Source organism: Columba livia, chromosome 27 (assembly GCF_036013475.1).
Source record: "Columba livia isolate bColLiv1 breed racing homer chromosome 27, bColLiv1.pat.W.v2, whole genome shotgun sequence".
Classification (NCBI taxonomy): Eukaryota; Metazoa; Chordata; class Aves; order Columbiformes; family Columbidae; genus Columba; species Columba livia.
Genome location: NC_088628.1, coordinates 4240082 through 4481439, shown reverse-complemented (window position 1 = coordinate 4481439; position 241358 = coordinate 4240082). Strand labels below are relative to the sequence as shown.

General features: G+C 61.0%; 18 protein-coding genes across 46 annotated transcripts; 8 read left to right on the top strand and 10 right to left on the bottom strand.

Moving 5' to 3' along the window:
• The first annotated feature begins 20833 nt into the window (after nucleotides 1-20833).
• Nucleotides 20834-67226, top strand: NFIC (nuclear factor I C). Of its 4 annotated transcripts, none has more exons than XM_065042407.1 (11): nucleotides 20834-21359; nucleotides 40723-41254; nucleotides 52155-52226; nucleotides 52744-52818; nucleotides 52971-53094; nucleotides 53271-53395; nucleotides 55179-55307; nucleotides 55426-55610; nucleotides 57687-57846; nucleotides 59425-59510; nucleotides 61569-67226. In XM_065042407.1, exons 1-11 carry the CDS (start codon nucleotides 21357-21359, stop codon nucleotides 61584-61586), a joined length of 1509 nt encoding a protein of 502 aa, XP_064898479.1. In that variant the 5' UTR covers nucleotides 20834-21356; the 3' UTR covers nucleotides 61587-67226. The 4 variants fall into 4 exon arrangements, with proteins under 4 accessions (XP_064898479.1, XP_064898478.1, XP_064898481.1 ...); XM_065042406.1 differs by lacking the exon at nucleotides 20834-21359 and adding an exon at nucleotides 23218-23709; XM_065042408.1 differs by lacking the exons at nucleotides 20834-21359; nucleotides 57687-57846 and adding an exon at nucleotides 23219-23709.
• A 138-nt stretch (nucleotides 67227-67364) lies between these two features.
• Nucleotides 67365-74078, bottom strand: SMIM44 (small integral membrane protein 44). 3 transcript variants are annotated; one of them, XM_065042424.1, is made up of 5 exons: nucleotides 71505-74078; nucleotides 69427-71368; nucleotides 68875-68992; nucleotides 68692-68730; nucleotides 67365-68471 (listed from the first exon to the last, which is right to left on the bottom strand). In XM_065042424.1, the coding sequence occupies exons 1-2, from the start codon at nucleotides 71743-71745 to the stop codon at nucleotides 71145-71147; spliced, it is 465 nt and encodes a 154-aa protein (XP_064898496.1). In that variant the 5' UTR covers nucleotides 71746-74078; the 3' UTR covers nucleotides 67365-68471; nucleotides 68692-68730; nucleotides 68875-68992; nucleotides 69427-71144. The 3 variants fall into 3 exon arrangements, with proteins under 3 accessions (XP_064898496.1, XP_021137282.2, XP_021137283.2); XM_021281607.2 differs by having other exon boundaries at nucleotides 67365-68474; nucleotides 69427-74078; XM_021281608.2 differs by having other exon boundaries at nucleotides 69427-74078.
• Nucleotides 74079-74331: 253 nt separating this feature from the next.
• DOHH (deoxyhypusine hydroxylase) lies at nucleotides 74332-77506 on the bottom strand. Of its 2 annotated transcripts, none has more exons than XM_065042422.1 (5): nucleotides 77297-77506; nucleotides 76610-76935; nucleotides 76255-76331; nucleotides 75799-76036; nucleotides 74332-74804 (listed from the first exon to the last, which is right to left on the bottom strand). In XM_065042422.1, exons 2-5 carry the CDS (start codon nucleotides 76881-76883, stop codon nucleotides 74488-74490), a joined length of 906 nt encoding a protein of 301 aa, XP_064898494.1. In that variant the 5' UTR covers nucleotides 76884-76935; nucleotides 77297-77506; the 3' UTR covers nucleotides 74332-74487. The 2 variants fall into 2 exon arrangements, with proteins under 2 accessions (XP_064898494.1, XP_064898495.1); XM_065042423.1 differs by having other exon boundaries at nucleotides 77333-77492.
• Nucleotides 77507-78126: 620 nt separating this feature from the next.
• LOC102095426 (uncharacterized) lies at nucleotides 78127-81608 on the bottom strand. Of its 2 annotated transcripts, none has more exons than XM_065042405.1 (2): nucleotides 81038-81608; nucleotides 78127-79514 (listed from the first exon to the last, which is right to left on the bottom strand). In XM_065042405.1, exons 1-2 carry the CDS (start codon nucleotides 81227-81229, stop codon nucleotides 78396-78398), a joined length of 1311 nt encoding a protein of 436 aa, XP_064898477.1. In that variant the 5' UTR covers nucleotides 81230-81608; the 3' UTR covers nucleotides 78127-78395. The 2 variants fall into 2 exon arrangements, with proteins under 2 accessions (XP_064898477.1, XP_005514171.3); XM_005514114.3 differs by lacking the exon at nucleotides 81038-81608 and adding an exon at nucleotides 80813-80972.
• Nucleotides 81609-84206: 2598 nt separating this feature from the next.
• On the top strand, nucleotides 84207-104116 carry FZR1 (fizzy and cell division cycle 20 related 1). Its single transcript, XM_065042411.1, has 14 exons — nucleotides 84207-84345; nucleotides 93345-93481; nucleotides 94491-94616; nucleotides 94849-94912; nucleotides 95315-95442; nucleotides 95884-95966; nucleotides 96382-96565; nucleotides 96747-96812; nucleotides 97275-97377; nucleotides 98033-98217; nucleotides 99104-99337; nucleotides 99415-99519; nucleotides 100361-100453; nucleotides 101166-104116. The coding sequence occupies exons 2-14, from the start codon at nucleotides 93413-93415 to the stop codon at nucleotides 101205-101207; spliced, it is 1482 nt and encodes a 493-aa protein (XP_064898483.1). The 5' UTR covers nucleotides 84207-84345; nucleotides 93345-93412; the 3' UTR covers nucleotides 101208-104116.
• Nucleotides 104117-104238: 122 nt separating this feature from the next.
• Nucleotides 104239-105598, top strand: TEKTIP1 (tektin bundle interacting protein 1). Its single transcript, XM_065042425.1, has 4 exons — nucleotides 104239-104487; nucleotides 104736-104971; nucleotides 105152-105277; nucleotides 105360-105598. Exons 1-4 carry the CDS (start codon nucleotides 104414-104416, stop codon nucleotides 105500-105502), a joined length of 579 nt encoding a protein of 192 aa, XP_064898497.1. The 5' UTR covers nucleotides 104239-104413; the 3' UTR covers nucleotides 105503-105598.
• A 292-nt stretch (nucleotides 105599-105890) lies between these two features.
• Nucleotides 105891-109241, bottom strand: LOC102093890 (GRAM domain-containing protein 2A-like). Of its 2 annotated transcripts, XM_065042421.1 has the most exons (11): nucleotides 108305-109241; nucleotides 108079-108142; nucleotides 107752-107937; nucleotides 107578-107676; nucleotides 107391-107462; nucleotides 107111-107278; nucleotides 106882-106945; nucleotides 106613-106684; nucleotides 106428-106509; nucleotides 106163-106270; nucleotides 105891-106090 (listed from the first exon to the last, which is right to left on the bottom strand). In XM_065042421.1, the coding sequence occupies exons 1-11, from the start codon at nucleotides 108409-108411 to the stop codon at nucleotides 106075-106077; spliced, it is 1038 nt and encodes a 345-aa protein (XP_064898493.1). In that variant the 5' UTR covers nucleotides 108412-109241; the 3' UTR covers nucleotides 105891-106074. The 2 variants fall into 2 exon arrangements, 1 of the variants encoding a protein (XP_064898493.1); XR_010468267.1 differs by lacking the exon at nucleotides 105891-106090 and having other exon boundaries at nucleotides 106214-106270; nucleotides 106613-106945; nucleotides 107219-107278.
• Nucleotides 109242-110666: 1425 nt separating this feature from the next.
• Nucleotides 110667-120658, bottom strand: MFSD12 (major facilitator superfamily domain containing 12). The gene is made up of 10 exons (XM_065042410.1): nucleotides 120322-120658; nucleotides 115891-116101; nucleotides 114410-114533; nucleotides 113971-114168; nucleotides 113621-113713; nucleotides 113425-113517; nucleotides 112540-112710; nucleotides 112208-112302; nucleotides 111706-111836; nucleotides 110667-111135 (listed from the first exon to the last, which is right to left on the bottom strand). Exons 1-10 carry the CDS (start codon nucleotides 120608-120610, stop codon nucleotides 111041-111043), a joined length of 1500 nt encoding a protein of 499 aa, XP_064898482.1. The 5' UTR covers nucleotides 120611-120658; the 3' UTR covers nucleotides 110667-111040.
• Nucleotides 120659-123324: 2666 nt separating this feature from the next.
• On the top strand, nucleotides 123325-129118 carry HMG20B (high mobility group 20B). Of its 6 annotated transcripts, none has more exons than XM_065042416.1 (10): nucleotides 123325-123394; nucleotides 123628-123704; nucleotides 125525-125630; nucleotides 125863-126066; nucleotides 126281-126401; nucleotides 126517-126569; nucleotides 126869-126944; nucleotides 127189-127404; nucleotides 127811-127943; nucleotides 128139-129118. In XM_065042416.1, the coding sequence occupies exons 2-10, from the start codon at nucleotides 123667-123669 to the stop codon at nucleotides 128149-128151; spliced, it is 960 nt and encodes a 319-aa protein (XP_064898488.1). In that variant the 5' UTR covers nucleotides 123325-123394; nucleotides 123628-123666; the 3' UTR covers nucleotides 128152-129118. The 6 variants fall into 6 exon arrangements, with proteins under 6 accessions (XP_064898488.1, XP_064898491.1, XP_064898489.1 ...); XM_065042419.1 differs by having other exon boundaries at nucleotides 123365-123404; XM_065042417.1 differs by having other exon boundaries at nucleotides 123368-123409.
• A 79-nt stretch (nucleotides 129119-129197) lies between these two features.
• On the top strand, nucleotides 129198-132124 carry GIPC3 (GIPC PDZ domain containing family member 3). The gene is made up of 6 exons (XM_005514107.3): nucleotides 129198-129682; nucleotides 130143-130328; nucleotides 130648-130828; nucleotides 131278-131390; nucleotides 131581-131662; nucleotides 131736-132124. Exons 1-6 carry the CDS (start codon nucleotides 129428-129430, stop codon nucleotides 131885-131887), a joined length of 969 nt encoding a protein of 322 aa, XP_005514164.1. The 5' UTR covers nucleotides 129198-129427; the 3' UTR covers nucleotides 131888-132124.
• A 75-nt stretch (nucleotides 132125-132199) lies between these two features.
• TBXA2R (thromboxane A2 receptor) lies at nucleotides 132200-138576 on the bottom strand. Of its 4 annotated transcripts, none has more exons than XM_065042413.1 (3): nucleotides 138400-138576; nucleotides 133031-133927; nucleotides 132200-132669 (listed from the first exon to the last, which is right to left on the bottom strand). In XM_065042413.1, the coding sequence occupies exons 1-3, from the start codon at nucleotides 138559-138561 to the stop codon at nucleotides 132400-132402; spliced, it is 1329 nt and encodes a 442-aa protein (XP_064898485.1). In that variant the 5' UTR covers nucleotides 138562-138576; the 3' UTR covers nucleotides 132200-132399. The 4 variants fall into 4 exon arrangements, with proteins under 4 accessions (XP_064898485.1, XP_021137295.2, XP_064898486.1 ...); XM_021281620.2 differs by having other exon boundaries at nucleotides 138290-138421; XM_065042414.1 differs by lacking the exon at nucleotides 138400-138576 and adding an exon at nucleotides 137878-138035.
• A 2603-nt stretch (nucleotides 138577-141179) lies between these two features.
• On the bottom strand, nucleotides 141180-146391 carry CACTIN (cactin, spliceosome C complex subunit). 2 transcript variants are annotated; one of them, XM_065042388.1, is made up of 10 exons: nucleotides 146101-146391; nucleotides 145208-145688; nucleotides 144577-144672; nucleotides 144033-144178; nucleotides 143786-143948; nucleotides 143554-143671; nucleotides 143156-143348; nucleotides 142682-142804; nucleotides 142246-142514; nucleotides 141180-141837 (listed from the first exon to the last, which is right to left on the bottom strand). In XM_065042388.1, exons 1-10 carry the CDS (start codon nucleotides 146253-146255, stop codon nucleotides 141347-141349), a joined length of 2235 nt encoding a protein of 744 aa, XP_064898460.1. In that variant the 5' UTR covers nucleotides 146256-146391; the 3' UTR covers nucleotides 141180-141346. The 2 variants fall into 2 exon arrangements, with proteins under 2 accessions (XP_064898460.1, XP_064898459.1); XM_065042387.1 differs by having other exon boundaries at nucleotides 142246-142538; nucleotides 146101-146389.
• Nucleotides 146392-150183: 3792 nt separating this feature from the next.
• PIP5K1C (phosphatidylinositol-4-phosphate 5-kinase type 1 gamma) lies at nucleotides 150184-201324 on the bottom strand. 8 transcript variants are annotated; one of them, XM_065042398.1, is made up of 19 exons: nucleotides 200688-201324; nucleotides 173466-173497; nucleotides 171265-171351; nucleotides 170853-170983; nucleotides 170140-170257; nucleotides 168163-168315; nucleotides 165971-166270; nucleotides 165279-165484; nucleotides 164071-164154; nucleotides 163546-163594; nucleotides 162500-162584; nucleotides 162026-162187; nucleotides 160954-161092; nucleotides 160629-160661; nucleotides 156952-157056; nucleotides 156554-156686; nucleotides 154729-154803; nucleotides 152522-152605; nucleotides 150184-152141 (listed from the first exon to the last, which is right to left on the bottom strand). In XM_065042398.1, the coding sequence occupies exons 1-19, from the start codon at nucleotides 201304-201306 to the stop codon at nucleotides 152139-152141; spliced, it is 2598 nt and encodes an 865-aa protein (XP_064898470.1). In that variant the 5' UTR covers nucleotides 201307-201324; the 3' UTR covers nucleotides 150184-152138. The 8 variants fall into 8 exon arrangements, with proteins under 8 accessions (XP_064898470.1, XP_064898465.1, XP_064898463.1 ...); XM_065042393.1 differs by lacking the exons at nucleotides 152522-152605; nucleotides 154729-154803 and adding an exon at nucleotides 156013-156059 and having other exon boundaries at nucleotides 160954-161095; XM_065042391.1 differs by lacking the exon at nucleotides 154729-154803 and having other exon boundaries at nucleotides 160954-161095.
• A 25-nt stretch (nucleotides 201325-201349) lies between these two features.
• On the top strand, nucleotides 201350-213690 carry TJP3 (tight junction protein 3). Of its 2 annotated transcripts, XM_065042389.1 has the most exons (21): nucleotides 201350-202258; nucleotides 202694-202796; nucleotides 206120-206308; nucleotides 206391-206515; nucleotides 206687-206789; nucleotides 206968-207421; nucleotides 207716-207819; nucleotides 208815-208977; nucleotides 209060-209147; nucleotides 209353-209417; nucleotides 209563-209641; nucleotides 209780-209936; nucleotides 210315-210423; nucleotides 210872-211091; nucleotides 211416-211612; nucleotides 211821-211916; nucleotides 212225-212295; nucleotides 212396-212701; nucleotides 212812-213036; nucleotides 213227-213279; nucleotides 213414-213690. In XM_065042389.1, exons 1-21 carry the CDS (start codon nucleotides 202041-202043, stop codon nucleotides 213511-213513), a joined length of 3225 nt encoding a protein of 1074 aa, XP_064898461.1. In that variant the 5' UTR covers nucleotides 201350-202040; the 3' UTR covers nucleotides 213514-213690. The 2 variants fall into 2 exon arrangements, with proteins under 2 accessions (XP_064898461.1, XP_064898462.1); XM_065042390.1 differs by lacking the exons at nucleotides 201350-202258; nucleotides 202694-202796 and adding an exon at nucleotides 203689-203838.
• Nucleotides 213691-213893: 203 nt separating this feature from the next.
• APBA3 (amyloid beta precursor protein binding family A member 3) lies at nucleotides 213894-220937 on the bottom strand. 2 transcript variants are annotated; one of them, XM_065042399.1, is made up of 10 exons: nucleotides 219834-220937; nucleotides 219452-219491; nucleotides 218207-218352; nucleotides 217973-218059; nucleotides 217247-217405; nucleotides 216785-216964; nucleotides 216374-216586; nucleotides 215737-215856; nucleotides 214822-214962; nucleotides 213894-214731 (listed from the first exon to the last, which is right to left on the bottom strand). In XM_065042399.1, exons 1-10 carry the CDS (start codon nucleotides 220935-220937, stop codon nucleotides 214660-214662), a joined length of 2262 nt encoding a protein of 753 aa, XP_064898471.1. In that variant the 3' UTR covers nucleotides 213894-214659. The 2 variants fall into 2 exon arrangements, with proteins under 2 accessions (XP_064898471.1, XP_064898472.1); XM_065042400.1 differs by having other exon boundaries at nucleotides 219885-220937.
• Nucleotides 220938-221008: 71 nt separating this feature from the next.
• On the top strand, nucleotides 221009-230408 carry LOC102097268 (mucosa-associated lymphoid tissue lymphoma translocation protein 1). Of its 3 annotated transcripts, XM_065042401.1 has the most exons (18): nucleotides 221009-221125; nucleotides 222160-223531; nucleotides 224388-224550; nucleotides 224762-224928; nucleotides 225412-225542; nucleotides 225650-225803; nucleotides 226132-226310; nucleotides 226420-226516; nucleotides 226680-226727; nucleotides 226810-226845; nucleotides 227107-227310; nucleotides 227448-227625; nucleotides 227906-227980; nucleotides 228451-228578; nucleotides 228646-228792; nucleotides 229027-229184; nucleotides 229279-229413; nucleotides 229486-230408. In XM_065042401.1, the coding sequence occupies exons 3-18, from the start codon at nucleotides 224414-224416 to the stop codon at nucleotides 229738-229740; spliced, it is 2229 nt and encodes a 742-aa protein (XP_064898473.1). In that variant the 5' UTR covers nucleotides 221009-221125; nucleotides 222160-223531; nucleotides 224388-224413; the 3' UTR covers nucleotides 229741-230408. The 3 variants fall into 3 exon arrangements, with proteins under 3 accessions (XP_064898473.1, XP_064898474.1, XP_064898475.1); XM_065042402.1 differs by lacking the exon at nucleotides 226680-226727; XM_065042403.1 differs by lacking the exon at nucleotides 224762-224928 and having other exon boundaries at nucleotides 222160-223583.
• Nucleotides 221050-222292, top strand: MRPL54 (mitochondrial ribosomal protein L54). Its single transcript, XM_065041967.1, has 3 exons — nucleotides 221050-221125; nucleotides 221715-221871; nucleotides 222160-222292. Exons 1-3 carry the CDS (start codon nucleotides 221050-221052, stop codon nucleotides 222290-222292), a joined length of 366 nt encoding a protein of 121 aa, XP_064898039.1.
• Nucleotides 230409-232168: 1760 nt separating the features above from the next.
• RAX2 (retina and anterior neural fold homeobox 2) lies at nucleotides 232169-239181 on the bottom strand. The gene is made up of 4 exons (XM_013372140.3): nucleotides 238805-239181; nucleotides 237406-237432; nucleotides 234630-234880; nucleotides 232169-233131 (listed from the first exon to the last, which is right to left on the bottom strand). Exons 3-4 carry the CDS (start codon nucleotides 234870-234872, stop codon nucleotides 232688-232690), a joined length of 687 nt encoding a protein of 228 aa, XP_013227594.2. The 5' UTR covers nucleotides 234873-234880; nucleotides 237406-237432; nucleotides 238805-239181; the 3' UTR covers nucleotides 232169-232687.
• Between the last annotated feature and the right edge of the window lie 2177 nt (nucleotides 239182-241358).

Sequence of the window (241358 nt, the reverse complement as noted above, 5' to 3'; positions counted from 1 at the left end):
GAAACAGCACCTGCTCCAAAAGAGAAGAAAGAGGATAAAGGCAGAAATGCTCAGAGGCCTCTGCAAAACGGCAAAGGGCCGAATGAAACATCCTGAACCAAACTCCCCTGTCTGCGCCCCAGAGCAAGCGAGAGCGAGAGAGAGAGCAAGAGGAAGAACCCAGAAGGTCCCACCTCCTTAAATAATTAGCATGATGCCAATGGAATGGAACAGTCGCATTGATCAGTCTGGGTGTCCGTCCAGCTCTGTCCGTCCATCCCCTCCCTCGCTGCCTCACACCTGTGGGCAGAGCTCAGAGTGTCCTTGTCTCTCAGACCAGAGCAATTAAAAACATTAGCTCTGTGCTGGGTGTTATCTTCTGTTTCTCAAAGTCCAAATAATGAGCATGTCTGCTATGAAAAACAAAGGCTTGTAACTGCATGAAGAAAACTAACCCGTTTTCAGTCAAACCAGCGCAACGACACATGCAATAGCACCAGAAGAGCACGTGTGGTTACAGCCACACTGGGATAAAACCATCTCTCTTCTGTCCGTTCTCGACAAGGCGAGGAAGGATTACAGCTGTGCCTCCATAATTTCTCCATTTTTGATATCCTGCCAAGTATGTCAATTTAAATGTCACAGAGACACCCCAAAGGTTAATTTAGGCAGGCAATAAGCTCCAAACATACTTTATTCTAACCAAGACTGTTTAGTGGAGAACCAAATAGAAACAGGGTTTATCCAAAATTATTCCGCACCGCGACAACATTATAAAATACAGATTCAGATACCGGTTAAGAGTTCAGTTACCACACAGACAATTCAGACTCAAGGGATCCCAAAGCTCCAGGGTGATGATTCAAACGCTCATCTTCCCACTCGCACACAGTGAGGCCTCTCCAGGGTCCCCAACAGGGAAGGGGCCTCAGGCCTCCAGGAACCTTCCTGAGCCGGCCAGTCTGAGGAGGGGACTCTGGGACCACAGACCCGCTGCTCCGAGAAGACCAACTCCATGGGGGGCTCGGTGGCTCCATTTATACCCCAGCTCATCTGAGCTGTGGCCATTTACGGGACTGGTTCAGGAAGGTCTCTCAGCCGAGGCGCTTCATTGCTCGGGGCGCTGTCTGTCCGCCGAGGGGTGACTGCGTGACCAGAGTGGCCCATCATGGAGAGGTTTCTGGTGCTTTCAGGGCAGAGGGGACAGGAACTGCATCTGCCACATCAAGCCATACAGCAGTTCTTAAACAGGAAGGTTTTCCTTGTTCAGCACGGTCCCTCCAGCACGCTCTGCCCGGAGCGTCTCCCCCGGCCCCAGCACCGAGCTGCTCCTTGGCTCACCTTTGGGTTTATTTTCTGTTCCAAACCCTCACCTGGATGAAAAAAAACCTTGTCAGAAGGAGAAGCGTTCATTAAAAGCTCCTGAGGTCTTTCCCAGAGAAAGCCTGGCTTTCGATCAAAAATAAGCATTAAAAAAATTGTATTCAGAAAAAAAAAATCTCCAGGCCTTGAAATAAATTATTTCCAGGAGCTGAACTCCTGCAACCTGCCTCTCACACTGTTTTCCTCCCTGCACAGTCGTTTTTCCCATCCCCAAATTATTCGGTGTCACATCAGCAGCAGTGCACAAGCCCCCAGCACAGGCCATGCCCAGCGCTGGCCGCCCCAGCCAGCAGGATGCGGCCATCCCTGAGAGCTTCTTGCCTAAATATCCCCCAAATGTCATCGAATCCCTAGGGCAGCATAAAACCAGCTTCTCTTGTGACTCCTGGGCCTTCACACCCAAAAAACCCAAACCTCCTCCAACCCCCATCCTCCCAGCAAACCCCTGTGTCCCACCTGCTGCTGCCAGCACCACCGATGGGTCTCGGGCTCCAGGGGTGCCCTGGGGAGCTGCTGCTTCTCCTGGCAGGGTGCGGACCCGTCCGGAGGGGTCGGGCTCTTGGGCAGTTAGGCCAGGCTGGAAAACCCACGGGCAGCAGGCAGGAGCGCGGGCAGGGCGCAGGTGGGAAGGCCGGACACCCAGCGGGGACTGGTGTCCCAGTGAACAGTGCCTGGAAGGACCCGGCTGCAGCCGCCGTAACCAGCAGTTCACCCATACACAGAGAAGGAGATCAGCTCGTGATCCCCAAAACCTGAGTCAAATTGTAATTGCTGGGAGGATGGATACTAAATCCATCTAAGTTGATCATGACATGGGCAACGGACAGCTGTGAGCGCTCCCTGGAGGTCGGAGTTTTCTCACAGCAGAGCCCAAATTCCACTCCCTGGGTGGGGAGCTGGGGAGAGGCTCGGGGAAGGGGACAAGCGTGACACTGGCCCAGATCCTGCAGGGATCCCTGCAGTGTGCATGGCACCAGTGGGGCCTGAAAAACCTCACCCCCCAGGAGCCTCCATCATCTTCAGGGCTGGGTCAAACTGAAACCAAACCAGGGCAACAGGGCCAGGGCTCCCGGCCGGGACCTGCAATTGCCTTTCCTCAATTACCAGACCCTGCCACCACAGTGCGAGCAGAGATCGGCTCCCACAGCCCCCCTGTCCCACACACACCCACCGCATCCCCGAGTTTCTACAGGTGTGAGAGCCAGAGGGGAGCAGGGCCCCCCAGCCGAGCACGCGGCGCTCAGTGCACGTTCTGGGAGGACACAGGTGGGCAGCACTGGCAGGGGTGGCGTGGGAGTCCATCAGCCATGCGGGGATATGTCTGTGTGTCTGGCTGGTTTCAAGGGTCCCTGTGTGGGGGCTGGTGGAGAAGGTGCTACCTGCAGCAGCCCCTTCCCTGGGAAGACAGAGCCAAAGCAGCCCCCAAAGCCTTGGAGACCCCACACATCCCTTTGCCTTCCCACCCTCCCAGGGTTCTTCCATCCCCCCAACATGGGTGCCATCCCGCAGGCGTGCCCGCAGGCCGCTGGCACAGCCTCTGTGGTGCAGTGACCACCCACGAGCCCAGCCGGGAGCACACGACCCGCCCCCCCCGGGGCAGCGGAGGGAGCTCCGGGACTGGGATTATTCCTCGCCTCCATCCAGCTGCTTTTCCCCAAGTGCTCTCAGACTGGGGGCTGCTCTGGATGCTTTTTGAGGGAAAGGGTCTGTGATGGCACTGGGAGCTGGCCGTGGCGCCGGGTACCTTCTGGAGTAGCCGGGTAGGGATGGAGGAGCTGGGCATGGCAGCAGCACCAGCAGACGAGGGCTCGGTGAAGTGGCAGCTGTGCTACGACATGAGGGCGAAGACGTGGTGGATGGTGAGTCAGGGCGTCCGGGTTGGGGAACCAGGGTCAGGTCTTGGCCGGTTGATTTTGGAGGGGGGAGGCCAATCGTGGTACAAAAGCGCGACTTTGGGCCAAGGACGTGGAGGGCCACAGCCCAGGCTGGGACTGAGGAGGAGAAGGTCTGGCGTGCGACCCACTCGCCGATGTTCGTTTGGTTGGGTGGTTTCCCTGCAGCAGGGAGGCATGCACCCACCCTGGCTCAAGGCAGGGGCTAGGGCTCACCTCAAGCCTGACTTAAGGCTGGTTTGGGCACAGCCCTAGGCTGGTTTTGGGAAGGAGAGGAACACCTCTGCAGCTTCGCAGCAAAAGGTTGAGACAGGGGCTATGGGTCCCCGAGGACCAGACAAGGTTTCTGCCCAGGCATTTGCAGCATCTCCCAAGCACCCGTCTCCCTTCACGAGGAGCCCTGCGGCTCCCCCAGACCAGCACGCAGGATTGCTGGGAAGCAGACAGGCTGAGCAGATTCCTGCCGGGAAACACCAGACACTGCTGCCGCAGCAGCTCAGGCTGGCGAGGGAAGCCCAGAAGCCCCAGCCATGAGCAGCACAGGGCGCTCGGGCACGAACAAACCCTGGGGACACTTGAGTCACCTTGTCCCCGTGCAGGGATGGCACTCGGCATCGTGCCAGCTCCACCAGGGCTGAGGCATGGAGGGCAGAGGCAGATCCTGCCCTGTGTGGCCCTGCCGTGGGTGGTTGCAGTTTCCAGGGCAAGAGGCTGGGCCGGTATCAAAGGGTTGTAGGTGGAGGGCACTGACTTTTTGCCCCCCCCGGGTTGTCCCATGTGCCGTGGTGGGAACGCAGTGCCCCTTTGCTCAGGAGCGCCCACGCTGTCTTGGCGGCCCCGTGGCCCTGTCTGACACAGTGAACAGAGCGGGGGCTTTAGAACAAGAACATTGGGCCTTTGAGGCCGCCTCCGCAGCCCCGCACCGCCTCTGTCCCTGGCCGCTGGCATGGGGCAGCCGGGTCGCGCCAGGACGGGGGGCGGTGGGTGACGTTTGGCAGGCGGGGAGCGGGGCTGGCAGGAGACTGGGGGGTGTCAGGGTGGCCCCGCTGTTGGGTGCTTTGTGGTGCACCCGTGTGTGCCGGCTTTCGCATGAGCAGGGCATGCTGCTCACCATGGTGCTCACAGGGTTTGGGAGGGTTGGAGAGGCAGTGGGCACATGGGGAGGTGAGCAAACATAAATGGGACCCTAAATCCCAAATAAGACTGGTCCTTTCAGCTCCCTTAGCCCACATTACCCATCCAGAGAACAAGTACATCAGCCACCTGATTTTAACCCTCCAAAAATTTTGGAAATCCACCTTCTATGCCTGCACCCCTGGGAGATGCCAGCAGGCGCTGGGGCTGTCTGTCCTTGCTCTGGGAGCAGCAGAATTTGGCAAAAGCACTGTTTTGCTGAATCAGGGCTGAGTGGAGATGCTTTCACTGGGGATGAAAGATGTGGGCTGCTGCAGCCTCTCCCTGGTTCCCATTCAGGCATCTCTGTCTGGGAAAGTGCCCTGGCAAAGGTTAGAGCATCCTTGGAGCCGGTCCATGGTCAACATACACTCCCAGCACCAATTCTGCCCCACAATCCCCCACCTCTGAGCCCGTCCTGCCCGGCTGGGTGGCACCAACCAGTTGTGAACCCCCTGAAACAGGCGGCTTGTCTCCCTGATGGGCTCTGCCGTGGCTTGTCGCATTTTGCATTACCCCGTATTAAACAGGAGCGAAGGTTGGGGCTGAGGCTCTGTATCATCCCTCCCAGCACGCCCAGCTCTCAGTACGCAACCATCAGCCAGTGAAGGACACATGATAGATTGACCAATGGAGAAAAAAATTAATCAGGCTGGAGGTAGTTATGAATTACACAGCTAAAAATACCTCTGTGGTGTCTCCTGCTAAGACGTCCCTGAGCAAAGCACCAAGGAGCCCAAATCTCTGCTGACACCCCATCGATCACCCCCCTCTTCATGGGGCTGGAGCAAGCATCTGTATACGAGTGTTTGACGGGCTTGTCTGGCTTCGGCACAGCCGATTTACTGCTGCGCCCCAGCAGAGATGTGGATGCTGATCAGTCAATGCTAGCACACAAGTCCCTGAGTCAGCAGATATCAAGCACAGGGTGAGGCCATCCATCCTGGAAGCTCGGCTGCCTCAGGAGAAAGGGAGGAAACCTGCTCGCACAAACCTGCATTAAAATGCTCCACTGTGGATGGCTGCGGCGGTGGTTTGCGGTCCGGTCCACCACATTGGTGATGAGATGCCAGGCACTGCCCAGGGCTGGTGCAGCCATCTGCAGCACCGGTCCCTGGCAGCGCGTTGGCATCACAGCATCTAACACCATCAAACCCTTCCCTGGCACCGTGGTTACATAGGGTTTCCATAGGGTTTATGCAAGAAAAGGCCTTTTATTTTCCCCCACTTTCCAGGATGGTGCTGCTCAAGATCCCTGCAAAGCCAAGGGCCCCATCATGACCTCAGGGTCCGGGTAGTCCTAGCCCACCAGCACCTCCCCAAAGCAAGGACAAGGGTGCCCGGGCTTAGCCCGGTTCGCAAGTGGCTTCACCCAGAGCCGGGGCTCTGCCCGTCCTGGGATGGCCAAAGGCCACGGGCGATGGGCTCCCTGCGGTCGCCGCGGGCCGGGGCTCGCCCGTGGGCAAGCACTAGGTGGCAGCAGAAGAGCGCGCACGGCCGCGGAGCGGAGCGCTGATTCCGGGGCCGCCAGCGGGGACAGCCGGGCTGAGCCCGGGAACACGGCGGGGGTTGTCCCCGCTGCCCGGGCGGTGCCGCGGGCCAGACAGGCGGCCCTGTCCTGGGGTGCTCTGCCGTGAGGTGCTCTGCCCTGGGGTGCCCTGCCCTGGGGTGCTCTGCCCTGGGGTGCCCTGCCCTGAGGTGCTCTGCCGTGAGGTGCTCTGCCCTGGGGTGCTCTGCCCTGAGGTGCCCTGCCCTGGGGTGCCCTGCCCTGGGGTGCTCTGCCCTGGGGTGCCCTGCCCTGAGGTGCTCTGCCGTGGGATGCTCTGCCCTGAGGTGCTCTGCCGTGGGATGCTCTGCCCTGGGGTGCTCTGCCCTGAGGTGCCCTGCCCTGGGGTGCCCTGCCCTGGGGTGCTCTGCCCTGGGGTGCCCTGCCCTGGGATGCTCTGCCCTGGGGTGCTCTGCCGTGGCCACCCCGCGATGGCTTGTGGAGGCTGGGGGCGCCGTCGGGCCAGGGAGGTCAAGGTTTGGGGGTGACTCTGGCCCCAAGGGCAGGGTGTGGGGGTATTTTGGGGTGATCAGGAGGTGAGGGCTGGCTGTGGGGGGACATTGGGACTCTGGTCTGCTGGCATCCTGTCTGCCACCTCCTCCCTTGGGTGCCACGGCGTTGGAGAGGTGACCCTCCCACCCAAACACACACGCACCTTTGTGTAGAGAGGCCCACACACGTATGCACATGTACACTGCACACAGGAACACACATGTGCTGGCATGCTCCCATCCATGCAAACACACATGCACACACCCCCATGCACGCACACACCCACACAAGCACGTGTGCACACAGGGAGGTGCGCACACACGTATAGGCACACGTCTACCTATGCATGAACATGTATGCACACCCATGCGCATAAGCACACAAATGTCTGCATGGACTCAGTCACACACAAATGCACGCACATGCACTCACAATCCCTTGCACACACGCACCAACATGCTCAGGGGCAGGCACGCGCCTGCACACACCTGAGCGCTCTCCCATGCACACACATAACTTGTGCATGTTTTCAGAGAGCCACATGTGTGCGCACACCCATGCAGGCACTTACACACATGTGCACACACGTGCACAGGCTTTCCCAAGGTTGCTTGTTAAAAAGTACCCGGGTAGGTAAATAGGGGGCAAGGCTGGGGGCCGCTGGCCGGGGCACTGGGGCCAGGGAGGCCGCACTGGGGGGACTCAGCCCAGCTGCTAATGACCCACAGCCGGTGCCAGCTCTTTAATCCATGCAGAGGTTCAGGACAAACTGTACCAGCGATTATATAAACCGACTCGCCTCTATTTATTTAATTCCCTTTTATTTATTTACCGCTCAGCCAATTGAAGGCAGGGGAGTGGTGCATCCCCCAGCCCTCTCCCAGCCCGCCCTGGTCCCGGCTGCCCGCCAGCCAGCATGAAGGGCTGTGATGGGCCCCAGCACTCCGCGTGTGCCCCTGCCACAGGCCTGCGTGTGCGCTTGTGCTCCTCAGCGTGTGCGTGGTGGTGCCGCATGGCGTGCGCTTGGGCAATGCATGTGTGCACACATGCAAATGTTCATGCATGCACACTGGTGGGCATGTGAGTGCTCAGGCATGTGCACATGCCCACATGGACACACCTGGACTTACATCCACATATGCAAGGACATCCACGCACAAACTGACCCACGTTTGCACGCTGGCACCGTGCAGGAGGCATTCAGCTCTGCCAGCTCCTGTCCCCTGACCCAGGAGGTGACATGAGGACACAAGGCCCTGGCCATGTCTCCAGGGGACAACAGCCTGCCAGGACCCAGGCCAGGAATGATGGGGGGCCAGTTACCATGGGGAAAGCACAGGGTGCACTCGGGGTCCCTGATGTCCCCCCTCACACACCTGTGTCACACTGAGCCAGGGTCCCATCCTGATACCCTTCTCCTTTGGGGTTGACATGGTGGGGCTCAGGAAGTAGCTGAAGGGGTGCGGGGGGGGTAACCTGGACCCTACACGCCCCTCTCGCTGGCTGCCCCCTCCCCACAGCATCGCCCACCCTTCCCTCACCATTACATAAAGATGCAATTACAGGAAATCAAGGGGCAAAATGTCTCACTCAAATTAATAACTGACTTCCTGCGGTTGCAGATTCACCTTCTGCGCTTGCTTATACCCCCGCCCCCCCGCCCGCTTCGGTTAATCCTCCCCGGCGCTGTTTGCCATTAACTGGCTCCGGCACCATGGGGAGAGCAAGACTGGGGCCCGGTTACCCCAGTATAGCTTAGGCAGGGATGTGGTGGGAGCCCTGTCCCCGTCCAGCCTTGTCTCACTTGGGCAGGAGTGGGGGATTTGGGGTCCGGTCTGCTCTGCTCTGCCCAGTGCCCTTGGCCATGGCACCTAACCAGCTCCTGTGTGGGGGACAGGGCTGGGGCACGAGAGGGCTCCGAGCCAAGAGTGACGGGGCACTGCCAAGGCTCCCTCCTGTCCTCATGTCAGGGACATGGTCCCTTCCACTGCCTCCTCGCCTCCCTGAACCCTGCCTGGATGGCAGGCCCGCTGACCTCCTCATCGCCAGCATTGCCCATCCCCAGATCTGCATCCCACCCCTCCAGCAGCCTCGCAGTGCTCCCCGCACTCCCATTTTGTAACTGGGAGCGGGGCCGGCTCGCCAGGAGCTGGGGCCTGGCGCCAGGGAGCTGGGGCCAAGCCATTGTGCTGCGCCGACAACTCGTGCGGGAGAGCTGGTGCTCCCGGATGAACCCGGCTGGCGCAGCCATTTCCTGGTGCGCTTCTTCTATATTAAAAAAAAAACAAACAAACAAAAAAGAAAGCCACAAAAAAACTCCACACAAACAAAAATTCTTAAACCAGTTAAGGTTGCTAAGAGACAACAATGTACTTTACATGGTGCCTTATTGACAAAGCCCAGCTCTTAATAAGCTCAGAAATGAACGGCAAGCATCTAGGAAAGCCTACACTGCGGGGCCAGGAGCTGAGCATGGTGGCCTCCTTCCTCCCCGCAAAACACCCTTACTTCTGCCCATCTCTCAGGAACCGGTCCTTCCCCCTAGGGTACCCCCACTCTCAGCCCTGCCGGCTCCCCTGGGAGGCCCAGGCACCCATGGGGTCCAGCCATGCGCCGCCAGCACCATCGGTGTTCTGGAGCTGCCTGCTTGGCACAGGTACAGCGCCCAGAGCCGCCTCTTTGCCCTTCTGCCAAACACCCACCGGCCTGGGCGCAGCTGGAGATGCTGCTGGCTTCCTCGGGAGGGGAAGGGGAGCCGGTCACGATGCCGGCTGGCTCCATGCTGCCTGTCCCCGGCACAGCCAAGGCGTTGGGTGCCATGAGCCCAGCTACCGGTGATAAATCAGTCATCAGCATAAGAGCAAACCATTCCCGTGTGGGGCCAGACTTGGTGTCTGTGCCATCATCGGCAAAGTTGCGGCAGGGAGAAGGGGGTCAGGCTGGGCTCTTTGGCACGAGGCGGGTGCTGTGCGTGCTGGGGCTTGGGCGAGGGCCCGGCCGGCAGCGTGTGCAGGCAGGAGCGGGCAGGGAGCGGGTGCCAGGGAGGGCTGGCAGCCAGCTGGGGCGGCGGGCGGCTGCGGGGCATTCGCAAGAGGCGGGCACCACCCTGCAGCCAGCAAGGAGTGATGGGGAAGGAGTGTAGGTTGTCCCCTCTGCCACCCACCCATTGTTCCCGGTGGGCCACCCCCAGCCTGCCATCGCATCAGTTGTCCCCGGGGGAACAGCTCCTTCCTGCCCATTGGGGACCCCAGTAGGGACATGGGGACAGCTGAGATGAGAGGACAAGGCATGGGCAGGAGGTGACAAAGGTGGAAAGGCCAGGATGCTGATCAGAAGTAGCTGGGGTGGGGAGTACAGCGCAAAGTTTGGGGCACCTTGGGCTGAGGTGGGGCGCTCTCATTGCTCCAGGGACTGGCTTGGCTGCCCCTCTTCTGCTGCAGCTCCCAGAGGAGCTCAGTACCCTCAGTTCTCCCTCCACTGATTATGTGAGTGCTCCAGCCCCCACAGTGAGGTGAACCAGGCTCCAGGCATCCCCCTGTTCCCCAGCTCCACATGCTGGCTTGGTGCCCGAAACAGTGCCAAGCCCGGCCTTGGCCCCGCCGCAGCTCCGGCCCCTGGGGAAAGGGGATGCTGCAGGCTCCTGGCTGCTCCCAGAACAGTCCCAGAAGAAAAACCAGTACAGGAGCACGTGTGAGGAAGAGGAGGATCGGGGGGGTGGGTAGCACCCCAGTTGCATAGGCCCGGGGCACTGGGGCACCCGTCAGCACACGGAGCCTGGGAACGGCAATGGCTGAGTTGACTTTGGCTGCGGCGCGCAGCTCCCGCCTCGCTCTGCCGACGGCGGCTTCTCCCAGCGCCCGCCCTCGCAGCCTGGAGGGGGGCCAGAACCCCACACCCCCCGGCAGCACTGCCCCCCAGCATCCCTGCACGTAGAGAGGTGACGGACACAGCCAGCAGGAGGGGATGTGCCACCCCACAGCATCTCCTGCTTACCCAGGGTCCCCTCCCTAGGAGGCCTCAGGTACCACTTCTCCCAACGCCAGGGGTAGGTGGGGGACAGGGACACATCCCCGCCTGCCTTGGCCACGTCCCTAGCTTTTCAGCTTAGTGCTCAAATCAGCTTGCGAGGTGCCGGCTGCTTAGCACCCAAATCCCCAGCCAGGGCTAAAAATAACCCCCTGGGCTCGGCGGGTGGCAGCTGGCATCGCTCAGCACCGCCCTGGAGCCATCGCGGAGGGGCCTTGGAAATGCCACCACTTGGGTGGGGGACGAGGACTGAGAGGCAGGATCTGGCCCCGTTGGTTAGCCAAGTGTCCTTACCCGCCACAGGGCACCTCAAGGCTCTTGTCCCCGTGGCAGAGGGAGACGGCAGAGCTGGCCTGGCAGTGCCACCTGTTCCCCCCACTGGCGCGACCGGGAGCGGTGCCAGGCGCTGCTGGCCTTCAGGGGGGCTGGGGATTTTCGCCTGCTGGCAGGATCTCTGCCGTACACCCAGGAGGGTGTTTCAGGGGGAGGGTTTAATGTTCTTGTCCTCCCCTGGTGACACTGGCGCTGCTCCCACCCCAACCCTGCCTGTCCTTGTCTCTGGCACTGCCCCAGTGCCCGCCCCACAGACCATGCACCTCCACCTATGAGTTTGTGTGGGGGGGTGCTTGGGGGGTGCTGGCACTGGGACCCCTTGGCCATGGGGAGGAGCAGGGGGGTCACTGCCGCCACGTTGAGGTGGAAAACTTGCGTCCCTGAAGTCAGCGGGGCCATTGGCATGAGTGTCACCCACCCTCACACTGGTGACAGGGCAGCACCTTCACACCTATGGGGACAGGGACAATGTGACCCCCGGCCCCGCTGAGGCAGCGCCTGTCCATGGCAGCTCCCGGCCGCCTCGGCCGCGCCGCGCCTGCCTGCAGCACGCTCAGAACATCGCCGGAGCCGTCACCGGTTTAAAAATAGCGTCTCGGCAGAGTGCAACCGCGTTCCCTAAAAGCCATGTGGTTCGAGTTAGAGGATTAATTGGAAATGCTTATTTTGATTTGCAAAGTGATTGGATTTTTCCAGGGCATTTTGAAAGGAAAAAAGTCTGAATTTAATTATCACTATTCCAAAAAGCACCATGGGACCGAGTGTTTGAGGCTGTCTCATGTTTGCTTCACACCCCTCTCCAAAAAGCAGGCAGGCTGCAGGGGACGCGGCGCAGCGGGGACGCCTCGCTGTGCCCCGCACCCGCCGTCGGGCTGGTCCCGGCTCCCGGCACGGTGCGAGGGGCCGGAGCCGCGTGTCCTGCCGGCTGCTGCCCATCCCGAGGGACCAAGAATCTCCGGCAGCCGCCGGCCGGCCCGTGGCGTGCGGCACCGTGTGCCCAGCGCGGCTCCGGCAGGACGTGGGCGCAGGGGGAACCATGTCAGCACAGGCCAGGCCCAATTTTGGAAGGGTTTTCTTTCACCAAGTCGCTTTGTTTTTACCAAAATGGACTTTCAGCACTAATTGCCTTTTTTTTTTCCTTGGGGAAAACATCATTTTCAATTACATTTCTCTGGGTTTCCATTGAAAAATGAAAAGCAAATGCTCTTGCACGCTGGCAAAACGTGGAAAAATGTCTAGGAATATTTTTGTCCAAATGAAAACAGTTTCAGTTCTTTTTCGAGATCTCTTTTTTTCCTGAAAAGAAACCACAGTTGCCTTCCCAGTTATTCTAGTCAGACTGGTTTCGAGACAGACTTCCCAGTTCAGAGGCTGGAGCTGGGTCCATGGCGCTGCGGGGCAGGCGGCGCGGGGCTCCAGGCAGCCCCGAGCCATGGCCGCCACGGCACGTTCCACTGCCGGTAGAAAGCCGGGGCAGGAGCGGGGTGAGACCGGCCTGCAGCAGCAACAGCCCTGCACTGGGGGGGCGGCAGGTCTGGGGTGCACCGGGCAGAGACACCCAGCCCCATGGCCAGGGATGCTCCATGCAGGAGCCTGGGATGGGTGGGGTCCCCTCCGGGGCTTTGGGGATGTGACCCAAACCCCGTATTTATGGGGACAATGTGGAACCCAGGCATTGCGCCACGCTCCTCGACGCCCTGCTCTCGTCTCACGGGTGCAATGCGGGGGTGCCCGGGGACTCCTCCATCAGCTTCCTCTTGTGCCAACAGGCTGTCGGGGTGAGGAATCCCGGCCCTGGCCCCGCGTTTTGCAATTGGTTTGATTTCCATGTGCGTTTCTGTGCTTTGCACAGGAAGTGGCAGCCGGGGCCGAGGGGGGGTAACAGATGGAACTGGGGCTCTTCTGCAGCCCCAGGGGATGAGCCGGCGCAGAGCGTGGGGTGAGGGACACAGCAACAGCCCCGCGGCGGCCTGCTCCTGGCCAAAGAAACCCTGACGGCACAGGGTGCCTCCACCCCTGCAAAATATGGTTGGTTTGGAGGGTTTTTTGCCCCCCAGGCATGTCTGGGCATCAGAGCCAGGTCAGGATGGAGGGGACACACGGATTGGGGGTAGCCCTGTGGCGAGGAGGCTGTGGCTGCAGGAGACACTGGCTCCGCACATGCCAAAGTCCTGCCAGACCTGAGGAAGGGGAACACAAAAATCAGTGTTAAACATTATCGCTGGGCTGAGATTTGGCTCAGCTTCCCCACCCAGCACCTTGCCTGCCCCCTGGGGAGCACAGCCGGGACGCCCGGGCAGGTGGGGAGGGGCTGCAGGTCTCGTCTGGGTTCTGTGCCGCAGCCTCCCCGCCTGTCCGCTGGGCTGGGCGCTTCTGCACTGCCCTGCTGGTGCTCCACATCCGTGATGCTCCTGTACCGGAGCTTGGCTGTGCAGCGCCCCGCGTTCCATGGGGAGAGCGCTGAGCTGGGAGCGGGTGCAAGACCCCATGTCTCTGCCACAGCAACAGCCTCACCCTAAAAGCACAAAAATGTTGGTTTAAAAAGATTCAGGATCCAGCAGGAAAATCCCCCTCCGTGGGCTCGGTCTGCTCCCACTTCTGCCAATGGCTAAAAGCCAGCATGGAGCTGTGCCTCAGTTTCCCCACTTGTCAGATGGCTGGTGGTGGTGATTCTCCTGGGACAGCAGGGCCAGATTCTGCCTTCAGCCACAGCATGGGATGGGGACAACAGAGCCACTTCTTAACCCCAAAACAGCAGCAGGTTTGGGCTCAACCCCAGCGCAGCAGTTGGGAGCAGCAGCCGAGTGGGAGCCGGAGAAGAAACGGCCCCGGCGCTGGCAGCGGCAGGACGGTGTTTGCTGGTGCGGTCACGTGGCTCCTGCCACATATTGACACACTGGAGCAAGCCAGCCCGGTGACAAACATGGTGCCACTTGGGTAAACACGGCCCCTCGGAGGAGACGCATCTGTGGCTGCCACAGGGAGAGACCCACTAAACGAGAAAAATGGAAGAAAAAATGAAAGAAAGGCCAAAAAAGAGGGGAAAAAGGGGGAAAGGGGTAAAAATGGAGAAAAAAAAAAAAACAAAAACAAAAAACAAAAAATAAAGCCAAGCAGAAATTGCCTTTAAAAAAACATTTTGCCCTTTTGCTCGCTGCACACTGGGCTGGAGGAACGCTGGGAGCCCAGTGCCCCGCTTGCCGTGCTTCCTAGTGAACAAAAAGCAGCAGCCAGCAGCCCGAAGTGGGGACACAAAGTCCACTTGTCACCCGCCGGCTGCACCCACCGCCCTGCGGCAGCAGCTGGGTGCTCGCGCGGGGCGGCCGGCACACAATAGCGGCTGTTGTTGCCGGAGCGGGAGCTGGCCGCGTTTCAGGGCCGGGCAGAGCATGTGCTGGCAGCCAAGGGCTGGCGTTGCTGGTGTTAACTCTCCAGGTCCTGCTCTGAGCCCCCAGCTGCAAAACAGGGAGGGAAGTGGCTGCCGAACTGGCTCCCTGGCTTGCTGCGGATGGGGAAACTGAGGCACGGCTGTCTTCACCTGGGCAAGGTGTTAAAGCGAATGGGCCTGCCCCTCTGCAGCCTGTGAACACGCTGCCCCCGGCCCCTCTTATGCAATAATTTCAGGTTTATGAGCAAAGTCTGGACCAGGACGATGAAAAATCACCCCTCTGCACCACGGCCGCTTCCCAGGGTCCCCACCACCCAGCCCCCGGCTCGCCACCCCGGGACGCTGCAGAGGGGACAGAAACGCCGCGGCCGGCCAGGCCGGCGCTCGCCCGTTAGCCAGCGCAGCGCAGCACCCTTGCCCAACGCTTCGGGCGCCGTGTCCCCACCGAACGCCGGGGCCGGCGAGCGCGGCTGCAGGTGGGCGCTGCCGCCTCCGCGCCGGGCGAGCGCGGCCCCCGCGCCAGCAGCTCACACAACTGCTGCAACCACAAAAGCCATTTTTTCCTCCCCGCTCGGCAGAGCCGGCCGGTCCTGCTAATAAAAAAAATAATAAGGACATGGAAAATTCTATAATATCCCTTTCCAGCTCCTTGGATTTGGCTTTTGCTAATTCGAAGCAGACCCTGGAGGGGGTGGGGAGAGTCAAATCAAACCAGAATCACGGCACGGAAAGCCAGTTTTCACAAAAAAAACAAGCCAGCAACCCCAACATTTGAATGCAGCAGGGAAGAAAAAAGTTTAATGTGTGCTTAAAAACAAACGAGCAGTGGTATCATTTTTAATTAGGAGCCTAATTCAAAGCCCTTATTACTTACAGTACGCTCAGCATCCGAGTAATTTTCCTCTCTCGTAAAATCGTGGCAGGGGAAGGGGGAAAGCGAGCCCTTTGTGTAGCCGGAGAGCTTTGCAAGGCGAATATTCATGCCAATTTGTCTGCAGTGATTGGTTTAGCTATAGACGTAGGCTGGCAATTGTTGATGTGAGTTGCCAAACTTTTCCCGGAGACGGGACCCTTCTCCTGATACCACTTTTGCACATGCCCCTGGTTCCCGTTGCTTCGGGACGTGTTTCTGTGCACCAGCACAACTGGAAGCTCGTTCTGGAAAACTAATATCATTCTTTGCCATTCCCTTCAAACTTTCTTCTTGCAAATTCCAGCCCAGTTTTCCCCTTTGGCAAACAAAACCCTCAGAGAAAACATTTCCTACTGCGGCAAACGCCGGGTCCAAAGGGCCACGCAGGGGCCGGGGCCGGCGCTGGGGTCCCGCTGCGGCTCGGCGGGTGCGGGGGCTGTGAACCCCACGCATGGCCCCGCTGTTAAACTGGAGCAACTGGGCGACAGCAATTTTCCATCGCTGCTGCCGTAGCTGAGCCCCTGGTTTGCTCTGGAGCCGGGTCCCTGGTGCTACGTGCACCGAGCGCGTGGGGCCCGGGGCCAGGCACAGCGCCCTGGCAGCGTCCCGGCACCAGAGCCGGCAGCGGGAGCAGGTACCTCGATACCTCCCCGCACTTCTGTTTGCTTTGGCAACTGATTAAAATTCCCCCATGATTCCTGCCCCTCCCGCTCAGGCTCCAAAACGCCACCGCCGGCTGCTTTTGTCCTCCCCAGGCTCCAGCAGCTCCTGGGGACCGAACCCTCAGGAGACGGAGGTGCCGTCTGTGTCCGGGTGCGCAGCGCCCAGCACCCCCACCGCCAGCCACTTTCACTTTCTGCTCCCCAAAGCCAGGCGAAGCTTCCCCGCTCCTCTGCCCTCCCCCCCAGCAAAGGCATATGTGGGGTGATTTTGCCCTCTCCCCCACCCTTGGGTGCTGCTCCTGCTGGCACACAGGAGCGTTTCGGGGCCCCCGGCATCAGGGTGGGCGCAGCGCGGCGGCACCTGCAGGCAGCGGTGGGATGAAGGCAGGAGCCCCGTCTGCCAGGTCCCTGTGCAAGGCGGGAAAGCAAAGCAAAGCAAATCTGGATGCACTCGCACCGAACAAAGAGCCGGGACTGTTATTCCTCCCCATTCCTCCCACATCAGAAATTTCCCCAAATTCCCCGACGCTGCCACCACAAACCAGCCCTAGGAGAGCGGCCGCCCTTTCTTTCTTTTTGCAGGGAGGAGGCAAATCAAGTTAGGAAATGTTTCCTGGTTGCATTTGGGGGTTTGGTTATTTTGTTTGGTTTTAAATGAGTGAAATTTCAGCATTTGCAAGAGTTCCCAGCACCTCCATCCACACGTCTGCAAAAACCTGATGAGGTTTTGCTGCGGCCCCACAAGTGGATTCGAAGCCGTTCGGCAGCAGTGGGACCAGCACACGTGGGGAAGAGGCACAAAACTCTCCCTTTCGATGCACAGAAATAACGTTGAGGGTGACCGGGGAGATGGGCCCTGGGGAGCTGGGCTGCCGGTGCAGCGGGTGCGGTGCGGGCACTGCGGAAAGCGCTGGGGTGGCCGCTTCCCACCGCCCGCAGCCCTTCAAGGTCCGGTTTCCAAGAAATCTGGGGGGCGGAGGTAATGTTTGAACTGATGGAAGAAATACAGATGGGGAAAAAAAAAAAAAAACGGAATTTATATTTATTTTTTTACATCGAACCTGCGGCCAAAAGCAAAAAAAAAGCTACAGCAAAATATCCTAAAAAACCTTGAAATTCCTGCAGAATAATTCACTGAATTCTGCTAGCAATTTTTTTTACTAAAATCCCCCCATTGTCACCATCGGTTTCACCAGTTAAAAACACGCTTTACAAAGAAAGAGAAAATGACAAAAAGAACCCCTTTTTCACTGCACGTTTTGGCTCCGAGCTGAGCCGGGCCAGAGCGCTGCCTGCTCGGGATCCCCGCCAAGAGCCATATGCAGGAATAAAGTAAATAAATTCTGGTCAAAACCAGAATATTCTCCTTAAAAGTTACTTTAAAAGAAAATAAAGGCAGCAACAAAGTGATTCCAATGTGGGTTATTTCCCTTTCTCTCTCTCTTCGCAGCGAGGGCTGTGGCTTGGTGGTGCTGGCGATCCCAAGCGCTCACCCAGCAGAACGCGGCCTCGGAAAAAACCCTGCGAAAATGCTAGAAATGAACCCAAAAAAAAGCTGGTGGGGCCGGGGGACGCTTTCCCGTGGGCACAGGGGGGTCACCCAGCCCTGCGCCGCCCCACGGGTGTCTGCACCCATCGGCTGAGCCCACAAGTTGGCATCGAGGTGTCTCTAGCGGCACAAATCAACCATGAAATGCCCTTTAGAAATAAAGCCCAGCTCAGAGGAGGGGGCACGCGCGGCGGGGCCGTGCCGGGGGCTCGCGGTTTGGGTTGGTGCTGGGCAGCCCACGGGCACGTGGCCGGGGGGGAACAGCCTGAGCCCCACAGTGTGGGGTTCCACCAGCAAATTTCACTGGGTGAGGGGTTAGGGCAAGGACATTTCCACTTGTTCTTAGTGCTGGTTTTATAGCCGGGTGGCCGGAGCCTGCGAACGGGCTGTGGTACAAACCTGAGGAACCAAACAAAGGGCCTGATCCAGCCCCTCCGCCTCTGCACCAGAACAGTCGTAACTCAGCTTCAGCCCCCGGGTTCCACCCTTGCGAAAAACCATTAGGAGAAACAGAACCAGACCCCAATTCCCCCCTCTGTTTTTTTTTCATTTGAGGCAGTAGAGATGACCTGCATAGGAAAATAAAATTGGGCTTGGATTTCCCCCCTCCCCTACTTGTAATGCTGTGTACAGGCAGCCCAGAAACAACAAAAAAGGATTATTGTTCTTTTGGTAGTTTTCTGCCTGGGGCTTATTCTAGGAATGGGGGCTGAGGCTGCGGTGGCTGCAGGGAATGGGGACAGGTCAGCAGTGACGTCCAGGGGCTGCTCCCCAGCCCTGTGGCCAGCAAAGCCTGCAACCCCCCGACATGCACCCCACGTGCACCCCCAGCCTGCACCCCACCTGCACCCCTCCACCTGCACCTCATCTGCACCCCCAGCCTGCACCCCACCTGCACCTCATCTGCACCCCCAGCCTGCACCCCACCTGCACCCCCCCACCTGCACCTCATCTGCACCCCCAGCCTGGCCGGGTCACCGTCCCTCTGGCCTCGCCGGTGTCAGGGACCTACAGGTGCCACTTGCTGCACCGAGATGGTTCCAGCCCCGAGCTGTTGCCGCTGCGGTTTGTGCAGGATCAGTCCCCAGGCCCCTCGCTGAGATAGGAGACATGGGATTAATTTGGGGGGGACACAAAGCATGCTGTTGGAAATCCATGAGGGTGGCTCAGAGATGGGGCCAGCAGCCCTTCAACCCCACCTTCGAATCGTCCAGGAAATACTTCAACAGCATTACAAAAATAGATAAGGCAGAGCCCCCTTCCCCTTCGTCCAGTGTCCCAGGCCCTTGCAAAAGTGAAAATAAAAACCCAGCGCTGCTTTTCCCCCCCCGCCACGGATCGTCCCCTTTCCCCTCCTCGCCTGCCCGTCAGCAGGGTGGCACCGCAGCCCGGCACGGCCGGCACCTCCGAGCGCCGGCGCTGCGGCCGCACGTCCACGTCCCCCCGAAACGCGGGAGCCGGGGCGCAGAGGGATCACTGCAGCACCAGAAAGCACTGGGCGGGGTGGGGGGGGCAGCCTTGGAACCGGTGAAAAATCGGCAAATCCTTCCCCAGGTTTATTTTTGCGCCACATCTCACCTGGCGTCGGGCAGAAAATGAAACCTGCGTTCTGCCAGCAAAGTTACCGCGAGTTCACATTCCTCCCGCAGCCGGGACGAGGCAGGTGAACTGCTCCTTTCAGCCAGAAGCCTTTTCTTCGGCTTCAAAACAGGGAAGTGGCTTTTTTGGGGGAGCAGATGGTGATCAGTGAAAAAAAAAAAAAGTTCTAGGGCTAGTAAATATAAAGAATGTGTTTTTTTAATATAAATCTGGACCCAAATTAATCTCGTTTCCATAAGGCTGAGTGCCGTACTTCAGCGTCTGACAAACAACTTGAGCAGCAGTAAAATATACCCTGTGAATGCACAAATTATGCCGTGTAACATCCAGTATCCCGGTATGCGCACGGGGGGTTTAGCAGGCAAAGGGGATATGGGCATGGATTAAATAAACCTCTAATATATACAAAATCCCTGTTAAAATCGAGCTGATCCCTTGTGAAAATGATCAGGGCCTGCCGAGTCCTCCCAAAAAAAAAAGAAAAAAAAAGAGGGAGAAAATGATGAAATAAAAACTCGGGGATGTCAGGGCAGCTTGTTTTAATTTTATTTCAAAAATATATAAAAATATTTATCATAATATTTATCACACTGAAATCTTTGAGCACGAAACACACAGATTATGTTCCTGTTTGCTCAAGACAAGGAGCGTGCCTAAAACACGGGGGTACCGTGCTTGCTTCGGGCCTTCGTAAATTGGGAAAGAAAATCTAATTTTTATTGCCTTCCCATAGAAAAATATCATTGGAAAGGATTAAAAGATTAAAGGATAACGCGGTAACACAGGTTAAAAATACAGGTCCAGACACAGAAAGAGTCGATAGGAATGAAGGGACACGCTCTCCCCAGAGCACCCTCCTCCTCTCCCGGACCCAACCGCGCTCCCGGGTCACTGCCCCCTTGGGACTGGGGCGGAGGGGCGACCCCAGCGGCCCCCGCGTACCGGCTGCACAGCGGCCTGTGGCTTTAAGAGAGACGGGGGTGCAGAGGGGGGACTCGGCTGGGAGAAGGGGGTGCTGGGGGGTGGTACGAGGAGTATGGGGGACTGAAGGTGCTGAAGGGAAATGGGGGGGGCAGGGATGGGGCACCTTGAAAAGCGTGGAGGGGGGGGAATGCAGGATGCTTTGGGGGGGGCCTGAGGTTGGGGGCAGATGATCAGCGGACGCGGATAGGGGTGTCCGTGGGGCACAAATGGGGGTGAGTGGTGAATGTCCGCAGAACAGGGGTGGAGGTGTCCGTGGGGGTGTCCGTGGGCGGGGGCCGGGGCTGTGCGGGGCCACGGGGGATGCCCGCGGGTGGGGGTCGGGGCCGCGGTGCCCGCACGCCCTGGTGCCGCACGCCGCGGTGCCGCTGCGGGGGCGGGCGGCCGGGCCCGGCACTGCCCGCGGCTCCTCCCCGTTCTGCGGTAGCTCCGCACCGGGGCCGCGCCCCCCCATCCCTCCCTCCTTCCCCCCCCCCCGCGCCTCCCTCCGCAGCCAGCCGGCCCCGGGGGGGCCGCGACGCAGCCCCCGCCACCTACCAGCACCATCCGGGGGCCGCCGTCGCGCTGCCGGGCGAGCGGGGCCGGGGCCGGGGCCTTCCTCCTCCGCCTCCTCCACCTCCCCCCTCTCCCTCCCCGCCCCCGCACCGGGAGCGTCCCCTTCGCAGCGCCGCCGGTGCCCCGGGCGAGGGGAGGAGGCAGAGGAGGAGGAGGCGGAGGCGGCGCGGCGGGAGGAGGCGGCGGCGGCGATGGGGCCGGGGCTCTGCGGGCTGCGAGGAGGAGCCGTGCCCGGCCGGAGTTGGGCTTCGCTGGGGAGGGGCGGGGGGGATGCCAGCTCTGCTCTGCCCTAGGCGCAGCCCGGCCCTCTCCCCGTTTTTTTGGTTGTTTTTATTTTTAATTATTATTACTATTATTTAAAAAAAAAAAGATATTTTATTTTTTTTCTTGCCTTCCAAAAATAACCATCGCCCGCCCGCCCGTCCCGTCACCCCCCAGGCCCGCCACCCCCGCGGCGCATGAGGCCGGGCTGGGTGCGGGCACCGCGCTCCCGCCGCCCCGAGCCGCCCGCCGGCCCCGCCGCCTCCCGCAGCCCACCCGGAACTCGCCGCCGGCGGCTGCCGGCCCGGCCCATGCCCGGCGGCCCGGAGCCCGGCCCGGCCCGGCCCCCGACGCGCTGAGGCCGGAGCATGGCCCCCGGGAGCGAAACGGAGCCGGAGAGAGGGTGACCGCCCGCGGAGGACACTTTGCCGGTGGCCTCGGGGAGGAGCTTTTATTATTATTGGGGTTTTAAATTTTTTTTCTTATTTCTGGGGGCAACGGCTTTTTTTTCCTCCTCCTTCGGCTTGGTGGAAAACACACGTTTTAGAACAAAATACCAAAAATACCCACCCTCTTTGCTTTGCTTTTCGCAGCAACTTGGAAGCCCGTTAATTGCACTTGGCTATGGTAGGTCCCATGACACTTTCGTTTTCTCTTCTACTTTCCTCGTCTTCCCCCCCCCCCCGTGTGCGTGTATTTGCGTGTGCACCCCGCAGCAAAAGTTGCCTGCCGGGGAGGGGGCAGCGGGGCTGGGAGCGGAGTTCAACCCGGTGCCCCGGGGCGGGGGGGGAAGGCGCGGAGGGGGTGCCGGGGTGGCGGAGGGAAGTTGCCGCCGTTTCTCCTCCCCCTGCCCACCCCTCCCCGCGGTATAAGGGGGGGGGCGGAGGCGGGAGCCGCCCGGCGGGGAGGTCGCGGCGCGGGGGGGGGCTCTGCAGCCCGCGGAGGGCTGGATGGAGCTGAAAATGGCCGCGAAAAAAGGGGCGGAGAGGCTGCCAGCCGCACCGACTTGAACTTGGAAGTGACGCCCGGGAGGGTCGCGCTCAAGTCCGCGCTGCGCTGGGGCCGCGCTGCCCGCGCCCGGGGTGGGGGGGAAGGGGCAAAAAAAGAAAATCAATCACCGTCCTCGATGTAAGAATAAAAAGATCTCCCCGTCCCCGCCGTGCTGGGCTTTTCCTGCTTCGCCTCCTGCCAGGCCATGGGGGAAGCGCAGCGGCGCGGCCCCCCCGGCCGCAGCCACCCCGGGCGCAGCGGCCACGGGGGGGGGATGGAGGAGGCGGGGGCGGCGGCGGGCGAAGTTTGCGCGGAGCCGCATCCCGCGGGAGCGGGGATGCCTGCGGGGTTGGTTTTTATACAGGGGGAAAGGCAGGGAGGGCGTAAACCCCAAAAGCTCGGACCGGAGATCGTCCTGCAGGGGCCGGCAAAAGTTGCGAGTGAAGATCAGTTATGCGGGGAGAGGGTCTGGCAGGGTCGTGTGCCCCGGCAGAGCGGGGAACAAAAGTCAAAACACACGTTGTTTTTCTTCCTTCGGGGACAGCGAGGCCGGGCTGGAGTGCGGCCCCGCAGCGGGAGCGGCTCGGAGCGGGCAGCGGTCCCTGCCTGGATTTCAGGTCACTGCAGGGAGCAATTAAAAAAAAAATACATATATGCGTGTCTGAAGGGAGGTGAGAGCGGGGCTGAATAAATCGCCAGCCTCGGGAGGCTGCTGCCCGCCATCCTGCGGGGCTGAAACTCACTTTCACAATTAGGAGTCGGGGATTCCCTTTGTTTTTCTGTACGTGGCTCTCGCCCTCGTTCGCTCTCTAATTAGGTTTTATTAAAGGCTGCAGAATTGGTTGGTGGCGGTTGTGTTGCAGGAGTGAGAACTTGCGGTTTGGAGTTTGCCGGGCGCAGGGCTCCGCTTTTTCTTCCTTTCCCTTTGTGCGCTCGGGGCGGGGAGGACGCGGGGCTGCCCGTGGCGCTTCCCCCCCCACCACCCCCGCGGCGCTGGGGAAGAGCGGCGAGATGCTGTCGGTCGTTAAATAAGAGGGGTGGGGGGGATAAGCGCCTGTCCGCGGGCGGAGCGGGGATGCGGCGGGAGGGAGCGCGGGTGGCGAGGAGAGGTGCGGCCGGCATCCCCCCCCCCCCCCCCCCCCCGCCCCGCACCGGGGCAGCGTCTCCCGCCGCTGCTGACCAGAAGTTGTACATGAATCTGCAGGGCTTTTTTTCTCTCCCCTCGACGTATTGGCTCCGTTTATTAAATAATAATAATAATTAATTAAAAAAAAGGGGCAGCTCGCCCGGCGCTGTCCGGCCGGGGCGGGGGGTGGAGGGGGCGGCCCGTCCCTCCCCCGCTCGCCCCTGCCCCGCAGCGCTTCGTCCCTGCGAGCCAAAGGGGGTTCCTACATCTTTAAATGGGATGTAATATTTTGGGATGGGCTTTTTTCATAACGTCACTTCATTCCTCGCTCCTTTTTTTTTTTTCCTTCGTGTTTTTTTTTTTCATTTTCTCATTCTTCCTTCCCTCCCTCTCCCCGCTGCCCGTGTCTCGGATGGAGCCGCTTCCCCTCTAACTTCCCCGCTGCCCCCGCCTGCAGGCTGGGTGCGGACCCCCTCGACACCCCCCGGGCGAAGATGAGCCTTTTGCCTCTTTAAAACGCCCCCCCCCAACAGACAACAACAACAGAAAAAGCGCTTTCTTTTCCAAGGGTGGGGGGGGAATTGCTTTTTATTTGTTTTTAATTTTTTTTGGAGGGGGAGGTGAAAGTTGGACCCTTTTTATCTCCTCCTCGGCCCCCTCTCCTCCCGCGGGGCCGCCCCCCCGCACGGCCGCCCCCCCCGGGCCCGCAGAGCCGCTCCGGAGGAGAGAGAGAAAAAACGCCCGGACCGCTCCAGCCTCCGAAATGACTCAGTAACTTTTACGCCTTGAGCCTCAGCCCTGCAATTTGCCACTTTCCCAGCGCGGCTCGGGATGTACTCGTCTCCTCTCTGCCTGACCCAGGTAACCCCCCCGTGTCCCCCCGCTTTCCCCCCTTCGCCGCAACGGACTTTTACAGTTGCAGTGCAAAAAGAAAAGAGAGAAAAAAAGAAAGAAAAGAGAAAAAAAAATACACCCCCCCGATAAAAATAATCATAACAGGGCAAGGGCGGGTTGGGCTGGTGTGGGACTGCTCGGATGAGCCGCGTTTCCCTCTTGGTTCCCCCACTCCGCACCTTTTTTAAGGTTTTTCTGGGTGTTTCTGGTGCTTTTAGGGGTTTTTCTGCCTCCACTTTCACTTGGGACGCGGCGGGGGGGGGAAGGTTGCATTGTGGTTTGGGCTGTATTTCTTTCTCGCTGTGCCCAGAGGTGGGTGGCGCGGGGAAGCCGCCGACTTTGGGGTTGCGGGGGGACGCGGTGGAGGGTGAGGGGTCCCCGGGTGGGTTCGGGGGCGCTGGGAGGGGCTCGGTGCTGCGGGTTCGGCCTCGGCCGTGTCGCCTCTTGCGTAGCGTGAAACTTTTTCCTTCCCCCCCCAGCAACCCGACTGCACATGGTGGGTGCAAGAAGGTTGGGGCAGGGGGGGGAGCCACAGGCGTTTTCTTCAAAATCCGCCGAGTTTAGAACAATTTGCAACTGGCTGCACCATGCCGTGCTGGCAGCAAAGGGGGCGGTGGGGGTCATGCATGGGCACGGTGTGGGGGCACCCCCTGAGTCTCCGGGGTGAGGAGTGATCTGAGCCCCCGTCTGCGCATAGAGGTGTCGAGGGGCAGCCCTGAGCTGTGCGTGGGGACACTGGTGTCACTCCAGGCCACGCCGACGTGGCCCAGCGGTGCGCGGCAGGGTGGCTGTGCCAGGGCCCAGGTGCCAGCAAGCGGGGTGTCCCCAAAGCCTTCCCCCAAGCTGGTATGGCTGCAGTGGGGAGACTTTGGGGATCCCCCCTGCCCACAGCATGACCGCTGCGGCTCTGCCTTTGCTCTGTCCTTATTGATCGCTGATATTTATTTAATTATTGAGCAGGCAGCTTCCCCCCCAGCTCGTAACCTCTTCCCTGCTGGCAGCAGCTGCCCGCTCCAAATCCGGCCTCGTGCCGCACCCCGCGAGGGCTCTGCTCCCGGGGGGCTGCTGCCGGACCCCCGTGCCTGCACCAGGGGTTCTCCTGCAAGATCTCATCCCTTGGGCCGGAGCTGCGGGCAGGATCTGGCCCTACTGCAGGGGCTTGGACTCAGCTGCCCCTTGGGGGCTCAGGGGGTCCCCTCGGCAGCACCGTGGCACCTGCGTTGTGCTGCAGGGCAGCACGGGGTCCAGCCTCAGCTCTGGCTCTCGCCGGGTGCAGCGCAGCCTGTGAGCTCGGTGGCGGCGCGGGCACGAGCGTGGGCACCGATGGGCATGGGCACGGTGGGCAGCGCCGGGGTTGCGCTAATGACCCTCAGGATGGTGCTCCCTGTTGTGTGGTTGGCTTGGCAAGGGTCACACCTCAATCTTTTTCTTTTTTATTTTTCTCTCTTTTTCTTTTTCTTTTTCTTTTTCTTTTTCTTTTTCTTTTTCTTTTTCTTTTTCTTTTTCTTTTTCTTTTTCTTTTTCTTTTTCTTTTTCTTTTTCTTTTTCTTTTTCTTTTTCTTTTTCTCTTTCTCTTTCTTTTTCTCTTTCTTTTTCTTTTTCTTTCTTTTTTCTTTTTCAATTTTTCTTTCTCTTTCCCTTTTTCTCTTTCTCTCTTTCTCTTTTTCTCTCTTTCTCTTTTTCTCTCTTTCTCTTTTTCTCTCTTTCTCTTTTTCTCTCTTTCTCTTTTTCTCTCTTTCTCTTTTTCTCTCTTTCTCTTTCTCTTTTTCTCTTTTTCTCTCTTCTTCTTTTTTCTTTTATTTCTTTTTTCTTTTTATTTCTTTTTATTTCTTTTTATTTCTTTTTATTTCTTTTTATTTCTTTTTATTTCTTTTTATTTCTTTTTATTTCTTTTTACTTCTCTTTTTTCTGTTTCTTTTTCTACTCTCCTCTCTCTCTTTTTCTTTTTACTATTCCTCCTTTATTTTCTTTCCCTTTATTTCCCTCCCCTCCATCCTTCCCATGGCTCCCCCACCCCCCTGCCACCCCGTCTCCCTCCCGCCGGCACTGTGCTGGCAGAGCCCGCTGTTGCCGGCCGACAGCGCTGGTGTGATGCGGGAAGCCGCGCAGCCGCTGGCCGGGGCCGGCGGGAGCCGTTCTGCTCACAGTCCCATGCTGTTCCCAGCTCTTCGCCCGGCCGACGGGGGGGGAGCTGGTTTTCCCCCGCGGATCCCGGCCCCCGCCCTGCCGCCTTTGCGCGGGGAAGGCTCCAGTTTCCCCCTTCTTGCCCTGGCGTAGCCTCAGCTTCAGTCCAGCCCAGCTTGGATGGGATCAGACATTGTCTGCACCTACCGGATCCAGCCCCCCACCACTCCCCTCGCCGCCAGCCGAGCCGTTCCCATCCCACCCGCGCGGCGGGAGGCTCGCCCGGGCTCGGGAGCCCTGGATGGTGATGTGGATACATTGGAACGTGTGCGGGAGCCGCCCTGCCGCTGCCTTCGCGCATCTGCCCGCCGCTACCGCTGCTGCCGGCTCCTCGAGCCTGGCATGGGCGCTCGGATCCCGGCTACCACTCGGGCAGCCGCCCTTCCCGGCCGGAGCTGGTCCAAGCTGGGGCTTGGCAAAGCAACGGCACCAAAATAGCCCTGGCAAAGGCATTGTCCACAACACGGTCCTAGCCAGGGCTCCGGCTGAGTCTCCTGTTAGGCAAGGAGGGTGGCTTTGTGCCTTCCTCAGCATCCTGGTCCTGCTTGGGGACATCCTCCCGCTCCCCCCGCTCACCTCGGTCCCCCCTCGCAGATAGGCAAGGAAGTCGAGGGAGCTGCCTGGATTAGCAGGGAAGCGGCTCCGGCATCGCCGCCACGCACGAGGCCTCACCCTGCCCACGGGGAAGCGGGGGAGGGCTCTGGCTGCCAGGACTCTGAAATAACCCCGGCGCTAAGCACCCGCCGCTGGCTCCACACGTGTGTCTCTTGGGAGATGCTGCCGGGGAGCCGGTGGTGGTTCCAGAGCCGTAATGGTTATCCCTGGCTCCTGGGGTTGTGAGGGGCAGGTATTTGGGATGCTTCTGGGGAGGCAGGTGTGCAGATTTTACTACCCGCGATGCTCCTGTAAACCTCTGGCTCGTCTCTGCACCTGGCAGTCGCCCTGGGGCTCCCTGAGTCCCCCACCCTGGTGCCCGTGTGCTGGGACCGAGCTGTGCTGGGAACCAGCCCCGAGCGCAGCCGGAGCAGCACGAGCTGGGCGTCCTGCTGGGTCCAGCCAGAGACCTCTCCCAGGCTCCACGGGTTTGCTGGGGCCCAGGAGGGAGGAGAGGGCTGCACCTCACAGGCTCCTCACCTGGCTCCCCCCGCTTTGCTCAGGTGCATCCTTGGAGGCTGGTTTTGGTGCCGAGGTGACATGTCCACACCACCCAGCTGAGAGCTGGCAGCCAGGCGTGAACCCCTGCACATGCCATAGCCGGCGGCACCGAGTCCTAGCGGCTTTGGTGAGGCAGCCCAGCCAAGCTGGCCTGGCACAAACCTCTGTACTGGCAGCCGCCATCAGGACCCAAGGAAACGGGCGCACCGCGGTTCCCAGGGGACAGAGCCAGGCTGCGAGAGGTGTTATGGCCCCATGACCCAATCACAGCCACGTCTCCTGGGTACCGAGGGGGACCTTGTCTCTCTCTGGCTGCCACCAGTTGGCTTTGCACATCACCTGGCTGCCACCACTGGCTTGAGCACGTGGCTGTAATGGGGAGCTGCCCACTGGGCGCATCCCACCGGGGCATCCTTTGGCAAACCTCCTTCCTGAAAGCTGTGTGGCTTTTCAGCGAGAGAGGGGAGCGCCAGTGCTCGCCCCCTCCACCAGTAGCTCCAGCGAGCTGATTTCCAGCCGGGAGCTCGTATCGGCTGCCAAAGGATGGGAGCAGCAAGCAGGGCACGGCGGGGGGAGAGAGGGAAGGTTGCAACACACTTTCAATTCTCCCATCTGCTGAGTATTGTTTGGGAAAAACAATGAGGCCGTTCTTTAAATGCAACCTTCGGGAGATCCTCGCTTTCCCCATGAGGCGCCCGCCGTGCTGTGCCCGCCTGCCCCAGCTAGTCCTGCCCCGCTGCTCGCGCCGGCAGCGCTGCCAGGGACCCCGCCGCTCCTGCCCAAGCTGATCTTAAATCCTCACCCGGGAAAATAGATCCTGTTTTAAGTGTGGCGTACAAGGCTGGATTGGAGGGCAGGGATGTGCGGGCAGGATAAGGCCTGCTGCACGAGATATGCCATCAGGTGAGAGCCGAGCAGCCGGGTGTCCGGCGTTCGTGCTGCACCATTCTCCACTGTGTCTCCTTGGACTTGGCTGGGGCCTTGCAGAATAAATCAGCCGCCTTTCTCCATCACGCCGAGGCGCCCACCAGTAATTCACCTTCCCGGGCAGCTCTGCCCTGCCTGTGCTTCCCTCCGTGCCTGCGGTTCCCTCCGCATCAGGGCAGGGAGCGAACCCGCCGCGTGCCCAGCGCCGCGAGCATGCGCGCGCCTTTGCAGCTCGCTGAACAAAGCCCGGCCGCCGGGCCAAGCTCTCTGCCTGGCTCTCTTGAAGTGAGCAAGGAATAACTCGCTTTGGTACTTTTTTTATTCCCCCGAGCCCGGGTGGGCTGGGGATGCATGCCGGAGCCATAGCCTGAGCCTGCTTTGACCGGACAGTTTCTTCCCCTGTTGCAGGGGTGGCTGCAGCGTGGCCGGTGCGGCGCGGACGGGGCAGTGCCAGCGCGGTGAGGCTCGGCAGCAGAGGAGCCGTGCTGGTGTGCAGCAAAGGGTGTGAAAGGCAGCTCCCCTGGGCAGCACCAGGAGATTGAGAGCCCCAGGGGAAAACCGCCACGGTGGCAGCAAGGGATCCATCCCAGGCCAGAGCTGTGTGTGGCGTGGAGGGCCTGGAGGCGGGAAGTGGGGGACAGTGTCCCCCGCCCTTGGGGTGATGGAGGCAGGTCCCTGCAAGGCAGGGCTCCCTGGGGCTGGCCAAGTATGGCCCTGGGGACAGGGACATCTTGCCCTGCCCGCTTGTCAGCTTTCCTTGCCAAGTGCAGCCTGTGCCAGCCTTCCCCATGCCTGTCCCCTGGACGCTACGGAGCCCTAGATGGCAGGGATGGGGACGATGGTGATATGGGGAGCGTCCCCACGGTCCTTTGCTGGAGGGGAAGGAGGAGGACTGGAGAGGGACACCGATATCTGGCTGTGTGGCTGGCTGGCTGCCTGCCGCCCCCGCCGGGCTGTGGCTCTTCCTGCGCAGGGATGGTGGTGCCGACACTGAGCAAGGCCGAGGAGGCTGAGTGCTCGCCGGAGGGGCGGGGGGCTCCCGTCCCCTCAGTCCCTGCACCTGGGCCGGGGGTGCAGACAGGGCCTCGGGATGGCAGGGGCATGATCTGCTCCTCGGGGACCCACGGGGCAGAGATTGTGGCACCTCGGGGAGTGCCATGCAGGTCAGGACAGGGCGGCAAAGGTGATAGGGAGCAGCCAGGGCATTGGTGGGTACTCAGCCGTGCCACACTGAGCTGGCACCACGTGGCATCACCAGTGTCATCCTCACGTCACGGCTGGGGGCTGCTGGCTGTGCTGAGCCCGCAAGGGGCACAGCCTCGTGGGAGGTGCCCACTGCAAAACCCTTTGGAGGTTTTGGGTGCACCAAACTGGCACAGGGAAGAGCTTGAGCTCGCTCTCTCTCTGCCCTGACCAGCTGGGCACCAAGAGACAGTGTCACCCTTGGGGAGGGGGCTCGGACCCCTGGGATGTGCCAGCTGTGGGGTGGGGATGTACAGGATCCCCACAGGCATCCCAGAGCCTGGCTCACTCCTGGCCGGGCGGCTGGGCTCACCATCCATCAAGTCAGCCCCGGGCAGGCATCCCCCGCGGCCGCGCCGCGCCGTGCCAGCTTGGCCGGGACCCAGCGCCCTGCGCTGGCCGCCAAGGCCCGGCGCTTCCCAAGTCCTGGAGAGGAGCTGGGAAAGGATCCCACAGCCCAGGTGCGGCCGTGCTCACGCACTGGGGGACCCGTGGCCCAGCCCCTGCCAAGGATTGATTTCTCAGTTAACTTGCCACTGCTTTAAAAGTGCATTAATCCTCCCTTCCCCAGCCAGCAGCCAAGTCTAATCAGCATTTTGGGCAAAATCCCCAGGTCCGGTCTTCAGGCTGCCTGCTGTGGGCATCACCCCCCCAGCCAGTACCGTGGCTCCAGGACGGGCTGTGGCACCCTTGGGCTGCGCTGTCTGTCAGAGAAATGCCGGGGTCCGTCCCTCCTGCTGACCCCTCTTCCCTGGGAGTTTGTTCAAGACCATGGCCAGGTGGATTTTTTTAAAAACTGGGGGTTTTAATCTTGTTTTTTTGGAAGGCTTTTGCTCTCCTTGCAAAGGGCCCCTGCATTCCCTTCACGGGGAAATGGTATTTGACCGGCTGTTGTCCAAAAAAAACCCCCAACATGTTTCTGATCATGAAAAACCAAGAAATATTTTTGCTTTCAAAGGAAAAAAAAAACCCAGAGAGAGAAGTGTTGATTTTCCACCCAGACATTTCCCCTTTCCCCAAACCAGCCCCAAAATGAGAGGCGCCGCTCCTCCCTCCTCGCCCAAGGATGCCGTCCTGGGGGCACAGCCCTGCTGGGGACATGGTGGATGTCACCCAGGCCTCATCCAGGCATCAGCGAGGGTGATGGCAGTGCCAAGCGTGTGCCCGGCTCTCTGTGCAGCCCCACCTTGTGCTGGGGCTGGGGGGCTGCCGGGGTGGAGGGGGGTGCTCTCTCGGGGAGCCACCCGTCACCCTGTTTGCTGCAGAGCTGCCTGCCCGCCTCGCCCCGGTACCGCGGGCGGTGGGGCTGCTTTGTCCCACAGTTGCTGGGTGGGAGCTGTGATGTGCCGGATCCTGCGCCCCTCTCCCGCCATCCCCTGGCTCCTGCCCAGTGATTCGGGAAAGCGAGACGGTGCGGGCTGTAATGTGACCCCTGCCGCGCTGCACCACAAAATCGCCTTTAGTAACCTGTGCGCCAGGACAGGCGAGCAGCGCAGCGTGAATACCAATGAAGCGGCGCTGGCGAAAAGTGCAGAGTAAAGGGTTTTTGATGGAAATGGCATTGCACGAGAAAGAGAGGGAGTGTGAGCGTGCACAGGCGCACACCTGGAGCCTGCGCCGGCCCGCCAGCCGGTGCCGCGCACACGGGTGCGCCAGGGCACACGCGTGTGCGCGCACGTGCGGCCTGGGAGGTTGGGGTGCAGCGGGGTGCCGGGGCCGTGCCGCCCCAGCAAGGGTGAGGTCAGCGTGATGGGGCTGAGGGAGTGGAGGGGGCTGCGAAGCCCCGGTTTGCCGAGGCGCTCAATGGGGCGCAGCGCGGCTCGGGCCATCGTCTGGCTGCGGGGACCCCGTCTGCTCCCCCAGCCAAGCGCCGCTGATCAAAGCGCAGGCGGCAGCGAGCGGGCCTGTGCGAGCAGCGCCCCTGGCCGTGCGCCACCCCACCTTCCCGCTCCGCTCCCCCGGGAGTTTGTTAAACAAATTTCTCTAATTGCACAAGCCGAGGAGTTTGTTGAAGAAAAAAGCCGGGGAAATTCCCCTCCTCTGGGCCACCCCTTCCCCACTTCCCCAGGGACATGGGCGGAGAGCAAGCGGGTCCCTCCCCACAGGTGCCCCCCCCCCGGCTCTGCGGGAGGCTGCGACCCCGACGCCTGCGGGACGCAGCTGCAGGGTGTCCTCAGGTCACCCCTGCCGGCTCGGGGACGTCCCCTGCTCGACCTCCTCAGCGCTGGGTTGCTCACGTCCCCTCTGGTCCAGGCCCTGGGGTCAGACCCTGTCACCTAACACAGTGACACCTGGTCCCGCCGTCTGCCCTTGCCGGCTGGCGTTCTCCATTGCTTGGCTGCGTCCCTCTCTGGAAATAGCCTTTGCGAGCCACCGTGGGCAGCCCCTGACACCGAATCCCGTTGGATTAGCGGGTGTATGGGATAAAAGCCCCGGCTTGGCGGCAGCTCTTTACCAGGTGGGGCCTGTGGCAGCAGCCCTGCCAAGAAGTGAGGATGCACGGCCAGGCACCTGCCCCAGATCCCACTGAGGTCATGGCTATAGATAGCCCGGGGGGTGCAGGGCTGAGGGCAGGATCTGTGCCTGCCCTCACCAGCTCCATCAGGAGCCCTGTGGGCTCAGCAGGGAGGTGCTGGGGGGGAGGGTGGTTTGGCCATCGCTGGGTGACAAACTGGTGCTATAGGCTGTGACCCTGTGCCGCCACTGGTGTACCTAGCCCCACCGAGCATCGCCCAGCGCCACCATGCCCTCTCCATCCCCAGCCGTGAGCTGGGTTCCTCAGCCTGGGGCTCCGCACCCACCGCAGTGACTGGGGGCAGCTTTCGCTGTTGTTTCTCACCAGGTTTCCTTCCTGAGCTGCTTTCAAGTGAAACTCAGACTGGGGCATCCCCACTGCTAGGGAGCACTCATGGGTGCAAAGCTGCTGGGTCGGGGAATGTGAGGCTGGGGTTCACCCCCTCAGGCTGCCCGGTCCCATTGTAAAAGCGGGTATGTGCCCCAGGTGCCCCCGCCAGCCCCACGGGGCCTCAGAGCGCCGGGGTGGCTGGCAAAAGCGTTGTTGATGAGAGCACTAAAAATAGTGTGGAACTGGGATCTTAATGGGACTTTGTGGGAAACCTGGAAACATTTTCTCATCTCTGTAAATGAGTCCAGATGCATTAGCGATGACTGCATCGCATCCTGAGGTACCGCCGGAGGGAACCGGGACGCGCTCACCAGCCTCCTCGCCTTGTGGTGGTGAATTGGTTGGAGAGGGGAGTTGCCAGCAGCAGTGCTGGGGCCGATCCACAGCCTCGCTGTGTCCTGCGTGGGGCTGGGGACAGGAGGCAGCCGGCCGGAGCTTGCCCAGCATCACCGTGGTGAGGACCCTGCCCACTCAGCCGGTCTCCGTCCTTGAGGTTTCTGTGCCCAGTGCCCATGGGCTACACATGGGCGCTTGCAGCTCTATGTGTGGCGGAGAGCATGCGAGAGTCCGTGCGCTGGCAACGGTGCCACGGCCCCCAAACCTGGGGGCTTTCCAAAGGCCCCCAGGGCTTGGAGTAGGCAGCGGGGGGGACCGAGGTGACATGGGAGGCCCTCAGCCCATGTCACCCCCAGTCCCAAGGCCAGTGGTGCTGGCAGCCCTGCACCCCACTGGCACCCCGCTGCACCACACCATGGCGTCAGGCTGGCAGGATCCTCAGGTTTCCTTCTGCTCTGCCGTGGAGCTGGCGGCTGGGGTATTGGCTCCCGGAGCGCCCTGCCCCGCTCGGGACCTTGGACTCCCCCAGGAGATGGCTTGGGGCCAGCCCGGGCAAGTAGCCCGGGGCCAGTGGCTCGTGGACTCCAGGTCACGAGGCAGGTTGGCACAGTTGTCTCCATGGTATGGTAGTGTCACTTAGCGGTTACAGCAGCAGCCCAGGAGGCAAGGACAGTCCCACCCCATGCCTCAGTTTACCTCCACGTGGGGATCAGCACGAAACATGGCAGAGGGGCACTCATCCCCCGCGTGACGAGTCAATGATCAGGTTGGGCAGGGGGCAAGGGGACCAGCCACAGCCACCAGCGTCCACGCTGGGCACTGCTGGAACCCAGTGTCCCAAACAGAGCCCCTTTGTCCGGACCAGCCCCCACTCCTGCCACTTGGGAGGCATCCAAAACCCTCCCGAAATAGGACCCGACCAGGCTCAGCCTTTGAATCTCCCCAGGAAGGCTCTGCTGAGCTGCCAAAAGCAGATGAACCCCCACCCCAGTTAAAGCAGTCCCATCCTTCAGCACTTGGGGTGCGGGATCCGACCACGCTTGGGGCAGTGCTGAACCTTTGAGCACACCCTTGTGTCCCTTTGCTCTCCAGGAGAGCTTGTCCCTGCCCTGTGCCTCAGTTTCCCCATCCCTAGGTGGAGGGTCCTGGCAGGTGTCTCCAACCCCACAGGGAGCCTGTGAGATGCCGGCACAGAGGCTGAACCGCCGGCATGTCTGTGGCACAGCAAAGGCGATGGGGCTGCGCGGGGGCCGTGAACTCTTCACTGCCACAGCCTCGGGGGCAGCCGATCCTCCTGCAAGGTCGTCAGCTCCTCGGTGAAAGGCCGGGGCTATTTTTAACCAGTGACTAGTTCTGGCCCACTAGGGATTGGATTTGCAGCAGCGTGAGCACCGCGAGCCCATCGTGGCACTCCCCATCACAGGGTGTAGAGTCACCCCCAGTGCCGTGACCCCCCAGCAGGCACCCAGGGCAAGGAGTTGAGGACCCATCTCTGCACCCCCACAGCTTTAATGTTGCATGATGGAGGGAGGGAATTAATCCCCCTTGGAAAGGCCAGGATGGAGCAGGCAGGGCTAAAAATATGTTGGGGAGGGAAATAAAACCTTCATCGGGGGCCAAAAGCCAAGTTGAGCCTGGGCTCACCCCTGAGGGGGCTGAGGGGACCATGCCTGGTCCCGGCTTCCTTGGTGCTGAGTGGGGATGCTAAGCCAGGGCTGCCTGCCCTCTGCAGCACGAAATGGTGGTGCCAGCCCCAGGGTTTCTCTCCTGCCTCAGTTTCCCTCTGCACTGCTGAGGGTGCAGGCTGCCGCTGGCCCTTCAACGCAGCCCAGCAGCTTCCTGCTTGAACCCCATGGTGCGGGCGAAGCTCTGGGACTTGGGGACCGCTCGAGCCCCACTGCCCCACAGCCGCCATCCAAACTGCGTGCTGGGAGCAGGGGGAGCAGGAGGAGCAGGAGGAGCAGGCCACCCCCGGGCCCCGCACTGACGCAGGGCCAGGCGGCCGAGCTGGCAGTGCTGGGGCCTATTGGCAAAGCTTTTTCTTTTTCCAGTTCCATAAAACATTTCCTTTCCTTGGAGCCCCAGGGGGGTTTCGGCTGGGAAGCCACGTGGCCCTGGCGTTGCTGGCCATGGGATGCTTCCCGGGGTGGGGGGATGTCTCCTTGGCCGTTGGCCGGGTCCTGTCCGCACTCCCCTCATGCTGCTCACAGGGCTCTTCCCAGACCCCAGCAGCTGCTCTCGCATCCCATCTCTGCTGCGGGCTGGCCCGGCGGGTGCTGTGCCTCAGTTTCCCCATCTTCACAAAGGCAGCGCCGCACCCTGGGGGCTGGTGGGGTCACCCCGGGAAGTGGCTGAGCCCGCGCCCCGAGGGGTTTGGGCAGAGACGGTACCTGGGGGAACTGAGGCACTGGGGATGCGAGTGCATCTGCAGGAAGGCAGCGAGTGGCCCCGGGCTCTCCCAGTGCCGGGTGTCTGTCCCGGCTCCTCCGCCCAGCGGTGCTGGCTGTGCCGCCACTGGGTACCATCCCCATGGCATCTTTACCCCTTCCCTGCACCCTGTGCATGCTTCTCCCCAGTTTGGGCCCGGCAACACCAATTTTTGCTGGAGATGAGAGTGCAGGTGGGCGAACAAGAGGCAGGGTGATGGGCACACGGTTGAGGCATGCACTGTGCTGCTGGAGAAGCTCCTCCCAGCTTCAGCCCACCTGGGCCAGCCCGGGCTGCCGGCGGTGCTGCCTCCCCAGGGAGGGCTGTGCCGGCTGGCGCGGGCCCAGGCAGGGCTGGCACCTGAGCCCAGGGCTGCAAAGAGAGCTGCTTTTCTTCCTGCTGTTTTCCAAAGCAACAGGCAGATTCACTGGCTGCCACGGCCTCGCATGACCTGCGGCGGTGGCCTCGGCGCGCTCCCCATGCCCCCGCTTGCAGCCGCCCCACCTGCGAGGGCGAGCACCGGCATCGCCTCCCGCCCCGGCATGTAGGCGCAGGCAGGTGGGCACCGGCCCGGCGTGGGGTGCTGGCGGTGCCCGCGGCAGGGCAGGGACCTGTCTGCTCTGGGGTGGCTCAAAGGACCCAGCAGGGCTGTTTTGGGCAGCGCTGGGTGTGGGGAGCACAGGACAGCTTGGCAAGAGGTCCAGGGCCACCGTGGTCTCATGCATGTGGTGACCACTGGGTGCTTTATTAGCCCATCTGCTGCATCCTGGTCCCATCCTGAGTGGGGCTGAGCATTGAGGCAGCAAATTAAGCATGAGAGAGCCCCTTTGTGGCCTTGTGTCCATCCTGGCTGACACCCCCAACAGGGTGGCCGCATCCAGAGCACGCTGTGGGTCCGGTCCAGCCCATATGCAGCCGTGAGCCGTGCACGGATGTTGGCTGGAGGATGCTGTTGGCTCCGGGGGTAAAAAAAGCTTTGGAGGCTGTGGCGAGGAGCTGAGTGGAGGTTTCAGTGTGTCCTGCCTTCACCTCTGCCCGCACCAGCAGTGCCGGCAGGGCTGCCCCGGGCACCGGGGCTCCGTGCCGCAGCGCAGGCTGCAGGAGGGGCTTTGCACGTGTGGGGTCGGGTTGTCGTCCCCCCCAGCTCAGCAGCTGCTGCCAGGAGCTGGGGGTGAGCGTGGCTGTGACAGCTTCTGCCTGGGCATCTCCGGCACAGGGCCAGTTGTGCGCAGGTGAGGCCAGCACAGCTCATACAATCACCAGCTGCTTTCCCGGGCGCTTCAGCTGCCGCTGCACTCCCTCCCGCTGCCCCGTGCCTGGCGTGCCTCAGTTTCCCTGCTCCAGTATGGCAGTGCTGCTCTGCAGCGCCAGGGAAGCCTCATTGGGACTTGCCAAGCACACTGGGAAACCTGGCTGCGCCATGCCGGTGAAGAGCAAAAATTATGAATAAGCTCTTGTTAATAAATACTTTATGATGAATCCAAATAGATTTCCTCCTCTGGAGCAATTATTGTAAAATGGGCTCTAACACTGTGCAGGGCCAGCCCTGGGAAGGCCTGGGTGCTTTTCAGGGCCTAAGTGCCTCCTTCCATCCCCTCTAATGAGCACTTCCCAGTCATTTGCATCTGTCTCAGCAACAGGTCTCATTACCAGGTTAACTTATTACCAAAAGCCGCTTCGGTGAACAGTTAAAAGAGGCTACCAGAGGCTTTGCTGGGGCCGCATGAGAGCGTTTCATCCGTGCTGAGTGTGCCCGCCGGCTCCAGCGAGGGGAAACAGAGACTAGGGCGAGGAGCAAGTCATTGCCGTGCCCCATTTGGGGGCTGGGATTTTGAGATTTTCAGGATTACCGGAATCGCTCCGCTGCCAAATCTTCCCATGGGGGCATGGCGGCCAGCGCTGAACTTGCCGGCCCTGCCTGGGCTCGCGTGGCCGCGGGGAGCGGGCCCTGGCTGGAGCAGCGGCTGTGGGAGCCGGCAGCGGTTCGGAGGTGTGCGGCTGGCTGGCGGGGAAGCTGAGCATCCTTTCACAAAGTAAACCCTGTGTGGTCCCTGCAGGGCCGGGATGCGGCGAGGCTGCCTCACATTGCTGCCTGCCTGCACTGAGGTGGCATCCCCGCTCCTCCCCGGGGCTGGGGCCGTGCTGGTGGGAAGCAAAACCCCCTGCCAGGGTGACTGTCCCTTCCTGTTTCCCTCCTCCTCCTCTGCGTCCCCCTCCCATGAAAACTGCTCGGGAATTTCCTGAGGAAACATTTTTTAATTGGAAAATTCAGAGTGTTTTGTTGAGCCCAACCTGTTTGGACGAAGCTTGAGTGGAGGATGCTCGGAGGCCCAGCCACCCCATGCTGTGGTGCCCGGCCATGGTGGCCATGCCGGGGGCTGTGTCGCTGTATGGCACCGAGCATCCCCCACCACAGCCAGGGTGGAAAGCACCCACTGCGGCCGAGCAGCTGGGGTGCAGAGCCCCAGCGCCGGCTGAGCCTGTAAGGACAGGCAGGAGCATGAGGAGAGGCAGTGCCTTGGCTGTGCCCCCCAGCTCCCTGGCACTAAAGCCCAGGCTGCCGGAGGAGCTAATCCTGGCACAGTGTGCCTGGCAGCACACAGAGCATCACTCCTTCCCCTCCCCGGTCCACAGCAGGACTGACACCAGGACGGAGCTGGGCTTGACCTGTGCCTCAGTTTCCCCTCACAGTATCTGGTGTGGAAAGTCAGTGCTCCACCGGTGCCTGGAAGGGGGGTATGAGGGGGGCCCTGTGCTGGGGCTGGCAGCACCCCAATGCAGGCGTGCTCTTCCCCGGGTCATGGGGCTTTACAAGCCCAGGCTGGATGGGGCCCAAGCACAGGCTCTGCTGCCAGATTCCCATCCGGAAATGCCCCGGGAACAGCCTCGTCTGGGGTATTGCAGCACGTCTCTGCTTCCCAGCCCCGCAAAGGAAAAACAGCAGCAGAAACACTTAACCAGCCCTCTGCCGGCACTCGTGCTGCTGGCTGCGGCGGGGAGCTGGCGGGGACTGGAGACAGGGACAGGCAGAAATGGCATCCCTGCCTTTGCTTTCTGGAGTGGAGCTGGACACCAGGCTGGCTGGTGTCAGCCGGGGCCGTGTGCCTGGCGGAGGGGCTCGCTGGCTGCTTGGTGCCAGCAGCATTTAGGGGTGCTGGGCACAGGGGCGGTCCCCAATCCTCTAGCTTACCCAGCTGCAGCCATCCCGCCCATCCGACAGGCTGTCCTGGTGCCCCCCAGCCACCCTTGCCTGGCCCCGCTAAAGCCGCTTAACTCCGTGTGGCATCTCAGCGCGGGATAAGCCAGGCGGGAGGGAAAGTTGGTGAGGGGCTGATCGGCTTTCAGCGCAGCTCCCATCCCACCGTAATCCCGGGGAGCCGGGGGGGTCCGTGATCACTTCAGGGGCACCAAGGGCCATAGGGGCTTCTGCATGCAATGGGTTTATGGGGGATTCCCAGATGTGGAGCCAAGTGGGATCTGAACATCCTTGGCACCGGGAGGCAGGGGGGAAGCCAGCTTGGAGCCCCACAAAAACTGGGGCTCGCCCTTGCCGCCCTGTGGCAGGCACTGAGCGTCCTCTGGCCCTTGCAGCAAGGGTCCCACATCCCTCTCCCAACAAGGATGACCTGGTTCTTGCCCAGCCTCCCTGCAGCGGTGCCTGGGGTGGCACTGCCTAGTGGGAGGGCAGGGATGGGGACAATGGGACAGTGTCCCCCACCAGCCCTGCAGACAGCCCTGCTGCCGGCTGCCTGTGGAGGGTGGTGGGGCAGGGGGATGGCAGCAATTTGTAGGGCTCGTTTGAATAATCGGCCACCAAGGAAGATCAGCTGCCCACCGCCCCAGCCAAGTATTGTTTTTGAAACTCACTGCTGCTTTTTTCAGCTCCTGTCTTACTTTTCTTTGACCTTCTTCCCTGATTTAAGACACATGCCCAGCCCCTGCCCAGCTGCACTGAATTAGCAGCTGCTGCTGGGGAGGGAACCAGACCCTGCAGCCCCCGGGGGCGCATCTGCCCTGGGCACAGCCAATGGGGACGGTTCCACCAGGCAGGGCTGGATCCCCAGGGTCAGGATGGGTCCCTTGGCAGGGCTGGGTCCCCACAGGTGGGAATGGCTTTGCCAGCAAGGGTGCGTCCCTTGTGAAGTGTGGGGGGACACCTGTGGGGTCGCAGCTCTGGTGAATCTGGGTCCAGAGTGGGGGCTGTGTCCAGGTGATGGGTCTGTGTTGGCAGATAACGAGGTCTGTGCTTGGTGGGACTTTTGGGGGGTTGGTGGAGCTGTGCTGGTCATTGGTGCTGCAGTTATTGGCATCTGTGCTGGGTTCGGGTGATAGTGGGGTCTGTGCTGGGATGTCTGTGCGGGGTCGCAGTGGGGACACCTGTGCTGATTGTTAGCAGGGTTCATGCTGGGGAAATGAGTTTGGGGTTTCTTAGGGGCTGTGCAGGGGCTGTTTTGGGGTTAATGTGGCCTGTGCTGGACTTGGGGCTGAGCAGGAGTTAGCAGGGTCCATATGGGGCTGGTCCCTGCTGGGACCCTTATTCAGGGGACACTTCTCTCCAAGCAGGGTCACTTTGGGACAGGACTGCTTGGGCCGGGGAGTGGCCCCACTGCTCTGGGATGAATGGGACCAGCCATCGTCTCTGGAGCCGCTCGCCCCATCCCACTGCCAGGGCTGAATCCTCCACAGCTCCTGCCGCCACCACCTCCTGGGTCCCTCCCTGGAGCTGCGCCTGCCCTTGGCGCCCTCCCCGCTGGGGGGTGACCAGACCCAGGCACAACCCGTGAACTGGGGCTGCCACCAGCCGCCCCCGCCTGGCCCTGGCTGCCGCTCACGGGACTGGGGCGCCAAGCTGGGCTCCTTCCTCCTCCACATCATCCACCATGAGGAACCCCGGGGGTCAAATCCTGATGGATTTGGGCAGGATTTGGCCTTCACGGACCAGCTTGGTGCTGCCCTGGCAATGCACAAAGATGCTTGGCCCCCTCCCTGCCATTTTCCAAGCCATGCTGCTCCCTGCTGGGAGGGGTCCTGACACCTCCCTGTCCCACGGGGGGCGTGTGGGCCCCCCAGCCTGGAGGCACCGCTTTCCAAAGTGGGGAAAGAAAAAAATAATGGGATGCAGGAAGGAGGGGCTGAGCAGGAGGGTGCACTTTCCTTGTTTTCTTTTGGGCCCAGACTCATCCAGCAGCGCTCACCAAATGGAAAAAGACAGTCAGAGCACGCCTTGTGCACCGGGCCGAGCGCCAGCTGCCGGGCTGGCCGCAACTGGGGCAAACTGGGGGAGTTTCCCGTTGGTCTGAAGGGAGCGGAGAGGTTCAAGGCACTTGCTGTCTGTGTGGGAGCAGCCGGGATGCTGGGGCTGTGCGTTACCCGTCCCTTGGGTGCTGCAGTCTGGCAGTGCCTGGCACCGGCACGGCGGCTCCGGCGGGCGCGGTGTCGGGTGGGATTTCTGCGCCTGTCAGGAGCAGATGTTGGCACGTGTGGGTGGGAAGGGGAGAGGATCCGGTGCTGCCTCACGCAAGCGCCTCCCCCTCCACCGTGCCACTGGCTCCAGCCACCACCACCAGCCTGCTGACCTGGGAACGCTGCAGCCGGTGGGACTTATGGGGGGCATCCCCCTGCATGGGGAGGGGTTCCTCATTGCTGGCGAGCATGTGCCTGTGCCACAGCTCTTCCTCCTGGTTGCACTGGGATGCAGCCCAGCAGGCATGTCCCCAGCGGGTCCTCACAGGCTCCTCAGCTGTCCTGGGGTGGGTTTGGGGGGACTTGGCCGGGAGTGACCGCCTGTCCTTCTGCTCCTGCAGGATGAGTTCCACCCTTTCATCGAGGCGCTGCTCCCCCACGTCCGCGCCTTCGCCTACACCTGGTTCAACCTGCAAGCCCGCAAGCGCAAGTACTTCAAGAAGCATGAGAAGAGGATGACAAAGGATGAGGAGAGGGCAGTGAAGGACGAGCTGCTGAGCGAGAAGCCGGAGGTGAAGCAGAAATGGGCCTCACGCCTCCTGGCCAAGCTGCGCAAGGACATCCGGCCCGAGTGCCGCGAGGATTTCGTGCTTTCCATCACGGGCAAGAAGCCCTCGTGCTGCGTCCTCTCCAACCCTGACCAGAAGGGGAAGATGCGCCGCATCGACTGCCTGCGGCAGGCAGACAAGGTGTGGCGGCTGGACCTTGTCATGGTCATCCTCTTCAAAGGGATCCCGCTGGAGAGCACTGATGGTGAGCGCCTGGTCAAGTCGGGCCAATGCACCAACCCCATCCTCTGTGTCCAGCCCCACCACATCAGCGTCTCCGTCAAGGAGCTCGACCTCTACCTGGCTTACTTCGTCCGCGAGAGAGGTGAGTGCCCGTCCACCCATGCCACGGAGCGGGGTTTGTCCCCGCCAGAGCCAGCTCCCTGCGCGTGGGGTTGGTCCAGCTTTCCTGTCCCCCCCAATGTCTGTCCCAGCCCCGGCTCTGGCTCAGGAACACCACTCAGGGACACATTTCCTGTTGCAGACCTTGCAAAGAGGAGCACAGTGCTCCCCTTCCTCCAAACTGCTGTCCAAGCGGGTGCCCCCACCCTGCCCATGGATCCTGGCTGCCCCAGGAGGCAGGTGCCAGGGAGAGGAGGAGACGAATGGTCCCTGAGGATGCTCCTGGCTCTGGGCATCCCTGGGGATGGCGTCTTGTGGGGAGTTAACCCCGCATCCCAGGCCTGTGTGATGTGGCTGCCTGTGCCAGCAGCCTGGTGAGGAGCAGGTGGGCGGCGTGGGCAGGAAGGGACGGCCCGTTCCTGGCGCATCCACCGAGGGCTGGAGCTGCGACCAGCCCAGCAGTGCCAGTTTGCTGTGGGCTGCGGTCCCGGCCCCTCGCCCAGCGAGTGACCAAAGCAAGGACAGGAGTGGCTGGGGAGGGGACAGCAATAGCGCTGGTGGGGGCAAACCCCAGCAGTTCTTGATGTGGACTGAGGAGATGCTGCTCCCCTGCCCTTTCCCTGCCCGGGGGTCCCACAGACCTGCTGGGAGAATTGGGTTGGTTTCAGTACAGCAAGCAGGGAGAGTCAGACCAGCTCTCGAAGCCTTGATGATGGAAAGGGGGAAACTGAGGCACAGCAGGCAGGGCAGACAGCTGTTTCCAGGCTCAGAGGATTAGGTCCGTAAGCCATCATCCTCACTGCTGACTCACGTCACCTCCTCGTGTGTCAGGAAGGGGAAGCTCCTAGTAGTTCAGGTCAGATCTTATTTTATCCAGGCAGGTTTGCCATCCCCCGGCTGGTGACATGCCGGCACAGACACCCTCCTGGCAGCTGGGGTCCCCCATGGACCCTGACATTGCCCTACACCCCCAGGCAGGTGGGGAGCCTGGAGAGGTGCTGCATGATCCCTGTGGGTGGGGGCAGGGCTTGGTTTTACAGGGATGATGCAGGGGCAGGGGGGTCTGTGATGTGCAGCCCCAAGAGGCACTCAGGAGTCTCACAGCCCCGCCATGGCCAGGCCAGGCTGTCCAGGGGTGTGGGGACCAGGACGTCAGTCCCCTCCTGGCAACCTCCTGTGCACACCTGCAGCCCTGAGTGGTGCCCCCCACCCGTGCCCCTGGACCCCGTGAACCTGTCCCCATCGGCACCACAGCAAGGGGAGCATGGAGCTGGTGGCTCCTCGCCTGACACCAGATAGTGACACTGTGGACAACACCACAGTGCTGGCAATCCCGACAAAGGGAGTGCCAGCATCGTGAATCACAGTGGGCATGGGTAGCTGTGGGATACAGTGGGGTCACTGGGGAAACTGAGGCATGGCGGGCATGCAACCGCCCCACTCCCCAGGGAGCTGCATGTCCCGAGCAGGGCTCTGGGAAGGACCGGCAGGCCCTTGTGGCTTTGGGGAGAAGCAGGACACGGCCTCTGCCATGGCCAGATCCTGCCCCAGGGCCCAGGTGGGACCCAGGGCAGGTGGGGAACATGGGTGATCGAGGCACGGGGGGCACATGTGCAGTCGCACACACATGTGCAGCCAAGACCCGCCTGCCCAGCTGTATCTCCCAGCACGTGCACATGCATGGTGCTGGTGCTGCAAGCCTGTGCCTGCACACATGGCTCACTTGGGGGCAGGATAGGGCCCAGTGGGGCCTGGTGCTGCTTTTCCCAGTGGTGCACTGGGAATGGTGGGTGCTCTGCTGGGGCTGGGGTGCCCTGGGTGCTGGCTGTGGTGGGGATGTGGGTGTTGTGTGCCGGATGGGGCCGTGGCTCCTGAGCAGGGTAGGGAGGTGTCGTGTACTGAGCTGAGACATGGCCACGCTGGGCTGAACTGAGGTGGGGTACGGGGCTTAACTGGGGTGCTGCATGGCGTGCTAGTGGCATCCCATACCGGCTGTGTGGGGGCGCTGCGTAGTGGTCTGGACTTGGGTCACCATTGACCAGCTTGGCTGTAGATATAGTGTCATGCTGGGCTGGGTGTACCCTGTACTGGGCTGGACTGGGAGCATCCCCGTGATGGACTGGGAGCCCTACAGTAGCCACACTGACAGCAGGGACCAAGTGCCCCGCAGCAGCCATGATGGGATCCCCTCTGCTGCTGTATTGGGGTGCCCACGCTACCGGGTTGCCTGACCACGCTGCAGCCAGCGGGTGTCTCCAGGGAGGTGGCTGCCCCCCCCCTCCCCGCGACCTTGACCCTGGCGTCTGGGTCCCCAGCAGCCGCAGTCACCTGACTGTCTAATTGGGAACACAGCGGCTGTAAATACTCTCTGATAAGGCCTGGCAGCCTCTCACTTTCCCTGTTAAGGTCGCTCTCTGCTCTGGTTAAGGGGGACTGGAATGGGACAGCAGCACCGGTTGCGCTGGGTGCTGCGCTGGGGCGGTTGCTCGGCATTGTCCTGGCTCCATCCCACAGCGAGTACTTCCGTGGGCCTGTGGCTGTCAAGGGCTTATCTGGCTTGCTGCGTCAGTGGGGAAACTGAGGCAAGAAGGGACACTGGGGCAGCTGCCACACCAGTGGGACCCTGCTCTTTATGGCCAAGCGACAGCACTGCTCGGGGTGCGCTGGGCGTCAGCACAGCCTCTCATGCTTGCTTGCTTCCTCCCTGCCCAGCGTGCTGCCTGCTCCCTCCTGCCTGCTCACTGCAGCTCCCTTCAGCACGCTCTCCCCCTCTGCACACCTCAGCCTGCAGCCGGCCCCCCGCAGCACCCCTAGCCCCAAAGGGGCCTGGGCGAGAGGAGGTTGGGGGGAATCTCGCCTGCGCGGGGTCCCCCTGGCTGGGCAGCTCCAGCTCCCCGCAGCCCCCCGGTTATCAGGCCAGAGCACGTGGGCTCTCAGCTCCCCCGCCTACGCCCGACCCGTTTTGCTGGTGTCAGCACAATTTCCCATCCGCTGCTCTGGCAACGCCAAGGGGGGGAGGCGGTGGAGGAGCCCCCGTCTCTGCTCTTCCACCTGAGGTTGGGGGCAGCCTGGCGGGGGCTGAGCTCCCAGCCCCTCCAGACCAATGCCAAGGGCTGGCTCTGCTTCTTGGCTTCTTCTTGCCCTCATCCCTCTGCCTGGGAAGACCCGCCTGGCTTTCCGTGCCCCCAGGTGTACATGGGGAAACTGAGGCATGAGCGACACCAGGCTTGGGTGAAGCTCCATCCCAGCCCCGCTGGCCCCGAGGGGGCAGTCGTGGGGTGGAGGGAAGCACCGGGTGCCTGGATCTGCTCCACAGCACTCGGCAGCGCAGCACTGGCCCCCAGAGCACCCTGCCCCATACCCACTGCTCCTGGTACCCCTGCGGGCAGGGCTGGGTGCAGGATGGATGCAGGGCTGGGTGCAGGATGGATGCAGGGCTGGGTGCAGGATGGGTGCTGGCTGTGAGCAGGGCTGGGTGCAGGATGGATGCAGGGCTGGGTGCAGGGCTGGGTGCAGAATGGGTGCAAGATGGGTGCTGGCTGTGAGCAGGACTGCATGCAGGATGGGTGCTGGCTGGGTGCAGGGCTGGGTGCAGGATGGGTGCAGAATGGGTGCTGGCTGTGAGCAGGGCTGGTCTGTGCACACCGCAGTGGGGGAGGGGATGGCACTGCAGCCCGGTGCTGGGTGTGCAGCGGGGGCGGGGGGCTGGGGGGAGCTCGGAGGTCGCTGGTGAAAGTCAAAAGCATTGCAGTAAAATGGTAATCAATCTCCCCAGTCGATGGTGCCAGGACCTTCGAAGCATTACAGAGAGGTTCCTCCCAGCAGCTCCCGATAGCAGCAGCCGGTCTGAGGGGGTTTGCGCCCCTCCCTGCGCCCTCACCCTTGTGCCTCCACCCCTGCATCCCCATCCTGGCACCCCCTCATCCTTGGACACCCCTCTTCATGCCCCATCCCTGCACCCCCCTCCTGCTACCTCCTATCTCTGGACCCCATCCTGACCCAGCTCCGGGAGCTGGGGGAGGCAGGATGGGGTCACTGCTGGCTGCTCGCATCCTTTGGGGTGCTCTGGGGCTGGCAGGGACCCCGCAGATGGCGTGCTTAGTGGGGCGGAGGGGACAAGGCTCTGTGCTGCACTGAGCTTCTCCTGGCAGTGCCAGGTGGCTGAGACCCCCAGGGCAATGCGGGGTGGAAGAAGATGGGTGCCCAGGGCCAGCAGGCAATGGGCCCCAGGGTGCCATCCCACTCCCAGCAGCCCAGCACGCTGCCGTGTGCAGCCAGCAGACAGCACGGGGGGCAGGCAGGGACCTCCGTGCCGTGCCAGCATCTGCGTCTCCCACCGCCTGGCAGCCCCTTATCTCCCCTCACCAGCCTTGCCACTGGCTGCGGTGCAAGGCAGATGGCACCAATCTGCTGGGGAGCCCGTGCCAGGGCTTTCATCCCAAGCACACCTGCTGGCCGTGCCAGGCCAGCCATGCCAAGTGTCTGCGCAGTCCCTCCAGATGGAGAAGCAGGCATTTCCCCGGGCAGCGCCGCTCTGCCAGCCCCCTCCCAAATATTTATCAGCAGGGTCCTGAAGAGATTGATGGGGTGCACAGTATTTGGGCTCTGCCATTCACAGAGCCGAGCACCAGCAGGCAGGTGGGCTGGAGAATCTCCCTGCACACGGATAAACATGTACAAACCCTCCTCCCGCTCCACGTATCTCTCTGCTCCCAGTCCAGGAGGCCGAGGCTGAGGACAGCGAGACTGGCAGAGCCCAGCGGGTCTCGGGGGAGAGGGCACAAGGGTATGAGACACCCGAGAATGATCAGAGCCTGGGTTCCTGCCCCCAACAGAGGCGGAAGGGGGCTCATCAGGATGCAGTGACCCCAGCCACCCCCATTCCCTGCGCTGTCGCTGCCTGGGGGACCCCACCATTGCCACGCCTGGCCCCGCTGTTGGCAGCAGCCAGGGCGGTTTCAGCATGCTGGAGCTCTCTGGATCGATGTGCCGGCGACCTTGGGGAGGTCAGGGCTTCCCCGGCTCTCCCGCAGTGCGCCGAGCCGGCAGCGTGCCGGAGCCAGCCGGCTTCCCTGTCCTGCGTCACTGGTGAAGCGAGTTGCCCCGTGCTCAGCCCTGCAGCCTCGACCAGGGACCTGGCACAGAGTGCAGTGTCCTGTGGTGCAGGGGTGGGGTGGCAAGGGGCCGGAGCGGTTCCCTGCACTGTTCGGCGCCTGATGAATAAAAGATGAGTGAGCTCCGTCTCGCGAGCACCTGCCATCCCCCGCCTTCACCACCCGCCATCCTCCCGCGCTGGCAAGCGCTGTGCCGTTCCCGGGGCCGCAGTTGCCATCCTGGCCAGGCGCCCAGTTCCGTGCCGCGCTGGCCAGGGGCAGCTGGGGTGGCAGATGCCCGCGGCGCTCCCTCCCACCCATGGCTGCAGGCATAGAGGGGGGAACAGACACCTCCAAGCCCCACAGTGCGCTGCTGTGGCTCCAAGCCAGACGGGCACCAAGAGCTGGGTCCTGGGGTCCCCTGCCACGCCAGCCCCCGCACTGGGGTCTCAGCCAGCCCTGAACCCACATCCTCCCCAGCCCTGGCCTCAGACCCAGCCTTGGGGCAGGAGATCCCACAGAGCACTGGGAGCGATACCTGCAGTCAGTGTGGGGGTGAGACAGGGGTTAGTGGGGAGAGGGGGTCAAGGGAGACTGGGGGGGGCGCTGTGGGACTCTGCAGGGGGGTGGTTGTGTCACAGCCAGGGCCTGTGCAGTGCCGTGGGGCGGTGCCGTGGGGCTGTGCCGTGGGGCGGTGCCATGGGGCTGTGCCATGCCATGCGACCAGGGTCGATGGGCCAGGGAGATGCTGGTAGCCCGCAGCAGCTGCCCAGGGCAGGCAGGGCACTGGGTCCAGCAGGACAGTGGGTCTGCCCGTGGCAGAAGGGGGGCAGGCCTGGGACCTTCTGGCTGTGCCTGCAGAGCTGGGGTCTGCCCCTGCCCCCCATCTCCATTCTCCTTCCTCCTGCCATCCTGCTGCTTTCCCTTCTCTCTCTCCCTCCTCCCTGTCAGCTCTTGCCCTCTTGCCCTTTTGCTTTCTTTTTTCCTTTTTTTCTCTTTTTCTTTTCCTTTTCATTTTTCTTTTTCTTCTTTCCTTTTTCTTTTTCTTTTTCTTTTTCTTTTTCTTTTTCTTTTTCTTTTTCTTTTTCTTTTTCTTTTTCTTTTTCTTTCTCTTTTTCTTCTTCTTTTTCTTTTCTTTTTCTTTCTTTTTCGTTTTCTTTTTCGTTTTCTTTTTCGTTTTCTTTATTTTATTCTTTTTTCTTTTTCCTTTTCCTTTTTTCCTTTTCCTTTTTTCTTCCCTTTCTTTCCTTTTCCCTCACCCTTTCCCTCCACTTTCATTTCTTCCTTCCTTTTTCTCTTTCATTCCCCCTCCCTCCCTTCCTGTCTCGCCCTTCTCTCTCCCATCCCTCTTTCCTCTCTCCCATCCCCTCCGAGCAGCTGCACCCCCATAGCCCAGGACACAGGGGCTGGGTGCCAGCACCCTGCGGAGGGAGGTGCCAGGGGGGGCGCGGAAGGCTCAGCCATCCCTTTGTCCGTCCCGCTCTCACCCATCCCTTTGTCTGCTGCCATCTGTCCCCACTCGCCTCCGCGGGCGCCAGCAGCCCTGGACGTGGCCCAAGCCTGGCAGGGCCGAGCGAGGGGGCGGCTGCGACGCTCTCCTGGGGGGGTTCCCCCCGGCCGCTGCCGTCTCCCCGCGCCAGCCAGGGTCGGCCAAGGACAAACCCACTCGCTGCCGGCGTGCTGGCGCTCGCTCGCAGGTGCCGGCCAACGTCCTCGCGCCTCCCCAGCCTCCCGCCCGGGCCAGCTGGCTGCGGCCCGCGGACGTGGCAGCGGGGCCCGTCCGTCCCCCCCGCCTCGGGGGCTGCCTCCGGCCAGGCCCTCGCGGGGATTCACTCAGCTGGGGGAGGAGAAGCTGCTGCCCCTGTGACACTGGGGGGCTGAGACCCAGCAAACTCTTCTCAGCCCATCCTAGCACTGCAGCCCTCTGGGCGCAGCGGGGGCTGAGGGGGGAGTGGGGTGTTGTAAAGGACATGGCGGAGGGGTCCGGTGCCCCCAGTGCACCATCAGCCTGGCTGAGCCGGGATTTACCCAGCACACACGGCGTTTCTCGGGGTATTATGTAAAGGAGGTTACACAAGCGAGTCTGTTCCACGTTTTACATAAGGGCCACCCCGGCTGGCCCAGCGGCAGGACGGGCAGAGCTGCTCAGAGCAGTGGGGCTGCTGGGGGGTGGGGGCTGCTGGGGGTCTAGCAGGAAGAGGCTCCCAAATCAAGCCCCCTCCACCCCAGCCTCACCCACCCTTAACCCTTGCAGTGGGGCCACTGCCCCACAGCACTCAAGCTCTACAGGTCTCCAGGTGTCCCACATCCTGACCAGGCTGTTCACTCTGGGCCCTACTGATGCACACTGTCAGGGAGGGCCAGCCAGAGGTACCAGGGGAGCTGTGTGTTGCTCCTGTGTAGGTGGTGGGGCTGCGCTGCCACCAAGGGAGAGACAGGGGGGCAGTTGCCCAGGGGCCTTAGCCCTGAGCCAGCCCCAGGGGAAACTGAGGCACAGGGCAGAAACCTGCAGGCAGCAGTGCTGAGTCCTCTCCCATCTCCCACCCTGTCAGTAGCAGAGTAGGGAGGTGGAGGAGGAAAGCTGCTGCCATTGCCGGGGGGCTGGGCTGTGCACGCGAATGCCAGCAGCTCCACCAGCCCCGAGCATCCTCCAGCCTCTGCGCCCGCGCCCCACACCTCTGCCAGTAACACCGTGCCCTGTTACTGTCAGCGCTCAGGCACAGAGCCAGGGCTCTTCTGCAGCCGTGCCAGCCCCGGGGGGCAACCAGCCTGCAGGGACCCCCCCAGAGCTGGCCGTGCTGCCGGGGGATTGTTCCCATGCACCAAGGCCACGGGCAGGGAGTTGCCATGGGGCCGGTGGCACCCTGCCAGCTGGTGGGGCCAGGGTGCCAGGGATCTATAATTCAATGGGTGGCATCAGTCCAAGCTGCCAGCGCAGCCAGGAGCTCGGGCAGCCCTTGCCCCCCCACCCCAGCACACACTTTCATATTTTTAAAAGTGATTATATCAACTTGTTTGGGTGCTGAGTGCTCTCCCCCTCCACACCAGGAGGACCCCAGCACTGCAGCTCCTTCCCCGCCGGGCTGCAAGGTGGCAGCAGGGACCCCCACGTCTTATCTCCCATCCTGGCCCCGGGGGTGCGAATGGTGCAGGATGCCCCGACAGTGAGGCTGGGGGGCGCGGGGGACTCTCCAGACTTCCTTCACCTTCCCAATGTGGCCAACCCACTTGTTGGGTGCTGGTTTTGGTCCACCCCTAAAATGTCCTTTGGAGAGAGCAGAGCCGCTCCAGGAGCCTGGTGATCCCTTCGCCATTTTAGCGCACGCCAGCCGGCTGCAGGCAGCCATCACATGGCGGTGAGAGCAGAGTTTGGCCCCGCTGCGCTGTGCCGGAGGAGGCAGCCAGAAATCTGCTGGCGAGCTCGTCTGGCCCAGCCGTGAGGATTGCTGGCAGCTGGAGAGGGCATGGAGCCCACAGCCCCTGTCCTCATGCCCACGAGTCTTTGTCAGTGGGGATACAGGGGTGCTGGGAGGGAACAGTCCTGCTGCCAAACCTCAGAGCTTGGGAAAGTCCCCCATGCACCTTGGGGTGCCGTGGCTGAACTGTGGTGCTCAGGTGGGGGGAGGCCCCTGGAGTGACCAGCGGGTCAGGGGTGGGTGGGTGATGTCAGCAGTCCTGGGTCAGGGTGATGCTGGTGGGAGGGTGTGGGGACATGGAGGGTACCCAGGGGGGTACCCCGGATGGGTGAGTGGCTCTGCCAGGTGTCCTGGGAGAACAGGCTCCAGGATGGGGTGGCTGTGCCAGGCGTCCTAGGAGAGCAAAGCTGCATGTGGGGTATTGGGTACTGAGGAAGAAGGTCCACATGGGGTACGCTGGGGGTGAGGAAAGGTCTATGTGGGCTAACCTGGGGTGAGCGGGGGCCACGTGGAGCATCTCAGGGCAAGCAAGGTCCATGCAGCGTGTCTCATGGTGAGCAATCGTGGGAGGTTCTATTTGCCAAGCCAAGGGCCGTGCATGGCACCTCAGAGAGTGAGGGCCCAGCCTGGGGGCTCCTAATGGCCGAGCACCCCCGGGAGCAGGCAGGCGGGTGCTGCCAGGGCAGAGCCGGAGCCTGGGGAGCCCGGAGGCAGCAGCAGGGTGGGCGCGGGGAGCTGGGCTGTCCTTGGGGCTGTAACCGCCAGACGCCGCCCCGTGCCTTGGCTGGGCTCCACTGCTAACCACTTCCAGAGCCACTGCGAGATTTGTTGTTTTAAGAGCTGAGGAGGGGCCGTGTCCGGCCCCGCGGTACCCACGGGCATGCGGGGGGTCCCTGCCGCCGCTTGTCCCCCCGCTTTGTTTGCTTGTGCCCCGCTCACTCCCACCACCCGCGCCCGCGCACTTCGGCATGCAGCAGCTTTCAAAAAGGGGAAAAAGAAGGGAAAAAAAAGAAAAATCGAGACATGTAGGGGGGAAATCCCCGCATCCATTGCTGGGGGAATTTCTGCTCCCTAAAATGGCTGCCTGGAGGAAGCCAAGTGTGTGGGCAAGCGCGCAGGCAGGCGCGGGCACAGGGCGGCCAGCAGCGGGATGTGGCACTTGGGAGGGATGCTGCAGGGCCGCTGGCATGGAAGGGCTGCCAGGCCGGCGTGGGGAAAGGGTGGGGAGGAACGCCGGCAACTGGGGAGGGAGACAAAATGGCTGCGTTTGGCATTGACATCAAGCACCCCCGGGGGTGGCGTGGGAGGCACATGAGGGGGCTGGGGTGGGGGGCGGCACGGTCCCTGCTCACAGACCTTGGCCTGGCCAGCCAAAAATAACCGTCCCAGGAGCCACATCTTTGCAAGGGACTAGGGGGGAGCACAGGGCAGGGGGGGAAAAAGGGGGAGAAAAAGAGGAAAGAGGGAAAAAAAAAACCAAGCCACAGCGGGCGGGCTGGCAGCGCCGAGCGCTCTGTTTTGATGGTGGTGTTTGGATTGTCGCAGCCCTTTCCCAGCATCTGCCAAAGCTGTGAAAGAGAAACACTGAAGGCCAAAGGGTGGGAGGAGGAGGAGGATGAGGAGCTGGAGGAAAGACGAAGAAGGGAAGAAATACACGGCAAAAGTTTTGAAAGGGCTGTAAATAAGGGGTGTGCGGCCGAGCCTGTGCCGGGTGAAGGGTGGTCCCGAGCGCGGCTCAGGGCCTGGTGCGGCGCGGGCAGCCAGAGGGTGCGTGGCCATGCCGGGCCATGCCGGGCCATGCCGGGCCGGGCTGATGCCGCTGAGCTCAGCGTCTGAGCTGGGTTATTTTTAGCCAAGATGGAGCGGGGGTGGTGGGGGCTTTGGCGGTCGGAGCGGGTGCTCCCTCGGGGCCCTGCTGCCCTCTGCGGGGGCTGGGGAGGCAGGACAAGGTGCCGTGGGGCAGCGAGGGCGATGCCCAGCCGGGGTGACGCTGCCCAGCGAGGCAGCGATGGGTCATGTCAGTGGCTGGAGGGAGTAGGGGCAGCAGGAGCAGGGCCAGGCGTCCATCGCCCTGCCTTGAGCAGGTCAAGTGCCGTGGGTTTCCCTCCTGTCGGGAGTTGTGCCCATATCCTGTGTGCCAGCACCAGAGTGTCCCCATTCCTGTCACTGGCAGGGTGTCACAAGGAGGGATGCTCGGTGACTCTTCCCTGGTGGCTGGGGCTGTGCTGGCTTGGTCGTGATCCTCCTGTGGGGTGGGACTGCTGGTCAGACTGCCTCACTTTCCCCGCAGAAGCAGACCAGCGAGGGAGGCCGCCATGGCGGTCGGCTCATACCAGCAAGGGGTGGCTCACCCCGGTGGTTTTTCCTCTTGCAGATGCAGAGCAGAGCAGCAGCCCCCGGACAGGCATCGGCTCAGACCAGGAGGACAGCAAACCCATCACGCTAGGTGAGAAGGACAGGCAGGGCTCAGGCAAGGGGTCAAGGGACACCCGAGCTCGTCCCCAGGTCCCTGAGGCAGAGGCCCCCTCAACAGGCAGTCATGGTCCCCATGCCAGCAGCTCCTGCCTGCTGCTCCGGTGCCCCCAGGCCCAGCCACTGCCCGGCACCTGCGATGAGCTGGGCCTGGCCTCAGCCTTGTTCCACGGCCAGCACAGCCCCACTGGGGCAATGTCCCTTGGGGACAGCAGCTGTCATGGGGTCCCGTGGTGGGGGTGCAGCCCCCAGCCCTGCCGTCACTGTCAGCGGCAGGGAAGCTGAGGCACAGAGCAGCCCCAGGGTGTCCTCAGCAGAGAGGACCAGTCAGGGTGGTTCCTTGCTGGGGGAGGGAAGTGAAGCAAAGCCCATTGTGGAGGGAGCATGGGTGGCATTACAAGGGATGTGGGGAAGTTGTGGTGCCCTTGAGCATTGCCACAAAACAGTGCAGGTCCTGTCCCCCCCATCACTCCCTCCTCTCTCCTGCGCAGATTCAACAGACTTCCAGGAAAGCTTCGTCACCTCGGGGGTGTTCAACGTCACTGAGCTCATCCAGGTGTCCCGAAGTGAGTGCCACTGTGATGCCACCACCCCGATCCCGCTGCCTGGGCACGGCAGCATCCTGACAGCTCCCCATCCCGGCTGCAGGCTGGGGCTGCCCTCCCTGCCGGGTGGGGGGCAATGCCAGGCCCCTCCTGATTCCCCTCTCTCCCACCAGCGCCAGTGGTGACAGGCACAGGGCCAAACTTCTCCCTGGGGGAGCTTCAGGGCCACCTGGCCTATGACCTGAACCCCTCCAGCACTGGCATGAGGAGGACGCTGCCCAGCACCTCCTCTAGCGGGTAAGTGCCGGTGGGGACGATGCCAGGGCTACACCGGGGGATGCCTGGGCCGTGCTGGGGGAACGCCGGGGCCAGGATGAGCACGGCCGCAGGCTGCTGGCCACCTCGCCGTGGAGGAGGCGAGGCGAGACTGGATCCTGCTGCGAACCGCTCCTGATCCCTTCCCTGTCTCCCAGGAGCAAACGGCACAAGTCGGGGTCCATGGAGGATGACATCGACACCAGCCCGGGGGGCGAGTACTACACCTCCTCCAACTCCCCCACCAGCAGCAGCCGCAACTGGACGGAAGACATGGAAGGGGGTAGGTGCCTCCCTATAGGGGCCTCCCTATGGGGGCCCCCAGCCAACTCAGCGGTTTTCTCTGGATACCACTGTCACACCTCCCTCCCCTGTGAAAGCTCGGTACTTGGTATATGCCATGGTGTTGCTATAGGGCCCCCAGGCCTAAGCACGAGCTGGCTAGAGGTGCTGTGATGTTGCTATAGGGCCCCCCAGAAAGTCACTGCTTTTCTTTGAAGGCTGTGGTGTTGCTATAGAACCCCCCATCTAGGCACAGGCTCTCTATAGGTGCCATGGGACTGTTATAGTGTCCCCTGATTTAGGCATCAGATCTCTATGGGTGTTCAGGTGTTGCTGTGGTCCCCCCCCTGTAGACACAGGCTCTCTGTAGGTACCATGGTGTTGCCACAAGATTTCCCCCCCCCATTTCGGCATGGGTGCTCTCTATAGGTGTTTGCTTTGGGGCCATTCTAGTGCCCCAGCCCCACACCGGCCTCTCCCAGCCCCACGCCAGCTGCCGGCGCTACAGGCAGCTTGCTTTCTTGCTTGGCGTTTTTTTCTCCTTTCCTGTCTAGACAGCCCCAATTAGCTGTTCATTAAGAAAAAGGGGGGGCTGGGCTAATTAAAGCGATGCTGCGGGGCTGGCACGGCGGCTCCCACGCCCGGGGCTGCCTTTATGGAACTGCAGGTGAAGGAGTCGCTCCTCTTTTTGCCCCCTTGGCTCTTATCCTGCCTCCCCGTACCCCCAACAACAGGGCAGGATCCATCCCAGCCCCCCAGCCCCACTGAGGCCTGGGGGTGCCTGGCTGTGGGGGCTGGAGACACTGATCCTGTTGGAAGGAGGCTTGGGGAAAGCAAGTCCTGCCCTGTGATGGTGCCCCATATGTGTTGGGACTGTACCCCATCTCAGTCCCCATGGGGCTGGTGCTCTGGGGGCGGGTGGGAGGGCAGGAGGGTCCCAGGGGAGATGTGACCCCCTTCACAAAGCGTTGCAGGTGGGTGTGCAGGTGTTTACAGTGGGAGGGGGCCATGCAGGGACATCCCTGTCCTCTACCAGAGGTCTGATCCAGGGCAGAGATGGGGGGGTGGCGGGGGGGCTCAGCCGTGGTGTCAGGGGTGTTACAGCGATCTCGTACGGGATGTTCTTGGAAATCCTCCTAACCCCTGGCTGAGAAGGGGCTAAACCCATTACCGGGCCTGGGCCCAATGGCCGGAGCTAAAGCCACAGTGGCGGGGGATTAACATGCCTGCTGCCCCCTCCCGCTTGGCCCCGTGCCCCAGGGTGGCCCTTGGAGACCCAGGTATCCGGTGCTATGTGGGTGTCCTGGGTGCTGGGGCTGCATGTCCCTGGAGGTGTCTGCCCCAAACTGGCACCTTTCTGCCTCCCTGGGAGCGCCTTGTGCCGGCAGGACGTGTCCCCCAGCCCCAGGGTGCCAGGGGAGGTGGGTGCCCAGTGGGGGCTGCAGGGTCACAGACGGGCACCCACGTGCCACTGGGGTGAGTGCACACACACAGCCAGAGCTGCGTGCACCTGCATGCACACACACACGTGCGTGAACACATGCTCACGCTGGTGCACACACACGCACATGTCCATACCTGGAGATGCCCACACACCCTCCTGCACACACACAGACCTGTGCACACACACACTCACACACACACACCCTCCCCATGCCTGTCCCCAGGGTGACCCTCACCCCAGGAACGAGCACCCCAACACCGGGCCGAGCTGGCAGCAGCCCCAGGACTTTGGTGTCCTGCAATGGGTGCCAGGGCCTGAGACTATGCCCCACTTTCCCCAGGCATCTCCCCCACCGTGAAGAAGACGGAGATGGACAAATCGCCCTTCAACAGCCCATCGCCACAGGACTCCTCACCCCGGCTGAGCAGTTTCACACAGCACCACCGTCCCGTCATCGCGGTGCACAGCGGTGAGTATCCTGGCAGGGAAACCGAGGCATGGAGCGAGCGGGCAAGCGGGCTGGGGGCCAGGGCAGCAGCCTGCCTGCAGTGACACTGGTGGGTCCCCCCTTCTGCTCTCTCCCGCAGGTATCACTCGAAGCCCACACCCGTCGTCTGCGCTGCATTTCCCCACCACCTCCATCCTCCCCCAGACGGCCTCCACCTACTTCCCCCACACGGCCATTCGGTACCCGCCTCATCTCAACCCGCAGGACCCGCTCAAAGATCTCGTCTCACTGGCCTGCGACCCGTCCAACCAGCAGCCCGGACCGGTAAGGATCCGGCCCTATCCCTGCATCACCAACCTCGCCGTGGGGCGCTGGGGGCTGCTGCCAGCCGGGCCACCGGAGGGGCATTCCCTGGATTGTCCACTGCCACCGCCGTCACTGCCACCACCGCCGCCGCATGTAGGGTGTAAGGGTGCTCTGGTGGCATCCATGTGCCAGCGTGCAGCCTGGTAGGGTGTTCTTACTGTCGTGGCTGGGGCTGAGCCACTCTGGCTGGTGCCTTGTGTTGGTTCGGGAGCGCTGCTGCACCTGGTCAGTGTTGGCATCTGGTTTCTGCGGCGATGAAGGTGCCTGCCCCGGCGCAGTACCGGGCGCCACCTCGTAGGGGAGACAGGGCGGTGGGTGCCAGGGCTGAGCCATCAGCTGGGGCCGGGGGTGTCTGGTGGGAGCGAGCTGTCCAGTGCGCGATATGTGACTGTCGCCGAAGAGCCACCGTCCGCCATTGTGCCTGGGAGAGCGATGGGCTCTGCGTTCCCCGTCCATCCGTGCAGCCGGCTGGTGACCCGTCAGCCCTGCCACTGTGCTGTGTCCCCCGGCATCCCCACGGGGTGGCAGGGCCACACCGTGCTGCTGTGTACCTTCCCTTACCCCAGCACCCCAGACCCCACACACAGCACACAGCGCACCCAGCACCCCATGCACCCCACACACCACACACACAGCACACAGCGCACCCAGCACCCCATGCACCCCACACCCCCCACACACAGCACACAGCGCACCCAGCACCCCCTCCACCCCACACCCCACACACACAGCACACAGTGCACACAGCACCCCATGCACCCCACACCCCACACACACAGCACACAGTGCACCCAGCACCCCATGCACCCCACACCCCCCACACACAGCACACAGCGCACCCAGCACCCCCTCCACCCCACACCCCACACACACAGCACACAGTGCACACAGCACCCCATGCACCCCACACCCCACACACACAGCACACAGCGCACACAGCACCCCATGCATCCCACACCCCACACACACAGCACACAGTGCACCCAGCACCCCATGCACCCCACACCCCCCACACACAGCACACAGCACCCCATGCACCCCACACCCCCCACACACAGCACACAGCACACCCAGCACCCCATGCACCCCACACACACAGTACACAGCGCACCCAGCACCCCATGCACCCCACACCCCACACACACAGCACACAGCACCCCATGCACCCCACACACACAGCACACAGTGCACACAGCACCCCATGCACCCCACACCCCACACACACAGCACACAGCGCACACAGCACCCCATGCACCCCACACCCCCCACACAGAGCACCCAGCACCCCATGCACCCCACACACCCCACACCCCCCACACAGAGCACACAGTGCACCCAGCACCCCATGCACCCCACACCCCACACACCCCACACCCCACACACACAGCACACAGCGCACCCAGCACCCTGTGCGCTCACCACCCTGTACACTCACGTCGTCAGGCTTCCTTTGCGCCTGAAGATGGCGTTTGGGGTGTCTGTATTCCTGCTCCTGTGCCCTCTTGCACCCCTCTCCGCCCCCTGGATGTGAAGGGTCTCAGGGAGACCGTCTGATCTCTGCCCAGCTGCCCCTCGCCGGCAAGACCTGATGCCAGGGTGAGGACCATGGCTGCTCTTCCCCCGCACGGTGGCTCAGTGCCAGGCTGGCAGAGGCCAGATTTGGATCGGTCCCCCGCTGGGTCAGGGAGCTGGTGCAGGAGCCGTTGAAAGCTGGTGCTGCGCTGCCACCGTGGGGTGCCCCTGGCCCACAGGTGAGCACTTCAAAGGCCTCCCGCCACCACGGAGAGGGGGCACAGCGCCCCGGCTCAGCATGCGCCGCCCCCCCAGCCCACCCCAACCCCCTGCGCCGCCGTGATTTCCCTGTCGCTGGTGCCGACCGTTCAGGGCTGCTCTGAGACCCAACAAACTCGTGTGAGCGGTGAGGGATGCTCTGTGCCGGGTTGCACCAGGGGCTCACCGGGCCGCTTTGCCGGTGCTGCGCGTGCTTCCTAATGGCTTGTGCTGTTTGTTTTTCTGTCTGTGTTGTGTCCCCAGTTAAATGGAAGTGGTCAAGTGAAAGTGCCCAGCCACTACCTGCCCACGCAGATGCTGGCGCCGCCACCTCCCCCCGGCATGCCCCGCTTGGCCGTCTCTCCTGACACCAAATCCACCACGACAACTACCGAGGGAGGGACGACCTCACCGACATCACCCAGTAAGCACCCCGTGGCGCCCACCCCTCTCCCCGGCCTGGCTGGACCCTCCTCTCACAGCCCCCAAGGTCCCCCATGTAGTGTTGGTGCCACCAGGGGGGCGTTGGTGGAGGTGGCCTCCCTGCAGCCGGGGAGAGGGCGGCAGCCAGCACACAGTGAGTTTGCTGGGTCTCAGGCAGGTCGGAGCGGGCAGGGTTTGGGCAGGCTGCTGTTGTGTCCCCCAAGCCAGGGGGTCCCACGCTGGTCCCAGGGACCGGCCTGAGCCCCACGTCCCTCTGGGACGGCTGGGGGAGCAGGAGCGGAGCCGCGACAGAACTTCCCAAGCCGATGTCCTGCCCAAATCCCCCCAGCACAGGCAGGGCTTGCAGGGGAGGCTGTTGCCGTTCTGTGCCTCAGTTTCCCCACTGGCTGTTAGTGGTGGTGCTGCCAGTGATGCAGGGACCAGCCAGCATGGGTGCGGCGCTGGGGCTGGGGGCAGCGTGCCTGGCTGCACCACACAGGTCTGCCATCCTCCTGCTGCCACGGGGGTTGTGAAGTGACGTGGTTTCAAGGAGCCCTTGGCAGGAGGTGCCTGGGGAGCCTTCGTTAGTAGTGGTGGCTGATGAGCTCATGCTGCTCTGCTCCAACTTGCGGTCTTCAGCGCCTTGGCCAGGAGAATTTTGGAGTGCTGGGCCTGGGACCTCAGAGGGGAGATGCTGGCCTTGCCCCTGGGCTGGCATTGGGGCGCGTCACAGCTGTGGGACACTGTGCCATCGCCACACTCTGCGAGGGGGTTGTCCCTGTTCCCGTCCTGCTCTGCCCATGGGACACTTTCCAGTGTCCTGAGAGGCTGCCACACCCCCACAGGGTTGAGCCCTGCCTGGGCGCACTGTCCCCAGGGGACAGGCCACTGCTGGGTGCCACCAGCTGGTGGGTGTCAAGGTCAGGTAGTGCGAAGAAATCAAAGCCCGGACAGTGTGGAGGGGAGAGCTTGGGCTGGTGTGGCCAGGCCAGCGACGGGGCCACGGCCACGCAGAGGGACCTGGGCAGTGCCAGTCCCCTCCGGACTCAGGGAGGGATGCGCGCAGGCCCTAAGGGGCGCAGAGGCCAGGTGGCTCCAAGCCCCCTGTGTCCCCTGGCTCCCATGGGGCTGAGCCCAGGAGCTCAGCAGGGCCGGGGGTCCCACTGCTGGACCCCGGCTGGGTGGTGGAGGTGGCAGTGGGGGGATGTGGCGAGTGGAGCCGGTGGCTCCCATTGCCCTGACCCCAAGGCAGCTCCGCTCAGGAAGCCAAAAGGCTGGCACAGCAGAGGAGTACCCGCCTATGCTGGCACCCTGGGGGTGTCCTGCCCCCCAGCCAGCCGTCCCTCTGAAGCTGGCCCTCCAGCAGATGCCAGCACGCGTGGCACTGCCTTGGGCACAGTGTCCTTTGGCCTCTGTTTGCCTGCTGCCAGGGCACAGCCGGGGACATTGCCCGGCCACCAGCTTCAGGTGCTCGGGACTCCTATCCCAGCAGTGCCAGGGAGCGGGCCGGGCTTGGCCCTCGGGGGGCAATGGTGGTGCCACCAGTAGCCCCGTTAACGAGCTCTCGTTTGTTCCCCAGCCTACTCTGCACCAGGCACGCCCCCTGCGAACCGTTCCTTCGTGGGATTAGGACCAAGGGATCCTGGGAGTATCTATCAGGCACAGGTGAGAGGGGGATATTGCTGGGGGGACCTTCCTGCCCTCGCGCCGGGCACCGCCGCTGTGGCATCGTCATGGGCATCGCGCCGTGGGCTTTGGCCATTGTGGGCGTCACCGTTGTGGTATCAGTGCCGTGGTGTTGCTGACATGGGCATCCCCACCATGGCATTGCTGCTGTGGTATTGCCACCATGGGCATTGCCAGCATAGCGTCACTGCCATGGACATCGCCACCACAGGTATGGCTGTCGTGGGCATCACCGTCACGAGCATCACTGCTGTGGCATTGCTGCCATGGTGTGGCTGCAGTGGCGTCATTGCCATGGGTATTGCCCCCATGGGCATCACCACTGTTGGTGTTGCCACCAGAGGCATCATTGCTGTGGGCGCAACTGCTGTGGGCATAGCTAACGTGGGCATAACAGCTGTCGGCATTGCCACCATGGGCATCACCACCATGGCATCGCTGCCTGGGCATTGCCGCTGTGGGCATTGCTGCTGTGGGCATCACTGCCCTGACACCACCACTGTGGACATCCGCACCATGGGCATTGCCACCTGGTACCCTGTGCCAGGCCCTCAGGCGCTGCTGGTGGCTTGGGACCACCGAGGGTCCCCCAGGGCAGAGGGAGGTCACTGCCGTGCCCACACCTGGCACCTCACTCACCTCTCCAGCCTCCAGCAGCGCACCGCCTGGCACCGCGGCACCGCCGGGCTGCCCAGGTGCCCACAGCATCCCCGAACGAGGGACACCAGGGCCTTGTGCCCCTCTCCAGGTGGGCACAGGCACCCTGCTCTTGCCTGGCCGTGGCTGCCGGCCGCTCCAGCTGCAGCGGGACGTGGCGTGCGCCTTTGCAGGGGCTTTTCAGTAGTCCTGAGTATTTTTTCAACCAGTAATTCGTGAGCTGGTGCCAGCGCTGGGGGGAGTACCATGGGCCAGGGCAGGAGCGCCAGCACCTCGCCTCGCTTGTGATTTGAGTTGACCGGCCTCGGTGGTCCCAGTGGGGGCAGCTCCGGAGGCTGCAGCCCTGCGCGGGGGTGCCGCCGGTGCCGGGGCAGGGGATGGGTGTCTGGTTGGCGCCGTGCCAGGAGCACCCCAGGGTGCTGCACCCGCTGAGAGTGAGTGCTCAGGGCACAGAGCTGTGCCATAGGGCACCCAGGAGTGCTGTTCTGTGCCGGGATATGAGCACTTGGGACCACCAGCTGTGCCATGGGGCACCCAAGGGTGCTGTGCCATTGCAGGGGGCAAGCACTGGGGGCCCAGCTCTGGCAACACCCCCTGCCCTGCCTTGGTTTCCCCAATCCTACTCATAGGCAGAGCACAGTGGGGTGGGCACCCTGGAGCCTTTGGGTCCCTAAAGAGGAGACATGGGGCAGCAGCGGGAGAGCCCCAGGGGAGCAGGATACTGGGGTCCCTGCACCCCCAAGCCCCCACGTGTCACAGCCCCAGGACTCCAGGGTCCCTGTCTCTGTGTGCATGTGTCTAGTCACACTCTGGGAGCCTCTCTAGGGCTCAAGGATGCTCTATGTGGGGAAACTAAGGCACGGGGGAAAGAAAGTGGTGTCCTGTGTCCCTGGGAGGAGTAGCTGAGACCTGCAGCTCTCAGGTCATATGTGGCAGGGCCGCGAAGGGTTAAGGGAAGCTGCGGCCTTGAGCCGTCTGGTTGCCAACAGAAACCAGACATGAGGTAATCGTGGACGAACTTGAACTTGGGGCTGGGTGGGGAGAAAATGGGAGGGTGGCAGGGGGCCACCCAGAGGGGTCCTCAGCCCTGTCACCCCCAGCCTGTCCTCAGACAGGACCATTCCCTGGGGAACGTCGCCTGCGCTGTGGAGGTGCAGAGGGACCAGCCACCAAGGGGGACGGACACGAGTGGCGGCGGTGCAGAGGACTGACAAACCCCGTGCAGGAGTGGGGCCGCCAGCCCCGTGCAGGGCAGCAGGGCGAGCTGGGCAGGGTGACAGTGTGGGGACAGCTGTGTCAGGCTGGGGCGACACGCCAGGTGCACCGAGTGGCTCCGCAGCTCAGAGTGCTAACGCCAGCCTCTCTCTTCTCTCCCGGCAGTCCTGGTACCTCGGATAGCCGCCGCTGTGCCGCCCCTTCGCCTCCCTTCTCCTCTGCTTTAGGCACCCCCAGAGGAACATCCCCGTCCCCAAGCACCAGGCCCAGCCTTGCGGTGACGACGGAGAGCGCAGACTCACGATGATAATGACGACGACAACGACGACAAGCAAAACCCACACCTGGAGGAAAGAGCGAGGGAAAGAAAGAAGGAAAAGGGTCAAACTTTTTTTTTTAAAAGAAACAAAACAAAACAAAACAAAAAACAAACAAAACAACAATCCACGCCAGGAGGACCTTCCGCCCACCCCAGCGATATGCCAGAAAACAAGGAACCGGAAAACAAAAACAAAAACCACACCAAACCGAAAAACAAGACAAAAGAAAAAAAAGCAAGAAACAAAGAAACACTATGACTTGCCTCGTCATCCAGCGCTGCGCCGAGACCTGACGCAGCTCGTGCCAGCGATGGCCCCGAGCGGCAGCGGGGCTGCAGCGCCAGAGCCCGGCCGGCCGCTCGCCGGAGGGCGGGATGTACAAACTGCTCTTGACTCTCCCATTCTTGCCTCTATGTGAGTAAAAATGAACAACCCCCTCCCCACCGCATCCCCCGCGTCCCCCTCCCGCACCCCACACAGACTTTTGGATGGTCCCCGGGGCCGGGGGGTGCGGGGACAGGGGCACCGCGGGTGAGGGGCTTCCCGCCAGATGTGGCAGCGGTGATGCTGCTGCCGTGAAAGCGCCGTGGGATGGGTGACGCCGTGCTGCGGTGACACGGTGACGTGGTGACACGGTGACGTGGTGACACGGTGGTGAGGTGACATGGTGACACGGTGGTACAGTGACATGATGGCCGGCTCAGCTTGGCACAACGAGTGTCACAGGAGGGGGGTTTGGGGCCACAGAGGGCACGTGGGCACAGCTGGGGCGGTCACAGTGGCACCCCGATTCCCGTTGGGGACACGGTGTGAGGACACTCTTGCCACAGCCCCAGCGGGACCCAGGCTGCCACCACCAGGCCAGGGCAGTGGTCACCGTCGCTCTTTAGCGCCTTCCTCACCCGCTGTGTGCACCGGCCCCAGCCCCGTGTGTCCCCACGTGTGTCCCTGTCTCCCCCTGCATGTCCCCGTGCCGGGGGGCCCACGGGGCCGCGGCGGGGGCGTGTGTCCATGTGTCTGAGCTATGCATTCCTGTGGACAGGTACCAGGTGGATGGCGAGGAGAGGGTGCGCTCGTGTTGCACATTTTGTAGGAAATGCACTTTTAAGAGGGAATCATCAAAAAAAAAAAAAAAAAGAAAAAAAAATCAGAAAAAAGGAGGAGGAGGAGGACAAGGGGACGAGCTGGAGCCCCCAGCACTGGCTTGCTGGGATGGCTGCTTTGGGGTTTTGGGGTTTTTTTTGGTTTTTGGGTTTTTTTTTTAATACAAAAGGATGGAGAAAAGGAGTCGGAGCGAGAGCGAGGGCAGAGCCGGCCCCACGGAGCCCCGGCCCTGCGTCAAGTGCCTGAACTGCACCCCGAAGGAGCCGCGGCCGGGGCAGCGCTGCAGGAGCCCCTGGCTGCCCCCGTCCCACGGATGGTGACGCGGCCGGGATAGAGACTCGGGGACGTGCCTTAGCGCAGAGGGACCCACGCAGCGGCCGGGGTGAGGAGGAGGAAACCACGAAGGCGCCCGGCGTCGTCAACAAGATGGTGGCAGCCACAGAGGAGAGCGGTCCCAGGCCTGTCCCCACACCCCGGGGGACGCCCCGCAGGTCCTGACAGAGAGAAGCCACCTTGGGACGTCCGGGAGCAGGGGATGTCACCGAGGCCACCGCCGCCACCCGCCTGGCCCCCATCCTGGCCCCACAGCCGCCCCATGGACCACCGGCACCGCGTCCCCCATCCCCGCTCCCCGGCGAGGCCGGATCCTGCCTGCCCGCGGCACCGCACAGGAAAGGGCTGACGCTGAAATCCCGGGAGACACAAACATCATACAAAAAGGACAAGAAATGGAGAAAACCCACCAAAAACGAGAAAACAAAAAAAAGGCGCTTGGCGGAGAGGGAAACCTGTTTTTATTAAAAAAAAAAATCTGAGAAAAGAAACACATTTAAAAAAAAAAAAAAAAAAAAAGAAAAAGACAAAAAAAAAAAGACAAATAAAGTGCATGGTGCTTTAACAGGACCTGGTGACCTGGCTCGACCAGCCGCGGACGGCTGACGCTGTGCATGGCAGACTGTATTAACCGGCTCTACCCTCCCCTTCAGCAACCACAGAAAAAGAGGAAAAAAATCTGTATAAAAGAAAAAAAAGGCCACAAAAAAAAAAAAAAAAAACCAACACACGAGAAAAAAAAACAAAAAAACAAACAATCCATGTTTTCCTAATTTGCACGAAATTTTATACCACATGATGTGCCTTGCCTTCGGAGACTAAGTATTACTGGACCCGATATCAGCGCGAGGGAGTCGCTGCATGCCCGGGGCTCCCGGGGCGGGGCGGCCGCCCCCGCTCCTGCATGGCTTCTTCTCGGCCGGAAAAGTCCCTTTTCTCTCTATTATTATTATTTTGTAACCGATTTCCCCCTCAGAAATGTCTTCCAGTTGGTAATACCGATGCATCCTCTGCGCCAACACACCGGAATATGCAATAGCCGCTCGGCGAGGGGGGGCCTGGCCGGGGGCTGGGGGGGGGTCCAGCCACCCGTTTGCTTTGCCTCTCTCTTTTTCTTTTTGTTTTGGTTTTTTTTTTTTCTTCTTTCCCTTTTTTGGGGGGGTTTTATGTTATGTTTCTGCTGACAGCAACCAAAGGCAGCGAGGCGGGCGGCAACGGGGCTCCCACCCCCGGTCACAGCCCCCCAGTAGTGCTTGGGGGAACCCAGGCGTCCGGGCGTGGTGGGATGGACGAGGATGCGGTCGGGGTCCCCGTGGGGAGGACTGGGGATGGAGCCCCCCATGGCTGAGCTCTAATGGGGGGGCCACAGCAGCCCCCCCCCCCTTTAGGGGACCCCACCCTTTTTAATGGGTATTGAAGGGGCGCAGGGCCAGGAGGGCTGAGTCCAGCTGCTCTTGTGACAGGAATGGAACCGTGTGAATGTAGCTGTGCCCCCCCGGGCTGGTGTCGGGGGAGTCGCAGCCCCCCCACCTCCATCCCCATCGGCTTCACCCGCGGGTCTGGCCGGCGCAGCCAGGGACGTGCCGAGGGTCCCTCTCGCCGTCACTTGGTCTGTTCCCGGCTGCGCCACCCGCCAAGTGGGGTCCCGACACCTCCAAAAAACCCAGAATTTGCCTTAAATCCCAAGCATCCCACCAGCTGCAGAGAGACCCCCAGCCGCGGGCTGCGGACCCGTGTGGGTCATGGCACCGATGGGCGGTGACACCGATGGGCGGGTGGCACCAATGGGCGGTGGCGCCGCGTGTCGCTGCTGCTTCGTAACGAAGAAACGTTGTCACCAACTATTTTTTTTTTCTTTTTTGGTGTCCAAAAGTATTATTTGGGGGGGGGGGTCCCATCCCCGTGTCCCACCGGGGTCTCGCCCGCCGGTGCAGTTTGTTGGGGGTCCCGCAGGGCGGGGGAACATCCTTGGGAGACCCTTATGCAAGGTGCAGTATTGAGTTCTGCAAGGACGATGCAGCGTGGAGAGCGGGAGGTCAGCGTGCAGCGGGGGAAAGAAATTAACAAATAGAATTAAAGAAAATGTATATATCTATATATATGAAAATGTAAAAAAAAATAATGGTTTTAAGGCCAGGACAGGATCAGCTGAAAGCAAAAACAAAACCGAACAAACAAGATGTAAAAGGCATTGCCAGTGGTGAGCAGTGAGCGGCAGCGGGGGCACCCGGGCACCCCCCGGCCAACCCAGCGAGACGGGTCCGGGGGGCGAGGGGCGCGGGCGCCCCTGGGCCTGGCCCTGCCGAGGAACCCCCGGCCCCGCGGGCACCAGCCGGGCCCCCTCCGACCCCCCACTCCGCTGCCTTTACCCCTGGGCCCCGCAGCACGGCCGAGCCCCAAAACCCGCCCTTGGCAAGAAAAGCACCTTAAAACATGTTAAAAACAAACAAAAAAATAGCAAAAAAACTATTAATAATCAACTGGACGCTCCCCCAGCCCGGAGAGCGGCAGCGGGGGGGTCGGGCCGCGGCTTTCCCTTGGGGATCCGGGAGCTCCTCCGGGTCTTTGCACTGCTCCTCCCGACCCCCCACCCTGGGGCTGCACCCCCAGCTCTGCCCAAAGGGAATATGCAACCCCCCCAGACCCCCGGGGGCTCTGGCCGCGCGGGAACAGGGGACGACCACTAATTTTATTGTGTTGTTTTTATCGTTCTCCCCTTTTTTTATCCCCTTGCGGCCTCTGGGCTCAGTGACCACAGTTGGGGGGCGCAACGCAGGAGGGGACCCCGTGACCGCGGGTGCTCCGGGGGGACGCGGGGGGTCCGCTCGACAATCACTGCGCCCGGGGGCCTTTGGGGGTTTCATGCACTACAGTCTCTCCTAGAGGGTTTTTAGTCAGGCTTGTCGGTTTAAGAAATTAATTAAAAATAGTCCTTGTGACCTATAAATAAATTAAAAAAAAATAACCTGTACATATATATATATATATCTCCACATATATATATATGGGGCTGCAGGGGCCGGAGGTGGGCACAGGTCCCTGCGGGCCAACACACAGTTAAGGTACTTTAAAGCGCAAAGAAATATATATATATATATATATATATAAAATCCCATATATATATATATATAAATGTGTCTTGTTTGTTGTTGTTTTGTTTCTTTTGTTGTTTTATTTTGTACTCTGAGTTGGGAATTGCTGCTTTCTGTCCCGGGTCCTGTCCCGGGGCTCCCGCCGCCCGGGGGGGCAGCGCCCGCGGGTGCCCCCGCAGCAGCGCCCGCGGGTCCCGCGGCGGCGCGGCCGGAGGCGGGGGACGCCCCCACCCCGGACAAAGAGCGGCAAAAGGAGAGAAACCGCCCCAAAAAGGTGTCGAGGCGGCAGCCGGCAGGACCACGACTCACACCCATACCAAAAATCCCGCCGCAGTGCCTCCGCGCCGCCGGCTGCCCCCACCCGCCTTTTCGGGGGGTCCCCCCTCCCGCCCCGCGGGGCGCTGGGTGCTGCCCCCCCCCCCCCCGCAGTTATATTTTACTAGTTAGCCGATTCTCGCTTCTCGCTTGCCGCAGCCGTTACACACCCGCCGAGCGCACCAGGGCCGCGAGCCGGGGCCGGGACCCCCTGGCTGTGTCCCCCCCAGCCCCTGCATGACCCCCCGAGCCCCCACTCGCCCCCCTGGTGCTTCACGATATTTGATTATACCATTGTACGCAGCCATTACCGATAGCCGCCGCTCCCGCCTACATACCAGTTACTGACCGTGACTATGGATTGGGGTTTATTTTCGTTTTCTTTTTTGTTTCGCTATGTTTCTTTTGTTTTGTTTTATTTTGGGTTTTTTTTTGGGGGTTTGTTTTTGGTTTTTCTTTTTTTTTTTTTTTGTTTTGTTGTTGTTTTGGTTTTGTTTTTGTTTTTTTTCCCCCCTTCCCCTATGCAAAAAAGAGAAAAAGAGACAAAAAAGAAGAAAAAAACAAAAAACAAAAAACTGACACAAAAAAAAAAATAAAAGGAAAAAAAAAAGACAAACAAAAAAATGTATAAAAATTAAACAAGCTATGCTTCAACTCCAGCCCGCCTCCGGCCCTCCTTCGCTGCCCGGGAAACTGAGGCACGACGCCCAGCCTAAGGACCGGGTGTCCCTGACGCGGGGAGCGCTGTGGGGCACTGGGGGCACTGGGGGGTACTGGGGGCACTGGGGGCACTGGGGGCCCGGGGGGGTACTGGAGCACAGCCATCACCCTGGAGGGGTCCGCCCACCCATGGGTGCTCGTGGCCTGGGGGGGGTGCTGAGCCAGGGACCAGGGAGGGGCCAGAGGGGACACGCAGGGACGGGGCCCGAGTGGGTGCAGCCTTGGGCTCACGTGGGCACGCGGCGCTGCCGTCACCTCCTCTGCATCAAGATCTTGTCCGCATGATGTCACCACCTCATGCATGTGACATCACTGCCCTCACCCGTATGACATCACGGGCCCAACCTGGGCGCCAGCCCTGCAGTCCCCATCGTCCCCATCGTCCCCATCGTCCCCATCCTGAAGAGCTGCTCAGCACAGCTGGGGGTCCCAAGGCCGGACGCTCCCCCCAGCAGCCCCCAGTCCCCTGTGACACCCATTGGTCCCCAAGTACCACAGGATGTGGGGCGGAACACCTGGGTCAGGGCGTGCCGGGGGGGTGACATGGCCAGACACAGGCTGTTGGCTGTGTCCAGGTCACTGAGACCTGGCAGCTTGTCACATGCCAGAAGCCCACCATTGGCCCCTGCCCCAGTGGCACCCATGGGTGCCCCCTCATCCAGCACTCTCAAGGGAGGGGGGTGGCACTGGGGGCCCCTCCTGAGGGTGTGGAGCCCCACGGGAGCCACAGGACAGCCCCACGCCCAGCAGGGTGACAGCAGACACGTGATGACAGGGCAGGCTGGGGACCTTTACTGGGGTACAGCCAGGGACACACACCACCCCCATGGGCAGGACCCCCTGCTGGCCCCGTCATGGGAGGTGCAGCGGGGGCCCTGCTCCTGTCCCCAGCCACCGCCCTTCCTGATCCACTCCAGTGTGTGATCAATCCACGCCTGGTCTTGGAGGCAGCCAGGTCCACCACAGCACCTCCTGCCCTGTGGCTGCCCTGCAAAACCCGGCATGGATACGCGCCCCGTGGACGGGGCTGAGCTGCAGTGCCCGATGAGGGAACCCCAGTGCTGCGCCCTGGGTGGGCTGGGGGCGGCCACCACCTTCAGAAGGACGTGGCCTTGCTCTGCTCCTCGCTCTCCTCGTCACTGTCCTTCTTGGCTGCCAGGTTGACATGGCTGACGTGCTCCAGCCTGCTGGGAGAGGGGCATCAGCAAAGCATGGCCACCCCCACAGGGCACCCCGACCCGTTCCCCTGGGGCATCACCGTCTGCTGTGCCAAGGGCACGCCAGGCCATGCACGGCACTGCTGGGCTGCGCACAGCACCACCAGCACGCAACCGTCCCCAGCGGGAAACCAAGGCCAGGACAGGGGGGCCCAGTGCCAGCCCCGCAGTGCCGGGGCTGCAGTACCTGTCAGTGCCCAGGGTCTCCTGGAGTCTGCTCTGCTTCCTGCGAGGGGAGAGGAGGAGTGAGTGGTGCCCAGGGGGGGCCCCATCCCCACCCTGCAGCACCCTGCTCTCGGGCTCGTGGCCCCCTGGGCCGGCAGCCCCCGCTGCAGGGGGTGCAGGACGTGTCCCCACCGCAGTGACCCACCTGCGCATCCTGAGCTGCCAGAGCCGGTTGGCGAGCAGGAGCACAAAGACGATGAAGAGGAAGACAACAACGGCCGTAAGGCCGACAAGCCAGGGCTGCAGCACCTTGGGGCCGGTCACTGCATGGCAGGGGGACGGGGGTGAGGACAGGGATAGGGATGGGGCAAACCCCATCCTGCAGAAGACAGGACGCCCCATCCTATGGCACAGGGTCCTAGTTGTGCCAAGCCAGGCACCAGGGGACACAAGACACCAGGGGACATCAGCAGACACTCCTCACCCTCCCCACTGTCCCCTGGGTGCTGAGGAAGCCACCCCCGACACAGCCACCCTGTCCCTGGCAGAGCGCAGTGGAACCCAGCAAGAGGGAGGGCACTGGGGTCAGCAGATGCCCCCAAACCTTTCTGTTCTGCCCCCAGGATGGCTGCTGCCAGGGCACTGGTCCTACTGGGAACGTCTCCCAGGTGCCGATCCACTGCCCTGGGGCGGGCATGGCCACCCCCCTAAGGGCACCGTGGGGCACAGGGACTCGCGGGGGCACGGGGACACCTACCGGCCTGTCCACGGACGGGGGCGGCGAGGACAAGCAGGACCAGGAGTGAGAGGGGCTGCAAGGTCCTCGGCATTTTTGGGCGGCGATGGCAGAGGGAGCTGGTGCACGGCCGGATCGTGCACCCTGAGCTGGGCTCCTCTCCTGCGCGGCTGCTGGTGCAGAGTGCGGGCACCGCTCTCTGCACCCAGGGCCAACGGGCGGCTTTTATTGGGCTCAAGAGGACAAGTGCCACCAAGCTCCATGGCAACATGGCTCCCATAACCCTGGGGAGGTGGCACCTCTCCCCTGGCTCAGCCACCAGCCCCTGCGGCAGCCAACAGCCACCACCTTGGGACCGCAGTGGCAGCGCTGGGTCCACCAGCCCCGGGTGGGTGAGTGGATGCGGGGGCAGATGGACGGGCAGGTGGGTGTTTGGAGGGACAGACGGATGGATGAGCAGGTGGGTAGGTGGATGGACAGACAGATGTGTGGGTGGCAGGCCAGACAGATGTATGGAGTGCCCAGCCTGCCTGCTGCCCTGTCCCAGTCTCTCCCGTCTGCCCATGGGGCACCGCTGTCCCCGCTGGCGGATCCAGGCCAGTGTCCCATCCCCACAGACACGGCCCCGGCCCGGCCGCGCGGTGGGGATGGGGCAGCATGAGGGGCGCACAGCGCCAGGCCCCCCCGGCTCCACCCCAGCCGAGGCCAGGCCAGCTGGGGCCCAGGTGTGACGGCTGGTGCCAGCAGGAACCCAACACGTGCCCAGGGAGTGCCTGGATACGGTGAAGAGATAAATATTAACGGTGTTATCAGCGAGACCTTGGAAGGGTGAGCTGCTCCGCTTCACCTCACAGCCCCCACCCACCCGGGCACAGGGGAAACTGAGGCATAGGGTGGCGGGCACCCCAGAGAGAGCCCGTGGGCTTTGTCAGGACCACCCTGCCCATGGCGGTTCCCCAAGGGGTGGAGAATGAGCCCGGGGACATGGGGACAGTGTCCCCACCAGAGGCACGTGGTGGGGGTGGTCCAGCCACATTGCCCATATCCCATCCCCGGTTCCCCACCCAGAGCCCAAGTGGGGCTCATGGATGCTCTGTCCCCCAGGACGGGCTCTGGGGGCAGCTGTGGGTGCCACTGGGTTCTGTCCCAATGGGAGGGGTCACAGCGCACTGAGGGGGCCAGCGGGCAGGGGCAAATCCAGCTTCAGCACACAGACAGCTGTCCGTCTGTCCGTCCGTCCGTCCCTCCCCGTGTATCTGCACACGGGTGTGCTGACATGGATCTCCCCGCAGGGGTGTGTGTGTGTGCACCCGTGTCCGTGCCCCCTGCGCCCACACCCAGGCTGTGCCCACCTGCCAGGGGTCTGCACCCCGGAGCACCCACCTTTACGTACGCACGTGTGCCCCCAAACATGTACCCCTCCCCATGCCTGGAGGCCAGTGCCGCTCCACCGCGGGACTCTGCTGTCCCCAGGCAGGGTCAGGGTGTCCCCAGCTGCCACGTTCCCACGCCCACACCTGGCTAAAGGGTGAGCGAGCAGGGCTGTGGCAGGCAGCTTTATTGGGGGGCAGCGACGGCAGCCCCAAAATAAGCGTGTGGGGCTGTGCTGAGGATGGCTAAGCCACATGCCAGCACTGGGCAGTGTCATCCCTGTGTCCGGAATGGGCCCAGGGCCATGCTGTGACCCGACGGCTGGCCACGGCTGTGGGGTCTGGCAGCAGCACAGGGGTCCCCTGGCCCTAGAAAAACGTCTTCTTGTGGGATTCGGCGAAGGAGATGGAGCTGCGCGGGGCGGTGCTGAGCAGCCCCGGCGGGATGTCCATGCCGGGCAGGGCACCAGCACCTCCACCCTCCGGCTTCCCCTCTGCCGGCACCCAGTCTTCCTCCAGCCACTCCACCTCCAGCACGGTCCCCTCGGCCACCACCGCCTTCTCCTCCTCCAGCTTGGGCCCGAACGCCCAGTCTGTGCAAGCAGAGACGGAGCCATCAGCAGCACATCCCCGTCGCGGCAAAGGCTCCGGGTTTGGGGGTCCCCCCCTTGCCCTCACCCAGCCCCATAAGGAGCCCCAAAGCTCAGCCCCGCTCTGGGCAGCACTCACCGGCGAAGTCGTGCACCAGGTCCTTGATGAGGTGCCCCACAATGGCGTACGCCACCACCAGCACCAGGGTGGCCGCCATCACAAGGTAAAGCACATAGCGGGGCAGGCGGATGCTGTCCAGGGCAGGGGGTTTGTAGTCCACATACAGCACCTCGTCCTCCTCAGGGGGCGACTGCAGCAAGTGCCGTGACCCCCAGGTCCCCCCGCTGCCGGGGAGGGGGGTGCTCCCTGCCATGGCCATTGCCAGCTGCCCCCGCACCCCGGCCCAGAGCCCCCAAAGCTGCTGCCACGTGAGGGGCCACAGGGGAGAAGCGGCATCAGGGTTGGCAAAGGCTCCCCGGTGCCGGCAGCTCACGGGGACAGCGGGTCCCCATGCCTGGTGGCAGCACCACTCGCCCACTGCCGCCCAAGGACAGAGCGTCTGCGGGAAGGAGCTTAGCGCTGGCTAATCCAGGCCCGGCCCTGCGGGCTCAGCACAGGGGGGACCAGCGGGCTCCGGCACGGCCCAGGGTCCTCCGAATCTGCTCCCGTGGCAGCACCGCAGGTACCTCCATCCAGTGGGAGTGGGGAATCCTCTGCGGCTGGAGAAACCCAAAGGCAGGGATGGGGAGGGACGCCCCGAGTCCGCCCCCCTTCTGCAGCTCAGTTAAATCCCTCTGCAGGCCCGATCCCCCAAGCAGATGGTGTTAAATCCTGGCAGCAGCCAGGACACAGCAGCCCCTGAGCCAGGAGGTGATGGGGATGGAGCCACAGCCCTGTGCTGGGGGGGTCCTGCTGGGTCCCCTTTGCTGTGCAGAGTCCAGAGCGGGCACTGTCACCTTCCCAGAGCTCCGCGCTGCCCAGTGCGTTGCAGCGGCCTGGTGCCCGGCATCGCCCCTCCCGCGGGGCGCAGCCTGCGGAGGGGCGCGGGTGCCCCCTGAGAGCGACGCCCTCCGCAGCGGGAGGGCACGGGGTTTGGCCCAGACCAGCAGCAGTCCCGAAAAAACCCCAAAACCTTCCCGGGCTGGGTCGGCCAGGGAGTGACGAGGGTGCCCGTGGGGTTCGGCGTCAAGTCAAGGCTCAGCGCCCAAACCTTCCTCGACCGCGGCACCCATCACAGCCCTACTGCGCCCAGGCTGCCCCTGGCCAAATCCTGGCCACAAAAATGCCAGTTTCATTCCAGTTTGGGCTTAAAAGGCATTTGAGGGAAAGGAGGAAAATGCAGGCACAGAGATTTAGAAACAAACCTGCGCAGTCTGAGTGAGTCACCTGTGGAAACGCTGGAGACCAGCAGAGAGCAAGGGTTGGAGCACCAGGGTGACACGTGAGACAAACACAGCGGCAAACCCGGGAACGGCGCTGGCAGCGTGCTGAAGCCTGCGGCCCCATAAGGTCCCAGCGGGCAGCCGGCAGCTGCCTCACAACTGATAGCACAGCAAGGGGGAAACAGCACGTCCCCCACCCTGCCCCATCGCCCGTGGGGAATGGAGAAGGGGGCAAAGATGCCCCAAAGCTCGGTGGTGCCAGCTTGGTCCTGCCCACCACCCAGCGGCTACGGAGGATGAGGGAATTGGGGCAAAAGGCCCTGTAACAGCTGCGGGCTCCAAAATGGTGTGAAAACACCAGGTTTTTGTATCCAATGCTGAGGAACAGAACATGCTCCACATCACACACAGTGACCCCAGCCATAGCACCTGGCGCAGGTGTCTGACTTCCAGGAAGCACGTACAATTGAAACTGGTCAGGCCTCAAGTAAAACTGCCTTCCATGGGGCCCTGAACCGGGCCAGAGCCGGGGCTCCCGGCACCACAGCCCCGGGAACGCCGCAGCAGCAGCTTTAGGGACCCAGGACTGAGCCCAGGAGTGACTTGCAGGGAGAGTCTGGGCGGGGGGAGAAGCCCCGTGGGCAGGATGCCAGTCCCCGCAGGACAGCGGCACCCCCGGCCCCTCTGTGGGCAGCATCTGTCCCCTTCCTGAGCCCGCCAGGGTCACCCTGTGCCATCAGTGACACCCCCATGCTCTCTCCTCGCATTATGGTTGGGCATGACAATCGTAAAGGTCTTTTCCAAACCAAGTTCTTCTGTTGTACGGTTCTATTACGGCAGCCCAGGAGCTGGGGTCTGACCCTGCGGCACTGGGTGCACCCCACATTTGTGTTAGGGCTAAATCACAGCTCAACTCACACAGAAGCTCCCCCCACCAGAACTGTATTCCCCGCCAGCCCCGCTGTGCCCACGCTGGGCTGCCGGGGGGGTTGGGCGCTGGGTGATGGCAGCAGACACCAGCCTCAGCCCTCCCAGGTCTGGTTAAACACGGGGGAAAGTCCGGGCAGGCTCTGCCTCACCCCATAAGCCCTATGGCAGCGCCATTCCCTGCAGAAAGAACAAGCGCAGCCAAATCTTCCAAACTTTGTAATGAAACAACCCCCATCCCAGGACAAAGGCTGCCGCAAGCACAGCCCTGGCCTGCCACGACAGGAGAGGCCAAACCCACAGCAGCTCCTCTGGCGCAGAGGCAAGGAGGGACCCAGCTCAGCACCACAGGCGATTCTGAGGCATCGCACCGCTATGACCCAGGGGAGCGGGTGCCTGGGGCCAGCCCTGGCCCCCAGCACAGCTCAGCAGGAAACACGGAGCTGTTTCAGGCCGACCCGCCATGGCAGCACAAGCCCAGAGCAGCCGCGGGCCCCGCGCAGCTGCAACAGGCTCCGACGTGCAGAGCGGAGCCCACCCAGTCCAAGCCCCGAGCCAGGCTGTGGGCAGGCACCGCTGATCCTGGCAGGGAACAGAGGCCGACCCAGGAAACGGGGGATGGCGGCGAGGGGGAACAAGTAGCAGCTCAGCCTGGATTTGGAAGGAGAAGGTGGCTGTAATTGTGCCAGAGAGCAAATCCAATTCCTCCTCCACCACAGCAAGGCACAGATCCACGCCGACGGAGGCGGCCATGAAAGCACAGCCGGGGGGGCAGGAGGCAGCGCCCCAGCCTGCGCCCCCCCAGCCAGGGCTCAGGCAGAGGCCTGCAGCTTGCAGAGCCCGTCAGCATACTGGAACTGGGTGCCGTTCTCATACTCATACATGTCCAGAGCCACCTCGCAGCTCTCCCGCACCACCCGCTCCTCGTCATGGGCGAAGGCGCGCAGGGTCTCCAGGCAGGAGGGGCGGGCGATGGAGCCCAGGGCCTCGGCGCACTCGTGCCGCACCATGGGGTTCTCGGTGCGGCTGCGCAGCGCGGCCGTCAGCTGCGGGACACAGGTCTCATCCTGCATCTGGCCCAGCACGTAGCCGATCTCATGTCGGAACAGGGCGCTGCCGCAGCGCAGGCCTGTGGGGAGGAGACAAAAGCGAGTGTGCATGGGGATATTTGGCCAGAGCCTCCCCACCCAAAAGCCAGTGATGCAACGGGGCAGGCTGGCCTGGGGGTGAGAGCCAGCAGCTGCCACCCCAGACCCATGGGGGCTTTTGGGGAAGGGGACAGAATAGCTACAGGAAAGCCCGTCCCATGCTGCTCCATGACTCGGCACAGCCGGGGCATCCGCGGCACCACACAGCTGCAGCCCTGCCCCTGCGGTGTGGGGACGCCCTCTCGTGACGGGGGCACCTGCTGTCCCAGCAGAGCTGCCAGCAGCCCTGCCGGCCCTGGGGAGCCGGCGCTGCTCACGGGCTCTGCCCCACCGGCACGACGCGCTTGGGGCTGCGCGGCAGCACAGCCGCAGCTTCACGCCGTCCCATGCTGTGGGATGGAGCAGTCACAGCGGGAGCTCGCAGATCCCCGCACACCTTGTCTCAAGGTGCAGACGTGTCCTCGGCTCGTCCCAGGTGGCTGGAGAGCCTCGTCCTCTTCCCTCAGGCTGGGGATGGGTCCAATCAGTTCCAGAGTTGTGGTCTGACCCCTCCCCACTCCAGAGAGATTCACTGCCCTCTTCAGAGCTATTCCCAAACCCCATGATGAAGTTGGCAGCCCCTGACTTCCCAGGATGGGAGCGTAGGACTCCGACACCCTGGGGACAGGCCCCACCAGGAGACTGGTCAGACTGCTTGGTCCCAAGCCAACAGTACAGACTCCCCAACCTGGACCCAGAGAAAGAGGGGCCCTGGAGGATGGTGAGGGGGCTGTGAAACACCAGAAAGCACAGAGCACATTGCAATGTGGCTCCTGCAAGCAAGCAGGTGGACAGCAGCTCTAGAAACAAACATGTGAAGAGCTTAAGAGGAGCCCCACAGCTCTGGCAGCCCTGGATTTGAGAAGGGCCAATCCTGGATTAACCTATACAGACTTAGAGCAAGGAGACTGCAGACAGCCTCTCGCTGGCCCTTACCATCCGCCAGCGCCAGCACAGCAGCCTGGCCCCCCAGGTTTCGCAGGGCAAACATGGCTCTGTAGCGGTCGAACAGCGTGCATGACTCATCCAGGAGGGTTCTGCGGAGTTTGGCGATGTCTGTCTCCTCGGCGGGGGGGGCAGGATCCACAGAGAGGTAGGGGCTGGTGCCTGGCTCCTGCTTGTTCTCCTGCAGCCACTCCAGCCTCCTCACTGCCAGCTGACACGTCTCTGCCACCTGTGGGTATGGAGACACCGCCCTGGCTGCAGGATGGCACCATATGGTGCTGGGAGGGTGCCCAGGGCTTCCTGATCACAGCTGGACACCAGCACACAGCAGGATGCCACTTGTGGGGTCCCTGTCCACTGCCAGAGCCTGCCCAGGAGAGACCAGCTTCACCCCCCTGGACCAGCAACACTGCACTCCAGGGGAAATGAGCCCCCCAAGAGCCTCACCTCAACCACAGGATCCTCTGAATAGCGTTTCAGGACATCCAGCACATTGGGATTCCCAATAGCACCCAGGGCTTCACCTGAAGGAAGGACGTGTCGGGATGCGATCAAGGTGAACACGCACGGAGAACCCCGCTGTGTCCTCCAGCAAAGCCCTGCCCCTGACTGACCGATCCGGGCAGATAAACATGGTCAGAGCCAGCCTGGCCAGCAGGGAGGGGAAGGCTCGGCCAACCGGTCCGGCCAGGGGATGTGGTGAAGCGGTTACATGCCTCAGAGTTTTCCGAGCCATGACACACCAAGCACCCCCAGGTCCCACCCGCGAGCCGGACCCACAGCTGCAGGAGCCGTCACGCACCTGCCTCGTGCCTGACCATGGGCTCCTGGCTGGCGTCCTCCAGCACCCCGACGAGCACGGGAATGGCCGCCTCGTCCTGCATCTGGCCCAGGCAGTAGGCGAGCTCGTGTTTCAGCAGCGCGGAGCCGTCCCCGAACGCCCGGCTGATCCAGCCCACGGCCGCACGGCCGCCCAAGTTGCGCAGGGTGAAAAGCGCCCGGAACCGGGCGGGCAGGGGCTGGGCCGCGTCCACCAGCGTCCGGCCGATGGCGTCCACCTCCTGCTCCGTCGCCATGGTGCCGGGAGGGGACGATCTGGTCCCGGTGCGGCTCCCTGCGGTCACACTCCTGCGCACGAGGAAGGAGCTCAGGGGGCACCGGCCGCAGCCGCCGCGACCGGGGGCCCCTCAACCGACAGCGGGTCCGTCACGCCGGGGCAGAGAGGGAGCGGCGCGGGGGGCCCAGCGCGGCAGGCAAGACCCGGCTAGGGGCCGGCGGGCCCAGCACAACCGGGCCTGACCCCACGGGAAGTGGCCGAACCCGGTTTGACCGGATCGCCAGGACCGACGACCCACCCGCCGCGAACGCGACAGCCCGGCCCCGTTCCGCCGCCGCCGGGCTATGACGGGCCGGGGGGAAGGGCCCGAACCGCAGCCGAAACCCCGCGGAGATGAGACCCGACCGGCCCCGCTCCCGGTCCCGCACTCACCGCGCGCCGCCATGCCGCTCCCTCACGTGACCGCACCGGCAGCTCCTACCACGGCACTTCCGGGCAGGGGAGGGCGGGGCCGCCCCGAGCGCGCCCCCATGGTAGGGCACTGCCGTTCCCCCCCTCCGCCGAGTGGGAGCAGCCGGGGCGGTCGGTGGCGGCGCATGCGCGGTGAGCGGAGCGCAGGCGGGGAGCGGGGGGAGCCCCGCACAGAGCGCCCCCTAGAGCGCCCCGGCCCCCCCCCGGCCCCGGGGCCGTTGCAGCGGATCCGGCCCCGCGGGAAGCGGCAGGACGAGTCTGTGCCGTTCCCCCGCCTCCCCCCACCGTGCTGCTGCAGCTGCCCTGGCGCGGGCAGCGTCCACCGGCACGGGGAGCAAGTCCAGCCGGGTGATGCTCAGCCGATGCCTGGGGCGGAGCTGCGTGTTTCCCGTTCACGCCGCAGGCAGGGAGCGGAGCCCAGGGGAGCTGACGGGGAGGGACAGTCGGGGCTGGGCCACAGACCCCCCCAGCAAAGCCCCGAGGGCGATGTGGGGCTGTGCTGGCTCAGCACGTTTGCAGATGCAACTTCATCCCGGCTGGTGCCAGCAAAGCAAGTCACTGCTTTGCTGCTTCTTTCGCTTCCCCTCCCGAGTGTGTTTACACAGCAAGTTTCGCACCTCCAAAGGGGTTTTGCGTTATTTCAAGCCTCCTGCTAAGTTTTGGCCTGACGCAGGGGCCTTGGGACAGAGATGTGCCCCTCGGAATGAGAGACCCGGGCAGTCCTGTCCCTCGCACAGCCCCGATCCCCGCGTCACTCACGCAGCACACAACACACCACCAGACCACTCAGATCCTGGAAGAGAACAAGAGCACAAAATACATTCTGCTGCCTGAAACCACCACAGCAAAAACAGCACGAGCGCGATGCAGCCGCTCCCCCCGCAACCCAGGAACAGCAGGTGCAGCCCCCAGCCTTCCCTGCTCTGCCGACAGCTTCAGCAGGGGCAAGAGGGTGCAGTCCTTTGCCAAACAGCCCCGTGCTGCTGGGCCAGCATCTGCCAGAGTCCATAAGAAGTCCGTGAGCAAGGATGCACAGGACTGCTGCTCCCCGCCGGCGCCATCAGCCCTCCCCGCAGCTCTCGAAGTACTGGCACATCAGCTCACGCATTTGCTCGGCCCGGCCATCCTCCATGGCAGCGGGTGCAGGCTGGCAGGGCTTGGGCAGCTCGGTGGGCTCGGTGCCCTCCAGCCACTCCTCATTGAAGGGGTTGTCATGGGCTTCACAGATGTTGTGCAGGATGCAGCAGGCGAGGACGAGCGTGGGCAGCAGCTCCAGGCTGCAGTCGTCGCACTTGAGGAGGATCTGCCAGCGCGCCTTCAGGCGCAGGAAGGCGTTCTCGATCACACTGTGCGCCCGCTTCAGGCGGTAGTTGAACTGCAGCTGCCGCTGGGTGAGGTTCTCGTCCTCCTGGTAGGGCTTGAGGATCCAGTCTTGCAAGGGGTAGGTGGCATCACCCAGCAGCACGTACTTCTGCGCCTTCCCCATGAAGTGCTTGGGAGGGTTGGGGCACAGCCGGCCCTCCTTGGCCAGCACCCACAGGCTGGAGCTCTCCAGGACCGCGCTGTTCTCCATGCTGCCAGGAAAGGCGGTGGAGACGTCCCAGAACTGGCCCAGCCCATCCACGGTGGCCTGCGTCAGGATGGAGTGCCAGCCCTGGCCGTTGCAGTAGTCGGCACTGAGGCGCAGGGGCGGGTGGATGGGGATGTGAAGGCTGTCCAGGGCGCCGATGCAGTGCGGGAAGCCCCAGCGGGTGCAGAAGATGCGCGCCATGTTCTCCAGCTCTTTCTCGTTGGGCAGACGGAGGTAGAGGGGCTTCAGCAGCAAGACGATGGCGTAACTCACCTCCCGGACACACGTCTGCACCGTGGAGGGCCCCACGCCAAACAGGGGGCTCAGAGTCTGGTACTCCACGTTGGTGGCCAAGTGCCACAGGGCCACAGCCACCCTCTTCTCCAGGGGCAGGGTGGGGTGGAAGTGGGCGCTGTGTGGAGCCAGCCCGGGCCGCAGCTGGTTGCAGACGTAGAAGAAGGTCTCCTTGGACATCCGAAACTTCTCCAGCCAGTCCTGGGGCCCAAACTCCTTCAGGACCACCCGTTCCCACCAGTCTGTGCTCCTGACGCTGGGCCAGGCACGGGGGTAGAAGTAGCAGCTGGTTCTCCTCCGGCGAGCAATCAGGAGCTGCAGCGCGGCAGGGAGAGGGGTGTGAGACGGCAGGCGTCTCCCCATCCCGCACGCTGTGCTTCACCGGGACCTCCCCGCTCACCACCATCCAGCTCGTGACCTGCTGCAGGCAGGGGGGTGCCCAGTACCGCACAGCTGGCGGTCCCGACCGGCACCACCACTGGGTCAAATTTTCCTGTTCCTGGGCAACCTCATTGCAAACCCACCAAGCAAGAGTTGTGATCCTGGACCCCGTGACCCGGAGAAAGCTTCAGGGAGACTTTGCTGCAGGCTTTCTGTACTTAAAAGGGGCTGATAAGAAAGATGGGGCCAGTCTTTTGAGCAGGGCCTGTTGTGACAGGATAAGGGGTGATGGTTTAAACTAAAGGAGGGAGATTCAGGCTGGACATGAGGAAGGAATTGTTGCCCTGAGGGTGGTGAGAGCCTGGCCCAGGTTGGCCAGAGAGGTGGTAGATGAACCATCCCTGGAGACATCCCAGGCCAGGCTGGACGGGGCTCTGAGCACCCTGAGCTGCTGAAGATGTCCCTGCTCATGGCTTGGACTGGAAGAGTTTTGAAGGCCCTTCAACCCAAACCACTCTATGATTCTATTCTATGATTCTATAGGATGCCCAGGTGCTGCAGACAAGGAACCTTCTGGAAAAGTCCCCTTTTGGGGCACCCACTTACTCTGTGGTTTTATTTTATAAGGAGTGTTACTTGCTTTCCTGCAGCCACATGAGCTGGGGCCCTGCTCATGATCTGTAAGGTGGAGCAGGCGCCCAGGCTCCTGGCGCCTCCATGGGAATTGCTTTTCTGTTGTTAAATTCTAAAAAGCACCTTTAAGCTGAAAAGAGGCTTTTTTCACCTTCCTTGGCAACTACCCAGAGAATTGGGTTCCCTGTATTCCCTTCCAACAGCTTGTCCTTGCTGCCATATGTCCCCAAGCCCTTTGTATCCCACATCCTTTGTGTCCCCCGCCTACAGTGTCACCCCCTGCTTCATGTCCCCGTCCTTTATGCCTAAGTTCACATCTCATGTCCTTCAGGCTCTCCGTCCTTCGTGTCCCCCCATCCTTTGTGTCCCTGTCTTTGTGTTCCACACCATCCTCATCCTTCGTGATCTGTGTCCCCCTTGTGTCCTTTGTCTCCCACACCCTCCTGTCCCTTTGTTTCATGTCCCACATGTCCCCTATCCTTTGTGTCCCTGTAACGTGTGTCCCCCGTGTACCTGTGTCCCCCCCGAGCCCCCGTACTTCCCAACCCTGTACTTCGTCTCCTGCACAACCCCCGTTCCCCATTTTTTGTCTCCATGACCTGTGTCCCCGCGTGTCCTTCGTGTCCTACATCCCTCCTGTCCGCCTGCATCATGTCCCAGATGCCCCGTGTCCCACATCCTTTGTGTCCCCGTGAACCGTGCGTGTCCCCGTGTCCCCCGTGACGCCCGCGTTCCGTGTCCCCGCCCGCCGCGTCCCCGCGTCCTTCCGTCCTCCACCCATCGCGCCCCGTCCTCGCCGCCCGCAGCGTTCCCGCCCCGGTCACCGTCATGAGGCGCTTCTGCCGCTGGCTGTAGTAGTGCCGGAGCCAGGCGCGCCGCTGCGGCCCGTCCCAGGCCCCGCCGCCGCCGCTGCCGCTGCCGGTGCCGCTGCCGGTGCCGCTGCCGGCCATGACCCGCCGCCCGCCCGCCCGCCGCCGCGCCAGCGCGCACAGCAGCACCAGCAGCCGCTCCTGCATTTTCAAATCGGGAGCCGGGGCCGCCCTGGAAGTGATCGGCCGCGGGGTCACGGCGGGACCGGGGGGTGGGCGCCGGCCCGACCCGCCTCCCGCGGGACTCGCCCGCGGGGCGGCCCCGGAGGCTCGGGCTCGGCTGCTCTGGGATGGAGCCCACGCACCGTCCGTCAGCAGCAACACCCACGCGTTTATTTGAAACAAAGCTGGAAAAACGCGTTGTGGTGCTCTTTGGGGAAGAACTTGGACAGAAAAGCAAAACAACTCCCCCCCAAACAAAGCAGCAGGGCCAGGTCCCTGATTGTGCCCCCAGAGCGGTGCCCAGTTCCCCAAAGCCTGTTGGGTTTTCGGGATGTGCCACAGTGGGTATTCCACATCCCCAGGTTCCGGGTGACACCAGGGGGCGGGGCTGTCCCTCCAGGAGGGGCTGAGGTGCTTCGTGTCCTCACTCTGGGGTTTCTTAAAAGGAATGATCCAGGCCCTTCTTAGGTTGCCAATTATAAGCTGCTTTTTGTTGTTGTAAATAACATACAAGTGAGCGTCAAAGAGATTCTCAATTAACCACGGGAGACCGAGCTGCGTTAATAACAGTGGAACTGTGTGCCCACAGCTTGATGGGTTGTTGGTGTGGGCGGGCTGTCGGTGGGACACTGGTGCTGGGTTATGAGAGCGCCGGAGCATCACGGACAGACACCATGTGCAGAGATGGAATCCTCTGCCTCCTTTGACCCACCCCAGCCCAGCAGCCAGGGCAGGGGTCCCAGCAGGGCGGCTGGCTGGACATTTGCAGGTGTCAGGAATGGCCTGGGGGGGCTTGTCACAGAATCACAGAATGTCCTGAGCTGGAAGGACCCACAGGATCATTGGTTCCAACTGCTGTCCCTGCACAGGACACCCCACAGGTCACCCCGTGTGTCTGAGGACGGTGTCCAGTCTCTTCTTGAACACTGTCAGGTTGGGCCGTGACACCTCCCTGGGGAGCCTGTTCAGTGTCCAGCACCTCTGGGGAAGAACCTTTTCCTCATGTCCCACTGACCCTCCTGGCACATCTCCTGCCGTTCCCTGGGCTCTGTCACTGTCACAGAGCAGAGCTCAGCCTGCCCCTCCTGCTCCTGCTGAGGAACCTGCAGCCCATGAGCTCTGCCCTCAGGCTGCTCTGCTCCAGCTGAACAGACCAGGGACTTTTGACACAGTCTCCCACAGCATCCTCGCTGCTAAACTGGGGAAGTGTGCACTGGACGATCGGGTAGTGAGGTGGCTGTGAACTGGCTGAAGGGAAGAAGCCAGAGAGTCGTGGTCAATGGGGCAGAGTCCAGCTGAGGCCTGGATCCAGTCCAGAGCCTCAGGGGGCAGTGCTGGGGCTGATATTTCCAAATGGGGCTGATTCAATATATTCATCAATGACTTGGATGAGGGAATAGAGTGACTGTCACAAGTTTGCTGGTGACACCAAACTGGGAGGAGTGGTGACACTGGAAGCTGTGCTGCCATCAGAGACCTGGACAGGCTGGAGAGCTGGGCAGGGAAAAATGTAATGAAATAGAACAAGGGCAAGTGTAGAGTCTTGAATCTGGGCAGAACAACCCCAGGTTCCAGTGTAAGTTGGGAATGACCTATTAGAGAGCAGCGTAGGGGAAAGGGACCTGGGGGTCCTGGGGACAGCAGGGTGACCATGAGCCAGCACTGGGCCCTTGTGGCCAGGAAGCCAATGGTACCTGGGGTGGGTTAGAAGGGGGTGGTCAGTAGGTCAGAGAGGTTCTCCTGCCCCTCTGCTCTGCCCTGGGGAGACCACACCTGGAATATTGTGTCCAGCTGTGGCCCCTCAGTTCCAGCAGGACAGGGAACTGCTGCAGAGAGTCCAGCGCAGCCACCAAGATGCTGGAGGGAGTGGAGCATCTCCCGTGTGAGGAAAGGCTGAGGGAGCTGGGGCTCTGGAGCTGGACAAGAGGAGACTGAGGGGGGACTCATTCCTGGGGATCAGTATGGAAAGGGGGAGTGTCAGGAGGATGGAGCCAGGCTCTTCTGGTGACAACCAGTGACAGGACAAGGGGCAATGGGTGCAAACTGGAACACAGGAGGTTCCACTTAAACATGAGAAGAAACTTGTTGGGGTGAGGGTGGCAGAGCCTGGCCCAGGCTGCCCAGGGGGTTGTGGAGTCTCCTTCTGTGCAGACATTCCAACCCGCCTGGACACCTTCCTGTGTAACCTCATCTGGGTGTTCCTGCTCCATGGGGGGATTGCACTGGATGAGCTTTCCAGGGCCCTTCAACCCCTGACATTCTGGGATTCTGTGACTTCAGCTGCTGCTCATCCGGCTTCCCCTCCAAACCTTCACCAGCTTCGTGTTCCTCCTCTGGACACTCTCCAGCAGCTTTATCTCCTTTTCTCCCGTGTCCCCAGCCCTGCACACAGTGAATGCTGCAGGTGAGGCCGCCCCAGCGCAGAGCAGAGCGGGACGGTCCCCTCCTGCCCGGCTGGCCGTGCTGTGCTGGATGCACCAGGACACGGGGCCCTCTTGGCTGCCAGGGACACTGTTGCCTCATATTAAACTTGGCACTGACGAGCCCCCCAGATCTCTCTCCGCAGAGCGAGTCCTCCCAGCTGGTACTGGCCAAGGGCTGCGCTTGCTCCCCTCCCCAGGCCTCGGCCGTCACCTGAGCGCTGGTGCCAGCTCCGGCCGGGCAGGGCTGCACCGGGAGCGGCTGTGCGGTGGGCGGCGGCGGGGCACCGCGGCTTCCCGCCAAACCGGCCCTGCGCTGTGCGCTGGGCTCCCGCAGGGCCCGGAGCCTGCACCGGCCGCCCCAGCAGCCCGGCCCGGCCCGGCCCGGCCCGGCAGGCAGCCCAGCGCCCGCTGCCTCTCCGCGTCGGGGAGGCTCTCGCCGCCGTGACGTCAGTGTGCTGAGAGATGACGTCACGGCCCCGGCCCGCGGCCGTTGCCATGGCGCCGCGCGCTGCGCTTCCTGTATTGATTTGAACGGGGGGGCGGGGCGGCTCCCGTCGTGCCGCGCGCGGGGGCGGGGCCGGCGGGCCGGGGCGTCCGCCATATTGGGAAGCGCTGGGGCCGGCGGAGACTGACAGGAGGAGGCGGAGCGGGGCCGGGCCGGGCCGGCCGGGCGGGCAGGTACAGTGCGGCCGGTGTCACCGCGGGGCTCGGCTGCGCTGGGCCGGGCTGCGGCGGGTCCCTGCCGGCCCCTGCCCTTTTCCCCGGGGGCGCGGGTCTGTGGGTCCAGGCTGGGCTTGGCTGGGCCGGGCCGGGCCGGGCCGTGCCGGCCGGTGGAGGGGCCGGGCGGGGCGGGCCCAGCTGCGGGGCTGCAGCAGCCGTTGCCGGCGGCGCTCGGAGCCCGGCTGGGGCTGCCGTTCCTCCGCGGACACCACTGGGCGTGCTGGCTCGGGCGGGTCAGCGCTCCCCGGCCTGCGGGGCTGCCCCGCGTCCGGAGCTGCCGGCGGAGGGCGAGCGGTGCCCGCGCTCAGGGGAGCGCCGGTCGCCGTGCGCGGTGCCTCGTCAGACCCGACGGGAGGGGCCGTGCCGCTGCACGTACCCGCAGCCCTGCGCTGGCCCCTCAGCGAGGCCCCCTGGCCGGGGCCCCGGCTACCGGCACAGCCGCCGCGCAGACCCTTCGCATCGCACACGCTTCTTAACGGACGTGATGCAGCCGGGCCCGGGCGGTTCTGTCCGTGTGTCCGTCCAAGCGGCTGCAGGCTCTGGCTGTAGCTCCTTTATTCGGCCAGCGCACCCTGAGCTGATCTGGAAAGGTGTGATGGGAGCCAGGGGCTGGCTCAGCTGCTTTGCCAGTTCGTAGTTTCCTGATCGAATTGATACCGTGCATGGTAGCCGAGATTTTTGTGCTGTGGTCTGTAGCACTAAAGGGAGCTACCAGGTGGCAACAGAAGCTTTCATAAGCAGCCACTTATGTGCAGCACAGCTTGGTGATGTGCCATTGTCCATCCCATGGCTTTTGGGGCTCTGAGGGAGCTTAATATCACTGTGTCTTGCATTAGTTTTGGGTTTTTTTTCATGTGTTGACGTTTTGTAAATGGAAGCAGTGTGCACATTCAGCGAGTTACAGGCTGGAGGCCGTAAAGTCTGAACTGAGCATCCTCCGCAGCGGCGAGGGAAAACGTTCATCTGGAGGAGTCACGGGAGCGCGGTCAGGTTAGGTCAGCTTGGAGTTATCCACTGAAGGTGTCTTAGGCTTTTTTTTCTTGGTTTGTAGCTCTCTTGAAGGCGTTGTGCTCATTTTCTTGTGAAGTGCTGCTCCTGACTGAGTTGATGTGTGTAGTGGTGTTGTGCTGAAGGTTCTTCACAGAGCAGCTCTGCTGCTGGCAACATTGTCTCCTATTAAAGACTGATTGCTATGATCATTATTCTTACTACAGAAGCAGAATTTCCTGGGTCTGTTGGCCGAAGCTGCTTCATTTTCTCAATTCTATGACCTTCTTTTGTGGGTTGACCGGGTGCACCGTTGCACCTTCAGTAGCTTAAGTGTAACGATGAAGCAAAGTTGTGAACCGCTTGTCCTTCTCAGGAAAGCTCCATGGGCAGGATTGCTGGTGAGTTTTTAGTCCTGGTTTTCAGTGCGCTGGCTTCTGATCAGAGCTCTGCTAAAGCAGACCTTTTGTGTAGAGCTGGTGCTCTTAGCTGGTTGTGCTCTGTTTTGGTGTGTAACATAATCAGACAACTGTATTCTGTGAAATTTTTTATGTTTCTGAAGGGAAACTGAATGTTAAAGTTGGTAGCTTTAGGAAAATTTGCCATGCTCAGACAAAGCTTATAAACTACTAAAACCAGCCCAAACCAAAAGCCCTGAAGGTTCTGTGAAATGTTACAAAGTGCATACAGTGGCCTTTCTCTCGTGCTTCTCTCCTAAGTCCTTTTTGAGTCTAGAATGGAAAAATTCCCCCCTTAGGCCCTGTACCCCTAAGGTCCAAGCACTTCACACCGCCTGTCCTCATTTCCTTCTTACCAAACACCTTGCAGTATGCAGGAAAACAAGAAAAAAAGTGAATATCTTGTAGGTGATCCCCCAAATACGTACTGTCGTATGCTGGTGACGAGCATCCGAAAGCAGAACATCTGTTGCTCCCGTCTGTCCGGTGACTTGTCCGAAACACGTGGTTTTGTGGGGAAAGCTGCCGTGGGGTGACAATGGGGACAGACACGCTGTTGCTGTGACTCGCCCTGTGCCTCCCCAGCCGGCGGCTCTGCAGGGCCGTGGGGTCCCGGGGCAGGAACCGGGTGGCTTTTTGATCGCTCCCTCTGCCGCGTGAGTCAGGAGCAGTCGCCGTGTCCCAGCGGATCCGTCCGGCTGCCTCACAGACTGAGGTGCGATCTCGGAGCGGAACACAGCGAGGTTAATGCATCTCCTCTCGTTGTCCAGTACCCGGCTCCTTCCCCAGCGTACGATTGTTCTGTGCCCGAGCGTGTCCCTGACACCCGCGGGAGCTGCCGAGCAAACAGCAGCAGAACTTGTTCAGCGCTTGGTGTTTCTCAAGCGCGATCTGTCAGAGCAGAACCTGATCTTTAACTCAGCCTTCAGAACCTGAACCAAGTCTGTGTAACAGCCGGAAAGGATCCGATGTTCTAATGCCGTGTAACCCAGGTACCTTTGCTAATTATCGCATCTCTAAAATTGGAGAGTAGGCGTTTTGTTTTGTGTTCTGCTGCATCTTGTTTGTTTTGCTTTCATAACAGATGAACCTCTCCTGAGACTTTCTGTTAATCAGAGGTTGCCTTTGACCCGCAGGGTGGCCCCTCACTGAGCACACGTCGGGCGTGCACACTCTGGTTCCCAGCGTGTGGCTTCCCGCACTGCTGGAGACTTTGTACTTCATTTCAGATTTCTTGGGAGCAGGTGTGGCCCTCTTATTTATGGAGCAGCACAGTGAAACGGTGAAATAATCACTACCCGCGGGCAATAAAGAGGGTTTTAATGGTGATGGTTTTCTGAGAAATCCCCTGCTGGGTACATGGGTGTCATGTCTTAGATAAACCCTGTGCTCCTAGCAGGCTGTACGCTGCAGTGAGGTGTGTATTGGATGAAAACGGCATCTAGGAAGGTAAAGTAACAAACCTACCGTTCTCCTAACTTATTAAAAGCCGGCCGAAGCAAACTTGGTAACCGCTCGGCTGGGGCTGCGGCTCTGGCAGCCTGAGCTCTGCCGTCCGCCGTGACTTGTATTTGAGGCTGAACAGCTGAAAACGCGCTTGTCTTTTGAGACTCGGCTCTGTCAGCTTCCCTGGTTTTCTGCTGGTTGTGGAGAGAAGGTGATTTAGGAAAACAACCTCTCCTGAAAGCGATGGCAATACCTGAGCAGCATCCATTTAAGAGGCAACACTAGTGATGTTGTTGCTACGCTTCCCGTGGCGTTCTCCTCGGATGAACAACTATCTTGTGTATGAAAATCCTGCTGAAAAACTTTTGGGCCTGTAATGCTGTACTGAGAAGATTTATTAGTGGAGGGGGTGTTTATTTTTAGTAAAGGCTCTTCCAAAGACACGGATTTTGCTGTTTCCTGATAGCGTTACAACCCTGCGTTTCTGCTCTCATGTGAGTCCCTGCCCTGTGCAGAGCTCTCTGTGCTCGGTTCCTCATCCTTGTCTTGCACAGGTTTCCCGCAGCGCTCCGCAGCCCGGGGGTTCCAAATAGCGCTGCTGCCCCGTGGTTTGCTGCTCAGGGTCCCTGTGTCTTGGTAGCACTGCACTTTGCTTTGAAAGGGGAGCCGCAAAGCCTGAAATCGGCTTCAGAAGCCCCCAAAGGGCTGCGGGGAGTCTCGTAGCTGTTTGGTGAGCGCAGGTGGAGATGTGGTGAGTTGCAGGAAGTCCAAAGGTTTGTCACCTGCAATCTGAATTACAGGGTGACGTTTCCCGCCCCCGCGGTGAGGGGCGCGCGGGGCTGCGCACGCCATGTGTCTCCTGAGCTTCGAGCTCCGGGTGGAACCGCAGCATCTCGCGCTTCTCGTGTTCCTGTGATGACCGGGGGGGCGAGTGCGGACAGGAGATGAAGACACCGTCTTGGCTCTGCCTTTGAGCCGCTTTACCTTTCAAATCCAACTTAAATTCAGTTTGCGCCCATGGCTGCTCACTGAGAAGTTGGTATTTTTGGAAGAAGGGCGTTCTAGAGCTGCGGTGAGCGTACGAAGGAGTCCGCGCGTTCCTGGCTGTTGAGGGTTAAGATTGCGGGGTGACAATAAAACCCTGGCAGATGTATTGTTAACCCCCTCTCCCCCCCTCCCCACACTTCCCCCTCCCTCTCCCCCCTTTTCACTAAGGAGAGGCGATTGGGAGGAAAAAAAGCACAGAGTGAAGAGAGTTGGAAAAAAATTAAAGATGTTTTACTAATGCTACTAATAAGAATAGAGAAAATAATACAAAATATACAAAACCAATCTTGAAAGTCTCAGCAACTGCGGAGCCGGCACCCGAAGTCCTGGACTGGACTCTGCAGCCAACCGGAGCTGGATTCAGTCTCTCACTAGGCCTCAGTTCGCAGGGACGACTAGCAAGGTCCTCTCCTAATGTCGGCCATAAGCAGAAGGGAAAAGGGAAAAGCCACACGAGATCCTCGTGATCTCCCAATTTTATATGAAGTATTCACGTGAATGGAATGTTATACACAGTTGGTCAGTTTCTTGGTCACCGGTTTCTCGTTGCCCCTCTCGCGAGATGTCCATCCGTGCTTATCAATAAGTTTGCATTCCATTGCTAGGTTTACCAAAACATGTGTCTGGTTCTCCAGGAAAATGCAGTTAATATGAAGCTTTAGCTGACAGGCAAAATACACTGAAAGAGAAACTTGTCTTTTAGCAAAACCAGGACACTGGCGCAGGTGGTGCTGGTTTGCGGGGTGCTTTGGGATGTTTGCAGGATCTTAGTGCTCACCTGCGCGTTACACTCTAAAATACAGTGATGCCGCACGGTGGTTCTTGCAGTAACGCAGCGTCTCGGTTTGGCGGTGGAGTGTTGAATCTCTGCAGCCTTGGTTTCGGGGTGGAATCTGTCACCGAACGCTGTCACCGTAGCACTGTCCCTGCTGGGAGGGTGGTCTGCCCCTGTGAATGAGCTTTGAGTGAGCGGCAACCAAGTTTATATTTAGTTTTGAAATAAAGTTTTATTGTATTATATAGGGGTTCCTTTTGTATACGGTGCGTTTTATAAATGCTTTTCACGCTCGTATGTAAGTAAATCACTGGAAAGGTGAATATTAAAGAACTTAAGGAGGCTCTAGGTTCTTGTACTGCTGTTTTTGAGAGGAGGCTGGTTACTTAAAGGGATTGGTGGCTTGTCATAATACATAAACTGTGCTCCGCTGGGTTAAGTGTGGCCGAGCTCTGCTCCAGGCTGGCCAGAGCAGAGGGTCTGCCCGCCTGTCACCGTCTGCCCCGCTGTCCTGATGCGTTTGTAACAGCCCTGACCATTACACAGCAAAAATGCCATGTTTTAACTTTATTTTTTTCCTTACAATGTGTTCAAAAGTGTGAGAAATAGAAGAATCTATTACTGGAAATGCTTTTATAAGGTTGAGGTGCTGCTTGCTAAACCAGCTGAAAAACCTCTGCCCTCCGGGCCCCGGTTAGTTTTCTGTCACCCGGGTGAGCCACACAGGACAGGGGTTGCACATGGGGCAGACAGACAGACGGACGGACACCTTTGCTGCAGCCAGCTGAGATCTTTAGCGTGTTGGTCTGCAAGTGTTGCCTGGCCATGGGTTTTGGGTAGAACATTGGAAAATGAGAACTTTGGCTTTGGGGAAGCAGCACGTCCAGGTTCGATTCCAAACCCTGCTCGTGGCTTAGAGGACTAAGTGCTTTTCACTCCATCTTTTTCCACGTGGGGAGGCACAGGGTTCTTTTTGAGAGCTTGTACATGTTCAGCACCTGAGTAATGATGTGGTTTTACCTCAGAAGCTGTTCCTGTAACTACAGGCCCTAAGAGAAGAGAACATCTTTGGGTTTGGGTGACCCTGAATTTGTCTGTGGGAAGTGGTGGGTTCTCCATTTCCCCCGAGTGAGTACGAAAGGCTTGGCCGTGGGGGCTGGGAGCCGCTGGCTGCACGTTCTCTTTTAGCTGAAGAAATGAAAGATCTTGAGGAGCTCCCTGTGTTAGGTGTGGGGGCTGTTTGTTACTGATTCTGTAGTTTATGCTTGAAATAGGAAGGTGGGGTTTGGGTGGAGTTTTTTGGTTCCCAGGGAAGAATTTGTACCCTGACTGACTTTATTCCGTTCATGCACTTTATGTCCTGGCTTTGAATGGGCCGGATTTTATCGCAGTTCACATTAAGAAAAATACTTCTCGGTAAAGTTACGGTGCTGAACAAGTGCGCTTTGTTTTTAATTGATCCTACCTTAACGTGTTCAAACACTGAGATGTTGGTTGGTTTGGTTTGTCGTGTTTTATTTCACAGTACGGATCAGTGTTTAATGCGCCGGGGTTGGCAGGGAAATGAGCACAGGTTTGGCAAAGTGCGTTCTCTGTTGTTCGAGGGGCAGCCCGTGCCTGTTTGGTTGTTCAGCAAGCGCTGAAGCCGCGGTCACAAGCCCAGGCCGTGGTGGCTCCGTCGGTTCGAGCCCCGGCCCATCCGACAGGTCCTGACCCCTTTTTGGTCTATAAATCATTTTACCCCTCTTAAAACTGAAAGGTAATTGTGTTAAATGTGAGAGACTCCGAGAACACCAAAGGCAGGAGAGCTTTGAATTGTAGAAACTGAATATATTTCCAAATGTTGACAGGGCCCAAGGGGACAGAGGATGTCTCGGTAATTCCAATACAATTCATGTTCTGTTGATGCTTTATTTTGAAGCATCTAAAGCCTGAAAAAGTTGTTTGGGTTTTATTAGTATTGCTGCCGTGTTGTGTTGTTTGCTCTGTGGATGCTGTGTTCGTCATTAGGAGTTGTAGTTGACATTTGTGCGCATAGGAGCTCACGTGCAAAGCTCCGAAGGTGAATGTTTCACATCAGAATTAAGGGTCACGGTGCTGCGTGACTGGACCTGGATCTCTCACGAACCCCCGGAGCTGTTTTCAGAGGACCCTTCGCAGCTGACCGTGCTCCACAACCTGATCTCTCTTATTCATGGTGTTAAAAAATGATTGAAAAAGAAGGGGTGTGGGAGAAAGGCATTTTCCTGAAATGCCTGGTTTGAGAGGTCCTGTAAACCTCTGGGTAGATTTAGAAGATCACGGGTAGATAAGGACAGTGGTGAGTAAACTGCAGGTGGAAGGAGAGTGTTTGATGTGGGATATGCTGTATTCTTTTAACCTCCTGCATTAATAACACCCCAGACTCTTCTGACTTTTCTGTCACAATGCTGCCATCTCTGACTCTTCATTTGCTGGAAGCTGATTACTGTTAGATTTGGCAGCTTTCTCCAGTTTTGCCTCTGAAAGAACATATGGGAGAAATGTATTAGAAAAGGAAAAGCGTGGGGGAGGAGGAGACGGCAGAGGTGAGCAGGTGTGCCCAGGATCCGCTCGGCACTGTCTGCGTTGGGGATGCTCCTGGAAAAGTGTTGGCTTGTTAATGGCAGGGAGGAAAAGGCCTCTGCGTCCCCGCGTTTGTAGGAAGCCCAAGTCTCAGCCCTAACTGACGGCTCAGGTGCAAGGAAAGGAGCTGTGCTGGACGGCAGCAGGCTAGTCCACAGGTCTGTGCTTTATCTCGACTGCAGGCTAACAGCAGAGAATATTGTCATACTTGGTCACGTCTCGCTGGATTACAGCTTGTGCTACTGTGCCCCTCTCTGCTTGGGAACTTGCCTCCAGTTTTTCCTGGTAAACCCTGAGTATGTTTTCTGCTCTTGGGGGTAAGGAATCCTCTTTGCAGCAAACCCTTCCGTACCCAGAGGGAGCCGGAGGTGGCTTGTGCGGCGCTGGACGTGGCAGCGTGTCCCCAGCCCTCTGTGTGTGCTGCCGCCCGCGTTCTGCCACAAGTTTGTATCTTGAGGCAACTCCATTTGTGCAGCTGGGATGCCGGCCAGATGCTGTAAGCGTTTATACAATAACGGCGAATGAAAATCCCTTTCCATTCTGCACGGCTTCCAGATGCCTGTGTATTGTGGGGATTTTTTGTGTGGCGTGCGTGTTAGATTCCATTTTTCCCTCTGGAGATATTTATCTTGGTGGAAAGACCAACTTGCCACGTCTCCTCCGTGCTGACATTTCTGTGTCACCGTGAGCTGTGGACGAAGCACGAGGTGTGTGCGAGTCGGGGCTGGGCACGAGTGGAATCACAGAATCATTGAGGTTGGAAAAGACCTTTAAGATCATAGAGTCCAACCATTAACCCAACTTTTCCAAGTCCAGCACTGCCCCATGTCCTGAGAGCATCGTCCGTCTGTCCAGCCCTCCAGGGATGGTGACTCCAGCACTGCCCTGGGCAGCCTGTTCCAATGCCCCACAGCCCTTTGGGGAAGAAATTGTTCCCACATCCAACCTCAACCTCCCCTGACGCTGCTGGTCTGTGCCCTTCAGAGCTCGGAGACGGGCTGGGACTCCACATCCCTGCAGAAGCGTTAGCTAACACTTTTATTGATGGATGTTGTAGTTTAGCCAGCCAAATCCAGGCTATGAAGCTGCCCTCTCCTAAAACATACACTGAAAGATGCTTACCGTTGCTTACAGACTGTGTAGGTATAGGAGAGCTGGCGTTGTGCTGGCCAAGAAGAATATTTGGGACAGTGTGGGCATCAGGCAGGTAGCGTTAGCCCAGGGGTACCTGCTCCATCGCTGCCTGTGTTCCTGCAGCGTGCGACACTGAACGTCTGCGATCCTTTGAACGCGGCTCCAAGTGCCCGTGCTGGGGGAGCTGCTGCCGGGGGGCTGGCCAGGGGGCGTCTGGGGGCGGCTTTGCCGAACTGCGCCGGTTTCTGGTGTCACGGTCTCTGCTCTGGTTGAGGTGGCTGCTCTGGGGTCCTGTCAGACACAAGATGCTCGAGAGTGAGCGAGCGAGGGCAGGGATGCAGCAAAGCGCTTCTGCGAGCAGCCCTGCGCTGTATCACGCCAGTTTGGTACCAGTGCTCTGGGCAGGAAAAAAGGTCTCGACTTGAAAGCACTCTAGGAGATTCTCAAGAGGCGCCTTCTCTGTGGAGGGGTGTTTATCAGTGTTTTTCTCCCTCTGTGTGTTGCAGCGGACTAATTACTGGTTGGACTTAATGAACATAAATTCCTGAGCTCCCCAGTCCCTCTGCTTTCCACCATGGACCAAGATTACGAGAGACGACTCCTGCGCCAAATCAACATACAGAATGAAAACACGATGCCTTGTGTAAGTACCGACAGGCCGTGCTAAACTGTCTTAGTCTGAGTATTAAGTTGCCTGTGGCTGTTTTCACTTGAGCTTTTGAAGGATATGGGACCTCTTGGAAGCAAACTGGAGTCTTGTGTTGGGCTGTGAGCAGGTGTGAGTTCCTGAGCTGTTCTACAAATAACCAAATAGCTCGACTTCAACAAAGCTTTTGAATATATAAACTCCGTTCAGGTTGCGAAAAGGAGTTAAGATATTTTTATGTGGCTCTGTAATACCTTTTTACTAAATAGTCTCGGTAAGTACATGTGGAATGGAAAAACTTAGGGGCAAACAAACCAGCGGACCATAGGCCTTGAGGAGATAGAGCAAGGCTGGAGGCCACCGAGATGATCGGGGCTGGAGCAGGAAGACGCTGAGACCTGTTGCTCGGCCTGGAGAAGATGGGGCTTGGGAGGGATGAAGTTGTTCCTTTCAGCTACCTGGTGGGCGGTTATGGAGGAAATGGACTCGGTCTCTCTCCAGAGGTACACAGTGGAAGGATTAGAGGCAATGGACACGAGCTGCAACAGGAGGAATTCCAGTTAGATATTGGGGAAAAAACGTTCACAGTGAGGGCATCCAAACACCACAACAGGGAACTCGTGGGGTCATTGTCCCTGGAGTTGCCAAAAACTCAATGGGATGAGGCTGTGACCTTCAATGTAGCTTGGAAATTAGCCCTGATCTGAGCTGGGGTCCTTTCCAACATGAATTATTCTATGAAAAACCATGTGAGTTTTCCACGCGTTCGTTTTGACAACGTCAGCGTGCGAAGGAACAGAGAGAAGAGGCTGTTTAATTGCTTCTTTTGACAGAAGTTCCTGTGACAGTTGGACTCTGGTTTACTTTTATTCTGCAAAGGGGATAAACTAATGCTTGGCTCTTCTACTTCGGCATATTCAGCTTTAGCAAGACCTCATTGATGTTTCTCAGAACCCTGCTGTGATCAGCACTTGTTCTTGTGTGTGTCTTTTATTCTTCTATTCAGGTATCAGAGATGAGAAGAACCCTGACACCTTCCAATTCTCCAATGTCTTCTCCTAGCAAGCATGGCGACAGATTCATTCCCTCAAGAGCTGGGGCCAACTGGAGCATCAACTTCCACAGAATAAATGTAAGTTTTGCTCCCCTTTCCTGTAGCTCAGTCTTGGAAGTGAGGAAATGGTGCATTTGGGTTCGGCCGGCATGATCGCTCTGTTTATCTGCTGCACCATGGTCTTCTGCTGCCCCCGAGGAGGTCCCGTGAATGCTTGTCTTCAAACAGGCTGCCCCTGTGGTCCTTCGTTGTTATTTACGCTGTGTATTGTGAAGTCTCTATATGGTGATAGCATGCTTCTCCATTTCAGGAAAATGAAAAATCACCAAGTCAGAACAGAAAAGCAAAGGACGCTACATCAGACAATGGCAAAGGTGAGACCGCCTACCGCTTGTGCCACTCCTGTAGCTTATATTTCAGACCGTTGGGGAGTTCGGAAATCAAGGGAACGCCGGCACTGTCGTGCTCGTGCGAAAACTCGTGCTGGTGTTCTAGGAAATTCCCACATCACGAGAGTGAAAACCAGATCATCTCAACAGGCTTCTGGCGAATGTCTGAGCAGCAAGAGGCTATTTGTATCCCTTGATTTATTGTGCCGCAGAAGCACTTCCCTGATGAAGTGGAGGGAGGGGAAGCTTGCTGCTAATCTCAGTTCCAAACTGAGGACCCAGGCTTATGAAGAGGCCCTGTGAATGTACAGCTTTGGTCCTGCCACCCCCTGCAGATCTGTCTGCTGCTTCTGAATTCTCTGCCTAAGCACTTGTCTGGGTTTGCAGATGGCCTTGCCTACTCTGCCTTGCTGAAGAACGAACTCTTAGGAGCAGGGATTGAGAAAGTGCAAGACCCACAGACAGAAGACAGGAGGCTGCAGCCGTCCACCCCGGAAAAGAAGTCGCTCTTCACTGTAAGTGGTTACCTTGCATTAAACCAATGGAGGCGGCACGTGTGCATCACTGAACAAAGCACACGGTTCTGCTGAGCTGTAGCGCGCGCGAGACGGTGTTGTGGCCTAAGATAAGCTATTGAGAACAAAATTTGGTGGCTTGGAAAAAGAACATAAATATCTGCAGCTATACGCTTCCTATTTCTGTACTGGCAGGGAAGCTGAGCTGGAACCAAGGGGTTTTGAACAGCGTAGTAATGACCAAACCAAGCTTTTGGACTTGAGTGGAGATGAATTTTTTTGTATGGTTACAGAGCACCTGGGAAAGGAAGGAACTGAAAAGGCTGGAAAATCTGCCTGGGTTTTGGAGTTAGCGAGGCATCGGGCACCAGTGTGTGTTGGGAGCGATCCCCTGGGCCTTGGGCATGCCCGATTCTCACTAGATGTCTTTTCTTTATGCAGTATTCGCTCAGCACAAAGCGCTCTAGTCCAGATGATGGCAACGAGGTCTCACCATATTCCCTGTCTCCTGTCAGCAACAAAAGGTAACGCTGACTCTGCAGACTGTGGGAACGGGAGGCTTGGGACAGGGGACCCTGGGGGGTTCTCTAGGGCTTCTTCCTAAGGCACCCAAAATTGTGATGTGAATTGCTTTTGGAAATCTGGTGAGATACGTAGGGACAGTCAAGTTCTAAGAATTTCTGCAGGTGCCCAGCCTGCCTATAGATACTTAATATGCCTTGGCCAGCTTTCGGTAGTCAGTTTAGCTTTTTGCTGCCTAGCTCGTTTATAGAAGCAGAACCTAATTCCTTCCAGTCTTACCTGCTGGAAACAGTTTAGCAGCCTCTTTGTGCTTTTTCATAGGCATGCAGGCACGCTTTAAAGAGTGGCTACATCTGTCTGCCATCTGCTCCGATGTGTAAGATCCGTAGTTGTTTTTCTATCTGTTTTCGTAAACAGTCAGAAGCTGTTAAGATCACCTCGAAAACCAACGCGGAAAATCTCAAAGATTCCTTTCAAAGTGCTGGATGCCCCAGAGCTGCAGGATGACTTCTACCTGAACCTGGTGGACTGGTCCTCTCTTAACGTCCTCAGTGTTGGCCTTGGGACTTGTGTTTACCTGTGGAGCGCTTGTACCAGCCAGGTGAATGATCCTCGGTGTCTGGAGAGCGAAGTACCTGTTGCTGTCGGTGTCTTTCAGAGCTGTGGGACGTGCTGTGTGGGGATTCAGCACTTGCGATGCTCTGTCCCAAACTGTCTGAGACAGCCAATAGTTTGATGTGACAATAACGACTGTTTCTTATTCCATCCTGTCCTATTTCAAGGTAACCCGACTGTGCGATCTCTCTGTGGAAGGAGATTCTGTAACGTCTGTGGGCTGGTCGGAGCGGGTCAGTATAACATTGTCACCAGTGACAGGGGAGTCCAGGCACTGTTGCTGTAGCTGTGTAGCTCTTCCTCACAGGTTTTAACGTCTTGGGTTGTTTTCCTGTATTTCCCCAAACTCCCCATATGCATCACAAACCTGTTGTGCTTTCCTGTCCGCGCTATTTTCCTCGGCTAAATGAGAGGGGATAGAGAGCAACATCCTGTCCCCTGAGGTTCTGGAGCCATTTGCTAAGAGGTGCGGAAGGGAGAAAGAGACACTTTCCTTTTCCCGCTCTTGACAATAAAATGTTACAATAAACATATTCCAGCCAGGCTGCTCGGCCCTCTCAGTAGGGAAAAGATGCAAGAATTCTGGATACTTTCCATCTTGTGGGATTTATTGAGTCTTTTCATCAGCTTCTAGCTGTTGTTTCATGTCTGCCTTTACTTACGGCGTTACTGATCATGGGGTTCTCTTTGTCTAGGGGAACCTGGTAGCAGTTGGCACTCACAAGGGCTTTGTACAGATCTGGGATGCGGCTGCGGGAAAGAAGCTCTCCATGCTGGAGGGGCACACAGCCAGAGTGGGTAAGGAGGCGGGAGGCAGAGGTTTCACGCATTTCGTTTCTTCGTGACTGAACTTTTCCTTGTAAGTGAGGGATCTGCTAGAAATAGCAAACCCCAAAAGTACCAGAATTGGTATTTATCCCCCGCTATGTCTTGAGCAGCCTTCAAAATATTATCATGTAGTAAATGTGGTGTTCTCATCTTGGGTGTGGTGCTGTTTGAGTATTGCAGCAGGTGTTTCCTCCACGTCTGAGGCATTTTAGGTTGGGTTACGTGGTCTCTCACTGCCACCAGCTGCCGGTTTCAGCCCTGCAGGCAGGCTGCTTTACGGAGATTTCCAGTTCCCTTGTTCCGCAGCGACTGTTTTTGTTGCTCAGAGACGTTGTGAATCTGAACACTGGAGTTACATTTGGGAAGTCGAGGCACCCTCTGAGTTCTATTTCTGTTTTCCTGTGCTGTGAAATGGGATTAGTGACACCTTCAGTAAGTTTGTGCAGGTTAATCTTTTCTGTACACTATTCTAGGACTTAAGGCAGTGGAGGTCTGTGAGCACTGGTTGTGGTTTGGGTTTTTTTCCCCTTTGTATTTTTTAACCTTGGCCACTGTGGTGGGTGTGCTCTGCCCTCCCGCTCCCGCATCCTCCCGCACCGTGACTTTCCGCTCTGCTGTGCTGCAGGTGCCTTGGCGTGGAACGCGGACCAGCTGTCTTCTGGGAGCCGGGACAGGATGATCCTCCAGCGGGACATCCGCACCCCGCCCCTGCAGTCCGAGCGGCGGCTCCAGGGCCACAGGCAGGAGGTCTGTGGGCTCAAATGGTCCACAGACCACCAGCTGCTGGCCTCTGGAGGGAACGATAACAAGGTACAGCGCTTCCAAGGCGTCACGCGAGGCTCGGTGTCGCTACATCTTCACGAGGAAGTGTCAGACCCCCTTTCTTTAAGGATATTCATCCTCTCTGAAAAGGATTTTGTTTCAGTTGTTGGGCTGTGCCCAGACAGAAATCATGCTGGGCTTCTACTCAGTCTCCTCTCGCTAATAAAATTTAAAAGGCAAATTTAATTTTGCTTCTGTATTTGGCTAATTAAATCTGTAGCTTGACTCAGGGGTTTGAGTTCAACCAAGCTACTGCTAAGCTGTACTTCCTGACTTTGTTTAGGTAGCGTATAGTCAAGTTTGTTGCAATAATGTTTATGTATGAAGAAGGAAACAGAGTTTAGAGCTACATAAGTTCAAAATACCTATAATGCAGGCTCGTGCTTCCCTGAGCACCATATGGAAGAAGCATCTGTTACGGAGGAGCAGCGTTCAGAGCCCCGTGGAGCGGGTTGCTAGGCAGTGAATTTGCCCAGTGTCTGTGTGACAGCGCGGTTGTAGAGACTTCTTCCTGCTCAGAGTACCTTCTAATGAACTTGAGCATATTTCTGAATGTGTTCAGGAATAATACAGCCGTAAAGACAAAGGAGTTTGAGTTCCTGGTCAGTGACACTGTATCTTTGGCTTCCCAAGTTCAGCTTAAGGACTGTTGGCTTCCTGGTGGTGCAGTGGCTCTGCGGTTGAGCGTGGCGCAGGGTGGGACCGGCCTCGGGGCCGCAAGTGCAGAGCGGAGACACGTGTGCCCAGGCAGAGCTGTGGGAAATCTGCTTGTTGGCCAACCACCCTCGTCAGTCCCAGCGCGACGTCGTGGCTTGTGGGTGTTGCAGACGCATGACTGCAGTGTGAGTTTGATCACGTCTTTCCTCTCTGCCAGCTCCTCGTCTGGAATCACTCCAGCCTGAGCCCCGTCCAACAGTACACTGAGCATCTTGCGGCGGTAAAAGCCATCGCCTGGTCTCCGCACCAGCACGGGCTCCTCGCCTCGGGTGGCGGGACGGCCGACCGCTGCATCCGCTTCTGGAACACGCTCACCGGGCAGCCCCTGCAGTGCATCGACACCGGGTCACAAGTGTGCAACCTGGCCTGGTCCAAACACGCCAACGAGCTCGTAAGTGCCCGCACGGTCCTGCTGCCGAGCTCTCTCGTGTCAGGAAACGTTATGAATGTTTCCCTCTCCCCTTGCAGGTGAGTACCCACGGATACTCGCAGAACCAGATTCTCGTCTGGAAATACCCCTCGTTAACTCAAGTAGCAAAGCTAACGGGGCACTCGTACCGAGTCTTATATCTGGTAAGCGATGGCCGTGTCTCCAAAAACTTCTGTAGCTGCTTGTTTGGCTGCACACGCGTGAGCCCCAGGGCCGCGGTGCCAGTGGCACTGAGAGCTGCCTGGCGTCTGGGTGGAGATGTGAATGCTGCCCTGCAAGCAATGAAAAACTCTCTGTGTCTGGTTTCTTTGCCTGCAAGGGATACTTTGATTTGCTGCTATGGAAATGTGAGGCTTGGTTAATGAATAAAAAGCCTGCCAAAACTCTTCTGAGGAAGCACAAGCATCTCTTCTTGTTCCCTTAAGACTTGTGCACTTTTTCACGGGTGGCTGCCAGCAGGGGAAGAATTTGATGCTTTCAGTCCTCCTAATTTGTCATTAAAATGTTTGGTGTGGTTAATCCACGCTGATCTCGTACCTGCTTTGTTCCTGTTACTTAGGGCTCACAGTGGGTTCATAACAGAGAGGATAATTACACTGATACTGTTTTGTGAGGTAGATTCCAACGTAAGTGACCAGTAGAGCTGGCAAATGCCAGTCGTATCACGCTTCCTGCCCTAACACGTATTTATAATCTGGGGAGGAATAGCCTCAATTACAAACAGCTTGGATTTCTTAACGCAGGAATCCTTTTTATGATAGTTCCACCCATGTGTTCCATAGCTGCAAAAGTGAGATGCAAATGCTGGAATTGGCACCCACTGAGACTGAGTAAGACACATGAAAGCAGAGGTAGCTGTGTTTGGTTTCCCACCACCAGCCAAGTAGGAAGGAGAGTTAAATATCTCTTCTGCATTCCAATGAAGATTCGTTTTCAACCTCAAAAATGTAACAGGTGCTAAAGGTTGTTTTCTCTTGGCCGTAGGCAATGTCCCCTGACGGGGAGGCCATAGTTACAGGAGCTGGAGATGAGACCTTGCGCTTCTGGAACGTCTTCAGTAAAACCCGCTCAACGAAGGTAAGGGTGGTGCTGTGGATGGCTGCGGCCGCGGCCACGCGGGAGGCTCAGCCTTCGGGGTGAAATCAGTCCTCTGTTCTGCTGCCTTGCCTCTGATCTTCACCGTATCCTGTAGATTGAACACAGGATGCAGGGAAGGGTTAAATTTGCTGAGATATAAAGGGATTTGTAGTCATCACACGAATAAAAGGTTGCCCAAGGCAGTGTGACAGCAGGTCCTTCTGGCTGGTACGGAGCTCTGAACGCAGCGTGTCCCCGGGCAAGGACACTGCTGGGACCTGCCCGGGCTTTGGAGACTTCTGTCCCCAAACTGCTGGAAGTGGTGGCCCAGCTGGAAACAGGCTCGTGGATGCTGCCACTGACAACTCGCTGTCACCAAAGTGGGTTGTCCCAGGTGCTCCGAGAGCCTTTTGGCGTGTCAGGTGGGGCAGCGGAGAGCGGCACAGAGATCCCGACGCGGGAGCTGGTGCTGGGCACTGCTGGGTGTCCCCAGGTTTCCAATGGCTCAGGGTGCAGCTTCCCACGGGACTGCCTGCTGTGCTCCTTGTTATCCACTGGAGAAAAGAAAGGGCATATTTATGGCGTTGGACTTTGGTAACCCTGAGCTAGAGACAGCTCGGTGGATTAGCAGTTGTTTAAAAACCCAGCCCATGGGGCAATGCTGCAGCGCCGCTGTGGAGCACTCAGCACCTGCTTTCTCCTCTCTTGGCAGGAGTCGGTATCCGTTCTCAACCTCTTCACCAGGATACGATAAACCCCCCGCACTGCGCCCCAGGAGACAACAGCCTGGCATACCAGGATCTACCACTACCTTGGTGTGCATGGAACCCCGGACCACCAGCCAGAGGGAGGGAGTGCCGGAGGGGCTGGAGGACGGACCCAGCGGATGCTCATTAAACACATGCTTGCGAACCACACTCGGCAGTATTTGGGATGGGGGAGGGAGCTGCCAAAGGTTTACGGATTCATCCTGCATAAAGGGAAAGGGGTAAAAGAGAAACGTCAAACCAGCATCCTCCAACCCTCGTACTGGAGAAAACACGTGACGTGGACCATTGCGACCGGATCGAGGCCATCCCATCTGCTGCGTTTTCCCCTCCTGGGAGAGACGCGCGTGTCCTTGGCTCTGTGGGAAGGTTCCATGTGCTGCTTGTCCCTCGGTGCTGGGGGACGGCTCTGCGGGCAGGACCAGCCGGACTTGCGGGATACAACTGGTGCAAGGGGCTGGACTCCAGGCGGGGCCTTGGCCTCTCTGGTCGTCCAAGGGCATTGTTTACAGCCTGCCATCCCCATTACACGAAGAAACTGGAGAAACGCTTATTTTCCTTTTTTTTTCACTAGGTACTGTAGTACTCGATACAATCATTCCCCTACGACAGCTTGATTTTGTTGGCATGTTTGACAGCTGCCTTCAAACATACATTTTTTTGAGCTCTAAACTTGGGAGGAGACTTGAAGAGGCTCCACCTCGGAGGGAGCGCATTCAGAAAGTTCTGAAGTTGCTGTTGCATGTTCTGGTGTGATCCTTAGTTAACCGAGAGGAGCAACAATGGCTTGGAAAGAATGAAAAGCCCGAGCGCCGTGCGTGCGGAGCTCCCGGGCGCGTTTGGGGCGGGCTGGTGCCCCTGGGGTCCTCCCCGGGACAAAAGCAGTTGAGATGTGTTTGAGAAACCAAACAACGCGGGTGGATGTGTTTTCTGGAGGGAGCGTGGCCTCTTCTGGCTGGAAGGGGGGACAGCGTGTCGGAGCGAGAGCGGGGGCTCTTTCTCTAAAGCGAGGAGGAAGGGTTGATTTTTCAGTCTCCACATCAGAGCCAGGGCCCTGTTGATGTTTGGTTTTGGTTTGTTGGGGTTTTATTTGTTTCTTTGTTTTACGTTAGATGGTGAGAGTGCCTGCTTGCGTGCTGAGTGCCATGGGATGCGATGCAAAGCACTTGTGTGTATGTGTTGCTTTTAGTTTAAAGAGAAGCTGTTTGGCCGCAGCGCGTTCTGTCCCGTGCCCACGCTGTCCCCGCTGTGCCCGCTCCTGGACACGCCTGCTGCTTCCTGCCCTCGTTGGGGTTTTCCTGGCCGTGTATATAGACCTTGACCCGTTCTCTGCAGAGTGCAAAGGCGATGCTTTTCTCTCTTTTCCTCCTTTCCCTGAAGCCAGACTGAGGGCCGGTTGTAGCAACACAGCTGCCTTTCCCCAGTGCCACCAGTATCCTCCGGGTGAGCCGGGCAGCGAGGTGCCGTGTTACCGCAGCCGTGACCGCGTGTGCCGCTCCGCCAGCGCCGGGCTCTCGGTGCTGGTTCTGCCTGTCGCAGGTACCGGTGGCGCTGGGAGGAGCCGGTGTGCCGGGAGCTCGCCAGGCTGGCACCGCCGAGTCCCCACTGGCAGCCCATCCTCTCACCAGCATCACTTGCCTCTGAAATGTAATTTCAATGTAATTTCTGAAGAGCCGGTTCCACACAACCACTTTATTGTAGTTCTGGCCACGTGGGGCTTGGTGTCAAAATCACCTGGTGGGCTCCCAGCCCCCTCCTGGCTGCTTGTTACACTCACTGTCACCGCTGAACCTGAGCGTTGCGAAGGACCGCTGCAGAGCACTGGGGAGGTGTCAGCATTCCGTCAGGTGATGGAGTTGACTCGCGGGTTTGAAGTGAAGGATGAGCTGAGCAAGCTGCGGTCTGTCACGGGTGTCTGTCCCGGCTGCCATGGCCCCGTCGGGCAGCGGAGCCCGGGGACCGGGGTGTTCTCACCAGGGCTGGGGGTGGGTGGGGATTGTCTTGTCTGTTGTGGATTGTCTCCTGCCTGAATCCCGACATTCAGACCCCCAGGAGATGCCGCTTTCTCCTCAAGGGAGAATTTGGTGGTTGAGGTGTGGGACACGAGGTCCCAGCCGTGCGGTGCTTTCACACTGTTTGTGCCCACACTGGAGCGGGTGGAGGGAGCCGGGCAGTGAGCGCAGCGCTGCTGGGGACGGGTGGCGGCTGGCGGGCAGGGGGACGGCTTTGCTTCTCACCCCACACACGGGCACGTTCCCTGGAGGAGCCCCGTGCGCTGCCGGGACAGTGGCAGTGTGGTGGGTGCCACAGCTCGGTGCTCGCTGCTCTCCCGGTGCCCCTCGCGCCCTCTCCCCGGCCAGGGACTTTCACAAACCACCTCTCTCACTTTTCTCACGTTGGAGCTGCCTCGGGCGCAGGTCGGCTCACCCCGACTCTCTCCTCACCCTTGGCAGGGCGGGCTGGCGATGTCCAGGCCGCGGCCCGTCTGCAGCCGAGCTGGTTGGCTCATGAGCGTGGCAAGAAGGAGCTGTCGTGGTGAGCTTTGCTGGTGAAGCGCGGCACAGGCTCCTTCCCTGCCCCGCTCCACGGAGCTCCCCGGCGGCGGCGCCGGCCCTGGGGCTGTGCCGGGTCTCGCTCAGGCAGGTGCTGCAGTGCTGGGGCTGCTGTGGCGGTTTGGTGGGGACAGGAGGCTGGTGTCGGCTCGTGTGTGCGCTGTGTGGTCTGTAAGCGCTGAACCGTGCGGGTTGAGCAAAGGGTCCTCCCAGAGTTTGTGTGGTAAAGTCTGCGACCTCGTGGCGTTGTTATATATGAAGCATCATATGTTGGAAAAAAAAAAGGCATTGTAACTTTTCCATGTTAAAGCAATTTAACTGGCATTAAACAAGTTGTGAATTTATGTCTCTTGGGCGTTTCCTTGGCAAGGTGAGTAGTGTGTGAGTCCCCTGGGTCCCCGCAGCAGCTGCCCCGGCTTTGGAGGCACCTGCTTTCTCACCACACGTCCTGCCTGGGGTTGGTTGCTCCTGCCCGCTCCTCTTTGCTTCCCTGGTGCTGGGAAGGTGCATCCCCCCCGCTCTGTCCCCCTCTCCAGGGTGCCCTGCCCTGTCGCAGCCCCCCCGGAACTCCCCGTTGGTGTGGGGCGGTTGCCAGGTGCCAATTCCAGCACCAGTTCCAGCGGCCGGAGGGGAGCGCAGCCATGGAGCGGGGGGAGGACAGACCCTGGGTGCCGCGGGGCACCCTTGAGGCGTGGGTCCCGCTGCCCCTGTACAGGTGGGACCCTCGCCCGGGGAGGAGAAGCTGCTGCCCCTTCCCCAGGAGCTGGAACCCTGTGCTGTGGCCACCCCAGCATGGCTGTGCCTCAGTTTCCCTGGGGAGGATCTGTGTGGGAGCCCATCTCTGGCCTTTAAGGGCCCCCCCAGTGCTGTGCAGCCCTGTACTCCCTGCCCCGGGCACATCCCTGGCCCTGGGGTGCTGTTGGTGAGGACTTGGCAGCCCTGACAGCTCCTTCCCACCCCCAGTGACCAGTACCTGACGCTATGGGGGCCGCGCCGGGGCCCCGTGCTGCAGCAGGCCCTGCGCTGGAAAACCTCCCCCATGGGCTGGGACGCCGCAGGGCAGACCTGGCCCACGGGGCTGAGCGGCGGCGACAACGAGCGGGTGGTGGATCCCTGGTACAGCCTGGACTCCAGCATCGCCCAGCGCCGCTGGCCACGGGCCCAGCGCCTGGGGCAGGAGCAGGACCCCCTGCCCCCAGGTGCGGATCTGGGCTGGGGGAGGGATGGCGCAGGGGGTCAAGGGGCTCTCGGTGCCTCCGTTTCCCCACCTTGGGGGGGGTGGGTGGGAAGCCCCAGGGCCCCTCAACCCGCCCAGGGTGGGGTTGAGCTCAAGCCACTTGGGCTGCTTTGGGTGCTCCCTCAGCTGTGCTTCCCCCCAGCTTACGCCCAGCGCCTGCGGGAGGTGGCCTGGTGGGACCCCATTGTCCCCGCCGAGTACCCGGGACACTGCACCCGCTGGGGAGCTTTTCTCTGGCAGGAGAGGCCCGTCCTGGGGAAGGAGTACGGTAAGAGTGGGGGGCCTGGCTGGCTGTGGGGCTCTGGGGTCCCCAGCTGCACCCCCTCACCCCCTTCCCCTCTGCCTCCCAGTTGTCACCCGCAGCCAGGACCCTCGGGTGCTGGGGGGCAGCTCGGGCTACGTCCCCACACTCTCCTTCTGCCGCCCCCCCACCACCACCCAGGACATCAGCACCTGGAGCCTCCTCCACCACCAGCCGTCCACCCACCAGTAAATGCTGCTGGTCCTGCTGCCGGCCTGGCCTGTTCCTGGGGAGCGGGGGGGGCAGAGGAGGGAGGGGTTGGTGCCCGTCCTGGGGCGTTTGGCCTGGCAGGGTGCTGCTGCTCCCTGACCCCCAACCCCAGCACCCCTGCACCTGTCCCAACAAACGAGGAACCCGTGTGTCCTCAGAGCAGGGGAAGCACAGGCCCCCCCGCCTCGAGTGTCCCCAGAACTGGGGTGTCACATCTTTATTGATAAAATAGCTTTGTCCGTTTGTCCCTGCCATGGCTGACACTGGGCCCCCTCTGCCTGTCCCTTCTGGGGTGGGGAGGGGGGTGGTGGGTGCCAGAGCCCAGCCAGCCCCTCTGCGCTTCCCTCCACCCCGGGAGCTGCTCCTGGGGGGAAACGGGGAGCGAGATGGAGCCCCACAGCCTGCGTGGGCTCCCTGGACATGTTGGGCGGGGTCGGAGCTGGAAGGCACTTGGTGATGGACCCCCCAGTGGTTCCCCGAGACGGGGGCAAGGCTCGGCGCAGCCCCTGAGCCTGTCGGCTGCTGCCGCGGTGCTGGCTGGGTCCCTGCTGGCCTCATGTCGTCTTGAACCTGGAGGAAGGTGGGGAAGGGGGTGGGCTGTCTGCCGGGCTGGGGACAGAGCCCCCCAGCCCCACCACTCACTGCTGTGACGGGTCGAGGTCTGGCCAAGCCCCCACGGCTGCCAGCTGCTGCTCCAGCTCCAGCAGGCGCAGCCCCATGTACCCTGAGGACAGCAGCAGGGCCACCACCCTGGGGACAGGCCACTGTCAGGCAGGGGCACTGGGCACAAACAGGGACCTGTGCCCCTGCCCTGGGGACGCAGGGGAGGGCCACACTGGAGAGCGGGGATGGGCACCCTGGGGTGTCCCGAAGCACCGAGGTGCACGAGCAGGGCCCACGGACTCACAGCAGCAGGTAGATGAGGAGGATGGTGTTGAGGGAGCTCAGCTGTGCCGTGGTCCAGGCCCCTAGTGCAGTGTGGGGTCCCCCTGCCAGGAGGAGGTGGTGGCAGTGCCAGGTCCAGCCCCAGCAGCATCGCCCTCCCCTGACCCACCCAGAGCCTGTGCGGCTTTCTCAAGGGCACCTGCTCACCATGGCTCAGAGCCAGCACTGCTGCCTCATCCTCCTCTTCCTCCTCTTGCCTTGGCATTGGGCTTGGCCTATCTGTGTGCAAACCAAGAGATGGTTGGGACCAGGAAAGGGACTGAGGTTGGCTCTGGGGGTCCAGTGGGGCACATGCACCACAAGGCGCTGATGGATCTCCTGTGCTGTGGGAGATGCTGCGCAGGTGGCTGGGGAGCCAGAGCGGAGCTGCCAGCTGTGAGCAGGGCAGGAACACGGGGCGCAGGGCGGCCGCTCACCCGGCGGCTCCTGGAAGCTGTCGGGCTCTGGGGTGCTCTGCTCCGGGTCCCACTGGCTCGAGGTCTGAAAGAGGACAAGCCCAAGTGGCGGTGCATGTCCCCATGGCACCTGCCACAGGGACACGAGTGGGACTCGTGCCAGCCCTGAAGTTCCTGAGGTCTGTGCCAACCCAGGCTGGGGCTTTTCAAGCCCATGTTACCCCTGAAAACCTTCCCATGGGGCAGGCACCTGCGCAGCGTGGGCTGCTGCCACCGCATCTGTCCCTGTCCCAGCCAGGGGCGCTGGGGCTGTGTCTGCCTCCTCCCAATCCTGCTGCTGCCCATTTCCCAGCCTCACCAGGGGCTTCCGAAGGATTTCCCTGGTGTTTGGAGAGGCCAGGGTGCTCCAGCCGCTGTCCTGGACAAGGAAAGATGCAGGGGGGTGCAGGGGGTCACAGCCCCCCCCACCGCCCTGCAATGTGGGGGTCGGAGCCCCCACGTGCCCGGCTCCCACCGGGTGCAGCGTGTACCGGCAGGTGTTTGCAGACCGACTTGAGGAGCTGGTACGTGTCCTCCCGCCGGCGCAGCGACACGAAGAGGAACTGCCGGGGACCAGCACACGGGTTCACACCAGAGCTGCTCCCTCAGTCGCAGCCCAGAGCCCCCCGGTACCGAACAGCCCCAGCCGAGCTGCCTCCAGCACGGCCCCTCTCTCACCTTCTCCCCCTGAGCCGTGCGGATGCTGAGCGCGTTGGGCACCAGAAGCGCCGTGTTGGTCTTTTTGAGGGCCGAGATGGAGGCAACAGGGACCACCACCTGTGCCGGGCAGCCAGGCAGTGTCACTGTGTCCCTGGCTGCCAGCTGTACCCCCCACACCTGTCCCCAGCCCACCTTGATGTCCTTGAGCAGGAGGCTGGAGCAGAAGCAGACGTGCTGGGAGGAGATGTAGAGGTGGCCACGGTAGAGCACCTCTCTCTGCCAGGCACAGGAGAAGGAGCCCAGCAGTGTGTCCCGCTCGGCGAGCGCCCCGAAGGCTTTGCAGTAGTCGGCCACACGCTCGCTGAGCTGTGGGGGAGGCTGGGACGTGGGGCGGCACGTGGGGCACAGCCCTGGCCCCACAGGCACCCCACAGCCCCCCGCACCGCTGCCACGTCCGCATGAGCGCAGGACGGTCCCCACAGAGGGCGTCACGCTGGGACCGCGGTGACCGAGACTCACCAGCGGGGCTGCGGCCACCGCAGCTGGTTCTGTGTCCCTGCAGGGGGGGTCACAGGTTCGGGATCTGTGGGGAAGCAGCAGGCCGGGCTGAGCCGCTGCGCTGCCCGCAGATCGGGCTGCGCACAGGCCCGGGCATCGCGCCCTCGGGAGCAGCCGGGGGACGCGGATGTGCAGGGCTGGGGGAGCTGAGGGCGGGGGGCGCGTCGCGGGGAGGTGCAGCACCCACCTGGCGAGCAGGGGCTGCCCCAGCCGGGCGCTGCCCTGCTCCTCCAGGCTCCGGCATCGCTTCTCCTCCAGCCCCCCCCGCCTGCTCCTCCTCAGCTTCCCCGGCATGAAGGACGAGTCTGACACGCTGCTGGGGGAGAGGGGACAGGTTGGGGGGGTTGGTCCCCACGCTGCCGTCCCTGCAGCACAGCAGCTCCTGTGACACTGACACCAGCCAGTCCCTCCCCTGGGGGGGACATGGGGACAGGGCCCAGCCCCTGCCAGGACCAGGAGAGCAAAGCCCACCCGGTGACATGAGCACTTCTCCCCGCACAGTGACACATCACCCGCAAACCCCCACAGCTGCGGGGGCACCAGCTCCCCTCATCCAGCTGCTCAGCAGCCCCCCAGTCAGCTTTTGGGGTGCACAACCCCTATCAATCACAGCAGCTCTGCAGCGAGTGGCAGCAGGCGGGAGGCACCGCAGCTCTGCCAGACCCCGGCTTGCCCCGTGCCTCAGTTTCCCCAGCAGCACGGCCCGGCCCGGCCGCGGGGAGAGCCTGGCAGCCCCCGGCAGCAGCACCGGCAGCAGGGCGGTGCTTGGTCCCTGCCTGCTGCTCCACAGCTCCGCAGGGAGCGGCACAACTGCCATCGTGCCAGCGAGCTCTGGGAAGAGCCGCAGCCCTGTCCCCACAGCCCTGTCCGGCACACGGGCCCCAAACCCAGTGCCAGGAGCCACCCGGACCCTGTCCCACCAGCCGGCACCTGCGCTGCTGGGGGGGACCGCATGTCCCAGGGTGGACACCAAGACCCCAGAGCGGTGACGCAGGTTGGCTCCAGAGGGGACGGGAGTCGGGTTCCTCTGCCAGAGCCACAAGCGGGCAGCAGAGCCCCCTTGCTGGGCAGCTCCTGCCCACCCCACCAGTACCTGCCGGGGGCACAGCCCAGCCCTCCCGCCCCGAGACCTGCGCCGTGTCCCGCTCCCGCTCCTTCCAGAGCTGTCCCAGCCAGCAGCTGCCTTCTCCTCTTCCTCCTCCTCCGGCTGGTGAGGAAGGGCGGGCAGGCGGGGCTGGGACCGGCCACAGCAGGTTCGCAGGAAGGTGTCGGAGCAAATGCCAGCCCGGGGCTGGTCGGAGCCCACGCCACTGAGCCCAGGGCACCGGGCGCTGCGAGGGGGCGAGTGCGCAGCGCGGGGGGTCAGCACACACACCCCACTCGCAGTGGGGCGCAGGAAGCTGCCCTGTCACAGCGCCCGTCTGCCCGCCTCGCCGGGCCCGCAGGCCGGGGGGTTCTGCCTGGGGCGTCCCTTGGGTGTGCCAAGCGCTGCCGGGCGACACTGGCACCAGCCCACGCGCCCCAGCAGCGGCAGCGCCGTGGGGCAGCCACGAGTGGCAATGGGCACCAAACATCCCCAGCCCACAGCTGCCGACCTGCGCTCCGCGGGGCTGACCCCGCACAACCCGTGTGGCTGCAGGGGGCAGCGCTGCCCGGGCGGTGTCTCCGGAGCCAGGGCCGTGCAGCGCCACCGAGCGCCCGCGGGTGGAGGCTCGTGTGCCCCGCAGCCGCAGCCCCGCTCACCCCGCGGCCGAAGCCGGGCCGGGCCGGGCAGAGCGGGGCTCGGGAGGGCCGAGGCGGCCCCGGGGCGCGCAGCCGGGGCCCGGGTGAGCAGCGCGGCCCCGCCGGTGCCCCCGGCCGCTGTGCTGGAGCGGCCCCGCTCCTCAGCCCCGCTCTGCCCGGCCCGGACACGCTGTCCCGGACACGTGGCCCGTCCGTCCCCGGCTGCCACCGGGTGACTCAGTCACACACACCCGGGCCCCTCCCGCTCGGCGGGGCGGGGGCAGCCGGCTCGTTTCCCCGGCGAAGGGCTGGGGGCGGGCGGGTGACAACCTGCGGCAGCAGCTCCTCCCGCCCCCGGGCGGGGCGAGGGCGCACAGGCAGCCCGAGGCAGGTGCCGCACCGGTGCGTGACCGTGGCTGCTAGCGGCGGCCTGGCCGCCACGCCGGGCTCCCCTTAGCGAGGGCGGGGAGAGCCCGGCCGCGCCGCTGCCAGCGGCCCCACTAACGCAAGGAGAGTCCCCATTGGCTACCCGGGCCCAGGAGGCGGGACACCCGCACAGGAACCAATCATTATGCTCCAGCGCTGCTGCGCGGCAGCCATTTTGTTTGTGGGCGCAGCCGCCATCCTTGTTGAGGGCGGCCATTTTGCGGGCCTCTCTCGGTCCCCGCGCAGCCCCTCCCTGTCCGCGCAGGAACGCGGGAGACGGGCTCAAAACCCCCGCGAGCCCTTGTGCACACCCCACCCCCAGCCATGGGGGGCCCCACCCGCCTGAGGGTCCCACCTGAGCAGGGAGGGGCCCAGCAAAGAGACACGGCCATTTACCCACATTTAGAGTTGTTTGTGTTTGATTTTATTTTTTTCCTCTCCTTTTTCTCCTCCTTTAAAAAGTGCCGTTTGTAGATACTGACCTTACATAAGCAAGTTAAAACCGAGGGCCACGTGCCCGTTCCCCCTGCCGGGAGTGACCCCGCAGCCCGGCCCAGGGCCGTCTAGTGTGACACTTGTGCAAGCACAGGGTGACATCCTTCATGCGTCCCCAGCACGGGCTGCGGGGGGACACGAGTCCAGTGCAAGGTGACAGACGGGCAGGGCGCCAACTCCTCGCTAGAGCCCGGCACCCCGTCCCAGTGCCAGCCCCTGCCGGGCCCCCCGGCTGAGCTCAGTGGCACGGGCACCGCGGTGGCAGAGGACACGGCCCCGCTCAGTTGACAGCGCCGCTCTGGCTCCTTCCCTCCACGCCGTCCGTCCCGCCATAGCTGGTCTCTGCTCTGCTCAGCCCCCGCACGCAGACACCGTCTGTGGGAACGGGAGGGAAGGGACACATCAGGAGCCACCACAGCGGCCGCAGTGACCCGCCACGCGCCGGCCTGGACCTTCCGGACCCTCCTGCCACTGGCGAGAGGGGCCCCAGCACGTCCCCAAGGCGGCACGGGGGTGTCTGTCCTCTCCCCCCGTCCAAAGCGGGGCAGAGAGGCAGCTGCTGTGCGGGCACCGAGCACTAGTATGTGGGGCCCCGGCTTGGCAAGGGGGCACCCCATCCCAACCCCCGCCCCCACATGTGGCTACTGGCACGTGGAGCAGCCCTTGCCGCCCCTCAGTGAGCCACGGGGTGCCCGGGTGGGCCGGGCAGGGCTGGACCCTGCGCTCTGGGACGGCTCAGGCAGGCGCAGCCCAGGAGCAGCAGAGCGGGATGGTGGCCCTGCCCCGTGTGCCCACCGCGAGGGTCCCCGCTGCCAGCCCTGCCACAACACAGGGCTCCCGCAGCTGGGGCCACTTTGACTTTAGCCCAGGCTGACGCAGGACACAGGGCTCCCGGTAATCCAAGCCACATGCCTGACCCCCCCCGCTGCCCCCAGTCCCACTCACGGTAGCGGATACGGATGGGCCAGACCATGATGCAGCACAGAGAGGCGATGGCAGCAATGGCAATGCCTCCAGTGACCAACACCATCACCCAGTGGTAGAAGCTGACGCACTCGGGGCAGCAGAGCTCAGTCCTGCAGGGAGAGGGCAGGGACGCTGCTTGGTGGCCAGGACCAGAGCCCAGCCCAGCGTTGCCCACGTGCCCTGGGGCTGCTGAGAGTGGATCTACGTCCTTGGTGTCAGGACTGGTTCACACCGGGAAGCAAGGAAAAGCTCCAGGACAAGGAGGGAGGGCAGCACCCTGGACATGGGGATCCCCAGCCCCGTTGTGTGTCCCAGAGATGGAGTTCTCCTCTAGGGCCAGAAGTTGAGGAAAGACTTAAGACAAATCAGAGCTGGTTTCCAGCCACATCTCCCGCTCTGAAACAGGGGTATTTGCTGCTTGTCCCCCAGGTGATGTGTCTGGAGCTACCGCTGGGCAGGTTCCCCCCACAGGGACGCTTACGGGCAGGGGTGCAGGTTCTGGATCGCCATCACAGCCAGCCCGTTGGCCATCTTGTCCGTGAAGCTCATGGCGCCGTAGACAAACGCGCCGCTGTGCTGCGAGGGGAGAGGGAAGCTCATCGGCCACCAGCCCGGCGGGTGCCGGCAGCGAGAGCCTTGTGCCCTCTTATGGGCAGAGCCCAGATTACAGCAGGGCCCGGGCCGGGGACCGCGCTGCCCACGCACCCGCAGCACGGCCCCCTCGCAGGGGTCCCTGACCCCCATCCCACGCCAGCGACCACCCCAGCCCTGCGGTGACACCCTGGTCCACCCGGCCGGGAGGAGCAGACGTACAGTGTTGGTGCCGATGAGGTCTGCTGTCATGGAGAGGGAGGTGACCAGGATGGTGGCAGAGCCAGCCCCAAGCAGCACGGCCGCCCCGTAGATCTCGGCGCCCATCTCCTTGGTCAGGGCCACCCAGGAGGCGAAGGCCAAGATCACCGCGATGCCCACGAAGTAGGTCAGCTGCTCCAGCGTGGGGACAGGCACAGGGAGAAGGCACAACTCAGATGCCGCCCAGCGAGGCAGGCGTGAGTGGGGCGGGCAGGGGCGCAGCTGCTGCCTCAGGCCCGTGGAGGACAGTCCTGCTCCCTCCCAGCGGGTTTTAAACAAGGAGCCCTCGTACAGCGAGGGCCGTGCAGTGGTCCAGGCTGTTCTACAGCGTTGGCCCCAGCCGCAAGCTGGGTCCCCAGCAGAGCTGCAGGCAGGTGCCTGCACAGGGACACCCGGCTGGCGGGAGGGGTGGGGGGTTGCTGGGGAGCGGTGCTTGCTGCAGGGAGGGGGATGCACTGGAGGGGCAGCTCCCTCCTGCTGGCACTGCAGAGCCCCTGCCTGCCCAGGGTGGCCCAGCCAAACCCTCCCTCTGCCTCTCATAGGCACCACGGGGCCTTCCAGCTGGGTCAGGGCTGCACAGGACAGGCTGACGCTGGCCCAGCAGCGCTTTCCCCAAGCTCAGGGATGTGCAGGACAGGCCCGTCCCCCTCACCCTGCCCACCGCCCGCGCTGTCCCAGCAGGACCCACACTGCTGCAGGGGCTCATCTGCAGAGGATGCCCGAGGGGTCCCTGCTCTCCAGCCAGGCTTGGGTGTGCTGAGTGTTCTGCTCACTGTACAGTCAGGATCTGGCCCCTAGGCCTCATCTTGGGTCTAACTCAAACCCCACCAGGCCCCCAGGACTCACATTTCGACCTATCCATTTATTCACGGGCTTCATGAGGAAGGAGGAAAGGAAGCCACTAATGTACATCACCAGGGGGATGGTGGCAATATATTTCTGCAGGAGACAAGGACAGGGAGAAGATGAGCTCTGGACCACCAGCACAGGACCACTGCCCATGTGACCTCGACATGCGGGCAGGGACCTGCCCAGCGCCCACCTTGTGCAGCATCAGCGAGTTGGTCAGGTACATGGCGATGTAGGTCTGGGACAGGTTGACGATGAGCCGGGTCAACATGTAGAGCACTGCGACCTGTGAGGGGACAGCGATGGGGCAGCACTGCTCAGCCCCTGCACGCTGGAGGTAGGGAGGGCTGGCACCCTCCATGCCCAACCCCGCCATGGCACAGATGCCCGCTGACAAGGGGACAGCCCCTTGCTGTGGTGAGTGCCCAGCACAGCCCACCCTCACCTGCACCAGGGGCCCGTCCCGCTGCCCGAGGATGCCCAGAGCACCCGGGCAGGGCGGCAGCCCGGGACAGGCGCTGCCGGTCCTGCCCGCAGCGGTACCTGGTAGAAGGCAGGTTCCAGCAGCCAGTCCTTCCAGATCAGCAGTGGCTGCGGGAGGTTCGTAGGCTCCTTCTGCAGCAGGGACATGCTCTCCTCCGGCTGGGGCAGCGAGCCCGGCAGGTACGGCTTCTCTTTGGTGCCCAGGTGGAAGATGAGGGAGAACACGGCCCCCAGCCCCACCACGATGAGGGACAGGTTCTGGGTGAGGCAGGGCGGGTTAGCACAGCAGGGGCCCTTTGCTTGCCCATCATCCCCCCCCCAGCAGTCTGCTGGATAAAGATGGGTCCCCAAAAACCCAGGGACAGCTCAGTGTAGCCCCTGCCTGATGTGAGAGGTGAGGTTTCAGGGCACTGCTGTTTCGCTGCCTCTGGTACCTCCACCATTGAGCCACATCCCACCCGGGGAAGAGAAGATCCCAGGACTGAGTCCTGCCACTTACCCGAAATATAGGGACATCCTGGATGCCTAAGTGCTCTGTGCGGTCAGGCTGGTCCACCTGGAAGTTCAGCAGGAGCCAGGCCAGGCCATACACAGTGATATTGGCCATGACAGTGAAGGCATATCTGGGGGAGAGAGCAGCTCAGGCTGATGCAGCAGGACGAGCACAGCCCCAGGCATGGCAGGGACACATTGACCCAAGGCTGCCCTCCAAGCCAGGCACGCTACAGCCAGCTTTGAACCCCGGTGTCATTGCTGAGGCAACACCTCCAAGAGCACACAGCATCTGGCCAGGCATTAGCCTTACTGGTGCACCTCCCCGCACGCCCGGTCCAAGCCTCAGGGCACGACTGGGAGGAAAACCAAGATCCCTCCGTGTCAGCCTGTCCACCTCCTCCAGTCCCAGCTCAGCTCTGCACAAGGATGCCCAGATCTGCCCAACCTGCTGCCCCCAGAGCCAGAGCCCTTGGCCCAGTGTCACCCCAGCCCTGCCCCATCCTGCTCCCCGCTGCACTGCCGTCCCCGCTCGCCTGCCAGGGGGAGCTTCCCCCACCAGGCCCTGCTCCCTCTGATAAACACCCCTTTCCCCAGCCTGATGCTGCCAGATAAGCAGCACTGAGCCAGCCGGGCTCTGTGCTCGGAGCTGCGGGTGCTGCCCCGCCTGGCCCCGGGGCCACCCCACCTAATGGACAGCCCACCAGGGGCCACCCCACCTAATGGACAGCCCACCCAGGGCCACCCCACCTAATGGACAGCCCACCCGGGGCCACCCCACCTAAGGGACAGCCCACCCGGGGCCACCCCACCTAAGGGACAGCCCACCTGGGGCCACCCCACCTAATGGACAGCCCACCTGGGGCCACCCCACCTAATGGACAGCCCACCCGGGGCCACCCCACCTAAGGGACAGCCCACCCGGGGCCACCCCACCTAATGGACAGCCCACCTGGGGCCACCCCACCTAAGGGACAGCCCACCCGGGGCCACCCCACCTAAGGGACAGCCCACCTGGGGCCACCCCACCTAATGGACAGCCCACCCGGGGCCACCCCACCTAATGGACAGCCCACCTGGGGCCACCCCACCTAAGGGACAGCCCAGCTGGGGCCATGTCCAGCGATCCCCAGGGGCACCTGGTGGGTCTGGTCCTTCCCTGTCAGCAACACCCTCAGGTCCTAAAGGAAAAATGCCCCCAGCCCAGAGAAGTGTCCCACAGGCTGTGTCACCAACATCCCTGGCATCAGGACGTTCCCTCCTGGCACCAAAGGTTTGGGTCACCAACCCAGAACACCAGTGGCACTTGGACTCATCCTGCAGGACACCCACCCAGCCCAGTCCTGCTCCTGCTGTACTGAGGGTTCAAATGTGTGATGGCAGCCAGGGGACATCAGAGCCGTGGCACCCAGGGGACCTCTCGTCACACAAGCGATGGGACATGGCACCCGCAGGGGTCAGGGGACGCCCCGGTTTGGCCGTGCTCACCTGAAAGCTGTGAGCTCCACCTTCTCATGGTCACCTGTCACCAGCTCGGGGATGAGGGACAGGTGGGAGATCTGTGTGGCTGCCCAGCCGAACTGGAAGATGATGATGAACGGGAGGTAGTAGACGAAGGCTGCCCACTGCGGCGTGCTGTCCGTGCATCCCAGGCAGGGGTTGAAGATGAAGGGGAAGGACAAGAGGACACAGGTGGTTCCTGGGAAAGGAGTGGAGCAGTGAGAGGCTGAAAGCCCTGTTTCCCTGGGACCCAACGGCCCCAGCCAGCTCAGACAGATGGACAGACACAGCCAGGCCCCTGCTAGGACAGGGTGGGAGAGGGAGGTGGGCCCCTTCCCCCAGCCAGGTGAGACACATGGAGCCGCAGAGCCCCCCTCACCCCACCCTGCACAGGGTGATGTCCTTCCCTCTTGCACTCAGTGGCCAGACAGACAGACAGACGCTTATCAGCAGACTTTTCCCATCGAGTTCCCTTCACAAAGCACAGCATCGTCTCGCACCTGCTCTGTCCTCCTTGCAACGCCAGAGGACAGACCCTCACACCGTCAGGACACGCGGCCACCGAGGGCTTCTCTCCCTGTCTCCAGTGGGCAGATAACCAGTCCCAAGGTTATCTTATCACTGTCCTGCCGCCCGCCAAGGGCTCCGGGCTGTTCCGCGGGCGCAGGGCCAGCCCATCTGTCCCCTTGTCCCCGCTGCCCTGGGGTGGAGAGGCAGCCCCGCTCCCTCCACGCTTGCAGAAGCCAGCGCGATGGGGGGGCAGGAGCAGATCTGCCCCCACACCAGGCTCTGGGCCATGGGAAGGTCCCGGCTGAGTCAGGCCCAGCAGAGCCAGGCTCCTCCCTTTGCCGCAGCGTGACGGCGTGGGGACGCCTGCGTGGAGCAGGCAGGGACAGGCTGGCTTCTCCCTCCCCTCTCACAAGGTTACAGAGCAAATCTGCTGAGATGCTCCACTGCTCCAGGGGCCCAGACACCGCCCTGTCACACGCCATGCCCCGCGTGTCCTCAGCTTCACCGGGGAACCTGAGGGGAACCTGCAGCTGCTTTGCCCGGTCCCCAAGGTCCCCTCTCCAGGGGACTTTGCAAGATCATCCTGCTCTCACCCCTGAACGGCAATACCTCCTCCTCATCTTCCTCCATTCCACATGGCACAGCCACCCTGGCTGCCGCAGGGCTTGGGCAAAGCTGTTCTCCCTGCGCCGAGGGCAGGCAGCGACAGTCCCAGCCCGGCGTGGATCCATCCTGAGCCAGGACACCCGCAGGGTGCTGGTGCTGCCCTGCACCAGCTCACAGCCGGCTCTGGTGCTCCAGGAGCTCCCTGAAGGACAGGGGACTCGGGCACGCCGCCGTGTCTCTGCCCCAGACAAGCCACCAGGGCAGGGAAGGTCCAAGAAGGTTCACACCAGACCAGACTCCTTTGACCCGTTACAGGGCTGTTGGTTTTAACCGAGCCCTGTCTGGAGGACGGGGAAGGCTCTGTCCCCTCCCCAGTCCCAGGGCCCCGCAGGATCGGGCTCTGCTGTCCCCTAAGGGCTGCGAGGGACCCGCCTGTGTCCCCAGGGGAGCGCTGGGGCAGGAGCTGCGGGCCCCAGGCTGCTGCAGCTCCCACCATACAGGCAGGAGACTCCGGCCACCCCCTCCTCACGGCCCCCGGGGACAGGCAGCGTCACCACAGGGGCCACCCCACCGGAGCCGTGCTCCTCTGGCATGGGTGTGTGAGCTGCATCCCAACACCTGCACATCCCCATTCCGCCCAAACAAACGTGGCTTCACTGTGAGCGAGAGGGATGCTGGGGACGCCCCACTCTCCCAAGCGGGTCTGTGGGAGCCCCCCCAAGACCACCCTGCCCATGTTTGCAACACCCCGAGCAGGGCAGGCAGCAGAGGGCTGGGCTCTCATCCCCTGGCCATGCGGGCAGGATCATGGGATTCCAGGCTGCTGGCACAAGTGCCCCGGGCAGGGAGATCGGGACAGCGCTGCCACGCTGGCTCAGACAGGCGAGGGGCTGCTCACCCTTCCCAGCCCATTGCGGTAGGACGCTGCTCCCAGAAAGAGCAGGCAGGGTCAACCCAGGGCTCCCGGCACCGGCAACCCAGCACCGTGGTGGGGAGATGCCATTGATAACAACTCGTGGTATCTTTCCCCACCCGCCCCGACACTGCGGTTTCACAACATTTCCTCTGATCTGAGCACGAGTTGCCACCAGATCAGCTGCCCCGCTCCCACACGATACATCTTGCCGCAGTGTGACTGAGTGTGCCGAGAGCGGTACCGGCACAACTGGTTCCAACGGGTCTGCCGGCCCCGCTGCGGTCAGCCGAGGGAGCCGGGGGAAGCCCCCGCCTTCTAAAAACAACCCGCACTCCAGGCCGGCACGCAGCCCCCAGCCCCGCGGCGCTGCAGCAGGCAGGGCCGGGCAGGGCGCTCTGCTCCCCGCAGCCCCTGTGCAAGTTGTGATTCAGGACTTCCCCTTCAGGGCACGCTCGGCAGCACCCAGCTGGAGCTCCGCACACTTCCCTAAATCTAGGGTGCAGATCTAGCAGACACCAAGATAGGGGGTGAAGCTTCCCCCGGCCCAGCAGCCTCCTTGACTTCCCAAGCAAAAGTCCAGGGAGAGCAGCCACCTTATCAGGCTGCCATTGGGTTGCATGAAGTGGTTGGCCGAGATAAACTAGGAATCAAGATAAGGGCACCCACACTGCAACTGTCCTCTCCCTGCACCAGTCAACTCCGGGTGGGCTGACACCATGCCGTTACAGGGAGGAAGTACCGAGGGTCTTTATCTCTGGCTGTCGATAGGCAATTCTTTACGCCAACTGCCCCATTCCCCATCGCCAGCTCAGCAGGGACGGGCAAGGCTCCTGTGCCAGTGTTGGCACCAAGGACCCTTTCCCAGGTCACACTGTCCCCTCAGAGAGGGACCCCAACACAAGAGTCTCCACCAGCCCCTGCACTTCATTGCATTTTTGACCCCAGGGCATGATGCAAGACAAGTGTCTCTTAATCATTCATAACCAAGCTGGTGCCTCCTCCGCATGCCCACGGGGCCCTTACTCACCAGGCGCCGCGGCTTCCCCTGCACGGCCGGGCAGCGCTGCCTGCAGACGCAACCCCGGTACGGTCAAGGGCTCTGTGCCCCAGAGTCACCCCGGGGACAACCGAGAGCTGCCTGGCCACGGGCCGGTCCCTCGCAAACCCCCAGGCTCCCAGAAAGTCCAGATTTTACTGTGAGTCTCATTTTTGCCGTAGCATCGACCAGCTAAGCACACAGCTCTCACGCTAACTTGGTGGCACTCCCATGCATGGGGACACGGGGACACCCTGCAGCCCCCGCCACCACACAGGTACGGCCCGCGGGACAGCGGGAGCCCCGGGCTGTGAGCACCCAGGCAGCCCCCGCCGCTGCGGGACAGGCCATTGGGACTGGGACAGTGCCCAGGCAGGACGGGGACACCGTGGTGCACCTTCCACAGCAGGGCTCAGCCTGGGGGATGCTGGAGCACCCCAGTGTCAATACACATGGGGCACCCCAGAAAAGCACCTCCCACTCTGCCCCTCTCCATGCAGGGCAGCCCGGGCACATCTCCCCCCGCCCTGCGACTGCCTGGGGCTGGTTCACCCTCCGCACAGGGCACCCAGAAGAGCCCCCCAGGGCAGCCCCACTTCCACACAGGGGCTGCTCCCTTCCACACAGGGCACCCGATTCTGCTGGCCCCTGGGGCTGCTCGTCTCCATCTGAGGGGGATCCAGTCCCCACCTCATGCCACAGGGGCTGTTCCCCCCCCAGACAGGGGTCTCCAGGAAGGCTTCCTTGGGGCTGATCCAGCACCCCACAAAGACTCCCCCAGGGCCACCCATCTCTGCATGCGGAACACCCCAGTTCCCCCCCTACCCAGAGCATCCCTAGGGCTGAACCCCAGCTCAGAAAGGTGCCCTGAGCCTGACCCCCCCACTCAGAGCACCCCAGAAGAGCAGCCTTGGCCCCATGCCCTGCAGGACACCCCAGTAAGGCACTTTAGGACTCCTCCTGCACTCCAGAAAGTCTTCCCTGGGGCTACCCATCTCCACCCAGGGCCCCTTGGAAAGGTGCCTGTGGTTTCCACCCAGGTCAGCCGGGAAAGTTGCCCCTGGGGCCATCTCCACCCAGTGCACCCCAGAAAGGCTCCCCCAGGACCACCTGTCTCTCCACACAGCGCACCCCGGTTCTCCCCCCATCCAGGGCATCCCAAGGCTGCACCCCAGCTCAGAAAGGTGCCCTGAGCCTGACCCCCCTCACCCAGTGCACCCCAGAAAGGCACCTTCAGGGCTGACCCCGTACCCCAGAAAGTCTCCTCTGGAGCCACCCATCTGCACCCAGGGCACCTCGGAAAGGCTCCCCCAGCGCAAGTGGGGCACCCCAGCAGAGCCCCCGCACCCACCGGCCAGGTGCCAGGATTTCCTCCGCCCGTAGCGGCCGCAGCCGGTGGAGCGGTCGGTCTCGTAGCCGAGCAGCGGCGTGCAGAGCCCGTCGGCCGCCTGCCCCGCCAGCAGCAGGCCGCCGGCCAGCCGGTGCCCGTAGCCCAGCACGGCGTGCAGGTAGAGCAGCAGGTACGTGAACCACAGCGAGGCGCACAGGTCGTTCAGGAAGTGCCCGGCCGCGAAGCTCAGCCTCCCCGGCAGCGGCAGCGCCGCGGCACCGGGCGCCGCTCCCGCCGCGGGCTCCGCCATCCCGGCCCGCACTCCGGCACCGGCGGCTCGGGGCGGGGCTGCGGCGCTGCCAGGCCCCACCAGCCCGGTGCGGCCCCCCGGCCGGCTCTGCCCCCGTCCCGCCCCCTGCTCCGGGGATGATGCTCCGAGCGCTGCCCGCGAAGGCTCCTCAGCGCCAGCCTGGAGCGGGGGGGCTGGAGGCGTGGGGGGCGGGGGTCCTGGTGGTGGGCGCTGGAACCGGTTGAGGGGTCCTGGGGGCACTGGGACGCTGGGACGACTACTGGGGTCACGGGGAACTCCTCCTTGGTTGGGTACTGGGGGCACTGGGACCAGTATGGAATCATAGAATCATGGAATCGTTTCGGTTCGAAGAGACAGGATCATCGAGTCCAACTGTAACCCAACTCCAGCACTGACTCATGTCCCTGACAACCTCGTCTGAACATCTTTTAACCCCCCCTGGATGGTGACTCCAGCACTGCCCTGGGCAGCCTGTTCCAATGCCCCACAGCCCTTTGGGGAAGAAATTGTTCCCAGATCCAACCTCAACCTCCCCTGGGCAACTTGAGGCCGTTTCCTCTGCTCCTGGCGCTTGTTCCTGGGGAGCAGAGCCCGACCCCCCTGGCTCCAAGCTCCTTTCAGGCAGTTCAGAGATCAGAAGGTCTCCCCTCAGCTCCTGTTCTCCAGCTGAACCCCCAGGTCCCTCAGCCGCTCCATCACACTTGTGCTCCAGCCCCTCACCAGCTCCGTTCCCTTCTCTTCACTCTCTCTAGTCTCTCAATGTCCTTCTTATGATGAGGGACCCAAAGCTGAACACAGGATTCAAGGTCTGGCCTCCCCAGTGCCCAGCACAGTGGCACAATCTCTTCTCCAGTCCTGCTGGCCACACTATTCCTGGTACAAGCCAGGATGCTGGTGGCCTTTTCGGCCACCTGGGCACACGCTGGCTCATGTTCAGCCGGCTGCCAGTCAACACCCCCAGGTACTTTTCTGCTGGGCAACTTTCCAGCCATTAGTGGGGGTACTGGAGTAACTGGAACCTCCTGTTGTGTAGATACTGGAGTGACTGGGACTAGGACCATTATGGGCAGTCCTGGGATCACTGGCAACAGCATGGGGGTACTGGGGTGACTGGGATCAATATGGGTAGTACTGGGGTCACTGGGACTTTGGGGTGACAAGGTCCTGCACCTGGGTCAGGGCAGCCCCCAGTATCAATCCAGCCTGGGGATGGAGGGATGGGGAGCAGCCCCGTGGAGAAGGACTTGGGGGTGCTGGTGGGTGAGAGATCAGCCGTGAGCCGCCCTGTGCCCTTGCAGCCCAGAAGCCAATGGTGCCCTGGGCTGCATCCCCAGCCCCGTGGGCAGCAGGTTTGGGGGATCCTGCCCCTCCACCCCGCTCTGGTGAGACCCCCCTGCAGTGCTGGTCCAGCTCTGGGTCCTCAGCACAGACACACGTGGACCTGCTGGAGAGGGGCCAGAGGAGCCACAGGAATGACCCGAGGCTGGAACAGCTCTGCTGGGGACAGGTGAGAGAGCTGGGGTGTTGAGCTGAGAAGAGAAGCTCCAGGGAGACCTTATTGTGGACTTTCTGTGCTTAAAAGGGGCTGATAAGAAAGATGGGGACAGACTTTGAGCAGGGCCTGTTGTGACAGGACAAGGGGTGATGGTTTAAACTAAAGGAGGGAGATTCAGGCTGGACATGAGGAAGGAATTGTTGCCCTGAGGGTGGTGAGAGCCTGGCCCAGGTTGGCCAGAGAGGTGGTAGATGAACCATCCCTGGAGACATCCCAGGCCAGGCTGGACGGGGTCTGAGCAACCTGAGCTGGTGAAGATGTCCCTGCTCATGGCAGGGGGGGCACTGGGGGCTGGGAAGGTCCTTCAACACAAACTATTCTGTGATTCTATGGTTTTATGATTCTACCGGCATCATGGGGACACCCCTCTTGGGTGCATGGTGGGGTCACTGGGAGCAGCATGGGGTACTGGGATGACTGTGACCTTCCTGTATGTAAGTAATGGGGTGACTGGGACCAGTGTGGGCAGTACTGGGGTTGCTGGGAGCAGTGTGGGGGGAACACTAGGCTCACTGGGACTCTGAGGTGACTGGAACCCATGGCTGGGGTCATGGGGAAGCCCTGCTTGGCTGGGTACTAGGGCAACTGGGAGCAGTATGGAGTTTCTGGGGTGGCTGAGACCTCCTCATGTGTAGGTAATGGGGTGACTGGAACCGGTATGGGCAATACTGGGCTGACTGGGCAGTGTGGTGGTGCTGGGTGACTGGCACCGGCGTAAGTAGCACTGGGGTCACCGGGACTCTGGGCTGAGTACTGGTACCATGGGGACGCCCAGTTTGGTGCGTCCTGGGGGCACATGGGGTACTGGGAGCGGTGGGTGAGGGTAACTGGAATCGCTGGGACAGCCTCGCGGTTGGCACTGGTGTTACTGGGAGGACACTGGGGTCACTGGGTGCCGCCGGACCCCGCGGTGGGCCCCGCCGGCCGGTGCCGTTGCCCTTTTAAGGCGCCGCCCGCCCCACAACACTTCCACGTCCCCACGCCGATTCTGATTGGCGGGCAGCCTGCCGCGCGCTCCTAACTCAACGTGCGCGCACGCGCTGCTCCGGCCAGTCCCGCCCGCTTTCCGCCGCTTACCTCTGACGTCAGCCATTCCAGCCTATCCGCGATGGGCTGCCCGCTTACGGCTGGGTGCGGACGACCAATCGGAAGCGCCGAAGCGGGTGTCTAATTTACATAATAATAGCGGGGCGTGGCCAGGGGAGGAAGAGCGGCGGCAGGGCCGGGAGGTCGGGGCGGGTCCGGTGCGGGTCCCGCTGGGGGCGGCGGGGCGGGCGGGGTGTGGGTGAGCCGGCGGGAGCCCGGGGGTCGCGGGGGGGCCGGTGCCGCCGGGGCCCTGCGGGCGGGGTGGCGGGAGGTGCCGCCGCGCGGGGGGTCTGTGATGTCCCCGCGGGTAGCGGAGCCGCCTCCTGGAGCTCCCGGAGCCCGCGGGGCCGGTGCCAGCTCTGGCTCTGTCCCTCAGGGCTGTGCCCCCGCGGTGCCGGTGAAGCCCCCCGGACCCATGGCCCACAGCGCCAAGCAGCTGCCCGCCGGGATGCTGTAAGTGTCCCCCCCGCGTCCCCCTGTCCCCTTTGTCCCTTGCGGAAGGCGGCTGGTGTTGCTTTGCAAACTGGGGGGGCTGTGCGTGGTTTGGAGACCCCGCCCCGCGCCGCCCTCCCCTCCCCTCCCCTCGCCCGCCTCCTCCGTTACTCGCGCTCCCACCCAGCCGGGCTCATTAGCGCAGCGGAACTGGCGTGAAAGAAGCGTCTTGAGAAATTAAGACCAGCAAGGTCTTAATTGATGTGGGTGAACTCGTGCTGTCCGCAGCCGGCAGCCGCTGTGCCCCCGGCGCGGGTGGGGGGCGGCTCCGGGCGGAGGGCGGTGGGTGCCGGAGCGAACCGGCCGAGGGAGGTTCAGATAAGAGGAATCTTGTCTGGAATAGCTGCGCTTTTCAAAGCATCCTTGGGCACGCGAGGAGGGGTCGGGGGGGGGGAGGCAGAGACCCGGCGGTGCTGGTGCTGGTGTGTTCTGGCTGAGCGCAGTGGTGCCGTGTGGGCACCACCAGGAACGTTTCTGTTGGAGCTGACACAGAAATCCTAAGGCTGGCCATGCCCGTGCGAAGCCTCAGGGGTGGTTTGTGCCCCCCAGAAGATGGAGAATAGAGGGTCTCGCACCTTCCCGTGGGCTTGTATGTGAGTGTGGGGGTGCAGGGCAGCTGCTCAGGCCCAGATCCCGATGGGAACAGCTCGTGCTGGGTACCCGCTCCATCCGCCAGGGCCAGCGTAGTCACAGGAGGTGTCTCCAGGGGGGTTGTAGAAAGGGCCCCCATCACGTTAATTACAGAGGTGGCTGCTATGGGAGATAACCTGATAGTGCTAGGTTGGGGTCTCTGAGAGGATTTGGGTTTACACCAGGTACGTGATGTGGCAAACAGGAGACAGAGACTCTGGAGCGGGTTGGGATCAGTTTGCTTTTGGGACGCTGTCACATTTTCTTTTTTTGCTGGGGTTTGTGCTTGGCCCAGTGTTAACTGCTGCATCTTGTGACCTGGATAAAACCCAAATGAGCGCTGTTTTCTGCGGTGCTCAAGCCATTTGTGGTGTCAGGGAGCAAAGCGTGTGAGCGAGACACTGGGTCTGCTGTGGGATGGAGCCAGCGGAAGGACCGGGGAGCCCTGGGGAGGTGCCGCAGTGGGGCTGCGTGTGCTCAGCCGTGGTAGAGGGGCTCTGCTGACCTGGGTGCTGGACACGTGTCCTGCGCTGAAGGCAGATGCTGGTCTGTAAAGACGAGGCAGCAAGTTAGAGAGCAGGAGCCAGGGCCACCAGCCCCGTGTTGGAGCCGCTCGGTGCGTCTCGGTGGCGGCGGGAACCTGATGGAGCAGGTTGAGCTGGCAACAGCGTCCTGCCCTCATCCTCTGCCTTGAGGGTTCTCCTCGTCCCTGGCAGTGCCTGTCCAGGGTGTGGGTGACGCCTGGAGCCAGGATCCAAAGCCCTGCAGCTCCTCCTCCCTCGCAGAGGAGGTTCAGCTGGTTTGGGCTGCCTGGGACTCCTCTCTGAGGTGTGTGCCCAGGCCCTGGTGGCGCTCGGGGATCTGACCATTGCCTTTACCTGCACCCAAGAGCAGCACTGGCTGCTCCCAGCCCTGCTCAAGTGTCACTGAAAGGTCCCAGAGTTGTCACTGGACCTTGGGGTGCCTTTTGTGTGCCCAGGGCTGTTCTGCTCAAGCCTCATCACCTAACCGTGGCCTTCCCTCACAGGGGAATGGGCTGCAGGGCTGGTAGCGGGTCTGGGGGTTGTTTGGGTGGGCGGGAGCCAGGGGATGTGTTGCCATGGGTCCCGGGGGTTTCCCAGCCCTTTCTGACGGCCGCACTCTGGCTGCAGACACGCCATGGGCAAAGCTCAGCATGGAAACTTCCTGGTGGCCATCAAGCAGGAGAAGGGAGAGTCGGCACGGACGAGCAGCGAGAAGCCGCACGGCGAGGAGGAGGTGAGCTCCGGTGCCCGTGTCCCCCCGCGTGCTCCCTGCAGCGGGGTCTGTGCTGGGGCTGTCCCTCTGCTTGCCCTTTGGTGGCCCAGGCCAGCCCGTGGCTGCGGCCGCGGCCCAAGGAAAGGCCCAGACCTTCTCTGGCGGGACGGGAGGCCCAGGCAGGTCCTGCTGGGGTGTCCTGCCAGCACCCTGATCCATGCTGGGTTGCCCCTTTCCCTTCGCTGGGTGCCAGCCGGTGAAGAAGAGGGGCTGGCCCAAGGGCAAGAAGAGGAAGAAAATCCTTCCCAACGGCCCAAAAGCCCCTGTGACGGGCTACGTGCGTTTCCTGAATGAGCGGCGTGAGCAGATCCGCACGCAGCATCCCGACCTGCCCTTCCCGGAGATCACCAAGATGCTGGGGGCTGAGTGGAGCAAGCTGCAGCTTTCAGAGAAGCAGGTACTGGCCCCCGGGAGAGACCCCCCAGGGCTGGGCAGCACACACACTCCGGAGCCTGTGCCCCAAACCCCTCTGCTCCCTGCCTGGCCGCAGCTCCGCAGAGGGAGCTTGTCCTGGTACCGTCGGGCTGGAGAGCCGGAGCTGGGCCTGAGCGGTGGGGGGGTCAGTAGCCCCCCAGGGGCCGGGCCAGGCTGAGGACCCTCTGTGACCGCAGCGGTACCTGGACGAAGCGGAGAGGGAGAAGCAGCAGTACATGAAGGAGCTGCGGGAATACCAGCAGTCAGAGGCCTACAAGATGTGCACGGAGAAGATTCAGGAGAAAAAGATCAAAAAAGGTTGGTCGTGGGAGCCGTGGCTGCTGGTGGCGCCGCCGGGATGCAGCCAAGTGCTGCCAGAACCTCCCGGGGACGCTGGGCTGGCTCCTGGGGTAACCCCCTTCCTGCTTCCCAGAGGACGCGGGCGCTGCGGCAGTGAACACCCTGCTGAACGGGCATCCGCACAAGGTAAGGCCCCAGCAGCTCTGCCTGTGGGGGGGACCTGAGGCGTGTGGCACCGCTGGGTTGGGCCTGTGGGAACTGGGCCGGCTGCAGGTTTGGGCGGAGGGCGACTCGTGGGTTGTGCTTCAGGGCACCAGCTTCTCATTGAAGTGGAGCCTGGAGTGGCAGGAGGCAGCGAGTAGCCATCCTCTGCCTGCCCAGGCAGGGCCGCCCTTTGCCCCATCCCTGTGCCTCCTGGCGCCAAGGACATGGGGTCCCTTGCGGTGGGCTCAGCCCTGACTGATGTGTCCCCTCCTGTCCCCCAGACTGGTGAATGCAGCGACACCTTCTCCACCTTCGATGTGCCCATCTTCACGGAGGAGTTCTTGGACCAAAACAAGGGTGAGGGCCTGGGCGGGGGTGGGGACGGCTGCAGCGATTGCCGGCATCCCGGTGGGACCGTGGCTGGTGCTGGATGCCGTATCCAGGCTGGGAAAGGTCCCTGGTGAGGCTGGATCGAGGGGTCAGGGGTCGGTGACGCTGAGTCTCTTGGAAGAGCTGTGGCTGGGGAAGGGGTTGGGTTTGGGTTTGGGATGGGGCAGGGAGCCCGAGGGGCCACCCTTGCTGACGCCGTGTGGTCCGGCAGCCCGGGAGGCCGAGCTGCGGCGCCTGCGGAAGATGAACACGGAGTTCGAGGAGCAGAACGCCATCCTGCAGAAGCACACGGAGAGCATGAACTGCGCCAAGGAGAAGCTGGAGCAGGAGCTGGCCCAGGAGGAGCGGCAGACCCTGGCCCTGCAGCAGCAGCTCCAGTCCGTGCGACAGGCCCTCACCGCCAGCTTCGCCTCCCTCCCCATCCCTGGTGAGTTTGGGGTGGTCACGGGGACCAGCGGCTGCAGGCTCCTGGTGGCCACATGGAACGGCCCCGCTGAGGCAAGTGTGTGGTGATAAATGCTCATTTGATGAGGCAGAACTCTAGAGCATTTTGGGGGCTGCTCCAGGGAGCCCAGGGATGTGACAGCCAGTTGGTTCCCCTATAACTGGGTAGGGTGGGCTGGGAACTGTCCTTGTCTCGAGCTCTAGTCACAGCTGTACCCACAAGGCAGAGATGAACCAAAATCCTTTTGTTCTTGGGTGACACAAGGTGTCGCTCTCTCCTGCTCCAGCGTGTGGCACTTGGTGTTCGGGGTCCCTTGTCCAAGCACCAGCACGCTGGGCAGGGCTGGATGGGGACTTGCTGGCCCTGCTAACTGGGCTGCTGCCCACAGGCACTGGGGAAACCCCCACACTGAGCACTCTGGACTTCTACATGGCTAAACTGCACAGCGCCATCGAGAGCAACCCGCTGCAGCACGAGAAGCTGGTGGTGCGCATCAAGGAGATCCTGTCCCGGATAGCCAGGTGAGCTGGGCAGTGCTGGCCGGAGCTGCTGCACAAGGGCCATCGTGTCGCGGCGAGCAGTGGGACCGCTGGGTCGGGGTGGGTGATGGGGGTCGAGTGGGGAAGCTGCAGGCAGAGATGGGCTCAGCGCTGCTCCGGGCAGTTGGGGGAGAGAGAAGCCAACCCTCCGTCCTTCAGCCTCACCTCCCTCTTCAGCGAACACTTGTGAAGAGGACCAGTCCCTCCTGGAGCCTGGGGCCAGCTGGACCATGGCACTGTCCCTTGGAGCTCACGCAAGGGACAGTCTCTGCTGGTGGTCTGGCTGCTTCCCCTCCACCCCACGCACCTCACTGGAGAGGGGAGCTGGACCCTCCGCCCTGCTGCGCCTGCACCATCTCTGAGGACCTCAAGCTTCAAGGGACCAAGCGGTGACAGGGCTGAGACCCCAGCTGGCGCGGTGCTGGGCGAGGTGCTCAGCCATGAGCGTGAGCGTTCCCCTGCCCTGCTGTGAGCCCCCCAGCTCCTGCAGCCCCGCTCCCCTGAACCAGAGCCTCCCCCAGGGCTGGTGGCAGAGGTGCTTGTGGCTCACCAGCCTGGAGTGGCCCGGAGGCTGCTGGTGCCATGTGCCCTGGGAGCCCCTGGGGCTTGGTGCTGCCTCGTGGCCCCTGCATCAGCCCGAGGAGCCTTGTGGTTCCCAATCCCGTAGCTGGTGAGGTGGCAGGTGTCCTTCCTCTCGCTTTATTTAATCTTCCCGCTTCCCCTCACTGCTCCCTGTGGTGCCGTCACCTCTCCTTCCGCGCTGCCCCGGGACCAGGCAGGGCCGCTCCTGCCCTCTGCAGCGGGGAAGGCAAAAAGAATCCTGCTGGAGGGGGAAGCTGGGACAGACCCCTGCCCCCCCGGCTTTCGGCTCCTGCCTCCCCGGGCCCATTCTGCACTGTGGGACCACAGGGCGGCAGCCGTGTCCTGGCTGTGCTCTGCTGGGCTCGACCTGTCTCTATCTCAGACTCTGTAATTAGAGAATATCTTATTTTCTTACTACCACCACGTTGATCGGGCTCTGGGTTTAACTCGGGCTGGTGTGCGACTGTTCGTCTCTCCCGTGGGGTCTGTGCTTTGTAGATGAGTCTCCTGGTCGCCATCTCCTGGTGGCTGCTTGGGATGGAGACTGGAGCAAATAAACGTGGGAGAAACAACCAGCCCGGGCTCCGTGTGTTCATGCTCAGAGGCGGCTTCCGGGCTACTCCCGGCCCTAACCCCCGGCCTTTTGGGGTGCGGAGCAAGGGTGAGGACCCCGACCTGCAGCCCCGGCTGCGGAGGGTGCGATGGAGCCGGCTCGGTGCCGGCTGCTCTCCTACCTCCAGCTGGGCAGGGCCCTTCCTTGTGCCGGAGCTCACCCGATCCCGGTGGTTACCTGCGCTGCCGGATCGGGTTCCCGGGCACAGGGATCACCTTACGGCCCAGCCGGCAGCCAGCGCCATGTATAATTCAGCAGCGCTGGCAGCGCGATGCGGCAGGCGGGCAGGCGCAGGCAGGCCCGGGAGGGCACCCCCATGGAGAACGGTGTGGGGCAGGAGCCGGGGACCCCCGAGCCACCCGCCGCTGGGGGCGTCCCGGCCCCGCGCCCCCCCTGTGCTCGCCCCAGGCTGGTGTTTCACACGCAGCTGGCCCACGGCAGCCCCACGGGGCGCATTGAGGGCTTCACCAACGTCAAGGAGCTCTACGTCAAAATCGCCGAGGTCTTTGGCATCTCTCCCACTGAGGTGAGGGGGCTGCGGCTACCGGAGTGTGGGGAGGAGGCTTCGCACCCAAAGCGGGGATGCAGACCCCACGGCACTGTCGTGGCCAGTCTTCCCGTGGGTCTCTAGCTGCGTGCGAGCGCAGGCCACCCAGGTGACCTGAAAAAGGGCATTTCAGTCTCAGGGCTGTCTCATCTCCTCTGTGGAATGGTTGTGGGGGGGTTCCGTGCCTCAGTTTCCCCCCAGCACAAGGGCAGGGAGTTGCAGCTGCCTGTCCCCTGGCTGATGGCAGCTGCTGCGTAGCCTGGAGCTGAGGGAAAGGTGCAGAGGGATGGACCAACACTGGGTGCCCCAGACCCTTCTGCTCCAGCAGCACCCAGACCCAGCCAGGCCTGCCCATGGCTGGCTCCTGCCCTGGCACCACTGGTGCCCCCTGCCCTGCCGGGGTGTCCCCAGCCCCTACTGACGGAGTTCCCCATGGCAGATCCTCTTTTGCACGCTCAACACGCACAAAGTAGACATGCAGAAGCTGCTGGGGGGACAGATCGGCCTGGAGGACTTCATCTTCGCCCATGTCCGGGGTGAGACGAAGGAGGTGGAGGTGACCAAGACGGAGGACGCGCTTGGCCTCACCATCACAGACAACGGGGCGGGCTACGCTTTCATCAAGGTGAACCCTGCCCTGTGGGGCTGCGCTGGGGCCAGGGGCAGCCCGGGGGCTGTGGCTCTGCAGGGCGACATCCCCTCCTGTCACCTCATCCCTGGGACCAGGCTCGTCCCCGATCCCCCCTCCCCAGCTATTCCCCACCTGGGTCCACCCTGGCCCTGGGGGTGTCTGCAACCACGGTGCAGTTTGGGGGGGACCCAGTTGCTAAAGGCCATGGAACCCCAGATGTGGTTTCATGTGGGGATGGGGGCTGTGTCTGCCTGTCCTTCCTGTGGTGCCACCTTGTTGTTGTGTGTCCCCTGTCCCCCTGCATGGTCCCCAGAGAATCAAGGAGGGGAGCATCATCAACCGCATCCAGACGGTGTGTGTGGGCGACAGCATCGAGGCCATCAACGACCAGACCATTGTGGGCTGCCGGCACTACGAGGTGGCGCGGATGCTGCGGGAGCTGCCCCGGGCTCAGCCCTTCACCCTCCGCCTGGTGCAGCCCAAAAAGGCTTTTGGTGAGCTGTGGGGGTCCCCCTGCTCTTGCCCTGGGGGATCCTGTAGGGTGGCCAGTCCCTGTGATCCTCCTGCCCTGCAGACCCCTCCACAGCAAGCAGGTGCCCCCCAGGGCCCAACACCCGCCATGTGCACCCCTGCCCTGCACCCCCACCCTGTGTGTACCCCCGGTCCTGGGGCACCCCTGCATGGCACCCATGTGGGCTCTCTCTGGGGGGTTCCAACACCTGCTTGTGCTCCCCTGCCCCGTGTGCACTGTCTTGGGCACCCATGAGCGCCCTGTAACTGGGTGCATCCCCCCCAAGGGTGTCCCTTACACCCTCACTGTCTGTGAGCACCCCCACCCCACGCAGGGCTCACCCTGGGGTGCCGGGGCTGGGTGCTGGCCGGGGTGGGGGCCAGCGGGGCAGGAGGTGCCAGGCCCTGCCTGTGCCCTCACCCCGGGGTGCAGACATGATCGGGCAGAGGACGCGGAGCAGCAAGTCCCCGTGTGAGGGCAGAGTGGCCAGCGGGAAGGAAACGCTGCGGCTGCGGGCGCAGGGCCCAGCCACGCTGCAGGAAGGGGTAAGACCCCCCCTGAGACCCCCCACACTGGGCCCATGGAGGCTCACACTGTGCCCGGGGGTGGGATGAGCATCCCTGTGCCCCTGGGTGAGCCCTGCACGGTGCATCTATGGGCTCTGGGGGAATGGGGGGGTCCCTGGGCTGTGCCCCCACCCCCTGACACCCACCAGCTGGGAATCCGGTCCCCCAGCCCAGCGTGTTGGAAGAAGAAGCTGCCCGCCGGGTGGACGACCTGCTGGAGAGCTACATGGGCATCCGCGACCGCGAGCTGGGTGAGCGGCGGGGCCGGGGGCCCGTTCTGGACCCCCCTTCCCCCGCCACTGACCGGCCTCTCCTCCTCCGCAGCCTCGACCATGGTGGAGGCGGCCAAGGAGAGCCCCGGTGTGGCCCAGCTGGCCCGTGGCTTGGACTCGGTGCTGGGCGAGTTCGCCTTCCCCCAGGAGTTTGTGGCTGAGGTGTGGGCAGCCGTTTGCCACCCCAGTGGGGCGCAGGAGTAGCTGGGGGGTGGCGGTGCCCCTCACCCTGTCCCTTCCCCACGTCCCCACCCCGCCTGAGGCCGGTTGTGCCAGTGGGGTGGGACCGTTCTCCCCGTGCCCTCTCCTGAGCTGCACCCAGGTGTGTCCACTGGGTTGGGGGCCAGCGGGGCTCCCAGCCCATCCCCCCCAAGGGCCCCCTCACCCCCAAAACATGGCGGGAAGCGGCCATGGCTCATTAAAACAGAGACTGGAGGAAAAGGGCTGTTGCTCCATCTGGCAACAGGACTGGACCCCACCAGGGTCCACCTGGGTGTTCATGTTGGCACAGAGAGCTGCACAAGCTGTGTTTTATTGGGGGGGTGTCACTCAGATGGGGATGGGGCGGGGGAGCGGCCCTGTGTCCCCACCACTGCCTTGGGTACTGGGATGGGGCTGGGCTGGGGAGAGCCCATGGATGGTGATGGGGACCATTCATTAGTGCGGAGGGGGTGGAATGGGGGTCCCCCGCCCTCGGTGCCTGTCCCCAGGAGCTGCTACTGCAGCACCGAGTCAGCCGTGAGCTTGCGGCGCAGGGAGGGGTTGAGGACGGGGTAGAGGGACAGGATGGAGGGCCGGGGGCGCAGGCTGGGGTAGATGCGCTGCAGCACGGCCCGTCGGAAGAGGATGTAGACCCAGGGGTCCAGGATCTGGTTCCAGGTGACCATGCGGATGTAGATGAGCAGCATCTTCTGTGTCTGCGTGGGCAGCAGGTGGACCTGGCCGCTGGCTGGCAGCTGCTGCAGGACTGTCTGCACGATGAAGATCTGCCGGGGGAAGGGGGAGGCGTCAGCACAGCGGGGTCCCTGCGGGGGCCACGGGCTGCCCCGTGGTGGGGGAGATGATGAGGGCCCAGGCTGGGCATGGAGGCTGTTGGAGAGGGGTCCCAGGCTGGTGTGGGGCACCCGCTGTGCATCCCAGCAGTTCTGAGCCCCAGGGCTCACCATGATGGTGCCAAGCCAGGGTGCAGGGTGGTGGGGGGACACCCCCAGACCCAGGGCCTCACCAGGAGGGACATGGGGCAGGGGGTACCACACCGAGACCTGGGACCTCACCAGGCAGAGCACGGGGGGAACAGCAGCACCCAGGAGGGACGTGGAGGGGGAACAGCAAGAGCCGGGGCCTCACCAAGAGGGGCATCCAGCAGATGGTGGCAATGATCATGATGCCCACGAGCTGCACCATCATCTCCACCTCGCTGTCCCGCCGTCGCTGCACCGACTCCCGGTCATGGTAGACACGGCAGAGCGTCACCACGCTGACCGTGTTGAAGATGAAGGAGAGCAGCACAGAGAAGATGCCCAGCAGGGCGAAGAGCAGGCAGAAGATGATGTTGCCGGTGTCGGGCAGGAGGGTGAGGAAGCACCAGGAGCCGGGGTACTGCAGCGTGTACCGGCCCAGCCCCAGCACCGGCAGCAGCCCCAGCAGGCAGGAGAAGCCCCACACCAGCCCCACGATGGACCAGGCACGGCGCTTGGAGATGCTGGTGGAGCGGGAGAAGGGGTGGTTGATGCCAAAGAACCTCTCACCGGCCATGGTGGCCCCCAGCAGCAGCGGACACTGCCCGAAGAAGACCATGGAGAAGCCAAGGAAGTTGCAGAGGTGGCAGCCAGGGTCCACCTTGGCCCAGGAGAACTTGATGAAGTGGTAGGGGATGATGACCGAGGCCGGCACCAGCAGCCCCATGAAGTCCGTGACCACCAGCCCGCAGAGGAAGACGAGGAAGGAGGAGCGGGCCCGGCTGGACAGCTGGCGGGAGGAGCTGAGCAGGACGCAGAGGGCGAAGAGGTTGGAGCAGAGGCCGATGAGGCCGAAGGCGGTGGAGAACCAGGGCGAGGTGATGCTGTTCTGCACGCTGTGGTGGCCATCAGTGGCATTGAACACGCCAAAGCACCTGGCTGCACTGCCGTTGGGGGGCTCCATGTCCCCCCACCCCATCCTGCTCCTTCCAGAGGTTTCAGGCACCCTCCTGGCTCTGCTCCATGGTGCGTCCCCCACCAGTGCCACCGCCGATCCGGCCTTGCCCTGTGGGGACAAGGAGGGAGGTTCAGTGCCGGTGCCCCATGGCCAAGCCCACCCATCACCCCCCCGAGCCTGCGCCCATGGCCAGTGGTGGGGACACCACAGCAGGACTCGGCACGTGCCGGGCTGGTGCCGCTCCAGGCACGGGGGGCCCAGCCCCAGCCCTGCAGCTGGCCGGGATTAACCATCCCCGCCTGCGAGCCACGTGCGGCTGCTGCCACGAGCTGTAATCTGGTGGGGCGGGTGTTTGGAGCAGCGCGGCACCAGCGCATCGGCTCTGATGGCGCTGGACATGTCTGGATCCCCCCGGGGCCATCTGCACTGCGGGAGACTTGCTCTGAAGGATGTGACGTGCAGGAACAGGGTGGATGCACTGGGGCCTGATCCTGCCACCCCACTCCATCCCTGCACCTTCCCTTCCGCACCCACAGCTCAACAGGGAGAGGACGTGTGCTCGCAGTGTAGTGGGGAAACTGGCACCAGCTGGGGCATCCGCGCCTGGAGCTGCACCCCCGGCACTGGCACTGCCGCCCGCCCACAGCCATGGGCCGTGCAGCTGCCTGCGTCTGTGACGTCCCCGTTCTGCCCCACCACACCTGGAGTCAAGGGTTTGTCACCAGCATGTTGGCCTGGTGACAGCAGCAGGGGCACGAGGACAGCTGTGGCCATGGGCAGTGTGGTCAATGCCATGCTGCCTCCGTTGTTAATTAGTCCAGGCTGCAAATGGGGTGATGTGGGCTGGGCTGAGGCATTGGTGACAGTGGGGACGGGACAGCCTGGGGGTCAGGGCTCCCACAGGGACCAGACCCTGCTCCTGGGGCCCATTTCTCCAGGCTGTGGTTGTCCTTGCCACCTGTCTTCCCAGTCCCTACACCACTGGCTGACATTGTCCCCAGGCTGGTGGCCCCCATGGGATGCCCAATTGTATCTCAAGCCACCAGCTCTGCAAAGACTCTGCTGTGGTACCCCTGGCCGGGGGGGTCCTGGCACCTCTGCCTGCCCCTCCCCCAGGCTGCTACTGCCACCTGCCCCCCATGCCCGGCCCCAAGCCAAACCTCGTGCCAAACCCAGTGGCTGGTCGTGCTCGCTCTGTGTCCCCATGTCCCACGCAAACCTTTTGCTGCAGCCTGGCACCCCCCACTCGCCACCCCATTTCTGGCCCCCAGTGGGAGCGTGGCCGCAGGGCCGGGGCCCGGGGCTGGGACGGGGCCAGGCACTGCAACATCCCCTCCGGGCCAGCATCCAGGCTGGGGTGCTGACACCCACCTGCCCGCTGCACCATTGGCCCCATGGCTGCTGGGGAGCGAGGAAAGGGCTGGGGTGGCCGCAGGGGCATGTCCCCATCGCCGCCGCGTCCTCGCACAGGCGGCTGGCGGAGCGCGGTGGTGATTCACTGCCACGGCGCGAGGATGGCCCCGTGTTTTTCCATGAGACAAGAGAGAAAGCTTGCTGCTGTTTGTTTTCTCCAGTCCCCAAGGGATGGCGGTGGTGGCCCCAAGGCGCCAGTCCCCTCGAGACATGCAGTGAGGCCTCAGTGTGGTGGCTCCAGGTCCCCAAGGAACTGCCACCTTTTCCCGTGTCCCCTGCGATTTCCCTCCCTGAGGGGTGGCAGATTCTGTCCCCCCGCCCCACAGCAATGCCACCTGGGTGCCACAGGGACTCACAGACACAGATGCTCTTGGCTGCTGACCGGCTCGGTGTGGCAGGATCCGACCCCTCTCCCCACAGTGTCCACAGGAGGGATCTCCCCGCGGTGCCACCGGGACTGGGCAAGGACACACCAGCCACAGCAGCTCCGTGTCCCAGTCCCCGATCCCCTCCCTGTCCCCCCTTCCTGCCCCAGTGCAACCAGGACATGGACCCTCACCTGCCGCTCACTGCCGGCAGGGACAGGGACACCGGGGGCTCTGCCCCAGGACCAGTTGCAATGCTGGATGGGGCTTGGAGGTGGTGCTGCCCCACGGAGCTGCCTCGGCCTCCAGCCTGGGACCACGCAGCACTTACAGGGAATCAAATATTAAAGAGGGGCCACTTAGCGCTGGCACAGCTGGGAGTGAGTCGAACCCCATATGCACCAGAGCAAACCAGAGGCACTTAAGGGAAGGGGATTGTGTGGGGGCTCGTCACTCACCCTCTCCCCCCGTTGCAGGCGCTGCCACAAGAGGATGTGCGTGGGGACAGAGTGCGGAGGAGAGACCCTGAGCCTGGTGCTCCTGCCGACCCCGCACACCTGGGTTTGGTGTTACCAGACCTGGCAAAACCCCCTCCCAGGGAGATCACGGGGGATCGAGGGTTTGGCATGAGTAAAGGCAAAGAGTGCCCGGACAAAATCCCAGTGGAGCGGTGCCGTCTCCAGAACGGGCTGCTGGAGGCTGCAGTGCTGTCAGCAGCGGCAGGGACCGGTGCGGGTGCTAATGATGCTCTTGGCACCGTGCGAGCCCGTGGGTCAGCGTCACGCTGTGGATGCACCGCGGGCTGGCCGGGCTGCGCCGGGCACCACTTCCTGCCCCGGCCACATCCGAGGCCAGCGAGGGAAAGGCGAGAGGCTGATGGGAGCGCAGGAGGCTGCTCCTTATCAGTGCAGCTCCCTCCCCAGCTCATTGCTTCCCCAGGCGTCCCCGGGCAGGGCTGGGCTGGCAGGATCAGGCTGGGGGGGGCTGAGACCTGGGGGACCTGCAGAGGGACCCCAAACTGGGCAGCAGCAACTCCCCCAACACCCCACATGCCCCTTGGTCTGGGCTCTGCCAGCCGGGACGTGGCACTTGGCTGCAGGGCGGTTGTGCAGAAGACGCTGCAGGACATTTGCATTTGTCCCTTGTGTGTCCAGTGTCTCCTCTTTGCTTGAGGGACCCCTCCAGTGACAGCCACCTGCCCTTACAGGACAAGGACTTTCTCCGCAGTGTCCCCTCTGCCTCTGCAGCCTGATGTCCCTTGTGCATGTGGTCCCACGGGCCGTCATCGGGCACAGCTGTCCCTGCCAGGGGATGTGGTCCCACAGCCAACGGCCTCCCAGGCTGGTGCTCTCTGGGCAGCAGATCAGCTTGAGGCCATCGGCTGCGATGGGAAAGGCAACCGCCACGTCATGGGTATGGGGACCTGGCCTGGCCTGGAGCAGGGACATCCCCAGGACAGAGGACACTCATGGGAGGCAGTGGCACACCTGCAGGCATGGTGGCTGTCCTCACCGGTCCCGCTGTAGCCCACAGCAGACGCACCCAACCCACTCACTCCCCGGGCTGGCTGGGGGAACTGTTAACACAGTCCCTGTCCCATCTTGTCCCAACCCGTCCCTGGGGTCCTGCACAGGGCAGGTGGTGGCGGTTGGGGTTGCTCTGGGCACCCTTGAGTGTCAGAGCTGGGACCCACCAGCGCCGTGTCCCCGAGGGGGCAGAAGCCACAGCCCCCCCAAGCCCGGCTGCATCTCCAGGGCTTCGAAGCTGCCGCTGGGCCGCCCCAAACTGCCCCTTTCCCTCGGCCGGGGGAGCAGGGGGTGGGGGCGGCCGGGGCTGTGCTGGGAAAGCCGCCCGGGCCCGGGTAGTCCCGAAAGCAAGTCCTGGTGCCGGGGGGGACCCGGGGCCGTGTCAGCCCCGGACACCCGGCTCAGGGCACAGGCAGCCGGGGGGAGCGGGGCACCACGTCCTCCTTTTCTCCCGTCCGTGGGGTCACCGCTTTCTCCCCCCCGGCAAAACGCCGCAGCTCTTCGGGGTTCCGTGCCAACCGGGCGGCCCAGCCCTGATCGCCCCGGGCAGCCCCAGCCCCGCGCAGCCCCGCGGTCCCCCCGGCCCCTCCATCACAGGCTCGCTCTCCGTCCATCCCAGCGCTGCCGTCTGTCTGTCCATCCCCCTCCGCCCGTCCAGCCCAGCCTTGTGGGCTCTTTGTGCTTCCCAGCTCCCCCGGCCGCTGCCCCCGCGCCCCGGATCCCCCAGCAGACCCCCCGCCGCCCCCGGTCCTACCTCGCTGCCGGCGGGACCCACCCGGCGCGGCTGAGCCAAGCCCAGCCCAGCCTAGCCCAGCCCCGCTCCGTTCGGCTCGGCTCGGCTCGGCTCAGCCCAGCCCAGCCTGGCTCTGCTCAGCCCGGCCCCGCGGGAGGGCGGGGGGAAGGGCCAGGCTCTCAGCCCCCTCCGGCCCCGCCCTGCGCCCCCCGGAACCGGCTCCGGCCCCGCACCGGCTCCCCCTCCATCCCGACCACCGAGCCCCATCGCCCTGCTCCTGCCCGGGTCCGGCCGCACCGGGCTGCGCCCCAAACCCCCGCAACAGCCTCGGTGCGGATCCCCCGGGCCGGCACCCAGAGCCCCCCGGCCCCAGGGCGCCTCGGAAGCGGCAGCACCCGGGGGTGGGACAAGCGGCCGCGTCCCCCGGCCTCACCTGGCCCCGCTCAGCTGTGAGAACGGGCTGGCGCTGAGACACCCCGACCCCACAACACCCGGCTATATTTAGCGGGGCCGGGCTCTTATCCGGGTTACTCATTTGTTTACCCGAGCTGGATTCCTGCGTCTGGAGGGGGTGTCAGTCCTGTGGCCATCGCCATCCCAGCAGACCCACACCAGCCCAGCTCCGTGGGGCTGGCACCACAGCGCCGCCTCCGCCTCCAGCCTGGCAGGGGATGTCGCTGCTGTCCCCCCCTGAGACCCGGGCATGGGATGGCAGCAGGTACTGGAAGAAAGGTGGAGAAGGGCTGAGGGGCCACACAGACATGAGCTGGTGCCCCCCAGGAGTGTCCCTGGGGGGCCCTCACAGCCCTGGCCACCCCTGCCCCAGGGGATGTGGCCAGACGCAGCCTGGGGTATTTTGCACACTGGGGGTTTTCCCAGCTCAACTGCTCCCAGCTCGGTTTGTCACCAGTTTGTCACTGAAGCTGTGGCCAGCCGGGCTCGCCAGGATAGCCTGTTCCCAAGCACTGTTCTGAGGCGTGGGAGCTGCAGGAGGGGACGCGGCTGTGTCCACTGCTGCTCTTCGTGCTCCGCCAGGGCAGCAGAGCCCACCCCTGGCACCAGCGGCTCCATCCAGCGCTGAAGCATTGGGGGTGTCCGAGCCCATGGGTGACACCGCGCTGTCCGTGCACCCCGCATCCCACCACGGCCCACAGGGCCGGGGCCTGGGGGTGGCTGGGCGATGCTCGGAGACCTGAGCGGGAGGTTTTCCTAACACCGCCTTGGTGTGGAGCAGGGACTGTCACAGCAACGGCCCGGGAGGAGGGTGACGGTTGGAGTGGAGGGACAGGCTGCAGAGCCAGGCTGCGGCTGGGCCCGGTGGAGGGAGTGCGGTGGGAGCAGGAGCAGCCCCACCGAGAGCAGAACCTGCTGAGCTGCCGGGCCCGGATGCTGCTCGGGTGTGTCGACCCTCCCGCTGTCCCGGCACAGGGTGCAGCTGCACCTGCAGCGGATGTGGGCACGGGGGTGTCACAGGCTCACCGATCCACCGCGCCCGGCACGAACCCGGCTGAGCTGCCGCCACTGGCTCTGGGAGCAGAAAGGAGCTGTGCCCACCAGCCCGGCCCAGGGCTGTGCGGTGGCAAATGAGGCAGAGGAACGTAACTGGCTCCCCCTGAAACACAAGGGACATGTGGAGCGGAGCTCTGAGAGCCACCAGGGCTGGAAAAAAGCATCCTGGGCTTAGGCAGCTTCTGAACTGGGCACAGTGGGCGCCTGGCAGGGCAGCTCCCAGGGTTCAGGCTCTTGTGCCGTCAGTGGCCCTGGTTGGGGGATGCCTGGGTTGGGGATGCAGGGAAAAGGCAGTGCCTGGGAGGGGACACGGACCCTGTGCAGGCAGGGGGCACAGTGGGATGCTTTTAGGGGAGCTCCCCCCACACATGCATCCTGGAGGGAGAGGGGCAGTGGGCTCTGCAGGCAGTGAGCAGTGAGGGCACCCAGCCGCTGGCTTTGGGGTTTGGGTTTCTTCCCTGTTTCCTGCAAAGCCATCCCTGGCCGGGCATTCACACGCTTCCTGTGCCGAGCTCAGGCCCCGAAACCCCCCTGCGCTCAGTGGCTTTAAATAACCCACAGGAAGGAGAGGCTGGGGGACGTGTCCTGGCGCAGCCACCGGCCCAGGGACGTCCGGCAGGATGGGGAGGGGGCACCCGCGCGTGGGGCCGAGGCAGTTGGGGGTCCCCCCGTCCCCAGGCAGGCTGTGCCCCACGCCGTGTGGGTGACCGTGGGAGCCTCCTGAGCACGAGTCCCACAGCATTGCAGGGCTGGATCCTGCCAGCGGTGCTGAGAGCAGACGGACAGGACAACCCTCCCGAGCTCTGTGGAAAACGGCAGCCGTGGGGCACAGAGAGCCCCCGCTCAGCCGCGCTGGCTCTGCCACGGTGCTGGGGGCCTGGGCAGCCCCTGAGCCCCTTCGCCACGGGGCTGCACCACGGGCAGGATGCAGGGAGGCCCGCAGGGAGGAAACAACCTTGCTGCAGTATTTCAGGGCCGAGACAGAGGTTTCCTGGAGGCTGCGCTGCCGGGTGTTACTCACGCACCGGCATCTCCTCCTGCTCCCTCAGCACCGACAAGGACACCCGAGGGGTCGGGACCTGGGGGGGATGGGCCACGAGGAGCGATCCCAGGAGCGTGTGTCCATCACCCAGGGGTGACTGACCCAGTGAGTCCCAGCTCAGCCCTGAAGCACTTGCCAAGGTGCCCCGAACCCACTGAGCATCGCTCGAGGCCCTGAGGGACCCCCGCCTCACGCTGGGGGGCTGGGGAACGCGGCTGCCCCAGCCCATGGGAGCAAGAGCCGCCTAGGCACAGCGTGGGAGGGACCATGGGCCAGGGAAAGCAGATTTTCCCTGTAAGGAGATGTCCCATCTCACACCCCCTCTCTCCTCCCCACGGGAGGCAGCCGCCTCGCAGCCGCTGAACCGTTCATCCCACAGCCAGGGCGCTGCTGCCGCTCCCAGGCCACCGGAAACCAGGGGGAATGTGCCAGAACAGAGGCTGCCCGGGAGGGTGATGGGCCTGGGGGTCGGTGACAGCAGGAACAGAAGGGCTGCAGCTCCAGCTGGGGAGGCTCTAGAGGGGGTTGGTGTAGGGGCCGGTGTGGGGGGGCGGGAGGGGGCTGGCACAGGCATGGGGAGCATATGGGGCTGGAATGGGAGGGCACAGGGCTGAAAGCATGTAGGGACCGGGACACAGGGGGTGAGGACACCCCCCAGCGCTGCCCAGCCCCCGCGCAGGAGGGGAGCTCCCAGTGGGGAGTGCTGGTGCTGAGGTGCAGGAGCCACACGGTATGGAGCAGCATGGGCTGCCCATGCCTGGGATGCCACGGCTTAAACAACCCTTATTTATTTATACCAAAGTCTCAGGTCCCTCAGGGAAAAAGGACAGTGAAAACCCTCCGGAACAGGCCCTGTGCTGGGCCAGGCTTCGCAGACATCTATGGGACAGTGCCTGTGACAAGGGATGAGAGCCCCCATGCCAGGGGTCCAGCAGCCCCTCATCTGCGGTAACGGTAACGCTTGAAGTGGAACCAGAGCTGGAAGATGCCGTTGGCAAACTGGCAGCGGAAGCCATGGCGGTGGGAATACTCCCACTCCCGGTTGACGATCTTGAAGGCGATGTCCTCGTAGGGTGGCCCAGCGTGGAAGCGCAGGATGGCGAAGTCCTTGTTGTCCTGGCAGGCCTCCAGGAAGTACTCGGGCGTTGAGCGCTTGTCAATGAGATCGGGGTAGAAGATGTTGAACTTGTAACCCTGCACAATCTTGGGGGGAGGGTTGTCAAAGTCGTAGTGGGTCTGGTTGTACTTGTTCCACTCGAAACCCGTGTGCACCCGGTTGAAGAAGCGGGGCTTGCGGGGCCGGTACTTGTCAGCCCACAGATAGGCCTTGCCCGTAAGGGGCATTTCCACGCTGAACTGTGCCTCGTCTGCACCCATGCCCTCCTTGGCCTTCCGGAAGAAGATGTCATCGGTGCTCTCCGTGGCATCACCTGTAGGGACAAGAGGTGACATCTGGTCCTGCAGTGCCAGCCAGGCCCAGGTGTGCAGCGGGATGAGCAGCAGATGCTGGGCAGGGGATGCAGAGCAGAACACGGAGATGCACGTGCTGCCCTGTGGGCTCCAGGTGGGCACCGGGCAGAATTGTACTGATAACTCACCCAAAACACCCTCCCCGCTTGCCCACAGCCCCCCAGCGTGGTGGTTTGGCTGCGAGAGGGGAAGGGCATGAGGCAGGTACCTGCAGCCACAGCTCCCTGCTCCTGTCCAGGCCGCGGTGCCCCCGGCTGCCTGGGGACACCCCCTGCCAGGCCAGCTCGGGACACGTGCTCCAGAGCCAGCCCCTACCCGCCCTCTTCTGTGAGCAGCGTCCCCCCAGCCCTGCACCCCAGGGCTTCTACCTGTGACCTGGAGCTGCTGTCGCAGAAGCAGCAGCCGATGAGTGTCCTCCTCAGCCTCCAGCACGTGGGCGTCGAAGGGCAGCTCATTGGGGCCCAGCAGCCGCGGGCTGTACTTCCCCGCATCATAGTCGTCCAGGCTCTGCTGGATCAGGTCCTCCTCCATCAGCACGGCTTCCCCCTCAGCCTCCGCTTTGGCCTCTGCGTCCTGCTCAGCCTCGGGCTCCGAGGACGGCCCTGGCTGTACCACCAGGCTCTCCTCTGGATCGAGCCTGCAAGGAAGAGAGAAGAGAGAACTGGGACGGGGATGGTACCCTGGTTCTCTGCCCACCTGGGGTCTGTCTGTGGAAGGACAGGAGCACGAGGCTGCATTTTCTGTCCCCGGTGCCCCAAACGAGAGGCTCGGATGGCCGCACTGCCCAAGGAAAGGGCTGCGTACCTGTCGCTGGGGGAGGCGGGCTCTTGCTTGATGATGGGGAAGAGCGGTTCGCTCTCCACACCCTGCTCCTGCTTCAACTTGTACAGTTTCTGGCGCAGCACATCCTGGTGCCGCTCCCGCAGCCTGTGAAGAGACGAGCCGTGAGGTCCCACCCAGCAGAACCGCTTCACGTCCACGCAGCTCAGAGCTGTGACACCCACCACCCCCTGCAGAAATCTGCTGGCTTTTGTACAGTTTTGGGCTGAAAAACCTTCCATTCAGCTGCCTCTCGGAGACCTCACTGTAAACGTTGCCACTGGAGAAGGAACTGAGTGCCCAAGCCCTACTCCCCTCTTGGGAGAACCAGCCATCTCAGAAAAGGTATAAAACTCCTCCACCAAAGATTTCAGGTTTGCGCCTCCCCAACTCTGCTCACAGAGGGGTCTGCGCTGCCCGTTTCCACAGCCCTGTCCAGGGGACGGTCCCTGTTCTCACCTGGCCCGAGCCATGTAAGCCTTCAGCTGCTGCAGCAGGCTCTCCCAGTACCCGACATCAAGGTTGGGTCCTCCTGCCCGGATCTTGCTCTCGATGCCCTGGTACAGCACTTGCAGCTGGTTGTACGTCTTCCCCTTGAACACGGACTGCACATCTGAGCTGACGGAGGCATTGACGCCATCCCGACGCTCCCCTGAACGGATGGGCAAGGGCAGTCGGTCAGTCCCGTGCGCTCACCCAGGCCCTTGGGGCTCTGCCGGCAGCAACGGCCACGCCGGACCCACAGCCCCCACCCAGCAGACCCCAGAGAACCGCTCTGAGGCTGAGCCCCTGCGTGCTGCTTCACCCACCGCCTGCCTTCCCCGTGACGCCCACCCCGGCTCTGCCCTCCAGCTCACCCGGCCCTCCTTTCCCAGAGGCCTCCAGCTTGCGCAGCTTGGCTATCTCATCCTCCGTGATGATGGTCATGTCCCTCCAGAAGTCCACATTCTTCCCTTGCTCCAGCTCCATGTAAACCTGCCGGCAGGCGACAAGCAGGATGTGAGGCACAGCTCTGCACCGCGGGCAGGACGCGGAGCTGAGGGGGAGCCCTGAGCTGCTGCCCCTGAGCAGCAGGGGCAGAGCTGGCACCTGGATGTCCTCCACCAGATCCTCCATGTCTGACACGGTCAGGCCGTTCAGGAACGTGTAGGGCTCGTGCATCTCCACGGCCAGGTCATCGTCCTCCGCGCTGATGTACTTGGCCAGAAGGTCAATGGGTTTTGCCCTCCCGTCCCGAATCCGGATCTTAGACCTGGGCAAGAGAAGAGGGACAGCAAGCAGTGCCACCCACCCCCTGCTCCCTGGGGAGCCTGTCCCTGCGGAACTGTGTACCTACCGCAGCTTGGCCTGCTGCAGGTGGAAGTTGTCCTCCTGCTCTTCCCAGGTTTTGAAGTGCTCTGCCTCTTTCTCCCGCTGCAGCATCTCCAGCTCCTGCTCACGCATGGCCTTCTCCCGCTCCCGCTCCAGGCGCAGCTGCTTCACCTGCCCGGGGCAGCGGGAGACGTGAGGACCCCGGCAGGATGCGCATCCCCGCGCAGCCGTGACACTGCTCACCAGCCAGGAGCCGTGTGCACGGAGAGCTGGGGGGCAAGGCTGCTCGCTGACAGCCCTTGGGAGTACAGGGGACACAGGGGACATGGGCATGCTCAAGTGCCTCAGTGCCATGACTTGTCCTCCTCAGCACCTCCTAAGCTGGACTTAACCCCAAGAAAATCCTCACCCTGGAACAGCAGAACTCAGCACGCTGTAGCCCCCCAACCCTACAGCCTACAGGCACCCCCAGTGAGAACAGGGAGACTTCCAGGTGAGCGACTGGGAGAACTGGGCTGTCCACAGGGTTCTCTGCCAGATGGTGGGAGGGAGGGGACATCTGATCCCACCTTCTGCAGCTCCAGCCGGTTGTCCTCCTGGATTCGCTTGTTCCTCTCCTTCAGGTCCTTCTCATCCAGGTGGCTGATCCCCTTCTTTTCCAGTGCCTGAAGCAGAGTGGCCAAGGGAAGCTGTGAAACCCAGTAACCTCTACAGCCCCTCATCAGCCCCTCACCTCTGCTGTTCCAGCGAGCTCTGATCCAGTGCAAAGTCCCCAAATCCCCCAAATTCTACTCCTGAAACACCTCAGCAAAACCCAGGCTCAAGGCCAGGGATACCAACTGAACAAGCCAGTGCCAATGCACCAGTAAACGCTGCACAGCGCTCAGCTGGCAGCTCCCAGCAGGTCTGGCTCTCCCTCCTGCACCCTGAGCCACCTCCTCGCCCCACAGCCCTGGCCACAGACCTTGGTCTTCAGGAGAGAGGGGGTGAAAGCCCACTGAGCTTGCCAGAAACACCCAGCTGCTGCCCCAGACGACTACTTTACTCTCACATGGCTGCTTATAGCGATAAGAGAGGTTCCCACCTCAAGCAAAGCTCCCCCCACCGCCCCCCAACTCCCCGTGCCGTCCCGCAGCAGCTACAGGGGCACAATCCCCTCCGAGCTGCCTCTGACAACAGGCGGCGTGGAGCAGAGCTCACCTTGCTCCAGATGAAGGTGCCCAGCAGGTTGTTGTCCCCAAAGGGATTATCAGTGTTGGTGTAACCCATGTACTCCTCTCCCCACCCCATCTTCTCCCGCTTCTTCCTCTCCTTGGCCTCCTTCTTGGCCAGCCGGCGAGCCCGTTTCTCCTCAGGGGTCTCCAAGGCTTTCATGAGTGCAGCCTGCTTCTTCTTCTCCTCCTTCAGCCTCAGGCGCTCCTGGAGGCTCAGCTGCTGCCCCGGCTCCTCCGAGCCCCGGGAGCGCGGCGGGGACGGGGAGCTGAGGGAGGACACGGAGGACCCGGAGCCATCCCTCCGCCGCCGCTCTCTGCTCCGAGCTCTCCTCTTGTCTCGCTCGTGCTCCGAGCTGGAGGAGCGATCCCGGGACCGCGAGCGGTGCTTCTTCTGGCTCTTACGGTGCTGATCGCTGCTCTTGCTTTTCTTTTTCTTCCATTTCTGTCTCGCATCGTCAGAGCCGGAGCTGGGGCGGGGAAAGCCGCGTTTCAGCTGCGAGCTGACGCCGGCTCCGGTGACACCCTGGGCGCTCCGCAGCGGGGAGCGGCCCCGGCGGCAGCCGGAGCTCCCGGCAGAGCCGACAGCGCCGGAACGCTCGCGGTGGTGCCCTCCCCCGGCCACACGGGCTGCTCTGTGCCGCCGCCGAGGTTTCCAAACCGCTGCCCTCCCTGTTCCAGCCCCCGGCCCTGCCTGGGGCCCAGCACGGCCGCTCCCCGGGCTCCCCCGGCGCCTTCACCCCAGCAGCGCCCCGGGCCGGGAGAGGGGCCTGGCCCGGCCCGCCCGAGCCCGCGGCCCCCGGGCGGGTCCCCTTCCCGCTCCCCCGGACCCGCGGCCCCTCAGACGAGGCCCAGCCGCTCCACGGCCCGGTCCCCGCTCACCCCGAGCTCGGCTCCCGCCGGCGGCTGCGGCTCCGACTCCGGCGCTTCTCCCGGCTCCCGGAGCGCTCCCGCCCCCGCTCCCGGTCCCGGTCCCGCTCCCGCCGCCGCGATCGCGACCGGCGCGGCCTGGCCGGGCTGCGCGACCCCGAGCCCATCGGCTGCGGCTGCGGCTCCGCCCCGGGGGACTTCGGCAGGGCCCGGCAAGCAGGGTTGCCCGCCGTGCCGCCTGCTCGGTCGCCTGGGCCGAGCGCGGCGAGGCCAGCGGCCGCTTGAGGGGTGGGTGGCGCAGGCGGCGGCACGGGCAGCCCCAAGGTGAGGCCCCGGCGGGAGGCGGTGCCGGCCGAACGACCCCGCCCCCATCCCGCCCCGCCCCTTTCCCCCCCTTTCTCCCAAAGGCGGGGCGGGCGCGGGACAGAGGAGGCGGAGCCGGGAGCGCAACGCAGGACAGCACAGCACAGCACAGCACAGGACAGGACAGGACAGGACAGGACAGGACAGGACAGGACAGGACAGGACAGCACAGCACAGGACAGGACAGGACAGCACAGGACAGGACAGGACAGCACAGGACAGGACAGCACAGGACAGGACAGCACAGGACGGGACAGGACAGCACAGCACAGCACAGGACAGCACAGGACAGGACAGCACAGGACAGGACAGCACAGGACAGGACAGCACAGGACAGGACAGGACAGGACAGGACAGCACAGGACAGGACAGGACAGGACAGCACAGGACAGGACAGGACAGGACAGCACAGGACAGGACAGCACAGGACAGGACAGGACAGGACAGGACAGGACAGGACAGGACAGGACAGGACAGGACAGCGCAGCACAGGACAGGACAGGACAGGACAGCACAGGACAGCACAGGACAGGACAGCACAGGACAGGACAGGACAGGACAGCACAGGACAGGACAGGACAGGACAGGACAGGACAGCACAGGACAGGACAGGACAGGACAGCACAGGACAGGACAGCACAGGACAGGACAGGACAGCACAGGACAGGACAGCACAGGACAGGACAGCACAGCACAGCACAGGACAGCACAGCACAGCACAGGACAGGACAGGACAGCACAGGACAGGACAGCACAGGACAGGACAGCACAGGACAGGACAGGACAGGACAGGACAGCGCAGCACAGGACAGGACAGCACAGGACAGGACAGCACAGCACAGCACAGGACAGCACAGCACAGCACAGGACAGGACAGGACAGCACAGGACAGGACAGCACAGGACAGCACAGGACAGCACAGGACAGGACAGGACAGGACAGGACAGGACAGGACAGGACAGGACAGGACAGGACAGGACAGGACAGCACAGCACAGGACAGGACAGCACAGGACAGGACAGGACAGGACAGGACAGCACAGGACAGGACAGGACAGGACAGCACAGGACAGGACAGGACAGGACAGCACAGGACAGGACAGGACAGGGCAGGACAGGACAGGACAGGACAGGACAGGACAGGACAGGACAGGACAGCACAGGACAGGACAGGACAGGACAGCACAGGACAGGACAGGACAGGGCAGGACAGCACAGGACAGCACAGCACAGCACAGGACAGGGCAGGACAGCACAGGACAGCACAGCACAGCACAGGACAGGACAGGACAGGACAGGACAGCACAGGACAGCACAGCTCAGCACAGCACAGCTCAGCACAGGACAGGGCAGGACAGCACAGGACAGCGCAGGACAGCACAGCTCAGCTCAGCACCGCACAGCTCAGCACCGCACAGCTCAGCACAGGACAGGGCAGGACAGCACAGGACAGGGCAGCACAGCTCAGCACCGCACAGCTCAGCACAGGACAGGGCAGGACAGCACAGGACAGGGCAGCACAGCACAGCACAGGACAGGGCAGGACAGCACAGGGCAGCACAGCACAGCACAGGACAGGACAGGACAGGACAGCACAGGACAGCACAGCTCAGCACCGCACAGCTCAGCACAGGACAGGGCAGGACAGCACAGGACAGCGCAGGACAGCACAGCTCAGCTCAGCACCGCACAGCTCAGCACCGCACAGCTCAGCACAGGACAGGGCAGGACAGCACAGCACAGGACAGCACAGCTCAGCACCGCACAGCTCAGCACAGGACAGGACAGCACAGCACAGCACAGCACAGGACAGGACAGGACAGGACAGGACAGCACAGCTCAGCCCAGCAGAGCGCAGCTCAGCACAGCTCAGCTTTATCGCAGGGCCGGGGGCGGACAGCGCCAGTGTACAGCTCTCCGGAAACAGGGCTCCCCGCGCGGGAGAAACCTCACAATAACCAAGAAGGAAAAGTGCTCGTGACTGAACCCCCCAAAAAAAGAGAAACAAAAGAGAAACGTGACAACGCCCGCGGGTGGCACCGCAGCCCCGCCGGGTACATTTGCAACATGCGCAGAGCGGCCACGGACACGAGTGGGAACGTGAACAGACTCGGGGCTCGTCACGCACGGCAGAAAGAACCACCAGACGCGACCCGGCCTGTGGGACCGGGCCGGGCGGCGCCGGGAGCCGGGGACGCGGCGGAGCCCACGCAGAGCGCCGGGCGGGCACCGGGCCCAGCCCCGCACAGAGCCGGCGCCAGCCGAACACGGGTCCCCCGTTCGAGCCCTCGGGGCTCCTGGCTCTGCCCCACGCGTCCCCGCCACGGGCAGAACCTTCACAGGAGCTCGATGGCAAGAACACAGAGATGCCGTTTCTCTTGCCACATCCATCCCCGGCGGGCAGCAACCACCTGCGCTTTGGCAGGAGCCCAAGCCAAAGCTGAGCAGCGGCCTCGGCACCGGGCGCGTCCCACAGAGCTGAGGGTCCTGCTGGGGGGACGGGGATGGAGAGCGGCGGCCAACAGAGCTCTGGGGAAACAGCTGCTCTGCTCGGAGCTTGGGAGAGCAAAAGAAACGTGGGGTCTCCTTGGAGACACTGGGGGTCACAGCAGGGCCAGCACCTGCCCGCATGCGGCTGGGGCACTGGGGGAACCCCGACAGACAAAGTGCCGGCAACTCGTGTCCCACTCGGATCATCAGACCGAGGGCAGGCGGCCGTTCTCTTCCCCAATAAAGGGCCGATGCTCTTTCCCGTGGGCAAGACCCAGTCCTGCCCTCTGACCGTGCCTGGGAAACACCGCGGAGCTCCCGCCGCCCCGGTGCTGCAGCGCCGTGCAGAGGGGGCTCAGAGCAAGCCTGGAACAACCAGGGCCCTTCAGCCTCCTCTCCAGCACCGAGCTAACAGGACAGGAGGTGACACACAGCGGGGGAGCGTGTGTGAGCCTGGAAAGGGGCAATTTTCATTTCAGATCAGCTGTTCCCTAAGGGAAGCTTCCTCCTGTCCCCTCTCATCGACATGGTTGCTCTAAGTCCTTTGCACATCCTCTCACAGGACCAGCACCCTCCGTGTCCAGACCCGCTCACTCCAAAGGGTCCAGCTTTATAGAACTGCTCAAGGATTGTGTCAAAAAGCCCAAACACTTGAGGAAAGATGGTGCATGGAATGAACACACTGCAAAGGGTCTGGGTTTCCCCACATCTCTTGGGCCCAAGCACCGCTCCAGCTTGCAAAGTTCACTCACAGAGATACCCCCCGAAGGGGACGCAGGCGCTCCCTGCGCAGAGGCCAAGCAGCTTCAGAGACCACCCAGAAACAGGGGAAGGAATAAAGTCTCCCCATGATGCTTAAACCATGTTAACCCAGATGCTTGGTTGCAGTTGGTTGGAAAGACCCAAGGAGACTAAACCCACCAGCTGACACGGACGGTGGTCGCAGGGCAGCCCAGCCTCCCGGGCTCCTCCAGCGCAGCGGCTGAAGCTGCAGCTCCCTCTGGCCTCTCTACACAAGGCATCGTACACTTATGGAGGAGAAAAACCCAAAGGCTGAATTCTCAGCGCTTTGCAGCCCGTTGCGTGCAGCCCAGCGCAGGTCAGGCTGGAAGGGCCGCATCCTCCCGCTCCCCCTCAGCCCAGCCCCCCTGGCGCTCAGGGTCAGGGACCATTTCCCAGCCAAGCATGGGGGTCACGGAGCAACACTACGAGGTGAACAAGGTAGCAACTGAAAGGGGAGAGGTTCTTGAAAGACTTTTGATGGATTATTTGGTAAATACAAGAAAACACGTAATACAGCAGCTTGCAAGATCCCCGTCCTGTGCTCACGAGAACAGCATCTGCAGGTAAGCGGGGAAGTCTGGGTCCTGTACTTCTAGGCAAGAAAACATCAGTTCATGAAGATCCTCAACACGCTGCAGAGGGGAAGAGCTTCCCATCAGCTCAATTACCTTCTGGGGCCTGAATTAACCCATCCCGAGTGCTGCTGTGCAGACAGACCGGGGGGACTGTGCCCCGAGAGAACGGTCCCACTTCCTCACTCCTCCACAAGGAATCCCAAGGACAGTCTGAAGATTGTGATGAGAATAAAGAGATTTGGACGCTCTTTATCAAGTGAGGCTTGTAAAACACATTAATAAGACCTGGCTCCCTCTGGTCTAACTGATTTCTTCTCTCTTGGAGATGAGGATGGGATTGCAGAGTTCAAGACAACGCTATTGTGTGTGTGTCCCACTGACAGGTGGATGAGCCTGATCAGAACGCACCCAGTGACACCAAATCCTCTCGCCCAAAGTCTGCAGCCCTCGAAAAGCAAACCGTCTCAGACATCCGAAGCAGCAATTTCCAACAGCAGATGTTACCACAGGCAACATGCCAGTCACCCAGCTTTTTGTCCAACAGAATCCATGAACACCCCACCGCCCGCACAGGGCACCAGGCTTCTTCCTCCAGAGTGCGCGGACGCGCCTCCCCGGCTGCCCTGAGGTACGGGGGACACGTGCAAACCCAGCGTTGTGACCGCCGAGCACCGGGCAGGCGGATACACCCGTGATCATGCGAGGCGCTACGTGGCTCGAGCGGGTTGCGGGTCCGGACGAGCCACACGTGGGGCTGGGCAGACGGAGGAACTCGCACTCAAGCGCGGCCGGTTCCCGGAGCTGCAGTTCTCATCTGTCCGTGCCCGTGCCTGGTGCCGGCAGCGCCGCGGCAGCCGCTCAGCCGGAGCTGCGGGCAGGGGGGGCCGGGATGACGCTGCGGTGCAGCACGTGGGGACGTCCGCAGGAGAGCCGAGCTGAGCACGTCGCTGGCGCCAGGAATCATTTGCTTCCCCGCAGTGTTACAGATCAAGACCAGTCACCAGTGATTTTTGAATCCAAGTAAATTGGCATGGCTACTTTGGACTACTGTAACATGGGAGCAATTCTATTCAATGGCCTTTAATACATTGCATTTACATAGCACCGTTCATCCCAAGGTTTAAGTGCTTTAACGGAAGTGGGTACTGTACACCCATTAGCACAGGGGAAACCGAGGCACAGAGTGGTTAAATGACTTGCCTGACGTCACTTGGCAAAACCGTGGCAGAGTCTGGACAGCCTTAAACCTCCTGACTCCATCAGACCACACTGCTGCCTCAAATGAAGCCACTCCGGTCCCTGCCATCCCCAGCAACGTGCTCCTACCAATTCTCCAGTGAGGTCTCAAACTCCTTTCTGATGCACAAATATATGACAACAACAACAACAACAACAACAACAAAGAAAAAAAAAAGTGCAGTAAACTAAATGTTTAAAAAAAGCACATTTGTGCTGTCTCTGTGCAAAGATAAAAGAAATAAATACATGATTAAAAAATTAAAAAGGTTCACAGTATCACACATGGATAGGTAGCTACGGTAGTGCACGTCTAGAAAACACTGTGTTACTACCAGGATTCTCTACACCCAGCTGGATGTCTCCAGTGGGAGCTGTGGGTGAGCGGGTGGTTTCTTTGCTGCCCATGTCTGGGATAAGTAGAAATAGATGGTTATAGTTTTGCTCTGTTCTGAAACGCAGTGCCCGGGATCCTGCAGTGCAGCAATACTGGTGTCAGCAAGCTCTTCCCCATCCCACTGGAACGGCTGCATCAACGAAAAGGGAACACATCGACCTGCAGAGGGAATCGCTGCTCTCTGGGGCTTCTGTGTCTGCATAGAGATTACTGCAAGAGGCAGAGAAGAGAGAGTCAATGCCCGAGCACCCACCCTGCGCCCGTTCCTGAGCCCAGTCAGCTCCCCAGAATCAAAACGAGCGTGAGAGAGAGAAGTAACGACAACACGACTGGAGAACTTCAGCTCCCCAAAGCTTCCACGGCACCAAAGGATTTGGAGCAAGCCACAACCCTCGCTGCGCAGCCGGAATCTCTGCTCCTGCGGATCTCGCCCGCTGGCGCGGAGCTGATCCGAGACGCAGCCCGGCTCTGCCGTAGCCATGCGGGAGCCCCCTCCTGCGCACGGGCCCCTCTGCAAGCTGACCGTGCAGAGGGAGCGCCAGCTCCCCCCTCGACCCGCGGGCACCCAGCACACGTTTCTGTACACTTACTGTATCGCTCTCCTCATCGGAGACAGAGTGGAGTTGAGCGCTATAGTGGAGCGGGGAGTAAACCCAACTCCTCTCGTCTGTCGGCTGCCAGAGTGGCCAGAGACGGCGGGGAGAATGCAAGGAGAGCAGCAGCAGAGCAGGGAGCAAAGGAGAGAAGAGGAACAAAAATAAAAGGAGAAAATAAAAAGAGTAGGAAACAATACAGTAAAAACAGCTGTTCACCTGGAGGGAGAGAAAGGAGCTCAGTGCCAGCCCTCAGCAGAGGAACCTTCCTCATCGTCATCCTCAGTACGTACCTGCGCCTGCAGCTGGCACAGGGATGGGTGCCAGCAGCTGACACTGGACCCTGCTCCAGCTGCACCGGGGACGGCACAACCTCTGCTCTTGCAGGACAGATTGGTAGAGCTTTTGAGATGCCAGGGAAACCTCAGTTCCCTGCAACAGCATCACCAAGAGCTGTGGGAAGGGACTTACCTACGGGCAGGGACAGCTCCCGGTTCCTGCTCCCAGCCCCCCCAGCTACGCGCTGGAATCTCTGGTGTTCAGAAGCTTTTACAGGGAAACCTGCCCTGGCCTGCTGTGCCTTCCCCCTCCCTGTGGGCCAAGCAAGGCGGGTGGGTTAGACCGTGGTGGATGGTGGCCACAGAAAGGAAACAGTTCTTGGTGAGAGTCTTGGGGACAGCGGGGTGATGGGAACAAGCACAACAAAGGAGGCAAGACACAACAGGATCTTGGAAAGAATGAGGGGGAAGGGAATGAGTGTCAAGGGAGCAGCTTATGGCACCGGGTATTGGAGTGACAGAACACGCGTCTGCTGCTGACACCGCACAGGGGAGCTCAGGCGGGCTCAGGCGCTGGCGTTTGCTTCCAGCACTGCCGAGGGACCCAATTCCCCTGCAAACAGGCTCTTTGGACTCCAGAGGCGCTCCCAGAGAGAGGAAACTGCCCCTTGGACTCAGCTCGGGGTTTGCAAAGGAAGAGAAATGGAACTGGGTGCTTGGAAGAAGCCTGGGGGGGTTCCCAGCCTGGGAACCAAGTGCAACAGTCTACAACGTACAAAAAACTACAAGGCGGCAGAGGAGCTTTGAAGCACTGGGCTCTGCATGCTGAACCCCCTCGATAATTGCAGCTGCATTAGCAGAGACTGCTGGGAGGAAGGAAGGAAGAGAAACTCTTGCCTGGAGCTTCTTACAGGGCTCTGCTAGAGGCACAGGAAAGCTCAACATCCTGTTTCTCATCCATCCTGACTGAACCACAGTCTCCAGCTGCCTCTTTTGGAGCCTCAGAGAATACAGGGAGCTGCAAACCCAGCGGGGAGATAAAGGAGCATCCGGTGCTTGGTATTAACCCTCCCGGTGCTGGGGCGGCCAAAGGGGCAGGAGGCGCTGTCCATTTGCCCCCATCAGTGCAGCACCATCCTTGTGCCCCTGTGTCCCCCAGAACCCGCCTGGTGCACAGGGTGCTGCCAGGACCAGGCTACGCAAAGCGTTGTGCCGAGGCCACGACAGCGCTGCCATTGCCCTCGGAGGACTCCAGCTCTCCCAAAGCCTGAGAAATGAAACACTAACAGCAGCCTGAGACCTGGATTCAGGCCCTAAACACTCAACTGCCTCCCTGTGTCTTTCGGAAAGGAAAACCCTCACTGCTCACAGAGCACACGGGTGCTGTTGAGAAGGGCTGGAGGGCAGAAACTGCACCTGACCCAGCAGCAGCACCTGACTCCTTTGGCTTTATGAGTTGCTCACTGTCCCAAGCCACCAGAAAGACAACAAGTCACAAGCCTAAACGGTTGTATTTGCAACTGGATTTTTAGCAGTTTCAAAACATCTTAATGGTCTCTTTGGAACCGTGTCTGGCTTCCTGGCCCAACAGAGCTGAGCTTAACATCACCTACAAAGGCTCAGGTGCCTTTGCCTTCTGGCCAGGTCTGGTGCCTGTGTTTGTCTAAGGGCTGGGAGACACGGCAGCCCTTCCCACGGCAGGAGCTGCGTCACCAGCCGGCAGAAAAGCAGGGCAGAGCACACGTCTCTGCAAGACCCCACAGGGAGATCCAGCTGTGTGATTTCGATTTGCTTCCCTGGTTTCTGCTGGGCTGGTTCCGAATCGCCACACAGTCCAGAGCCACAGCACCCGAGAGAAGGGGAGCGCTGGCCCCAGTGTTTCAAAGCTGCAGCTCTGCTCCCCTACGCGCTGGCCTGTTCACTTACAATCCCAGAGGAACGCGAGGTGGTTCGCAGTCTGCGCTGGCGGGGAGAGTAAATCCAGTACCTCCCATCCGTGAACTGGATGGCCCCAGGGCGGGTGAAGTGACAAAGCAAACAGAGGAAAAAAGGATGATGTGAAAGAGAGGATGAAAGAGAAAGCAAAAAACAAGGGGCTGGGCAACTCCAGGGCTGAACGGATCAGCGGGCGGGAAAGCCGTGCGTGGGGAGAGCAGCGCCCGTGCCCTGCCGCAGGATCTGCACTTTCATCCTCCTGTGGGTGAGCAGGAGGGTGTACAACTGTACAACTCTCCTTTCAGGAGCAGACGTCCAAAGATCAGATCACAGTCCCCCGGGACTTGCCGAATCATCCTCTGCACACAGCACCGCTTCACCACCGCCGCTCCTCAACACTCCTGCAGGAGCTGCTGGGCCCCAGCCCTGCTGCGCCCCGGTGCGCCCCACCTGAGCTCCAGCTCAAGCGCTTTTCCAAGGAGAGCACCCGGGAGAACCCAAATCAGCTTTTCCCTTCATCCCAGCAGTGAGAAACACTCCACAGCACACGACACACATTTAATGCAAAACTCAAGGACTTAGATGAAGTATGAAATGCTGATGAGCAGTCAGTCACGCTCTCTGTGAGCACAGACTGCAAACATATGGTTTCCTCTGGAGAGAGAGGCGCCCCTCAAGCCGGGGGGAGTCCATATGGCCAGGGACAGGGAGGAAAAGGAGCTGACCCTTGCTGGAAGACATATGCCGGTGGAGCAGGCGCTATCTGCAGGCAGCTTGCACACAGCTGCCATCCACAGGCAAAGAAAGAGCAGCCAGTGTTAGAGGGAGCTGTTTGCATTGTGAACAGCATGCATAAAAACCCAAACAGACAAGCTTTTAAAATGGAGCCGATTCCTTCCAGAGCTCCCGCAAGCCTGGCAATGACTCGGCAAGGAGTGAGCAGCTCTGCAGCAGTCACGCAAGCACGAGGAGAGGCAAAGGATGCCGGTTTTAGCTGTGCCTGAAGGAGCTCATCTCCACAGAACCAACAGAAACGAGTCAGAGCAGGGAGGGGCTGGGCACCTCTTTTAATGGGAAGGTTTGAGCGGCTGGGCACGGGGAAAACTCCCCGCGTCAGACCCTCAGCTCTGCTCTGGGAATCCACAGGGCAGGGACATGTTGCTAAAAGCTCTCCTCTGGTCAGCAGGAGCTGCTCAGACATTGCGCGAGCTGAGAGAGGAACACAGCGCCAGGCTCCACCGCACTCTGCTGCCAACCAGCAACCCCCTCACTTACTCCCTGGCTCAGCACTAGGTTTCCACTGCACCACCTAATGCAGCTGCCTGCAGGGAAAGGAAAAGCCAGAGTTGAGCAGAGCCAGAGGTCAGCCCCGCTGCAACCACCTCCCTTCTGGCCCTCGGCCACCATGGCACGTTTGTGCTCAGGAAAGCAGCCAGGCTCTGCCTGAGGAAGGAGGAACCTCAGTTCTTCCTTCTCTACTTCTCAGCAGCACCTACGTTCACCTTGGCTTGTCCCAGGAGTGAACACGCTGGCCCAGATAACCCCTTCCAGCGTGTGCTGGGCAGCAGAGCAGCACACCCACAGCTACATCCACAGCAGCCGTGCCACCCGCTGAGCCCCACCAGCTGCCGTTTTGACTTCTCCAAGGGTTAACCCAGTTCCCTGCACTCAAAGCCCATCCAGCGTTAAGATCTCAAGGTGCTCAACATGGGGCAGACGCTGCCCTGCACCTGACTGCCTGAAATCGAGACTGTTACAGCCTCATCCAACCTTTTCCATCACACCCCTAAGAAGCCAGGCAGAGAAGGTATCTTACAAAGTATATGTCTGTGACTGGCACGTCATCTTCATCCGAGGCCTGGCTGGCTGGCTCGGAGGCCTGGCTGGCCGTCTCCACCTCTATTGTGGCTGTGGACGTTACAATGGCACAGGCTGAAGAAGCCGCCTCCCTGGAGAAGGGAAGAAATCACAGAGTCTAGTCGCTGCAATCAGAAAAGGAGAAAACAAGACTATGATTTATTGTAAAGGAGCTGAAGACACTCTGCTGTCACATCTAGAAAGATCAAGTCAGGTTGGTAGCAGCAGCGCTCAGCTCCACTGAACGGTCTGGGCAAACACCGTCTCTCCAGGAGAGCTGGTGCCCTACAAAGCCTCCAGCACAAGCTGCCACCAGGCAGGGCTCTGCAAAGCTGCCTAGTGCTCCAGAACACTCACTCTTTGTCATCTTCTTCGGGAGCTACGATCTCAACGTCACACTTGGGCTCCAGCTCGACGCTGATCTGCTGAAGCTCCTCCTCGACCCGCACCTCCTCGTGTGACCTGGAAACCAAAGAGAGGCCCAAAGGCTCAGCTGGGCACTAGTTAAGCAGAGTCCTCAATTTTAGGTCAGGCTGAATCAGTCCTGAGCCAGCCCAGCCTGTCAGGCCACAGCTCCCCCAGGAGCGAGCCTGCTGCTCTGCCCCAGCTCCCGGCACAGCCCGAGCTGTCGATCCGCCCAGCACCAAGGAGCCGGATAACCCCAAATCCCAGGCAAAAGAGTCAGTCCTGTCAGACTGCAGTGCTGCAGACTAACGAGGCAGGAAAAGAGGACAAGAGGAAAGGGATTAATTAGCCAGTGCTGCAGAAAAGACAGGCAGTGTCAAATGGAGTATGGGAGGACAGAGGAGAATTGGCCTCCGGGGAAAACCTGTGTCCAGGATTAGCCCAGAGTTATCTATCAACCACACAAGGGCCAAAGCCTCCGACCTCTTCCGATACTCCCAGTGCACCAAAGCTGCTCAGGCACGCTCCAGGGTTAACATCAGATTTATCTGCACGCTCAGGAGCTGTTTGTGACAGTCTTCAATTTAATACCTTGTGCTATTAAAGTAATTGCTTGTGCTAGCGGGGCTGGCTCCATAGTCCTCATGGGAAGGAGCAGCAGGGCTTGCCAAGCCGAGGGCTCCGGGCCCAGCAGCACCGTCCTGCCTGGTGCTGGGAGCGCTGCTCAGCTCCCTGCTGGGCTCTTGCTCCGCTCCTGGCGGGGGTGGATCCCAGAAACCCGGAGGAATAATCAGAGGTGTGACGTGTTCTTGCGCAAATTGCACAAGGGCTTTTGCATTTCAGCTCAAGAATGTAAATTCATGCCTTAGGAACTTTGTTCTTGCGCTGGGTTTCACCAGGGGATCACAGAGTGCTCTGCAAATACCCAGGTTCCCGCTCCCCTGGAAAGGGCGCGCTGAGACACGGGCACCGGAGACGGAGAAACTGGGCAAAAAGCAAAGAAGGTCACACTTCTGTGGGGTGGTTGTAGCTGTGGCAAATCTGTGACAGACAGATCTACTTGTGACCAGGTCACTGAGCTCCCTGGGTGGTGCAGGGACAGTCATTCTAGCACACGGTTCACCTGAGCTGTTTCTGGACGAGCAGCCGCGTCCGGCAGCAGCACCCGCCAGGAGGCACCGCGGGGGCAACGCACGTCAGGTCGCTGCCAAATGGTCCCTGAGTTTAAGTCTCTGATTTCCAGCAATTTCAGACAGGGGATTCGGCAGAGGTGAGGTGCTTCTCAAGTCCCTGACACCTCAACAGGTGCTGCAAATCAACAGCAAGCAGGTCCTTGCCCTCCAGTGCCAGGAATCTACCAAGATTCAGTGACGTGAAGCATCCAGAGGTATTTAACTACAGGCCTGTCAGTCTCACCACTGTGCCTGGCAAGATCACGGCGGATCCTCCTGGAAACTACACAAAGGCCCATGGAAGATAAGGAGGTGAGTGGTGACAGCCACCATGGCTTCACTAAGGGCAAATGGGGCCTGACAAATTTGGTGGCCTTCAATAACAGGGTCACAGTGTTGGTGGCCAAGGGAAGAGCAACCGACATCATCTCCCTGCACTTGTGCAAAGCGTTTGACACTGTCCCGCATGACAACCTTGTCTCTGAAGTGGGGAGACGTGGATTGCGCAGATGGACCACTCGATAGACAAGGACTTGGCTGGATGGTGGAGACCAGAGATGAGTCACATTCCTCAGGGATCGGCTCTGGGACTGGAGCTGCTTGACGTGTCAGTCAGTGACATGGACAGTGGGATCGAGTGCACCCTCAGCACGTTTGCCAGCGACACCAAGCTGTGTGGTGTGGTTAACATGCTGGAGGGAAGGGATCCATCCAGGGGGACGTGGACAGGCTGGAGAGCTGGAACCATGTGAATCTCCTGAGGTCCAACGAGGCCAAGTGCAAGGTCCTGCACCTGAGTCTGGGCAATCGCAAGCAAAAATCCAGGCTGGGATTGAGAGCAGTGCTGAGGAGAAGGACTTGGGGTGCTGTTTGACGAGAAGCTCAACATGACCCAGAAATGTGTGTCTGCAGCCCAGAAAGCTGATCGAATTGTGGGCTGCATCCCCACCCCATGGGCAGCAGGTGGAGGGAGGGGATTCCCCACTCTGCTGACAGCCCTGCAGTGCTGGTCCAGCTCTGGAGCCCCAAACTTCAGAAGAACATGGAGCTGCTGGAGCAAGTCCAGAGGAGGCCATGAAGATGATCAAAGAGCTGGAACAGCTCTGCTGGGGGACAGGCTGAGAGAGTTGGGGTGTTCAGCTGCAGAAGAGAAGCTCCAGGGAGACCTTAGTGCAGCCTTTCAGGACTTAAAAGGGGCTGATGAGAAAGATGGGGACAGACTTCTGAGCAGGGCCTGTTGTGACAGGGCAAGGGGTGATGGTTTTAAACTAAAGGAGGGAGATTCAGGCTGGACATGAGGAAGGAATTGTTGGCCTGAGGGTGGTGAGAGCCTGGCCCAGGTTGGCCAGAGAGGGGGTAGATGAACCATCCCTGGAGACATCCCAGGCCAGGCTGGACGGGGCTCTGAGCAACCTGAGCTGGTGAAGATGTCCCTGTCATGGCAGGGGAGGTGGAACTGGATGACCTTTAAGGTCCCTTCCAACCCAAACCATTCTGTGATTTTCAATGAGAAATACCACAGAAAGGGATTTTTTTCCCAGTGCATGTGGTGTGAAGCTCAGCTCATCACTAAACACTACAAACGAGGGGAGATGTCTGTAAGACGGTGCCAGCCCTCATCTTCAAAGCCCTTGCCTTCCTCTAAAGCACCAGACACCGACTGCAGGGACAGAGGACAGCAGCCTGGCCAGCAGCTCCTCTGGCTCTGATGTGCATTTCAGAGTCAGCGCCTACAACACAAGATGTCCCGGAAAGCGAGGGCAGAGCCAGCAGCAAACGAAGGGCCCTCACACAGATCCCACTGACACAGGCAATGGGGTCATTATTACCAGTGCAAAAATATGCAAGATAATTATATGATACAAGCCTCTAAATCCAGACATCCCTATGCAGTAGGGGATTTCTGTCCTACCTTGCCCTTGGCTCTGAGCCACCTATCGCCACCGGAGGGGAAAAAAAAGAAACAGCCTCAAATACCCGAGTTTCTGAAAACGCTTGAAGCTGCTTCTCCGGGGACTGAGGCTGCGCAGCACCTCACAAAATCAGATCCCTTTCCCATGCTCACAGCTGCTGCACCCGGGTGCAGCAAATGCACAGGGGGGGAATGTTCCTGCTGCTAAGGCTCACTTACCCAGACGGGACAGAAATGACCTTCCCAGTGCTGGTCCTGGTTGGGTGGGTAAATTTGGACAACTTGGTTGTCCCTCTTCTCATCAAATAACAGGGGTAATATTTAAGATTACTCGCAAAGCACTGAAAGATCTGCTTAAAAGGAAAATTCTGTGTGAGAAATAAGGATCGTTTGATTGCAGGAAGCCGCTCATCCTGCAGAGAACCATGCCAAAATCTCGGGGCTGCCGAGACTCACGTGCTGCCCTCGGAGAGACCTCAGCACAGGGACAGACGTGAGGAGGTGTCTGTGCAGCAGCACAACAAGAGATGAGACACTTTTCTCACCTGCCATCCTGCCCTGAGGAGTGTGTGCGCCTCCTGCAGAGAGAAACCACAACAGTTGAGTTTGAGGAGGGATTTAAGACAGAAATCCTACACTGCCCCTCAGTGTAACCCCCACCCCATGAGGGAGATGTTCTACTTAACAGCTGACACTTCTCCTAGCAATAATTAATCCCATCAAAGCTGTGTTTGCTTGCTCCCAGGAGAGATTTAATTAAAATCGGTCATTAGCATTCCAGAGCATAGGGCAGCCTGCCGAGATCCGCACACGGAGGGGAACGGCAGCAGCTCGACTCCAGCAGGCGCGGGGGACGAGCGTTGTCCTCACCTGTACCTGGGCTGCTCAGAGGTCTCCGAAGGGGATCGCTCGGGAACAGAGAGGGATGTAGAAGACAGTGTGGTGGCTATGGAGGCCGTGGTGGCTTCTTCAAAGGAAGGAGGAGTGCAGGGGAGCAGGTCTGGCCTGCCTGCTGGCCCGGAGCGGAGGGCAGGAGAGATGCAGGAAGAAAAACATGAGTAGGTCAAACACCGACACCTGACCGACAGCAGCCCCGTGTGAGGCTGTTCCACCATCAACCATCCACTGGGACTGGTCGCTTCAAAGCACTAACAGGCAAGAAGCTGAGCCGGGCTGATGAACGCAACAGCTTCGCCCAAGGCATCCTCTAGGGAGAGCCCGTACGCACCGTGTCCAGCACGACAGTGCTCCAGGAGACGCCAGTGAAGACGTCTCACTGGTAACCAAAGCCAGATTAAAGGCTTGGATCGCCAGAGCTCAATATCCAAGTGAAGGAAGAGACGAACCGAATGCTCACTGCTTTGCACACCTCCGTGCTCGAGGAGCCTGTCCTTCAGCACGGACCTAAACATCCAGCCCAGGTGGACGTGATGAAAGGGCGGCACAGAATCAAGCCACTCATCTTTTCATTGGCAAGATCTTGCCCTAGTAACTGTCCAAACATTGTCATTAGATCCCTCTCTCATTTTTTCTTTTTTAAGGGTGGAAAATGTAACTTTCTGATTGCTTTCGGGCTGCGACTACTGGTGCCAGTTGGCAGCAGCTGCCTTGCAGCAGTGCCACAAGCAACCGTTTGTACTGCAGAACCATACAGTGCTGCGAAGAAGAGATTTGGTTGTCTTTGATGCAGAGGCGTTGCTTCCCGAGTCAACTACCTGCTTGTCCTGTGACAAAACAACATACTCTTACCTTCTCCCCTGTCCTGGTTAAGTTTAGCACCTGCAAAGCACAGCAAGACCTGCGATGAAGAGCTCTCTATTCATCAAGGAATACGTGGCTGGTGCACAGTGGGGAGCTCGCCGAGAACAGGGGAGGATCCTAAGGAACTGGTTGGAGAGAGAGGGTAATCACACCACCATCAGCCACCAAACAAGACCATTACCTTCGTCATCAAGCGTGGGGTAGCTCCTGGCCGCACGGAGATCATACTGTGTGTCGTCCTTTTCCGAGGGAAGCTGGCTGGCGGAAAGCGCAGCCATGGGACCGGCCGTCTTCACAGCCAGCAAGGCACTGCGCCCTTTCTTGGAGGGAGACGACTTCAGAGCTGGGTGAGAAGAGTCAAAGAGAAGATGAAATTACTAACTGCAGTCACACCAAAGCACTCTTCCCTTCGCAATGAGAGGCCTGTGCCCTCCGCCACACGCACGCGCCGTCTCCAAAGGCCGAGCCCGAGTCGGTCTGCAGGGATCGCTCCGGACTGGGAGCCCGAGCAGAACAAAGCGAGTCCTGACAAGCCCAGGGCTTTGCTGTTCCCCAGCCTGTGTGCTCCAGGTGAGCGGCCCACCAGCCCTGCAGACGGACACAGGCTCTGCCTCTCCCTCACCGCAGGGCAGCGGCTCCTGGAATAGGTACTTACAGGAATTCTTTCGAAACACTGTGTTGGTCATGAACTTGAAGAATCTCTCTGCGTAAAAGCTGGGTCTGTGTACCGACACCGTGTCCTATAAACACAAGAAGCAATTGTTTAATTCTGAAATTATCCCTCGAGGCAGAATTTCTGTAACGAGCGATGCAGTCTTTTTTATTCCAACATTTAGCACTGACAGAGTGTTAAAATGGAAAGGCTTAACTGAAATGATCTGATTAATGCTATAAATAAGCCTGAAGCCTTTGATTTGATTGCATTTGATTATATTCTTGCTGTAATTTTATAATGGATTTTGGTGATTTTATTCCTTTGTAGACTTCCTGGATTTCTAAAGTATTGGCCTGATTACAAACCTTCTGGCTTTGCTGTCTGGCCTTCAGAGCACACCTGGACACCAAAACTCGGCCAAGGGTCTCCTTATCTTTAAAAGGGTTTGCACTTCTTGTTTAAAATAGTAAAACTGAAGCTGTCTCTGCTTCTGATGATTGACTGTGCTACTATGACTTGGCATCTACACCTTCCTTTGCCTTACTATTTAAGAGGAGCTGAGGTATGCAATGCCAAAAACCAGTTGCCCATCCAAAGTTGCTCTTTTGTAAACACGCACCTGGCTGCTGCGGGAGCCAAGACAGCAAGGAAACCCTCCAAGGGGTTTATTAGCAGATTGCTTACTGGAGTGGAAACACAGTCACCAAAGAGAGCAAACGCGGGGCTCCTCGACACGCATCCGAGCGCACGCGCCTCGTGTGCAGCTCCCGGTGTCCCGGGGAACGGAACATGACAGATGGGAGCAGGGGAGGAGAGCGGGGAGCACGACAGCTCAGCGCGCGAGGAGGTGGAGTGAGCAACAAAACCTGACTGGGAACAAGCGGCGCTACACGGCTGTGGAGGCACGAGAGACAAGAACTAGTCCTTTCATCAGCTTCAGCTGTGCCAGTTCAGGCTCTATAAATAGCAAGGTAATCGGCACCAACTCGTGTAAACGACGCCAAGGCAGGTAATGCTGGACAACTCCTGCCTGCGCCGACACTCACCCCGTCATGGACAAGGGCCTTCCAGGTATGTTCCAGCTTCTTGATGAACCTAATGCCAGGGGAGAAGTGGAGAGAAAAAGAGAGAGATTCAGGCACACAGTGTATATCTAAGCCACCTCTCACAGCCTGCGCAGGAGAGATCGCAGAGCTGCTCGTGATCCCTCCTTCACCCGGAGCAGAGCTTTCCCCCAGCAGGAGAGGTCGGCTGAGCACACGGGGTCCTGCGGTCGCAGGGTGGGAGGAGCTGGGCTGGAAGGGGGCAGAAAATCACCTTTCTACGCTGCCCGTCCTAGGCACGGAGACAGGAAACTTATTTATGAGCAACTCAGGATAGCTTAGAAAAATGGCTCTGTGTCCTGAGGACAGGATAGAAATCCACAGCCCCCTACACGTACTGCCAGACGGCGTTCGGCGGCCTGCCCGTTCAGTAGCAAACTCTTCAGGAGAGGAAAATCCTCCTGCTTCCATTCAGTATTAAAATAGATGTAACACACTTAAAGGATAGACAATTGCAGAGTTACCTACCTGTAGGACTGAAGGATATCTATTATTCCTACATGTAGCAGGAGACGCTCTCCTTTGCCATTCACTGCTGGGATTCCTCCCATCCTGCGGGTGAAACAAAACCTCAGTGAGTGCAGCCTCAAAACCGCGGCTGTAAAGGCCCGTGCCGCGCGGGAGGGCGGACGGCGGCTCCGAGCAGAGCGCTCCGGTGTGATCAGACACCGGGCAGAACCTGCACACCCACGCTGCGCACAACCGGGGGAGGTCACCTACTGACCCCGGCCACCGCACACAGGGTGTCGCCGGCGTTTCTGACTGTCCAGGTCGCCAAACACTGTCAGGACAGGACCTGTGTTGTGTGGCAACAGCTCTGCCTGGGACACAAAGCATCACATCGTATTTTCTTTGCTATGGGACATTTTATTCTAGGGATCACATTGTTTATAAGGTCAGTGTGAGCTCTCTGCCTGTTAGGGCAGCAAACCTGTAAGGACGAGGTGTGTTTCCAGTCCTACCCACACTAGTAGCAGAACTGCCAAAGATGCAGCAGCCACCAGCACACACCACAAGCACGCCGGCAGCGGGCAGGCACTGCAATTACTGATGCTACTGGATGAACAGAAACACCAAAGTATTATCCTGGCTCCACCAAAACTGGAGCAGCAACAAACAGCAAACTCCACCATTTGTTCGCAAGCTCGGTCCAGAGCCAGAGGGACAGTGGCAAGAGCCACCTGCAGCCCGGGAGCCACAGATCAGGCACCACACAGGACAGGTCCAACCCACAGCTCCACCAGTCACCCCAGCAGTCGGCTCCGCTGCTGTTTGCTAACGGGAGCAGCTGGGAGCACCACAGCTCAACACGCTGGAGGTGAAGTGAACAACAACACCTGACTGGGAATAGGTGGCACCACACGGCTCTGGGTGGCCTTGGGTACCGTCAGGGCTTCCAAAGATGGAGCGATGGAGAGCGAACTCCAAAGCTCCAGAAACAGGCTGATCCCCACTCCCACCCCAGGATTTGGATGTTGAGCTAGAACTGAGCTCATTTTCCCCTTCCAGAGCATGGGTGGGTGTTCAGAGGCTGTTACAGCAGCTGAGAACCTACCTGCCCCTTTCACACCACACAGCACCGGCACCCCGCGAGACGCTCACCGGCCCATGCGGATGGTCCCCTCTCAGCGGGAAATCACCCCTCCAGCCCCACAGCACAACCGTGTTTCACCTACGTGTCGTCTGTGTCTATGGACTCTCCCCGGGCAGCCCCGCCCTGGATGGACTCCATGGCCGTGGAGTAAAGCGCCTTCTGCCCCACGGGACGCTTCTCATCCGACGTGCTGTGGGCTCCTTCGGACTGGCGCTCCCGTTCCTGTTGGTCTATGTTATGAACCCCAAGCAGGAGGCTGTAGTCCATGATTTTAAAACTTTCCAACACCTACAGGTTAGTATTGAGTTTAAGAACAAAGACAAAATATCAGGCCAGCAGCTCAGTTACAGCACAGACCCCAACGCACGGAACAGCCCGTCCGCATTCCCACCAACAGCTCCTTCGAACCCTTCTGAACCAAGTCGTCTCTGGACTTGATCATATAGATTTTGGCCACCCCCAATCAACCCAAAGGGCGGAAGGCTTGCAAATAACACTGCTGTACCAGGCACCTGCTGCACACTGGATGTGCAGACTGTGTTTAGTACCAACAGCCCATGCACAAGAGGAGCAGGCTGAGGCACCAGGCGAAGGAGCACAGCCTCGGTTCTCAGATCCAGCTCCGCCGCTTTGCTTTCAGGGCAGAGGGTGGTGGAAGGGACTGATCTGCTTTGGGGTCAGCAGATCAGGAAGACTCCCAATCGTTTGCTCTTCCTCACGCTCCAGAGCCACAGAACTTCATTAACCGCTCCGCACGCTGCACCGCTTCCTTACCAGACAGTCGCGTTGCAACGTTTTCACCAACGCACTGAAGGTGTCAGCATCCAACATCAGGCCCTCGGGCATGTCCTGTATGAAGTCAAGATCCTTGTATGTAGGACTGGACTTTTCCTTTTCCTTCTTGGACGCCCGGCGTTTATAGGTGGAGCCTTTCAGGTCAAATTTCAGGTGCATTTTCACCACGCGAGGCAGAATGTTGTTCATCACGACCACGCGGATGTTTTTGCCCCCCGATTGCACACAGTACAGTCCATAAAACTTCGGCAGCAGTGTCCGTGGGTTCTGGTTGAGATTCTGCAGCAGGGTGGGGAAAAAGAGCACAGGGAAAGGTGATTTGGGCAGAAGACTCCGTCTGTGTAACCAACACAACGCATGCGAACAGACACTGAGCAGTGGGACCTCGGGTGCTTCGCCGAGAGATTTATGAACTTTACTGGACACATCTGACAAACTCTTGCATTTCAGTGGCTTTAGGATCTGAAAATACCACTATGCCTTGAATACAGGGAATGAGATGTTCAACACTCTCTGGGCAACTAACCAAGTCTGGAAATACCCTGCTTTCCCCATCAACAGCAGCTAAAAAAGGGAAACCAAACTGCAAGAGAAATAAACACAATAAGTGGGAACTTCAAGTTTAAAAATAACAGCTATCTTCATCTCTTCACAAGTGGCAGAAATCAAGAGCTGTTCTCTGGCCCAGAATAAACCAGGGACACAGTATTTATTATTATTATTTTTAAACAAAACAACAATCTTCTCCTCCTTTGTCAGCATTGCTGTACAAAACAGCTGGCCAGAGCACACGGGTATCCTGCCCTGCTATCATGTCCTTTTTTTAGGTATTATTAGCAGTATTATTAGAGTGACAAGGCAGGCATGACCTGCTTGTTCAGCTTTGGGGAAATTTGGGAGGGAAATGGAACATCTCTGCACACCACGGGATAAAGGACAGACCCGACAGATCCTCTGACGGGCAGCAGAGACGCGACCGTGTTATAAACCCTGCCCTGACGGCGCAGGAGGGAAACATGCAAACCGCACCTGCCCAGCTGGGAAGTAACTCAGGATGGAACCCGCTCCCTTCCCACCGGCTGGATTTCCCAACAACGGCACCGACACCGCGCGCCACCCCCGCGGTAGCTCAGACACTGCAATGCTACAATTAGCACCTGCGCCAGGCAGGTAAGTTCAGTTTAATTCGTGACGCTGATTGCCAGGCAGGACAACTGTGGCATTTGGGACAACGGTGCAGCTCTGTGCCCAATCAAAACCCTCCACCTGATTTACTACATGCACTAGACAACACACACAAGCCTTCCAAGAAAGCTCATCCTGCCCAGGGACTCAACTGTCACCTGCAGAGCAAGCGGCCGGTTACACACGGTTACACTGACACCCAAGGGCCTGTCTCACTTTGGCAAATTTTCCCCTGTAAATATTAGAGCAAGGCAAGAATTTTCATAAAAACAGCGTGTGATGGCACAAATCCAGCACGTGGGCAGATAGAGCAGCGGTAACACCACTCGCCGTCGCCTTCTCGGCATCCCCACGGCAAACTAATCCCGGCGTGGTTGCAACTGAATTTCAGTGCCCTCATCTATAGGGCTGGGCCCTTCAGCACAGTTATGCACGGAGATAACTCCTGGTTTACTCGCCAAAACATCAGTTTTGGTTCCGATTTACTACTTGTCACCGCATACGAGTCCTGAGGGCTCAATATATTGCCTCACTAGCCCTGAGATTTAGGCAACAGGGATGTCCAGCAGACCGGAGGCGCGAAGCCAGCCGGTACACAGAGTCTTTGGCTTGGTGCAGGTACAGGAGACAGCAGGGACAGCAGTGGTTGTGTTACTGCGGTCACCAGCCATCCCAAAGCCCGTCTGAGGCAGATGCGTGATGCCAAGCCAAGAAGAGTGAACTAGTGCTGGAAAAGGGACACTCAGAACACACATCTGCGAAGCTGCTTTCAGGCCAGAACACGCCTACGAGCTACGGCACAATTATCTGCCACAAATTCACCCACAGAGTTTGCAAATAATTGGCAGGATCTATGCTTCTGGGAGCGGTTTCGTGACACGCTGTTCACGTTGTCCCTGGCACAGGACATGGCCTGTGTGATGCTCTAGACAGAAAAGCTGCCACAACAAACCCTGGTCAGGTCCATGGTGCTGGGTGATACACACCATGTAGTAGCCAGGAAGGAGCTTCTGTAGGAATTCAGCTTCCTTGTGCATCACGGTTTTTATGATGAATTCATCGTCGCTGGTGACGTAGAAGAGGGAGCCGCTTGCACCAGGGTTCGACAGCTCGATCAGAGGCTCGTTACATAGCGAATACTGGGGAAGAGAAGAAAAAAGATGATGTTTTTAGCCCCCACTCATCGCACGCTGAGTTCTACACCCTTGAGGACTTTCCCCAGCCCTCTGTTTCCCTGGGAGATGAAGGGGTAGCAAAGCTTCAGTGAGAACTATTTTCAGCATAGGTTAGGTCTAAGCAGCAAAGCTGATGGACAATTTCCAATTAGGGACAGTGATTACAGTTCAGAGCACCCCAACTGCTCAGATTCAAGCTAATCATCTGCTTTCGGTAACATCCAGGCTGCACGATGACATCTCATCTTTCCCCATGGTGCGTGTATCGCATTGAGGCTTCTCTCGGCACATCACCAGCTCACACAGAAAGACGGGATTTTAAGAGACACGACGGATCGCCGTGCGGCAGGGAACACAATGTATTCTCTGCAGGCTCCCCGGCCCTGTGCTCCCCCATTAGAGAGGATTTTACAGCCACATCTCATCCCTCAATCCTGCTAGAACCACGTGAAAAGTATTAGACCAGGTGTCCAAACAAGGCGAGGGCTCGGCGCTGCGCGAGCACAGCAAGGGCAGCGCACCGGGAACTGAGCTGCGGGGACATCGGTACGCAGACAGTGGGTCCCCAGACCAGGACGTGCCCAGCGGCAGGAAAACAGCCCCGGCGCAGGCACACGCGTGCACTGTGCACCCCGGTACCGGCCCCGGGGCGACCGTGGAGGTCGAGTGGGTTCGGGGCAGCGTCGCATCGGAGCTGCCGCAGCAAGAGGTGAGATGGGGAGAGAGAGGTGGGGGTGTAAGGGACACAATCAGAGCAACAAATTAAACGCTCGTCATTACACACTGAAAACAGCTTTCAGCACTGTGCAGATTAATGATCCAAGACTTTATCAAGTTAATTATCTCATGCATAATTAAAGGCATTTGCTGCTGTGGTAGGCAAGAGAGAATCAGGGGAAGCAGAAGCAACACATCAGCGCCGTGACCCTTGCGATGGAGGCGAGCGCTTTGCCTCACCCGAGCTTTGAACCACATCAGCCACCGTGATCCCGGGTGCACGGCTGGTGATCCCTGTTACTGTCAGAACACACACTGGCACTGATTTGTTCCTACTTGTAGGTGTTCGGGTACGAATACCCCTGTCTACGGCTCAAAGTCAGAAAATAAAGGGCTATTAAAAAAGGGGGAGCACGTGCACTCATTTGGATGTGTTCCCTTCCCCACTTCAACAAACGTCCTCTTCTAAAGAGCGGGACGTCACATGCAAGGGACCAGATTCAACCCCAGTGTACTCCAAGCCCCAACAGCTTGTACTACGAGGTATTTTCAAAACGGCCTTTCCAGCTCTGAGGAGCTTTCTGAGCACGAGAACAAGCTCTATGTTATTCTGTCTGTGTAAGATGATTAAAATAACTACACTCACATAGCTCTAGAGTGAGTACACAAGGAAAAATTCCCATCTTTGTCCTCAGAGCCCCAGGGGACATTACAGGGTTGCACCCAACAGAACACGACTCCTTTTGCTTGTAAACACAGGGAGGTATTGTCAGCACAAGCGAGGGACGCGCGTGGCGGAGCGTCCCCGACGCCGTCCCGTCCTCAGCAACCGGGGTGCGGGCTGAGCGGTGCTGGTCCTGCTGAGCCTGTCACTGGATCCCCTCCAAAACCAAACAGAGTGACTCAATCCCCAGCTCGTTCCCACTCTTTGCTGGGATCAGAACAACTCCTTAACTCTTTTCTGTTTCTTTTCGGCAAGGATTGCCGACAGCCTTGATTTAGGGGCAAATTTCTTGGGTTACTTCTCAAATAAAGGAGGAAGGACAGAGAAATCCCAAAATGTATCCGTACCAAATAATCATCTGGACGAATCCCAAAGAGTTCTCGGAAGTACCGAAAAGCCACTGGTGCGTAAGTCTTGAACCTGAAGTCAGCGTAATGGTGAGCCGGGGTGAGATTGCTTCCTTCGCTGCACAGAACAGACGGTACGTGAGCAGGACTCGGAGCGACCACCCGCCACCCACACAGCCACATCACGCTGCCGCGCGTCTGAGAGGAGCCCGGCCTTCTAAGAGACGTCTGAGGAACAACAACCACCACCTCTCTTTAGTGGCGGAACAACAGCAAAATAGGTTTTAAATTGTGTGCCAAAATCCAGCTCCAATTCGGCAAGGAACAACCACTTGCCAAGCAGAATATATTTACACAGAGAACACAACTTTATGAGCTCTGTTTATTCACAGAGCTCCCAGAACGAGCTTCTTCCATCTCAAGCATGGTGTAATTTCATGGAAGAAATTCTAGATGGACAGGTAGAAAGAAAAGCACGTAGGAAGGTGAACAAACTGAAGCATATAGCGCTGCATCTTACTTTGTACCTCCCTGTAAGCCAGTGTGCTGCGGAATCTAACACTTCCTACTGTTACGTTTGTATGTAACGGATGCATATTTAAAACACTCAGAGCATCCAACTCTGATCTAAAGGCAGATGGAAGCTCTTGAAAAATCAGTGAGAGGAAAAGTAATAACTCATCCGTTCATTTTGTTTCCCCCGTATCCTTTACCTCGGGAAAAAAATGCTCTCGACCACGTAGAAGTCCTGCATGAGGACATCTCTCTCTGGCTTGGAGCTCAGATTGCCGACCGTGTATCCGATCCCCAGCTGGATGGCGCCCTTCAGAGTGGATGAGGTGGTCTGGCAGAAAGAAAAGAGCAGTCAGCGAGCATTTCACCAGATTACTGTAACATCCCCCGTATCACAATACAGCCACATATATGACTTCTGTGGGGCTATCTTGGCCACTCCATACTGCTAAACGAGTTCAAACAGCTCCTGACAAGATGAACTGAGGCTCCCCGGTTTGCCGTTTGCAAGATTACACAGTACTGGGGTGCTGCATCAAATCTAAATCAGATTGGTAGCTGCTGCGCCCCAAGTTCTCAGCCTGCCAGCAGTCCCGCTGCACAAAACCAAACCTTTTTGTAGGTGGTTTCACCAGAAGCATCGACGCCTCGATGACCGATCTTCTTTCCCTGGCCGGGCTGTCCTGGGGGCGACGGTCCCTGCAAGGGAAGACGCGGCTGAAGCGCAGCGCAGGTGCTGAGCCCACAGGCACAACCACAGCACAGGACACAGGGGTCGCTCCCTGCGCTGGAGGAAAACCTGCAGAGTGCCAACAGGTGTAATTGGCACCGTCCAGCTTTCAACAAGGCTGTTTGAATTATACACTCACCCCTCAAGACACGGAGAGTTAAACACCCAACTATTCCATCTGACAGCCCCAGTACGGACTGGGCAGAGCCCGCAGCAAGGATGCTGAGCTCAGGAAAGATCCGCTTGCTTCTGGGTACCGAGATTCCCCCACTGCTCAACCGCAGTTTCTCATTGATTTAAAATTGCAATACATGAAATCAAACACTGAGAGAAGTTTATTCTTACAAACCCCCTGCCCTCAGGTGTCACAGCAACACCTCGCGCTCCGCTGAGAAACGAGAGACACGTAACAGGGGCAACACAACCCACTCCTGCGCTCGCATGGACGGGGTCCCCCATTCAGCAAGATCTCATTGATGAGCCCACACAGGGTGAGCAGCAACAGCTTTTCCTCAAGTTCTGCAAAGAGTTTACAGAAACACCACAGGGCTGCCAGAGAGACAACAAACCCCGTCCTGCCCGTTCTCCTCTCACACCTCTGAGCGCTCCTCGACCTTGTCTCACGGATCCAGGAGGGCGCAGGTCATGCCCGTTCCCTTTCACAAGCCAAAGCAATCGCGTTTGTGCAGTTGCACACAGCTCCTCTCACAAGCCCAAGCGCAGGGGTCCGTACCCCAGCCCGCTCCCCAGCTCACAGCACTAAACAGCCACGTTTGGGGGTTCGCTGCGTTAAAGAACAGCCAGGCTCTCAACGCTCCTCTGAGCAGCGCACAGATCCAAGGTCATTTCCCAAGTGACAATATAATCTCGCAGTCTCTCCCAAGCGCCGCACGGAGCCATCGCTCAGGATTGCTCTCTGCGGCACACAATGGATAATTCTGTTCAGACTACAGAAGTTCTTTGTATTTTAGCTTTTTAATCAAGAGCTTGCAGCTATTTCTGGTCAAACTGCCCGTACTTGTGGCACTGAGGGCAGTATGACTTCTCCTTGCGTTAACCCCCCGCACAGCCAGGCTGGCTCCGCGTGGTCCTGATCAGCAGCCCGGCTTATCCTTCCCGTGCAGCTTCCAACCACGGAGCTGGATCCTATTACACGCCGGCTCAAGCCGCATCGTCCTGCCTCGCCACGTGGCTCCTCGTCATCCTCTCCAAGTGATTAATGGACACCGGTACCGGCTACAAGATTGTTGCCGTACCAAATGCAGGAACAAAAGCCTCTTCTGCAGCCCTTTGCTCTACCTGGGACTGTCCCCAGGGCAAGAAAAAGCGGGGCTGTTTGTGCATCGAACGAAGCGATCAACTTCCACAGAAGCTGAGCTTTCTACTGTGTACACTTCTGGGGAGGTGAAAAAGAATCAAGTGTCACAACCCTGGCAGTTTTAAGGGAAGATTTTGCTATTCCTGTATACAAATGTATACATTTGTGAGTAATGTAAAAGGGTATGTCAGAAAATTAGATCAAACAAAAATCGTTTGAACACGGTGCCCTAAAGCAAGAGCGTGGGATCCAGGAGCAGCTTTCAGACACAGATCCTCCCACTGGATCCCCTGCTGCCAACTGGGAAGAGTTTTGCTCCAGAAGGTAATAGTGATTCAGCGACCTGGATTATGTCAGTCCCTCAAGATGTTCCCCTGTTTTCTGGCTTCACAAATTACAGCCTCTTTGACTCACTCCCAGGAGCAGGTGAGACCCAACACGGGGTCCTGGAGATGCCCAGAACACAAGTTCTCTATTCACCACCTCCAGGTTCTGGTGCAGAAGAGGTGCCCTCAGCCGCTTACAGACACCGCTCAGCTGAAATCGGCCACGGGGTGGATTTAAACCCTTCACATCCCCCTGTGGCCGCGGTGATGCCAACACAGGGACCCCAGAGACCCACCACTCATTTTCTTTCTCCCAGATAACAGATACCAAATTTTCAGTAATCTCAAATGCTCAAAGCCATCAGGCAGAAGTGTTTCCTAGAGCTCTGCGTTCTCGTTTCTCAGCACAGGGTTTGCAGGCTGGTTTTACGGATCTCACCTCAGCGACGGCCGCCTTCTTCGGTGCCAGACCTGGGGAGAGAAGGGACGAGCGTCAGCAAAAGTCGGGACATCAGAAAAGAACAACCGACCCACCCAAAAACACCCCAACCAAACCCACCACCACCAAAAACCCACAACAAAACCCACCGAGAAAACAGCCCAACGCTTCGTTCTTTCAAGCAAGCTGGAAAGCCTTTAAAGCAAACCTTTAAAGGTTTTGCTCAGTTTCCCGCTTCACTAGTGCACGAGTCTGAAGTTACAGGGGTCACCCAAACAATTTCATATTGTGAGACACAGAGATGCACAAGTTTTCACAGCGATAACGTTTCCTAGATGCTTCAGTAGCGAGTTCTTGTAAATCCCGTCAGTAAAAGGTCCACACTGAACCGAAGAGTCGGTTACATACAGAAGCCCGAGAGACGCTTCTGAAGCTGCTTTCAGCCACTCAAAAGGCACTTGACAAACTGTATTGATAATTGAAACTATTTATAGAACGCAGTGTCCAAATATATCACAAAAATGAATGCATCATTTATCTCTACCAGCGCCTTTGGGAGAAGCCACCATTACTCCATTACAGAGCGAGAAATTAGGATTTTGCCTAAAGCTTTTAGATACATAATCGGAGTTGGAAACATGGGCCCAAACCCTCCTGTAACGTGAGGCCTTTTCATTTCCAGCCTGAGCCCAAGTTTGCAAGGGGCTCCTTATTTCTAGGCAACAGTAAGAAGAGGTTCCCTATCACCCACGAGGTGTTCGCTGACCCGCTGAGAACCTGGACCGTGGGACCACGAGCTGCAGCCCGGCTGGGCCCCAGAGCCACCGTGAATGAGGCCCAAGAGCTGTTTAAGAACAGCTCAACCCCATCCTGCAGCACAACAGCCCTGGCACGTGTCGGGGTGTTCAGCCTGGAGAAGCTCCAGGGAGAACTTATTGGGGCCTTTCTGTACTTAGAAGGGGCTGATAAGAAAGATGGGACAGACTTCTGAGCAGGGCCTGTTGTGACAGGACAAGGGGTGATGGTTTTAAACTAAAGGAGGGAGATTCAGGCTGGACATGAGGAAGGAATTGTTGCCCTGAGGGTGGTGAGAGCCTGGCCCAGGTTGGCCAGAGAGGGGGTAGATGAACCATCCCTGGAGACATCCCAGGCCAGGCTGGACGGGGCTCTGAGCAACCTGAGCTGGTGAAGATGTCCCTGTGCATGGGGCTGGATGAGCTTTAGACCCTTCAACCCAAACTGTCCTGGGACTCTAAGGCAGCTCCCCAGCCCCCCGAACCCCCACAGGCAGACCCCCATTTTTAGGAGAAGGCCGCTTGCACAGAGCACACACCCCGGGGGCAGGTTTCAGGCCGCCTGTTTCCAGGTACAAGTCTGGCACTCCAAGCTCCCAGCTCAAGTGTTGCTCCCAGCTCAAGTGTTGCTACCAGCACAGACCGTTAACTAACCCACAGTTCTTCAGAAAGGGCTGAATTTCACAATGACCGCTGACCTGAGCTTGAGAGTTTTGGCTGTGAAGAAGAACAGCTCTTCCAGCCCCTCAGCGTTTCCCTGCTCGAGGACAACAGCGGATCACACCACTGCCCGTGGTGCGGGAACGCTGCAACTCGAGGCAGATCTCTGCTCTCAAAATGGGGAGGTCGGTCCCCCTCTGTAGAGCAGGAAACGTCCCAGAGCATCCACCAACACGGCTGCTTCGGCATCTCCTGCTTTGGCCAAGTCAGAACTAAGAGGGTTTAACTGCTCAGCCTCCTCAAACACGAGCAGCAACGCTTCAGGGCTTGTTTCAAAAGGAGACTGAGCAAGCAGTTGGGCACAACAGGAGGGCGACGCTCCGCAGGTGACAGCAGTGCCAGGACAGCAGGAGATTCGCTTGTATTTCAGGAAATATTTCAGACACTGGGCAGCAAAAAAAACAAACCCAACAGAACCCCCTTGGTGGTCACTGGAGAGATCAAACTGCTCTCGGTCAGAAGTGCTGAGGTTATCTCAGCAAAGCGGGGATCCCCTGGCGCAAACTGGGTACGGTCACCGTGGCGTTCTGACCGGTCTGCAACGCCCCAGCGCCACAGCCTGGGCTGCATTCCCAAAGCAGAGCGGCTCGGGAGGAGCCACTTCCTGCTGCTTCCTTTTGTTTTAAACTGTGCTCTTTAGCACCCAAGTTTTGCATCAGGAACTGAATCGCAAGACCGCAGCCAATGTCCGAAACCCGCCCCCCCCGGGCCAGCTGCAGCGCACCACCCGTCCCACAGGACGGGGAGCGGAGGGGACCCCCGCCTGACCCCCTTCCCCACAGCCCCTGGCTGACCTCAACCCCAACACCCGCACCCGGGACCACCGCAGATCAAACCGCGCGTCCATTTTTGAGCTGAAAAATGAGTTCTTTGGCCTAAGATAAGACAATTTAATGATTGTTCAACAACAAGCCAGGAGACGGGCACTGAGGGAGCTCTTGGCTAATGAACCTTCAATGCATAAGCCGGAGCAGCAACTCGAGACCTCAGAGGAACCCAAAGGGGCAAATGCTGATCCAGGTTGAGCTCTGGAAATCGCTGGGAACACAAGGCGGCGGGAAGGCCCCAGGCCAAGGAGACCGTGCTCTCCTACTGCACTAATCTCGTTCTGCACTTTGTCACAATTCCAGAGCAGGAGATTATCCTTAATTTTGTGATAATTACCACAAGCCGCTTTCATTCCCAGCTTTTAAGTGTCTGCTGCTGTACACGTACCAAATGTGGAATCAACACCAACGACCCACGCAAAGGAAAGGCAGCAGAGGTGAGGAACTGCACATCTCCAGCAGAAACGACGCTTCAGGTAGACAAGAGCAGCAGCAAAACCTGCCTGCCCCCGCAAACATAAATCAGCTTTATAAAATCTACTTGTCTAGGTAGAAAATGCAGATATCTTCCACTCGCTCCTCAGTCGCGGCACTCGGCTGTGCCCGTCGCCACCGCGCTGACAGATGGCCTTGCAAAAACTGACTGAACTCCAGCTTCGGGGGCTGAGCGGCCACGGGACAGCACGCGGGTTGGCGGGAGCAGCAGCTCTGCTGAGGGAAGTTCCAACACTTAACAAGCTAACTGAACTGATTCTTATCTGATTTGGTGCAGCTTAATGATGGTGTATTCAGAACCACGAGGAGCGGTTCTGGAGACCCCCAGCAGGAACCCCCCGCTCCCGCCCTGCCCGGGTTTCGTAACACGTTCCTGCACGCTTGACCTGCCGCCTTCAGCTCCTCTTCTCATCCGCACGGCTCCCAGCTGCCCCCATCCCAGCGCTCCAGCTGCTCCGCAGCCGCAGAAATGAAGCTCTGTTGCAGCATTCAGCAATTCTCATCTCTGATTTATCTTTTTGTTTGTTTTTCACATGCCTCTCTATTCACAGCCACAACCACCTTGTCCATCCCCACCACACAGGCATGAATTTACTGTCCAACATAGAAAAGGACGCTGGAGTTTTAGCTCTACTGCACCAGGGAAGCACAGTGACAGGACATGGGGTGATGGCTTCAAACTGAAAGAAAGTAAATTTAGATTAGATATGAGGAAGGAATTGTTGGCCCTGAGGGTGGTGAGAGCCTGGCCCAGGTTGGCCAGAGAGGTGGTAGATGAACCATCCCTGGAGACATCCCAGGCCAGGCTGGACGGGGTCTGAGCAACCTGAGCTGGTGAAGATGTCCCTGTCATGGCAGGGGGGGCACTGGGGAGCTGGGAGGGTCCCTTTGACCCAAACCATTCTTATTTATCCTCTTATGCAATATACAACAAACTCGTGTTCAGACCTTTTCAGGCCCCTGGCGCCCCACTGACCTGGACCACTCGCAGTGCAGGGGGAACCTCAGCAATCCCGGCTCCGTGGGCCCCATGGGGCGTCTGAGCTCACAGAACGGTGCAGGGAGCAGCTCCCTCGGCTCCCCCAGCCCCACACGGGGTGACCTGTGGGGTGTCCTGTGCAGGGACAGCAGTTGGACTCCAAGACCCTGTGGGTCCTTCCAGCTCAGGACATCCTGTGATTCTTTGGGCTTAAAAGCGAACTTCATGAAAAACAGAAAACATTGCCCTTGCTGTCTGCAACTTAGAACGAGCTTCAGTTCAAAACATGGTTTCAAGTTTCACTGATGCACAGAGAATAGATTTCAAAATCTAATCAAAGGAAAACATAAAAAAGTCACTCGGATTTCTCGAAAGGCAAGAGAACCAGTGAAAACCGCACCACAAACCCTGAAAGAGCCACAAGCAGCTCCTATCCACTGAAAAGGAATTTCTTAAAACAGTTTACAAATATCCAGCAGAAGCACCATTTAAGACCCAATAAAGAAGTGTTCTTTATAAGACAGATGTACACACACTCATATTTACAAATCTGAAGTATTTGATGACTTATGATGCCCTAGAAAATGTGAATAACTGGCAGATTCATCTGGACTCATCGCTCAGGTTAGAGACGGTGCTGCATCTTTAATAAAAGCTTCACTGTATTCAAGTGTTTATCAGGAGATACGCAAAGTGGCTGCAACCAGAAATACGTCAGAATATAAATCCCAGGTAAGCTCTTCAGCTGCACCAACATGACCCCTCCGAAAAACGCACCACACTGGAGACTCGGACAGCGGCAATTCCAACAACCACAGCCGGTTTTCCAAGTACGATCCTCTAAAAGTGCTGGACAAGCAGTGTGCAGTTGTTTTTAAAGCACTAAGCTGACAGCAGCCTTTGCAATATTGACATTTAACGCCACCCCAGTGCAATCAGCTGGAAAGCTGTGAGGTTCTGACACACCGCCCGACAGAGCTCGGGGTCTGCTTTGGCACTTGTTTGGTTGAGACCAGAACGTGACACACCTGAGCAGCCCGTGTGGACGGTTAGAGGTGGCGCAGACCGCACCCAGGATGCCGGGCCTGACATCAGCGGCCCCGTCTGCTCCATGCACGACATGCTCAGGTGTGAGTTCCCTGGTATTGTCCTGCTCGTTCCTCACTGTAATTGGGCTTCCGTGCTGGAAGCGCTTTTCTGGGGAGTTGTCAAGGAAATGCGTGAGCGGGGTAAGTCCTGGCGCAGCAGCGTGGCCCCCAAAGGAAGGGGCTGCTCCAGGACGAGGGGGCTGCGCCCAGATGTGTTACTGCAGCTGGGGAGCAACGCTCCTGCCCTGCCTGCTGAGCTCCGAGCTCCATGCACGACGTGCTCAGCGGAGTGCTCAGGTATGTGCTGTCCCAGTTAAAGGTTACACACGTGCAGATGTGTCGCAGCCAAAATGCAGAGAGAAAGGCTGGAAACGAAATGCGTCCATCCAAAGAGACGGCTGTGAGTTCCCGTACGGGACCGCTGATTAAAAGAAATCAATGGGAGAGGGAGGCGATTAGAGAAGGTGCCAGAAAACACGTCTCGGCTGAGCAGCAGCACCTGGACCAGCTGGGATCCCTGAGGAGCGCGCCAGGGTCGGACCGCAGCCAACGGGAAAGGCACGAACCTGCCTCCGAATTCCTGGAAACCAGCGGCCGGTGGGACGGGGCGGGCAGGGCAGCGCTGGGGACAGGGGACACGGCAGCTCAGCAGCCCCCAGACAGGGCCGCTATCTACAACCTGCCCTTCCTGGGTACCCAGGATGACCTGCTTCTGATCACTAAACACACTTTCAAACACAGTTTGATTAAGATGAGAAATGTCAAGTAAGCCACAAGACTGAATAAAAAGTTCTGGTTCTTTTCCCCCGTAAACGCAGCGTCTCCCTGCAGCAGGAACTGCGGCCGCCTGCTCTGCATGCTGGGCACAGCGCTGGTGGAAATAACGGGGAAATTGAGCAAACTGAGATAAATTCTGCTTGTTATATAGAATCTACATACAGTTTTTATACCAAAATGTATCAAATTTTCCCTGGAGCACTTGCTGACAGAATGAATGATTCTTGGGATGGTGCACACAAAACGTTTCCTCTTCCCACCGTCCCCGTCCCTTGGGTGGGCACGGTGATGGGGACACCCCACTCCACACACCTGTGCGCAGGTAAAACACGGCAGGACACCCTCAGCTCCACCTGCAGCTCAGCGGTTATTTGCAGACATAGGAACGCTGGCAGCACCAGGCAGTATTCAAACCAGGAGCTGCCGGAGATAAGTAATCCCATTTAATCCCACCTCGGGCAGCCCGGCCTCGCTCCGCTCGCCGCCCACACCAGCTCCATGCCCCCTTGTGCCATTTCGAGTGCGCAGGAGCCACCTCCACCTTGGGGAGGGAAGGCGACGTTTACAAACCACGATCTGCTGCCCCAGCTCCGCGCTGCACTCCTTTCCCATGCCCTTTGTCTGCTTTATTTGAGCATAAACTCATTAGGGAAACCAACAGCATGGCTTGTACGAATTAAGGGAAGGAGCTCAATGTACCAGTGAGGTAGGACGGGGCCTCAGGGCGCTGCTGATACCCGCCCGATAGCAGTGACACAGCCCGCTCCATCCCTTCCTTCTCTTTGAGCTCCCCAGGAGCCCCCAGCCCATCCTGCCCCAGCACCCCCAGCTTTCTGCTTGAGCCTTTTGAACCCCAAAAGTGCTCTGGGTGCCCCAGGCCCAAGCAGCCCAAGCCCTGTCCGACACAGCCCAGCCGGGCTGCTCAAAGCAAAGCACCCAGCTAAGGGAGCCCAGCGCCCCGGGGCTGGCACGGGGAGGGTTCCGCAGGAAAGGCACCTACCAGCCTATTTGAGTTTTGTTTTCCTGCTTCAGAAATCGACCCGTTTACCCCAGCTCAGCAGGCAGGGCAGGAGCGTTGCTCCCCAGCTGCAGTAACACATCTGGGCGCAGCCCGCTCGTCCTGGAGCAGCCCCTTCCTTTGGGGGCCACGCTGCTGCGCCAGGACTTACCCCGCTCACGCGTTTCCTTGACAACTCCCCAGAAAAGCGCTTCCAGCACGGAAGCCCAATTACAGTGAGGAACGAGCAGGACAAGACCAGGGAAATGAAATTTAAAAAGCACTGATTTGCTTTCTTGTCTCGGATCAGCTGCGTGTAGGAATAAAGGACAATTTCGGAGCGCCGTGTGACACAGCTGACAGAAAAGAGAGACAAAAACCTCATCAAGAGGAGCTCACAATAGCTGACACGCAGCAGCGGAAGAGGCTGCAGCCGTTTGGCTCCACGTTCAGCTCTGTAATTATGCAATCCAGTGGGACGCTCCGGCGAACATCTGCTCGATGGGAAAGGTGCAGCCTTATCTGCACACAGTGTTCCCGCTGCCTCGCGGAGCGGCCGCAGGCTGGGCACTCAACAACACACCCTCCCCGGCACGTCCGAGCGCGCTCCCCCGCCCAGGGCAGCGCAGACGGGCAAGATGCTCCCAAGGTCAACGGCGCGGGGACGCCAGCCGCTTCCCAGCCGCTTCCCAGCCCCAGGCTGCTCTCTTTATTACAACCTACACAGAATTCACAGCAAGCTTGATTAGGATTAATTAGAAGCAGCAAAAATGGCAAGCAGGAAGCGGAACCTCTCCAGGCCAGAAGCAGCTCTCTGAACCCGTGACGACACCCAGCACAGTGGCACCATGTAAAACCACGACGCCCATTTGCAGCGAGGGCGTAGAAGGCTGAATGGCTTTGAAGTCACGTTCCTCACGATCAGCCAGAAGATCTAGAGCAACATCCAGGCGCCCCTTACCTTTGCTCAGGGGCAGGATGAGCTCCGCGTCCCCGGCCCTCCAGCACCACTCACCAGGGCATCTCCTGCCTGCGGGGAGAGCTGCAGCTCGGCAGCGGGAAAACAGAGAACCTGCTGTTGCCTTTCTAGTCGTACCACAAAACCATCAGGGACCTGCGTGTAGTGCGTGACCCCAGGCAGCCCCTGGGACTCTTTTAGTGCGTTCAGATGGAGTTCTCAGCTGCCACAAGGCGCCAGAGAGTCATTTCCCAACCCCAGGTCAGAGCAGCACGAGACAGCTTTGCGAAGGCTTGGTCTGGAATTCACTTCCCGCCTTTGTTTTGTGAGCATTGCCACCTCCCCGCCTGCCGGTGGGATTCAGCACCGTCCTACCTGCTGCTCAGCAGCATCCTCCATTCTGCTCTTCCCCAAGCACCACTAACAAGGGGGAGAAGCACGAGCCGCCTAATCTGAGGTTACACACTGCGTGCTGGAGTCAGAGCAGCGATTGTGCCCCAAACTCACCGAGTTTGTGGTGCGGCACGGCTCGGTGCGTTAGCTGCACGAGGCTTAACGGCAGAGCTCAGCAGCTCCCGGCCAGGTAGGGATTAGCGCTGCTGGAGGTTCTTCACCATCTGCCCTTCGTCAGCTCCCTTTGCCACTCGCCATCTCTGCGAGGACACCCACAAGGCTGCTTACAGGCACGGGACAGGGAATCGGGGGCTGGGGAAAGGATAACTTCACTGTGGCCCACACCAAAAGTTCTCAAGCACAGGGTGTTGTCAGGGAGAGGGCAAAACTCCTTTGACGAGCGAGCAGGCGGTGCCTTCGCACAACATCAGCTCTGCTCCCTTTACCATGCCGCATGTCCCTCGGACGGGTCCCGACCTGCCCTGGCAGAGCACTGGCAAGTCAAAGGCATCAGCCGAGCTGCTTGCAGGAGCAGCACACAGACCCAGAGAGCAGCGGAACACAAGGTACAGCAGACCGCGCCAAACCAGCCCCGGATTTGATCCTCAGCCCTTTCTCACTGGAGCTCTGCAGCTGAACCGCGTCAGCACCTCCGATCCAGGCGGGCCGGGTCTCATTGAAATGGTGGAAGCGATAAAGTGTCTTCCTATCGATGTTCCTTGACAGAGAGCTTACTTGCCTGGCTCATTCACTGTCAAAAATTATTCTCATATTTAAATTTAATGTATTTAAATTACATTTAAAAATATAAGAACACAACTCAAGAAAGATACCCAGCTCCCCAAGTTTTCCTTTCTTCTAAAAGATGTGTTCAAGTCCAGTTACTACAGTCATATCAGGTGAAGGAATCTACCCAGCGTTTCATGATAACCACCCACAACACCAGGATATACACAAGTTACCCCAGCAAGTGCAGTTTTACAACAGGGAGCTCAGCAAGCGGTTGTTTTGCCTGCAGAGCACCCTTCACCAGCACCCTTCACCAGCACCCTTCACCAGCACCCTTCACCAGCACCCTCGAGATGCACCTGGATTTTTAATCCAGTGCAGTATTTCCTGATTTACTCCATCGCCAAAGCTGCTCGGCTAAATCCTCTAAGATTTAATTCCACTCTTGCTAATGTCGCTTGACAGAGATTTTCCAGGGGTGCTCAAACACCGAAGACTTGAAAGGGGATTTCAGAACGTGGTTGCGTACAACATGCGTCACTGGATATAAAGTCCTTTTGCGAGGCTGCTTGCACCAGGTTGAGTAAACTCTGCTTCACCAACCACTTCTAGGTTGCTACGGGTGCTGCTGACAACACCGCAACATGCACACGTACGAACAGGTCTGCGCCGCAACAGCGGGGACAGGACCTGGGGCTGGGGGACACCTGTAGCTTCGACCTGCTTCAAACACAGGTGACAAGGCAAAAGCATCAGGTTGAATTTCTGGACCTGCTTTGAGAACACAGGTCTGTGGTACAGCCCTCAAGGAGCACGACTTCTACACAGTTTAGATGTAATTTTCAAGCTCCCACTAAAGACATGCAGTTAAAAGACATAATAGGGAAAGTGGACCACCTTTGTTCAAGACATCTACTTGCAAACCAACCGAAGCTTTTGCTGTCGTAATGACTAGAAATTCAAGCTGTCCAGCTGCCTGCGTGTCTCACCTGAGCTCATCAGGCACCAAGCGGTCAGAGATTTCTCGGCCTCATTCAGAATGAACCACCCCAGCTCACAGGTGGCGGAACACCAGGTGTGGCTGCGATGTGCTGCTCCCGTCCGTGTGTTCACTGTCCTCGCCACAGCACCCACCGATTCCACACAGCCCAGCCAAACCCTACGGCAGCCACAGCGGGGCCAGCCAGCTCTTCAGGAGCAAACTCTGTTTAATCATAGAATAGATAGAATAGTTTGTGTTGGAGGGACCTTCCCAGCTCCCCAGTGTCCCCCCTGCCATGACAGGGACATCTTCACCAGCTCAGGTTGCTCAGACCCCGTCCAGCCTGGCCTGGGATGTCTCCAGGGATGGTTCATCCACCACCTCTCTGGCCAACCTGGGCCAGGCTCTCACCACCCTCAGGGCAACAATTCCTTCCTCATGCCCAGCCTGAATCTCCCTCCTTTAGTTTAAACCATCACCCCTTGTCCTGTCACAACAGGCCCTGCTCAAAAGCCTGTCCCCATCTTTCTTCTCAGCCCCTTTTAAGTCTGAAAAGGCCACAATAAGGTCTCCCCAGCGCTTTTCTTCTCCAGCTGAACACCCTCAGTCTCAACCTGTCCTCCCAGCACCGGCTGGTGCTGCTCATGGGCCCCAGGGAGCTGGGGAGGCCATAAAGGAGCTGCCCTGTCACTTATCAGCTCCATCCCAGGTGCTGCAAATCCTTCCAGACGGATCCTGTCCCTCCCTGACGCGCCAGCACCTCCTCTGCCCCAGCCTGAGGGGGGTCCCAAACCTCCAGCCCCTCCATCGAGGGGCAGCTCCAGCCAGACCACACACCCACGTTGTGAGACTGAGGAAGGACCTTCAGGGCAAAAGCTGTGGCCGCAAGGCATGGGGGCCTGCAGATGGGAATACATTTAAACTATTGCTCACCACCATGGTCTTTTCCCACCAGCCTTGTTAAAGCCACTCTCTGCCACGAGAATGGTTTGGTCGGATGCTCCTGCTCTGCCCTAACAAAAGCCCCTGAACAGATGGAACAAAACGAGTCACAGCAGAACAAGCTCAAAAGATGAAGTGTGCAGCCAAATTCCTAACTCAAAGTTCAGCAAGTAGCCTCTTCCCTCCCTGGGATCCCGGCTGTAGCACAGCAAACAGTGACTCAGCCACTACAAAATAACGACCTTCTTAACAACAGTTCTAGAGCTCTTGGGAGGAAATACACACAGGTGAGACAGCGGTAGACGGCAGGAGGAGACGAGCTGGTGCCTGTGCTGGGCTGCAAGGCGCTTCAGCAACACTACACTGCTGAGGATGGACGAGCCCTCCTGCCCCAGGACCAGGAGCTGCAGGACACCGACCGGCCGACGCTCACAGGGCAGGTCAGCAAAGCAGCTTCTCCAGCCCCGTCGGGAGGATTTCCACTCGGAGGCTGAGTCAGGCATTCATTACTTCTACTAAACCAAGTGCAGCTAAGTCCATTTATTTACTCATTTGGGAACAAGCTTTGCTCCAGGTACATGTCCAAACTGAAGATGTGAAAGAACAAAGAGCAAAATCCAATAAAGCACTTGGGCTCCCGCAGCGCTGCACAAGCGGAACCGAGGCGCTGGTTACCCCAAACTCCCGCGGGCTGGGGCCACTCCTGATTCCTGGTGCTGTTTTCCCAGTCCAGCCACAATTCCCCGTGCGAGCAGCAGCTCGGTTTGGGATTCACAAGAACAGAGAGCACGGTCGCTGCTGCGTTGTTCACCGGGCAAGCGTTACACTTACCCTTTGTACCCCACCCTTGCACGGGATATAGGAGCGGACAAGGTCTTTCCGAGGTGATTTTGTGGTTTCTAGGACATGTTTGACAGCAGACTGTCATTAGGAGAGAAAACCCAAGTGAGTGTGGAGCTGAACCCCAGCCAGCTGGGTCTGTGCTCCCCCAGCTCCGGGGCTGTGGGTCTCAGCGCTGCGGTAACGAAAGGCATTCGTTAAACACAGAGCGCTACAGCTGGAGCCATCGGGCTGCAAAGCGTCTTGGGAAGAGCTCGGGCTGCTGGACACGCGGCTCATCCACCTGCGTTGAGGTGCAACTGGGAACAACGTCTGGGCTTGCAGGTCCTAAACCAGAGTCCTGAACCATCAACAGCTGAACTCCTGAACCTCCCCAGGGCTTTAGTCAACACGGAAAATCACAGAATCAAAGAATCGACTGGGTTGGAAAAGACCTCAGAGCTCATCGAGTCCAAGCCTTGGTCCAACTCTAGTCCATTGACTAGATCATGGCACTAAGTGCCATGGCCAATCTCAGTTTCAAAACCTCCGGGGCCGGTGAGTCCAGCACCTCCCTGGGCAGCCATTCCAATGCCTGACCACTCTCTCTGCAAAGAATTGCTTTCTCATCTCCAGCCTCAATTTCCCCTGGCAGAGTTGAAGCCCATGGCCCCTTGTCCTATTGCTGATGCCTGGGAGAAGAGCCCAATCCCCACCTGGCTAGAACTGCCCTTCAGGTAGTTCTGGAGAGTGCTGAGCTCAGCTCTAAGCCTCCTCTTCTCCAGACTAAACAAGCCCAGCTCCCTCAGCCTCTCCCCATGGGTCTTGTGTTCAAGTCCCTTCCCCAGTCTTGTTGCTCTTCTCTGGACCCGCTCCAGCACTTCAATCTCTTTCCTGAGCTGAGGGGCCCAGAACTGAACACAACACTCCAGGTGTGGCCTCCCCAATGCAGAGCACAGGGGAAGGATCACTGCCCTTGGCCTGCTGACCACGCTCTTTTGGATACAGGACAGGACACCATTGGCCTCCTTGGCCACCTGGGCACACTGTTGGCTCATGTTGAGCTTCCTGTCCATCAGTCCCCCAGGTCCCTTTCTGTCTGACTGCTCTGCAGCCACTCTGTGCCCAGCCTGGAGCGCTGCAGGGGGTTGTTGTGACCAAAGTGCAGGACCCGGCACTTGGCCTTGTTGAACTTCATCCCATTGGAATGAGCCCATTTTTCCAGTCTATCCAGAGCCCTCCTGCCTTCCAGCAGGTCGACACTCCCTCCCAACTTGGTGTCATCAGCAAATTTGCTGATGATGGTCTCAATCCCCTCATCTAAATCATCAATAAAGATGTTAAATAGGACTGGACCCAACCCTGACCCCTGGGGACACCACTAGTGACCGGCCGCCAGCTGGATGCAGCCCCATTCACCAGCACTCTCTGGGCCCTCCAGCCAGTTCTTAACCCAGCATAGAGTACACTTGTCCAAAATCTGCCCTATGAAGAACAGGTATAGAATAAAGTAAGGTTAGGTTATGGTTGGACTTGATGATCCTGAGGGTCTCTTCCAACCGAAGTGATTCTATGATTCTGTAATAATAAAAGACAGCAGCATCTAGTGAACTTCAGTCTACCATTTCTGAACTACGAAGAAGAATCTCACAGGATCTTTAATACTGTTTGCTAAGACTTCAATGAAGCCAGAAATTCAGTCGTTTTCCTGAACTGTAACACTCTGAGGCCGGACCAGCCAAACTGACGCTGCTGCCGGCTGGCGAAGGAGCAGGGACGGCAGCACCGGCTGCTGCGTCTGCAGAGAGAGAGAAACCGGGGCCAGGCACGCACGCGCCACTCGTGTCCTCGGGAAAGCACCTCCAGCCCCTCGCTCACGTGTCCCCTCCCAGCCCCGATCTCTCTGTTTTGTGATGTGTTTCGGGGTGGAAGAGACACACGTAGGTGGTACCACTGGCCAAAAGACACGCAACAGCTCTCGCAGGGGAATATACCACACACAGGGCTGACATGGGAGCTCCCGCGGCTTAAAGTCTACATCTCCTGGCTCCCAACCCAGCAATCTTCTTCCAGATGGCTCAAGCCCGTAGATCCGCACCCACCACCCAGCGCGGCTCCTGCGGCCTCACCGGTGGGGTCAGGGAGGTTTAATGAACAGGTTATTTTTACAAACCGCGGCAATGTGGAAGTCGGAGGGTTAGAGCGGCTGGGCGTTGAAGCTTTCCGCGGGAAGAGGACAAGGCAGGCGTGAGGACGCAGAACCCCGGACCTGAGCGCTCTGCAGCTCTGGATGGGGAGAAACTCCTCGGCTTCCTCTTCACCAAAACGGGTGCGTTGGTTTTGCCAGAATTTAAAGGCCAACCATATGGCAAAGGATGCTTGGAGACCATTATCTGGGCAAGTCAAAGTAACCAAAAGGTGCCCTAACAGAAAGCATTAGGAAACAGGCAGCACTTGCCACTTCTGTCAGTAACATTCCCTTTTCCTCTGGGTGAGCAGCTGCTGTTCAGGCCCATTTTATCCCCCCTTCCTTCCTTGGATTAAGTTATTTTCACCCCACCTCACCCTTACAGATTAAAGTTGTTCTTCACCCCACCACAGGAAAACTTGCATTTACATTTCCTTTCTTCAGAGCCTGTATAAACCCATCTCGATCCTCTCGGGCACCGTTTGCTCTTCGTGCTGCTCGCTCCCAGCCTTCTCGAACTCCTGGTTTGCAGCTCACAAAAGAGTTCCAAAATAAAACTAACGTTGGTGTTTTAAAACGCGGGGGCTGGGGAAGCCACAGCACCTCTGAGATCCGTTATAAACCTGAAATCCCAGATACCCCTTGGATGCTCACGCATTGCATCCCACCAATACAAAACCAGAGATTGCACGTATTAATGAAGTTTCTCCCAAATTATCACGGAGTCCCGACAAGCAGCCCGCTATCTGCATTTCACCAATTTAATACCAGCCTACACTGGCCAGCCCTTCATCTGGGTACGATGGGCAACCCGGTTTGCTACAGCAAAGTGAAACAGATAAGGCGGTTGCTGTCTTTAACTGAAATATAATGATGAAGTACATGGTCTTTCTGCTTCATTTTCAAGACAGACTCACATTTATCAGGACTTGGAGGCTTTCTGCAAGTGAAAACTGCAATTATCCATAGGAAACGCATTGGGTTGGTCCATGAAGCAGCTGCAGGAGCAATTAGCAGATTCAGGATGTTCACTCCTTGAGTTTCTCATTTTCTTTAATGCGCATTTTCTAGCATGATCAGTCTAGAGGCCTCTTTTGAGAAAGAGCGTCCTAGATAGTTAATCCAGCAGGATTCCTGCTTAACACTGACATGAAAACAAACATCCAGCGCTCCGAGACCACGGTGAAGGAAGACTGTCACTCCTCCCCCCCCAGCAAAATGAATTTAAGCTGATTTGAGAAGAAGTCTCCTGGAATTAAAACAACCCCCCAGTATGCATATCAAAAGCTACAAAACGCAGCACAACATGCACCCCCTACAAAAGTCTTAATTATCTGGTAACAGAAGTTAGACTAACGTAAAAAAAACCAGTAGCAAATTAAGCAAAGGCAATTGTTAGCCTTCCAGATCTCAGTTCTGCTCACTGAACAAACAGTCCTTCCCAACACAGAAATTACCCTGTAACATGTGCTATTTAAACCCGCAAATAATCACCACCTGTTAGGCCAGACTTAAAAACGTTGCCTTATTTCTGGATTCCACCTGAGCAAACGTTTGCCGCGGAGAGCACGTCATTTACCGCTGACAAGCACGGCTGCAACCTGGTGGCATTTTCCGCTGCCTCTGGAGTTGGGGGCTGTTTCACATCTATAGTTTGCACTTGTGCCAGCAAACTCTCTGCTATTTGTACGCTGTCCCCACCAACACGCACCCCGACAGATGGGAAGAGCGGCAGCAAACACACACAGCAAGGAAAACTGTCATTTTTAAGACGACATCCATTTCAAAGCGACATTTAAAGAGCGGTTTCAGGTGCGGCGCCTGCCCCCTCGCAGCGCGGGGGCCGGACGGCGTTACCGTCAGCACGCGCTGCGGCGGCTGCGCCGGCGGGAGCCGCGCAGCGGGGAACGGGGAGAACCGAGATGCACGTCGGCATCGAAATGGAGCGACGGGAGGTGCCACCGGGCACCGTCCAGGAAGGAGCCGGCGGGCAGACGGTGATTCAGCCAGCTCCCTCCCTCCGGAAAGCGCAGCCAGGGACAATTTTGCCTTGGAAAAACCCATGAAATTTGGTCCATCGGATGTGCGGAGAGACTATAGAAAGAAAACCACCGCAGCATCTTTGCCATCAGCTGCTGTATCCCGCCCGCACTAGAGGCTTTGAAAAGATCTTGCTTCTGCTACTGCCCAGGTCACAGAAAGTGCCAAACACGACAAGCAAGCATTGAGATGGGCAAATTTTCCCTGTTTTTTTTTATTTTTAGAGGGGTTAGCAAAGTGCCATCACTTCTGCCTCTCCACTTGTGTCACAAAGTCAGCAGGAACTTCAGCTCCCCCAGCTCTGTTGTGTTGCTGGGCCTCTTTACACCGGCCTCGCTAGACCCCTCGCACCAGGCCCGAAGGTTTTCCTTCAATCTCTCAGATGTTCAGGACCTCAAGTAAAATCAATGGACGTCAGAGACGACTCCAGCGAAGCTGGGCTGCCAGAATCTGACTCACTTTGGACAAAGCGGTAATGAAACTGAGCGGGTTCCAAGAGCGGAAAACCAGCCGCGTCTCATCTCGGCGACCGTAACCCACCGGATCTTATCAGCCGTGCGGGCACGGCAGGACGGACTGCTGCCGGCCGCTCCATCTGATGCGCGTGGTGTCACCCCATCTCTTCAAATTGCCAACTACATACAAATATTTCTGAACTATTTCTCACAAACCCTCTGGGAGCCGTACCAACCAAAACTGCTCCTGATGCTCGAGGTGCTCGGATGGGTACAAACTGGCCTTAATTCCCGGAGCTTGTTCAGCCATGAGTGGAAAAAGAAGACCCAAGGTGGCCCCTCTGAACTGGGCTGTAGGCAGTGAAAGGACCCGCGCTGACGGGCGTTCACACGGGCATTCGCACAGTAACCGCGGCAGCTCTGCGGCGACGCTGCTGACCTGGCCGAACCGCAGAAACACCAACTGGATACCCAAGAGCCCAGAGGATGCTGTTAACCTGCCCCTCAAACAAAATCAGTTCCCCGCACTAATCAGGAAATATAAAACTGGGAACACCTAGAAGCCATTCATTTCATGCACAGAAACAATACTGTTGAGATTTTTCTGGGTAATGAACTAGCAGCAAAGCCTACCAAGACCACAAAGCGCTCCAAAGCAGCAAAGTGAAGGGTGTCTCACCGCCCTCCCGCCCCACACGAAGGGGAAGAGGGAGAGCAGGTTACGACAACCCACATCACTCCTGTTTTAAATATAAGGCAGCATTGCTTTTATTCTCCCCGCCTCATTCCTCCCATCCCTCTTGCCCCACATGGGGCTGAGCACGACAACACTGCTCAGCTGGAGAGTGCACAGCTGGATGCCACACAGCTGGAGAGCGCACAGCTGGATGCCCCCACAGCTGGAGAGCACACGGCTGGATGCCCCACAGCTAGATGCCCCATAGCTGGAGAGCGCACAGCTGGATGCCCCACAGCTGGAGAGCGCACAGCTGGACGTCCCACAGCTGGAGAGCGCACAGCTGGACGCCCCACAGCTGGAGAGCGCACAGCTGGACGCCCCACAGCTGGACGCCCCACAGCTGGAGAGTGCACAGCTGGACGCCCCACAGCTGGAGAGCGCACAGCTGGACGCTCCACAGCTGGAGAGCGCACAGCCTCACCCAGGCTGGCACAAAATGAGTTTGTGCATCAAGCTTGAGCTCAGGAGAGCCCGACTTTGCGAATGATGCTCCTTTAATGGAGGACACGGGCGTTTTTCATGTCAGTCCTCAAGTCCATGGGGTTGTGCTTCCCCAGGCTCAGTGGCCGTCTCAGTCACTGGAGATCTGGCCCTCAGCTCCCCTGGGGTGACGGAACATAAAGCAGCAACTGAGAATGGCAAACTGCAAGGGGAAGAAAAAACTATACCCGGCAATTTCAACAACATCTCGCCAGGCGTCAAATGAAATGTCAAAATAATCCTGAATAATTGTCACGGAGGCACCCTGTAGGTTAATTTAAGGGACAACAAGGTCCAAAACCAACTTTTATTAAACCGGTGAGAAACAGGGTTTTAGCACTCCAAAGTGACTTAAATAAAGGTTCGGATATCAGTTGAGGAAAATTATTGAGGCAGCAACTAATACAACAGGCGGTCCACAGTGTGCATGCACGTGGCTTCACCAAAACAATGCTGGAGCCATCCCTGAGTCCCGGAGAAGTACACACTTGCCTAAACACGGTGTGGGATTATTTTTATAGAGATACACATACTCGTAGTGAGTACGGGAAGTGCACAGTCGCGATTCCGCGAGGGTAAATTTATAATACACCCGCAATCCTGCAAGGGTTAATTTACTCACATGTGCAAGTGTGCACGGAATCCTACACGTGCTTATGTGGAAGCACGGGAGGAAAATACACTCGTGATTGTGCGAGGAAATAATTTATACACGTGCTCGTATTGGGCACGGAAAGTTACGCGTGCAAGTGTGCACGGGAGGAAAATACACTCGCGATTGTGCGAGGAAATAATTTAAAGTACGCGTGCAAATGTGCACGGAAAGTTACACGTGCAAATGTGCACGGGAGGAAAATACACCCGCGATTCTGCGAGGATTAATTTTACACGTGCTCATATTGAGCAGGCAAAGTATAAATATACAATCCTGCGAGAAGTTTTCCTCACCCCCGTGGCGGCGAGGCAGGCGCAGTCTCCATCCCAGGGGGCTCTCGGCGGCAGCATCGCGCTCGTGCTCCGAGAGACCCGCGGCAATGGGCGGAGTCTCGACGAGAGTCCCGTTTCTATTGGCTGATCAGATCTGACTGCAGACATTCTAGAAGCGTCTCTGCACCCCCACACTGGCTGTGGGTGCCCCTGAAGCCTCCAAACATCCCCCACACTGGCCGCAGGTGCCCAGTGGCTCACTGGCGCCCTGGCACTCCCTTCTCCTAATGGCCCTGGCCAGGGGCTCTGGGGCCAAACAAAAGAAGCTGTCAGCCTCAAACAGCAGAGAGAAAGGGAGATGCGCCTACTCCTTCCATTCTGAAAGAGGGAGGGGGAGAGAGGGGGGTTTGCATTCTGCCACACATTTCTAGCCCAAATCTCCCCCCCTTTAGTTAAAACTATCACCCCTTGATGAGAGTCCCGTTTCTATTGGCTGATCAGATCTGACTGTAGACATTCTAGAAGCATCTCTGCACCCCCACACTGGCTGTGGGTGCCCCTGAAGCCTCCAAACATCCCCCACACTGGCCCAGCTCAGTGTGCCTGGCACTCCCTTCTCCTAACGGCCCTGGCCAGGGTGCTCCGGGCCAAACAAAAGAAGCTGTCAGCCTCAAACAGCAGAGAAAGGGGGAGATGTGCCATACTGAAGGAGGGAGGGGGGTCTGCATTCTGCCACAATAATTCTACTCTTGCAGAATCACAACCAGGTCACCAGCAGGTTATGACACAGTCCAGACACCCATTTCGAAGAGCAGCGGCCCAACGTGGCCAGAGCTCGAGTTACGTTAAGGACAAGTTTCCAGCACCAGCCCTGCCAAACAACTGTGTGAAATCAGCCACCCGGCCTCCAAAGCAGCAGATCTCTGTGCCTCCTATGGAAAAACACATGGAACAGCTGGGGAATTACTTTGAATTACTAAATTCAGCAAAAGAGTAGGGACCCGACTGGCTCCCAGCCCAGCACTGCCCTCCGCGGCTCAGCCGTCCCCGGGAGCTCGGTGCTGGCTGAGGTCGAATTGCTCCCACATCTTCTGGAGAAGAAATTCAGAGGCATCTCCCATGGTACAGGAACACAGAGAATCTGAATTTGAAGAGTCAGTAGTTTAAATGAAGTTATTAACCACTCCGACTACATGGACCCTGGAAGCACAGAGCAGGCATTTCGCAGGAGCCACCACGGCCCACGTGGGAGCATCGCTCAGCAACAGCTCCCGCAGGCACCGCCGGGACCGCTGCAGACGCCGAAACCAGCGGCAGGGAAGCCGTAGCGGCGGCAGCACGAGGCACAAGCCCAGTTCACCATCACTCCCCTGCGCGGCTGGGAGAGATTTAATGTTGCGCAGTAAAATGAAAAGCAGAGTTTGAGCTGCTTGGAGTTTGACCGGTACCAAGCTCCCCGTGTCACTGACGGTGCTGTCCCAACAGCGCGCCGCGACACTTTAATGACCACAAACGAGGCAAAGCTGCCCTCGTCTTGTAATCCGTTAATTCCTCCCGGTTCAGGAGACCGAGCTGTTTCACCCAGAACAAAGACATGAGCTTGTTCGTGCGGTGTTCCCATGCCCAGCTGATCTCCAGCCCTTTCAGAAGCAGCAGCGTATCTGCCCCGGTTGGTCTGGTGACAAACCCCGGCCCGTGTCACCCCGTTTCCTCTGCCGGACCCACGAACACCGGCCCTTCCCCTCTGGACTGTGCAACCGTGGAGGTGCCAGAGCAGCTGGTTTCCAACCTCTCTTTATCTTCCCCACCCTCTCCAATAGACAATTTCTGCAAAGAGAACACGCAGATTTTGCTCATTACAGAGGAGACGAGGATTGTGCCCCCTCGATGAGCGTGCAAAGCCTTTGCACCCCTCACGCCAAACGCAAACCGTACAGGCAGTGGATTGACATTGCAAGGTTGGTTTTCTGCAGCTCCAGTTGTAATGTCTGCAAAGCTCTGCAATTATCCAGAGGGACAGCTCTTCTAACATTAATTTGCCAACTGTACAGAATGTGCAATCTCCACGCTAAATAAACAATTTAAAAAAACACACACCACAGCGCTGTTCTTCACATTTCAATCATTTCAGCCTTTTTTCTGTGTCACAGTAAATAACAGAACCCTTTGCACTAGAAACCAACTCTCTTGTCATCTGTGTTTGTGTTTTTTGAACAGAATTAGGGAAGAGCAGTGATTTTACAGCATTCAAAGAAAAGGCAAGGGAGTAACTCACAGGGTAAGAGACCCGCAGGCTCTCCCGGAGCCGTGAGATGATGAAACCAGCCGCGGTTCCCAGTGACATCGGACGGGCCGCGAGCACTGGGGCGGCTGAACACGTTGAAGCCGCCAGATCCCCCCACGTGCTCTGACTCAGCCCGGGTTCCGCACCACAAACCAGCGTGGACACCCACACGTACGCTGGGGAAGCCACAAGAACGCGCGATGGAAGAAGACAACACTTCATTAGGGGTTGACAGCATCTTCTGTTCAAACATGTGGGTGAGAAGAGACAAAGTGACAGAAAAGCTGCTCCTATCACTTTTAGCTTTTTAATTACAGAACACGTTTCCGAGAAAGTCCTGAGGTTAACTCAGCTACTGGCAACACTGCGACTCGCACAAACAAGCGCCTGGGTGCTTAGGAACAGGGTATTTCTGAGACCTACCTAAAGAAGGAAAAAGCCCAACACGACCGTGTTCTCCTCGGCTCTTCGAGGGCTGCTCGGCGAGGCCACGCTGCCCTCTGGGGTCACCCAGACTGGAGCTGGAGGGCAGGAAAGGCAGCAGAGGCTTCCCCAGAAAGACAAAACTCACTTCGCACCGGTCGCCACATGGGTTGTTTAAACGACCCTCTTCTTTTTTGTGCTTTTGTTGTTTCCTTTCAGCATTAAACAGCCTTTTGTTCCCAGTGCATGGACGGGCAGCAAATGCAGAGAGGGTCCTGGCGCCAGGGATTCTGCTCTGCCCAAGACTTATAGAAAATGACAATATTTTGCTGCTTTGAGTTTCTGCACCAGCAAGATGGACTTAGAAGTAGAGAAATACCACTCAGAGGTATTGCCCCAATAGTAGCTACTTATTGGGAATCCACCCCAAACAACTAGGGCTTTGCACTCAAATAATGCTTCACAAATAGCTGCTGCCCGGCCCTACAGACGTGATCGCAGACACCCAGCCCAACACGACTGGGAAATTCCGTTCTCGGGCACAGTCACAAGGCAATCCAGCCTGCAGGCCTGGAAGGAGACATCTTGGCAGGTACCTGAAGGACAGCAACAACCGGGTCATTAAGCAAATTAAATTTAAAGGGGACTATCAGAAATTTTGATTAGAGACCTGGAAAGACTTAATGGAAACCAACAAACTCCACTTAGGGCTTCTTCTACTGTTCTGCTGCCATTTATGTGTTCAAACATACAGAGTCACAACTCTCCTTGCACGTGTGTCTTCAAGAAAAGGAGGTGCCGAGGCCGCCGCTTTAAACTTGAAATTTAACAAGGGCAAGTGTAGAGTCCTGCATCTGGGCAGGAACAACCCCAGGTTCCAGTATAGGTTGGGAAATTACATATTAGAGAGCAGTGTAGGGGAAAGGGACCTGGGGGTCCTGGTGGACAACAGGATGACCATGAGCCAGCACTGGGCCCTTGTGGCCAGGAAGGCCAATGGCATCCTGGGGTATATTAGAAGGGGGGTGGCTAGTGGATCGAGAGAGGTTCTCCTTCCCCTCTACTCCACCCTGGTGAGACCACATCTGGAGTACTGTGTCCAGTTCTGGGCCCCTCAGTTCCAGCAGGACAGGGAACTGCTGGAGAGGGTCCAGCGTAGGGCAACGAAGATGATTAAGGGACTGGAGCATCTCCCTTATGAAGAAAGGCTGAGGGAGCTGGGGCTCTTTAGTTTGGAGAAGAGGAGACTGAGGGGGGACCTCATTAATGTTTATAAATATATAAAGGGTGAGTGCCACGAGGATGGAGCCAGGCTCTTCTCAGTGGCAAACAATGACAGGACAAGGGGTAATGGGATCAAGCTGGAACACAAGAGGTTCCGCTTAAATTTGAGAAGAAACTTCTTCTCAGTGAGGGTGACGGAGCACTGGAACAGGCTGCCCAGGGGGGTTGTGGAGTCTCCCTCCCTGGAGAAATTCAAAACCCGCCTGGACATGTTCCTGTGCGACCTCACCTGGGCGTTCCTGCTCCAGCAGGGGGATTGGACTGGATGATCTTTTGAGGTCCCTTCCAATCCCAAACATACTGTGATACTGTGAAACTTTGCAATGTCTGGAGACCATGCGCAAAACCTGCAGCCTGCTCCAAACCGCACGGCGCCCGCCAGCGCGCCGGGACCACACTGCCCAGGCAGATACAGCCCGCTCGGCTCCCCTTCCCCGCAGCCACGCTGCGACCGGAGCATCTCCCGCCAGCAACACGACCAGCGCGCCCCCGGGATGACCCTGCCCAGGGTCCGTCGCTGCCACCCAGACGCAGCCCACCCCCCTGTGCTGTGCCAGCAAACGGTGCCCCCTCCAGCTCCGCTGCCAACACCCCCAGCGCGGTGCAAGAGATGCGATGGTTTCTGACTCGTGAGTCGCAAGTTCACGATGTTCACGTAACGCCTGCGGTTCCCATCGGCACAGAGGGAACCGATCTGGTGCCGGTGAGGTCCCAGAGCGCGCGCAAGCGCCGCATCCGCGCTGGAGCGAAGTGCCTGCCAGGCCTCTATGGATTAATCCTGGTCTACAGGAATATGCTTGGCAGCCCGAAAAGGTGAACGGGAATAATCAAACGCGACCAACATGTGAGCGGCACGCGAGGAGAAGGGCTCTCCGGGGCATCGCACAGACCTGTTTCTGGACCCGAGCAGCTGCGATGGAAAGCCGTGTTCATGAAGAAAGTCAACACTGGAATTCCTGCTGCTGCTTTTCAAGCTGCAGCCACCTTATATCGGAATATCATATTTAATAAGATGGTGCATCTGGCGAGAGCTGATAATGGTCATGCCAGTGAATGACTTCAATAATCATTCCCAAATGATCTGCTGCTCACACTGCACCCACCCGGGTCCCTCCCGGAGGATTCTTGCTGGAGAGGCCCCGCCAGCTCCCCACAGGGACGCGGCAGCGGCAGCTCTGCCAGCCGCAGATCCAGCAGCGGCGTAACGGCGTATTACATACAGGTCAATGCCAAATGCTAGTTAATGAAAATTAGATTAATCATTGTTCGTCCTGGGTTCTCAGGGGTTCATTCTCCAGCCTGTCCTGATACCAATCCAGGAGGGCTGAGCATCCTTCGGCAGCCAGCACTGTACAAATATTGCCTTTCGCAGCTCCCAGGCCCCTGAATTCCAGCTTCCCTATTTGTTTCCAGCCAACTCACATCTTAAAGGATAATTAATTTACCAGAGCAGCCTGAATTCTATTTTCATTGCTTTCTTCCTTCCCTGCAGCTGAGCTGTGACTTATTGACTGTGAAGTAACTGTAGGGTCTGTAAAAGTTCAAGGCGCAGGGTGTTTTTCTGCCTGTTTTTGCCTGGCTGACTCCCTCTGTCATCATCCTCGCCAGCACCATTTCACGGGAAAGAGGCATGTGACATCCAACTAAGCTGTGAACCATAATCATGCTGGGGATGATGTTTATATTTGATTTTTCCTCACGCTGATAAGCTCTCTCCAATTTCCCTCTTCATCACGTTGGTATGGATTGAACTACTTGTGCCCCACGGGCTGGAATTCTTCTCTTATCTCTAATTTGCTCACTGAAAAAATCGCTTCCAGCAGCCCTTCAAAAGTCACTTCAAAGTTATCGTCGCAAGGAGGGAAGAGCTGCAGCACGGTTCTGCGGCTGCCGCGGCTCTCCGGGTGACGTGCAGGTGTCCGCACCAGCGCCAGCAGCACAGGGGCACGGCCCCAGCGCCGGCTACAGCCGGACAACTGTGGAACGCGAGCGTGAATACCTGTAATGTCATTTCAGCTCCCTACAGCAGAGGAACCAGCCCCTGAGGAACATCTTGGAGGCTCCTGCCCACAAACGCTAGGCACGCTGCAACCCACAGAGCAGGAGAGAAACAGAAATAAGTCGGATATCAACCCTACTTCCCCGTCGGGCTGAGAATTTCCACCTTTGCCAGGAGACGGTGAAGACCAGCTCTGCTATCAGCTTCGTCCCGACAGCTCTCCAAAAGCCTGAGTCCCCTGTATAAAAGGAGTTTCCAGACCCTGTCTGGAGGCTCCGTCCCCACCCAGCTGTTCCCAGGGCCGGGGCAGCCCGGGCTGAAGGATTCCGGCGCTCACCCGCACACGGTCCCAGCAGCAGCGGAGTCCTGACACCCTGCGGGCCCCTCCCAGGGCGAGAAGCTGCGGATTCCAGGGGGAGGCACGGAAGCCACAGACACCCATCAGATTTTGAAACTCCCTTTTCAGCCACAGTGGTTACAACACTTTTAGAAACCTCAAATCTGGGTTCTCAGAAAGGGATGAATTGGGCCTGTGCGTTTACACACAGCTGCTGGCACTCAGTGGGGTGTTCTCCCTTCAGAAGACGCTCCGTGCCTCAAGTCAACCTCCTGTCAAGGTTTCCCTGATTTCCAGCCCTTCGTCTCCATCCAGTTTTATTCCTGTACCAGATAAACCAGCGCCCCTCTTGATATTCACTGAGCGCTTGGGGAAGGTCTTTGCTGACTCGACCCACAGTCTGGATTAACCCCATCGTGTGCGCTTAGAGCCCAGCACAGCGCCAGCCTCGCTCTCTGCAGAGAGCCGGGAGCAGACCTGCGCCACACTGGTAATTCTTCACCAACAGCACGGGCGCTACAGCGAGCGGCACAAGGCACGTGTACAGGCGGTCACGAGCGCTTCACCTCCACCACCGCCCCAAACAGCAAAAGCACCGATGCTGTGCACGCTGAATTGGATTTGTTGCCGTCAGCTTTGAAACAGTCAACAAAACAGGACGGTGTTGAGCACAAACCCCTTCTGCTGCCGGGCGCGTCGCTCCGGCGCGCGGTGCTCCCCTCTGCTGCGAGCGGGGCCGGAGAGCGCGTCACCCTGCTCCAACCGAGCCCCCGGCGCAGCCCCCACCCAGCGCAGCGCCAGCCCTGCCGCTGCCTGCACCCCCTGAGCCACCTCCGGCCCCCCTTGGTTTTGTTCTCTTCCAGAAAACGCCCATTAGCTGCCAAGCACCTTGTCCCCAGCCCTGCAGTTACAAGCGCCGCTGAGGCCGTGACACAATTTGGACTCTACCCAAGCGAGGAGTAAGCAACTTGACTCGAAAAAATCAAAGCATCGGTGAGATTACTGGCTCTGTTTCATCTTTTTTACTATCAGCACAAGGTAAGACAGCCGACAGGTTCACAAATTCAGATTTACTTGCAACAGGTAGAGAAACACACACTGCCTGCTTAAACCCTCCAGAGACAGTCCCCACAGAGAACCCGTCTGGTCCTGAGCAACAACCCTCTGCCCTCTCCAAAACAGGGAAAGGTGACAGAGAAATCAGAAGGATGAACGCACCACACGCTGTAGCACAGCGTGCTGGGAGCAGGCTCCCGAAAAATAGATCGAGCAGCGTGTGTGGAGCGCCAGGAGCAGCCTCGAGAAAGGCAACGCGCGCCCAGGCAGCCCCTCCGACCCCTCGCAGCGCCACGGCAGACAGGCCGGAGGCAGCTCGGCACTGCCTAAATCTCAGCACCTCACCAAAATCACCTTACATCCAGCCCCACTCAACACGGACATCTGTACAATAATCGCAGCTGGAATTTGTTGGGTTTTAAAGGACCTAACGATCCTCGTTTAAAGGCCTGAAGACAAGGAGATGCTGTCACAACACAACCAAAACCTGGTCACCTTGTACAGGCTCTGGATAAACCCCAGGCTGAGCTACACGTCAGCCCCACGCAGGAACGCTGTCAACCCAACAACAGAGCGGGGCTGCACGGTCACGTGCAAAACTAAAGCCAGCAATTTGGAGGTTGTTAATGAACTATACATTATTAGGCAGCAGGGGCAGGCGCACTTGCACAGCCCCACGTCTCTGATCCTGCCGACCAAGGGACCCGAATCACTCGCTGTCGCTGCCGGCGGTGCCGCCAGGCTCGGGAAAAGCGGGCTCGGGCTCGGGCTGGCTCCTGCCGCTGGAAACGGGCTCACCCGTGCGGCCGCTGCCCGGGGACCCGCTGCCGGGCCGCCCGGGCCCCGCGGGCGGGAGCGATGGAGCCGCAGCAGCTCCCCGGCTGCCACAGCAGGACAAGACCCTTCACCCCCCGGGAAAACGGCCGCTCCCGACCGTCCCGAGGGGCCCATCCCGGGGGAGGAGCGGGAGGAGCGCGGCCCGGGGTCCCGCTCGCCAGCCGGGCACGGGGGTTCTGCTGCCCGCGGGGAGAGGCCCCGGAGAGGGGCGGGCCGGCCCGCGCCCTGCACGTTGCTCCGGTGGTCGCAGCTGCCCCTCCCCAGCAGGCAGCGGCCGGGACAGCCCGGGGGACGCGGGGCAGCCCCAGCCCGGCCGGTCCCGCAGCCCCCGGGGGTCCCGGGCCGAGGGGCGGAACCACTGCGGGGCCGCGGGGCTGGAGCGGCCGTTGGACGGGACCACGCGGCGTCCCGGGGGGGCCTGGACTGAACCATCCCGAGCCCCCCAGGGGATACAGGGCACAATGCGGGGGGCCCGGCCGGGAGGTACCACTCAGACCCCCCGGGGGGTGCAGTTGGGCTAAACCACTCCCGGCTCGGGAGGGGACGGGACACGGAGACACACATTCCGGGACAACCGGCAGGAGCGGCCCCTCGCGGGGACGGCGACACGCGGGGAAACACGCCGGGGAGCCCGGCCGAGGGTACCGGCCGCCCGGTGCTCGCAGCGCGTTACCTCCTGCCGCGTCCAGTCCCCCCACGCCGGCCTCCGGGGTGATGGCACCGGCACCCGCCACGGCCGAGCCTTCCGCATCCTCGGGCACCTCCAGCTCCATGGCCACCGCGAAGGCCGCGGGCAGGGCAGGCCCGGGGCAGGACAGGCCCGCACCCGCTGCCGCCGCCGCGCTCCTCCCGGCTCCGGCCGCCGCCGCTGAGGAGACTGGGAACAGCGGGGACCATAGAGTGCGGGAGGTGCCGCGGCTAGACACGCCCCAGCAGCGCAGGGCGGAAAGGACCGCAGCCAGCGCCGGAAGTTGAGTGGTCCCCTTCCGCCGGAGCAAATCCCGACTCGGGGGCTGGCTGTCGCGATAGCCCGCGGGCCGTGGGCGCGGGGTCGGGCCCGGGCCCGCTCCCGGCTGGAAGGAGGGGGGGGGGGACGGGGCCTCGTGCGCCACAGAGCAGCGGAAAGGAAAACCATTTCCCACCCCCGCGTCCTCCCTAGCGGCGGGAGGCAGCGGGGGGCGGGGCCCGCCGGTCGCCATGGCAGCGGGGGCGGGGCCCGCCGGTCGCCATGGCAGCGGGGGCGGGGCCCGCCGGTCGCCATGGCAGCGGGGGCGGGGCCCGCCGGTCGCCATGGCAGCGGGGGCGGGGCCCGCCGGTCGCCATGGCAGCGGGGGCGGGGCCGGCCCGGCGCGCGCTCTGCGAGTCCGACCGGGCCCAAGACCCGGAACCGGGGTCGGCGGGACCTGAGAGCCCGTCCTGAGCGCCCCGGCGCGGCGGAGCCTCCGCTGTCCCCCGCGGGACCGGGGCCGTCCCGGTGCCGGGCGCCGCTTCCACGCCCTCCCCCTCGCCGTGTCCACCGCGGAGCCTCCGGGCCGGGCCTGACCCGCCGCCGGGCACGGGCAGCACCCCCGGCCCGCCCGGGGGCCGAGCCGCCCCGACCCCGCTCCGCTCCCCAGCCCGGCCCCTCCCGGCCCCGCGGCGAGCCCGGCCCATGGCACCATCTAGTGGCACCGCCCGGCCCGGGCGCCCCGGGCTGCGGGTCAGCGCTGGGTGCGGGTCAGCCCGGGCCGGTTCTCCCGGCCGGTCCCTTCGCGCCAGCGCGTCCCGGTCCCCGGGGGACAATCGTGTCCCGGGCGGGGGAAGCCGGCGCGGCGGTGCCGCCCAGCCCTGGGTGCAGGCGGCCGTAATGATGCTGCTCGGCCGCGTCCCCGGCCCGCGGGGCTCCCGCCGCGGCCCTGCGCACAACGGCAGCCGGGGGCCCGGGGAGGAACAGCAGTCGCCTGGCCGGGAGCAGCCCCGGGCTCCCAGAGGGGCTGCGCTGAGCAGGAGCCACTCGCTGCCGCTCTGAGGAGCGGAGGGGACAGCGATGGCTCCAGCTCCGGGCTGGCCGGTGCTGGCCGGGGGGCTCCGGGGGAGCTGGTGTCCCCACGCCGCGCCACCGCAGGGTCAGGACAGCCCGTGGCAGCAGCACCCACCCCGGCTGGAAGTGGCAGCCTGGACAGAGAGCCGAGACGTGGAGCTGATTTCGGTCACCGTGGGAAAGCCACCCTGCTGCAAGAGGAATGACGGGGGACTGGTCCTCAGGTGGGGGGCAGAGGAAAGGGGGAGGGGAGGAAAGGGGACAGCAGCCTTGGTGTCACCTTGTCCCCCACAGCTCCCCCAGGACCGGGAGCCACAGGCTGGCCACTGTCCTTGTTCCTCTTGGGGCACTGGTTGAAGCCATTTGGGCACCCTGGGGACTCCCAGGCAGGGCTGGAGGGAGGGTTTGGGGGTCGGGGGCAGCGAGGGTTGGTGCAGAGCCCCCACCCCCTTGGAGAGGGGTAGAAAGGGGAAAGGACACCTGTCCCGGGCACCAGCACCTTCAGTGTCCTGTGAGCCTGCTCCTGCTGGGGGCTGCGGGGGGGGTGGATGTGGCTGAGCCACCAGCACCATGGAGAACAACAGGGACAGCCCCCCATGACTCCTGCTGTGCCCGGGACACTGCCCCGGGACCCCCTTCCTCCTCCTCCCCTCCTGCAGGCAGCGTCTGGCCCACAAAGGGTTAAGCAAGGCACCCTGGAGTGACACCACTGCCACCAGCCCGGGAGCTCGGTGGCTCCTTCCTGGTCGGATCGGAGGCTCGGTGAGTGCCTGACCCTGTCCCCTGGGATCTGCCCGCCCCGCTTTCTGTCTGGGGACAGGGACCCAGCCGTCCTTTCATCTGGGGAACTGGTCACGCTTTGTCCCTCTCTGGGTGGCTCCACGACCTGGTGGCCCTCCTGGAGTCCTGCCCCAAATGCAGGGAGATACCCGGGGGGGATCCTGGGACCCTGCTGTCACAGCTCCATCCCAAGGGCTGAAGGACGTGCCTCAATCTGGCTGATTTACACCCTGGCTGGCTCAGACCTTCCAGAGACCCTTTTCCCAGGATCAGCCCATCGCCATGTGGGCGGGGTACGGTTAGAGGAGCTTCTGGGGGGACCCAGGCCCCCTGTCCTGCACAGCCAGGACCAGACACCGGGTGAGCAGTTTTGCAGCACTGGCTGACACCAGGGACCCCACTGATCCCGGGCGGGCTGGGGGCTCCCAGATCAAGGACCCCCATTGGCATGGCTATTGGGAAACAGGTTACGGCTGTGGGGATGGCTGTGGGGCACCGCTGGGGTGGGCAGGATGAGTCGCTTTCCAATAAATAACCTCCCCACCTGTTGCTGTCCCCATAGTGGGCATTGCTGGCAGCGTCACCTGGGGCCGGGCACAACCCCGAGCAGAGACCTTGCAGCGGGACGAGTGGCCCCATTGTAGCCGGGGCTTTGTTTGCTGTTAAACTCCCTGGAAATGCCGACCAGGGCGTGTGTGGGGCGGAGTGGGGCGTGTGGGGCTCTCGGTGCTGGGCGCGTTGGGCTGTGGTCAGTTCTGCCCAGATACTGCCCCTCCCGGCGGGGCCATTTTGGGTGCGGGCTGGTTTCTGTCGGAAACCGGCCGAGCCGGCTCCTCCAGCTGCCAGGCTCGGCCTTTGACTCGAGGCAGGCCCTGTGCCAGCTCCCCCGGGGAGACCGGGAACAGGACTGGGGCTTTGGCAGCACCGTGGGCGCTGTCTGTGCCGGCTGGCGAGACAGGAGCTGCTGCCATCCCCACGCTGTCCCCCCCGCCTACAAAGAGCCGCGGGCAGCAGCGAGACGCAGGTGCGTGGCTGATTTGTGGCTTCCTGGTGATGGGAGAGCAGCGGGAGCTGGCCGGGGACGGTGAAAGGCTGTGTGGGGTGGCAGCGGGTCAGCTCTGGCACAGCGGATGAGCTGTCACACCAGGGAGGGCAACACTCTGGCTGCCTCACCATTGGGGTCTCTTGGAGCTGTAGCTTGTGCCGTGTCACCCGCGGGTGTCCAGGGAGACCGTGAGCACTGACCGGCCAACGCTGGTGACATGGCTGAGATGGGACCCAGCAGTTCAGCTCACTGGTATGGCAGGAAACCGCCCACCACCATGCTGGGGTCTCCTGTTTGTTACCGGTGTTACAAGCACCGGGACAGGTCCAAAGGCGCCACCGCAGTGGTGTCCTGCTCAGCCCCTGCCACCCCTGGGCGCGTGTGTCCCCACATGTTGAGCACCGGTGGGTGCTGGGTGGGCACTCGGGCTGGTTTCGGTGGCTCATGACGCAGAGCGGAAACCCGGACTCTGCCCTCGGCGCTCGCGGGCGCAGCCCGGCCAGCTGGGGCTATTTCTGGGGCCCAGGTGAATGATTACACCGTCCCGCCCGGTGCTGCCGTGAGCTCAGTTTCGTTTCGGGAGCCCCATTCTGGGGCTGAGCCGCTGTGCTGGCCCCACGGTGTCCCCACGGGATCCCTGCTCAGCGTTGCCCACGGGTCTCAGTGCTCAGCTCTGATGCCTCCCTGGTCCAAACCTGCCCCGCTGTCAGTTCCCAAAGGGGCTGTGGGTATTTTCAGCTTCCTGTGGTGCCAACATGGGGGCCAAGGCTCGGTGGGGAACCAGCACAGCCCCCAGCACGACTGCCCCAGAGCCCTCGTGCACTGCGGAGCCGTGTGGGTGCTGCGGGACAGGGGGACGGGGCAGCAGGGCCAGTGTGGCCAGAACTGGGGGTTGCTGCTGAGACTGAGCCACTGGCCAATCAGAGCTCAGCTGTGGCTGAGCCATTGGCCAATCAGAGCCCTGGAGATCAGCTGTGGCTGAGCCATTGGCCAATCAGAGCCCTGGAGATCTGCTGTGACAGAGCTGTTGGCCAATCAGAGCTCTGGAGAGACTTGTTACGGTCCAGATATCAGCCAGTCAGAATCCAAAGATGTGCCACAGCAGAGCCATTGGCCAATCAGATCTGCTCTGGCAGGGCAGCCGAGCAATCAGTGTCCAGAGCGACCCATGGCAGCAGAGCCAACCAGATCTCGGGGTCCTGCCGTGGCAGAGCTGCCAGCCAATCAGCACTGGGGAGATCTACCCCTGCTGAGCTACTGCCCAATCCTTGACGCCCCAAGGGCAGCCGGCACCAGACCTGGCGGTGCCAACGTGGCCACGGCCCATTGTGCCTGTGCTGGGTTCTGCCTGTGCTGTGGCGGTTCCTGTGCTGTGGCGGTTCCTGTGCCGTGGTGGTTCCTGTGCCGTGGCAGGACCCGTTTGGGCGCTGGCAGCACCGCGGTGCCCAGGCAGGAGCAGGACGGGGTGACCTGGCTGGGGGATGTTTCACCTCCCCCCGGTTGTGGGCTGGGGCTGGCGCGGGCAGGCGGTGGGTGAGGGTCTGTCCTGCCCAGCTGTGCAGGTCGGAGGGGTGAGGACCTGGTGGTGGCGGTGTCATTGCGTTGGGCTGGTGGATTCCTGTCCCCATCGCCCTGGAGAATCACTCGATGGTCTCACCCGGGTTTCCTTGGCATGTGTGCTGGCACAGACAAACCCCGACCCTTCATGTCCCCTGATCACAGCGGCTCCTCCTGTCCCACTGCATGGGAAGTCACGGGAGGCTCTGGGCGCGTTGTTCCCCACGCAGGGATCCCGCGTCTCTCCGGGTTCACACCGACATCTCCTCCGGGGACCTGGAGCTGGTGAATCCCAAAGCGGTTGGCAGAGCTGCTGGCTCTGCTGTGGTGCTGGAGCAGGAGGGTGGGAGGGCACCAAAGCAGGACCCTGGGGTCTGTGAGCAGGACCACGAGGTTGGTGTGGGCAGGTGGTCCCAGCCATGGAGATGGGTCCTGACCTGCTTGTCCTGCCTAAAACCTCCCCTTGCGTGGACATGTGGCCAAAGGGATGGAGCTGGACCCCTGTGGTGGGGATCTCGCACTGCACGGAGCAGCTCAGGGTTTCGGAGGCTGCTCCCATGTGGGGTGCGCAGGGTGTGACATGGCTGTGAGTTCTGGTGTCCCCGGTGGGTGCCCGGGCACTGGGTGGGGGGGGGGTCTGTTCCCTGCACCCATGCTGTTCCCAGTGCCTGCGGCTCAGCTTTGCTTCTGCTCTTCGTTGCAGCCCGAAGTGGGGCTGAGGAAGGGGCCGGCGGCTGCACGGAGGAGCCGCAGCCGGTCTGTGCCCCCGGATGCCGGGCAGGGGCTGCCACACGGGCCGGCTGCCGCGGCCACCGTCCCGCGCTTGCGCTGGCGGGTACCCAGCATGGAGGAGATGGTGATCTGGGAGCAGCACACAGTGACGCTGAGCAAGGTCCGCGTGGCCCGGGCTGCCCGTGGGAGGGGACGGGGCTGTGGGCCTGCTCTGCCTGACCCCCATCTGCCCGTCCCTGTAGGACCCTCAACGGGGCTTTGGCTTCGCTGTCTCTGGGGGCCGGGACCGTCCCAACAAGGTGACTGGGGACACAGCGGTGGTCGTTTCGGATGTGGTGGCCGGGGGACCAGCAATGGGGCGGCTCCAGTGAGTGCACGGGGACGTGGGGACATGGGGGATGCTCACTGGGAAGGGCAGTGAATTGGTCCTGCTGGGACAGAGCCAGCACCGCTGGCACCCTGTCCGGCTGGTTGGGACCCCTGGGGCAATGGTTGCCCTCAGCACCCGCAAGCCCCCCGGCTGCGATTTCCTTCCCAGGAGGAAGGATCACATTGTGATGGTGAACGGCCTCTCCATGGAGAACGTCTCGTCCTCATTTGCCATCCAGACGCTTAAAACCTGCGGCAAGATCGTCAACATTGTGAGTGGTACCTATGGCGGGCCGGGGTCGGCACTGTGCACGGGGCTGCCCTGCACCTGTCCCCATCCCGGCTCCCCTGTCACACACACCCCGGGTGCTGTTGGGACTTGGCAACTGCTGTAGGAACATCTGGCAGAGGCAGCTGCACCCGCCATCCTTTCCTCGCTTTCCACTGCAGACAGTTAAAAGACAGAAGAAGGTTCACCTCCCCGCCAGCAAGAGCAGCCCCAGGTCCCCGGCTGCGCCCCGGCGCTATGATTCGGATGAGGACGATGGGCTGCACAGTGCGGATCCAGCCCTGCGCCGCTCCCGGGACGACCTGGACCACAGCCAGGGCTACGACGGGGACTCGTCCAGCGAGAGAAGCTCTGGCGACCACCACGGTGACGGCCGCCAGCACAAGCTGGTGTCCCGGAACCGGAGGCAAAGCCAGGACAGGAGCCACTGGCGGCAGAGCCCCGGCAGCGGCTCGGATCACAGGGGCTACAGCCGGCACCGCTCTGCCAATGGCTTCAGTGACGAATGGGACACCAACGGCCTGGCCCTGGTGTCTGGCTTCAAGCGGCTGCCACACCAGAATGTGCCCACAAAGCCCATCACGTCGGTCCTGGTGAAGCAGAAGCAGAATGAAGGTGAAGGCCTCCCGCTCCCTCTGTCCCTGTGTCCTGTCACCTGATTTGTGGCCGTGTGTCCCCTGGGAGGTGATGGCGCGGTTGATGCAGGGTCTGGCTTGTGGTGGGTGGGCAGTGCAGGCTGTGCACCCACTGGATGTGCCAGGACTCAGCCCGCGGTTGCAGAGCTGAGCTTTGGGGCTTCCTAGTGCCCCGAGGGGACCCAGGGTGGGCTCGTGGGGACGGTGCCCAGAGGGGACCTCGGGCGGGTCCTGCACCCGCCTGGTGCTGATGCTGTCGTGGTCTCTGATACAGAGTATGGCCTGAAGCTGGGGAGTCAGCTCTTCATCAAGCACATAGTGGAGAGTGGGCTGGCGGCAAGGGATGGCTCCTTGCAGGAGGGAGACCTCATCCTGAAGGTATGGGGCACACAGCGCTTGCTGGGGATCTCATTTCCCCATCTTTGGGTGGCTCGTCCCTAGTGTCACCACAGGGGACAAGCCAAGAGCTGCGTGCCAAGGATGGCGGCTTTACGGGCTTGGTTGGGTGCCCACACTCTGCCCCGGCTCCCAGTTGGCACCGGGAACCCCGCGGGCTCTTGGGGACCAGCTCCCCGCAATGCCGAGCCTGGCTGCTTGGGGCAGCCCCGCGGCGTTCAGCCAGGGACAGTGGCTTGTCCTGCTGCCGCAGCAGGATCGTGTCCACCCCGCTGTCCCCACGGCACCTTGTCCCCTGCCACGTGTGCGTGTCCCCGCCCAGGGAGCTCGGGTGTCAGAGTACGTCAGGTGAAACAATGCTTGAAGTATTTGGGGATGAGCAGATGGAGGGAGATGCTCCGCGGGGGGATTGGAGCGGAGGATCTTTCAAGGTCCCTTCCAATCCCTGACATTCTGTGACTCTGTGTGTGATGATTCATCTACACACACGGGCCAGGCAGAGCCGTGGCTGCTGGGAACTGGGGCCAAAGCAGCTCTGGGACAAACAGGAGGGATTTTGTTCCTGGGTGGGAAAAGCTGCTGAGCCTCGGGGAGATCACAGCCCCACAGGCCGCTGGGGGCCTGACTCCCCAGTACCAGTGTGATGTGTGGCAGGACAGGTCAAAGTAAAACTGAGCTTTGGGAAGTAGCTGAGCAGGTCTCTGCAGCTCCTGCCTCCACGCTGGGCCCTCTGCAGCTAAAGGTGGGAGTTAATTAGCCTCACTAATTTGTTTCCTCTGTGCAGGATGAGGCCCCACTGGGAGGCATCCAGGAACAGGGACATGGCCCGGGACAGAGGCAGCTGTGGGAGCTGGGGCTGGACTGGAGGGGCTGGGAAGGGCCTGGGAAGGTGGCAGTTGGAGCATCGCGCTGGAGCGATTCCTGGGGGTGGCTTTCCCAGGAGCGAGCGCCCTGAGGCCAGCTGCTCTGTCTCTCAGATCAACGGGGTGCCCAGCGAGGACATGTCCCTGGCTGACACCCAGCAGCTCATCGAGCGCACGGAGGGGACCCTGACCCTGCTCGTCCTCCGCGACAACCGGCAGTTCCTGGTCAACATTGCTGACATAGACGACAGCCAGAGCGACAGCTCCCGGATGGATGGTGAGGGGACGTGGTGACGGGGCCAGATACACGGCACAAGGCCTGGACGACCACTGACGTGTCTTCCCTCCTGTCGCTGCAGACATCTCCGACATCAACTCTGAACGGTCCCACCCGCCATCCCGTGAGGCCTCCCCGCCCCCTCCAGCTGCTGCCAGGAGGAGTTCACCGTGAGTCCCGCTCTGTCCCCACCAGCCCCGTCCCCCGCCAGGTCCCGCTGTGCTCTCTGCCTGTCTGCAGGGGCTGGGTCACCACGGGCTGGCTCTGCCATTCAGTCCCAGCTTGCTCCGCTGTCCCTGCTGTGGCACTGCCTGCCTGTGCCCATCCAGTGCCGGCCCCGTCACCTGCCCAAATCCTGCCCTGACTTTGTTCCAGGGAGGAGAGACGAACAAACAGGGACCCTGTGGCCAACACGATTGTGGACAACGCTCGGGGCCCTGGTGAGTGAGCTCAGCTGAGGCCGAGGGAGCTCAGGACACTGAGGGGGCTCCGGGCTCCTGCGCGTCTCGCTGTCCGACCCCCTGGCAGAGCCCGGGCAGCGGCGCAGCGCCCGCCGTCCCCTGGAGCCGCTCTCCTTCCCTGCAGACCTGCTGGAAGCCGTGGAGGGGGCCAGTAGCCGCAGCCCCCACACCAGCCCCGCGGCCCGAGCTGCACACAGGGACGGGTTAGTCTGCGAGAGGCGGCGGGGAAGGGCTGGGAGATGGGAAGCTGCTCCAGCACAGGGTTGGGGTCACAGGGCCGGTGACCCCCTGTGCTGTCCCCGGTGTGTCACTGCTGGGCTGACCGTGGCTCCCCCCGACAGGTACAGCGCCGACTCCAGGGTCGTGCACTTTGTGAAGGCCAAGAGCGCTGGGCTGCGCCTGGCTGGGGGGAACGACGTGGGCATCTTCGTGTCGGGCGTGCAGGAGGGGAGCCCGGCTGAGAGCCAGGGCGTCCGGGAAGGGGACCAGATCCTGCAGGTACCTGGGGATGGGAACAGCTCCGAACACTTCTGTAGCAGGGCTGGCACAAACCTCTTGGGTCTGGGGATCAGGATTTCTCCTGCTGGGCATTGATTTGGGTCAGTGCCCATGGCCTCTACCCATTGGCTCTGCGGGCACTGCCTCGGGGGACGGTCCTGGCTCTGGCACCGCTAACACCCAGCGGGGTCCAGGCAGCACCTTGGCTGGCCCAGGGGCCCTCCCCAGGGTCACTAGGGGTGGTGGCAGGTGCTCAGGTGACAGGGACTGGTCACCTCTCCCACCCTGCCCTGGGCGCTGCCACCCCCAGGACTTCTGCTGGTACCTGTGCCCTCTGTCCCTTCGGCAGAGCCGTGTCCAAATGCTTTTCCATGGCAGGTGAACGACACCAGTTTCCAGAACCTGACCCGCGAGGAGGCTGTGGAGTACCTGATGAGCCTGCCGCCGGGCGAGGACATCGTGCTGCGGACCCAGAGCAAGCAGGACAGTGAGTGACAACCAGACTCATCCTGGGCTTGTGCCTCTCCCTCCTCTGTCTCTTCTGAGCAAGCATCAGAGCTGCTGGACTTGCCATGGCCCTTTCTGCCCCCGCAGGCTGGTCCTTCCTCCCTTCACCCCCCTCCTCCTCCAGAGAGGTGATGGGAGAGGACCAGACCATCCTGGCTCTGGTTGTGCCTCAGCATCCTGGATCTGGCCTTTCTGGCACCATTGCTCAGCCTGGAGTGGCCAGTGTGTGCTGGGGGGTCACATCCTGCTATTTACAGCACACCTGAGCGAGCCATGGGAGGAAAAGGTGTCCCCAGCGCCCTCCCTAGCAGCCAGGGCTCCTGGGGAGGCTCCTGGCCAGCCCAGCTCCTGCCCAGACTCCTCCAGCACCTTCCACTGCAGCATCTTCCTCCTCAGCCTCTGATGGTCTCTCTCACCTTGGGCTCCAGTTTACAGGAAGATGATCTCATCCAACGTGGGTGACTCGTTCTACATCCGGACACACTTTGACTTCGAGAAGGACACACCGTCGGGGCTCAGCTTTGTCCGCGGGGACGTCTTCCACGTGCTGGACACCATGTACCGCGGCAGGCTGGGGAGCTGGCTGGCTGTGCGCATGGGCAGGGACCTGCAGGAGCAGGACAAGGGCATCATCCCCAACCAGCGCAGGTAGGGATGGAGCCAGGAACAAACAGCCCCAGGATGAGCAGAGCTGGGGGGCAGCCCCCCAGCGGGATGGGGACATGGATGGTGGCCCCAGCAAGAGGCAAAGGCTGGTGGAGCAGCGCTGGGAAGCAGGAGCTGTTGAAATCCCTTCTTGGGTGATGGGGCAGCCGATGCTCAAGGTCCCAGAGGAAAGGGGCTGCCACAGCCTCACCAGCTGTGCTGCTGAGCGGGGACACCAGCTCCTCCTGCCCCGCTCCTCAGAGCCCAGCGAGACAAGGCAGGGCGTAAATCCAGAGGTGCCAGGTCCTGAGCCCTTTCCCCTCCCAGGGCCGAGCAGATCGCCAGCCTGGAGTCAGCGATGAAAGCTACATCTGGTGCCAACCCCTCCGGGGCACGGGCCGAGTTCTGGAAGCTGCGGGGCCTGCGGGGAGCCAAGAAAATGCTGCGGAAGAGCCGCGAGGACCTGTCTGCCCTCACCAAGCAGGGCCACTACCCGCCCTATGAGAGGGTGGTCCTGAAGGAAGGTGGGTACCGGGGCTGAATCCCCGTCACCCAAACTCACCCAGGGGACGTCGGCCCCGGGGCTGCCCCGCTGCAGATGACAGTGGGCTCCGCTCCCCTGGATGAGTCCCAGGCCTGCGGGCACCTCGAGCAGCGGGGCTGGACCCCTGGGTGCTGCCAGCTCTGCCCTCGCCCGCAGCTTCCCTGAGCCGCTCCGTCTTCTCCCCACAGCCAGCTTCAAGCGGCCGGTGGTGATCCTGGGCCCCATCGCAGACATCGCCATGCAGAAACTGAGCACGGAGCTGCCCGAGCTGTTTGAGATCGCCCGTATGTATCCCCCATGCTGGGGGAAATTGCACCCAGCAGCCAGACCCTCAGTGTCCGGGACCCGTGGGAGCTCTTTAACTGTGGCTCTGGCCTGATCCTGTCTCATTGGCCCCTCACTGTGACACCCCAACACCCTCCTGGACTCGTTCACCCTCTCCCCATGCATCATGACACCAGCCACGACCCAGACATGTGTCCCCCTTGAGGGACACAGCCCTGGGGCTGGGGACAGCCAGACCCAGCCTGGGGCTGCCAGAGCCGCTCCATCTCCCCCAGCCCCTCTCACGCCATGTCTCCCTGGCCCGCAGCGAGCGTCCCCCGCGATGGGGCATCTTCCAAGGTCATCAAGTTGGACTCAGTGCGGCTGATCGCAGAAAAGGTGAGAGACCTTCCCTGTGTCCTTGGAGCCGTCTGGACCGGGGCCTGGGGAGCCCGGGGCCGCCATCCCCAGGGGGGCTGAGGGCCGTGCTCTGCCCCAGGACAAGCACGCCTTGCTGGACATCACGCCCTCGGCTGTGGAGCGTCTCAACTACGTGCAGTACTACCCGGTGGTGGTGTTCTGCGAGCCTGAGAGCAGGCAGGGCATCAAGGCCATGCGGCAGTGGCTGGCGCCTGACTCCAGGAAGAGCTCCCGGCGCCTCTACGCCCAGGCCAGCAAGATGAAGAAGCACTGCAGCCACCTCTTCACCGCCACCGTCAGCCTCAGCAGCAACGCCTGGTATGAGGCCATCAAGGACATCATCAGGACACAGCAGAGCCAGCCCGTCTGGACGGCGGTGGAGCAGGTACAGGGCACGGGGTCCCTGTGGCACGGCTCAGCCTACTGGGGCTGCAGCCAGGCCAGGCACCCGTCCCGACTCCTGGGGTCCCACGTCTGTGTCATCCCCACCCGCAGGCAGATCTGGCACGGGAGGACAGTCTGGAGCTGCTGAACCCGCCAAGTGCAGCAGCCTCGGGCTACCTGACCTGTGACAGTCGTGCCAACAGCGACTACGAGGACACGGACGGCGAGGCGGGCGCCTACACCGACGGCGAGACCGAGGACACGTGTGACCAGCCCGGGCTGGCCCGCTCCTCCGAGCCAGCGCAGGTGTCCCCGGGCCACGGCCTGAGCGAGCAGGTGGGTCCCCCCACGCTGGTCCAAGGGGCTGACTGGGGTGGCACAGTGCCCAGCTATGGGGGCCAATTCCTGTCCCCTGTCCCCTCCCGCCGCCACAGGGTCCAGCTCTGGCTCCCTGTGGGGGAACACAGCGCAGCCCCTGGCACGGGTACAAATCCTCCTCTGACCCCGTCTCTCTGGCCTTTCACAGGCGCCCAAGCAGCAGCAGGAGCCCCGGCGGGGCCAGCGCCACGACAGCATCAGGTACCATGGGGCTGGGGCAGGGCCTGCGGAGCCGCCGGTGCCAGCTCTGCCCGGCCGGACCTGCCCAGCAGGCACCGTCCCCATCACCCATCCAGCGGGGGGACGGAGGCGTCATGCGGCGTTTTGTGCCCCAGGGAATACGAGCACGACGCGGTGAGGAAGAGGTTCACGCGGGCCAGGGATGACTCGGATGAGGATGAAGGCTATGAGTGGGGCCCGGCTACAGACGTGTAACGGCACCGCTGGCCTCCTCCACAGCACCTTGGGCCAGTCCGGCCCCAGCCCCACGGGCCGGCCCAGGTGGTGCCACAGAGCAGCACACGGCCAGGCTGGGCCTCATCCTGCTGCGCCCGCACCACCAACTGCCTTTTGGCCACAGCCTCTGCTGCTGGAATAAATGGAATGTTTTGAGCTGCGGTTCCGTGCGTGCTGGGTGGGGGTGGCAGGGGACACACCTGCAGCACGGTGGCCTCACTGGGAGCCAGGCAGGTCCCACCCCAAGAGGTGCTGGAGCAGGAATTGGCCGCAGGTTGTGCCAACGTCTGGCACCGCGGCGGGCTCAGGGTGCAGAGCTGAGCAGCTGCAGCCCAGCCAAGGGCTCCCAAACCACAGCGTTCCACACTCCCTCAAATGTTTATTTTTACATCAACCAAGCACGCAGGCACAGAAAGGTCAGTGCTGCCTCAGCCACAAGGAACCAGACACCCACTCATGAAAAACACAGCACCAGGGGCTGGTCCTCGGACACGGGACCGGGCAGCACCGCGTCCCCTGGGTGGGGCTGAGGGCTGGGAGCTGGTGCTGGTCTGCGTGTGCAGAGCGGTCAAAAGCAGCACGACGGAACAGCAGAGGTAGTTTCCCAGCTCGGTGCAACAGGTCTAATGGGGATTTTGTTTGCAGCCCTGGCAAAGCCAGGGAGAAGGAGCAGGTGCCCTGAGGGCTGAGTCGGGGCCCCGCAGGCTCCCCCTCGGGGTGTCAGCGTGCGCCCACATGCAGGTGTGCAGAGGCTGGGGCTGCCGGCACCACCCCCACCTGGGTAAAGGCACTGTCGGTGAGCTAAGAGCACTGTGTGTGGGGACTGGATGGTGACCTGCCACGCAGGGTCCGCTCTCCTCCTGCACAGGCCAAGGTGAGGGATGCTGTGAAGCAGCGGGACAGGCACTGGGAGGCAGGGAGGGAACAAGGTGCCCAAATGTTGGCACGGCCAGCGCTGACCCTGCTCAGGCTGGTGATCAGACCCCCGCTGTGTCCTGAGTAAAACCCAAGAGGCGCAGGCAGAGGGATGGATGAGGGCGCTGGGGCGGGGGCAGAGCCGGTCCTGCCCGCACAGCCCTGGCTCGCTCCTGCCTGGCCCCGGCACGTGCGGTGGCAGCCGGCGGCTCACAGGAAGAGGGGCTGCTCCTGCCCGGTCAGCAAGCGGTACGTGGAGGCCGGCATGGTCTTGATGTGGACCTGGGCAGAGACGCACAGATCAGCCGGGAGACGCCAGAGCCCAGGACGGAGCTGCTGGCGCAGAACTCCGCACCCAGCCGCCCGGCTCACCTCGCTGACCGCCTGCGTGAGGATCTGGATGATCTTCTCGTGGGGCGTTGCCACCACGCTCTGCCCGTTGATCTCAATGATGCGGTGCCCCACACGGATGCCGCCTCTCTCCGCGATGCCCCCGCGCATCAGGCTGCAGATCTGGGGAGCGGGTAAGCGTGGGCAAGAGCAGAACTGTGTGCATGGCACAACCACCACCCCAAACCCTCCCATCCATGCAGGCTCCTGCTAAGAGCTCTGCACTTGGGTGCTGTCTCCTCCAGCCCACGGTGTGCAGCCAGGGCAGGGACGTCTCTTTGTATTGCTGCCACCAGAGTGATGTGCTGGGATGTATGGCAAGGGCACCGCGCAGGATTTTGTTCCCCCGCTGCCAGAGAGCTCAGCTCCCCCATCAAACCCCTGTGCTCCCATCCAGCTGCAGTGCTGGAGCTCCTCCCTGGGGCAGCAGCTCCCGTGTGCCTGCAGGTACCCGCGTCTCCAGCACCACTGGGAGCACCGGTCAGTGTGCGGTGCAGCCCTGGCACCCCCCGCTGCCGACCTGCCCCATCAGCTCCCACAGGGCCTGGAAATGCTCCTCTGCCTTTCCACTGTGGAGCGCAGAGCCAGCAGGGGCTGGAGCACTGGGGACAGCAAGAAATGTCACCGAGATCACACCAAGAAAGGAAGAAACCACCACCCCGAAAGCCAACAGCTAAACGCATCAGGAAGGCAGATCCAACCACTGGAGAGCGGGGAAGAGCCTTTTGCTGGGGCACAGCGGAGCCCTGTGAGCCCTCAGGCCTGGCAGACGCACGAGTGCTGGAGCCGCGCGCTCGTCCCCAGGGACGCGGCCACCACCGCGTGTCCCTCTGCCGGGCGGGCGGCTGACGCCCTCACCTGAGCCCGCCCGGCTCCGCTCCCATCCCCAGCACTCACCACACCGTTCTCAACACAGAAGCCCAGCTGGTACTTGGAGTCGGGGCGCCGGATGACAGCCGTGGTGACGGGGGAACAGTGCACGATGTTCAGTGTCACCTCCGGCTGGTGCTTCAGTTCCTGGAAAACGGGATGGGGCTTTGTCAGAGTTTGGGGAGCTATTCGGCATGGTTGGGAGGGGCGATGCAGCCACGTTGTTCACTGCAGGGCTGAGGATTAGCAACATGTTTTCAACAGGGAAACTGAGGCACACGCAGGGATACTGCCATGCTCAAATTCAATCAGAAGAGCTTATAAATCCAGTCCAAGATATCCCACGCTGTCCCCGAGCCCGCACTGTCCTTGCCTTCGGCTCCGTCCTGCCCACGAGGTGAAAGATGCAGCAGGTTCCCTCCAGGCCCGGTGCTGCCCCTCGGGCAGGGCCTGCCCGCGCCCTGCTGCACTGAGCTCAGTCCCAGCTTTGTCCCTGCCTTGTCACGCCCCTTCCTCCCGAGCCCACAGGACACACATGGCCCCCCACAGCCTCCTATCCCCCACCCACCCCACAGCGGGAGCATCGGGGACCCTGGCATCCCAGGTGCTCCCAGGCCGGTCCCTGGCTCTGCCGGGGAGGCCGGTGGCCGCAGCCCTGGCTCACCCGGATGATGCTCTGGCAGGTGTGGAGGGGCAGCCCCACCAGGCTCGTCCCGTTGACGGACATGAGGCGGTCCCCGATGCTCAGCTCACCCGACCTCTCCGCAGGGCCCCCGTGCATCAGGTTGGCGATGACCACGGTGGGCAGGATGGAGCCCCAGCCCGACTCCACGATGGCGATGCCCAGGATCTCCCCCTTCTGCTTCCGGATGCAAACCTGGGGGGCACAGACGGGTTACGGTCACCTGAGCATGTTGTCCCAGCCCCAGCACGGGTGCTCTGGGCTCACAGCCACCCGTGATGGGAGCCAGTTTTGTAGGGAGCACCTCAGCTGCCCAGGGAGCTGTGGAAGTGGTGGCATGGAGCTGCCAGCCAGTTCCCTGCACTGTCCCCACCCCTCCAAGGCATCTCTTACGTCCTTGCAGTTCTCCTGCCGGGAGAAGTGGTTCAGCTCTGCGTTGTATTGCTCCTGGTCCTCAAGGGCATGGCTGTACTGGCGCGGGCTCAGCTGGCTCGGGTCGATGCTGTTTGCCTCCAGGAAGCGCTGGTAGGCCACGCCGAACGCCTGCCCGATGGCCTGAGCAATGATCTGGGCCTGCGGAAAGACAGGGCTCGTTTGTGCCCGTGGTCAGGGCCAAAGTTCTCATGGCCAAACTGGAGCCTGCAGCTGCCGGCACCCCGCAGCGCCCCAGCTCCTTGGCACCCTGGTCCCTTCCCTGCGCAAATGGGCCAGTCCTCCCCGCTTCTACCACAGAGGTACTTGCGTTGGGCTCCTTGCTCTAGTCAGGAGCCCCCAGAGCACCCGGTTGTTACAGCGGGACGGGGCCCAGGACCCCAAGGCCACCCCGTCCTTCCGAGGGACTCGCTGTCGCCTCACATCAGCTGAGTGGAAGACGTGGCAGATCATCTTGTAGAGCCGCTTTTCCTCCGTCACCTCCGACCGCCGAGGCAGTTTCCGGCGTGCCATGAGCACTACGAGGGAGCCGATGTCAGCGATGTAGGAGATGGTCTGGAGGGAGTGATCCATCATGGCCTCCTGGACGGGGACACGGGCAGAGTCGCTCAGCGCTGGCCCAGCGGACCCCACGGGAGCCCGCCAGGCACTGTCACGAGCAGGAGGGGCTTTGTTCAAAAGCCACGGTGCCGGGACGCAGCTCAGACACTGGGCACACACCGTGCAGACACCACATCTGCACTAAAAGGTACAAACAAACAGCGTCTTTGATGAAGGACTCATCGGCACCTCTGGGTGCTGCTGGGGGATAAGACAGCTCTTCCCTCTGACTACAAAGCAGAAACTAATCCAGAGACAAAGAGCTACAAAAGTTTCAAGTGTAAGTTCTCTGGAGCTTGGTCTGGGAACGCGGCAGCTCCCGCAAGGAGCAGTTTGCAGAAGCCTCGTGCAGCCGCGCAGAGCCGAGGGACACGGCACGCCTGCGTGGGTGGCTGCGGAGCGACGCGTCTCCTCCCAGCCGCGTGTGCGTGCCCGCAGGCCGTCCCTGCGCACAGCCCCGCTGGCGGGGGTGCCCGCGGAGATCCCAGGGCCAAACAGGAAGGTTCTGGCAGCCCCAGAGCCACGCGGGTGCCCGTGTTCCCTGCTCACCTGCGTGTCGGCCGTGAGCACCTTGATCCTCTGCGTGGAGACAAACAGATCCACCTCGGTCATGGGCTGGGACTCCCCCTCCGGTGCCTGCAGAACGACGTGCCCAGGAGAGGTCACGGCTCCTGCAAGGACTCCCCGGGTCCCTGCCCCACAGCCCCAGGGTCCCTTTGGGAAGGTCCCCACGCCCAGGAAGGGCTGGGCCGGTGGCAGTTGCGTCTCCCTGCCCCCCCGCACCTTGATCCTGTCCACCGCCTCCTGGGCCTGCGCCATGCGGACGCTGGTTGGGGGGTTCCTCTCCGAGACCAGTTGTGTGGAACCCAGGTACTTTGCCCCAAAAACCACACCGTCCAGCAGATCCTCCGGGTCACAAGGGCCTGGAACTGACACATTGGGAGGGACTAAGCAGGGGCTGGTCCCCCCACCTCTGGAAACTGCGGTTACCAATGCCTACTACCCATTAGCTGCATTCCTACGTGTGGCAAAGCAGCTCAGTGCTTGGGAGATGGGCTCCCGGCACCACCGCGACACCAGCTCTGACCCCACAGCTGCTTCCTCTTCCCCTGTGTCCTGGTTTTGTTAAAAACAAGTTTCTCTTTCAGTGAATTTTGCCTGTCAGCTAAAGCTTCATATTAACTGCATTTTCCTGGAGAACCAGACACATGTTTTGGTAAACCTAGCAATGGAATGCAAACTTATTGATAAGCACGGAGGGACATCTCGCGAGAGGGGCAACAAGAAACCGGTGACCTAGAAACTGATCAACTGTGTATAACATCCCATTCATGTGAATACTTCATATAAAAGTGGGAGATCACGAGGATCTTGTCCCTCTTTCCTTATGGCGACATTAGGAGAGGACCTTGTGAGTCGTCCCTGCGAACTGAGGCCAGTGACAGACTGAATCCAGCTCCGGTTGGCTGCAGAGTCCAGTCCAGGACTTCAGGTGCTGGCTCTGCAGTTGCTGAGACTTTCAAGATTGGTTTTGTATATTTTGTATTATTTTCTCTATTCTTATCAGTAGCATTAGTAAAACATTGTTAATTTTTCCAACTCTCTTCTCTCTGTCCTCTTTCCCTCCCAATCACCTGTGCTGAGTGGGAAGGGGGAGAGGGAGGGGCTGAAGGGGGAAGCGGGGGAGAGGGAGAGGGGGTTACCAATACATCTGCCAGGGTTTTATTGTCACCCCCCAATCTTAACCCTCGACACCCTGGCACACCTTGCCAACCCCCTTTCTCCATTCCCAAGCCTGAGCATCCCCTTCCCCAACTCCTGAAGCACCCCCTGTGCTCAGTGAAGGGTGAGACGGGATCAAACGAGCCACCCAGAGCCTGCAGCCACGTTCCCAGCCCGTGTGGGTGCGGGGCCGGGAGCTCCCTCCCTGGCTGGGACCCCCGGCCACCCCGCAGCCGGGGTCGGGGCAGGAGGCGGAGGGTCAGGGCTCCTGGCTGCTTTTGCTGCTCAAGCATAGAAGCAACTCACCCTCTTTGAAGGCTGGGCAGGAGGATGGGGGTTCCCTGTTCTGCAAAGCAATGAGAGCGCAGGTGAGGCTCCGGTTGGGATCCCCGGGATTCAGCCTGTACCCCGCCGGGCTGCTCTGGAGCCTCAGGACAGCAAGGACTCAGCATCCCAGGGCGGGGGGAAACAGGTTCCTGAGGCTGGGGGTGTTCAGACCCACCAGCCTCCTCCCCGGGGCCTGCACGGGTCAGAAAGCCATGCAAGTGTCCCCCTGCAGTCAGGGCAGCAGGAGCCAGCACCAGCACCAAGGCTCTTGTCTGGGCACCCCAGCAGCATGAGGCCCTGTAAGATCCGAGGCCTCTGGCTCCCCTGTGCCCCCACCCCAAAACCTCATGAGGTCGCAGACCCAAGTGGCACGTCCTGGCTCGCTGCCGCAGCCCCTGTGCGATGCACTCACGGTCACGCCGCCTTGGGGTGGCTGCTCTGCCCGTGGGGCCGCAGCGGGAGGCAGGGCCGCCCAGGCTGGCTCCGGGGAACCGTCCCGATCGCCCTTGCAGGTGGAGTCGACCTCGCCGAGCCCCTCTCCGTAATACCAGTCACCGGGAGGTCCTTCCTCTGAGCTCTCTGGCCTCCCCAGCCCTTCAGGCTTCTCCGCAGCGGCCAGCTCCTCCTGAGCCCGCAGCAGCTCCAGGTTGGTCCCGGCCAGGACGTCAGAGCGGGCCAAGGGCGTCTCGGCGCTGGGCTCCGGCAGCCCGCCCTCGTAGCGCAGGAGGCTCAGCAAGTCCTCCCGCTCGGCCTCGGCGAAGAGCAGCCCGTGGCAGGGCCGGGCGCAGGCGGAGCGCCGGGCACAGCACGGCCGCGTCTGCAGGCCCCGGCCCGTGGCCACGTGCAGCGGGCAGGGCTGGCACCGGCCCCGGCACTGCCCGGGGCTCCGCCGGGGCTGCGCGCCCACCCGGGCGCTGCCGGAGCTGCCGGGGGGCAGCGGGCCCGGCGCGCTGGGCGGGCGGTCGCAGAGGCTGGGGTCGAGGGTCTGGAGCTGGGCCAGCAGGCCCTGGAGCTCTGAGGGTTCATCCTCCGCGTCCTCGGCCCACGGGGCCCTGCCCGGGCGGGCGCTGCCCTCGGGGGCCTCATCCAGCTCCATGCGCGCCGCGTCGCTGGGCGCTCGGGGCTGTCCCGGTTCCGCGGGGCCGCTCCTGCCGCCGGGTTTCCAGCCAGCGCCGCCCCGCGGCACCGCCTCCGGCTCCACCGCGCTCCCCGGGTCCCCGCACAGCTCAGTTCGCGCCCCCGCCCGGGCGGTCGGGTCTGTAGCGGGGCCCGGGCCGGGCTGACCCTCGGGGCCGGACAGGTCGTGCCCGGGGCGCGGGCTGAGGAAGGCGGGCCCCTCCGGCCGCCCGGGGCCGCCGGGCCGCAGCGCGGGCCCTTCCTCCGTGTCCATGGCCGGCGGCTCCGGGGGCTCGCCGCTGCCGCGGGGCGGGGCGGGGCCCGCCTGGCAGCCCGCGCTGCCGTCCATGGGAGCGGGACGGACCCACCGGCCCCGCTCGCGGCCGCCGCTTCCGGGCCCGCCCCGCGCACGCGCGGCCCCGCCCCGCCCCGCCCCGCCCGCCGTGCCCCGCGCGCCCGGCATGGCGGCGCGCGTGCTGCTGCGCGCGGCCCGGCTCGCGCTGCCCGGGCCGGCCCGCGGGTTCGCCAAGAAACCGGGTGAGAGCGGGACCCCGTGACCCCGTGACCCTTGTGTCCCCGTGACCCCGTGACCCTTGTGTCCCCGAGTCCCGGTGCCCCTTGTGTCCCCTTGTGTCCCCTTGTGTCCCCTTGTGTCCCCTTGTGTCCCTGTGCCGCTTTGTGCTGCTCTGTGAACCCGTGTCCCTGTGTCCCTGTATCCTTGTGCCCCCCCTGTGCTTCCCTGCTGTGCCCCCTTGTCCTCCTGTGCGCTCCCCTGTGCTTGTGTCCCACATCCCCCCATCCTCTGCCACAGCCCTGGTTCCCATCCCCGGGGCCGCTGCACCCCGCGGTGGCCCCATTCTTGTCCCCACTCTTGTCCCCACTCTTGTCCCCACTCTTGTCCCCACTCTTGTCCCCACTCTTGTCCCCATTCTTGTCCCCACTCTTGTCCCCACTCTTGTCCCCACTCTTGTCCCCACTCTTGTCCCCATTCTTGTCCCCATTCTTGTCCCCACTCTTGTCCCCACTCTTGTCCCCACTCTGGCTGATCCCCTGGCCTTTCCCCTCCCCGCATCCCTCCCCCCATCCCGTTCCCGTTCCCGTTCCGACCGAGCCGTTGTCCCCGCAGGGGGGAAGGTCAAGGGCAAGGCGGTGCCGAAGGAGGCCCTGCAGGGCCCCGAGGTGTGCACGGACCCCACCATGCTCGCCACCCACGCCATGGGGGTCAACTACTTCAAGGAGGGCCCGGAGGTGGCCCTGAAGCCCGACTCCGAGTACCCCGACTGGTAGGTGGTGCCCAGCTCCCGGGGTCCCTCCCGGGGTGCCCGTCCCCGTAGAGGCGCCATCCGGGGGGAGCAGACAAGTGTCTGAGAGACGGGGAGCTGTTCTGGGAGGAGGAAACCAGCTGCTGTGCCGTCCTGAGACCTTCCCCGCGGGCCAGGGGGGAGCAGCCGGCACTGGGACGCGCTGGGTGCGCGATCCGCACGTCCTGGTCACACATTTCCATCGCTCCATCCCGTGCTTGTCCCTTTGCTGTCCCTGCCGCAGCCTCACGCCTCTGTGTTCGCCCCCAGGCTCTTCAAGATCGACCTCGGGCCCCCCAAGAAGCTGGAGGAGTTGGACCCCGACTCCATCGAGTACTGGAGGCGGCTGCGGAAGTACAACATGTGGCACCGCAACCGGCTCAAGAAGGGCAAGAAGCTGTAGACCCCGCAGAGCGTGGGGTGCGGGCCCCCGCGTGCCAGCGCGGGCAGTGCTGGGACCAGCTCCCGCTCTTGGCCTCTTCTTGCTGTAAACTAGTAATAAATGTTCGGTGAGGCCGATGGCTGTCACGGGGGCTCTGGCAGACCCAGGCCCTTGGCGAACTCAGTGCGGGTCCCTGCTGGTGGCAGGGGCTGCCGAGGCAGCACAGGCCACACATTCTTGGTGTATTTGCTAAAGCAGAAGCTCAGTGTTTTGCTCGTGGAGGGAGCCTGTGCTGCCACATGGGTCCCGCTCCCTGCTCTGTCACAGTCTGCACTGCAATGGAATGGGGGTGAAGGGCCCTGCAGGGGGGGCGTGCGGTGGCTTTGGGGTGGGGAATGACTCCACTCGTGTCCCCTGGGCTGGGGGGCTGTGGGGGCTCAGCAGCCTGTGCTCCCTGGGGCTGGGACGATGGGGCCGGGCTGTGGCGGTGCTGTGGGGGCAGTGGGTTAGGGTGAGGGACGTGGCACCCCTCGCAGTGCCACCCCCTCGCAGTGCCACCCCCTCGCAGTGCCACCCCCTCGCAGTGCCACCCCCTCGCAGTGCCACCCTGCGCCGTGCTCTTCCTTCCTCCTTGGCAGCTGGAGAGCGGTGGCTGCTGGGACCCCGGGGTCTCGGCTTGGCTGGGGTGTGTGGTGATAGCCGGGTCTGTTCCCCAACAACGAGGTCCTTGCCGCCCCGTCCCCATGTGTCCCCAGCCTGGCAGAGCCCAGCAGCTTCCCCTGGGCCTCTGTCCTGCCCCTGCGTTGAGTTCCCCTGGCTGAGAGTTGTCCCTTGTCCCCTTGGTTCATCTCTGTCCTGAACGTGCTGCCCTGCAGCTCCTGCTTGTCCTGGAGTTGGGCTATGGGGACAAAGCAGCCACCTGCAAGGTCCCCCCGCCACAAGGAAGGGGCGGTGGAGCCACCGCCTGGCCCCGCAGTGTCCCCAGTGTCCCGTGTCCCTCAGCCGCGGCCGGGGGCCATGTCCAGCTTCCCCAGGGGCTGCCGGGGGCTGTTTGGCAGCTGCGGCGCCCACGCGGTGGCACAGGAAGCGGCAGAGGAAAGCAGAAGTGCTGCGGGGGGGCTGGGGAGATTTGGGTTGCACCCTCATTTCCTCTGCGCTCCCTGGAGCTGCCGGGGCTCGGGCCGTACCCAGCGGTGACACCCCGTCCTGCAGCCCTCCCCTCGCCGCCCCCGCCGTCCAGTCCCCCAGATCCAGCAGCAGGTGAGAGAGGCCACCTGGGGCCCTGCCCTCTGTCTTGGAGCCCCTGGCTCGGGTGAGTGTCACCCTTGTCACCCCGCTGCCGCGAATGGCTTGGTCCTGGGGACAAGCACCAGCCCGGGGTGGGTCAGCAGGAAGGGACCCGGGAGGAGGAGGAGAGCGCCTGTCCCCATGTGCTGCCCCATCTGGGGTGATTCATGTCCTGCTCCCCTCACTGTTGAAGCCTTTGCCAGGGCCAAGGGGACCTGAGGTGGGTCCCAGCCCACGACCCCCATGTCCCCTCCCCTAACCCTTCTGCAGCTCCTCGTGGTGGCCCAGGGGGGCTCATTCTGGCTCTGGACGCCCTGCCCATGGGCCTGGTGACAGCAAGGGGGCTGCTGCTGACCCTCTGGCGTCTGCCTGAAGAAGAGGGGTCCCTGGGCTCAGTCCTCTGTGGTGGGGCCCATTCTCTGTGTCCCCTGAAAGGAGGGGGAAGGTGACAAGGGACATGCCCTCTTTCCGGTGCTTTGGACACTGTCCCACAGAGGTCCCTGTGCCAGAGCTGGGCTAACATGGTCCTGGCTCCTTGCCCAAGGCCAGGAGGTGAGCAGGGTCCCCTGTTCTACTGTCACAGCTCTTGTCCCCTGAGTGTGGAGTTTGGACTTGTGTCATTCCTGGCTGGCTGCTGGTGGCCAGACCCAGTAGTGCTGCCCAGCACCTCCCTGGAGAGGCCAAAACCCCCCTGAGCTCCTGCGGGGAGGTGACCCGACCGCCGTGAGGTGGTGCTCGTGCTGTCCATCCCCAGCCATGGCAGTGTCCATGCCATGCTGCTGCCTGGTACCCATCACCTGCTGATGGCTCGTCCCCTCTGCGTCCCCAGGCAGGCGTCGGCGGGGCCGGGCAGGGATGCTGGACTGGAGCATGCCCCTCAGCTCGCTGGGCGAGGACGTGCTGTTCCAGCTCTGCGAGCTCCTGGATAACGCCGGCCGTGGCTGGCGCAGGCTGGCTGAGGTGGCTGGGGCAGAGAAACGCTTCAAGTGCAGGTAGGGGTGGGAGGCACCTCCAGGGGTCTGTCCCCCACCAAGTGAGAAAATGTACATGGGTGCAGCCCTGCCATGGGCTGAGTGAAGGCCATGCAGGTCCCCTGGTCACCCCATCGTGACCACAACCTGTCTGGGGCACTGCTGAGTGCCCTGGCCATGCTCCCCAGGCTGGGGGTGGGCTGCGGTGCTGAGCGCTGTGGGCACCTCGCAGTGCGGAGGAGCTGGAGATGTGCTCGCTGAAGGTGCTGGAGCCCCACGGCAGCCCCACGCGGAGCCTCCTGCAGCTCCTGGCCGAGCGGGAGTGCACCCTCAAGTACCTGCTGGGCTGCCTGCAGAGGATGGGACACGCACCGGCCTGCCAGGTCCTCAGCAGCGCCGGTAGGGACGGAGCGTGGGGGCCAGGGGCTCAGCAGAAGCAACGCTGGGGAGAGGAGGCGCAGCTCTTCCTGCTGGCGGCCTGGCTCTGGGTGGGGTGGGGTGGACTAGGATGGGACATGTTGTGATGGGACATGGTGGGACAGGCTGTGATGGGACCAAATGGGATGAGGCGGGCTAGAATTGGACAGGTTGGGATGGGACAAGATGGGATGGGGAGGAGCAGAGTGGGGTGGGATAGTGTGGAACAGGGTGAGGTGGGGTGGGGTGGCACTGAATGGGACAGGGCAGGAAGAGGTGGCTGGGACAGGACAGAGGGGTGGGATGAGACGTGGTGTGACAGGATGGGGTGGGGTGGGAGAGGACAGGCTGTTGTGAGTGGGTGTGGGACAGGGTATGATGGGACAGGACAGGATGGGACTGGACGTGATGGGCTGGTGCGGGACAGGGCTCAGCCAGCCCAGGCTGGTCTCTCTTCTCCCACAGTCCAGGACGTGATCCACATCACGGTGCAGCCGGAGTCGCAGGTGGTGACGGAGGGGACGAGGGTGTCCCTGACCTGCTGGGCAACCGGCCCGCCAGGGCTCATGTACCAGTGGTTCTGCGGGAAGCAGCAGGTGAGGTCCTGCTGGGCCACATTGAGCACGGGCCCCAGGCCCCATCCATAAGGGCACCCAGATGGGTGGGAGGGAGCCCCCAGCTCCTCAGCCCCCCTGTCTCGTAGGTGCCCGGAGCCACAACCTCAGAGCTGGTGCTGGACGCGGCCGCCCCGCTGGGCCAGCCCGAGTGGTACATCTGCCGGGTGAGCTGCGGGGCTGCCTTCGCCTTCTCCAGGTGGGCCCAGGTCCGGGTGGAGACGAGCAGCAGCCCCGGCTCAGGTGGGACCCCAGATCTGTGTCTCCGGGTTGTCCCCATGGGGCACCACATGTCCCTTGGGCACCAGGGTGTCTCCGTGGGGCAGTGTTTACCCCATTGCTCGGGGGCAGCTCCTGTGGGGCATCGCTTGCCGTGCTGCACCCCGGCTGAACCCCGAGGGTCTCTGGGCTCTCTGTGGTGACGGTGCCACGGAGCAGCTGAGTGCCCTGTGTTCTCCTCATGCCACCCGTGGGTGCCAAGGCCTGTGGCTGTGGGACTGGGGTCTGGGGGCAGCTTGGCAGAGTCCTGCCATGGCCGGGTGCCAGATTTGTCACCCTGTCCCCTCCCCAGCCAGCGGTTACTGCCCCACTATGGTGGGGCTACAGATCCTGCGGCAACCGCAGCCGTGCCATCTGGCCGAGGGGGACACGCTGGTGCTGGAGTGCAGAGCCATCGGCAACCCCCCGCCCCAGTACCAGTGGTTCAGGAACCAGTGCCCCCTGGAGGGTGCACAGACACCCCAGCTCCAGGTACGACAGGACCCTGGCGTGGTGCCGCATGGCACGGCCCGGCACGGCACAGCACGGCACGGCACAGTGTGACACGCCGCCCCAGCTGCCCACTCCATCCCCCTGGCAGGTGAAGCTGGTGACGACAGCTGAGCGGGGCAGCTACTCCTGCCGTGTCTTTAATCTGTTCCACGAGGTGTGGAGCCGGGAAGTGGATGTGGAGATCGGTGAGGGCCCCAGGCATACCCCCATGGTCCCTCGGCGTGGGGTGTCCTGGCTCTGCTCTGCTTCCCCGTAAAACCCTCCTGTGGCTGCCCTGTGGTTTTTGGGGGCTCCAGCCTGTGCTGGCAGGGGCTGTCAGTGGGGCACCCTGACCCCCCTTTGTTGCAGGCCCAAGGCTCTTCACCTCCGAAGGCTTGTGGCAGGAGGGGGATGGAGGTAGGTGGGGACAGAGTAGGCAGGTCCCCACTGCTCTCCCCGGGCACCGTGGGGCTATGGCACTGTGCTTCTCTCTCTCCAGGCTCCCCAGAAAGCAGCAGCCCTGGCCAGCTGTACGGTAAGAGCCTGCCCTTGGTGGCCCTGTGGGGCTGTGACCATCCCCAGTGTGACCAGTGTCACCCCATGAGGCTCCACTCAGGCAGGGGTGCTTTGGGTGCAGCACACTGGGGCGAGCAGACCAGAGGGGCAGGGACACCATGGGTCACCCCAGTGTCCAGGGACAGGGACACCAGCCACAACCGGGTGACACCTCTGATGGTAGTGGGGACAACAGGATCGTCCTGCTCTGTCCCCAGCAACCCCTCTCCCATCCCGGCAGCCACCGACAAAGTCGCCCTGCTGATCGGCAACATGCGCTACCTGCACCACAAGCAGCTGAAGGCGCCCATGGTGGACGTGCACGCGCTCAGCGCCCTGCTCCGCCAGCTCGACTTCAAGGTGGTCTCGCTGCTGGACCTGTGCAAGGCCGAGATGCAAATGGCTGTCAACGAGTTCCTCCTCCTCCTCGACAAGGGCGTCTATGGTGCGGTGGCACTGTGTGGGTGGCTCCAGCCAGGCGGAACCTGGTGGTTTTGTGCTGGCGGAGTCTTATGGGGCTGGCTGGGCAAAAAGAGAGCACCAGCAGGGCAAGGGATGTCACCTGCTCTCCGCCCCTGACAGGTTTGCTCTACTACGCCGGGCACGGCTATGAAAATTTTGGCAACAGCTTCATGGTGCCCATCGACGCGCCCAGCTCCTACACCTCGGCACACTGCCTGTGCGTGCAGCGGGTGCTGCGGAGCATGCAGCAGCGCCGCACCGGCCTCAACATCTTCCTGCTCGACATGTGCCGCAAGAGGTGAGCCGGCCCTGGGGACAAGTGGCCATGCTGGGAGGTCCCGGCACAGGGGTGTCCATGGATGCTGGTTCCATGGGGAGCAGAGCTGGGTGTCCCCACTGTCCCATCCAGACTCCTTGGCTGTATCTGGATGTCCCAAAGCTTCACTGCCACAGCTGAGCTGGCAAACGCCACGGTGGGTGGGCAGAGGGGCACGGGGCAGCCCTGAGTCTGGGTGCCTTGGGGTGGGCTCTGGGGGGGCAGCAGGGCCCAGCTCTGCCCAGCAGCACTTCTCTCGCAGGAACCTCAACGACGACGTCATCCCACAGGTCGGGGCGCTGCAGGTCACAGCAAACATCGTCTTCGGCTACGCCACGTGGGTCCTGTCCCCGCCACCCCCAGCATGGGCAGCAGGGCTGAGTGTCCCCCCCTCGCTCAGAGCAGGGCCAGGGCTCAGCCCCCACCACGGCTCAGCCCCCACCACGGCTCAGCCCTGCTGGCACCCGTGTCTTCTCCCCCACGTACCGGCGGGGTCGGTGCTTTGGGTGGTGGGTGAGCGGCAGCCCCGGTCCCTTACAGGACGGGGAGATGCCTGTGGTGCTGTGCGGCTCTCAGCAACACTGGAGGCTTCTCTGGAGCACAGGGGTCTGGGCTGATGCTTTAAGCATCCAGGATCTGGCTGCAGTTCCCACGTCTCCCTAGCACAGCGGCTGGAGGGATCGATGGGAGCGGGTAGAGCCGTGGGCACCCGGCTCTGAATTCCCAAGGGCTCTTGCCCTGGGATGGCCAGTTCCTGGGGGAGCGACGGAGCCCACGATGGAGCCGACTGCTGGCCTGTCCCCGCAGGTGTGCAGATGCCGAAGCCTACGAACTGAGCCAGGATGAGCTCTCTAATGGCATCTTTGTCACCTTCCTCAAGCGCTGGCTGCTGGAGGATGAGAAGATCACGGTGCTGCTGGACAAAGTGGCCGAGGGTGAGCGGGGAGTGGTGGGGGACAGTGACACCCCAGGCAGCCCCCGCTGACCCCCGTGTCCCCGCAGACATGGGCACGCTGGAGATCACGCGGGGCCGGCAGGCGCTGGAGCTCCGCAGCAACCTGTCGGAGAGACGCGCTCTGACAGACCCCATCCGCCCGCCGGGCCGGGACGAGTCCTCTGCCAGGAACCTGCAGTGGGCCAAGGCTCACGGTGAGGGCCACGGCCACCCCGTCCAGAGCTGGCACCGGGGAGGGGCTGGTGCCGAGGCGGCAGGCAGCACCTGCCGAGTGTTTCCCACCCTGGAGAAGAGAAACCGCTGGCACAGAGCTGCCAGGAGCACCGTGTCGGTGGCCCCGCTCCGGGGTGACCCTCATGGTCACCTCACCTGCGGGTGCAGCTCTGGCCCTGAGCACCTGCAGGTCCCAGCCCCCGCTGTCCCCCCAGTGCTGCCGGAGAGCCGGCACCTCCGCTTCGACTGCGGTGTCACCGTCCAGCTGGGCTTCGCCGCCGAGTTCTCCAACATCATGATCATCTACACCCGTGTGGTGGCCACCCCTGGGGACATCGCCCAGTGCGAGGCCAAGCTCACCGACATCCCCGAGGTGGGAGCGCGCTGTTGGAGCCCGTGCGGGGCGATGCGGGGAATGGGTGCCCCCACCCATGGCAGTTTCCGCAGCTGGACTCTGTCTGTGGCAGGAGCTGGACGTGGACCTCAAGAGCACCAACAAGGAGAGCCCGGCGGAGGTGGGCAGCCCCCTGGCACCCACCTGGAGCCTGGGCTGCCCCCCCTATTGCCTCTACAGCCGGCTCTGCGGCTTGCAGAAACTGCGGGTAAGAGCCGTGCTGGGGGGCCGGGACCCCCACACGGGATGGGTGCCCACCCACGCTGCCATGTCCCCGCAGCAGGAGCTGGTGTTCACCGTCTGCCTGCAGTACCGCTACCGTGGCATGGACGACTTCGTGGAGGAGAGGCAGCGGGTGAGCGTGGGGAAGCCGCTCATCGCCAAGCTCAACCTGCGGCCAGCGGCCTCCCCCTCGCCACCCCACAGCCCCCTCTCCACCTCCCCACCTGGGAGCTGGGGGGCAGAGGGGGGGTCCTGGGCCAACACCCCTGAGGAGAACCTGAGCCCCGAGGTTCCTGGCTCCCACACCTTGTAGAGGGACAGCATGGCCACCCCCTTGTCACCGCAGTCCCCTGGGGCCATGTCTGTCCTGCTGGGGGTCCAGGGCCTGGAGGGGACAGAGGTGACATAGGAGCCAGGGGTGTTTGAGCGCCATCCTGGCCTGTGCTGGAGTGCAGGTTGGCGTGGCCGGCACCCTTGGAATACGGAACTGCCGCCCAGTGCTGCCCTGTGTACATGGCACTGCCACCGCAGGGTCGTTCAGTGCCAGCCCCACGTCCCTGGGCAGTGCCACCCCACGTGCCAGGACAGTGTCCCAGCCCCACGGCTCAGCTGGCGCGAGGCGTCGCATTGGGGCAGCGCTGGGTTCCTTCAAGCTCCAGAGAAAGAGTGAGAAATAAGCAGATTAAGGGGCAAATCCCGCGGGAGGCGATTAGAGTGGGTGGGGGCAGGAGGGCTCCTGCTCTGCCACGAAGGGCTGGGAGAACCCCCTGCTGACCCCAGTGCTCCCAGTAGCACCCAGTCCTCCCGGTACAACCCCGGGCGCAGGGCTGTGCTGGCCCCATCCGGGCAGCAAGAGATTTCAGGACAGGATTGGGATCTCGGGGGATTTTTCCCCATGTGCCAGCACCTGCAAATGCTGTGGGGTGTGTTCTACTGGATCTCAGTGGTGACACCACCAATAAATAGGGGCGGGCAGGCGGCTCGGTGGCTTTCCTGCGTTTAAATGGCGTGGGGTTGGGGCAGAAATACTGCTTGTTTGTGCACTAGGCACAGTGCAGCACTTAAGCACCTGTGGGAGGGAAGGGGCAACCGACTCCTCCCACAAGGGGACCCCAACATCCCCACGATGCCCTGGGGTGCCAGTGCCACCCCATGTAAATTAGCTCATTTAAATAATTTGCATCACCACCAAGCCCAGGGACCCACGGTGACGCATCCTCATCCCAGGCCCTCTCTGTGCGCTTGCTTTTGGGTGGCAGTTGCACGACCGTGGGGGGAGCACCCTCGCCCCAATTAAGCTCCGATCAAATGGGTTGGGGGGTGTCGAGCCTCCCGCTCTCCGCGCCAGCCGCCTTTTGTTGGTGCTCGGGAGGCCGAGGGGTGCCCCGGGCTGGCGCCAGCCTCGGCAATTATGTCATGTGAAAAGCGCAGCCCCCATTGAGCGCGTCCCGTCCCCCGGATCAAACCCCATTACTTCCGCAGCCGTTGCTTCATTATCTGGCGGCCGGAGCACGCCTCTGCTGGGCCGCTGCGCCTCGGCCCCGGCCCATTAGCCGGGCTGGCGAGCTGGGGGAGCATCGATTATGCGTTTAATGGGTTGTTAAAGGTTTAATTGTCACTAACGAAGCAGACAAGCAGCAGCAGCCGGGGGACAGGGGACAAGGAGAAGGGTCTCACTGGGGTCAGTGCCTCGGCTGGCCCGGTGACATCGTGGCCGGTCATGCCTGACCCCAGGGCTGTGGGGATGTCAGAGTGTGGCCGTGGGGCAGTTGGACCGGGAGAGACCCCTGGGATAGGGGGCTGTGGCCAGGGGTGCTGGCACTGAGTGGGGCTGTGGGGACACAGTGGGGACAGGGCTGGTGTGGCAAAGCCCCAGGCTGGGGTGAAGTGGAAATTTCTGGGGAAACATCTTGTTTTGGTGGGAGGAAGGTCAGTGCTTGCCTTGCTTCCCCCCGGGACCCAGGGCAGCCCAGGGGCTGGGGCACACTGGGACACCGCAGGGACCCAGGGCAGCAGCTGCCCAGGGCTAAGCGCCCGTCTCTCGCTGTCCCAGCTGTGTCTCAGCACCTCAAAGCCACGGCGGGCTCAGCCATCTCCGCCGGGGCTGTGCTGGCCCTCGCCACCGTGGTGAGGGTGCTGGTGACACTGGCTGTGCCCAAGGATGGGCAGGGTCCCCCTGGGACCCTTGGGGATGTGGCACCTTGTCACTGCCACCCTGCTCCCAGCTGGAAGGAACTGCCAGCAGGGACAAAGCAGGATTCGGGTACTCCACTGCCACGGGGACCCCAGGGCCCCCTTCCCTCATCCCCTCACCAGCCCCATCCAGGGGCCGCGGGGGTCCCGCTGTCGCCCACCCTCCCGCCGGCACAATTACGGCAGTTCCGTGCCGCCAACATGTGGCTGGCGGGGCTGCTGGGAGCAATTAGGGCAGTGGGCGGGGGGCGCAGCCGCCGAGGGGTGGCTGAGCAAATGTCCTGGCCGAGCACTGGGGACGCAGTGCGGCACTGAGCCGGTGCCGGGCACGGCCAGGGCTGGGTCAGGTCACCTGCGGCAGGATCCGGCCCAGCCCCTGAGGGACGGGAGGGTGCCAAAGGACCCTGCACCGCCCAGAAAGCTCCTTCCTGGCAGAGGCTCTGCAGCTCCAGCACAATAATGAGTGGCACGGCTAACGAGCAGCACAGCTAATGAGTGGCATGGCGGGCAGGGCCCCGGCAGCGCCTGACTCCAGCACACAGCAGCTGTTCAGCTTATCTCTTTACTCAGGATACAACCATCTTCTCGGTGCCAGTGTGTCTACCAGCACAACCAGCGTCACGCCCCGACGTGGCTGTAAAATATCCCCCCCCGTACTCCCTATGAAACTAGACCTTTTCTGTTTGGTTTTGTTTAAATCTGCAGCATTAAAAAAAACATTAATAATAATGGGAGGAGGAAAGGGTGTGGGTAAAGGAGGCGTCCGACCGGGGACAGTGCGGGGCATGGTCTGATGCTGGAGCCTCAGCTGGATCCTCAGCCTGGGCCAGAGCCCCAGTGAGGGGCTGCAGTGACTGCCGGGGTGCTCCCCATGCGGGGTCCTGCCAGCACCCCAGCTCGCTCCCCTGCCACCGACAGTGCCGGCTCGGCAGAGGAAGGCGCAGCCCAGCATCCCCTCCCTGTGTCAGTTCGTCCTGCTGAGCACCCACCGTCACCCACCTTGCCCGCCCGGGGCCGAGCCGGGGCTGGGGGCAGGAGGGGCCGGAGGGGCCGGAGGGGAGCGTTCATCAAATGGGCTGCCAGGTCTTGTCAATGGTCTGAATGTGCTCCTTGGCCTTCATGCGGAGCGAGGCGATGCTGGAGCTCCTCTGGTCCACCTCCTCCAGCGGGTACTTGTCCACAAAGGGGGTGCCGCACTGGTAGGGCGCAGGGGCCAGGGGCTGCATGCCCTGCGCCATCGGCGGGGGCGTGTTGAGGAAGGAGTGCCCGCCGTAGGGGGGCTGCAGGGCTTGGGGGGCTCCCATGAAGCCGGGGATGCTGTGGACCGTGGTGGCACTGGAGATGGGGGACGTCAGCCATGGGTCGAGCGGGAGGGAGTTGCTCATGGGCCCCACGTTGGGGGTCATGGGGGGCCGGTTGAAGGAGAGCACGGGGGTGTCATGGAGCTTCATGGAGCTGGCCTCCATCTTCTCCTGCCGCCTCCACTTGGCTCGTCGGTTCTGGAACCAGACCTGTGAGGTGAGAGCCAGGGTGAGCCTCCCCGTGCCCAGACCCTTGCAGTGTGCCCCATGTGCTGTACCCCATGCGGGGTGCCCCGAGTGGGGTGTTCCTTATCGGGTATCCCACCCCATGTGGGGTGCCCTGTGTGTTGGGTCTCACATGGGGTGACCCACGGGGCTCCAGCATAGAACAGTTTGGGTTGAAGGGACCTTCGCAGCTCACCTAGTTCAACCCACTACCATAAGCAAGGATGTCTTCACCCAGATCAGGTTGCTCAGATATTGGTGGACACCGGGCCATACTGGTGCAAACTTTGTGTCCAAAGAAGAGCAACGGAGCTGGTGAGAGGCTGGAGCACAAGTGTGATGGGAGCGGCTGAGGGACCTGGGGGTTCAGCTGGAGAACAGGAGCTGAGGGGAGACCTTCTGATCTCTGAACTGCCTGAAAGGAGCTTGGAGCCAGGGGGGTCGGGCTCTGCTCCCCAGGAACAAGCGCCAGGAGCAGAGGAAACGGCCTCAAGTTGCGCCAGGGGAGGTTGAGGTTGGATGTGGGAACAATTTCTTCCCCAAAGGGCTGTGGGGCATTGGAACAGGCTGCCCAGGGCAGTGCTGGAGTCACCATCCCTGGAGGGCTGGACAGACGGACATGAGGTTCTCAGGACATGGGGCAGTTACAGGGGCAGGGGAACGGTTGGACTTGATGATCTTTAAGGTCTTTTTGAACTGAAATGATTCTATGGAATTGGTCATTGCTCAGGGAGCTCGTCAGAGCTGTCCCTATGGTCTGGACCCTCTCAGGAATAGGCTGCGTTGCTTTGGACCGGAGTTGAGGCCTGGGAAACTCAGTTTGTTTGTAAGGGGGTTACTGCCCTGCTTCACAGCGCCTGTGTCACTTCAGCTCCCCGAGCTTTTCTCTTGCTCTGGTCTCGCTCCGTCAGGCCCAGGGCGGGTGGTTCACAGACCATCGGGACCTCATGCTCTGCCCAGGCTGCACCTCCCCTGGGCAGAGCCTCCTCCTGCAGAACGGGGAGCGAAACCTCCCAGCCCTGCTGCCCCTCTGCAATTGCTCTGTTCCAACAAGCCTAAAAAACCCCAAACTTGTGAGGATCTTCTGCTTTCCTGGCCCTAAAGGCCTGGAAGAGGTCAGGAGCAGCTGAGGTTTGGCTCTGTTCCTGTGGGATCCTGTGAAGGAACAGAAGCAGCTGCCACCAGCAGGGGGAAAAAATCTCCAAAAACCATCTACCTGCCCAACCGGAGCCTTCGGGTTGTGGGTTGAACTGGGACCACATGGGGAAACCAGGCTCAGCCACTAAAACCCCTCTCTGGTTTTGGGAGGAGCAGCCTGCTCTGCAGAGATGTCACTCCCTCCTCGAGCAATGGGGAAACTGAGGCACAGAGCGAGGTGGCAGCGGTTGGGAGCAGAGTGAAGCTCTCTAGTGCCAGGGTGGTCCCTCTGCCACCCCCCAGGGGACAGGGCCGGGGTGCTGGGGCTGCCGGGTGTCCTCCCTACCTGCACGCGGACCTCTGGCAGGTTGACCTTCATGGCCAGCTCCTCGCGGCTGTACACGTCGGGGTAGTGGGACTTCTCGAAGGCGCGTTCCAGCTCGTGCAGCTGGTAGGTGGTGAAGGTGGTGCGGTTCCGCCGGTGCTTCTTCTTGGGCTGCTCCTCCTCGCTGGCGGCCGGCGGGGTCCCCTCTCCATCCCCCGGCTTCCGCAGCTCGCCCAGGTCGCCCTCGCACTTATTCAGGAACATGGTGGCATCTGCGAGGGGACCGTGTGGGTTAGCCAGGGGGTGGGGACATCCCCAGGCTGGGGACAGACGGACAAGTGGATGGACGGACGGGAGGATGGGGCAGCTCCAGAAACACGTTACGCAAAGGCGTAATCCCCTGTCCCACTGCGGTGTTACCCTGCGGCCGCGGTGCCCCCGGGGGTGCCCGGGGTTGGTGCCCTGGGGACCCCGCGCTTGGCTCCTCAGCGAGATGTGACGAGGCCCCTGCTCAGATCGCACCTGAAGTCCATGAGTTTCTGAAAGCGCCATCACGGGGGGCTGACCTGGCCTGACCGGCTGCCCGGCACCGAGGGGACCGGGCCTGGGCCGCTCCCTCCTTCCAGCCCAGCTCCTCTCCCCAGTGCCGCTCGTCTGTGGCTGTGAGTGCCAGTGCTGGTCCCCAAGTGCAGCTGGAGTGACCCGCCACTGTGCCCTGGCTAATAACCCTGTTCCTGCACGCTTATAAGCATTTTCAACCCTTGCAATGTTTCATCTTTAAGCTTTTTATCCCGCATCTGAAATCTTCCTGCAGTATTTGCTGGGGATTAAGGGTCTCTTTCTACCGCAAGGCTGTAGGCTGACATGGAAATGGGGCAGGAAGCCATAATCCCGGGGCACTTTTGCCGAGGGGAAGGTGCTGCATTCCCAGACCTGCTGGCGAAAATTCAGCTAATGCCCAAATGGGCGTGTGGGGGGGAGGGGACGTCAGTTCATTCCAGGAGGGGGTCAGTGGGTGTCCCGAGAAGGCAGCATGCAGGGAGCGGGTGTCGGGTGCTGCTCAGGCTGTGCAGGTGTGGGGTGTCTGCGCGGGGCGCACGGCGCCTGCAGGTGCAGCTGTGGGTCTGCACAGGGCTGTGGGGCCACCTGCGTTAGCAGGTGCGGGTGGGGTGTGTGAGGTGTGTGTGCAGTGTGGGTGTGCGCGTGGGGGCAGTTTGTGCCGCCACTGCCCGCAGGGCCCGGCGTGCCGCGTCCGTGAGCCGCTCCTGCACCGTGCACAACGCAGCCTCTGCACCTGCAGCGCCAGGCGCAGCAGACGTGTGCGGTGCATGCAGTGCGTGTGCAGCGCGCACAGCTCAGTGCAGCACGTGCAATGTGTGCAAGGCGTGCACAATGCGTGGGCACAGCGTGAACCTGTGCACAGTGTCCGTGGGGGTGCAGTGCGCGCTGTGTGTGTGCGGCGTCTGCACCGTGCGTACGGTGCCTCTGTGCAGGGGACACAGCACAAGCAGCGGAGGCGCGTGCAGAGCATGCAGCTCACACCGTGCAGTGCAGTGCGCGCTGTGTGCAGGTGTGTGCCGCAGCTACACGTACAGTGTGTGCAGTGTCTATACGTACAGCATGTGCAGCACCCAACAAGTGCAGCATGTTCCCAGTGCCTGCGGGTGCTGTGCCCAGTGCCTCTGCAGCGTGCTGAGAGCGCGTGCTCTGGGCGTGCAGGTCTGCAGGCTGTGCAGTGTGTGCAGTGCATGCCCAGGGGAGGTGTGCACAGTGTGTGCAGTGCATGGTGTTTGCCGTGTGTGCAGTGCATGGTGTTTGCAGCGTGTGTTGCAGACACAGTGTGTGCAGTGTATGGTGTTTGCAGCGTGTGTTGCAGGTGCAGTGTGTGCAGTGCATGGTGTTTGCAGCGTGTGTTGCAGGTGCAGTGTGTGCAGTGCATGGTGTTTGCAGTGTGTGTTGCAGGCGCAGTGTGTGCAGTGCATGGTGTTTGCGGTGTGTGCAGTGTATGGTGTTTGCAGCGTGTGTTGCAGGTGCAGTGTGTGCAGTGTATGGTGTTTGCAGCGTGTGTTGCAGGCGCAGTGTGTGCAGTGTATGGTGTTTGCAGCGTGTGTTGCAGGCGCAGTGTGTGCAGTGCATGGTGTTTGCAGCGTGTGTTGCAGGTGCAGTGTGTGCAGTGCATGGTGTTTGCAGCGTGTGTTGCAGGTGCAGTGTGTGCAGTGCATGGTGTTTGCAGCATGTGTTGCAGGTGCAGTGTGTGCAGTGCATGGTGTTTGCAGTGTGTGCAGTGCATGGTGTTTGCAGTGTGTGCAGTGTATGGTGTTTGCAGCATGTGTTGCAGGCGCAGTGTGTGCAGTGCATGGTGTTTGCCATGTGTGCAGTGCATGGTGTTTGCAGCGTGTGTTGCCGGCGCAGTGTGTGCAGTGCATGCACAGGGCTGTGTGCAGCGTGTACCATGCATGTGCAGCGCTGTGCATGCAGTGTCTGTGCAGCATCAGCATGTGCAGTTTTGGGAGCTGCCGGCCCCCCAAGACACCCCCTGGCCCCTCCCGGGGTGTCCTGTAGCACCGGGGGCTCTGGCCACTGCTGCAGGGGGGCTGAGGTCTTGGAGTGACCCAAGAGGAGCCGCGAGCTGGGGTGCTGTGTGCTGCACCCTGGGGTGCCCCAAGGCAGGGGCGAGTGGGTGCTGAGGTGGGAAGGAAGTGCCCCATTGTCACCATGTGAGTGTCACAGCATGTCCTAGGGCTGGGGACACGGGGAGGGGACAGGGGTGTCCCGCCACCCTCCTGCTCTCACTCACCCGCTTCTCATTTGCGCAGCTCCGCACCTGCAAGGAGAGTGGAGATGGGGTGAGCACCCAGAGCACCCAGAGCCCCCCACCATCCCCCCAGGGGACCCAGCACCCTCTGGGGCCCCAGCTGCCCTGCCCAGCCCCACCAGGCAATGGGGGCGCTGGGGGGTGACTGGGGGGAGCTGGGTGGATGGGGACAGGTGAGATGGGCTCTGGGGGGCTGGGGACAAGATGGGGCACGCAGGAGGAGAGGTGGGGTGATGGCAGGGGACAGGGACAAGGCGATGGGGGTCGGGGTTAGGGCCAGGGCTGGGGGCAGCTGCCAACATCCCCCAACCCAACCCCATCCAAAGCAAAGGAGCCTAAAACCCCGCAGGCGGCTGAGCAGACCCTGGCGCGGGAGCAGGAGTGAAGGGAACCAGCGAACCAGCCAAGCAGGGGCAATAAACATGGAAAATAAAGCAAATAAATAAATCCGGATAATAAAGAGGCGAGTGGCCCAGCAGCAGGGTGGCAGCACCGGGCCGGGCCAGGCACCCCCAGCCCCCACCTCGCTCTCCTCAGCCCGACCAGAGTCATGGGTGTCCCTGGGCTGGGGACATGAGCACCGGCCACCCCACGGTCCCTGTGCCTCCGCAGCCCCTTTGCCATCGGCAGTTTGGTGAGTTCTGCCCTAAAACGGGCAACACAGAGCAGGGGTGCGATGGGCACAGCTGCCTCGCTGCTCCCCCGGACACCTTCCTGCAGCCGCCGTCACCCTGCTGGCAGTTTTGGGGTTTAAGCCCTCAAGCTTTACAACGGTGCTGGGAACCGCACGAACCCGAAGCCTCCGGAGGGTTTTTCCCAAAATCTACTCGACACCCTGCCCTGTGGTTTTCCTGCGGGGGCTGCCAGGGGAAGAGGGGACACCTGTCACTAAAGACACCCAAAAAGGCGACAGAAACAGCATGGAGCGAGTAAAAAACATCACTTCCCCGGGGCTGGAAGCAGCAGAGCATCAGGGAGGACAAGTGGCCTCTCCTGGCAGTGGGGGATGCAGTGGGGACAGCTTGGGGACAGCCTTGACTCTCACCGCATCCTGTTTTTTGCCCTCGAAAGCCCATCTGGGCACTGGGCTGTGCCTGGGCCGGGGACGGGTGTTGGCAGCGGTGGGACCGTGGTGGCTCCTGCCCAGCGGTTCATCGGCGCGAGTGACGCTGACGGGCGCCCGGCACCCGCTCCCCATGCCCAGGAAGGGTGTCAGCCCAGCCCCGGGGACACCCGCACCCTGGGGACACCCGCACCCCGGGGACACCCGCACCCTGGGGACACCCTCACCCCGGGAACACCCGCACCCTGGGGACACCTGCTCCCCTTTTCAGCATCTTCCCCCGGCGCTTCCTCCCGAATCGGAATAAAACAGCGTTACCTGCTGGGCCCAACTCGGCTTTTCCAGGAGTATTTAACTTTGCCGGTCCCTCCTGGGAACCAAACAAGCGGCTCAACCTCACCAATCTCGCAGCTTTGGCAGCCAAAGTTGCTTCTAGTCTTCTTATTTGTCACAGAACCGCCGCGCTAAGGCTCGGGAGAATCTTTATTTAGTGTTGCAGATGTCACCAAGGCCCCGCAGATTGGAAATGAGTCCAAAGGATTAAGACGAGGTTATTAATTGGAGGCCTTCCCCTTTAAGAATGATTGACAGTTACTTTCTGGACAAGTAATTGCTCTAAATGTCCCCCCAGCGCGGGTCCGGGGGGGCGGCGGCGGACAAAGCCCCGAACTGCCTTCCCCACTCAGATTGTCTCCCCACAAAGGCGTCCTGCTGGAGTTTGCCTTGTAATCCCCTCATTACGGGCGAGGAAAAAGAATTAGAAACAGGGGGAGCGGAGCAGAAAGGCTGGGGCGATGGGGGGAGGGGCAGCATTTCCTCTGGCCGCCGAGGTTCTGCCCCGGGTTGGGGTCTGGGGCGGGCGCCCCGGGATGGGGACGCTGCGCCGGTGGATGTCGTCCCCCGAGATGGGGCTGGCGAGGCTGGGGGTGGCCCCGATGCCGGTGGCCCCACGGGCTCCCGGTGGTGCTGCCTGCAGAGCCCTGCCCGCCTGGGGACCGGGGATGGGGACAGGTGCAGGGACAGGTGTGCCAGCCAGCGATGGGCACAGGGTGTGGGGACAGGGATAGGGACCAGGCGTGGGGTCCAGCTGTGAGTACTGGGTGTGGGGACCAGCTACGGGGTCTGGGGATCTGCTATAAGGTCTGGGTGTGGGGACCAGGCACAGGGACCAGCCATAGGGACTGGGCACCCTGAACAGCCTTGGAGATCTGGTGTGGAGACTGGGTGTGCGGGCCAGCCATGGACCAGGGGCAGGGACCAGGCGTGGGGACAAGCCATGGACCAGACCTAAGCACGGGGACACCCCGTGGGCCCAGCTGTGGGGTTCGGCCATGGGGACCAACCCTGGGGGCTGCCTGTGGCCGTGGGGCTGGGGGACAGAACCACCGCCCCTCTCCTCCCCAGCTCACTGCTGCCAGGGACACCACCCCAGGGACAGCGCTGCTCCGGGTGGGGTGCGCGGTGCTGCCCGGACCCCTGTCCCGCCGGCGGGTTTTGCTTTTCTTTTTCCACCCACTTTTACTTTCCCCCAAAAGCTGCTTCCTGCCACCTGCAAACGCTGCCACCCCCGGCGCTGCCGCAGCTTCCTCCACTGCCGTCCCTTCCCGCCACCGTTCCCCTTTCCAATGGCAAATGTCACTGCGGGGTTTTTGGACCTCCCCACCGTGTGGCTGCTGGCCCAACACGGGTCTGTGCCCTCCCATGGGAGCTGCCCCAGCAGGAACACCAGCAGCCCCGCAGTGTCCGTCCCATTGTCCTCCCCAGCGGGGCCGTGCAGCTTCTCCTGCCCCGTCTGACACGGTAACACTGTCTTGAGGATGGCATCTCACCATCCCGGGGACAGTGTGCCACCACCACCCTGGGGACAGGCTGACCCCGCACCAAGGACAGGGTGACATGCCCCTGGGGGCCATGCAACCCCTGGGGACAGGGTGACACCCCCACACCAGACAGCAGTGCCACCCGCAGCAGGGGTGTGCAGGGGGGCTTGGGGACATCCCTGGCATGGTGGTGACCTGTAGGATCAGGGATGCAAACAGACACCTGGACCTGCCGCTCCCGCTCGCCCGGGGCTGGCGCTTGTGCCCACAGCGGCCACTGCGCTGGGCACAGGAGCCGAGTCCCCAGCTCTGGTGGCCCTTGGCAGATCTCCCCAGGGTGTCCCCACAGCCCCAGCGGGCACAGGGAGGTCCCCAGGGTGCCGGGGTGGCCCGGCGTTGGTGCTCACCGGGCGCCGTGCCCGGTGCCGGCCCCGCTGGCTGCCGTAAGGTGTTGGCTCGCACGGGCGGGGGGAGGCCAGCAGGCTTATTTGCCAAATGATTATAATTGCCTTTTAGGAGCAGATAGCAAATTGATTTGCTTCCTCGTCCAAGGCTCGTAATCGCTTCATCACTTTAAAATATTAATGCTATACTTCTTTGCTAGTTTCCCAATTACCCTAATTGAAGGCAAATTGGTTAAGAAGGTGCAATGCAGAGTATCAGGGGGTTTAGTTCACTCAAATGACAGTTTTAAACCTCCCTAATCCTATTAGCGGGCAAAGCTGCTAACGCTTAGAGACGCTGCGTCAGCTTACCGGGGCGGTGGGGCCGGAGGCGGGGGTCGGGGCGGGGGGCGGCCGGGGGCCACCGGCCTCACGTGACCAGCTCGGCCGGGGATTTATCACTTTTTTAGTTCATTAAGAGGCCTTGGGCAGGCGGGGAGGCGGCAGGGGTGACCCAAAAGGGTGCTGAGCGGGAGGCAGGTGGCAGCGTGGGGGGGCGGGAGGGCAGGACGATTAGCCAAGGAGACCTGGCGGAGGGTCCTGACCCGAATCCCAGCCGGGGCTGGGAGCCCCCGCACAGCCCCACTGGGAGCACTGGGAGCCGGGCTG

Excerpts from the sequence above, each read along its gene's own strand:
- NFIC (XM_065042406.1), top strand. The coding sequence starts at position 23,680 with ATGTACTCGTCTCCTCTCTGCCTGACCCAG. Across the intron at positions 52,227-52,743 it reads CAGCAAACCCATCACGCTAG|ATTCAACAGACTTCCAGGAA; the intron begins GTGAGAAGGACA and ends TCTCCTGCGCAG. Across the intron at positions 57,847-59,424 it reads GACCTCACCGACATCACCCA|CCTACTCTGCACCAGGCACG; the intron begins GTAAGCACCCCG and ends TTTGTTCCCCAG.
- SMIM44 (XM_021281607.2), bottom strand. The coding sequence starts at position 69,970 with ATGGGCAGACGGGAGAGACTGGGACAGGGCAGCAGGCAGGCTGGGCAC. Across the intron at positions 68,993-69,426 it reads CCCCGTCCGTGGACAGGCCG|TGACCGGCCCCAAGGTGCTG; the intron begins GTAGGTGTCCCC and ends CCTGCCATGCAG. Across the intron at positions 68,475-68,691 it reads GAGACCCTGGGCACTGACAG|CAGGCTGGAGCACGTCAGCC; the intron begins GTACTGCAGCCC and ends CCCCTCTCCCAG.
- DOHH (XM_065042422.1), bottom strand. The coding sequence starts at position 76,883 with ATGGCGACGGAGCAGGAGGTGGACGCCATCGGCCGGACGCTGGTGGAC. Across the intron at positions 76,332-76,609 it reads CATGGTCAGGCACGAGGCAG|GTGAAGCCCTGGGTGCTATT; the intron begins GTGCGTGACGGC and ends TCCTTCCTTCAG. Across the intron at positions 76,037-76,254 it reads CAGAGGATCCTGTGGTTGAG|GTGGCAGAGACGTGTCAGCT; the intron begins GTGAGGCTCTTG and ends CCATACCCACAG.
- LOC102095426 (XM_065042405.1), bottom strand. The coding sequence starts at position 81,229 with ATGCAGGAGCGGCTGCTGGTGCTGCTGTGCGCGCTGGCGCGGCGGCGG. Across the intron at positions 79,515-81,037 it reads GGCAGAAGCGCCTCATGACG|CTCCTGATTGCTCGCCGGAG; the intron begins GTGACCGGGGCG and ends GCCGCGCTGCAG.
- FZR1 (XM_065042411.1), top strand. The coding sequence starts at position 93,413 with ATGGACCAAGATTACGAGAGACGACTCCTGCGCCAAATCAACATACAG. Across the intron at positions 96,813-97,274 it reads CTGTGGGCTGGTCGGAGCGG|GGGAACCTGGTAGCAGTTGG; the intron begins GTCAGTATAACA and ends CTCTTTGTCTAG. Across the intron at positions 98,218-99,103 it reads CTGGAGGGAACGATAACAAG|CTCCTCGTCTGGAATCACTC; the intron begins GTACAGCGCTTC and ends CCTCTCTGCCAG.
- TEKTIP1 (XM_065042425.1), top strand. The coding sequence starts at position 104,414 with ATGGAGCGGGGGGAGGACAGACCCTGGGTGCCGCGGGGCACCCTTGAG. Across the intron at positions 104,972-105,151 it reads GCAGGACCCCCTGCCCCCAG|CTTACGCCCAGCGCCTGCGG; the intron begins GTGCGGATCTGG and ends GCTTCCCCCCAG. Across the intron at positions 105,278-105,359 it reads CGTCCTGGGGAAGGAGTACG|TTGTCACCCGCAGCCAGGAC; the intron begins GTAAGAGTGGGG and ends TCTGCCTCCCAG.
- LOC102093890 (XM_065042421.1), bottom strand. The coding sequence starts at position 108,411 with ATGCCGGGGAAGCTGAGGAGGAGCAGGCGGGGGGGGCTGGAGGAGAAG. Across the intron at positions 106,946-107,110 it reads CAGCAGCCCACGCTGCGCAG|ACCTCGAGCCAGTGGGACCC; the intron begins GTGCCTGCCCCA and ends GTCCTCTTTCAG. Across the intron at positions 106,510-106,612 it reads AGTGCTGGCTCTGAGCCATG|GGGGACCCCACACTGCACTA; the intron begins GTGAGCAGGTGC and ends TCCTCCTGGCAG.
- MFSD12 (XM_065042410.1), bottom strand. The coding sequence starts at position 120,610 with ATGGCGGAGCCCGCGGCGGGAGCGGCGCCCGGTGCCGCGGCGCTGCCG. Across the intron at positions 114,534-115,890 it reads GTGGAGCTCACAGCTTTCAG|ATATGCCTTCACTGTCATGG; the intron begins GTGAGCACGGCC and ends TCTCTCCCCCAG. Across the intron at positions 112,303-112,539 it reads ACCTCATCGGCACCAACACT|CACAGCGGCGCGTTTGTCTA; the intron begins GTACGTCTGCTC and ends CTCCCCTCGCAG.
- HMG20B (XM_065042415.1), top strand. The coding sequence starts at position 123,547 with ATGTCCCCGCGGGTAGCGGAGCCGCCTCCTGGAGCTCCCGGAGCCCGC. Across the intron at positions 126,067-126,280 it reads TGCAGCTTTCAGAGAAGCAG|CGGTACCTGGACGAAGCGGA; the intron begins GTACTGGCCCCC and ends CTGTGACCGCAG. Across the intron at positions 126,402-126,516 it reads GGAGAAAAAGATCAAAAAAG|AGGACGCGGGCGCTGCGGCA; the intron begins GTTGGTCGTGGG and ends CCTGCTTCCCAG.
- GIPC3 (XM_005514107.3), top strand. The coding sequence starts at position 129,428 with ATGCGGCAGGCGGGCAGGCGCAGGCAGGCCCGGGAGGGCACCCCCATG. Across the intron at positions 129,683-130,142 it reads TTGGCATCTCTCCCACTGAG|ATCCTCTTTTGCACGCTCAA; the intron begins GTGAGGGGGCTG and ends TCCCCATGGCAG. Across the intron at positions 131,391-131,580 it reads CAGCCACGCTGCAGGAAGGG|CCCAGCGTGTTGGAAGAAGA; the intron begins GTAAGACCCCCC and ends CCGGTCCCCCAG.
- TBXA2R (XM_065042413.1), bottom strand. The coding sequence starts at position 138,561 with ATGCCCGGGTCTCAGGGGGGGACAGCAGCGACATCCCCTGCCAGGCTG. Across the intron at positions 133,928-138,399 it reads GACGCAGGAATCCAGCTCGG|GGCAAGGCCGGATCGGCGGT; the intron begins GTAAACAAATGA and ends TTGTCCCCACAG. Across the intron at positions 132,670-133,030 it reads TCTGCTGGATGCCCCTCTTG|ATCTTCATCGTGCAGACAGT; the intron begins GTGAGGCCCCGG and ends TTCCCCCGGCAG.
- CACTIN (XM_065042387.1), bottom strand. The coding sequence starts at position 146,255 with ATGGGCTCGGGGTCGCGCAGCCCGGCCAGGCCGCGCCGGTCGCGATCG. Across the intron at positions 145,689-146,100 it reads CGGCGGGAGCCGAGCTCGGG|CTCCGGCTCTGACGATGCGA; the intron begins GTGAGCGGGGAC and ends TCCCCGCCCCAG. Across the intron at positions 143,949-144,032 it reads CTGCAGCAGGCCAAGCTGCG|GTCTAAGATCCGGATTCGGG; the intron begins GTAGGTACACAG and ends TCTCTTGCCCAG.
- PIP5K1C (XM_065042398.1), bottom strand. The coding sequence starts at position 201,306 with ATGGCGACCGGCGGGCCCCGCCCCCGCTGCCATGGCGACCGGCGGGCC. Across the intron at positions 162,188-162,499 it reads AGTGTTTCGAAAGAATTCCT|CTCTGAAGTCGTCTCCCTCC; the intron begins GTAAGTACCTAT and ends CTTCTCACCCAG. Across the intron at positions 157,057-160,628 it reads TCCTCAGGGCAGGATGGCAG|GTCACACGAGGAGGTGCGGG; the intron begins GTGAGAAAAGTG and ends TTTGGTTTCCAG.
- TJP3 (XM_065042389.1), top strand. The coding sequence starts at position 202,041 with ATGGCTCCAGCTCCGGGCTGGCCGGTGCTGGCCGGGGGGCTCCGGGGG. Across the intron at positions 207,422-207,715 it reads GAAGCAGAAGCAGAATGAAG|AGTATGGCCTGAAGCTGGGG; the intron begins GTGAAGGCCTCC and ends TCTCTGATACAG. Across the intron at positions 209,642-209,779 it reads CGAGCTGCACACAGGGACGG|GTACAGCGCCGACTCCAGGG; the intron begins GTTAGTCTGCGA and ends TCCCCCCGACAG.
- APBA3 (XM_065042399.1), bottom strand. The coding sequence starts at position 220,937 with ATGGACGGCAGCGCGGGCTGCCAGGCGGGCCCCGCCCCGCCCCGCGGC. Across the intron at positions 218,060-218,206 it reads AGGCGGTGGACAGGATCAAG|GCACCGGAGGGGGAGTCCCA; the intron begins GTGCGGGGGGGC and ends GTCGTTCTGCAG. Across the intron at positions 215,857-216,373 it reads CCTGCCAGAGCATCATCCGG|GAACTGAAGCACCAGCCGGA; the intron begins GTGAGCCAGGGC and ends CCCGTTTTCCAG.
- MRPL54 (XM_065041967.1), top strand. The coding sequence starts at position 221,050 with ATGGCGGCGCGCGTGCTGCTGCGCGCGGCCCGGCTCGCGCTGCCCGGG. Across the intron at positions 221,126-221,714 it reads CGGGTTCGCCAAGAAACCGG|GGGGGAAGGTCAAGGGCAAG; the intron begins GTGAGAGCGGGA and ends TTGTCCCCGCAG. Across the intron at positions 221,872-222,159 it reads GACTCCGAGTACCCCGACTG|GCTCTTCAAGATCGACCTCG; the intron begins GTAGGTGGTGCC and ends GTTCGCCCCCAG.
- LOC102097268 (XM_065042401.1), top strand. The coding sequence starts at position 224,414 with ATGCTGGACTGGAGCATGCCCCTCAGCTCGCTGGGCGAGGACGTGCTG. Across the intron at positions 224,929-225,411 it reads CCAGGTCCTCAGCAGCGCCG|TCCAGGACGTGATCCACATC; the intron begins GTAGGGACGGAG and ends CTTCTCCCACAG. Across the intron at positions 229,185-229,278 it reads AGCTCACCGACATCCCCGAG|GAGCTGGACGTGGACCTCAA; the intron begins GTGGGAGCGCGC and ends TGTCTGTGGCAG.
- RAX2 (XM_013372140.3), bottom strand. The coding sequence starts at position 234,872 with ATGTTCCTGAATAAGTGCGAGGGCGACCTGGGCGAGCTGCGGAAGCCG. Across the intron at positions 233,132-234,629 it reads TGCCAGAGGTCCGCGTGCAG|GTCTGGTTCCAGAACCGACG; the intron begins GTAGGGAGGACA and ends CTCACCTCACAG.